This window comes from Onychostoma macrolepis, chromosome 17 (assembly GCF_012432095.1).
Source record: "Onychostoma macrolepis isolate SWU-2019 chromosome 17, ASM1243209v1, whole genome shotgun sequence".
Taxonomy (NCBI): Eukaryota; Metazoa; Chordata; class Actinopteri; order Cypriniformes; family Cyprinidae; genus Onychostoma; species Onychostoma macrolepis.
This window is the reverse complement of record NC_081171.1, coordinates 18,479,951-18,768,308: the sequence shown is the minus strand read 5'-3', so window position 1 is coordinate 18,768,308 and position 288,358 is coordinate 18,479,951. Positions and strand designations below refer to the sequence as shown.

Genomic DNA, 288,358 nt, shown 5'->3' with positions numbered 1-288,358 from the left:
TGTTTGGTTTTGATTATCATGTCTATCATGCATAAAGCCATGTCAGTTTAAACTTCTGATATGCGGTTTTCTGAGCACACGCACAGAAAGCGGCTGTAACATGACATGTGAGTACTAAACTACTGCTAATACGGCAGTGTCTGTCCATAGTCGTGGGTGGGGCCTGTGCAAAGTGATGTCACATTGTACAGATTCTGCAAACAGCTTGTTCTGAGATAGTGCTTATGATTTATGGGGATTAAAAAAAAGGAGCGGGTGGATTTTTGTCATTATAGGGTGGTTGTGTTCACACACTGCCAGTCTCTGGTTACATTATCTGTTAAAATACACACTAAACGCTAATATGTACAATAAGAGGGTGCTAAGGCCCAGGATAGACAGATAATCTGTTATTGGAAGGCATCTTCTGCTATTTAGCACGTTTCGACTATGGGAGGTCTCAATGCATTATATTGTGTCAATCCGACTGATCTGCTGGTGGAAAAGAAGGTAGATAAGGATTAGACAAATCTGAAATAATCTGCTGAAAGCTCAAAAGCTTGAGATGTCTAGAGTTTTTTGGTCATTTATTCATTTTTAGGAGGTTGGCAGCACAAATAAAAGCTATAGACACTTGATGGACATCTGGGGTTGACAGAATGACGGTAGCACAGAAGAGTTAAGTTTTACTGCTCTGTAAATAGACCAGATGATTTGACCTCTACAGGTCATGTTGATGACAGCTGTTTGGACCCGGTCATTGCCCTTGTTTACTCTGTCATCCCTGTGTCTATTGAACAGCTTCTTGGTTCAGGCACATAATCATTTGGGTGAATGGTGAAGAATTGTGTCACAGTTCAGAAATTTTACAGAAAATAAATTAGTCATAAAAACAAGAAGTGTTGCAGAAATGCTTGTGAGTTGAGTTAGATATCAGTGTCAAGGTAAGCATGAGATGTCAGATGTGCTCTTGCAGGCTAAGAAGCCTGTATGTGGCCTTCAAAATATATCACCAGAAATCCGTAGCTAAAGACAAAGATTTTATTTTCAACAGCATTCCACTGAAAGTCGCCCTGAATGCTTGTCGGTTCTTTGACATTTGGAGTCTTCTTCAATTCAAAAGAATCTTTCACATACTTTGAATGTTATGATTTGGCAGGAAACATTAGCCAACAAGTTTGTTTACACTCTGAAGGACTGTGGGTACACGCTGACAATAAGAGAGAGCAGTGGACAATTCATTTGAAAAATTTAAGACACAACATGGTAATTACAATTTATGCAGGTAGATTATCATTACATAAATTAGGAATCAAGGGTTTCAATCCATTCTGAATGTTTGGCTATTGTATGCAAATGTCAGAAGGAAGCATGTGCAAATAAAAACTCCAAAAATCAGATAACAGAAAACATGCACTGTAAAAATTTCAGACCTCCCCAACTCAAAATTTTCTAGTGACTGATTACATCTAAATTTTTCCATTGGCCCAATTGAATTTCTGCTAATTGATTTTTTTTCAATTATGGCAACAGTCTGTTAACATTGGCTCAATGAAAAATAATATGTTGAGCCAATTAGAAAAACATTAAATCTACCAAACCATGTTATTGGCCAAATTAAATATTTTAAATAGTAGTAGCATACATTTTTTGTTTTACCAAATCTAAAAATGTATATTGGCAAATTTATATTGCTAAAGCAACATTACTGAATTGTTGATTCCCCGTTGTCCCAAAAGAAAATGATTAAAAAAAATAATAATTAAATGATGATACACTGAACACTGACACATTTTAATAAATTTGTTAATCAAATCTACAACAATATTGTAAAAATACCTTACAATGATAAATACATTGAAATTTTCTACACAGTAAACCTTACAAAATCATGCATTTGAATTCTCATAAGATTAATACATTCACAAACATGCAAAAACATCAAAAACACCATAAAATGTAATAATTTATCTGAGGTTACTTCAACCATTGTTTAGTGTAATGTCCCCTGAATATCACCATTCTCACAAAAGGTACTCTGAGTTCATGAAACTGCATCTTACAGTTCAAATGTTTGCCAAAAAATAAATAAATAACAAAATAATCTCACAAGAGGTACTTTGAACTTAAAGGGTCGGTTCACCTAAAAATTTAAATTCTGTCATTACCCTCATGTGATTCCTCATCTGTAAGACCTTTGTTCATCTTCAGAACACAAATTAAGATATTTTTGATGAGATCTGAGAGCTTTCCGTCCCTCCATAGAAGGCTATGCAGTTTACACATTCAAGGCCTAGAACAGTAGGAAAGACATCAGAGTAATCAACGTGACTCTAGTGGTTTAAACCTCAATTTTAGGAAGCAACGCAAGTGCTTTGTTTGCACAAAAATAAATAAATAAATAGCCACCTTATTTACTAAAACATTGATCTACAACCCAATAGGGGAAGCACCACCACACTTTGGATATTATTTTGTAAATAAAGTCGTAAATTGTTTATTATTATTATTTTTTTTCTTCTTGCATTGCTTCATAAAATTTAGGTTTAAACCACTGGACTCACACTGAATACTTTAATGATGTCTTTCCTACTGTTCTGGAACTTGAATGTGTAAGTTGCATAGCTTCCTATGGCGGGTCAGAGAGCTCTCGGATTTATCAAACATATCTTAATATGTGTTCTGAAGATGACTGAAGGTCTTACGGGTTTGGGTACGACGTGAGGGTGAGTAATTAACGACAATTTTCATTTTTGGGTGAACTAACCTTTTAAATCCTTGTTGTACTCCATGTTGAGTGCACACAATAATCCAAATAGTACAATAAATACATTTACAAAGTCTCCTAAGAGGAGCACCACCTCCTCTTCCAGGACAACGGAGACATTTAGCACACTTGACAGGGCTCTTGAAGTGCAACTGCTGATGCTTACTATTCCAATTTTCATTGTAGTTGTGTGGTTCTCCAACGGCTCTGTAAAAAAATTAAAATAAAATAGCAATGTCAATATAAGTCTACATATAACTTCAATAACTTATGCAGCCTGCATTACACAGAGCCACGTCACACAAATTACATCTAAGAGCTCATAGTATTTGACACTAATATGGAATTAACATATTCAATAAGAATATACTCACTGTGAAATTCATAGTTGTTCCCTTTTTACACTTCTGACTTCAGACTAAATGGTGCCTCGTAAGCTCAGACCTAGCAATGGTGGGTTACACTGAGGGGAAATAAAAAAAATTATAGCAGAAACGTTTTCCTTTAATATTTAATATAATAATCATAAAGTGAAATAAAAACTATTTAGTTCAATAAATAGTAACTTTAGGTAACCGAGAGATAGGGGTGTGCGATATTGATAAAAATTATATCTCACTATTTACTGGGATTTTATCGATAACAATAATTAGACGGATGATATTTTGCTGAGTGTGTTACTGTGCTGACATTTTAAGGACTACCATGGACTCCTAAAGTTTTAATATTCTGCATATTCTGTGTGGTGGTCAGTTCACAGCAGTCATAGAAATTAATCTTTCCCAATACGTTTAAATTGAGTTTTACCTTTTATGGGCATTTTTACCTTTATAAAGCCATTTTTCTAAAAGTGTGCATCGTATTTTGAGTCAAATTCTTACATTTTAGTAGGCTAGTCAATTAGAATAAGACGTTTGGGCTGTTACCAAGCAAATGAAATCAGTATCAACAAAATTAATCTTTGCAATGCAGCGGAAACACAGAAGCTGCATCTGAAGTGGCATTTAGAAACATTTACAAACTGTTTAATGCAGGACATTAACCATTTAAGCTACAGTTACCATATACTATACAGTTACAATAATGTTTTGATATTTTAAACATTAAAACGTTGAATACTAATATTTGGAATTATTAAAAAATTAAAAGATACTTTAAATGTGAAATTAAAACCGCCAGTAGGTGGCAGCAAGTCACTGTTAATAAGTGAGTCATTGCGATTGAACCGAATCATTTAAACGGTTGATTCATTCAGGAAGGAAACACCGATATGTTGCTCAGAGATGCAAATTGTAACTATTTTTGTTGGTGAAATAGAGCAAAAACAGGCAATATTGTGTCTAAAAGTCAATTAATATTACCATCTTGTTTATTGAACTGTTGTATAAAATCAATATCCAATTTGTAATGTTGTTGCTTTGTGGAAGAAAAAACGTCACTCATCGTGTGATATTGATTAACTATTTGAAATGATGTGAATATATACATTTTCTGCCCCCATATCTTGAATCTTGTGATCATTCTAAATGCATTTTAATAATAGACTGAATCATGCAGTGAAAGAACGCACTCTGATGCGCACGCAGTCTAACCTTCATCACGCAATGTATGTGTGCACTCTGTTTTGTTTTGTTTTGTTTTTGCGATATAACGTTACTCATAATGTCAAACCCCACATCGCTAAAACAGCAATTACTATATTATCGCAGACTATATAACGTATAGCCTATTGCACACCTTTACGGAGAGATCAGTATGAGCTAGGTTATTAACGCCAACATGACACCAGTAAAGGCGTGAATTCACCGTTATTCTGCAAAATATAATGTAATTTATAAAATGTATTGTGTCCTAAAGTAAAACATTCAGAAGCTCTGTTTAATTCGTTTAGCGAATACTTCTCAGAGGTGGTAATGTAATGTAAGGTAATGTAATACCCACGTTTTTCGTTTTTATGTCGAAATTACGGAGACCTGCACTCTGTTTAACTTAAACATGACTTAATAAATACAAAGTTCAGTACTCACCATAACTTTAATGATGGAAAATCCGTCCGGAAATGATTTTTTGTCGCTCCTCAGCATCGGCTCCGCTCTCTCGAGCACAGGAATTTGAATTCACTACACCAACGGTTTCTCTCAGGCGCATGCGTACACGCGTTTTTTGCTGCAAGGCTTGTTGGGCCAACAAAGATTTTTCACTTCTGCTTGATAGATTGGCTGAGCACAGTTTAATATGTTCGGTGAATATATATTTTTAATTTTAACTTCAGACCTTCAGCTAAAATTTGTAATTTTTGGGAAGCAATTTGTTGAGTCAATGTTTATTTGTCAGTTTCCACAATTTTTCAAAATGTAAATTTTTTACAGTGTATGAATACTTCAGGTGGATTATTTATTTATTTGTTTGTTTATTTATTTAGTAAAGCACACAAACTATGATGGAAAGCATTTATGTTTTGCACCAAGTAATTGGTGATTTTGTTATTTTGAACAGAATGGAAATGCTGATTTTGTTTGTGGATTATTTAGTTTTGTTTTGGTTTGGTTTCGCATAAATTAAATTCACTACTTTGATGGAAATATTTTATGAAGTTATTTCCAATAATATATGTAAAATAAAATGTATAAATGATTCTACCTGTATATATGGTATTACCGTATATAAGCTTGTTTCCACCATGGGATAGATAGATAGATAGATAGATAGATAGATAGATAGATAGATAGATAGATAAAAAGTTAATAATATTCCATAATATTAGGATGTGCCCAATAAATAAATTCCAGACTTTATAAATCCAAGTTAAGTTGTGTTTTGAAGTTGCTTTAAGACAGTCAAAACAATTCACTCAGAAGGACACAAGCACAATCAAAACTTGTAATTCCTACAAAAGAAAAGAGGAAATGCCAGCGTGGAATGTGAGAATACTTATGAGATTACAGTTTGGATTAGTAAATGACACTTGATTCACATAAGGATCTTATTCAAAGCCCTGGAGCTAAGCTGTCTGTTGCTTAAGATTTTCCAGCTAAAAGCCCCTTCGAGATGGCATATAATGAGACTTTTAATGTCATTAGGGGATTGCTAAGGACAGACAATTACTTGCAGAAAGCATTTGAAGCATTTGAATGGAAGAGAGCATCTTGCTGGAGGCTGGGAGAGGATTCTCCTTAGCATGTCTTAGGGATGCTTACTGAAGAAGCCATTGTAATTAGTTCAAATGGTCACCAGGGAGAATTGAGGCTGAAGAGCTGCAACCCAAGGTCTTGGGAGAGAGAGGGAGAAGGGTAATAATTATGACAAAAGGCCCTTCCATGAATGTAAACAGTGCACTCTTTCATAATAAGCTTGATCAAATGGTTATTATTTTCATATTTGCAGACTTCATCCTTTTTAGTCCAAAACCCCCAACCTGCACAAAGGGGCAGATCAGTGACCCAGACACAATTGAATTTGCTTTGTCGCTCTATGTTATTGGTTTTACGTTCATTGATGCAAAATGGTCTAATTAAGACATTTAAGGTAAAAGAAGCATAACTTAATTTGGTAGACATGCAAATATTTCAAGACAGTGAATATAATTTGATGCTTAAGTAGCCTGTACTATTGTGGGTTATAATTTGCTTGCAAAATTGAAATATTCATTTTCAAGGACCCCTTTAAGACTCTTAAGGCACACATTGTGTAGCTTGAAAAGGGTGTTTGTGCTATTAAACACTTTAGGAGCCTAAAGAGCTCATTTAATTTAGAATTAATTTTTTTAAATTTAATATATAGCAACACATATATGAGAGACATGACCAAGAATTCTGTTAATGGATTTTACTGCATGTGCATTGGCTCTGTAAGAATTTATGGGCCCTAAATGTGTTCAGGACACTTGAACAACTTGCTAGAGTGACAGTGAGAGTGATCCCAACCTAAGCTCTTGGGAGAGAGGAGAAGGGTAATAATTATGACAAAAGGCCCTTCCATGAATGTAAACAGTGCACTCTTTCATAATAAGCTTGATCAAATGGTTATTATTTTCATATTTGCAGACTTCATCCTTTTTAGTCCAAAACCCCCAACCTGCACAAAGGGGCAGATCAGTGACCCAGACACAATTGAATTTGCTTTGTCGCTCTATGTTATTGGTTTTACGTTCATTGATGCAAAATGGTCTAATTAAGACATTTAAGGTAAAAGAAGCATAACTTAATTTGGTAGACATGCAAATATTTCAAGACAGTGAATATAATTTGATGCTTAAGTAGCCTGTACTATTGTGGGTTATAATTTGCTTGCAAAATTGAAATATTCATTTTCAAGGACCCCTTTAAGACTCTTAAGGCACACATTGTGTAGCTTGAAAAGGGTGTTTGTGCTATTAAACACTTTAGGAGCCTAAAGAGCTCATTTAATTTAGAATTAATTTTTTAATTTAATATATAGCAACACATATATGAGAGACATGACCAAGAATTCTGTTAATGGATTTTACTGCATGTGCATTGGCTCTGTAAGAATTTATGGGCCCTAAATGTGTTCAGGACACTTGAACAACTTGCTAGAGTGACAGTGAGAGTGATCCCAACCTAAGCTCGGAGTGCAGGAAACCTCCCTGTGGTGAAAGAAGGAACTCTCACTTTATTTCATGTTCTTGGTGGATTGTAATGCAAGGCTATGTTGGGAATGGAATACTAGCTTATTTTATGTACTTGCCAAATACAGATTTTTAATCCAATTTTCTGTATCTGGAAGACTAAGAAAGGTGTAAGAAAAAAGTGTATTCAGACTAAATAAATGTTATATGATTTATACATAAACTGTGAACTTCATAATTGTAGCTACAGCAGATGTTTTAATAGTCACCAATTTTTGGAAGGCGTTTAAAAAATATTTTTTAAATGAACTTGTTACCTGTGCTCGTGTGGATCCATCAGCCAAACATCATTACAGTGCCCTGGCAACTACATCAAGCTTGTGTATTTTTCTAATGGAGTATCAGTTGATGGAAGTCCTGCTACGGAGAGTTACTTCATTTTCTGCATTCCTCTCTGTCTAGTGGATGAACAAGTTCGGTACATGCGTACTACCTGGACCTTTTGTTTTTGAGCAGCACGCCAATATACTTTACCGTAGCTTTATACTTAGCTTTAATTCTTAACCATATCTTTACTCTTTACCATAGCTTTACCCTATCTTCCTTCAGTTTAGTTCCAACTCTAACACACCTGCTTATAATTTTCAAGTGAACCCAAAGATTTTGATTCGTTCATTCAGGTGTGTTTGATTAGAGCTGGAACAAAATTTAGCAGTTTCATTTCCATGAGCAGGACTGACACACCTTTCACATGATTTGTTCCATCAAACGCCTTGTCTTGGCTTGCCAACAGCGTTACACTGCTTTACTGCCCCTATAAAAATGATTTACGAGGAAATTGAGATAATTAGAACCGAATTGAGGTGACAGAAGCTCTTATGGGGCATCTGGTTATTATGCTGGGAAAGAAATGAGTTTGTTAATTTGTAAAGGACAAGAGCAATTAAGGCGCTAGGACTGACGCAGTTACTTAACTGAAGTTAATGGGGGAGGGACCAAGTAAATGCAAAACCTCACGCCTCGCTCCTCTGCAGTGTAGATCAGAGATGATAGGGCACGACTGAGCATACGCTAAGTTGTTTTTGAACACTAAGGCATGGCTAAGAACGTGACCATTGCCCCTAGTCATTTTCAGAAGGATCTTAGTATGACTAAAGGCTGTTATTACAAGGTCTCTAAATTACTTGCTTCTGATTGGGCAATCGTGGTGCTATAGTTTGTGTAATGGCCATTAAACTGGATGTCAAAGAACATACCTAAACATTCACTGCAGTCTCAGCTGAAATGAACACAGTGGCAGTAACTTTTATACCTTTTCACACAAATTATGATTACAAGGCAGATTATCATTTAATAAAGACATGGTTCCTTCCACAATACTATATTATGTCCTCAAAACATTTTACAATAGTGTATGATTTGTAAACTAAATCATTTTGATATTTGCATTACATAACCAGCTCCATATATATGGATTTTGTAATGTAAACATGCTTGTTTGCTCACCTGGTACAGCATTCACACAGGTCATGATAAAAGAGTTCAACGACTTGTAGAAACAAGCAGAAAAGGCATGGTTCCTTAAGGACATCGTTAAAATAGTACATGTGACATCAGTTGTTCAACCATAATTTTACAAAGCTATGAGAATAATTTTTGTGCGCAAAGAAAACAAAAATAACAACTTTATTCAACAATTCACCTTGATGCCATTTCATCACCACATCACCAACACCAGACATATCATTTCCAAACCGCTGCAATACATATAACATATTGTCACCACATGCACGTTTTCCCAATGAGTCTGGGCTGGTATATGGTGAGCATAAAACTTTTTGATGGATATTTGAAAATATATGAAGAATTTATTTGCAAAAACAGATAACTCCATTTTTAACAATTTTCAAAAATCCTGTTTTTTCATTGTGCATTCCAATTAATCTCAATCAAAGTTCAGCTGGGTTATTTTGATTAGGTAAAAAATAACTAAAAAATACAGCTAACTAACACAATAAAACACAGTAAAAACACGATAACATAAGAAACATGATTTTTGACAATTTTAAAAAGCGGAGTTATCTGTTTTTGAAAATAAACTCTTCATATAATGAAGATAATTTTTTTTTATTTTCTGTCCATGTATTTAAACATAAGTAGCCATGTCAGGGTCTTAATCACCCTATTGGGTTTTTGATTTTGATTGGCTGACTGTATATTATCCCTAATTTAACCAAATAACTTGCTACAATTTTTAACACACATTCAGATTGCTGCTAGGATACTTCAATGCAAAGCCGCTTTGATATGCTTTTGATCTATCTGATCGTAATTAATGATAAATATGTGATGTTTTATGACTGAACCCAATATCACAGTGCAGCTGTAATCCAGCATTGTACTTGATGGGCGAGAAGAAAAGGGTCTCTTTATGAGGCAAAGAGTTGTTGATTTGTGTTGCAGATGCTTGTGTTGTCTCACAGGGAGTCTCAGTCTCCTACCCAATGGCCATGGCCTTTGTGGCTCTGACATCCCTCATATCTTTTATTTACTTGTTGTTCAGTGAAGACCTCCTTCAGGCGTTCACCGCCCTCGGGCTAGCTGCAGGCGATCAGCACAGACAGGTCACTACAGCTGGGGCCGTACCATCACTCCTGCGGCTCACACCTTCTCCTCCCCCAGCTGCTCCAAGAGCAGTCATTCACATCGTAAGTAACAATGGTCTCATTTAATAAGATGTATCATCCCACATTAAAACACATCTAGCCCATCACAGAGAAAAACAAGTACCACTTTTCCGCTGTAATGATGTTGGTGCTGAGCTGGTGCTCTGCCGGGATATCTGTGAAACTCTTTCAGACTTGATAGCCGTGTGATGACGTAACTGTTACTACAGGAAACAACCCACCATAGCTGTCTTTGTTGACTAGTCCTGCTCCTTTATTTTAGAACATACTTCAACATTGAAAGTGTCTTTATTGTACTACATGCTGGCCTTGACATACCGAAGCGTTATAAAAGTAGAAAAAGACATTATTTAATCATTTAAATGATAAAATCTTTTTATTTCAGAGAGGCAAAATAAAGTGGTCAGAGCAATGCAACAATAGATGTAGGAGTATTTATTAGCAAAGTATTTATTAGCAAAATATATTAAATGTGTATTCAGACAAAACAAATATGGGCGCAGTAACAATATATTAAACAATAATTTAACAATATAAATAATAATCATTATTATTACAATGTATTATATTTAAAATATATAATATGCAGTATTTGTATGTACTGTATGTATGTGTGTGTCTGTGTATAAGTTATCTTTATATTTTTAACAGAATTATTATTAATTATGTAAGGTTTTTATATATTGCTTGAACCCAACTGTTTTTAAATTACCACCAACAAAGAGAGATGGTTTTAGCCCCAGAATGAGACTATAAAGTATACATCTGTTTTGACGTGACCGATTAGTGTATATACATAGAGTGCACAAACCCAGTAGCCTGGTAATACCAAACTCTCCTACTTCGCTTTGCTTCGTAGACAGAGTCTGGAAGGGCATAATTGACAAGCGTTTACCTTCCCGTGTGTGTGTGGGGGGGGGCGCTTGTCTGAAGTTTAAAATCATTGGTGTACCCGTAAGCCAATCACATAACGTTTGGTTATGATGCATGTTATGCGCCGTCTCAGCCGCCTCGAACTTCCGCTGTAAACACAGGTATGCGGCAAAAACAAAACCATCGAGCGAAATACCGGAGTGAAGATGGCTGTGTGAATGACTTTTGCAGATTATGTGAAGTAAATCTATGCATCCACGGTAAATTAAATTAATTAAACTTTTCCCAAAACCTGTCGGATGTAGGGCCACAACATCACCTCGATTCCAAATGTGAACCAAACACTCTTCTTCTTCGGGCTTGAGTTGGCAAATGCCGGGAATATTCTCCACAACAGAGCGAATAGCATCCCATGTCTCTATGTCCGCTGTCGTTTTAGATTTCCCTCACCTAAACTACAATCTTAAATTCGGCGCTTAGCGTCTACGTCACGGCTCTCAGCCCGCCCTCTGTTCGTTGGTTGGACGGCTGCTGCGGAGCCGGAGATAATATCGGAGCTGGTTTGCTATATCAGACTGAGTACAGAAGCGAACTGAAATTGAGCGGAAGTACGAAGTCTGACGTAGTCAGGCTACAAACCCAGGTGCTCAAGAAAGTTTCATCCCTGTCCAGTGTTTACACTATTTCTGTTCAGAAGTTATGACCAATAATGTCTTTGTACTCATTTAAACTAGAGTATCTCTTAACCCTCTCACACCAGGATGGTTGTTGTTTCAATTTCCAGTCGTTTGTTGTTCTGTCTCATCTGTTTCTTTTTTGACTGTGAAACAACAATCCAGAATGCAATGCCCGCATACACTAGTGTACGGATAAATAGCTTAATTTGGCAATGCAGCCTAAAGCCAAGCAGCCTAACTCTGACCTTGCTGTACTTTAAGACATTGTGCCAGTCATCTGGGACCAGCAGGTTTTTCCAGACTGGAACCACTTTTTCTTCAATGGAAACATTCTTAACAGTTGTAGATTAAGCTTTTACTCCAAGATTGTGTCTATGGAAAGAGGTGTAGGTGAGAAACGTGGTGTTAAGAATTGGCCACTCCCTTCTATTTGTCCAACCCCTTCAGCTCAGTGTTGGTCCATCATTTCTAGTTGATAGAGTGTGCACTACTACTTTTGGTGAAGCTCCTGCTCTTGACAGATTTCCTGTGAAAATACTGGTTGGGTTGTGCTTAGTGAAGCCTGCAATTCCTTCGCAAGCAGCTGCATCCTTTCTTGAGATGTGGCTGCTGTTTCAGGGTGTGTGCTATCAGGTCGTTGACAATGAGGACAAAACTCCCCTGTGATTAAAGAGCAGCAGTTAGACTTGGAATGCAGCCAATGGTTCAGTCCAACTGCTGAAAACCATTTCCATGAGACATTTCTGTTATCCGTTTGCTTTAGCACACTGTCGTGCCATCAGCTTAGCTCTATGCTATTACAGCAAACAAATAAATAATGGTTTCTTGTAGGTTTTTTGTTGGATGATAAACACATTCGCTCAGTGCTCTATCCTTTCTTTATTTTTGTCACATGCAGCCCCTACAAGTCTCAAGTCTTAAACACTTACTGTCTCTGTAAGCGAGAGTGAAAAGTTTTGACCTTGATAAGCAGGAGAGAATGAAAATGGCACTTTCCTACCTGAGCTTCTTCCTGTTTTGTCAGAAAGAGTAATTCTGCTCAGGGCTCGAGTAATGTGTGTGTACTGTGTACAAAGTCACAGTAATGCTTAAAAAAAATGCTTAAAGACAATCTGCAAACTTTTCAGTGGCATGTGTCATAACATCATAAAAAAAAAAAAAAAAAACGGCTACCAAAATGAATATTGTATGAAAGTCTTTGGAACTTAAATTCTACAAAATTGCTAAAGACATGCATCTTTAGCCGTAAGTTTACCATGATTTGCTACTTGTTACTGCTAGACAGAGGCAGCCAAGGGGGTCAAGATTTTTCTGGTTAGCATTGGTCAGTTAGCACCTGCTGGTAGATGCTGTAAATACACCTTAATGCTGTTCTTGAACTTTGTATTCATCAAGGGGGATCTTGAGCAGCAAATGATAAAATGCATTTTTTGTCTTCACTTCAATGTTCTAGAAAGGCAAAAATATATATAATAATAATCAACAATGTTTATAATTCATACATTGTCAGAGTTGAGTTACGTACAGGTTTTTCCATAGAGAGCAAATAATTGGCTTATGGGATCTTATTTTACACACAGACCTCTGACACTCATCAAGAAACAAAAAGGCAAATCATAACTAGGACAAAGGCTTATGCTATCAGCACTAAGTGATTCATGCCAAGCCAATTATTTTAAGTGGAGACTTCATTAAGACATTAATTAAAGAGTGCCCTGATATGTCATGTTAGCTATTGAATGTTTTGTTAGAACCGAACGTTTTGCAGAATTATATTCTACAATTTAATTATTCCAGTCGGTGCACCACGCTATATAGTCGGGTCGCACTTCAGGAAACAACTGCAAGTCTGCATTAGTTTAAAATCACACAGTAACACTTAAGCCACAGTTACACTAAACTTTGAGAATGAAACATTTTGGGTTTTAAAGTTTGCTTATAATTCAACATACTTCTTAGAATGGGCTTGCGTTTGTGGTCTCCCACATTCGCATACGTATCAATGAAAGTCAAAGGAAGTGTAGTGTTGTCATCCCTTTAATTTTAGATTCTATGTGCCCTATCATACACCCGGCGCAATGCGGCGCAAGGCATGGCGCAAGTGTTTTTGCTATTCAGCCCGAAGCAGTTCTCATTTTCCTGTCCTGCACCGCGTTGTTTAAATAGCAAATGCGTTTGCGCCCATTTGTGCGCCCATGGGCGTGCTGGTCTAAAAAAAGAGGTGTGTTCAGGTGCATTGTTGGCGCATTGCTATTTTGAGGAACTGAAAATTGCGAGCGCAACTTGCTCTTAAAGGGAATGGGAGATGAGACTTTGATTGGTTTATTGCACGTTACGCCCAAAAAATACCCATTACTCATTAAGAGAATAGGGACAACCCGTTTCGACCATGCGCCCGGGCGCGCCGACCGTCGTTAAACTAGCAAAAGTGGATTCGGACACGCCCTGAGTGCACCTACGCCGTGCGCTTTAGACCATGCGCTTAGATCGTTAAAATAGGGCCCTATGGTTTTTGTGCAGCATGTTGGGAGCTCAAGAGTGATTAGGAAGATAAATACTACACAATGAAGGCATTAAGTTGATATGAGGGAAAGTGTTTGATTTAGATGCTGTAACTGGTTTCTTTACTTTTTAATTCAATTTTAAATTGCTTAAGTGGTATGACAAAATACAATTCTAGTTTTTCAGTAATGTTATCATAAAAACAGCATGCACAATAATTATAAAACAAAATGACAAAATGATGTTCGAAGTCATTTTAAAGTTAAGCATGTCACAGCACAGAACAGTTTAAACTGAGTGGCCTTTTTATAGCTTTAAAGCTAACCGTTAGTATTTGACCTTGTAGGCCCTTTATGTAATTTGTATTATCTGCATAAATTCAACACTATAATGGAAACAACGTTTAGAATGAATACAAGACAAAATTATACCTTTAATGGCCAAGTTGAAGCTGTAAAGATGTAGGATACTTAGCGAACAATAATAAATGAACTATAATATTTTTAAATTCATCATTTGGACAAGTGCTATCTTTTAATACAATACAAAACAATTATCTCAGATTTCATATGCGATGTATAAGTGCTACTATACTCTTGGGACATAATAGAGAAGGCAACATTGCCATTTTCTTTTGTTTAGTCATGTAAATGTAACATTTTTCAATGCTCAAACAAATCTAAAGGGAAAAAAATGGCTCTGGCCAAAGGAGGGATGGCCCCCAAACTCTGCTTCATGAGTTCAGTATGGCTTGTGAAAATGACTTGAATTTAGTTGGCTTAGAGTTAGCTAAATCCAAAAAATAGTTGGATAATTGTGCCTAAAACTATCTCAAGGTCAGTCTACTTCCCAACACAAATAGCCTGTCAAAGACTTTGTCAAACCACAATTCCATCTGACCAGGCAGTTAACCTTTTCCTTCAAGAGTCATTCAACTCTGAAAAACTCTCCCTTAAAATCACCTCATACATCTGTGCTTTCCTTTGAACATTGTTCCTTAGACCACGTACAACCTTAGAATGTAAATAGACAAATAAGCGGCGTCCAATATCACAGGGTTTGTCAGCACCCTAGTATAAATATGATGTACGATCCAAGCAATAGATGTGACCTTGTCAAAGGCGGCACCTAAAATGTTGATGAATGAAAGGAGAGAGGGATAAGGTAAAGTAGGCAGGTGATGGGAGGGTGACAGTGATGGAGAACGCTCTCAGAAAATGCTGCTGTTTGGGGTGACAGGTGTTCGAGAGATCCCTCAGATGCAGGTTCCAGCGTGGAGAGGAGCGATCGGAGGCATTTAGCGGGGAAGGAGCCAGATTTCTCCTATGGTCATTAAACGGGAGGGAGGCGGTCGGAGCGCAAGGTATCTATGAGGTATGTAAAGGCTGATAGGACGTTTCCAAGTCTGAAGATAGCTCTGATAGTTGGAAGCCACCCAACCTAAAGGTAATAACTAGTCATAGGATACTGTTATTTTACATACACTGTCTATCACATAATTGTGACACAGTGCCATCTTTTCATGGTGTTGTCACATACATCAGGTGAAATCTGAGCTGACTTCTAACAAGTTCTCTCAAGAGATGTATTGGGGGGTTTCTATTACTATATTACCCTCATAAGGCTTGCTATCTCACGCCAAGATGCAACCTCAAGCAAGGACTCTGGAAATATCCGTCACATGGAATGAGCAGTCTGGCATGCGCTGGAAATAAATCATTTAGCTTGTATAAACTATCAGCGGGTTGGGAAGTTTATGAACTTCGAGGTGCATTGGGTCATTAATCATAGCTGAGGCTGAGGACTTAAGAGGAGATTCCCCCACCCACGCTTACCCTCTCTCTATAGCTCTTTCTTCTTCTTCTACTCCTCATCCTCCCTGTATTGTACATCCCACACTCCTTTGACAGCAGATTTTAAAAAATGATGTCAAAAGGTGATAATTCAGGGAGAGAATGGGGTTGGAATAGATGGATTAGCCTGGTATCTAGAGGTTGGATGTCAACTCCCGGCGTTCTGCTTTTCTTTACCCTCTCTACACCTGTAATGGAGTAGTCAGAAGTAAATGGGGGTTAGTTTGAAAAGCTCTTACCCCATGGCAGAAAACTTTCACTTCCTTTCCAGTAGTTAAACAACTGAGCTAATAGAACCCAGAGTTGTGCCACTTAGATATGTTCGCTCGTCAGTCATGGTGCAGTAAACAAAAGGGGCTCGTCTGAAACAGGTTTAGCAGGTAACTGTTGCTACCAGGTACTGTGCAACCAAACACCAGTTAGGACAGGTGAAAGTTGTCATATTGTCAATTTCAGTAAAATTTGACTGCTCTGGGATTTTATTTAATGTCATTTTAAATTTCTGTCATTTTCTTAAAGATTAATAACTATGAAATAGAAGGGCGTTTAGCTAGCAACAATTAGCTAGATGCAAAGGTTTTTACTGCGTTGTATCATTTAGACCAACCTTTAATACATTTTTGATTTTTGGGTTTACCGGTGTTTATATTATGATACTAAAATAGATTTTTGCGATTTTACACCGTATTTGTAGTTAACACTCTTATTTGTGTATTTATAATTTTTTAAAACACTGAGTGGACAAATACAACATGTGATGAGCACATGTTGCTATGCAAATCTGTTCTGGGTGAGATCCTTAATTTTTCTAGGGGAAAAAAACTATCTAAGATGGTTGCTATTTTTAGAGGGGTTTGACCAATTTTCAGGTGGTTAGGCTGGACACAAAACTGGCTGCTGAACTAAACTGGCAAAAAAACAGCTTGGCCAGGTCTGGAGACCAACTTAAACCAGTTAAAATCATCTGATATCAGCATATCAGCTAAGGATGGTTTAATAAGGGACTTCTTTTTAAATAAAAGACTCCAATAAATTGTCAGTGTTCGAAATCTTTAACATGTTTCTCTCAGACGCTAAAAGTTGTTTTGCAATGTAAATGTTTGGCGCCAGGTTAGCACCTTAAAAAGCGATTTTAACCTGCTCTCAATATGTCTGGTTATTCCTTTATCCAGGGTTAAATTGGCCCATAACCTAGGGTTTAAAAGATGTTAACCCAGGGTTAAAAGACTATTGGATGCATACAGTATGCCTGTTTTATATGCATGTTAGATATTTATTAAAAATATTTGAATATTCCTAACATCGCATTCAGAGAAGTCAACACCTCTGAGCTCATACCGAAACTTGAGAAAGACAATGGGGTCAGTGTTCACATAAAAAAAAATCTTCATGCCGTTGGGACAATTGGAGCTTTAATTAAATATGCTCCGTAGTCCGGGTTCAAAGATCCCTGGCTCCTTGGTGAAGGCAGTCCATCTGTCCAGCAATCCCTCCAATTCCCACCCACCACCTTTAATTAGCGGTGGATAACCGTGCCTCTCACTAGCTGATCCCATCGCACGCGCAGAGAAAAGTGAAAGAGTGAAGGAATCCATCTGTCTTCTGCCTATGGTGAAGAATCACAGATTAACACACTTCTGTCCATTGAATGCTGGGAATTCCTCTCCTCGGGTGTGAGCCAGAGGATCCGCAGCTGTTTCGGCTATTAATAAATGTGGCGTGTGCATGCGCGTGTCTCTGTGTGTTTGTTTGGATAGTGTGACTGCCAACGCGTGGCCTTGAGTGTAAGTCCAATCGTTAGAAAGCAGTGCCTTGAGAAATTGAGTTGAGAGCAGAGGAGTGTAAACTACTCTTTGAGCCGTAATCCTTCTTCTACACTGAGCCTGTGATCTCTAGTAATCACTCCTTCTGTTCATTCTCATCTCACTTGATCATGATCTTCTAAACTTCCAAAAGACATGAGGAAGAACTAACACGCGCACCTACACGACTCTACACACACGCTGTTGAGATTTTACTCATGAAGAGAAATTCAGATAACGGTGCCTGATGAGGATGTTTTGAATCCGAGTGCTTCATCCTGATTACATTCAATATGTTTGGCACTGATTGGTTTAAGCAATTAGCAATGATGTATTAGCAACCAAAGCTTGCAGGTTTCTGTGTACGTTTTCAGCTCAACACCCACCAGAGGACCCCAAAGAATATTTAACTGATAATATAGTGATATATATCCTTTTTAACTACATTTATGTACATAACTTTTTCTTTTAAAAAGTGTCAAATTAAATGATTTTTAGATGAATTGCCCTTTAAAAAAAAAAAAAAAAAAGTGAGCATAAACACTGTGGCTGTAACAAAACATTTCCCTGTTTGTTTTAATATCTCAAACAAGCTTGGCATAGCAACATGGCTTAACCAATAACGTGAGATTAGGCTGTGGCTATGTGTTTCTCTGACCAATGGAAGACAGAGATTTTGGAAATCTATTTGAGCACAGTCGTTATTTTTACGATCCCAGGTTAATAAAAAAAAGTACACTTCCATAATGTACTTAAAGTGCACTATTTTCACGCACCAATTTTGTACTTAATATACTAAAAATGATTCTTTAGTACTTCTTAAGATAAACTTAAGATCAACTAAGTGTACTTAACTGTGCTATTTTGGGACATCATGAATATGAACTAAAATGTGCTTTTATATAAACAAAACTAAATAGCACAGTTAAGTACACTTAGTTGATCGTATGTCTATCTTAAGAAGTACTAAATGACAATTTTTACTATATTAAGTACAAAATTGGTGCATGAAAATAGTGCACTTTAAGTATATTATGGAAATGTACTTTTTTAACCTGGGATAAATATCTTTAATTATGTCATCTAGGGTAGTAATGTCCAAACTCATTTAATGTTTTAATCTCTTGGCGCGGTGTTTGAGGACTGAGTTTTTCTTTGCGGAGTAAGTAGAGACTTTGCAACTGAAAAGGTGCTGAAGTGGTTTTTGTGCAGATTTTCCCAAGGACAGTACTAACAGTGTTGTATTCTGTGAAGGCACCAAATCCCAGGCATGTTGTTAATAAGCAGGCTCTTTAGCAGCTTGTAAATGTGGAATGTCACATTCAAAATGGTCTTGTGCATGAGTTTTGAAACATTTCTCTCATTTCACTCACTCACTAACTCAAACCTTCTTTCAACTTTGTTCAATACATTGAAGGGTTCATAGTTCATTTGTATGTGTGCACTTTTCAGATAATATAACATTTCTCCAAGGAAAATGTTTCAAATTAAAAGTTAATCTACATTTTCTTTGGTATGCTTGAAAAGCCAGGAAGAAATCAGTTGCCTATATAAAAAAATCACTCATCCAGCTAGTCTGAATGAAAAAAAAGCCTTGTTTCTTTATGTGACTTTGTATAAGCTACTGTTATCTGGGGTGGCTTAAGAGAGGATTGTCAAGCATGGACAACCTCAAGGCTGTAAGTCCATCTCCAGAGACCTTGATGTGTCTATTTCCACCATATATGAGCCACAAACTGATCGACTCCTGTCATCTACTGCTAACTTTTTTTTTCTAGAGACATAATGACTAAATGGCTCTGCGAGAAACATATAAAAGTACTAAGAAAACTGGAGAACTAGATGGATGGAAGGAAAAACAGACATGTTTCCAAGATTGTTATCCAAGTTAATTCCTCTTCCTGTCATTCCAATTACAATTCAACTTCCTGTGAGGTATAACTATTTAAAACCATTTAATTTAATTCTGAATTTTGCTAAAATCATGTTTACACAGACTACTTAATGCCAGAGACAGTTAGTCTAAACATATTTACACAGAATCACAACTGCTGTACATGATGTATCACGCTCTCTAATGTTGATTATCGATTCACACACACAGCGGTCAGAAAACAAGACTCGCTGACTGATATGACAGATAACCAAAACAGTCATATCACTGTATCCATCACATACATTTTACTTCTAGTACAAATGCTAGCTATTTTGATCAAAGACTGTGCTTGCTACAAATATTAAGTGTAGGACTACTTATTTTTTGCCAAATGTAAAATTATGCTTTAAATTGAAAAACATATTATATGAATGGTTAAAAAAAAGAGTTATGGAGACCAAACTATTTAAAGTATTAGTGTTTTCGAGGAAAAAAAGTTGGCAAGGTTTTACAGTCAACACATCAAAATGCGTTATTTCTATATTAGTAATGCTAAGTATACAGTATCTAACAAATCTTCTGTGAACATGAAAGATGTTTTATAAGAATGTTGTATGTTTCCTGGGGCCCTGCACTGAAGGTCATTAACATAGAGAATGTGTGGTGCGATCTTCAGACGCTGTTAAAATAGAATGCTGTAATGCTCTTAAAATAGAACAGAATTAGAAAACATTACGAGGTGGCTTTTGCAGCAGGAAAAAAAGCCCTCATGCCAGCTGAATGCAAAGCATGGGACAGACTATTCTTTTAGGCCCATCGTATATCACAGCAACTATCAAAGAAAGGTCACCCGTGTCTCGCACCTACAAAACACTCTTGCTTCTACAACTGAAGGGTAAAGAAGAGGCCTACTTGCTCAGGAAATTTCAAACCATTGTACCTAAAGAAGAAAGAAGCCTTTGAATGAATGCAGATTCCTTTCAAAGCAAAAGAAGGTGTCTTCAGATTTTTGTTCACGCCATCTTGTGTCCAACACAATTCCCTTTTCTTCGGATACTCAAGTGTTCTATTGTAGGGAGCTCTCATTCGCTTATCATCAGAGCGCATACGGAAACTAACACCCAAGAGCGGACACACACGTACGCACGCACATTCACACCTTGCAGAGCATCATTCAGATGCACTTCCCCAAAAAGTGATCATCCAACACACACACACACACAGACACACAAACTCATGGGCAAACATTTTCATGGCTGTCAGCAGGGACAAACATGTCGAGGGCTATAAAATTTACATATATGCTAAACACTTGAGTGGCAAATGCAATGTGCTAATACTGAGCTGATGAGATAAAGCAAAGGTGGAACTGACACAAGCCCCCTCTCAGCGCAAGTCAAAGTCAAACCCTCTCTCTCTCTCGGCTCCTCCACACGTTTGTCTGGCCGGATTAACGCTAGTGTATTTACACGGGCATCTCTCTCACTCTCCCCGTTTCCCTTTCTTTCTCTCGCCCTCTGTCTTTCTCCCTTGCTCCCGTTCCCTGCGAAACAGATGCGGCCATTGATTAATGGGCTGATGGTGGTTAAAAAGTCGAAAATGTCAGCGAGTATCTTCTCCAGCAGTGTCACTCTCCTCTGCAACAGAACAATGCTTCTAACTGAGGAGTGGGGCCACGTGCCAAGTATTCCTCACAATGGGAGGTCATGTGCCCGCTCCCCTACTGCAAGTAGGCAGATATGTATACATCTACATAAGGACAAACTTAGAGGTTGGGGGGTAGTTGATGGGAGGGAGTGCCGGTTGAGGGGTTGGGAGAGTGTTGTGGCTCGATACGGGCTAATAATAGGGCGTCACATGGGTACGTCAAGTCAGTTCGGACAAGTCCTTGTTGGCAGAGGTTAATCAAAGTGCTTAGAATTAAGGACCTTTTTTCCCCCCACTGTTGCCCGCTAACGCTTCCAGTTCAGAACAAGGCTTAGGGGCAATGCACATGTGATGGGAATGACATCGACAATCTGAGGCCCGACGCCCCCGAAATAACCTTCAGATTTCAATACCATCGATCAGGGGGAGGAATGAGTGCCTTCTGCCCGCATTCTCCACTAGGACTAATTAAAGAATAGCCAGCTAATCACGTGAACAGCGCGTCCAGGCTAACGCATCAACCCTAACTTCCCTCTCCTGCCACCCCAGAGCGATCAGAAGGAAGTTTGAAGTCGAAGTTAGTGCTGTTGTTTTTCTTTACCCGCACGGTGCACTCTGGGTGCGGGACAGCGCGATGAACCGAAGCCACCGCCGGCAGAAAGATTTGAACGATCTTTTTTAATTGCACATCGCATTAGTCTGCATGGCTTGAGAAAAGGGAGGCCATCGGATTGGGCGGGTCGGGTAGTTTGAAAGATATTCGATTCAAAGTTGGAGACATCAAGTTGAGAAATGCGTTAACGCTCTAGATAACGTTGCTTTAGAATAGCTTTTTTGAGTCGTTAGCATAAATGCTGCTCGTGTGCGTGTATATGCGGGTTAGTGTGAGTGTGTATGTATGTGTGTGTGTGAGAACAGAAGTTTGAGCATTAGCGAGTTAAATGTGTGTGTCATTTGACCTTGGTCACTGCTAGAGAGGCCTAGTTTCTTGCCAAACTAATCAATAAGCCAAACAGGCAGAAGATGAGTATTTAGAGCATGGGAAGCTAAAGTCAAACACAGATAGGTTATCTACCCAGCCCAGAGCGCACTCCTGTGCAAATATTTTGCTAACAAATTTTTCATGGTAACTTGCTTATAAAACGATGTCACTCTCTTCCTCTTTATCCCCAACCTCTTCTCTCTCTCTCTTTGCCTTCCCCGTCTCTCATCATCCATTGAGTATGGAAAGACTGCTGGAGCCACGTGGCTTAGTGGCCGTGTATCACAATGTTACCACAGGTCAACAACTTGTCTCTAGGGATCAGTCAAACAGACAGAGGGAATTAGAGTCATGGAGCAGACATAAGCCTTTCATATTCATATGGAAAAACTGGGGGATCCGATGCAGGGACAGGGTTAATATGTTACTCTTCAAACCCTTTGATTTAGCGGACAAGGTTTGCGCCATTGTTTACCTGAAGTGCATCTGAAGTGCAGTAACCAAATTAAAATCTTTTACATGTTTAATCACACATGCATTAACATAATGTCGCACCTTTAACATAAAAAATGAACCTGTTTACTTTTAAATTCCGTTTTAAGATTTATACCACATTTATCCAAAGAAAAAAAAATTATTATTATTATTAAATTATTTTATTATTTAATTTAATAATAAAATAAAATTTATTTATTTATTTATATTTTTCCTCTCTTTTGGAGAACTTTAAATCAAAGACCAAATGTTTAGTAAATAAAACATCTGTTGCAGCTTATGTTTACTATAAACTCAGTAAACCAGTGTGAGAAACGGAATCACGATGGGTTTTCTTCACCTTTTTGTGACAACACTGATATACTAAAAAAATATTGAAAAAAAATATATTTATTTATTTATTTATTTGTGAGTAAAGGCTGGAATACAGTACATGACAGAACAGAAAATCTGAACAGATTTTACAACACTAGGCATCATACATTTGCCAACTTTGTAAATGGTTACAGAGAAAAACTGGGCATCATAAACTAAACGACTGAGGATCACACACTACCAGACTTTCAAGTTGTTCCGAACACAACAAACTCATGCAGAAACATGTGCCTCATTGCTAGGATAACAAATCAAAACAATATGTGTTCTAAAATCAGCTCAAAATATCAAACATGTCTGATATCCTCTGACTGGATTGATTCGGAGTCTGAAGCTAAACAAAAAATCGAAGACTGACCATCATTTCTGTGAAATCTCCAAGTGCCCAAAATCTGAAAACTGGCTAAGATTTTCAGCAAGTGTCGACTTGTCCCAGACTTGTCCAGAAATCTGGGCAAAAGTCATGTAGTGTGTTCTGCCCTTAAGAAATATTTATGGCCAGTAAATATTCTAATCCACCTGCTATTGGAAGGTGTGACCAAAAGCTAATTTTGGATCCTGACTACATTCATTTATCCTCTTTGAGGTTAAAATAGTGTTCTAAGAAAGTTTCCCCCCACTGGGTCTGATTTTATGCCAGTGTTGTTTGAAGCATGATGCACATGTACGTGTGAGATGAACTGCTCAGAATATCATTGGCAACAAAGAAAACCGAGAGAACTACATTTCCAGTTGAGATGAATTGAGTTCTGTTTGCTCAGCTGATGCCACACTACGCCAGTGTGCTGATATAAATAGAATCTGTCCCGCTATTTACGTTTATTTTCATAAAGTCTGTCATTATGTCTTTAATTGTAAGTCAAAGCTAAGATCATTGCTGATGGTAGACGAGAGCAAACAATGGTGTTTTGAAGACTACAGCAATTTCTCCTCTAAAATCTTGCCTCAGGCGAAAATGTTGTCTCCACAGCATTTTTTAAGACGTCAAGAACACTGTTGTTGGAAAACAACTCCTTTTTGCGCTGTATAAACAAATTGTGACCTATTAATGTCTTGTTAGATTAAATAACTGTCCTTCTGTCCTGGATAAAATCCTGCAGCCTATTAACAAAATGACTTTCACATCGCTTGGATGCTTCCTGTTTGTTTGCTTATTTTCATTTGTTTTCCCTTCTTGTTATTCTATTGGTTAACAGTGAACACGCATTCTCAGAATATACAGTACAGAATGAATGTATCATAAATTTGTTTTTCTCTATTATCTCTCTCTCTTTTCGCAGTAAGATTTGTGGCAGTAAAGTATGTGATCCTCGGCAGGAATCATCTCCTCTAACATATGGGTGTCTCCTGGTCCAAAAGGCTTCTCTGTGGGCCAGGTGGGCATCTGCTCCTTAACATTCACACAGAGGAGACTGCTTTTGCCTTCAGCAAGATGGACACAACAAACGGTCATCTTTACTGACTGAGACCTATTTTACAAAAAGAAAATGAAACAGACCTTCAACCTTCATATTGTAAATATGCAAATCATCTAAATGATACAGAAAAGCTAAACACAGGCATTTCTTAATGTATTAGTTCAGCAGTGTCTGTCAGAGCAATTCAAGTCTGTAGGGCATTTGTTGTGTGATTTCTTTATCCCATAGACTCCTGTTGTAAGTGCATAACTGTAAAGGCCTTTACCCAAGCGATCTACATTGCATTTGATGTACATATTTTATCAGTTCAAATATTCCCCGGGAATTAAACCCACGATTCTTGTGTTGCAAGCACCACCAACTCCTAGTGTTTGAGCTACAGGAATGCCTTGTCATAGTTTATTTTGATCAAATACTGTAAATGTTGTAAAAATATGGGAGACAACATAACCATAAAAATATAAGAAAAATTTGAAGCTACACAATGGGTCAAATGTTTGAGATCATATTTATTTATTTATTTATGTTCCGCAAGGACTTAAATTGATCAAAAATTACATTAATGACGTTGGTAACCCATGACTTTTATGATTATACAAAAGATTTCTTTTTTAAATAAATGCTGCTCTTTCTTTTTTATCAAAGAATCCTAAAAAAGACACTGTATTACAGTTTCCACACTTCATTAAGCAGCACAATCATTTTCAAATGTGATAATAAGAAAGGTTTCTTGAGCACCAAATCAGCATATTAGTATGATTTCTCAAGTATCATGTAACACTGAAGACTGAATTAATGGCTGCTGAAAATTGATGGACTGCACATTACTCAGCAAATATGTTCCCATCAACGATTCATTATTAAATTATTCCATGTTAAACAGCAGTGACACATTTTCACAGGAGAAGGGTGGCAGATCCTGATGCATGTCTCTCACTTCATTAAGTTGTCTTGTGAGGGTTTCACTGTAATCCTACGGCAAGTGCTGCCAGAGTTTAATCAAGATGATGGCTGCCATATGTCTCAGCTTGTGTTTTGAGACTTCTTCCCTCGAGCTCCACATTCTCAAGAGCATTTTGCACAGATTAGCGCAGCTACTCTCTCTCACTCTCTCATTCTCGTTTTCTTCACACTATTAATCTCTTCTGTCTCTGTTGGTCTATCTCTTGAGAGAGGGAACAGCCAGACAGTTCACACAATGCATTTTGCTCCATTAATGTGCTTGATTTTACTGGAACCAAATTAAGGTGTGTGTTTTCTGTTTTTCAGGTTATTTTATCTCTTAAAATAGTTCAAAGCCTAAAAATGAATCTGTCAATCAATTAAAAAATTTATTATATTACAAGCCTGATATCATTAATAAACTGAATTAATCACAATTTATCACAATATCAACATACACTACACTTCACTCTTAAAAATAAAGGTGCTTAAAAGGTTCTTCACAGCGATGCCATAGAAGAACCATTCAGTCAAAGGTTCTTTAAAGAACCATCTCTTTCTTACCTTTTTATAATATGAAGAACCTTCTTTCGCCACAAATAACTTTTTGTGAAACAGAAAGGTTCTTCAGATGTTAAAGGTTCTTTTTGGAACCATTTTGACAAAAAGGTTATTTTATGTCATCGGGAAGCACCTTTATTTTTAAGAATGTTCCACCATCATTGTGTTTATGTATCATTTGGGTTAGTATTTTGTAAGAAAACTGCTTTACAGTATCAAATCCCACTTGAATTTTTGCTTACAAGCCATTTCACTTCTGTAATGTGATATTTCAGAGTTCATTGGGGACAAATGTAGGACAGGAATCGATTGGATTGAAAAAAGTGGCACATCCTTGTCCATGTGGAAACAATGCTGTGTTTATAAAGTCACAAGCTGAAACAGCACTTTTTAAGATAAAATAATCATTTGTAAGTTTGTCAGGTTAGAGGCACCATTATTACCGTAAACCAATGATTAAAAATATTACACCCAGTATATGGAAATAAACTTTACTTGCTTTATTCCTCTTCACCTCTAGCGAGACATAGGGCATCAACGACCGTCCTCCATCTGACCCTGTTGGGGGCCGTTCTCTTGGCTTTCGTCCATGTCAGGTTGTTATTCGACAGTTCTTCTGTCACTGTCCGCCTCCACGTTCTCCTTGGACAGCCTTTTCTTCTGTGCCCCTGAGGATTCCAGTCGAGAGCTTTTCTGGTAACGCTCTCTGCGTCCTTTCTCAGGGTGTGTCCAATCCATCCCCATTTCCTTCTTCTGATGTCCTTCCATATTGGTCCTTGCTGCGTCCTTTTCCAAAGGTCTTCGTTTGAGATCACTCACGGCCACCAGATTCCCAGAATATATCGAAGCTTCCTGTTGCCCAATGCTTGGATTTTGTTCTCTAGGGATCTGGTCATCCGCCAGGTTTCCAAGCTGTACAGCAGGACAGATTTCACATTTGTGTTGAAAATCCTGAGCTTCGTTTTCAGCCTTATATTTCTGGCTCGCCAGACTTGCCTCAACATCGCGAAGACCTGATTTGATTTTCTTATCTGTGCAGCAATGTTCTCTTCTGTACCACCTGTCATACTCACAACACTGCCCAGGTACACTGAACAACATTATAAACGCAACACTTTTGTTTTTGCCCCCATTTTTAATTTCTCTCAAATATTGTTCACAAATCTGTCTAAATCTGTGTTAGTGAGCACTTCTCCTTTGCCGAGATAATCCATCCACCTCACAGGTGTGGCATATCAAGATGCTGATTAGACAGCATGATTATTGCACAGGTGTGCCTTAGGCTGGCCACAATAAAAAGCCACTCTAAAATGTGCAGTTTTATCACATAGCACAATGCCACAGATGTCGCAAGTTTTGAGGGAGCGTGCCATTTGCATGCTGACTGCAGGAATGTGCACCAGAGCTGTTGCCCGTGAATTGAATGTTCGTTTCTCTACCATAAGCTGTCTCCAAAGGCGTTTCAGAGAATTTGGCAGTACATTCAACCGGCCTCACAACCGCAGACCACGTGTAACCACACCAGCCCAGGACCTCCACATCCAGCATCTTCACCTCCAAGGTCGTCTGAGACCAGCCACCCGGACAGCTGCAGCAACAATCGGTTTGCATAACCAAAGAATTTCTGCACAAACTGTCAGAAACCGTCTCAGGGAAGCTCATCTGCATGCTCATCGTCCTCATCGGGGTGTCGACCTGACTGCAGTTCGTTGTCGTAACCGACTTGAGTGGGCAAATGCTCACATTCGATGGTGTCTGGCACTTTGGAGAGGTCTTCTCTTCACGGCTGAATCCCGGTTTTCACTATACAGAGCAGATGGCCGACAGCGTGTATGGTGTCGTGTGGGTGAGCGGTTTGCTGGTGTCAACGTTGTGGATTGAGTGGCCCATGGTGGCGGTGGGGTTATGGTATGGGCAGGCGTATGTTATGGACAATGAACACAGGTGCATTTTATTGATGGCATTTTGAATGCACAGAGATACTGTGACGAGATCCTGAGGCCCATTGTTGTGCCATTCATCCACGACCATCACCTCATGTTGCAACATGATAATGCATGGCCCCATGTTGCAAGGATCTGTACACAATTCCTGGAAGCTGAAAACATCCCAGTTCTTGCATGACCAGCATACTCACCGGACATGTCACCCATTGAGCATGTTTTGGATGCTCTGGATCGGCGTATAAGACAGCGTGTTCCAGTTCCTGCCAATATCCAGCAACTTCGAACAGCCATTGAAGAGGAGTGGACCAATATTCCACAGGCCACAATCAACAACCTGATCAACTCTATGCGAAGGAGATGCATAGAGTTGATATGCCCCCCCCCCCCAATATAGTAATACTGCACATTTTAGAGTGGCCTTTTATTGTGGCCAGCCTAAGGCACACCTGTGCAATAATCATGGTGTCTAATCAGCATCTTGATATGCCACACCTGTGAGGTGGATGGATTATCTCGGCAAAGGAGAAGTGCTCACTAACACAGATTTAGACAGATTTGTGAAAAATATTTGAGAAAAATAGGCCTTTTGTGTACATAGAAAAAGTCTTAGATCTTTGAGTTCAGCTCATGAAAAATGGGGGCAAAAACAAAAGTGTTGCGTTTATCATGTTGTTCAGCGTAGATGAACTCTCATACTCTCTCGACCTCTTGTTCTTCGATCTGGATAGGTAGCGCATTTGCTCCGTACCTTACTCTCATTTCTTTTGTTTTGGGGACGTTGATTTTCAGACCTACTTTCTTTCCTTCTCTGGTCAGGGCCAGTGCTTTCAGTCTCATATCTTGAATCCTCTGCGACAGCAATGCAATGTCATCTGCAAAATCGAGGTCTTCTAACTTCTGGGTGAGTGTCCATTGGATTCCTGTTCGCCTTTCGTTTCCGTAAGCTTGTCTTGTAGTCCAATCTAGTAAAATGAGAAACTATAGGGGAGATAAAAGGAAGCCTTGTTTTACCCCTGTCTTGATATCGAAGGCTTCAGTGAGGGCTCCTTCGTGCAGAACTTGCCTACTGATGTCTTTGTAGAGGGCTTGTATAATGCGGACCATTTTTTCTGGGATTCCATACGCTCAAAGGATCTTCCATAAGGCCTCTCGGTCGACTGAGTCGAAAGCTTTGGCGAAGTCGATGAACAAAATGTATACTCCTGCGTTCCACTCTAAGGTTTGTTTGATAATTGGCCGTCGTACCTTCACCGTGGCCCCGTTAGCCTACTCGTGTTCAGGGTTCCTGACAGACCTTCTTGGCTACCGTGTCGGTCCGGGGCTCTCGAAGTCCCCAGCGTACATCGCCCTGACAGGCAATCCCCTACTTGAGCGTTTCCCTAGTGTCACCGCACGGAGGTGGGGTCGGACTTCTGACACTGGAAATAAATGGAAATAAAATGACAATGTATTTATTTTTCTCACAATAATGATTGGCATATCATGTATTTAATATGATATATGTTTCCTTTTGTTCGTTTTTTTTAAGTATACTGTTCAAAATTTTTTGTTGTAATTTATTTATTGTAAATGTATTTTTTATATTTTTATGCTCATGGTGAGTTTATTACGCTCACCAAGGCTATCAAAAATACAGTAAAACAGCAATACTTTTAAATATTATTAGTCTAAAAATAACTGTTTTCTATTTTAACATAATCGTGATTAATCGTGATTAAACGCATCCAAAATAAAAGTTTATTATTTGTTTGCATAATATATGTGTGTGTTCTGTGTATATTTATTATGTATATATAAACACACACACATACAGTATATATTTTGAAAATATTTGCATGTCTATATTTATATTATTTAATTTATATTATAAATAAATATATTTAACATATAAACATAACCTATTTTTCTGAAATATATACATGCATGCATGTGTATTTATATTTACCTAATAAACATACACAGCACACATACATATATTATGTAAACAAAAACTTTTATTTTGGATACGATTAATCGCGAACTGGATTTATTTGAAATAGATTTTGAAACAGAGTTTGTGTAAAATGTATGGTTTTACTTCTGTTAAATGCAGACCTTCTCATATTTGAGGGTGCATTGTGTGTGTGTGTGTGTGTGTGTGTGTGTGTGTGTCTTATCTTGCAGAGTCTGCTGAGCTATGAAGGAGGTGTTCCGGACTCTCTGCTCTCCTACAGGATGACAGCTGGTGAGGAGCCGGCCTCTCCAATGAGGAAACCAGCGACATGCAAGAGGTGAAAAAGTCTCTGTTTCCTCCGCTCTCCTCTTCCTCCACGGCCAGCTCATCTTTTGAGAAGCATTTCTTTTCACCGTTTCTTGTACAGAAGGTCATTGGCGGAGGATGTTCTGGGACAAAAATGTCAAAGACATATTATTTTTTCTCCGTCCATCATCCTTACTGTTTTTTCTCTGCGAATTATCACGAGGATAACACATATTTGGCCATTCTTTTGATAAGTAAGAGAGTGCTGCTAAAGTTTGTGAATACAAAGAGTACAAGGAAAAACATGACAAATAGACTCATGTGCATTATGCTAGCGTCCTCCGGGTTTATCTTAACCCGCTTATTATAATCACCATGGAATTACATCCACTTAGAAATGTTGCCGCATTCAGGCAAACCCACCCTTGACTTTAGTCATACGGTTCTTCATTGTGCTTCCGTTCGTAATGTTTTCTTTTTGTAATTTCCCTCTTCATAGGATCAACGTTTCACACATTTCAGTCTGTGACCAAATGAATTAACACAAATTAAGGCGAAGCGTGCGAGCCTTCCTCTGTGTGCAAGTGCTGGAGGCAGATAGACACTTATCGTAAGCTCTTTACATTGCTGTATTAATTCCAGCCATTGAGGGGGAAAACAATTTGGAGGCGTTCTTGTCTACAGCAGACAAACTTGATGCGGAGGACTGCATTGATCAAAAGCCAGTTGGGTCGAGACAGCTGCAGTCATGTGGATTTCCTGGCCAAATATATATTTTTTTCCATTGTGAACCACGTTTGTGAAAGTGCTTTCTTGTCTGTGCTAAAAAGCAAAAGTGGAAAGAAAAGGGCCGAGTTTGCTGTGTCTCTCAGCGGGGCAGAGGGAGAGAGAGCGGGAGCGCGGATGGGGTCCCTATGGGCTCCGCTGGCTTCAGTTGAAGGTGGCGGGGATGTCACACGCGGGCATTGTGTCATGTAAACGTCTCTTCACTAATTAATTTCTCTCTGGGTTGCCGTGTGAAACGGCCCTGGTGTGATTCGACCCTGTGAGCTTGTGTTCATTGTCTGTACAGTGACAGGGAAAAGTGATGTTTTAAAGAGAATAGTGTGATGTCCCTCTACATGTAAGGGTCAATGACAAATAAAGATGTCCGAGATGATGAAAGGAGGAATCATTTAAAAATCTAGTTCACAATGCAAGTGCCAAGTTATTATGAATGTAATCTTAGCACAAATGTTGGTTTCATGCAGTTATATATTTAAAAATAAAATGTATTTAATGATTTTTTTTAAATGTCAAGTGGTGTAACCATCATGGTATAAGTGATAAAATATTATACTTTGAATAAACATTATAATTATCAAATAAATAAATAAAAATAAAAAGTCAAATGAATTTAATCATGAAGTTTTATCAAGATTACTCCAACTGACTTGAAGTAATATTTCCTCATCATACAAAAAGTTTTTTTTTTTCTGTCCTTGACACACATTCATGAAAGACTACAGGGGTCTTCTCTGTAAGATCATTTTCTGTTTTTTTTGTTTGTTTTTGTTTTTTTGTCACGTGACAACAAAATGACTTCCTGCATGTTTGTTATTTGTTACATCAAGGAATATGATTTATAAATATAAAATATACAGTTCATATCTAAATTATAATCTATTTTTACACAAAACAGCAACAAAATAAAATATTATGCTAAAGTTTTTTTTATAGCAAAATTTAAAGCCTTTTATTTTGTCCTATTTTCTCCAGATAGTGACACCACCTAGACATTTTTTAACTTTAAGCACTACAATCAATTCATTAATAATTAAATAAATAAACAAATAATCAAAGTATCATTACTTGTAAATCTAGAAATGTAAAACATTATTCTTCATAGACATGACATAAAAATTCAAGCAGAAAAAGACCTGCATGTTACTGGCCTGTATAACTTTTTCTCTTTCTCTCTGTTCCCCTCCCCCTGTCTGTTCTCATAAAATTCTCAGGTTGTTGACATACTTAAGACAGAAGCTCACTTTTCTTATATTGGCAAACATGACCACCTGCCAAGTCGTATTCAATAGACAGACCTTAACCACAAACGATAATGCATGCAATATAGAGACAATAGATAAAGAAAAATTAATACAAAGGAGCATTCTGTTCAAGCCCTGTTTTCTTTACAACTACCTCACTGGAAGACAGGGGATAGTCCATTAGGGACACGTTGATAAGACAATATTTACTCAGGAGGAACAAGTTCAAAGAGACCATGCTTTTTAACCCCGGTCTTGAAGCTGAGGACATTGAGACTGGCAGGTGTTTTTGCTGAGTTGTTCTGTGGCGATTCAAAAGATCCTTTTTTTCCTCCGTGGCAATAGGAGCTTGATGTCTGTGTGAACCACTACAGTTTGCATATTTGTCTTTATTTATTCAGCCTAGAGCATGAGTTATTGTGATGTTGATGGGATCTATCATATAAATCCTATTTCCAGGGCACAGTTTAGCTTTGTCTTAAACAAATAAAGAGACAACAGTGAGGGTGTGACTTTGTCCAGGGCATGGCGTAGAGGAAGAGTTCACTTAAAATTGAAAATTTGCTCATTATTTACTCAATGTCTTGTCGTGTTGTCATTTGGTCCACCCATATGCTGTTTTTTTTCTTCCCCAGTGGAACATTAAAAGACATTTTTTGAATCATCTTTATGCAGATCTTTCCATACAGCAACAGTTTATAGTGACCATGTCTGTCGAATTCTAAAAAAGGGCAAAGAAAACACCCCAAGTGTAATAAAAGTGCTCCATAAGACATATGCAGTATATTCTAAGTCTTGTGAAGCCATTAGGTAGTTCTTGTGATGAAAATATAAGGACTCAATAGTAATTTGCCCTTAGGCCAATACATAAGTCAATTCAAAATGGTGTGTCATATTTGGTTAATAGAGTAAACAGTTCACCCAGAAACCAGTTACTGACCCTCATGTTGTTCCAAATCCATAAGAGTTTCATTCATCTTTGAAACATAAAGATATTTTAATTAAAATCTAAGAGATTTCTGTCCAATGAGTTTTTTTCATACATCAAGCAAGTATGGTTGAGCTTCTTTACCATATTTGATGTGCTCCGTGTATTTGCGTGTTCATAAGTGAATAAAAGTTATGCGTACTTTAAATGGAGGGATGGAAATCTCTGAGATTTCATTAAAAATATCTTGATTTGTGTTTCAAACATAACTGAAAGTCGTATAGATTTGGAATGACATAAAGGTGAGAAAATGATGACAGAATTTCTCTGTTTAGGTGAACTAACTAACTTCAATTTTAGTCACATAAAGCTATAACCTGTCTTCAGAAGACTTGTATATAGTGCACATATCATGTGGACCACATTTATGTTTTTTTTTTTGGGGGGGGACTTATAGTTTTGTAGAAATGTACAAGTTTGGAACAACATGACGGTGAGTAAATAATATCCAAATGTTATGTTTTACTGAACTCTTCCCTTAATCTGCATCAGAAAAACCAACGCAAATGCAATGATTCCGGTGTTTTTATGGCCAACAGAAAATCCAAACCAGATATGCCATCATAAATGAAGCATATCACAAATGTACAGTCCATAACCATAATGATCATCTGTCATCCTCCGCCACGGTGATTCTCATGCGAGAGTTGTACATGCGCAGTGTCTTTATGGTGTGGTAATACACTAAAAGCTCCAAGGGCACGGCATCCCTGTGCAGATGTGCTCTTTCTTCCTCATTACCCATCAGTGCTCCAGCGGAGCCCTGATTCGGCCGGCCACAGCAGGCATGATATCACCCATCCTCCGCACGCGTGTGTATATGTGTGTGTCTTATCCATGTTTGTCCCTGGAACCCTTCCAAAAGTGGCTTTGCCACCCCGCTAGCCAAATAAGCAGAAGAAAGTGCAGTGTTTTTCTGCCTGGACGAACCCGACCTTTGCTTTTTCTTGTGCAAGCGAGCAAGCAGGTGACCGCTGCCCAAGTCGATCACCTCCTCCGGGTTCACCCGTGTTTACCTTCCCCGGCGCTGTCGTTCTCTTGCCTCTGGACTTTAGCGTCCTGTCTCCCTGCCAAAGCCCGGGCGCTTCCAGGGTCCCTTCTCCCGGAATCAAAAAGCAGCTAAAGAGGTTAATGCACTCAAGTAAGGATGAACAACCAGCTGTTAACATTCTCATATTTAATACCTAACTCATCCAGAAGACATCAGCCACAGAGATGGAAGGGAGAGAGTCTGGAGCTTATGGCGCTCACATCTGCTTTGTACATTTGGGTTGGGAAGAGTATCTTAAACACTTGAGAATGACAATACCCTGAGATGAGCTGGACTTAAGCAGAGATAAAAGCAGATAATGGAGGGTCAATGTAGGATGATGGGTCAAGAGAGCATAACTCCTTTTTTTTTTAAATTTAGTTTCGGTTGATGCTGCTTCTTTCATATCATATTAATAGCGATAACAAAAAACAGCTCAGCAAAAACAAAACCGGCCCTTAAAATGTCATCAAGTCTATAATCGAACTAAAGTTACCATGGCAGATCTCACGTCCTGTGTTTTTCCAAAAGATCTCCGCCGCTACGTAAGCGATGCATCAATCCAGGTCAGATCTCCGAGCTGAGACGGAGATGGAATAGGGCTGTTTTTCTAGTAAAGCAGAGGTGGAAAACAACTCTTGGATGCAGCTGTGTGCCACTGATCACCTGCCCTTGACCCCCCCCCCAACCTGAATGGAAAAAAGGAGATTCTTTTTCCAACTTTCATGTGATTCCAAACAGGAAATTTTAGGAAGGAGGTAAGAGAGGTGGAAAAATAGTTGGCATGTAATTAGGTTTTATTAATTTCTTTTTTCCAGGTGGAGATTTATGGCTTGATGGTGTTAGAGTCAGGTAAAAATACCTGCTTTCTTGGCCGCGACTCTTTGTGCACATTTAATCATGCAAAAAAAGAACAATTTTTATTGATAAAAAAGAATAATGTATAAATTTAATCATGTGTATTTTTAAAATGCTAACTAAAGTCCTTGTATGGCTGCATATGAGGGGAAAAAACAAGTGTTTATTATTGAAAGAATAGCTGTAAAGATCCTCTCACATGCTTGTCATGATTTAGGGGGTGAATAGACATGACAGCTGAGACTGGAAGGAGAAAAAAAACTCACACACGCAGATGCAGCCAGCACCATGCCTTTAGCCCATGACCGTCAGCTGTTTAGCAAATCTGTGATCCTGAGGGGAGTCCTGTCCATTATACATGCCGCACTAAAAGGGACACTTGGCCATTTTTTCCATCAAGATGTCTAGGTTATTGTTCTATGTTATGTTTCAAAATCTAGTAAGACCTATTTGAGCTCCAATTCTCTGAATGTATAAGCTAATCTCAAAGGTAGGAAGCTTAATTATGCCACCTCATTTTAGTCATTCTCTGACAACATCCCATGCATCATTCATGGCGAAAGTAATCCCAGAGTGCATTGCAATACACTGAGACAAGAGAAATGTTGATTATTAAAATCCTTATATCTCATTTAATACTTACAAGCTTTACAAAAATGATTAAAAATAAAATTTTATAATAATTAAAAAAATACTGTTTGTACTATTTGGTATTAATATGTACAACGTAGGCACTAGTTTGTACCTTTAAGGTACTAATATGCACCCTTTTGGTACAGAAGTGAACCGTTTGAAAGGGTACCGCCCCATTTTTATTATTTTTTTTCTGAGAGTGTAAAGTATTTTTGTGTTTGGAGTGTTACAATGTTAGCTTAGCAACATGCTAACAGTAAACTCTACTGAAAATGAGTCGAGTTTAGTTGCTGCATGAGTTATGAGTAAGCATGCTGGCTTAGAAAGAAGATCCCTAGTTTAGTAGTGCACTAGGTTGTCACTTACTTCTTGGTCTAACTGTCAACACCAATCTAGTGTGATAAAACATTTGCTCTCTAAAAATTCCCAACAATGCAACACAAACCAGTTCAAATTGACAGATACTCGTATTTCATGATACTACTGCACTTTTCTTAACAGCTACTATGAAGATGCATGATAAACAAAATAAATTATAATAAAAGGATATTATGGTATGTAGCAATTTTGTTAGCATTCATTTTAATGAGAGGCCATACAACCATTTCGCAGAACATCATCCAGTATTTCATCTAATAAGGTCCTTGCTAGTGTCCCAATATGTGTTCACAATCTACTGATTCACCGCATAGTGACTAGGGAGTGGACTGAGACATTTTTTGGGACAGAGCTCATATTACTCTATGTTCAGTTCTTAAGAAAAGGCCTGCTTGATCCATGATTGCGGTGGCCTTTGAATGTGTATACTCAGATGTTTTTAGGTACTTCAGACGAGTCTTTGTTTGAACTAGGCTTGCAACCTAATAACTCTTATTGTGTAAAGGCAGATGCAGACGCTCACACACCCACACACACAAGGAGCGTTTGCCATTATGCACAATACACGGTCAGTTGAGAAGACGAAAAGAGCCGTATGCCTCTGATTCATACAGCACTGTTTAGTGATATTTATAGCCCGTTTAGGGGTGTTTCCTCAGTTCAAACACTTTAAAAATACACTTATTATTTGCAAGGGTACAAATGGGAATACGTTTTACCGTCATGCCAAAAGTCACTTGTACAAAACAATTGTTAGTACATTAAAGCAAGGAGTTTCCAAAGTACTACTTCTTCTTTTTTTCCCTCAGAAATCAAGTAAACACCTATGACCTTAAATATTTTATTTTTGCTTATTTTTTTTTTACCTAATGAATTTAAAATAATGTTTGCATGTTCACTTATTTTATAATAAATTTCAGTTAACCTCTTTTGGTTACACTTTATTTTAAAGTGTCCTTGTTCAGTGGTTTTATACATTTAGTAAAATTAATTAAACAACGTTTATACTATACACTCTCAGAAAAAAAAGGTACAAAAGCTGTCACTGGGACGGTACCCTTTCAAAAGGTACACCTTTGTACACCTTATAAAAGGTGCATTTTAGTACCTTAAAGGCACAGATTTGAACCTGAAGTGTAGAAATTAGTACCTAAGTGGTACTGTATATATTAGTGCATTTTTAAAAAGAGACCATCCCCGTGACAGCTTTTGTACCTTTTTTTCTGAGAGTGTAGGGTTAGGAATAGGGTTTGGTTTAGGGTTAGTTGCATGTAATTAGGCATATTTTACTGTTATTACTACAGTTTGTACATATACACTCTTAAAAACAAAGCTTCAAAAGGTTCTTCACAGCGATGCCATAGAAGAACCATCTTTGGTTCCACAAAGAACCATTCAGTCAAAGGTTCTTTAAAGAACCATCTCTTTCTTACCTTTTTATAATCTGAAGATTATAATCTGAGTGTAATGTGTGGCAGGGACACTGTAAAATAAAGTGTTACTCCTATATATCTTTATTTATTTTAAATATTTTTATTTAGTTAACTTAATACATCATTAACACTTCTTCCACAATCTCAACTTCTTGTCAATGAACCCTGTTTGGGAAACTCTTGCAGTGTTTTCCCTTTTTAACTTTTCAACATTTCTTTTTTTTTTTTTTTAAACAGAACCCTTTGAACTTAAAAACTTACTCTTTTCAAGTTTTAAATCATCTTATTTTCACTTTAATTAAACGTCAGCTATCCTCTTTTTACTGTTTACAGTTATTATGTTTTAATTACTATATGTTTTATTTTTATATTTTACATAAATATTTTTATTCTTTAATTAATTTAATGCATCTCTAGCACTTCTACCACAATTTCAACTGAACCCTAGAAATATTGTTGTTTTTACACTTTATTTGCAAGGATACAAATGGAAATAAATTTGTCAGACAGTCATATCAAATCAAGGGGTTTCCAAATGTTTTATGAAGTAAAATTCTTAGACTGTTTCTTTTAAAATAACCTTATTTTCACTTTTTTCAAACTAAATTTCAGCACATCTCTTTTTGCTGTTCACAGTTATTATATTGTAATTACTATATATTCATTTTTATTTTTACATTTTACATACATTTTTGTACTTAGTTAATTTAATGCATCATTAGCACTTCTACCATCTTCTTGTACGAACCCCAATTTGGGAAACCCTAGCAATGTTGATGTTTTTACACTTTCCGTTTAAAAAAAAAAACTTTTTCAGTGGTCTCCCGTCTTTTATGCAAATCACACTGGTGTGGTTTAGGAATTGGAGGACCATAGAGGTCATTTCATTGGCTGACCTTTTCTACAGGGAATAAAACAACACTGAAAACAAGGCGTGTGCCAGGGGAGCGAGGTGAGGAGGTGGGCTTAGCGATCTCAGAGGTGTGATAGAAACTTTGGCAGCAAACTGAGCCAGGTGGACACTGCAAGGCCCCCAAGTCACCTAACAATTTTGTCACTCTTACACAGCTCAACACGCCCGCGGTATTAACCCAACGCCGTATGTGCCGGTGTCAGACAATAACAGCCTTCTGATCGTGAAATTATGCGAGGGGACTGAAAAAAAAAGGATTGTACAACTAGTTCTAGTTCTCCACCCCTGTAATTGAAATCTACCTCTCGGCAAACAAAGAGAGGGCATTAGCAGTGTCCTCCCAGTGTTTAGAGGAGCCACTCAATATGTGCTGTTGGCAGAAGAATAGAATCGTTATATCACAACCTTCAGTATTCTTGGCCGTCAAACAAAAAGAGCCATGTGATTTTCTGAAGACATCCTCATGTGACTGTGAAAAAAGAGGACACTGTGCTGGACAATGACGGACACTGGCATCTCTTCCTCGTTCTGCCTCTCGCTTATGCCTCGTTCTGTCGTCTTTTTTCCTCTTCTGCACGCCGAACAAAGGCGAGAGGCTTGGCTGAGACGATCTGTGCACAAAGCAGGAAACTTTGTGGTTCAGAAGCATGTCATATCACAAAAGGCAGGGATCAGGAGGATGTGTTGCTAGGCGCCGTGATTGTGTCAGCACTGCTGGCCAGAACATTTCCTTACAGGTGAACTTTTAAATGGAGACTGACAGATATATGCTTCCTGCTATTTTACAGAACGGCGGAGCCCGAAGCAGCCCCCAAGATCCTTTGCATCACTCCTCGAGCCAATCATCTCTGTTTGAGGTACGTGACATAGCAACTGCCCTCCTGTAAAATCCGGGCCCATGGGACTGCTCTGTTTCTCTGTGTTTGGGCAGCTTGGCACGGTTCAAACAGGGTTCAGGAAAGTGCACGCTCGTGAGGGTCCGCGAGATCTACAGGAACCCCTTCATGTGTTGGAGAGTCAACCTCGCAAATGAAGAATTGTAACGTTTTTCATTGCAGGCGTCCAGTGTCATTACAAACACGCTTCCATTGTGACCCGTAAAGTTGAAAGGGCATCGCCAAATATGGTTAATGACGTATATTCCTGTGTCTGTCAGCATGTGTCGCTCTGCCAAAGTTTAATTTGACCCCGTTTGAAAACAACTAATTTCCTGTGGAATTCACATTAACTCTCCCGAATTAGGCCAGATGATCTTTGCAAAAAAGGTTTTCAAAAGGTGGACGAGGTGTGGAAGAGATATTTATGTCTTTGACGTATATCGCTGGAATCTGTTGCTCTTTAATTGCCACCTTGGAACTCGAGATAGAAATATTATATTGGAGTTATTTTTTCCATGTTTAAGTGTGTGTGTGTGTGTGTGTGTGTGTGTGTACAAGAAATTATCAGTACTGTTAGTGTAAACATTAATGGACTTATATAAATACAGCTTTTTTCATCTTCCTCTTAGGGTTATTACGTTTTTAAGTAAGGTAGTATTAATACTTTTATACAGCAAGGACACATTAAATTGATCAAAAGTGACAGTAAAGACATTATAATGTTCTAGTTCTAGTTCTAATTCTAGTAATGACATAGAAAACAGTTATCTTAAACATACTTCACAATATTACTTTTTACTGTTTTTTTTAAATAAAATAAATGCTTTGAATTGCATGTGTGTGTGTGTGTGTGTGTGTGTGTGTAAACATGTAAACAAAGTCCATAAGACATATGAAGTCACTATTTAGTATATTAAACATTTACTAGAAATATACATAAATCTACATCTCGGATGGCCTGAGGGTGAGCACATTTTCATCAAATTTTCATTTTTGGGTGAACTATTTCTTTAACCATTAGTTCTCAAATTTAGCTTTTATACTAAAATATATTTGGTCCAAAACATCACTTCCATCTGAAATGATCCGTTTTCAGACTTTCTACAGATTAATAACCAATTGTCACGCAATTCACATATTTAATGCTTACTAAAGCATGATTTTTTGTTAATATTTGAATTGTTTAAAACTTATTATTTAAAGACTTTTAGGCAGTTATCCAGAGCGTTTAACATCAACATTTCTGTTAAAAACTATTCCATTCAGTTCAAAGAAACAAACCGCAGTGCGTGTGAATAAATCTCACTAGTAACTGATTATCGAGAACTCAAACGTAGAAAAAAAATTAAACAAAACACAGAAATAAACACTTAAATAAATACATTTATACACACATATATATAGACACATATATATATACACAGATTGTTCTTTCTTGTTGTATACCATAAGTGGCTTGCATGCTTTTTATTTCAGTGTTCAGAACAACTTTCAGCAGCTAAAGGGTTAAAAGTACAGCAAGAACTTGTTTGTCTACAGTAGACTAAATGGAGTCTTGAAGTAATTCTTCCCAAAGTCAGGCTGTTGAAAGATAATGCAACGGGGGAAATCCATAACGGCTCCCCACGATTATGTATCCAGGATGTTCCATTCTGACTGACAGTGTCCTCACTGGCGGGACCCCCGAGGTGGGAGAGGGAGGTACAAGGAGGTGAAAGGACGTGCCAAGGTCAAATGTGTCTATGCTCTTATTTTCTTCCTCTTTTGTGGGAGGAAAACACGTTCCAGCCAGATGGCCAAGCCGATCGCGAACGAGAAAGAGAAAAAAGTCTGATTGTTACTTGTATCTTAAAGGTCCTAGGGGTCAGAGTTACTGGATAAATCAGTGGGAACATGAATGGCGTTGACAGGTGTTTACTGATTATGTTTTTAAAAAAAACAAGCCAGTTAACTGATGTGTAAAAGGTTTTTATACTGTCAGATTTTGTCTCGCCACCTTTTTTCTCTTTCTGTTCTAGCAGCTCCATGAGCGCAGCCTGAAAAAAGCATCTATTCTGAGGCATTTGCCTCGACGTTAGTCAGACTATTGACGCTTTCCTGTTTGATGTCTCTCCTAGCAGTAACATCAAACAATCAACAAGCAAAACCTCTCTCAGCAATGACCGAGCGTAAGAAGTATTCGTTTCATTTTTCCGAGGCACTGAAGTGCTAAACGTGTTTAAAGAAACCTCCACAATGCGGCCTCCCAGGAGGTATTTGGAGGCTAAACGAGGTTAAAAGGAAGTTTTGTTGTCTCAGACAATGTTGCTATCTGTCTCAATACACGATTTCCCTTTCAGTTTGCATGTTCTTTTGCCTCCAAACAATTTTCCTTCCCCTTTCATTTTTGCCCGTCGCTCAGATCAGGCATAGACGGCTGTTATGTGGCAGTCAAACCAAGGAGCGCCGAGTGCAAAAGCGCCGTTCAGTAAAATAACCTTGCCAAAGGGTCTTTCCCCCCACCCCTCGCGCACAAAGCTGGCTCCATCTTTGTGTATTGAGTGAGTTAAATCAATGGCAAAATGTTGGCACTTTTCACAGGACAGTGACCAGGAAGCCCTCCCCCGCGTGATTGACACTTGAAACGTGTGCGCGGACGGAGCCAGGGGCGCTGCTCCACGCTTGAAGTCTCTGCTGGGGATAACAACTGGTGACATCTGCAGAAGGGGCCGACAGAAAGGCAGTTGAAAGCCATGTTTGTTGCCTTGGCCCGCTCAGATCTTCCTGCTTTTATGAAGCCTCCACCCCCCCTCCTCTGCTTTAATATTATGATTCAGCACCTGGCTCTTTTGAACCTTGCTTTAAAACTTCAAAAGAGGAGGGTGGCATTAAACAACATGAAATAGGTATGGAAGGGGGACGACGGTAGGGTGTTGGCAGTAAGGGCCGAGAGGGCACGGGGACGCCGGTCGGATGATTGAGGTAAAAGGAAGAAGGACGCTCCGGCGGCTTGATTTCGCTCTCTCATCATCTTAGCGGGGATATTTCTTTTTATTTTGTTCTCTGCGACCGCTTCTCTGCCATCTTTAGAGTTGTGTGCCATTACCGTTTTTGTAACATCAGATAGCGGTCGGGCATAATGAGGGTTTTGAATATGGGGCCGGTGGGCTAATGCATACACAGTTGTAGGGATAATAGAGACAGAAACTGATAGGGGTGTGTCTGCCAAAAACAAGTATGGGATGGTGCATTTGTAAATGACTGAGGAAAATGGTGGAGGAAAAAAATTATGGAATGACACGCTTTCGTCTCGCTGCCTCAGTCATAGTGTTAATAACCAGTGGTGGTGTGTTTGTATCTGCTGTGCTTCTTAAACTGAGGATACTTTAATCGGCCAAGTTCACACAAAAATAAAAACTTCTGTCATCATTTACTCAACTTTTTTTGTGTGCGACCACAAAAGGAGAAAATCAACACAATGTTCATGCTGCTCTTTTCCATACAATGAAGGTGAATGGAGATCACAAATGTCAAGCAGGATTTTCAGTGAATTATGGATTAAATTTCGGTTCTTTAAACATAGATATCACAATATACTGATATTGACGATAATCATTACATTTAAAAAATAAAGTAGTGATATCATGTCCATCTGGTGAACACTCCAGCATAAGCAGAAGGTGGTTTTGCATCTGTCACAAAACAGAAAAAAGAAGAAGAAGGTGAAGCAAATGAAAGCAAGATTTGTCTTTTCTAGTTCTTTTGTGCACTTCATACAGTTATGGTTATTTTGAGTAAAATAAATAAATTTTAATTTTACCTATATTTTATTTCTACTTGAAATAGAGTGTACAAGTCAAATTAACCATTTTTATCATGCTTTTAAGGTATTTTTCCCCTGTCTTTTTTTTTAAAGCTTGGAATTCCCATTCTGCTCAATTTTTCATTTTGTGCTCCACAGGAAAATTACTCTTTAATGTTGAGTAAATTACATTTGGCAAATTCGGTCAATAGGTCTTTCTAGCGATAAATGTAATAAAGTTGTTTTAAACTGTCAGAAAAGTTTATTTTTTCATCAGGTGTTTGTCTGATCATCATATATGCACAGATGGAATAAAATATGCTAGTTACCCTAGCTTAATAAAATCTAATATAGAACTGTTTAGAGAGATTAAATGAATTTCTTTTGAATATCAACAGTAATTTTGTTTAAAAAAACCACAGATCCACATATTCCACCAAAGTAAATGTCCTGCATATTTTAACAGCGCTAGCACTGGGAAGTGACTGTAAAATTAATTAATGGCACACATTATACCAGCCTCCTTTCAGACGAACTGCACATTCTTTTGACGCCACTTACCCTTGATACTCACTTTAATAGTGATCTTTATTGTGGCAAGATTTGAAAAGTCAAAAGTAATTACTTCAGCTCAGCACCATTAAAGGAAACTCTTCCTTTCCGCCCGATCCGTGCACCTTGCTCTCAGACCTGCTGTAGCCATGACGCCCTGAGCTGACCATAAAGGCCCTGGGTAACTTTGAGTCAAGGACGCTTAATGGATGCTAAAGCACAAACAACGGAGCTCCAAGCATGCCAGAGCAGACCTAACCTGGGGCACAGACATCAAAATGCAGGTTGGAGATTTGACATTCCTGCAGGCACTAAATGCCTCGCCAGTGATTTAAAAAAAAAAAGAAAAAAAAAGAAAAGAAAAAAAGAAAGGAAAAGTCAATATCCCCCTCCTGTTTCTAAACGCTCACTATCTGATGAGCACGGGTAATGCAGATCTGATTCTGCTGTGACAAAAGGGCCGCGCTAAGGACAGCCTGAAATGTCTCTCTCGCTTTTTTCCATTTCCTCTTACTCGCACACTCCCGCTCCGCATGTGTGTGTGTGTGTGTGTGTGTGTATGTCTCTGTGTGTGTGCGCTCACACAAACGCTTGCCACTCTTTGAGCCCTTTGATAATAATAACGACAGTGGGAAAGATTATCACAGTTGGCCGCTCCTGAACTTCAAGGTTAAAGGAGCACTGCAATTGTGGCTTTGTGTTTACCAAAGAAAGGCTAATGATGAATTAATTAGCTATGGACTACGTCTGCTGTCTCCACATCTATCTGAGGACCTTTCACATCCTCTAAGTGGAAGAATGCTTTCAGTCATAAAGAAACGTGAGGCACTTGTACTGTATGTAATGTGCTTAATATAAACCCCCTTATGAATATACATTAAATGAATTAGCATGTCTTCTAATCAAATTCGCTATTTGCATTCTTACCTACTTTGAGGGTTAAAGACATTGAAATGTCATGTTATTTACTAGCTTTATTTTTCTCTCAGTAATAACTAATGGATTTTAATTTATCGTATAGACTTCCTAGGTTAGATAATAACAGCAAAACCTGCAAGTTGTAAGTCCTAACTCAATTTTGAATGTTTAAATGATGGTGGATCAAAGACCATTTACATATTTGTATTTAATACCCTGTTAATTAAAAATGTAATGAATTAAATTCATGTTTTAGAATAGTATACGAGCTACAGCTCTTTTTCTGTCCTAGATTCACTTTTTGCAATTTTTCACTGCCTTTTTTCCAAGTCGCATTTTAGATATGATACACATGTGGTCAGAATTGTTGCTACCCTTGGTAAATATGACCAAAAAAAGGCTGTGAAAATAAACCTGCATTATTTAAAAAATTAAAAAATAAAAATTTAAAAACCACAAAAATCTAACCTTTCATTGAACTAAAACAATTGAAAATGGTGGGAAATCTCATTATGAAATAAATGTTTTTCTCAAATACACGTTGGACACAATTATTGGTCCCCCAAAAAATTCTTATGAGTAAAATATCTGTGAAGTGTATTCCCATTCATATTTACAATTTTGAGCACACCAGGGTGATTATGAACATAAAATAATCCAGCCATGGCTTCCTGTTTCACAGGAATATAAATAGGAGGGAAAACAAAGGCCAAATTCCCTTAATCATCCATCACAATGAGAAAAAACAAATAATTTATTTCTGATGTGCAGCAAAAGATAACTGAGCTTCACAAATTAGTGAAGTGGCTTTAAGAAAAGAGCTAGAGCAGTGAAAATTTCCATTTCCACCATCAGGGCAATAATTAAGAATTTCCAAACAACATAAAATGTTACAAATCTGCCTGGAAGAGGACGTGTGTCTATATCATCCTAATGCACGGTGAGAAGGAGAGTTTGAGTGGCTAAAGACTCTCCAAAGATCACAGCTGGAGAATTGCAGAAAATAGTCTTGGGGTCAGAAAACCTTAAAAATATATATCAAACCAACACCACATGTTTTTTGGGAGGGTTTCAAGAAAAAAAAAAAATCAGGAAAAGAAAATGCTCTCATGCAGAAACAAACTCCAGCATATTCAGTTATCAGACACGACTGGAACTTTAAATGGGACTGGCTTCTGTGGTCAGATGAAACTAAAAAATGAGCTTTTTAGCAGCAAACACTCAAGTTGGGTTTGGTGAACACAGGGATAAAAAGTACCCCATGTGTACAATGAAATATACTGCTGTATTTTTGATGTTGTGGGCCTATATTTCTGCTGGAGGTCCTGGACATCTTGTTTAGACACATGGCATCATGGATTCTATCAAATACCAACAGATAAAAAAATCAATAAGTGACTGACTCTGTTAGAAATCTTATAATGGGCCATGTTTGGATCTTCCAACCGTACAATAATCCAAACACAAACCTCAAAAACAACACAAAAATGGGTCACTCAGCACAAAACCAAGCTTCTGCTGGCCATTCCAGTCCTCTGACCTGAACCCTATACAAAATTAGTGGTGAACTGAAGAGAAGAAGCACCAACATGGAGCTGTGAATCTAAAGTGACTGGAGTGATTCTGGATGAAGGAATGGTCTCTGATCTCTTGTCAGGTGTTCTCTAACCTCATCAGGCATTATAGGAGAAAACTCAGAGATGTTATTTTGGCAAATGGAGGTTTTAAAAAGTACTGAATAAAAGGGTCTCATTAATTATGTCCAATGTGTATTAGAGAAAAACATTTATTTCATAATGATATTTCCCCCCGTTTTAAATTCTTATTCTCCAATGAAGGGTTAGATTTTTGTGATTTTTTAAAATAAAAGATCAAAATAATTAACCATGCAGATTTATTTTCACAGACTTCTTTTAGCCTTTTTATTTGTCTTTTTTTTCAACATGCAGTTTTATTTGATTACTGAATTTGCATTTGCAAAAAAAAAAAATAAATAAATAAATAAATAAAAAATAAAGGCACTTACAATAGAAGTAAATGGGGCCAATCCATAATTGTTAAAATACATGTTTCAATCTTGTTGTCACAAGACATAAACAATATGCATGCCAACATGATTTTAGTCTGAAAAAAGTGCTTATTAACCTTTTCCATGTAAAAATTTTTCTTAGTTGCCATGACGACGTAATGCCTAAAACATCCATAAAAAGAACGACTTCATAGCTCAAATAATAATAGAAGAATTAATGTAAGTGCTTTTTTCAATTTTAAGCTTCACATTTCTGCTAAATCCTAAAAAGTTGGAACTCATGTACTTCCACTGTAAGTGACTTGTTTTCATGACTTTCCATGACTTTGTTTCCTTAATTGATTTTTTTTTGATGTTGTTGTTATAATGTGGAGGTGGTCAGGACTAGAAAAAGAAAAGATCTAAAACATAAGAAAAAGAGGCGGCAGGTGTTTCCCTAAACAGTTTCGGCTCTCCTTCAGTGGACTCGCAACTGGAAATCAGGAGTACAGGGACATGGGGTGGACAGTTTGATGGATAAATTACACAAGAAGTGGAACTTAAAACCTGCTGTAGCAGGCTCATACTGCGCTCTTGCATGCTGGGATGAGGGCTAGAACAATCGCAAAGGCACAGTGAACAGGTCTCTCTCTCTCTTTCTCTGTCTGCTCAGCCATCGGCCACAGCTAACCTTCATTTACCTTTGCCTTGGGGGAGTCTGGAACAATACTGCAAATTAGAGTTGAAAAAAGTTTGGGTAAAAATATCAGGATTCCTATATGGTAAAAATGATGAGGAATCATCAAACCATTGGACCTTCTATTTCAGCTGAACAAGTGATATTTTAGTAGAACTGTGTTTAAATGAAGTTGATCTTGAGAATTAAAGGTCAGTAAGGTAAAACTTGTTGGAGAGGCTTATTAAAATCTTACACACACATTCACCAGTTCACTATTAATGTGAAGCACTTTCTACATATTTTTAATAAGCAATCTTATCTTAAAACAAAAACAAGAGAAAATGCGAGATGGTAAACAGGAATAAAGAAGTTATAATTAAAAGTTATGCTATTTAATTGAAATGTTTCGTTTCATCCTGCTCCTTTGAGACTGTCCTTGGAATCTTTTATTCTTAAAATAAGATGACACTCAAGCACGATACATATCAAAACAAAACAGAGATGCTTTTGAAAATGCCTTAAGCATATCCTTGTAAGTATTTGTATGGATGCATTTCTCAAGTGCCAGAAACACACAATGATGCTTTGTCTTGAAACCTTGAAGAGATTTTTCTAAGAAATCTTTTATGGTTTTACATTATGTGGATTTTGAGCAATGTTGTGTCAGGATTTCTTCTGTTTAAAAAATGTGTATACACACATACACACACACACACACACACACAATTAGTATTAGTTTATAGTCTGAATTTAGTCTTGTGATCTTAAAAACCTTTAAAAAATGTGTGTGTGTGTGTGTGTGTGTGTGTGTGTGTGTGTGTGTGTGTGTTTAGATTTTCAAAAAAACTTAATTCTGTTAGGTCCCCACAAGGTCAAATTTTACTGGTATTGCTATCTGTGTTGGCACAATTGGTCCCCATAATGTGATAAATACCAGGTATACACACAGGTAGTCTTGTGATCTTAAAAACCTTTTAAAAAATGTGTGTGTGTGTGTGTGTGTGTGTGTGTGTGTGTGTGTCTCTCGCTCTCTCTCTCTCCATCCATCCATCCATCCATCACAAAACTAGATGATTGTATTTTATATATTTTGTGACAGAAGAGACTTTTCTCATTTAAGATATTTTAAAAGATAAACTTAAATAATATATCCGTGCTTTCTGGTGAAAGGTGTCATTATAACTGAGCCGAGGAGGTAAATCGTGTTGGTTACAGTTGCCCCAACCTGTACTGTAATGAAAAGGGGTCACAGGGTCAAACTGATAGTGCTGCCCCTCTTGTATAAATATTTTACTCCATGTGAATCCCATCTTTCAGAGCTCAGGACATGCTGACTGAAGGTTTCTTCAGGGCGAGGCCACAGGTTGACGGACATGCACAAAAAACCGGGCCCACCAAACAAAGGCCATTCAAGTTGAGTGGAAGACAAGGCCGTCTACTTTGGTTTCTTCATGCACCGCCAGAAGTATTAAAATGGTTGAAAGCCTTCAGTGACAGAGTCTCTGAGCTGCTGATAATGTGAGACATTGTTCTCTTAATCATTGTGGAAAAGATGAGAGAGTGAGAAAGTCACCGGCGTGTCAGGGTCGAGGGCAAGCCTCGCGAAGGAGCTGTATAAGGACCGTACAGTAACACGAAACAAGATTTCAAATAAAGATAATCAACAGTTTCAGTATGGTCCCTATTGTGCCAGGACACATCCTGTCTCGATCGTCAATAGAGGTGTCAAAATGCAAGACAATGCGCAAGAAGTGAAGGAGGGAAACAGTAGCTTCTTGTTATTGTGATGGCATGTAACATGAGCTCCTTAGAAGACTTCTTCTTTCATCTGAGCTACAGATCTTTTCTCATGCTGCCCTCCCTCCCACGAGGGGTCGAGAGATTCGGAGTTCACTAACAGGAGGAAGACCCTTCAGGTGTGCTGTTACAAAACGCACACATTCGTTCTGGTAATCATCTGTGACCAAAAGCGTTTTGGGTGTATTTTTAATTTCCAAAATGATTATTTATTGGGTGTCATTTACAATTGCATTTAAGGAATACTGTAGGGTAAAAAAAAAAAAAAAAAAAGTTTTTTGTTTAACGCATTGTGGCAGAATCTAAATTTGGTCAGTATAAACACAATCTAGACACACAATCTAGAATTGAACAGCTGGCTCCTTTTCAGTTTTTGAAATGAAATTTGAATTGAACTGACCACACCTAACAGGAAGTTGAAATAGAATGACAGGAATTCATTAAATTGCAATTCATAGAATTCAACAAGGGAATGCATCATGAGAAATTAGTGGTTTTTCCATGCTGGTCCACAAAGGTTGATTAATTTTATATGATCTAAATTTGTATAGGTACCATTTTAAACAATTTTTGTCAAGTCAACACTGAAAGTATTTTTTTTAACAAACTTTGCTTTTGTGTTTTAGAAATTAAAATAATATTAATTTCAATTAAATTTCAAATAATTGTACATCCTTTCTTTCAAATTCAGAAGTTGACATCACCTTCAAACCTCTGTGATTGTTTGTTTGTATGTTTGTTTAATTTTCATGGAACAAAAGTAATGGAATGACATGAAGAAACAGAACAAACTGAGACAGACTAAATCCAGAAGAACTCTGGCAACGTCTCCAAGATGCTTCAAGAAACCTGCCTGCAAAGCTACAGTTCTGTTAAAAGTTTTAGGCACTTGTGTAAAAATGCTGTAAAATGAGGATGCTGTCAAAAATAATGCTATAAATAGATTTTCTTTATCTATTTACTTCTATTAACTAAATTAAATCAATATTTGGTGTGACCATCCTTTGCGTATAAAGCAGCTTTTGCCCTCGGTGCACTTGCTCATAGTTTTTCAGGGAGCTTTGCAGGAAGGTTTCTTGAAGCATCTTGGAGACGTTGCCACAGTTCTTCTGGATTTAGTCTGTCTCCGTTTGTTCATGTGATTCAAACAGACTGGATGATGATCAGATCAGATCTCTGGCTGTTGTCAGACTCCTTGTGCAAATAAAAATCTCACTGGATTATTACAATTAACGGAAAAATGAATGTTTGGAACTGATATTTCCTACCGACACACTACAGCAAAAGATAGAAATAACTGACTAAAAACCATTTTTAGCTGCTGAAAATACTAGTGTTCTAATAATTTTGGCCACCACTGTATAATTATATGTAATTATAATTTATAAATACTTAAAATGTGTTCTCCCCATTTGGTCATGTTAGATTTCGTTTAGGGTCAAATTATTGCCTATTGCCAAACTATTGCAGGTCACTATTGCCATTGGTGACATCTCAAAAAAAAAAAAAAAAAAGAATAAATAAATAAATAAAATAAAAAACTACAATAAAATGAATAAAAATAAAAAGGTACATAACACTCTTGTTTTCATTTGAAGTGTTCTCTTGGTTTGTTGTGTAAAATTATAACTCTATCATTTATTTCTTTAGTTAATGTCTTACAAAAGCAAGGCTGCTCCTGATTTTTAACATCTATGTAAATCTAAACGCAAATTATAGCTGAATATTCTAGATGTTTGTCCATCGCCATAGTAATACACGTCTTTAGAGACAGCATCCACTAGCGTGAATGAAAGGAGGGCAGTATTTGTGAGTGGAATATATTTTAGAGAAGTTATTATCTCAAAGCCTCACTGGCTGAGGTGAGGAAAGCTTTCAGTGTAATTTGCTCTTTCCGCTAGCCAGTTAATGTACCTGCTCTGTGGACGGAGAACTGCAGTGTATAATTACCACTGCATGCACTCTGCTTACTAGCATGCCAATTATTCTCACCAGTTAGTCTAGTTCATCTAATCATGTTTTTTTTTTGTTGTTGTTGTTTTTATTTTTTTATTTTTTTTTATTTTTTTTTAAACGATCTGGGGGGGAAAATCCGTTTTTACTCCACCAGCATTTTCATCCTACATCTGTGTGATTCGCGATGTGCGCCAGTGAAAAGTATTCTATACATATCGCTGCTGTCTAAATGTTAGCGCTGATGCTAAGCGCGTTTTTCATTGCTCAAGGCCACCTGTTTGATGGAAAAAAGAGTGGCTTGTTTCTTCCTAGTTGCCCAGTTAATTGTTAATTTTACATCTGTGGTACCAACAGCTAGATATTAAAATCTTAGCTACATTTGAGAAGCCAAAAAAGAGAATGCAGTCTACGATCAGATGTTGTAACAGACGGAGAATGTGCGCACGCTAATTTGTCGGGGTCTCTTTTGCCCGGAGCGCTCTATCACTTAGCACCAAGCTGTTCTTCTCTTGTTGGAAAAGAACGGGTTAAAAATAAATAAGCATGTCGCAGTATGTCACAACAAACAGATGAAGGGGAGAAAAAAAAAACGCGAACGCAAGACACGAATTTGGCTCAAGAGCCGTTCAGGGGTCTCCCTCTTGGTCTCAGCGTTCTTGCGCTAATTTGTGTGAGGGGAGTGTAATCATGACAAACATTTCTATCATTACCAGGTAATACGAGTTAATCGTTTGGTTTACACTCTCCGGCTGACATACCATTAGAGACTGTGCAGACACTGTAACTAGAGCATTAATAAATTCAAAATGTGCCTATTAGGATGACAGCTTTGGAGGTGCAAAGGAATAACAGTTATCACTTGGCAGAGGCTGATCTCGCCCCATCTGCTGAGACTTTGCATATATTTTCAGCTTCCTGAGCAATGATTAGGGCTGTCAGAACCTCTTTAACCTTCTAACTGCTGGTCCCAACTGGCCCTAATTAGAGATTAATGATTTCTAAAGACACAGGCTGTGATGGAAACTGCCTCTGCTGTTTATGTACAAATTAAGCACCAATTACTTTGAGCATCAGTGCCACTATTGACGTGCGGCTGAAATATCAGACACGGAAAAGGCCAATTGCGAGACTACGAATGAAACTGCTTCCGTTGGTTTCGCCGGATGAGTTGGTGCCGGCGACGTACCTTTGGAGACCAATCCGGCCGGAAGAGACGCCCACACCGCTCCTCTTGGTCAAGAACCCGGATTGTCCCAAAAAGCGACCAAACTGAGTCGGCGTTTCCCAAGGCCTTTTCCAACAGTCACAACGCTGGAAGACACGCCCACATTCCTCATAATCTCCTCTCGAAGAGCCCAAATTCTCCTGAAACCGACCGAATTGGGCCGGCGTTTCACAGGGCCCTTTTCCAACGGTCACAAAAGTCATGAAATCAAACTATGTGCAACTATTTGATCTCGTTCTCAGATTGCCGTCCAAAGGCGCTCTCGAACAATCAACCAAGGTGCTTCTTTCATCTCCCTACTCTCTCTGAGTGCTCTCCACTCATAGGGAACGAGTAAACAGCGCTAGTATTGAAAATCACGGCAAAAGATGTGATTAATCTTTCATCAAAATCTCTCTTTTATTCCGCTTTATGATATGCAATGTCTGTCATTCCTTCATTGAGGGAATGTGGAATATCTATAAAATATTTAGAGTGCATTTGCTTCCTTTTTGTGTGTGTTGGGGCTGAAATGTTGGCTGAGCTGTTCGCTCGACTCTTTGAGGCCATCTGGAGAGCCGGCTCACGTGGGAGAAATCCAGCGAGGCTCTCTCTTGCGAGCCGCCCAGCCTGCCCAGATGATGGTAACCCCAGAGATTCGGTGTCGTGCTGCATTGTGGGATCAGACAGCTCGCGGGGATGCCGAGAGAAACAAAGAGCCCCCAGCTCTTGCCAGATCAATCCGATGACATCAAAGAGGCTGACAACTACACAGCGCCTATCAAAAGTGCACCACTCTGCCTGGCTTGCAGGTTCGCTTTTTTCGGGCGGCCCTAGTTTAGCGTTTCAACTCCAGCCTCACCCCTGCGAGGATACGCCGTGTAATTTCGCGCGCATCTGTATTGGTGTGTGCGCGCAGATGCGGGTGTGAAAGCATGTTAACGTGTAATAACTTCATTATGTGGATTCCTGGGGTCGCTGGGAGAATTGACATGACTGGCTTGGGTGAAAGAGATCTCGTGCACGCTGTATGACAGCTGGGCCGGTGGATCAGGCCACTACTTCCTGTTGTGTGATCATTACGGACAATTTTGCACAGTGTGACTGCGGCTGCGTCGCTCTCTGTGGACTCTTTTTAAGGTCATGATGAATTGACCCTCATGTTCGGTTTGCAGACCCCAACACCCTTTTAATTTCTCACTAAACATGCTGAACACTTACGAGAACTCGTTACACTGCAAAAAGTGATTTTCTCACTCAGGATTTTTGCCTTGATTTCCAGTACTGGTATCTTTAAATCAAGATGCATTTATTTAAGAAGCTAAAAGTCTTGTATGTAAAAAAATGTTTCAAAATTAAGTGAGTTTAAGCTTAAAACAACAACAACAACAAAAATGTCTGCCAATGGGGTAAGAAAAGTAAACTTAATTCAAAAGGAAAACAAAATGTTTCCAGTCATAAATTGTGGTAAAACAGAGTCAGTTAAGTTTTGATTAGGTCATGTAAACTTATTAAAAAGCCCTGAAAGGAAATAAGAGGTTAATTTTGACATTACTATTATTATTTTAAACATGCTTCATTGAGGTCTTTGGGACGTTTTGAAAATGTCTCTAGTCAGATTTTTTTTCTTCTTGTTTTAATAATAAACCTAATATCAAAATAAAGACTTAACATCTTATGTAATTTTGTTTCTCAAGTTACTTCTCTTGATTTAAGGAAGTTCAGATTTTTGTAGTGGAAAACAACACAAAAATACTGAATAAGATTTTTTTAATTTATTTTTATTTTTTTGCAGTGTATGAACCAGATTTCAACTTAATTACACTGACAATTTTATAAAGGATGAAGAAACAAAATTTAAAATATAAATAATTAAAAAATAGTATGTAATTAGATTATTTAAATTTGTTTTGTAATTTATTTTATATAATTAATTTCATTTGTAAATTATTTATTTTAATTTTTTAGTTTCTTTAATGTTTTTCCCCCCCAGGGTAACATTGACAACAGAAATGGTTATAAAGTTAGAAAAGGTACCAGTCATAAATTGTGGTAAAACAGAGTCAGTGATTAGGTCTGAAAGGAAATAAGAGGTTAATTTTGACATTACTATTATCATTTTAAACAAACTTCATTGAGGTTTTTGGGACTCCAAAATAAAAAACGTATAAAAATGTGTAAAATAAAATGTTGAAGATAAACAATCTCTCTAGTGGTTTAATACCTTACCACCACTACAATGAAAAATTAAAATGAGCCTGAATATTAGCAGTCACTGTAATAGTCCTGACTGAACAGGCCACATGGATGCTTTGGAAGGCAGCAAGATCAGAGTAAGACCAATCTACTCTCTTCTCTCCATGCTGATCTGCTCTTGTCAGGAGGTGTTGGCCCAAACCTCCTTAACTTGGCATGGCCTGGAAAGTCTCATGAACACACACTCCCACACACAAGACAAAGAGGTCTGATGGCCTGCCAGCACTCGGGCACTTTTGTCATGTGTGCTCATGTGTGACGGGGTGAGATCACCCAAACCACATGCACCTGAGTCCCTTTTCTCCACTATTTATTCACACTAATCTCTTCACTTTGGAGGAGAGAGAGGACATCAGTCCTCACTGTAAAAATGAGGTATTCGGAGAATGACTGCAACAGTTTGCATGACTTTATTGAGTTGAATATATTCAATTATTAAAATAAAAAGTCAGATTGCTACGACTTAAAGTCTGCCGTCTTTGTAATTACCTTATAATGAATAACCGAGTATAAAAGATTTCTGAAGTTGTATCAACTTGCAAAGAGTTCTGTCTCAAATTAAATCAGACAGCTGAACTCATGAACAAATCATTCAAGGTCATTTTTGTGGACTGTATCAACCAATTTATTGAAGAGATCTAACTTAATTAAGAACTAAAACATTTGACAGCTCTCTGACCCTCCATAGACAGCAAGGGTTCTTACACGATCAAGGTCCAAAAAAATAGCAAGGAGATCATTAAAATAATCCATGTGACATCAGGGGTTCAACCGTAAATTTACGAAGCTACGAGAATACTTTTTGTGCGCAAAAGAAAAATAAAATGAAACGGCTTTATTCAACAATTTGTCTCCTCTGCATCAACCTGGCGGCATTTTGGAGAGTATCTACTGAACATAAACAGCGTATTTTGTTCTGTGTCAGCTGTGCCACGCGGATACATTTTCTACGTTGTTTGCGCTTTGATCTGAACGAAAACAACGTATCCGCATGACGCAGCTGACACAGAACAGCATACTCTGTTTATGTTCAGTGGATACTCTCCAAAATAGCTCCAAGTCGTTATTTTTTTTCTATTGCACACAAAAAGTATTTTCGTAGCTTTGTAAAATTATGGTTGAACCCCTGATGTCACATGGATTATTTTACCGATGTCCTTGCTACGTTTCTGGACCTTGATCGTGTAAGGACACTTGCTGTCTATGGGATGGTCAGAGAGCTCACAGGAAGCTTCAAAAATATCTTAATTAGATATACTGTATATATATATATATATATATATATATATATATATATATATATATATATATATATATATACTTTTTTTTTTTTTTTTTTCCTGAAATACTTTTTGTCTATACAATGAAAGTATAGGTTTTTGTACAAAATATTTTCTTTGTGTTCCACAGAAAATCAATGTCAAAAGTCATCACATCAAAATCAATAGATGAGGGTGAGTAAATGATGCCAGAATTCTTACTTTTGAGTGAACTATTCTTTAAATTCCAATTTCAAACAAAAATATACCATCAAACATCCACTAAAGTGATTTTTCTTTAGATAAGGTAGACATGGATCTGTATGGTAACAAACGCACATTAGCACTTTTTTCGACCGTGACATTCTTCATTATTTTGAAATCAATGCATTTTCAAAAACCCACATCAGTTAGTTTTAAACTACAGTCTTTCATCACAGAATACTGGATAAGCACTTTAATAGAGGTTAATTTTTTTTTTTTTTCGAAGACCCTCAAGTGCAGAATATTTTGAGATTCACCCCATGAAGAATAAAACACTAACTTAATTGCAGTCAACAAGTCCTGAGTGGCCTTGGCAAGACCACAGCGTGCTCACTCCTTTTTGAATTATTATTCCTTACGTCTTTGTTGCAAGGTAAATGTGAAATGTTTTTTGCTCATAGTGGGGAAAAGTGACCTTCATAATCTAAGGCCATTTATGGTAATTAGATTATGTTTTCAGGCAGGATTCATATGTATGCATAAAGCAGTGGAGGCTTGAACAATGATGGTAAAGTACTGCACATAAGGAGCAAACCCTTAACAGACTTCTCTAAATTAAGACTAAAAGCACAAGTGCCCCCTCTCCACGTCTTTGTAATAAGACTTTTTAAAAGCGGCTCAAACTGTGTGTTTTTTTCTTTTTTGTCTCTAATGGATTTTTTTATTTCTCTCAAACATGCATAATAATTAAGTTCTTCCTTATTAATTATAGATGCGGTTTTCTTTCATGTGATTTTTCCATCTGAGCTCAAAGCCTGTCCATAACGGCAATGCTTTGTGTCAATGACATGCAAGGTTTTCCTGTTATTTGCACAAAGCTGCTATGCCTGGGTCTTTTCCGAAAGCTTTACTTAAAGAACGCTTTCTGATAAAGTTGGGGTATTAAAACTCTGGCCAACTGACAATTAACATCATTCCTTCTGTGTATTTCGGTCCATTCTGCTGGTTTCTTTCAGAACAGCCATTATTGGTCGAACTTCCCAGAAATGTTCTTTGCAGGGTTTTTCTTCTTCCTGCCGGTGACTCACACACACACACACACACACACACACACACACACACACCGCAGAGCATTTCCTCAGGTCTGGGTTCATCTGTAGACCATTGCTAATGGCTGCTGACAGGTCAAGGTCGGGTCAGAGGGTAATGTTTGTTGGATTTACTTTTGCCTCACGCTTTTTGTGCTTTGTGTTAAAAGGTGAAATAAATAACAGGTGTAAAATGCAAGCATGTTATTTTGAAAACTTTCTAAATATACATATTTATATATACATATATATATAGACATAACCAGTCAAATGTTTGAAATTATTTTTTTATGTTATTTAAAGAAGTTTCTTATGTCCACCAAGGATTTATTTGATCATTCGTTTACATTTAATTGATCAAAAATGCAATAAAAAGAGTAACACTGTGAAGTATTGTTACAATTTAACATAACTCTTTTCTATTCTATTCTTTCTTTAAAATATATTCCTGTGATGGCAAAGCTGAATTTTCTGCATCATTACTCCAGTCTTCAGTGTCACAAAATCCACCAGAAATCATTATAATATGCTGTTTTGCTGCTAAATTGTTATTAGTTATTACTGGTGCTCAATTGTTAATAATGGTCCTTATTATTAATGTTGAATACCATTTATGCTGCTCAGTATTTTTGTGGATCTTTGATGAATAGAAAGTTCATAAGAACAGAATTTGGTATATATATTGTAACTTTCTATATCTTTACTGTTACTTTTGATCGATTTAATGTATTCTTCCTAAATAAAAATATTTTTTTTTTTTTTAAATCCCACTATTAGTAGTATATATGCATTGTTTCCATAATATTAAAATATTAAGCAGAAAAAAACTGTTTTCAGCATTGATAATAATAAAAATGTTTATTCAGCATGAAATTGGCATATTAGTGGGAATAAATATTTAAAAATATATTAAAATAGAAAAGTTTCAAAACTGTAACAATATATCACAATATTACTTGTTATAGATAGATAGATAGATAGATAGATAGATAGATAGATAGATAGATAGATAGATAGATAGATAGATAGATAGATAGATAGATAGATAGATAGATAGATAGATAGATAGATAGATAGATAGATAGATAGATAGATAGAAAAAAAGGAAAGTTGAGCAGCGTCTCTAGCGGCTGCCGTACAGACTTTAGCCTTCACTGGCAGTCCTGTATGTGACAATCCTTGGCACAGAAGGCCATCCCAGATCCTTACTCAAGAAGCAGATGCTAACTTACTCCTAACATATGCCCAGGAGTAAGAGGAGCCACTGCGGAGGATATTAAAGCCATGACCCTCATTCCCAGCCATGGTGGAAGATTTAGAGTAGAAAAAGCCTTTTACTTTCTAATGAACGCTCTGAACGCCAAGCTCCTTCTCAGAGAAACAAGAACAGATGGCCATGAGACAGATTCCGAGAGAGACAGAGATAAGGATTTCAGCAATGTTTGTATCTAAGCAGGCTTAAGGTCTGACGATAGTGTTTACCGTATTCACACTACTGCATGCAATTTCAAATCTTCTGACAGCACATGCATTTATTCTCTGATCTCGGGTCGTTCTGTTGTTTTTCAGAAACTTTGAACCAATATTGGGGAGTAACTAACTAAAAGTAGTGGTTAAGTAAACTTTTTCTTTAACAATAGTAACAAGCTACAGGTAGTAATTTAGCGTGTTGAAACATTTTCATCACATATGTCAAAACACATTGCAGCACACATTGCAGATTTACAGTTGAATGAACTGAGGTAATAGCAGAACATGCTTACCTTTCTCTTGTCTGTCCCTGTCTCATATGAATCATTGAGATGTTAGTGATTGAGATTTTAGTGAATTTATTGAACCATTTACATGTAACTTTAGTATCTATTTCAATAATTTTACAGAACAAAATTTCTTGTCAAATGCTGCATATATATATATATAACAAAAGCGTTCTAGTCTTAGGACAACTATGATGAACATTTTTGATCCACTTCAAATGTTGACTATATATATATATATATATATATATATATATATATATATATATATATATATATATATATATACACACACACACACACAAGCATAAAGCGTAAAAGCACATATACATATATATATATATATATATATATATATATATATATATATATATATATATATATATATATATGAGAAGGCCCTGGGAGACTGTCCTGGGAAAGTTTCACAAGCGACAGGCCTAGATCCTAAAGCACCCACTGGTCTGTGCTGAAGGGGCTTTTTCATTGTTTTACTGTATTATCTATAAATTGAATAATGCCTTAATCTGGGGATCTGATGAAAGGGATTTTGCCACAACGTACAGCCGTGATAAAGTTCACAGTGCGAGGGGAGGGAGGGGAAGATTACTCGTCTCATAAGGGGTGGCCCTGTGTAATGTAGGCTATATTTTAACATCCCAGTTCTTGGGCAGTCATGCAAGAAATCAACAGCTTATAAAAAAAAGGCATACAAGTTGCAAATTGTGACAGATGTCTCGAAAACTGAGACCCCCACCGTCCCGTCCCACTCTCTAAGCTGGGAGAGGACATTATATAGACATCCTTGACCTTTTAAACACAAATCATGTGACATCCATAAAATGTACATTTATATCTACTTCCCCGAGTTGTATACTTCTAACCTAAAACTTCTTTACTATTTACACAATTCATGTTTTGTTTGTCGACGACTTGTCCGTTTGTGTCCCGTTCTATTAATTCAGTATAAACTAGCTCTCACACACAGTCTATTATTAAAGTATGCAAAGCATTTAATTAACCTTTACTGTAATTATACTGAGTGTCTTAAGGACTTAGTTGTTTTGAATTGTATCTTGATGAGGACAGTGCTTTAAGACAATGCTCTTTTTATATGATATGTAAATGAGGCTTGGAGATTATGGATAAAGTTTTTAATTAGACTGATCTGCAATAACGGAATAAATAAACAAATACTGTTGAAGATCAGCTTGGAATAAGAGGGTGTTTACTTTACAATGAGTTCCAAAGCACACTACATTTTAAGAAAGTATTTAGGAAATTAAAACTTGCTTATGAATCAAATAGTTCTGGCTCTAAATTCTGATTGGGTGAGCTGTGTTGTATAAATAATCATAAATACAGACCTGTTACTGTTAAGTATTATTATACTAGAAATATATTAATGTAAGTAATATAGTTATTAATTGTAAATTATAATATATAATAATTATTTTAAGAATATGCTAAAAAAATTATAATATATATATAATTAGTATAATTAAAATATAATTTTAAAAATTAAGTAGATAAAATAGTAGATGTAAATGCATGTCAAAACAACAAAATCATGTGTTCTGTGTGTATTAGCACCTCATGTTCCACTATATTAATTTCCCATTTTGTATATATTAAGATATTAAATCAACTGCCATAACACAATTCCAATGTGTCTGAAAATATTTCCTACTTCCTGTAGGCCCGTCTCCTATTAACCCTAATGATGTGGGATTATGGAATTAAGGCTCCATGTTGCACACACTCCCCCCAGTCCCTCAGTAAATACTGTAAGCCCATTCCTGCTCCACAAAAAAAAAAAAAAAAAAAAAAAAGTGAAAGCTCACCGTCTGCTCTTAAGCTGCACACACAGAAGGGTCGTGATCCAATCCAGAGCCAGGGAGAGTATGAGAGAAGAAAGAGGTCTGACCATTTTTAATCCTTGTCCTTTTCATTTCTCCTACCCGTGGGATTGGAGTGATTTTATTTAAACTGTCGGCTTGAGCCAAGGGATTGAAAATCAGGATTTGAGTGATTATCGTTTTATGAAAAAAAAAAAAAAAACATTATGCATGTATATTGTGAGGCACTGGTGTGTACAGACATCCGGGCATGATGGGAGATGGGAAATCTCTATTGTCCAGGAGATTGTGAAAGTGCATTCTAGTTTAATATATATATATATATATATATATATGACAGTGGCAAATTACCCACTTGACCCTTAAACTGTATTTATTATGTCCTTTCAGAAACCAAAACAGAGAAATGGGGATAACATAGCACTTTCAGTTCAGTCTGCTATGAGAGATTAGTCTGTGATGGAAGTGAAGTACTCACTGCCTTCGAAACACGTAACAATACTCCATCGCAGCGCTTTCTTTGTTCTGTCAAATCATTTCAGTACATCTGTGTGTCGCTTTAACAAACCATATTTCTCCTTTAGACAATAGATACGATACAAAAAAGGAAGCAATCCAGCTAATTCTCAGAAATGGCCACTGGTCTCTTCCTCCCACTGCGGACTCTTGCTGGATGGCTGAATCTCCTCAGTTATTCCATCTATTTTAACAAGAATGGGATTAAAGGTGAAGAATCAAGTATTTGTTTTAATGAGTTAGCCATGACTAATGGTTGGAAAAGATACTCTAAACCACTCCAACCGTTCAATCTCACATGAAACAAGGCAACTGTTTGAAACAAAAAGGACATCTGGTAAGTGTAGTTCACATACATTAAGAGGACCATTGTGCAGGCTTTTTTGGGCCTTTTAAAACTAATTGACACTTTTTGGCACAGTCCATTTACTTTGCTGAGAAGCAACATTTTGGCTCTGCTCAAGAGATCCTTTGCATCCTTGACACAGATTTTACCGAATTTAGAAAACGGAGAACAATATTATTATGTTAAATCATATTTGGAGGTACCTTACGTGGTGCACACTTGACTTTACATTAGGAAAATAAAGGTTGAACATGATTCAGTATGAATGCCAAATTCATTATTAATAATGTCAATAAAGTTTTGATTTATGCATTTTTATTTTGGTCAATTACCATTTTAGGCAAAAAACAGACATCACACACTTTAATATGTTTAACATAATTTATTGATTAAAATAATACGCACTTATTTAACATTTTTTACATTCACGTTTAATCAGAACAGAAGAGAATTCCCAACGCATTGTTTTCTGAAAGAAGCAAAAGATTGCATGCAATATGAGACTAAAACAAAGTTGAAAATACATTATGTAAGGCATATTTGTTGTTTCATTTAGATGCATTATGTGAGGCATATGCACTGAGCCTCATTTAATGATTCTGATGTGACAGATGTTTACTTATTTTATCAAAACATGACTATTAAAACTAGCTTGTGCATAACCACACAAATATGTATGGTGAAATTTTCTGTCAGGTCACCCAAATATTGAAAAATTATCTGTTGAGTTATAAAACATTATGTGGTCATTGAGTACAGAATATGAGATGAAGACCTAGACGAAAAAATAAAGATCACCACATTCATTAGTTCTTTCAACCTTTTATTTTCTCATGACATAACATTTTATGGCCTGTTGATGATTATAGGAAGACACACAGTTCTTCCTCTGTGTTTACTGCCCAACACTTCCCCATAATAGGATGAACAAAAAGGTTATCACTACACAATCTATCGGTTCTTTTCTTAAACCACCACTCGAAATTACCTCATCATCCAAAATAAACTGCATGTCATCCCCATTATACATGACTGACTGAACCCAAAGAAGCTAGTGTCTGTTTGAGTAAGCTAGCCCATTATGCCACACATGCATAATCCCCTTTAACATCCTTCCTGTCCTCTCTTCATTCCACTTGCATCCTCTCCACAGAGTCTTAAAACAAAGTATGAAACAAAAACGGGCTCTCCTTAGTCAAACAGCCATCGATTCTTTGGTGCATTTCAGCTGACATCCTCATAGAGGCCAAACCAATGAAGTGGGTCAAGATATCGGGCACTTCTGTGTCTTTGTGAGCTGAAAGGGAACGCTGATGCCAAGTCATTTGGAGTGGGGTGATTGTGGCAGATGGGCCAATGCTCCAAACTGATTCCTCTTCTCTCTGTTCTATTTTATGAGATATGATCACCAGGGATTATGGCTTGTCACAACTTCATACATAAGTGACTGTCCTCAACCCATAGTTAAGGATCAAGGGAAAATCTCCTCTTTGGGGACAATGTGAAATCATTCTCACTCTCGCAAAAGTTTGATCTACTCAGTGCTAAAGATTTTTTTTTTTTTTTTACCCTTGTGTCCTACAGCTGGGATCAGTTTTTCTGTAGCATGCATTTTCCCAATTAGATGCTGAGAAGGTTCTGCGAGCTTTGTTTAAAAAAAATTCTAGTTCTGTCAAAGATTCTTTCAGGATTTCTAACAAAGGAATATTTGAAATAAAAACTCAGCTTTAAAAAAAAGAAATAACATATAAATCAATGTCTTAGATGTTGGCCTATATTACATAATAGTAATAAACAAACACGTTTTTTTTTACTATCAAACTTGTCATCTTTAACCACACAATGTCATATGAACAACCTTTCAGAAACTCTTAATAAAGTCTTATGTACAACAATACAGTAAGTTGTAAGCAAATGTGTTTGGTTTTAAAAAGACAGAGAGAGAGAATTGAAAAGAATTTGACTCATAATTGTCATTAACTCAAGAACCTTTTTTTGATTTGCTCCAAAAACGACTCTAAAGAGTAATTCGTTCAAGAATCTCAGGATTGGTTGCATTCATAATTGTACTCGTGTATATTTTTGTGTTTATTAAAAAGAGTCAGTTCATTAGAGTTACTTGAATCATACTTCACAGGTAGAGCTTTATGTTTTTGATTCACTAATCGAAGACATTTGTTCGGAAATCAAACTACACAGGTTGCTCTCTCTTGTGTTTCCCACTGTGGATTCATTGGCTCTGTTACAGCGCCATTATTGAGAAGACAATTAAAAAAAGAACAAAAACATAAATATTACAAGAACCTCTGTCAGAGTATTTTAGTTCATTGTTCCTATATGCGCAAAAATCATTAATGGACGTCAGTCGGTTGCCCTTTTACCTTATAACAAAAGATATCACATGGGTTTTTAGGTGTGATTTTAAATCAAAACATTAAAGCGTTCTGGCTCATGGAACTTTTTAAAGTTAAAAAACGCTCGTGGTGACTTTTGACTTTCATCCATCAAAAAACTTGAGATGATTTGTGACGCCTCTTTAAGCACAGAATAAGGCATCAGAGCATACTGTAGTAATTAGGGAGACTTCACGTATTTTCCGTTCCAAAAACACAAGACTTGCCTGCAGGGACTATTTTTCAAGCCAAAATTAGTCCCCAGGTACCAGTGCTGCTCCAGACAAAGCACCGCAAAATTAGACAGTGAGAGGCCCATCTTTCTGTTAAATGACCACTTCCCCCATTTAGCTCTTCAGACAGGAAGTAGTCACTACGAGAGAGAAAAAAGCTCTTCCTCAAAATGGCTTAAGTGGACAGACCTGTTTGAAGACCGAGTTTGAAGACACGTGCTCACGCGCTCAGACGAACGGAAGTGACCTCTCCTGGCTCTGACACACAATATGCAGGATGTTATGGTTTACTTTTACGCTTCACGGTGGTGTACGGACAAGGTGCGCACTGCCCTTCACTCATGCGCTGCCATGATTTATAGCAGAAATGACCACTTTTTCCCTTTAGGAAGTCTTTGAGAGCTTTAACGAAGGATGCAGCTTTATGGTTTGGGGGTCTCCTTTTATACCTGGGCAAAATTCATGTCTGCAAGCCCATAAATCAGGTGTACGGAAATGGAAGGGGAAGGAAATTTGTTAAGATCAAGTAGTTAAGCTTCAGATAAAAGGATTAAAGGCGATTAGTGAAACAATCAGTCATGAGCAATTCAAAACATGCCAAAATACAGTATATTCCGAACAAATTAGCTCACGAATCATCCTTGCTGCTGCAACAATGCGGCCTTTCATGCTTGTAAGGTGGCAGCAGACAGAATAAGACATGAAAGAGAGGAGGACACGGGTACACGCACCTGTTGTTTGTTTTTCTCCAGAAGGAGCAGGTTGAGAAAGTCGATTGGCTCCTTGGAGAGGCTGAGCTCATGGATAATGCATTACACTCAGATGATGCGTGTCATATGGTCAAACATTGGTAATGAGCAGAACAACACATCACCTTAACATAAGGAACAACACACGCTTATTTTCTCTTCCCCCTCTCTCTCACTGCCATCCATTATCACCACTCGCTGAAAGACACTGATTTACCAACCGTTCCTGTCTTAAAACAATCAAGTATACAGCATTAGAAATACGATACTGTCATTATAGAATATTGTCACTGTACAATAAAAGAAGCAAAACTTTTGTACTGAAGAGGTCCTCAAAGTTGTTCAGAAGGCAGACCACTTTAGTAAAAATTGTGAAACACGCTAAACTGAACAGCCAAAAAATAAATGGTGTAGAAAATTTTTTTGGTGCAGGAATTTTCAATCAGAAATTCCTTGCAAATTTCACTAATAATTATGAAGAAACAGCAAGTAACACAATGAATTAAACATTTCCTTGCAAAACATACTCCAATAATCTGTTTTATTTACGGCGTTGAAAAATCTTTTTTTTTTTTTTTAACAATGGAACAATTGCTTTAAACAGGCCTACGGTAAAAATACCCTTACTTATACCTTATCTTGAAACACTTATAAACCATAATTGTATTCTTATTTAATGTATTTTTTAAAGAGTTGTTTTAATGTTTTAAATAAAACTTAAAGATTAAGAATTTATAAGAAAATACTATTGCAGTCATTCTACTTCAAAACTGAACTTTTAATTCAATTCACCATGTTGCTTGCCATTTCTTTGTCATTTTTGTCAGAGTGAATTTTTCTTTCAGAGTAAATCAGTGTAGCAAAGAGGTTGAACTGACTACTATAACTGTTAATAAAAACTGTCAGTTAAAAAATCACTTCATTTATTGTTTTGAACTGATTAACCAGTTGGTTAATTGATTAATTGAATTATTTAGGACTTCTTGTCAGCAATATGATTATTATAACAATTATGAATTTTTTTTTTCTTTTTTTTATTCAAGTCAACTCATGGACCAGACTGAGAACCACTGCTTGACAAAAACAGTAAAACATTTAAATGAACTAATTCTGTTTTATCTTTGCATTAATCTTATTTTTTTCTTTCGAAAAAGAAAAACTCCATCACATCTGATGATTCTTAAAAGCTTTCTTATCTTGTATCTAGTAGTAGAGGTGAATCAGTCAGGCCTACTAACACAGATTCCATTCAAAAACAACAATACCTGTTGCCACCGTACACCAGCCAGATGTCCTGCTTTCTGTACATGCCCACACCACTGTTCAGCAAAAGACCACATGTTTTTTTTTTCCTGTTTCACTGATGTTTTGAACTAATACAGCTTTGAAGAACTGCACTGTCATTTACTCTTTTACATCTATGACGCAGGCCATATTACAAACTATAATAACACGTATTTATATTTCGCGTGGCAGCTCCGAGCAGACCTCTATGCATTTTTTTCAAATGTCAGTATCGCATTGTAATTATGGAAGCAAATCTTCTGGGAGAATAATTATAAGCATCCTGTACACTGATTTTTTTTTTCTTTTTTTTTTTTTTCTGTTTTTCATTTCAGTGCCAAAATAAAAGCTTGTAAACAAACCGCAATGCACCACGAGAGGTCGAGCAGTTTGAGTGCATCGCCATTCACCTGTACTGCTAAGGTAAATCAAGCATGGGGCATTTCAAAGACTAATTGCCAGGTACATCTCAGCAGAAAGAAGTGTTTATGGGTAATCATCAGCAGGTGGGGTGCTTAATATGGTGGATGGGTGGCCAAAAAAAACTCTCCGTTTTACCAAGCCATGGAAAATGACCCAAATAAATGAGCAAAACCTGGAAACCTTGCATTTGAATGAATCCCTAATTTTTGACTAGTGGACATTTCAAAGGCATCTGATACAGATCTATAATTTTAATCACAAATGTATTTATTTTGATGCCAGATCAACATTTGATTTGTCCAAATTCCAGCAGGATGCCATTATCAAACTATCTCAAAGAAACACCAACACATATTTAGCAAATACTATGAATACAAATAAGATGTGTCTTTTGTGATGAATGCTCAGACATAGCCTTTTTTTCTATAACTCCAACAACAATAATCCTATACCTTTCTAACCTTCTAACCCATCACCAAATGGACACAAATCCCCTTTTCTGCAAACTAAATGCAGACATTGTTGCTTACAGCCGTGACCAGATGTGGCTCCGCCCCTAATCAAATAGATTACCACTTGAGTCAATTTAAACAGTGCATTATTTGATCCAGAGTCAGAAATAGACATATTAGTACTTGCATTAACATAATCAGGCATTAAATGCTGCATGTTCAGTACAATAAGTAAAGTATCATGTCCTCCTTCAAGACAAATTTCGTTCAGGTAGAGCGAGCATAAGCCTAATTAGTAATTATTTACTTATTTTCACTATATTATGTCAGCGTAATATCCTTGTTACCGTCCAAACAGCCTAAGGCTTTTCCTTACGTGCTTATCAGAAGAAAGAGGCAAAGTGTATTGTGATTTCAGTGAGGGAAGAATAAGGATAATCCTAATTGATTTTCATTAAGTGCGCTGCTGTAGAGCCCATGACTGGCCTACTTTCTGGACGTTCGAATTAATCCTTTATCCCCATTTTTACAGGAGAAAAAAATCCTAAGGACTGTCTCAGTAGCGATTTATGTGTTCAGCAATTTGATCAAAAAAACACAGGGGATGAACACTAATTGTCTATTGTTTTTATGATTATTCATTCTCCGGATCTCTGTCATCCATTTTTGCTATTGAAGTGTTCATAGCACACAGAATAATATACCGTGACATCATTTGAACAGTCTCTCTGTGACGATGATGCTCATGTGAACAGTACTTCTTCAAATACAGTTACAAAAATGTAGCCACAAATAATTCTAAAGCGTTGTTTAACCGGCAATCATTTCCTTTTCTTTCTTCTAATGTGGACAATTACAGAAGTTTATGAATACAGTCAAATAAGCAGCTGAACCTGTGATCCTCTCTTATGAAATGCAGGCATAAATGAACATTTCCCCAAACAGATTTCCTGACAATTTTCCATATCATGTAGATCAGCAGATCAGACTGTAAAAAATATATTTTTTTTTTCTCTTACGTTTTAAGCAAATTTGCTCTTCAAAACATCCATTAAATAGCAACAATGTGTTTATTTTCATTTTATTCAGATCCACATGCATGAGCTGACAATTTCATCAAGGCTAACGCCATGATGCAACAACGCTTTCAAAAGGTCCTCTCCCCTCAGTATTTTTTTCGGGGCCATTTCCAGCATTCTAGGTCTTTTTTTTCCCTTCTTCTTCACAGAGTGGGAAACATGGAAATAAAACAACAAAAATAAGCCCCCCTGACAAACTGGACGAGTTCAGTGAAGTTGCAGGAGGACTGGAGTGGAGAGGAAGCAGATAGGATTGTTTGCTGAAAAGGCTGCCTCAGTTCAGTGCACTGGTGTCTGAAGACCTCTATTCATTCTGAAGGCCAGAGGGGCCGTGGCAGTCTGGGTAGGGTCCCGCAGGCACTGAGGCACGGGGCCAGGCCTGGTCCTCTCCGCACTGCCAACTCGCCTCAAACCCTGACCTAACGGCCAGACGCGACAGGAGGGAGCAGGAGAGCGAGAGCAATTTAGTCTCAGCGGCTACTCATTCATTCAAAAGCTTATCACAGGCAGGGCTCACGATTGTGTAATTACGTGTTAAGTTTAAGACCTCGGCAGTGAATTTAGGGGGGAAAAACACAGCAGAGAAATGAATAAATACATATGGACACTATGGAATAAGCAACCGGTTAAAATGTTGGATTGTTTTTGGAGGTTGCACAAATGAATAATTTTAAAAGTCTTGCTAAATAGTTTTGTGTGCCTTGAGACAAACAGAAAGAGCAGAACTTTGAAGTAATGTATTTAGCTGTCATTCTTTAAGCTAAGTATTTACGGACCCAAACAATCTGCGATTTAAACACTTTATATTCCACTAGATCAATAGATTTGTTTAATACTCATATTGAAAGTGCATATGGCTTTCTTTGCAATCTCATTTATTCTATCCATGCCTACAAAAATAGTAGGCGTTTTAATGTAAAAAATTGCCAATTTAATAAAGATCTCTCTCTCTCTCTCTCTCTCTCGATCCTACTATCACTTTTTAGCTGAAGAAAGTGACCTTTAAACCTAGAGTGTGTTTGCATTAAGGCTTCACTCTGTCCATGGCACGAAACAGCATTGATTGTTAGTGTTTACCAGTAAACAGTAGGTATAATCGTTTACAATTAAGCCGGTATATCTGATAGCACAGCCTGGGGTTCATCAGTCCCATAATGCTGTACCACACTAAAAGATTTTTAAAATCTCATAAGATCTTCAAAATGTGAGAGACCACAAACATGAGGGGAAAAAAATCCTAGATTTAACCGTTTTGCTCCTATAGTGTGTGGTGTCTTCGGGGTTCCCCCCCCACACATCAGGATTTTTGATCATGTTGAATATTTACGAATCGCGATCGGGGCGCCTCCGACGTTCTTCCCGAGCAGATTCTGTCACTCTTAACACACATCACACCACAGGAAAATCTGAGAAGATCATCTTTAGAACCACCAAGATAATCGGGACATTACCTAAGATTGTCGGAAGGGGAGAAATCGGCCCAAAATCAGCCCGATTATCTTGTGGTATGTACCCAGCATAAGAGTCTTGAACTTACTTCAGTCACATTAGAGCAGTGGTTTTCAAACTTGTTCCTGGGGACCCACAGCTCTGTCGCATTTTGCAATTTACACACCTGATTCAGATCATCAGCTCATTAGGAAAGAGCTCCATGAACTCAAATGAGTGTGTCAGATAAGGGAGACATGCAAAATGTGCAGAGCAGTGGGTCCCGTGGAACAGGATTGAAAATCACTGCATTAGAGGGAACACACTTTAAACACCTTACATGTTGTGAAGCCATTATATTCTGTCACATCTTGTCATCAGCCTATTCTTTTGTTTTCCCTCCTTATTTTTCAGTGTGATGGTAATGGTTACATGTCGTAACATCGTTTCCACGTCCCGATATACCATATTCGATTCCCTGCTCCGACAGTCTTGTAAATGAATCCAGCATGTCACATTGTCACATCGAGAGCCTCCCATTTTCGCGGAGTACCAGGGGTCTCTTAAACACTGCCCACTCTTAGTGCCACATCCTTTTTCCTGAAGACCTCCAAGACCCCTTCAAGCATAAGAGCTTTTAGCTAGCCTGCGCTAATGTGTAGAATAATAGCTACTCCCTGAATCTTGATGGCCCCTGGAAGCTGACTGAATTTGTGCACAACAGCATCTACAGTGCTGTAATATTCCCCTTTTTATATCTATTCTTGTGTGCTGCCACCCCTAATCTAGTCTTATTACATCTCTCCTCTTCTATTCTCTTTGCCTCATATGGCCTTTCAATTTTAGAGTGATTAGTAAGGTGGAGGATATTATCTGTTCTGCTCAGAGACATGACAGAATATTATGGAACAAGACTAATATTACAATTATGCAGTTCTTCACAACCAGACACAAAGAAACACATATTGCTACCATATCAGCACACAGACATTGAGGCAAAAGTCTTGCAAAATGTCCTGTAGAGTACATAAACTTATGCCAGTACTCAAGGATTTTGTTCGTTTGAGCTTTAAAGCACATTTGAGAGCAGTTTTTCCAGTGTGGCTCACGTTAGGGTTCAGGTAGCAGGTCATAGATCAGAATGAAAGGGCAATGTCAGTGTCCACACAGCATTAGATACTGTTTATCTGTTGGCAGTCTATCCCACTGATCCTCTCTTTACCACTAGCCCCCAGGACATCTGTAATCCACAGAAGTGACATATGAAGCCCAGTTGATTTCTTTTTTTCGCCATGTTTGTTGATATTGCATCTGAATTGCTAATTTATTTGGGTTATCAACTTTGGTCCCTTGAATAAATGTATGCTCTAACTGCGGGATGGATTAAAGTTATACAAACCCTCTCAGTCAGTTATGCAAACCGCACCAGCTTACTATGAATAACTGACGCATCTTGGAAACACCACAGCACGAACTTATCCTGAGCAAAACACATGAAATAGAATAGAAATCCACACTGTGTCAGCTGTGTTTCCGGATGGCCTTTAGACAACTACCCACAAAAGTGCCATTTTGCCACAAAAAAAAAAACAAACAAACACAGAAACAGTGTTTCCACTGCAATTAAACAATTGAAAGACACCTCTTCTAAAAAGAGATAGAAATACATCAGAGTGGGGCTCAAATCATAAATTATGATTCAAAAGCAAATATCTATCTATATTTAGACTACATTAACAAATAAACAAGTCTCAAATCTCACTCAGTTTTACTTTACTAAGATACTTATTGAAATAATTACTAGCCTAACAAAAGCATGGTGCGAATTATGAGGTGGGGACGTATTCAGGAAGTGACAACAAAAGGTATTTTTTTGTGTTTTTATATTTTTCAATAGCGTTTTAAACACCGTACAATTAACCACAACAATTTGACTACAAGTTATGATTGCGCTAAATGTAAACGCTCGCGAACAGAACTCGCCATAACGCGAGTAGTAACCATAGCAACAGCTGTTCGATCAGGGTCAGTATCGGAGTGTAGGCTACATCAACAAACACGAGTAGGCTAGGCCTAGCTACTGCAATCATTTATCGCGTTACCACATAACAAAATCGTTAGTGTTTTGTTTAGAGCATTTTAAGATACTTGACGTTGCTACTGAATATGCGCTATATAGGGGCGCCAAAAACAATTCGGATTGCGCGAGACGAAATTCATCTGATCATTACTGACAGAAAGTACCTTAAAAAATGTCACCCTCCTTAAAGCCATTAAATAATTTCGCACAGTGTAGAGATGTAGCCTGTACACAGAGTGAAGTCTAACTGATAGCTGCCTAACTGTAGCTGCTCAGTGCAGTGTTGAAGCAGGGGAATGGATGCTGAAACTCAGACGCAGAAAGCAAATAAAGTTGCAGTGCTATCGGAATTTAACTCACGTCCTGTTCCAAATACATATATATATATATATATATATATATATATATCTAAATTAAAATAAGTAATTTATGTCGATATCTTTAAGTACTTCTTTTCTCGTAATATCTGTGGGCTGAGTGGAAAAAAAGGTCTGTGGAGGAGCAGGTGAGCACATTGTCTTTTCAAATAGACGGCGTTGAGAAATCGAGAAAGTGTAATCTTTTTGTTGAGATAAGGTTTCGTTTATTTTTGTTTTTTTCCAGACTCTTTGTAAATGTATTCTTATTCTATTTCTAGCTACAGTTTAATGCAAGAATAGTTCAACTTGACAATGGCATTGACAACTACTGAATTGTTGCGTAAAATGAAATCAATCACTTTCCGCACACATCTAACATTTATTATGATATTCGATATGACATTTAAGTGCTTAGTCTTTATCCCTCGCGAAATGCAAGCGAGTCCAAGACATTTAGTGACTGAGTGTCCAGCAGAAAGGTGACAGAGAGATCAGAGGTGGCGGTGTTAATAAACAGGTTTCCTCTACACCTAAGAGGCGTTTTCCTTCTCCAAACACTATTGCTTTAATGTTGTCATATATTTTTCCACTAAGCTCGCACTCCGAGCGTGCCTTTGGGGAAAGATGCTAACAAAATAAGTTGGAACACCTGTTTTGGAAAAGAAATTCATTGCAGCTAAAATCCTGCCTTCCCAGTCGTTTATTCACTCACAATAACATTTGCTTGCGACATGGAAACTGAGTGAACAACACGCCTTTCCTTTTGTCCTCGTTCAAGGAAAAGAAAAGGGCTTGTTGCTGTGTGAGTGAATCCTATTCTAAACTTGAAAGAAAGTTTTTTTTTTTTTTTTTAAGTTATGAATAAAAATAAAAACACATAATCCAGTCAATGCTTGTACGTACTGAAGAAGGAATACTGTCGGGAAAAAAAAATACTCACCATCAGGTAAAAATCTCGAGGGATGCACGTTATTAAAAATATGTAACATAGTGAAATCGTTAATATAGATAATAACATGTGAATAATAATCGAAAATAATATTAATGCAAATAATAATTTATATAATAATAGTAATACAAAGTTTTGTTTTGAATGCATTTGCAGATAGCTTTTCTAACCCAAATTTGCTAAAGAATTTTGATCAACACGTACAGTAAATAATCTCATTAATAGGTCAAACAGCTGCGCTGCTGTCATTTGCTCTGACAGCCCAAACATGCTTTGGAATGAATGAGACCACTGAAATGTGCTTTGGAGGATTTTTCAATAGCGGATTTTTTTTTAGGATAGCTTACCACAATTAATTACGTCTTGTATCATATGAACTGCTTGATTTATTTTACATGTAGGCTGGCATAATATAATTTGTTTTGTATCAATAAAGATGTTTTAATCATTACTCACGACACTGTGCAGGGTCACTTCACATTTCGTTCAAACGAGCTGTCACAGAACACAATGAAGTGGCTTTAAACCACAAAAAAGAAGAGGGGGGAAACTTTTACATTTACTGAGGAAAACCAGTAATGTGCTGCGTTCTGAATACACTTTTTAATTTCAACAAAGAGCAGGAACAGCGACTACAGAAAAGTAGGTTAAGGCTTTGAGAAATCTGCTTACATGCACCTGATAGGATGGTGAGAAATCAACATTTGATTGGCTAATGGCTCTCTAAATAATGTGTCCAAATAATCCTATGGTTTTTTCTTCCATAAAGCAGAACTTTATTTTAGCGTGTTAATTCAAATCTATGAGCATTTACAGCTGTAAATGCAAGTTAATTGGTAATGTTCACATGTGCTGCACAGCAACAGTCTGTGTAAATTTTCTGTGCGTAAATCAAACTTAGGATAGACAATAGACTACTGTTCTCTTCTATTACAGATACTGTTTTACATCAGTCAAATGTTCATTAAGATAGGGACCGATTATAAAATAAAGGTTATTTATATATGCTTGCCTTTGTCATAAAAGCACACATGATGGATACATGCCTTATTTTACAATAAGAGCTTCCCATGCGTTTTTGAGATAATCTTAAGGTTTTATCCTAGTAGAACGAAGTCTATTTAACAGTATTCAGATAACAATAAGAATATGTCAAAGCTTCAGCATATTCTTCATCTGTTGACTGTGGAGGCTAGGAGGAGGGATCTAAAGTAAGAGCAAGGTCTTAAGTAGAAAGAAGCCCATTGCTCAAAGACAACCTTGGCAAGCGAAACTATTTTCACGAACCCAAGGCACGCACGAGGTCGAGGCTGCGGTCACTTCTCGGGGCCTGCATACCACATTTCATGAATGTTGTGAGTTCTTATTTTTAAACATGGTGATGAAATATACTATTCGCATTTATGAATTGCATGATATTATAATATAGAAATAATACGAGAGTAATTAGAAGGAAAAAAATATATAGGCTATATATATATCTTGTATTTAATTTTCTGGAGAAAAAAAAGTTGCATTGCAAGTGCACTTAATAGTACACATTGGTGCGATTTATATTTCAAATGCATCATGCTGAGCATGCATCTACACTGAAGGAGTGTATACATTTCAGTCAGCACAAACAGCGCTTGTACATAATGTTAAGAATAACTTTAACAAAATCCACACAGAGAACATATTTTTGAAAAAGTGCATATCCTTACAGATATCCCACAAAGGTCCCCGTATCATTCGTTTTTGCTCGAGCGGAGTCTTCAACTTCACTTGTTTTGTATTCCTCTAAATCCAGCGGACTGCTCTTATTGGTAGGTGCGAGCGTTACATCACAATGATTATGACGCGCCGTCTTCCTGCTTCCTTCAGCCGCGTCTTAAAGTGAATCTTGTTGGTGCGAGCGCGCGCTCTCAGCCTCCTCCTGGCCGCGTGCGCTGAGACATACAGTTTTCATGCAGAGAGAGGAGCGGCGCACAAGAGCTCTTTCTCTATCTCACTCTCTTCGCTCTCGCTTGTCCCGAGAAATTACAATATTCATCACAGGGCGAACAACCCTCTGTTTTCTCTGTTACACTGTCGCGAAGAAGCTCAATTCGCTCTCATCTTCAGAGTAAGTAACCTTGTCATTCGCGCTGGCGCTGAGTTTTGTTCTACTACTGATGACTTTTCATGTGATGCTCTGTATCGCTTTATCCTTCACGCTCTTCGGTTGCTGTTAACTTTATCATAAACCCGTGTCATTTTGAATGGACTGCATCCTTACGTTTTCCGTAAAGTAAGTATAAACACGCTCTTGTGATATTGCTTGTAGACTTTGGAGAGGCGACGCGAAACATTTACGTTCAGTTCTGAACTTGCCGTTTATTCTTCGCAATAGGACAGTCCGTTTCTTGTGGTGTTAATGGCGTTTTTACATTTTCTGTATCTTTATTACTTCCGTTTGCTTTTTGTCAGTCGTCTGTTGTTTTATGACAATAACAAATTACCGCGTCATTTACATAGATGCGCTCGCAGAATTTACGGTATCTCGTAAAAATAAAGATTTCGATAGCATAGGGTTTCCAAACTGTTGTCAAAGGAGAATCTTTTAAGTTTCACAAAGAGCTTATGATTCATTAGTTGTTTAGAAAGCCTGTTATACTGCTTTAAAGAGCCGAGAAACAACGAACCTATAGCCTAATGTAATATCAAGAACTTTTTTAATCTTCCAAACTGTCAACTACAAAATAATGGTTCTTGATAAAACGATGGCTATTTGCTGAAACCAAGGTGTTACCAAGAACCATTGATGAACCTTTATTTTTAGGAGCGTTAGCTTATATGAGCCTCTGACTATTACTGCCACTCCAGCTTGACGCGTTACTTCATCATCATCATCGTCGTTTTCTGACGTGAAAGCCAGCTACATCAAAGCTTTGCTTCAGTTTACGGGTTCATCAAAATCGTATGTTTAGGAAAGAATTGCCGGCTTATATAAAGTCGTAAAGTCTGTTTCAGATGTTTAGTGTCAAAATGAATGTCACGCACGTGGTTGTTTATGAAATATTTTAGGCTCGAGGTGCAGTGTATTACCCTATTCCTCTTAGGGCACGATTTTCAAGGAGGATATAAATATAAAACATCATTTCTTAAAATTTTAGGACATTTCTGACTATGAACTAATCTTGAACTTTCTAACAAAGGATATTTTAAACAATATATAAATGTTAATGTTCCTGATGAAAAGTTACTGAAAAAAAAATGACTCAAGGTGTTACTGATCAAATCTAGCAAAGCTTTTTAGGGGTCTCTAGGTTGGCTGAGAGACTGAGTGGGGGGTTCTTGGGTCTTTAAAGGTTCAAAACTGCGATATCCGAGAACTCGCTGGTGACTAAATGTTTTGGCTGTTTATCACAGCAACCGGATAGTGTGCGTTAACATATATATGTACTATGAATTACATTTTATATGACAACTTTTTGAATTGAAGTTGAACAGCTTGACATTTTTGGAGAGAAGAGGTGCGCATAGGACGCAATGGCCGTATGAGGTGAAAGACGTCTAAAACGAACAGATTTTGTTGCCTTTTTTTTCTTCACTTGTCAGGTGTCTATATTTAGTGAGAGCAAAAGCAGTATTTCCGATTTGTTTCATATTGTAAATGTAAACTTATGACTATGTTAATCGGTGCGTCTTGAAGCACAGTTGTTTTAAGTTACAGGCTACTTCTTATATGGTGTATGTCAGAATATAAGATATTTATTCTAGATATTTGCAAACGACTAGCCTATTTGTCATGGCCGTGCTGGTTAATGAGAAGACACTATCACATTAAATTACTGGACGTTTTCTTTTCCCTATAACATTTTATTTGTATGTTTGGAGGAAGTAGTCGCGTTATTCAATACCTGCTTAGCAAAGCTGTGCACTTTATGCTCAGTGTGAGATGAAATACCCTAGTCTATTTAAAGTGCGTTACATTCATAACGAGCAAAGCTACATATTTGCCTTTTAATATGCACGGAGAACTCATACTTATTATCATCTGATTTCAGCGCCATGTAGGCTATAATGTTGGCCAAACTTAAATCACCGTCAGCTTGTAAAACTAGCTTTTATTACACTGTATTATCCACAAAAGCGGTTTGATTTGAATTCATTTGATCAACCGTGAACCAATTGTTTTTGTAAACCCAGAATTTAATTCATGACATGTATTATAGCCTACTTGTTGTATTATGAATTTTTTTTATTTATTTATTTATTTTTTTTAAATTAGATGAGGGAACATACATGCCTGCTAATCTCCAAAAGATAATATTAAGGCCGCTAAGTGTCTTTGCAAATATCAAGGGTACCTCAAAACTTACCAAAGTGAACAAAGCCTGCAAGTTGGCTGTGTGAGCACAATAGTGGCAGGACGTCTGGCTAAACAGAGCAGTGTGATTTTTAACTGGTTCTTACATGAGAATTAGTTTTGGTGTGCAGCTCTACATAGATTTGGGTATGACTTAAAAAATTTTTTTTTTTTTTTTTTTTTGAATAGATTATTCAAATAATTTGAATGACAAGTTTGTAACTGATTCTTATTATATACTTTTTGCGGTCAACTTCTTTGTCAATTTTTATTTAGTATACTATAGACTGACTTCAAATATTTTTAATACATTCTGTGTTGTTCTTTAGAACATTAGTCTATTTCAAATTGCATTTAGCATTGGCCACGAGAAACTTGGAGACATATAAAGAAAATTATTCATCAGTCCTTTCTTTTTGGCTAGGTTCCCAGGGTTCTCGAGCTGTGCCCAGCTGACAGGCTTTCAAAGATGGCACAATAACAGTTCCAGTGATGCCTGACCATGACAGCACATCCCTCTTAAGCAGACAAACCAAGAGACGAAGAGTTGACATAGGAGTGAAGAGGACTGTTGGGCAAGCATCTGTGGTTTTCACCCGAGGAAAAGCAACCTTTCTTAGTGCCATGAATCCCCACGGTTCCGAGCAGGATGTTGAGTGTTCTGTGGTGCAACACGCAGACGGCGAAAAGTCCAATGTGCTTCGCAAGCTGTTGAAGAGGGCGAACTCTTATGAAGATGCTATGATGCCCTTTCCGGGGGCGACCATCATCTCCCAGCTTCTGAAAAACAATTTGACCAAAAATGGAGGCAGTGAGCCTAATTTCCAGGGAAGTGGCCTCTCGAGCACCGGTTCAGAGATCCAGCAGGAGGATGCTTGCAGCAATTCCTCACGGGGCAGCCCTCAGGAGTGCCTTTCACCATTCAACAGGCCCTCCATGACCCAATTTGAAATGGAGAGGCTAACAGATGAGCATCTTAGGGCCAAACGAGCCCGGGTGGAGAACATCATCCGTGGGATGAGCCATTCTCCCAGCGTCACGCTCCGTGCAGGTGATAATGAGCGTGAGGGGGCAGCCCAGCCCCCGAGTCCTCGTGAGAACTACCGGGAAAACAAGCGCAAGCAGAAACTGCCACAGCAGCAGCAACAGAGTTTCCAGCAACTCGTCTCTGCGCGCAAAGAGCAGAAACACGAAGAACGCCGGCAACTGAAACTGCAGCTGGAGGACATGCAGAAGCAGCTCCGGCAACTGCAAGAGAAGTTCTACCAGATTTACGACAGCACTGACTCTGAGAACGACGAAGATGGAAACATCTCTGAAGATAGCATGCGTTCTGACAGAATGGACAATCGCGCCCATGACTCTGTCCCAGATCGCTCTGACAACGAGATGTCTGATGTGGATCCGGGGCACTTCCTGGATCGAGCATGCGCACTTATTCGGGAGCAGACCATGGCGACAGATGGGGACAAACCTAAGCGTGATGGCTCACGAGGAAAGAACCAGGGACCAACCTCCATGCATGCAGAGGGCAAACAGCTAGCAGAGACGCTAAAACAAGAGCTCAATACAGCAATGTCTCAAGTAGTGGACACCGTGGTGAAGGTCTTTGCCAAGCCTCCACGCCCAGTTCCTCAGGTTTTCCCACCCCTGCAGATGCCCCCTGATCGTTTCGCAGTCAATGGAGAAAACCCAAACTTCCATACTGCCAACCAGCGCTTGCAATGTTTCGGTGATGTCATCATTCCTAATCCCTTGGACACTTTTGCTAGCATGCAGGTGCCCAACTCGAATGACCAAACGGAGGCTCTGCCTTTGGTAGTGAGAAAAAACTCCTCAGATCAGACTGGGTCTCTTCCCACACCTGGGGCTCACCACCATCCCTCCCTGCACCCCTCACCCTTATCTTCCACAATGGGCTTTAGTCCCCCCTCTTTCCGCCATCCTTTCCCCCTTCCTCTAATGGGCTACCCTTTCCAGAGCCCCTTAGGTGCCCCAACAGGGCCTTACCCAGGAAAGGATAGGTCTTCTCCTGAGTCTCTGGATCTGTCCAGAGAGACCACCAGCCTACGGACCAAGATGTCGTCCAACCACCTCAGCCACCATCGTTCCATCTCACCAACACACCCAGGGAATGAAGGCTTGTCCTTGTCCCTAATCAAGTCCGAGTGCGGAGACCTTCAGGACATGTCTGACATCTCTCCATATTCAGGAAGTACAATATCCTTTCCAAAAAAAAAAAAAAAAAAGCATTTTATGATTATTGTGTTTTTATTTGTTTAGATAAAAAAATTGAAATTGCGACAGCTCTGATGAGAGTGCAGATTAAATACCATATGAATGACAGACAGATCTTGAAAGATGTAAACTTAATTTCAATGAATCTCCATTAATTGGCACATTCACAATCAGTGTTCCTCTAGTAGTCCAAAGATTAAAAAGAGCTCAGTGGATGGAGGCTTTTAAGTGTGCGCTATATGGAGAAGTGCTGAAAGGCCCCGCCGTGGCTAAGATACCTCCCATCTTCTCTGTTCTCACACTATCACAGGGAGACTCACAATAAAACCCTCTCTTTCATCACAGCGCATGCAAGACTTTGTACATAAATGCTCAAAGCAAATCATATTTCAAAGCCAGGAAGTAAAAGGACAAGTGGGATCCTTTGCTTAGAGGCCCTAGAAAGTTGTGTTAGAAGGATGGTAAAAGATCTCTGTCAGTGGAGGAGCGCTTCATTTAGGAGGATTTGTGCTCAGTTGGTGTCAACGGCAACAAGGGTAAAAATGTCCCTACTGTTGAGCTTCGTAATATTAAAATTTAATTCTCCCTTTTTTTTACATTATATGTGAGCTCAAGAAAACAACAAAGCCTATTTCTTATGAACACCACCAGCTTGCTTTAGGTAAAGGTACACTGATAGCTGTTGCCTGGCAGTAGGTCTTTTCTTTTTATCCTGTTTCTCTGGTGTGAACAGGTGTTTGCAGGTAGCTGCTTTTCTTTCATCCCTTTCCCTCTTTTTAACCTTTTGCCAAATGGCTACTAGATCTTTGATAAGCTTTGAACTGTCAAAATGAACAAAGCCAAATGTTCAATATAAAGAACTTGTTTTTGTTAAACAGTAACTTTTGAATCATAAGAGTAAATATTAAATGACTTAATTTATTAATTAAATGATTACATTATTTATTACAATTAAATGACAAAACAGTTCATCCTAACGATGCAAAGAGAATTCACCAAGTAAGCACTCTTCAGCTCAGAGAGCGTCTATTATTTCTGTAAGTATACTTGCACACCTGCACAGTTGGGACCTGAACAACAACTTCTCAATATTTGCAAAATAGGGTGTTTAATCAAATATGAATTTCTATTCAAATTCTAGAAGAAACAAGCAGCCAATTATCTTCAGCCATGGGCAGCATGATCTTCCTTGTCACGTGCTCTCTTTGCATCTCAAGAAAAATAGCCTTGTTCAGTTTCCCCCATCATTTGCATATAGAGAGACCGAACAGCTCTGGCACAGGGCTGTTGTAAGAATGGGGTGGGGGTGGGCGGCAGGTGAAGCCAGTTTGCATGTCTAATATAGTAGACGAGGACAGAGGTTCATGGTTGCGCTAGCTCCATGCTCAAGTGCTGAGGCAGCTATTGCACGTAGATTCAGGTTTCATCAATTAAAGCGAAGCAAAGAAAACGTGCGCTATGAAGACATCGCTCAGATCACTTTTCAAACTCGCTTGCCAAAGTGGTTTAATAAAAGACCTTCTCGATTTCAAAATCACTTTGCCGGTGAAATGACACAATTCGAGTCCGTTCTAATTTATATATTTTTATGTCAGAAGATTATCAAGTGATTCATCAAAGATTTTTTTTTTTTTTTCAGCTGACAATCTGAAAACGCTTCCTATTCTATTTTTCTAAGCAAGAGCTAAAGTCTCTGCTGTAGTACATTTGTTGCTCTAATCTTTCATATTGCTGAACAGATGTCTAGCATTAATATATGGATTTAGCATCCCTATGTCCTTTTTCCCTCCTTTCTCTCCTTACACCTGGCTGTTGGATCACGTTTCACTAGTTATTGTCTCCCTTACATGCAACATGCTTAATACAAAACCAGACCTAAAAAAGCCTGATGATGCAGTGCATCTTTGGTGGCGTTGTTTATGTAGTATCTCATTTGGCTATAAACCACAGCTGCCCCATTTTTCTCCTCCCCTGAAATACTTCATATTCATGTTTGCATTATGTCCTTCATTCATGTTGACTATGGGCCGGCTTGTCTTACACTGAGTGGGCCAGTGTTTACTTGATCTATTTTGTCATTTCGCATATTTACGTATCCTAGAAACAGCTGTATTTTTCTTGGAAGCCAGGTCTACTTGTAGGAAATGTGCGTTAGTTGAGTCAAGCCCCATCGAGTCATCCTCAGCACATTGTTCCCAAGATCGGTAAATGTTTGTTTTATTTAAAAGTAAATGTCTTGAATGTTAATGGCACTGAGTAATGAGATACCTGGGATTTATGAATGTTGTTAACGGAGCAGAGGAAGGGCAGAATGAACTGATATAATCGTCACTCTGTAAATACTCTGTAGAGATTGAAAAGTGGCAACTGCGAACGCTTCCTCACTGCTTTCAATGTGCGACGCCCATTAGATTAAAGAGCATCTCAATGTGATTAATCTCTCTCTCAAAAAAAAGAAAACTATGAAGGTGTTTATCAGCCCTCCAGCTCCAGACTCCAACACGGCCTATTATTCGCTCCATTTCATGAAGAAGCACTTTTGAGAAGCGGCCCCGCTGCTTGGGCTTTTCCCTTCTCTTGGTTTTTAAATGAGCCTTTAGGTCCTTGAAAAATCTGACTTGTTGTGAAAAAGACAGCTTAACTCTCTCTCTCCCTCCCTCGCTGTCATTCACTGCTGTTATTTGCTGTATGCATTATGACAGATGGTAGGAAAGAGAGTAATGCTCTTTTGGTCTTCCCTATCAGCCTAATGGAGGTCACCTAGGGTTCTCCTCCTCTCCTCCTCTCTTGGCAGAAGGAACGCGTCAATCTACATACACACCATTATTAAAGAGGCTCACTGTTGGAAATTGCACAGACAGTCATTTTTTAGTGTTCCTTACATGTAGATGCATTTGTTGTTGCTCTTGTAACTTGCGACTGTTCCAACACTTAGTGTTTTACATAACAGACACAGTGATGTACCGTATTCGGTGCGAGCTGCCATGACGGTGCCATGCTTTATAGTGAAGGGGGGGGGTAGGCGAGCGCTGGGTGAGCCTCTTAATTGACCTTGTGGGGGCCCATTGATTTAGCCCCACATGCATCTTCATTTTTGATAAATTATAAAGCCGTTAATTTGCAGAGGAAATGGCTGGGCCAGTCTGGAGCGCAGATGTGGCTAAAGCCGGCCTAACTGGCAGAGCGGGGGCCGTGCCAGGAGGCTCAGGGTGGAGGGTTGGGGGTTGGGGCTAATTGTAATGGGTAGATGGCTCTGGTTAGCCACGGTCTCTCCTGGGACCCCCCTCAGCTGCCCTCTGTTTACCAATCTAGAGGGCAGTGCCACCTCCAGATAAATAGCGCTTTTATTGGGATAAGCAGACGTTTATTGACTTGCAATGCTACATTGACTGGGGCTCTGTAGGTGTTAATATGAAGTCGTCAGAATACGGGAATAATAATTAGGGATATTTTGCAATGGTGTAATTATTAGCTTTTTGATAAATACATGAAAGATGTAAGGTTGGCTTATTTTGTGTTTATATATAGCTTGATATTTTTATTTAACATCAGGCCACCGTAAAGAAGTACAAATGTGGTTTACTACCAGTGAATGTCTAAAATAATTATATTTCTAAAAATTTCCTTGACCTTCAAATTTCAAATCCAAGAGGGGCTTTCTCCGAACCATCTGAAGAAGGCCAAGCTGATGTTCTTCTACACACGCTACCCCAGCTCCAACATGCTGAAGATGTTCTTCTCAGACGTGAAGGTGAGTTCGCCGTTGACCGTTAACCATGTCGTGTGAAGTAGCGCTGTCCCACTAGTCCAGATGGGTCCTAAACAGACGGCCGGCTCCCCCACCCCTCCACCCCCCAATTAAAATAACTGGCCTTAATCTCCGAGAGGAGAACAACACGGCATAGCACAAGTCCCACTTTCCCTTTTACTCACTTACGCTTTCATTTTAAACACTGATCGTGAGATTACCTCTTTTTTTGGTCGCGCCACTACAGACAACTAGTCTCTGTTTCTGTTAACTTGTCGGGATGATAATTTCTGAGAGTTCCCATCCCCGACTGATCTGCGGAATTGGGAGGCAGAGGGTGATAAGAGCTGAGAAAATTAGAGGTTCGGCAGAAACGAACAAACGAAAGCGAGAGGGGACGGGGAGGAGGAGGGAGACAACAAACAAAATGGAGCACAACAACACAAACAAAACAATGGCAGCGATTGTCTTTTATTTACAACTTAATTTGTTGTTGATGCTTCATACAGGGAGCATACGGAGGAGAAATAATGTGACAGATTCAGGCCACATTATTTAAATGAGGAGAGCAGGGTCCTCTCACTCCCAGCTGCCCCTGTGCCGGGTCCAGGGTGACCACCTCATCCTCACACACATGCTTCTGTTGCATCCATCTAAATCTGCCAGCAGCTTAATACTCATGAGAACATACTGCCATTCATCGCTCGCTGTTAGCGCTTATGCTCTGATAGGGAATGATATAATATCTAGACAATATGAATGTAATATTTGAGAAAGCTGAAACTCTGATTTTATGAAAACCTAAAAACTTCTTCTAATTTTGTACCTTCATTTTCAGCCACAAAAGAGAAAGTTAATCAAAGCCTTAAATTAAAGACGGCCCAATTATAATTCCCCTTTAGACAAGGCGGTGAAATTCTGTACACATTAAATTAACATTTTGCAAAACAAGGTCAGTGTCCTGGGAGAGATGGTTTTTCAGGGCTGCTTAAGCAGACGAGAACAATGGGTGGCATGTGTTTGTTGGATCAACTAGTATGTATGTAAGGGAATTAAGCATAAATTACTGACTAATTATGGCCATATAAGCACACGAAAGTTACAGGAATTAGTGATTAAAGACGTTTAGGCACCATAATGATGGGATCTAAATAGGAAATAATGACTGTGGGAAATAGGTTGATTTGACAACTGTTTTACCTAAATTGTCTGTAATCGGATGATAAAAAAAAAAAACCTGCCTTTGTTCTAGAGCGACTATTTAATGGCCTAATTAAGCAAAAATGTAGAATTAACTCTCTCTTTTTAAAAGTATTGTAAATGTTTAATAAAATACAAATTACAAAAAAATTACATTAATAGTGAATTGTGTATTTGTAATAAGCTTAAGACAAAAAACATCAATTTACTTTAATTTTTTTAATGTTATACACACACACACACACACACACACATAGTCAATGCTGTACAGTCTGCTGTTACAGTACATGTACTAAGGCTATAAGTGTGAGTCAGAGAGAATTTGACTTTAACCATGATGGTGATGATAGATTGTAACTCAGTCAGGAAGAGGAAGCTGCTTCTTACAGGTAGTGCGGCAGCGAGCAAGAACATTTCCCACTTATGACTTCACATAGCGAGCCAGTGGTCATAAAGAGATTAATACAGCCTCCCTTGACAGGAAAGCTACAGGAAACTGTGACAATCCACTGATTTTAGCTCTTATGTAATGGATAATACTTTTGTCTCTCCTCAATATCTCTTTTACACAGTTGTTCCTTGAACTGTTATCTGTTATCATATTTGTCACACTGAGTATTATAGGGCACACTCACTATGCTTGTGATGGGTCATTATCCTAATGTGATTTACTGCCAAACTACCATGTTCATCCTTTACACCTCGCTCGCCCCCTGTATTTCTTCCCAATTTAATCACCATAACTCTCATATGGCATATTCACATCATGGAGAGGTGGTCCACTGGGCTGGTTACAGTAGCCTTTGAGGGCTAAATAAAAGAGGGTCAAAGGTTAAGAGGAGTATTAGCAGGAAGATGGTGTGACACTGATTATGAGCAGTCAAAGCAAGTATGAGCGGGGGTTATGTCACCCCAAAAGGGTCGAGGCGTATACATTTCAGCAGGACAGCTCCAGTAAGGTCAACCGTAGGTCAGGGAAATTATTTTAGCCGCTCAGGCTTTGTCACCCGGCTGCCTGACTGCCTTTAAACATACAGCATACCATGTACCATTAACAGCCGAATATCAAATAACCTACTGGGGCACTTAGCTTACTTCCCCCTATAGAGCTCAACTTTTCCCAGATTCACAATCTAAGTGCATGCTGTGTGTGAGGGGGGAGACTTAAAATGCACAGACCCCCGTATAAGTAGCGTCCCCACCAGGCGTGTGTGAAAGCCTGTATTGTCCATGGCTAACAGAGGAAACGTGCGGAGTGACAGGTCAAGTCTTCCCCCGGTGTCTTGGAAAGAGCGGATCTCTGTCACCAGAGGAATAATCTTTCACAGGCCCGTGAGCAAGAGTGTGTGAAACGCTCTCGCTCCCGTACGCTGTTCTCTGAGTCAACTGCTGCCCGGACACATCACAGGCGTCAGGCTGATTTGTTTTATGAATCTTTTGAGCGTGATCATTGGATATATAAGGTTTTTTGTGGGGGTAGAGAATAACAGGATGAGGTGTCCCATGGGAAGCATCGAGTTTGGTGTTCTTAGAACAGCACTGGAAATAATAGAATAATAGATTTTTTTTTTTTTTTTTTTTATGAAACTAGTGTGTTTGTGCGGGTGCAGATTTTTACATATACATACAGAAGCATCTTGCTGATTCGTCTCGCTGATCAAAGAATGTGCAAGTGGATTGTGATTGCAACTAAAAAAAGTAAATGAATCCTAAATAAAATCCTTATAAAGTTACTATAGTTAAAAACTACATTCTTAAGTCAAAATTTCTTCTAGACACCTTCATAAAAAAAAGTGTCCATTAGTTATCATGCTTGGATTATTTAAAATAAATATTTGATATTTTTATAAAATATTGTAAATGTATAAAATTATTTTTTTGAAAAAAATATTATTTACTATTATGTATTATATTAATTGAAATTTTAATTTATAAAAAGGTATATTTTTTTTACAATTCAGTATCAAAACAATGCATTTGTTTATAATGATAATAATAATAATTTAATAATTAATAATAATTAAATTAAATAATTCAAGTTTATATGTATGCCACTTTCATAATACATATTGTTTCAAAGCAGCTTCACATAAATATGCATGTTGAAATGTTACAGTCATGAATGAATTAATAAATTTAAAAATAATAATAATAATAATTTTGTTTAGAGCACCAAGTGAGTGAGGACTTTCATTGGTGCTCCTAAAAATATATAGGTGCATGAAATTACACCATGTCAACACTTTAAAAACTTTTTAAAAAGTTACTTGTTAAATTTAAGAGCTTGACTCAGAATGCAAAAAAAACATTGGTTGTTCGAAACCAACCCATCTCACTTTCTCTCCCACAATCCCACCAAGACAAATGAGTGTTTGCAAGTGTTTTTTGTGCTACGACGTATCATTTAGTGTTTTGTTCCGTGGGGTGGCTGAGAGCTGAGAGAGCTAGACTGGTTATTTTTGTTTGACAAGCAGATGACATGATCCTTAATTGCTGAGTTGTCACGTTCCAGCAACGCGGCTCCATTGTCCCCCGAATCTCTGGTATTTCTATTCGGCAACAATGCTTTTTAAATCTCCCTTTATACAGCGCTGCCAAACGATGTCATGCGGACTTACTTTTCTGCGCTCTCCATTATGTCATCCACTAGCCATTCTAGAAAAAAAAATCCCCCCTCTCTCGCCTTTTATCCATCTCTTCTGCAAGCCCCACTCATATGAGACAATGTCTTATGACAATAGAAGAGCCTAATCTCCATGTCAAAGCAATTTTCATTCCCCAGTGAGCAGTCTGCTATCATTTTGTAATGTTTTGTTTCTTATTCTAAAAGAATTAAGGGGGTGGTGGGGGGCTGGAGTAAGTCGTCACGGGGGCCGGGGGTCCTTATCTCAGTGTCTGGAAATTTGGACAGTGCATTTCGCTCCACAGATAAAGCGGAAAAAAAGAAGCCCCTAGAGTTCAGTAGATCCTAATAGGTTTAACGTCTATTGAAACGGGGGTAAGCGAGAGATCAGATAGCCGTGCTTCTTTGGTTGTTCTTTTTTTCGCCTCTTTCTTTCTTTCTTTTCAACCCCTGTTCTCGCTCGCTGTTAGGCTGAAAGAAGGCAGAGGCGACACACAGGCCAAATGTATAATTCCTGGATAGGTTAAGTACATGTTTGAACTTCTGCAGACTGATGCCTCGGGATGACGACTTAATCATTTTCTGCTGAATTATGGGAGAAGAACTCTCGCGGTGGCGCGGTAATTACGCTCTCGGCTGGCCTTTTGGGGAAACCTATCAGCCCGTCGTGGCTTCTGACTCTTTCTCCGACTCGGATTCCCCGCTATGATTTCTCGTTCGCGTCATTATCTTAAATTTGCAAGCATGGAGACAAGTTTCTACACGGTAATTACATCTACCCTCGGAAAACACGGCCGCCCTCCCCCCTCTTTGTTCCTTGTCCTTCCTCTTTTTTTTTTTCTCCTCATGCTCGATCTCTCTCTCCTCAGCTGTCATCTAAACAGAGGCCTGCATGTTCTCATGGCCACAGATAGATAAGTGCTCGCTGTTGATTTTTGATTAATGCTCTTTGAGGGTATGGAAGGGGAGGCAAAGGCAATGAAGGCTTGATGAACACCCGTAATGACAAAAGGCAGGAGGCTGCATGTCAGAGCAGCCAACAGAAAGCCCGCTGGATTTATAGCTTTTAACTTGGCTACATTCAACTCAGCTGTCCTGTACATTCACACTCTTGGCAGCCGTAGCTTTCGCTCACACACATGAACATACACACGTAGCTGCGCACACACAGAAAGAACCAAAGGCTGTTGCACAGGTCATTTGCTGAGGTCATGGGGCAAGTACACAGGGCACACAGAGTACTGTGTATTTACTGGTCTAGGATCAGGCGCTCCAAATATAGCTCCCACAACAGCGTACGAAGGCCAGCTTTGAGCTGCCGAGCTGAACTATTCAACCAGAGCCAGACTTGTTGCAAGGTTTTTATATAATTTAGATTTCTTCACTTGATCACTTACTTCACTCGATTATTAATGTGGGGAAACCTGAGGCATGTCAGAATTAACTTGGCTACTTGAAATGTAAATTTGCCGTTACTGCATTACGGGCTATTGACACAATTATAATTTCATCTACTCAACCCTGAACTGTTTGCATTTGCGCACAACAGCAAATATCCGCACCGACCGTGTAAGCCTTGTTGGAGGAAAAAAAACACCCCCTGACCAATCTGTCTCGGCTACGGGTTTGTTTGCTTACCCATCATCCTCAAGGACAATGTGAAGTAAACACGTTTGTAGAAACAAATGTCTTATCTGTTGTTCTGACATTTAAGGGTCTCACTGGCTAACCAGATTAGAGGTTAGTCACACCTGAGTTTTCAGTAAAAACAGATTGAAATAGTGGGAACCTTTTGTAATTAAAAATGTAATAATAAAAGATTATATATTCTTTAATTTATTTTTTTTTCCATAAAAAATGTTGGTGTGCTTTTTATGAAAACCAATAAAACAAGTGAGACTTACATTAAATCTGGTAAGCCAGTGGGTCCCTTATACTACCTGAATAGCTTGAGTATGAGGGTCAGGAAAATGCACATTATCAACAATTATGAAAATCCTTTTATTCTTATTAATAAATAAATAACTTATATCTACTGATGAGCACAAAGGCACTATGTAAATATCAAATGCATTTCTCTGTGCTGAACCTACAGCAACAAAAATTACAAGTGTTTCTCTTTTCTTCATCCCACTCTCTCTCTCTCAAAGTTCAACCGCTGCATCACATCTCAGCTGATCAAGTGGTTCAGCAACTTCCGTGAATTCTACTACATCCAGATGGAGAAATTCGCTCGGCAGTCCATCAACGACGGCGTGACAGGGGTAGAAGAGCTGAGCGTGAGCCGGGACTGCGAGCTTTTCCGGGCTCTTAACATGCACTACAACAAGGCCAATGATTTTGAGGTGAGTCCTCGTCCGTTACCTCTGTTTCACACTACTGCATTCACCTTATCAGGCCACACTGTATTACGAGGTGAAATTCACACAGTGATACATAAGGTATTACTTTGAATCCTTTCCGGTAATGTTAGCACAGTTCAAAGCTTTAAAATTAATACAGCTAAATGATCTCTTTATATGATTAGACAATGAATGGCAAGCTGTTCATCCCATAAGCCCCACCCCCACGCTCCCCCCGCTCGCCGTACTCCTGGGGTAAAGTGAACAAGAATTTTTTTTTTTTCTCTTTTTTTTGGCCGAAACACAGTCATGCATCTGTCTGTTTGATGAGGCAAACAGGGAGCGATGCTTCAGGCCCAAGTGTCCTTGTCAAATACAATTTGCAGAGCTCACATTTACCGCTCAGCTCACTATCAATATCTGCCCACTGGGACTCTGGTCATTCAAACACTATCCTTACAACATCATCATCATTTAGCTGACTATTAGCAAAAATCTACCCCTGTCCCCCTCCCCTTCTCTCCCCTCGCTTTCATTTAGATCAGGTCAAAGCCAAGGTTTATTGTGATTGCAGGTACAGAGAACACACGTACCACACCTTTCGCGACCAGGAAGATATTTAGGGACACGATCCCTATTTTCATATATAAATGCATAATTTGCATGGCTGTGGAAGAAAGTGCAGAGCACCATGAATAAGACTGTTGTTGGTAGAGAAGTCGAACCGAGGGAGAGATTGTTTTGCATATCAAGAGCCACAAAGGCTGCACAGGTGTACAAGCAGGACTGCCTGAAAGACTTTCCCAAATGCTCATTTTCCATGCAAGGAAAACTCGATCTTTAATGCAAATTTCAGCGCCCTAGTCTGTTCCTTTTTTCCTACCGGGCCGACTCGCCTCACATCGCGTCTCGTCTAGCATGCGACGACATCCCACAGCAAGTCCGTGCCGCAGAGAGAGGTCACACAACCTTTAGCGGTGCAAAGGGACACTTCATGCTGAGGCTTTTTTGTACTAAATTTTCTCTTCTCCACCTGTCAGACTGCGAGGCATGAAACTGGAACCCTCGCCGATTCAGCAAGTCGCTCTTTCTGCCAAATTTAGCATCATCAAAGTTCCACCTTGCTAGCTCCTCCTGAATGAATATACCCTCTGTTGTGCTGATCGTTTGATGTTAATCTAGTCTGTCAATGTGCACCAGTAATGTGCTTCCTCCTCCTTTGAGACTTTCTTTTTTGTAGTTGGGCCCTGTCATTTCTCTCTCCCTCTCTTTCATTGCACTTCCTTTCGCTGCCTTGTGTCTTTCATCCTCTTCGAATGTACTCACCCCTCACTTTCCCATTACAAACTTTTTAATGACATAATTGTCACATTCCTCATGGTGGAATGAGCAAAGGCCATAATTAAAGGAGCTTCATTAATTGCCTTCAATGCACTTGGTCTGTTGTGCTCACCAAGCTTGCTGTTTTCTTTCAAGTTGTTTATCCTTCATTCAGCTCCTCCTCCATCGCGCTGTCTCAAAACGCCATCGTTTCTCTCCTAATTACTGCTCTGTTTGTCTTAGCTGGACAATGGCACAAATGAACACAATCAAGGACATTTGCATAGACACAGCTTATGATGTCCGGACCCTGAAAGGCTCCCAAAAACAAGAGAAACCCCCTTTCTCGTCTTTTCTCCCAAACAGAGCCGCCAGCAATGTGGCAAGTGTTATCTCTTCGCTGAAGGGGTTTCTCTATGTACAAAGCAGATATGATCAAGCCTAACAGGCCTGCTTAACTGTTGTCTGGGAACATCATTTGTTTATCCTGCGTAGCTAAATGAACACATTAGAATGATATTTTATTAAAGGGGTTGTTCACTTGAACACAAACATTTGGTCACTATTTTCTCTCTCCATGTCTTTGCAAACTTGTATACTGTTACTTTTTTTCCATGGAACCCAAATAGAGCAACTAAAATTCATTTCTAGAATACAAAAAAAAAAGGCAGCATAAAGGTTGTCCATATGACTTGTCTGATATATTCAAAGTCTTCTGAAGTCTCGTGATAGCTTTGTGTGAGGAAAAAACTGAATTTACGGTGTTATTCACTAAAAATCTTAACATTTGCAATTATTAAATCTTAAATAAAAAAAATTTAAAAATGAAGATTGTCAGTGCTTAATAATTTAATTTCTCATATAAAGCTATTGTATGGCTACTAAAGACATGGACTATTAGATCAAAACTCGTCTGGACCACATTTATGGTGTTTTTAGAGATGGATTGATCTTACATGGAAAAAAGCTGCATAAACATTCTACAAAACTTCTTTTTTTTTTTTTTTTGTGGTTCACTAAAAAACAAACAGCGTAGGGGTTTGGAAAAACAGGAGTGTGAAAAATATTTGACAAACAAATCCTTTAAAATCCAAAGAAAAGTTACAGAGCATTTAATCGTATAAAGAAAGTGAACACCTGTTAAAACTTGTAGCACAGTTACGCATTGTTAGCCAAAGTGGCGTTTCCTGGCCCTGTAATTGTGGCATCTGGTTCTCAGGAGCCGTCTTCACACTTACTGTATCACATCACAGGCACTATTGAAGAGTTCTAAGAGGGGTGGGGTCCACGGACTCCACTGGGATAAGGAGACATTTTTATGACAGCTCTGGGAAGGTCTCATCTTTCGGCCACAAAATAGTTCAAGGCTCTTCTGTCAAAACCCCCTGAGTGTCCTCCCCCCCAACTTGCCCCAGACCCGCCTTGTCTTCAGTCCTTGTACCCTCCTCCCACGAACCGGCTGAGGAGAGCATAGAGGAGGCTTAGTTTCTCGCTCTCTTTCTTTGGTCCCTGTGATCTCTGAGCCTTTTTGAAAAAGTGTTGGTGGCCATATACCCACAGCACACTCACACAGACCTCCTTTGACTTCAAGAGTTCTCGTCTTGGTATCTTCAGGCTATCAGGTGTCCGTGGCTATTATCACATTGAGTGAACGAAACTTTGAGACTTTGTTTGTTCCCCACTCACATATGAGTTTTGTTTATGTGGTGAAATTTCAAGGTTAAAAAGATACCGTTATAGTTGAGGGAATACTTAAAGGTGAAGTGTGTAATTTCTGCGCCGCTAGCGTCAACAAACGGAACTGCAGAATTAATGGCTTCAATTAACAAACTCTCCCCTCGTCTGCCATTGGCCGGTCAAACTGATTGTCCCCACCCACAACACATGCTATTGGTTGATCCAGTGTTGCTGTTGTCGGGGCTGTGCAAACAAACATAACCAGTTTTTATATTTTTAGAAAAATCTAAAATTCTAAGGCTTACTTAAAATTTCATATTAAGGTAGACTATTATATTAAAAATTGCACACTTAACATTAAAACATCCACAAGAAAAGCACATAATGTAAATGATGCAATATAAGATGTTCTGACCAGCAACACGCTCCCCCTCGAAAAAGATCAATTATCCAACATCCAACACGTCCCCCTCTTCTCCAGGTTTCTCTTCCCTTTTGTTTCTTCTCTCGTCTCCTCTTGTCCATGCCTGGTGTGACCTACCCCAAAGGCCTTCATTATTAATTGTCCTTTGGAGACAGGGAAAAGTTCAAAGACTGTGCGGATGGTCCCTTTACTGCGACCGTCTATTGTCTAACATTCATCTCCCTTTACCCTTGTTCCAGGAGTGTATTATCTCCCCTGCCTCATGAGAAAAGAAGGTTATCAATAAGAGCGTAGAGAGCTGCCATCGTGACTGCCAGGAGGTCCTGGCCTCCCAAGTCCACACACAGCTCCCCCACAGAGGGCTAGTTTACTGTTGTTTATCTTTGAGCTGCTAGCTTGTGCCACGCTACACTAGCACATCTTAGGATCGGGTTCTGGTTTCACTTCTTCCTCTCTGACCTCACACTGACCTGCAGTGTGGTCTGCCAGCTCACCTCACGCTCCCATTATAACGCCACTCAAAGCTACAGACAGTGCTATAAGATAGTGGTGGATGTTTAAAGGACACATTATGGACAGTTTAACTTAACCTTACAGTTGTAACCCCTTAACATCATTTTTTTCTGGGGAAAAACAAAAAAAAGTGTTTAGCATTACATGTTTTTTTTGTTTGTTTTTTTTCTCTACAGGCCACTAGCATCAACAAACTAAAGGACTGTTTTCAAACAGGTTTCCTTGAACACTCCCCCTTCTGTCATTGGTCCTCACCAACTCACGCCATTGGTTGAGCCAATGTTGCTGTTGCTGGGCAGGTCAGGATGCTCAAACAAACAAAGTAATGTTTTGAAAGCATCACAGAGACACTGTGTTTATGCTTTTATAGGAAATCAACCTACAAATGGCTTACTTACGGTTATCCCTGCACCTTAAAAAAAACTATTCACCTCACACATGCACATATGATGTTATTTAATGTTCAAATTAAATTAGTAATACTTCAGTTATATGAGTTTATCATATATGCCCTAATTTGAAAGCACAGATAACCATGTCCAACAATAGATTAAAATTCTTGTTGAGATATTTAACCTGCATCCAATATGCAGCAAAAGTATATAAAATATCTGCTTGAATGAAACTGAAGACAAAGTCGGACTTGATGCCCCATTGTGTGGCAAGCGCACATGCAGCTGGGATGGTACCCCTCACAATAAGTGTTCTGTGGTAAACCCTTAGCCCGTCATGTGATATCAAGAGTCACTGTGGTCAGATGATGCAGACTATTGTCTTCAAGGGCTCTTGGGTCACAATCATCTTCCTCTGTCTAATTAGATCATACTGTCTGATGGACTGACACTTACAATTACAGGATAAAAACTACTCTTTTTTACAAATAAAAGAGAATTTTAAAACATGTATTACTAATACAAATAGGATATAAAAAATACTTCTATGCTTTAATATCAAGTACAATTGGTTAACGGTATGCCACTAACAAGCTCTTATTCTCAGTGTTGAATCAATTCATCACTGGAAAGCTGATGGATAGGAGACTATAATGCATTTCCTCTTTTTTTCACTACCGCTTTGCTATAAATGCCATGCTTCGTGGCTCCCCGTCACACTATACGTCCCCAGCTGAACGTAATAGAGCTCTATGAAAACAAACTCCCATCATATTAGCTTAGTTATTACCATGCTTCACGTCAGAGGAGCTCCAGTAATCTAGTTATAGGACGACAGTTGGGTTCTGTTCCCATTGCGGCCGCTGATAGAATAAGCCTCACACTCTTTATGTCTTTATTGAATGCACTTTAGGCAATATTTTAAAATTAGACTGGCAGATAGTGAGTTTAACAGTATTCAGGTTTGACACAAATAGTTTTTTCTTTCACCTGCCATTTAAGGGAATATCCGTTCCCGTATCTCTGTTGATGAGATCAGTCGCAGGGGCTGTGTGATATCTTCTCATGCGGCTCTTGTGGGAACTGAACTTCCTCAGCGTGTTGGTTAATCATTAGTGGAGGTGACCTGGAGAACACTACAGTACTGCACATTACATCCAATGGCCTTGACTGTACTTACCAAGGGACGGCGTAATCGCTGCCATCAAATCTGCATTAAAGACTTATCTTTTGTTAGTTACTAGCACAAATAGCAACATCAACAAGGAGATGTAATTTAATAATTCATAATGGAAGGTGCGACGAAAGCATGCGTACTTTAGACAGCGTCACTTACCAAACACAAAGAGTTTTTTCAGCCTAACTGTCTGGTGATGGCAGTTTAGAGGGACTTAAAGCCAAACTGCTGTAGGCACTCTATATTGTATATTACTCAGAGAAACAGAGACAGAAATTAGATAAGAGTGTGTGATGCTTTCAGGCAATGTTTTTTTTCCAGACAAAATGACTTATTAATGGTCACTAAGTTGCACAGAGGGACCAAGCCCTGCAGTCTTTAGCACCAGCCAAAGAAAACTACTACACACACACACACACAGGCACATACAGAATAAATCATAGATGTAGTACATACTGTTCAAGTTTAATTCTTCCCCTCATGCTATAAATCTAATATGAGTGTTTCATTTAACTACTTAAGAATTTATTGACTGCATATCAAACCTGCTCAAGAACATCTTGTACACTACAAAAATAATTTTAGTATCTTTATCTTGTTTTCCAGTAAAAATATTAAAATAGTTATTTTCTTGTTTTATGAATAAACCTCAAACCATTTTGTTGGATTTATGCTTAAAAGTTGGAATACACAATTTATTGTTACCATATTGATTATTGGCTCAAATTCTAAATTTTTTTTATTGGTTTTAGATTATATTGGATATTTAACTGTAGATGTTCATTTCCAATACTTTTACATTTCTATTACCTTTGCCACCATCTAACACTTAAAGTTAATCTTTAAAACACAAATAATTTATTAAAAATGTTAAATGTTATCTTTAACAAATTTTACAATGAATATATGTTTTTCCAAATTGTACATTATAACGCTGATGTATTTACTGTAAATTGACTGATTTTAGTTTTTAGAGTTTTATTTTTACATTATTTAGGCAACACCATTTATTGGTCATCAGCCATAAAAATAATTATAGGCCTATCGATGTCAGCCACAATTTTACTATCAGTCAGAAACAAAATGATGTTATTTCAATTACGTTCTCTAAAAACAAGTCTTATACAAACTTATGCAACTTTGCTTCAAATAAATTTTGTTGTTCAGACATTTTCTTTACTGGAAATCAAGACAAAATGCTGATTAAGAAAAGATTTTTGCAGTATATAAAATGCCGTCAAGTGAGTTTTTTTTTTTTCGGATTAAGAACATGGGATGAACTTGACCGTGTCCCACCAACAAGCATCACATGCTTCCTGCCCTAAAGTGTGACATTGTGGTGCTGAATATCCACTTCCTTTAATTGCCTCTCAGAGTTAAGTGCTGCCTGCCATGGGCTGGAATTCTGTTGTCATGAAGGGACCTGTGACAGAACATAAACAGGGCGTTAAGTAGCTTCTAAAGGGCCTGCTAGCTCGCTGGAACTCCTTCCTCCTACAGATAAGTTCCTGAAGTGGCACAAACTGAGAAACACCTGCCGGTGCCAGTGCCAGTCTTTACGGCTCCCTACAAATAGCTTTTGATGGAAAGTTCTTCCACGGACTAGACGAGCCTCCTTTTTTCCGCCCAGACTCCTTCCATGTTCTCCCATGTCACCTTGTGTGCAGTCTGCTCAGTGACACCACTGGTGATTATGTCATTATTTTGCTCCAGGGGGTTCAAACACATCTGTAGCACTCGTGCACGGCTTTCTCCAAACCCTGGCACATCTCCCACCCAACCGCCCCGTCTCTGTCTCCCTCCCTCTTCTCTTCATTAGTCTCGGTGCCAGATCCTTTCTTCAGCCAGACAAGAAAGACCCAACTCCAAGCTGCCTTTCTCCTCCTCCTGCCTGCTCCAGTCCTTAGGCCATTCTGTCCTCCCTCTCCCCCCTCCTTCTCCTCCAGATGTCCCTCTTTCTCTCTTTCCCTCCCTCAAACACTCTCTTCTTTCATGGGGTTCAACTGCAATTTGAGACAAATGACTTCATAACCTTTAGCCCAAGCAGGTTTGAACCCAGACCCTCCTCTAGGTCAGAGACCTAGTGCCCCTGAATTTGAAGTGCACATGTCATTGTGGCATTGTTTGCTTTAGTAAATGCAATGATATAGAAGGGTGAAAGGACATCGTGCTCATATGGCGAATCAGATTTGGCATAATAAACAGTCTTCATTAAAGGAATAGTTCATCCACAAATGAAAACTCATTATAAGTCACTCATGTTCCAAAGCTCTACGACTTTATTTCTTCCATTTACTTTTACTTTCTTTCTTTACTTTCTTTCTTCCATTTACATTTACTACTCCTTCTTTTTCAATGAAATCGCAATTGTATTCAAGCTTCAAAATGTTATGCATAAAAATATGCATACAACTCTGACAACGCTGTATGACAACAGAACTAAATTATAAGACGTTATTCACAGAATAACCATTCTGTAATTTGGAGAACCAGACCAGTGCAATTTGAACTGAATCAATTTTATATTGAAAAAATCTGTCCCGAAAGATTTGTTAATGGTACTTTTCTTATAGGCTTATTCTTAAAATGTTCTCCTTTTGTGTTTCAACAAGAAAAAAAGTGAGTAAATAATGGCAGTTTTTTTTTTTTTTTTTGGCTGAGCAGTTCTTTTTATAATGCTTGTTTCGTCTTCTGTGAAAAAAACTAACCAGGGAATGACCTTATTTAAAGGTGAGCGCAAATATATCCACTCACGCACACACTCACTATGTGCCAGTGTGCCTTGAGAAATGGGCATATGGTGCTTGCTCAAAGTTTTCTTAAGTATGAAAAATAGTTTTCATCAAGGCCAATGCAGAATCAGCAGCAGCATGTGTATGTTTGTCCAGCATTTGCAGTGAGAACCTAGGCCTGCTTCAAGGTTGTCGGGACAGTTTGTGGAGCTCAGTTGCATCACAGTGGGTTTTGAAAGAATCTTTATCAGAGAGGGAAACATGCAATCTGTTTGCCTGATTGACACTCCAGCCAAGAGTTTATCAAACTGCAAGGTTTTGCTTTCTATGTGCTATTGATTAGCTGGAGCCGAATGTCCAGCATTCAGTGAAACGTTTCGCGTTCAACGGGATGTTGTTCTTTTGAAGTTCAGTCTAGCTCCCGGACAAGCAGTGATAGAGAGAAACTGAGAGCGAGTGGGTGGGAGGCGAGTGGGGTGGACTCTTATGCTTTCAGCCCCCTGGCCTTGAGACTTATTTGCTCTCTGTCAATCCATTATCTCCTAAAAAAAAAACCTCCTGAAATAGTCTGCGGTATTTAGATGTTATATTTATTTTAAAAGGTCTTTTACTGTGATATGTGCCTTTTAAAAATTTATATATATACATATATATATATATATATATATATATATATATATATATATATATGAAGAGTTCATTTGCAAAAACTGATAAACGCCACTATAAAAAAAAAATTAGCTGATTGCCGCGCATTATTCTCCACATATATCTGAACCCTAAACACATTTTGTCAAAAAAGCCTGTATTGTCCACTTTCAAGGCATTGTGAGTTCACGTTTTACTGCAGAAGCTGACAAGCGTCCTTGTTGTTTTTGAACAGAAGCCGATAAGTCCATTTTAGCGAATCAGCGTGCTGTATTCAGGTCAGGTGACAAGGCTACTTTAACTTTGAAAAGACGTGCTAGCTGAGAGGAGTTTCATTTAGCTGACTAAAAGTGATCGAGGATGGATAATTTCGACGAACTAGATGAACCTGTGATATCTTCTTCAGGGCGTAAAAGGAAAATAAAAGCTGAAACGTTTTCATGGAACCTTGAAAAAGCAGCGTGTTACAATGTTGAGGGAAAAGCTCTGTGTATTGCATGTAATCACATCCATAAATCTATGATCACAACAACAACAACGTTTGTCAGGCATCTACATTGTCATCTGAGGAGATTACAAAGATTAAATGAGTGTTTTTTTAAACTCTAAAACGCTTTTGCTATAAAACAAACTTTTAATATGTAAAAAAAAAACATACTTTCAATTAACTTTAATTCTGTAAATTGCCTGTATTTGTTTAGTTATTATTACCTAATCAAAACAACCCAACTACAGTTTGATTGCTTGGAATGCGCAATAAAAAAAACGTGATTTCTGAAAAAATGGAGTTATCGGTTTTTGCAAATGAACTCTTCATAAATATCTCTCTCTCTCTCTATATATATATATATATATACACACACACACATATATATACACATATATGTATGTAAGTACGTATGTATTTATTTATTTTATTTTATTATTTACATTTTTTTTTTGAGGATCCTTACTAGAGATGTTCCGATACCCCTTTTCCCTTCCCGATACCGATTCCGATACCTAGGCTCAGGGTATCGGCCGATACCGAGTACTGATCCGATACCCGGGTGTGTATCTGGTTATACAGTTGTATGTACTACTAGCCCTGTATGAATTGATACAATTATTTTAGGGTGTGCTTCACCATAGATAGATAGATAGATAGATAGTCTGGCGAGTAATTTTAACAGAATTTAAGACCGGTGGTGGTGCTTTTTGGTCATTCAGTGTTTCTGTAAAATGGGGAAAACTGTCAATAATACTGATAAAATAATAATCATACTATGAATTCTACTAAGAACAATATAAAACGCACTAAGGATTAACGAGCTGCTGGATTCATGAATATTAATCACGTTGTCTGCATTGGCTCGAACGGATTTGCTGAAATCAAAACAGGGACGATAATAGGTGAACGCCAGCCAATGAGATTGTCGTTTGCGCATTAGCTCCGCCACGACCGGAGAACCCGGCAGTTAAGCTGAAGAATTCCAAAGGAACTCCGTTATTTTGACAGAAAAATACAACAAAGAATAACGTTTACATACCATGCAGAATTGACAGGCTACATGTAAGACTCCCTCGCTCCTCTCCATCTCTCTCTGCGTGTGAGGAAAAAGCAAAGCGACGGCGAGTCGTGCGCTTCACACTAGAGCTTACGGTACGTCAAATACAGCTGCGCTGCGCATTCATTCAGATGAACTGAAAAATATATCGCTTGACGGAGAGAGAAACTCTGAAGCGCTCAGAGTGTTCAGCGAGTGACAATATATCTGTGCTAAACTTATACATAGCCTACCAGTAAAATCTGATCATTTATTAGCCAGTGGCTAATATTAGACATCATTTAGTCGCCCAGGGTGAAGATTTAGTCGCGTATGCAGTGATTTAACTTACTGGCAATGTGCTAGCACGTTTGTATTTCTTCTTCTCTGCTCTAAATAGTGGTTGCTTGTGTGGCAACACAGCACAACTTCCTGTCTTTGCATTCTGAGCAGCAAAGAAGAATTGATTTCCGATTTGCAGCGTTAAGCAAAGCTAGCGCGCATAACTATAGGTCTTGTTTAAAAATGGTATCGGATCGGTACATGGGTTCAAGTACTCGCCGATACCGATGCCAGAATTTTTTGTGGTATCGGTGGAATTTCCGATACTAGTATCGGAATCGGAACAACCCTAATCCTTACCAGTAGTGAAAGGGAAGTGTTCACTTCTCAGATTAAAGTTTGAGATAGGGAAATGATAGGAAAATGATGGTTATGATGAAGTATGAAATATGAGCGACAGGCAGTCCTTAGAATATAAATTAGTAAAAAAAAATTATCATTAGATTAGATATTGACTTAATTTCATTAATAAGAATGCTGCATCATTAGCAATGAATCTAAATGTTTTTTTTAGACTTGTGAGACTTGTTTTAACAATCTCTGAGAAATCTTACTGGCCAGCAGGTGAATTTATCACCTTTGACTGGACGGCTTAGCCTGAGCAAATACAAGCAGTGAGATACACCAGCTCCAAACAGAGGCAATATCAAACAGGAGCCGCAATGAAATGGAAAGTAGACTCTTCCCCTTTAATGATTAACTCTGGTGAGGAAACCAGGACTTTCTTCCCAAGAAGAAACTCTTAGCAGGGACAGAGAGTGGGCCTGGGCTTTCAGTTCCCCACGCTGTGGCCTTTTGAGATACAGAAGTTTCACAGACCGTGTCTTCATCTGCGGTACTCATCTATGACATTTCCCACACACGCATTCGCTCAGCCCTCCTGCCCCTCCCCACGCAGTCCTTGATTTGTATGGCAGTTATCAGGAGGTAAGTCTCTCCTCAATCAATATTTACCCAACAAACAGAGTCGATTCGGGGGCAGTTTGTATAGAGGGCCCAAGTGCACACGCAGTGGGGTGAATGAATGCTGGTTGAAGTACCGGGGCTGCTGATCATGACTGCTGTACATGTCTCTCTCTGCCCCCCCCCCTTCACCTCTTGTCTTCTGTTTCTCAGTGGAGGGGCGATATAATATCCCTCTTTTCATAAGACGGTCTCTGTGTCCTCTCATCCTTGGCAACAGCAGCGCTGAAGATGCAGTGCTGCCAGAAAACTGATCAAGCTGGGGAGCAGGAACCAGTGGCCAGCTAGTCTTATTTGTAATGATACTCAAATAATAAAATTGTGTATTTTTCAATACAAATTGAGCTTAATTGACTTAATTTGTGGCATTTGTCCCTCCTTTTCTTTAAAAAAAAAAAAGCAAAAATTAGGTTACGATGAGGCAGTTATAAGAGAAGTGAATGGGACAAATTTTCAGAGGATATAATATGAAGCTAGTAATTTTACAAAAAAAAAAAAACATTTATGTTAAATCTTGTGTATTTGTCACTTGTATAATTGTCAGTTTAGGGTTTTAGAGTATATGACCCTGCTTTGACAAGGCAATGAAGTTGTAAAGTTGCATATAACTTTACATATAAATGGTTACCAGGTCATTTTCTCACACTTAAATTTTATTAACACTCATATTGATTACATTTTGTGGCTATATCATCAAAATGAGCATTTTCATGTTTGCATTGGCCCCATTCACTTCCACTTCTGTAACCCAGATTTCTGCATTAAGTCAACTTTATTTTTTATGGCATCAACATTATGCCACAAACGCTGTCAACTTGAACCGTGAACCCAGAATATTCATTTAACCGATAATGTTGTTTCAGGGATATTAGTTTATTAATATGACGTATTACCACGTATAGCAAAGAAAATCGGAAGTTGGATCTGCTGGAAGTAATTGAGTAATCACTTACGCTTTTCACACTTTCACATCATCTACAGCCAAGAAGCGAAACACAGCGTGACAGCGTGCACAAAACACGGCAGCCACCGGCACACGTAGTGTTTTCTTTATTAGTATTCATTTTCTCCGAGAGCTCTGTGGGCCATTTAAACCGTGCCCGACGTATTTTTCCTCTCAACTTGACTGAATCAGGAGTCCTAAAGAGGGCATATGAAATATTGATGTGGAATTGTCTGCCGTGCGATTCAGCTGTGTTTACCGCACAGCAGAGCGGCCTTAGAGGCTTAGCCTACACAATAGCCGTAACAAAAGAACAACAGCTGATCCGTGTGAGGCGAGGAGGTGACAAAACAGTTAAAGCATGCTGCTGGCTATGGGCAAGCAGTCAGCAGATGCAGACAAAAGGGTTTGTGACAAGAATAACTCTCCCTCTCTCTCTCTTTTCCTCTGTCTCTCTCTCTCTCTCTCTCTTTCCAAGGCAAGCAGTCAAGAGGATCCAAAATACCAATACCCTTTTCTCCTTGACATTGTCTTCTTCCCTAGTCAGCATTTTACTGCCCTTTTATGGTAAAAAAAAATGAGTTGGAGAAATTCCTCACAGGAATATTCTTAGCAATGCAGCACTCCTGGGCTTTACCCTACGTTAGCGTCAGTGGCTACGCAAAGGAATCAGATTTGATGTGAACATATCTCTCTCACAAATAGGATAAAGACAAATCTATTAGGTATAAAATCTTCACATTAGCACTAAGCAGGTGCTATGGCGTATCAGATATTTTAAAGAGGATCAATGGAAGCCCTGCCTTTCAATTAAAAGAGCCAATCAAGTTTAAAAAAGTAGCTTAAAGAAACTGAGAGATGATTAAACTAATCAGTTAATCATTTTTTGAACCAGTTCACTAAAGTGAATCATCCAAATGAACCAACTTGCTCAAATGAATCAGACTGCCAAGAAACAGTTCCATGAACTGCGTAACGACTTAAAAGAATTAATTAATAATTTTTTAACCGGTTCACTAAAATTGAATCATCCAATTGAACCAAATCACTGAAATGATTCAGACTTCATTATGCAATTCAAGAGAGACATTTTGTCAAGGTACACCACAACTTGTTGAAACCTAGCTTTTTTCTGGAAAATCCGTGCCATTATGCTACACTATTTTTAGGTAATTTACTGCAGGAACTGCATGTACATCAAATAATATGTAGCTTTTTAATAGAATTAAGCTTTTTATTGTTGAAACTTGATAAATAGATTTGAAAAATTCGGCCATTTATCTAGCCGAAGGCATTACCAAGATGGCTGGCAACCAGACTGACTTGCCTTTAAGGGACTATGGTAGCATCCAAAAGAGATAGACTCCCTTCTGAGACCACACAGATTTGAGAAAGGCACCTTTATCACTTTTTTCTTTCTTCCTGTGTGCAATTATTCTGTTGTTGTTTTCCAGAAAGCTGCTGGCCATTGTCTGAGGGGGTGGAAGACTTATAAAAGCGTGAAAAAAAAATTGGGGAGAGGGTATGTTGCGAGTTGGGGTGTTGGGGAGGTTGGATATCTATAACCTTTGTAATCCCCCCCCACCTCTCTTCTCTTTTTCTTTCTCACCCCCTCCATTCCATGTGACATTCATTCATCAGCCAAGTGCGTTTGGCAAGCCCTTCGCCTATGAGCGCCGTCCCAGTGACCACTAACCTTGGTATGTCCTGACACTCGTGATGAGTATCTGCAGGACACAGAAGGCAAGCAGGCTGCTATGTCAGGCCTTTATTGTGTACTGCCGAGGCTGGGGACAGTCAGCATAATCAAACAAATGACCCCTGAAGGCTGTGCCCCTCGGGGAGGGAGAAGTAGAAGGAGACAGAGCTCTGGCCAAAAGCACTTGGGCAGGATTTTTTTATCTCCTCTTCTCTTCTCTTCCCCCTCCCTTCCTATGATCTTGCCCCAGGAGAAAGAGAGGAGGAGGGGAGAAATTACTGTACGGCACTGTACAAAAATGTCACCCGTTTGAGACGGACAGAGTTCAGGCACAGCAGTGTTGCAGAGATACATTAAAACAGTTGTAAGCTACTTGTAATTTAAAGCAGTCAAGCTGCCTGTGAGAAAACATAGCAAGTTACACTACAAGGTGGAAAAGTAGCGAGCTATATAAGAGGTTGATATATTTAAATAATGTAATTTATTTATTATATATAATAAATGATATATGATTTATTATTGAAAACTTTAATACACATAAATTTACACTAAACAAATAAAACTAAACAACACCCTACATTATCTGAACTGAATCAAAAATGTAGTGCCAATCACAAATGAATCCATAAACATTTTTGAACCAGTTCATTAAAACGAATCATCTAAATGAATCATCACAATGCTATTTAAAAAAGACCTTTGAACCATAAAAGGTTTCATGCTAGAAGACCATAAGAACAAAATTTAGTGATGATTCAAATAAATCTATTAAAGGGATAATTCACCCAAAAATAAAAAATCTGTCATTAATTACTCACTCACATGTCGTTCCAAACCCGTAAGACCTTCATTCAACTTTGAAACACAAATTAAGATATTTTTGATGAAATCTTCTTTGTTGCTTGGCTTGTTTGCAAAGAGAGAAATGCACACGCATGCGTAGTGGTACTATCGTGAACGTGCGTCAAAGTCTGACACAGAAGAGAAGAAATTGTTGAATAAAGTCATTATTTTTGTTTTCTTTGCACAAAAAAAAATTATTCTTGTAGCATCAAAAAATTACGGTCGAACCACTGATGTCACATGATACTACCTTTCTGGGCCTTGAACATGTCAGTTGTTCATTTATAGATGCTGTCTATGCAGGGTCAGAAAGCTCTCGGATTTCATCAAAAATATCTTCATTTGTGTTCTGAAGATAAACGAAGGTCTTACGGGTTTGGAACGACATGAGGGTGAGTAATTAATGACAGAATTTTCATTTTAGGGTGAACTATCCCTTTAATCATTTTAACCAGTTCATTAAAATCATTTGCCAGATTGAACCAATTCACTAAAATGAATCAGACTTCCCAAAGCTATTTGAGAGAAATAGTTCCATGAAGAAAACTGAGTGATGATTGAAATGAACCAAAGAATCATTAAAGTGAATCATCTAAATGAACCAACTGAATCAGACTTCCCAATGCTATTCAAGAGAGGGCTGCTTGTTGAAAACACTAGCTTGTTACTGGAAAAGCTATGATATTATGTTACACAATTCAGTTAGCAACGTCGCTACTTTTAGCTATTTACTCCCTAACACCGGAACACATCATAAAAGGGAGGTAGGCTAGGGCACGTTACAGCATATAAACCCAATCAAGCCATCAACTACACTCCGGTGAATCATACCATCTAGTTTAACTGCCATTATAAGTTCAGTATTTATAGCCATGCTATAATTTAATACTGCATCACAACCAAAAGTCAAGCACTTATGATTGTGGCGGCAGAGTGAAACATCTTCCACACCGGTCAAGGCCTTTCAGACAAGGGTATGCCTTTGATGACAGTATATTTAACACACTTAATGGAAAAAAGGGAGCTGGGGATGGTGTGGGTCGCATGGATGAGATTCTTTGTCCAGACAACTGCTCACCTGGCAGGGCCTTTGAGGAGCAGTCAGAGTCTGATTGATAGTACTGATGCCAAACTAAGCGCTGATCCCGATCCACAGGGGAGGGCTGCATTGATAAAACCAACTATAGGACTGCAACTTTGACCTTGCAGTGGAGGATGAATATTAGATGGTGTCATGAGCTTTGTTGTGAATACATTGATTCGGGATGGTTGGAGGAAAAACTGCTCTGGATCTTTCTACACCCTCAAAAGCATCTTAAATCAACCAAAAATAAAGAGTGAAACACAAAATAAGATATGTTGAACTCTCCGTACAATAAAAGGCAATGGGGTCCAATACAACAATAGACCGCACTGACTTCCATTGTATGGTAAAAATTTTGAGTTCCAAAGTAGATAAAGTCATACAGGTTTGGAACGACATGCAGGTGAATAAATGTCTGAATTTTTGGGGTGAATTATCTATTTAAGCATTCCTAATGCATCCCTCAGATGCTAGCACTTTTTCTGTGGCCTGTAGTAACACTTTTAATATGACAGCATTATGTTTTTGCAACCTTTCTGTCTGTTTCTGTGTGCCTGCATGCCTGCTTCCCCATCTGTGTTCGAGCGTGTGGGTGTTTGTGAGTGTGTGTGGCAGTAAGCACCATGTCTGGGAAGTGTCTTGTCTAGCTGTAGGGGAGGTGACTTAGTTCTTTGCCTGGCTAATCATCTCTATAGTGTTAGCAGAGAGGGACTGTCACTGGTGCTAAAGAGATCACAGGGCCAGTCTACAGTACGCCCCCGGTCTTGGCCCTCTCTCACGAACAACAACCTCACGCCAGAAAGGATGTGTTCTGGTTGTAGAGAACAAACTCCTCAGTAGCGCCCTACACGCTACCTGATTGCAGGAAAACACTGCAGTTAGAGGTCCAGACCTTGTCCAAGAGCACCGAGTTCACGGATAACTTTCCTTGAATTCCTCCACCTGAGACAGAGGCTACAACTTTGGTTTGAAACTTGATGCAAGCAAAACGTGTTCGCTACAGAATTTAGTTTCACTGAAACTCGATAAGAAGCAAAGCAGAATTTAGTATTTTATGGACTGCTGTCAGTGGCAGAATCTTCTCCTTCCCCTTCTAGAAGTGGAAGCATATTGAGACAAAAAGACATTTTATGAGACATTGCTAACAATCTTGTGTCAAATAAAGGGAAGTCAACAAATTATGTTTCGCTCCCTCTAGGAAGTAGACTCTAAAAGAGGAACAGCTCAGGTAATGTTTAACCCAATAAGTTCCTCTTGGTTACAACCTCACAAATTCTGCCACGTTCAAAACATTGACTGTAAGGTGTTGTTATGTGATGGTTTGACCTGTTTCGATGAAGAAGAAAAAAAAATGTCTTCTTGTTTTTTTCACTGTAGCCATTCAAAAGCAATTAAGTACTTTCACGTCCCCTGATGGTGCAGTTAGACAAAAAAAAGGAAAGACAATTTATATAAAAGATTTAAAAGACTAAACACATGGGTATTTAAGTCAGCACCAGCAACTGAAACAAAGAGGAATTAGTGTAGTGACGATATTTGGGGCCGTTCTTTATGTCCTCTCAGACTTGGCAGCCCAACACTCTTTGCATTTTCTGCCAGAAGGGTCTTTCGGCTCTTGAAGTGGTCTGCTTGTGTCTCAGCACAGAATCTTATTTCCTTTTTACTTGTCTCTTTTTCTTTTCTTTTCTTAATCAGAGACTTGGGATTGAAACCTAATATGTTTATTAATGTCATTGTCTCCTTGTGTATCAGCAGGTTCCGGAGCGATTCCTGGAAGTGGCACAGATCACGTTACGGGAGTTTTTCAATGCCATTGTGGCAGGCAAAGATGTTGATCCTTCCTGGAAGAAGGCCATTTACAAGGTCATCTGCAAGCTGGACAGTGAGGTCCCAGAGATTTTCAAATCTCCCAATTGTCTGCAGGAGCTTCTGCATGAGTAGTGATTTGAAATGCTTACCAAGTATCATCCCTTCTTTTCCCGAATCTTTACAAAGTAAGAGGTAGCATTCCTATTTTTAAGTCCCAGCTACTTTTGAATGACTTAGCTGTTAATCTTTTTTTGTGCTTCTTTTTGGGAAAGTCTATAAAATTATTGATTGTTTTGACTGTATTCAATCCTTACCCCCCTTTTCCTTGCCTTTAAAATGGGCATTACTATGTTTACCACACAATGGTTAACAAATGGAACTGACACCCTGATTTTCTCTCTTTTATTGGTCATTTTTTGTTGAGGGCTTTGTTTTATCCCCGGATGTTTGCAATGTGTGATGGTTTTACTATTGCTGAAGAAGACTTGCATTTGTAGCTTGTATAGATGTAATTATTATTTATGATTAATATAATTATTACCATTAATGTTATTAATGCTTGCTGCAAAAAAAGGAAGAAAGGAAAAGAAAGGCAAACAATTGACATGTGGTATTCTTGTTTCTCATGGCAATGCTACAGAAAATAAATTATTCTTTGGACAAAAAAATAATAATAATAAAGAGGGGTATACATTTTCTATGTGGGAAATTCATATATATATAATATATATATATATATTTGATGTTATTCTTGAAAGAAACAGCATTAACTGTTTTTTGGTTTAGCCATTCTTCTATGTTGGCTAGGGTCCAATGTTCTTGTGTTTTGTGTCCACATTGATAGCACTGGCTCTAGGGAGGGAGGCCTACTCGTAGGTTTTTTTTTTTTTTCCTTCACGGAGCAGCCTCTCCTGTAACTAAGCAACATGGCCATTTCATACTGGGGCAAGCCAGTTCGGCACAAAAAAAATGGACGCCTTCCCACTGAGAAACCATTCTTGCTCATAAAAAGCACACTGTCACAACTGCTCATATAAACACACACACACACACACACACACAGACCTCTCTCATACATACACGGTAATTCACAAACACAAACACGTGCCGTACGGCATCAAGACAAGAGAATTGTTGTTGTTGTTGATTTTCTCCACCTGCTAGCTGGGAACACCTCTATAATTGGACCGTAAATTTGGTAGATTATCTCAAGTATGGTTTACACAGGCTGAAAAGAATTATTTGAACATTTGCGAAAGTAAAACTGTTTTTTTTTTTTTTTTTTCTTTCTACGTACTGGATTGTACATAGTTATTTGTTAGAAATGTACAGATTTGCTTAATATTCACAATCATCTGATTATGCTATGGCAGTGTACAGTTTATCAGTAGTGAAACTTCATGTTAGCGAGAGACTTTGTTTGAGTTCAATTGTACATTTTTATGAATCATATGAAGTTCTTTGAATTGAATTTTAGAAGCTAAGCCTGCTAAGAGATCCACACAAATGTAACCAATTACAATGATTAGCCTACCCTAGAGGGGAAAAAAGCACAGTTTCTTATCAAAACAGTGTCCACAAAAGAAAAGAGGGCCTTCAGACTCTTTGTGCATCCCTTCCTAGTTCATAAATAAGAGTCGGCAGTAGAGGGCAAGGGCTGGACATGTGATCTGCTCTGGAAGCCTGTGCCGTTTGCATTGGGCAAATCCAGCTGATGAATTGAAACGCAGGCCGGCAATTATTGTCAGCACAATGCCTTAAAAAACCTGCTGACTTCTAGATTAATGGGCACAAAAGAGCATGAGGTGCTGTCATTCTGTCGCCAGGGCTGGCATCATCCACAGCCCCCGGACAACGCACAAAACGCCAAGCTATTCACTATGCATTGTAAAGAGAAGGAAAAACAAACCCAAAACAAAGTTAGGAGATGTTTGGCCCCGTTCTATTCTCAAGTCTCTTGCAAGGCTGTGCTGACATACATTCTTCTTTACATGCATTGTGATAAATAAACGACTCTTTCAAATCGTAAGGAATTCTGTTATCACTATTAATTCATTTAAAGGTGATGCTTTGCAACTAAAAGTGAAGGTTGTGTCAATTTGCGCATAAAGTGGTGCTTAGTCGAGTTCAGCTATACAAACAGGCATTGTGTGTTTTACACACTTAATGAATCTGATAATTGCCTGTGCCTAATGTTAATTACACCAGCAAATTATTTCTCTTTTTTATATTTGTATAACCTAAAATGTAACAGAAATGATACAATTTGACTACTAAATCAAAAAAAAAAAAATTGAACAAAATAGCACAAATTGAAACAGAGGGTTATATTTTCCTCGTTTTGAAACAAAATGCCCTCAGTAATAGGTTCTGGGTAATGAACTACATGCAAAGTCCAGGGAAACAAATTTTTACAGCCCATTTGAAGAAGAACAAGCATGACGCTTAGTTCCACGTGAATCTGATGTACTTTAAGCCATTTAACGTAGCACAGAGGCAATACATGTGCATAAGTGTGTGTGCGTGCTTACCTGTGCATGTGCGTGTTTGCAGGGAGTGTGTGATATACACGCATGGTAGTACGTTAGTTTTAGTTCCCATAAGAACTTCTGTTTATTTTCTTTTATCTATTGTTTCTCTTTTTGAACTTTTATTTGTATTTATCACTGTACTGCATCTTTAAGACAAACCAGAGGGAGGTTATGTTCAACATCTCAACTCTTTTTTTTTTTTTCTTGCTATTGTACTTTTAGAAGTGTTATGATGTTTTAAATGTTTCGAGTGGCTCTCGGTCGACTATTTTCTCCCCTTCATCTCACCACCTCTTCAGGTTTGCCCATCAAAGGTGTTCTCGATCGGTCTGCATTAATTTGATATTGAAATGAGATGGACCTGTTTGCGTGGTTACACAGGGTCATTTGTTGCTTTGTGTGGAAAATCCTAAATGTAGCCGTGTACATTTCGCACTCCATTAAGGACACTCTATAGAAGAAGAAAAAACTCTCTGAATAACCTTGATTCAAAGTTTCATCTCTCTTGTGATACACTATTGTGCATTTACATTTGACATGAGAATTTTTTATTTGTTTTCATGCAATGGAAAAAAAAAACTGTCATGTAGTGATCTGTACAAATCAATTGCCAAACTCAGTTTGGGACTGTTTTTTATTACAAAGAAAGATGTTACAAAGAGAAAAGGAAGAAAGAAACTTTGTATATGACTATATTTCTGGGAAGGGGAACAATTATTTGTACTGAATGCAATGTGTTGTATAAGACTCTTGACTCTTTGTAGATTTGATGCTGTATTTATGAGGTGTGTGCTCCCTGAAGGGTTTTAAACATGATTTCACTGGCTTCGACATGTATGTAAATACAAACCGAAAATGAGAAAACACTGCCTTTCTATGATTTAGCAATATGATGTAAATAGCATTGTTATGCTTTTTTTGTATGAAAGAATTCTTTGATTCTAGTATGGTAATTCCAGCTGAAACTGTTACAATTTTCTTTGATATGTTTTGAAGGATACACATACATTGTTAACAGGATAGCATTGTGGATTTTGTTGTCAATTTGTCATGCAGAAGTTTCATAATTTATTGGTTTAATTTATCATAATTTATTTGGTGATGGTGTACAATTTTTGGTATTTCTGGGGATGTATTGTAATATTATTTGGTAGACAGAGACAATATAAATGCCCTCCTAAGCTCCTTAATTCTGTAGAGACATAAAGAGACACTTATGTCCAGGTAGCCATTGTAATTTCAGACACTGTAGTCATAAGAGACGCTTGAAAAAAAAAACCAAAAGGAAAGAAAAAAAAAAAAAAAAAAGATGTACAACAAAACTTTTCTTCTATCTTGTTTGGAAGGTGAAAAAATTGTGTGTTTTGAAGTTTTTATTTCTAATCACTTAATCAGACTTTTACCTTTGCTTTTTACCACCTACACAATACAGTAGTCAAAGTGCCTCGTGTGCCTTCCATCTCCTCGGAACTGAATGTATGTGCAGTATATATGCAAGCTTGTGCAAAATAAAAACTAAGTCCTAGATCAGGTGTTTCCTTTTGCCATTTGTCATCATTTAGATCAGCATGTTAATCAGAGAAAAACCAAGCAGATTGCCTGTGATGCCAGAAGAACCGATAGGATGTAAACGTGGAGATATTCTTATAGCCCTGTTTTGGGCTTAAAGTAATATTTTGGGTTCAAGTTAAATCCATTTAACAGAATTTTTATTTTATTTTTTTTTAAAAAGCAAAAATCTGGGTTATAATGGAAGTAAATAATGTTAAAGCAGCATAGCACAGCCAATAATACAATACTGTTTCAAAAGTACAGCCACAAGACTTTAACAGTGGGGGAAAAAACTATTTTCTGTGTTGTTATATTCATTTTTTGCCATGACAGCGTAACACTTAAAACCCTACAAGGACTGCAAAAATCCAGAGAGCGACTTTACTGCTTAAATAAAACTTAATAAAGTTTAAACAGAGGGATCACTGTAAGGTATTTCATAAAATGTACATTTCTGCTTTTAAAAAAAAAAAAATTTTTTACTTAAATTATAAGTGTCTTGCTGAAAAAACAAAGGTCTTTTTTTTTTTTTAGATAATCAACATTATGCTTAGAAATGTTTATAGGTCTTTTTTCCTATTTAAATCTAATTCCCAATCAGGCCTGTTATTTCACCAGTCTTTCATTCATGCTTAATAGACCCACTGGTAGTTCACTTCATCAAATATCACGGTAGACGTTTCTTGATGAAGTTGTCTTTGTCAGAACACCAGAATAGTGTCATTTCAGCCAGTTTAATATGAACAATCTGAAACGGAGATAAAAAATAAATAAATAAATAAATAAAGTGCTTCAAATACACACATCAACGTTCGATCTTAATTGCAAAGAAAGAGGGCGGAAAAAGGTGCGCGTGGGGAGAAAAGAGCAGCGCTCGTGCTATTGTGGCTCGTGCGGCGTTGTGGAGGGAAGCGGGGCGGCCGCTGCTGTAATTTATAGTCTGATACAAAGAGGCACTTTAGCGGGCCCGGACCGCTCCAGCGGCTCCACTGAACAGGAGGTGGGGTCAGCCTCTCCCACCCCCCCCACCACCACCCTCCGCGCCATAATGACGAGCAGAGCCGCTCGCCGCTCCCCTTCTGTTTGATTTCATCATCACGCCTTTGAAAAGCACATCTTAACAGCACAACAATAAAACAGCTGTGTTTGTGTTGGCCCATTCATTGTTGAAAATTTTACCACCATCCCCTCTTCTCTCCCCTCCCTAAAGAGATAACACGAGAATAATGTCGCTACCGTGATGCTCTCTCAGAAAAGAGAAAGGAAAGATCGCTGTTATTAATTGGTTGTTATTAAGGCGGAGGGGGATAAAGGTTTTGTTCGATATTCTGGCAGGCCTGTCCGTGAGGTAGAATGAATTTCGATCGCTATGTTGTAAGCGTGTGTTATTTTTTCATGAAACATTGGAAAGAATGAAAAGCTTTTCTCTAGTTTAAACATCCTAAAGCTCATGTAGCTAAGCGGCGCACCGGCTGACCTCTGTCAGATCGGGGCATTTTGTTTTGGTTATGTAGAACGAGCACTAACAGGCGTGTGTGACCTTCCCTTTATCAAGAAGACAATGACCTCATGATTCCTTCTGGCTTTACATGCAACTTCAGATGCAGCTGCATCGGTTTGGATCCAGAGCTCATGGCTGAATCCAAACGACACGGACAGATGCGGTCAAAAGCGCCAGGCTCTCTTCTTCTGGGTTCTTTTTCGTTCTTTTCGCAAACCTCTGGGGCTTCCCGCCACAGCTCGGAGCCGACAGGCTCCTTGCAGTTGGGCTGAAGCAGCATCCTTGCATTACACGAACAGTCTGCTTCATAATCAAATACCATCTGTCGCTACATCTGAACCTGTTTTTAACATCTGTGCTTTCTGGTCTTAACAAAGCTTTAAAAACCAATTCACAACTTTCACAGCTCACCGAGCTGGATGTGTATATTTACTACCTTTAATACATCTTTCTGCTACTTTTATGAGGGCTCTGCTCTCTCCCAGCTGGGGGGCTGTTAGGAGGGCTGCTGGTGGGATGATACCGCCTTGCTCAAGTACCAACTGGCCTGCCACGAGCAGCCAAGTGCAGAGCACCACCGCACACCAGGTCACGGAGGAAAAAGAGCGAGACGGAGGGAGGGAAAACAAGGCGAAATGTGCCCCGATGAGGGAATGAACACCTTTTGCCAAAACAAGTTTTGTCCATTTGCCCCTCCGAAGAGGAGGCTTGGAGTCGATCACGCTTGAAGCCCTATTACTGGAAATGGCACTGCAGGCCGAATGGCAACCAAGGGGAGAATCAGGAGCGTGGAGCAGAAGTGTGTTCGGGGTAAATGGGTAAGTGAAAGGTCCCTCCGAGGACAGATCGGTCTGTTACCTCGCACATGCCGAGGAATCTGCCGAGTGTCTTCTACAACTTCGAACCCATTCGCCGGCAGATGTTACCAGTGAGGGTTCCAGAAAACATGATGGTATGTTCGGTAAAGCCAAAAGTAGATGTTAGGCCGATGTTTTCTATTCGCTATGCCTCATATTTGCTTGAGCTCGAGCAATCTCTCCATTCAGTTTGTGCTCTTATACCATAATGAACCATTAAATGGAAATTATATGAAACAAAATGACATTAAAAAGATGTGCTAAAATGCCAATGGTTGGCAATTTTGTTCTCTAAGTTCTTAAAAATAGACTCTTTCTATTCATGTTGGTTTCATATGGTTTTGAACTTTCAGTATAATGACTTTATAAAAATGTCACGTGGTGTAACTCTCAAGTGAAAAATACTTTATTTTTTAAAGTTTTCCTTGCACCTTGAACACGTCAACATACACAGAATCATTATTTCCAAAGCTTTAAAAGATTTTTTATAGGTAAAAGTATGTTTTTGGGAAGTTGCACCAAATGACGTTTTATAACTTAAACCAACATAACTTTTTTGTCATAAGGGGAAAAAAATATTTTAAAAGGCTTTATGACCAGGACACACAGTCACGTGAATCTGAATGTAAAGCAGGGGTCCTATTCATGATATTATTTCCAGTTTAAAATAAACATTTATACATTTCTATATAAACTATATTCTCACAATAAATGAATGAATGAATGAATGAATGAATGAATGAATAAATGAATGAAGTGCAAGCGGAGTGATCCAAATGATAAACAGTTCCTGTGGTGATACAGGTTGAATATAAACTACATTTAATTCAGAAATTAAAAACATGCTCATCATGAAAGAGGTGTATTCAAGTAATTTTATGCACTGTCGAATAAATTAATAGATATGGAAAAAAATGAGCATTGACCCATATAACAGAATCTGATTCAAATGTTTGTTTAGTAAAATTTAATGCTACTTAATTTAATTACATAAAGGAAGGGGAAAAACACCTTTTTTCTCCCTCTCTGCCCCTTTTAGAAAAGGCTAATGTTTCAGATGACTTAGTGACACCTGGTGGCAGATTCATTACCATGATCTCTGCTAATAGAGTCAGTTCCCACTCCTCCAATGTTGGGGGAGGACAGACCACAAGCCCGTCATTAATTAAGAGCCACATAAGATCATTAAAAAGTCAATAGGGCCTTTCAAGTCTGTGAGCGTTTTCAGCATGCCAACTCAAAGCCGGACCTTTTAAATCAGAGAGGCAGAATAGCCACAAGCATTTCACTTTCAACTGGCTTCTGTTTCACTTCCAAGTCCTCCTCCATTAGCATTTCCAGAGTTTTCTTATGCAAAGACCATCTCATATTTGATAACGTGCCTCAGTGGTATTCTCTAAGGGTGACTCTCTTTTCTTGATACGTATGATGTGTATGAGTGTGCATAGCCTTAGAGTCTGCCACGACTACTTGTCTCTCTTGCGTATTTGAGCAAAGACCTTCTGATGTGAAGATTTCTGGACAAACTAGCTTTATTTAGCATTTTGTATTATGCGCTTTGAAACCAACGTGATTTACTTTGCGTTAAAAGTCAAAGTATGTTCAGATGTAATGTTAAAGTGCTCTACACAGAGAAAAAGGCTTGCTCAAAGACAACGCGTCCACATTTGAGGCCTCTTCATCCCATTTCCATCTTAAAGTAAAAAATAAAAAGGTAACTGTGCATTAACATTAAAAATAAGCAATATATTGTAAGATTTAAAAAAAAAGATGCAATTCCCTTCTGCCGCAAGTGGGGATGCCTTGATATTATAATTGTGTGCCGATAACTATTTTCATATTATGGCCAACATTACTCATACTATTTCTTCCACATATATTAAAAACAAAACTCCAAAGACTAAAGTCAAAACTAAAGTGAATTTACACATTGCAACATTATAATGTACAGTATGACAAATGGATATTAATTTTAAAAGTTTCTATGGATTACTAATAAATATTAAATAATTAGTGTCTTTGAAGGTTAACTTCATTAAGTAATCTAGAAATGAGCATGTACAATCAAATAATCCAATACTGACCAATACCCATAAATAAAATCTTTAATATCCAACAATAATGAATTTAATGACATATCATGCATTTCTAGTTGCTCAATATCATGACAATGGTAAAACAACTCTGATGTGGCAATTCATTTACACAAAACATAAACCTTAAAACTTTAACACTGTTCAAATATTAATATGAGATGTTAGGATCTCATTAAAATGGCTTAAAAAACACAACCTTTAAAAGTTGAGGGACAACTGTGTAGCATTTAAAGAGCCATCAACCCTCATTCCTCCTAATTGCCATGCCAGGCATTATGTTTTTCAGACAATGCATAAGAAAGACACAGGCGAGCTCTGAAGATGAGGAATGGCATGCTTGCAATGTGCCTAAGAAGTGTGTGTTTTATTTTCAACTTTTACAATTTAGTCCTGGTCCTCCTAAGGAATAACCTTGCCCTGCTCGTGTCAAGGCAAGGCATGCCTTAGAAGGAGATATCCTCTTGACAGAGCAGGCCTCTCATTCCTAACACACTCCATGGTACTCTTTTAACGCTTGGGTTACAGCCCCCTTAATCTGAGCTTCTCATGAGTGATGCATTGATGTGGTTGATATTTATACATGTTAGACAACCACAGGTTGAAACACACAGCAGGCAGTGCTACCTTACAACATATTTCATATTATCGCACCAAAATTGAGGTTAGAAAACAGGAAAAACATTTTTTCAGGGCTCCACACAAAAAAAAGAGACAAGGAAGCCATTCGTTCCTACACTTATAAAATATCACAGTAATGGTTTCTGATTAATTTCGAATCACATATAACATGAAAATGACTTGCGGTTCAGTGAAGGAGTCAGATGTGAACTCAGGACTTTTGACTCATTAAATAGAAATAGCTCTTAAGAGTAATTTGTTCACAAATCAGACATCATGGCTCGTGCTGTGTTCAATGATGCATGAAAGAAACACTGGTACATTTAATACCATTGCTCTGCGATATTTTGTGAGCCAAATCGAGTCATTTCAATAGGAATCCGGGCTATCTGAAATTCTGTGTAAGGGCAAGACATGAGGTTCAAGTTTTTCATGTGAATTTGCAGCGTTGACCAACAGAATGCTGTTTGGTTTGAAAGTGACTTTTGTTTGAGCGGTGCTTTGTAGATCTTTTTTTGCTGGTGAAATTTCGCTGATATTTCACTAATGTGACCCCACCTTAACAACATTATAGTCTTCCTTTAAATTATTGTCCCAAATTTGAAATTTTTGTGACATATTTGGGACAATTTCATGTGCACTCTTTTTCTGCAATTTTCTGCTTTATCTTTTTCTCCAATTTTTCTATTCTGTATTGCCAAATGGCTCTAGTGGGTGGTCTATCATGTAGCGAACATAGTGTGATTAGCTCCCCTAATGATATTTTCTAGGGGTGTTTCTGAAGATTAGCATATTGTGATATTATCATTGAAAAGAGTGGGAGGCCCTGGGGGGTTGTACTATTGTAACACACACTCATACTCCAGTCAACCCCAATAATTCTACATCAACTGGGAATTTACCTACTGAAGATTAAATGATCATAAAGTATTAATGTGGGGAAATTTCATTAGGGTCCACGATAGTCAGATTAAATCTACTTGGAGAGTAACTAGATATTCAATATCAATTCCGACAAGGTTGTTGTATAGTAAATCCATTTTGTTTGCTTTCCCTCCTGAAACCAAGGCTAATTCATTTAAATTTAAAGATGTCAATACAGACAAAACTCAGTTTATTATGAAACGGTGTAGTTTGTGGGATACAGACTATGCTGAGATGTCTAGAGATTATGTATGAAACCGCTGGCATCATGGTACTCTGAACCCACGCCTGTGACTTTGCAAATCTCCTTCTGCATTAGAAATGCCACAATCAAATCTATGTGAAATCTTCTTACGAGTAAGCTAAAAAGATTAATATCTTTTTAACCTTGCAGGTTATTACTTACCTTACAGAGGAGGGATTATTGCAAACCTGTCTTCTTCCCAGGAACTATTTCTGAGTATGATTATATTCTATTGTAAGCAGGATAGGGTGACCAAAGAGAGCTGGACTTGGCATAACAAGGTCTCCTGTCTTTGATTATACTGTGACCTACAACCCTCTTTGTAAGGTTCTGAACCTGTTTATCAAGAAGGCCAGACCAGTCTTAAAGGGATAGTTCAATCAAAATAATTCCTGACCCATTTTTTTCAATGTAATAAAAGTGAATGAGGACTTGGGCTCTCAAGCTCTAAAATGAAAAAAAAAATAGCCCATAAAATGAGGACCAAACTAAAATTCAGTACAAAATACAGGCTCTTCACTCTGATTTGTGATTTTTCTTTCAATTAATTAAATTCACAGAACTCAGTGACTCAAAGATTTGGTCACACACAGGTGAGTAACGACTTACAGTTTGTTTGTTTTTTTTTTGTCATACAAAGCAATCGTATGGCTTCAGAATACCTGGAACATTGTGCGAGTTCAATGGATCACTTTTCATGATATTTTTATGATGCTTTTACATCTTTTTTGAAGTTTGACAACCCCAGTCCTCATTCACTTTCATTAGACAAGGAAGAAGTGGCCAGAATATCCTTCAAATATTGACCTTTTGTGTTCAAAGGAAGAGAGTCAGTCAGTCATACAAGTTTGGAAGAACAGTAAATGATGACAGTATTTCCATTTTTGGGTGAACTATCCCTTTAAGGAACCCCAACATTGGATAAAGCACCGCTCTAACATCTGAAATATGGTTTCCCAGCTTCATTATTTTTCCAGTTTAATGGCATCGCCGTTTGTGACAGGGCGTAATAGAAGGTAGCCGCCAAAGAAACTACAAACTTAACTCCTTTTCCAGCTCACATGTCACCGCGCTTGACAAAAGGTCTTTGAGGTGGCCGACATCAACTATCTACACTCTTTGTAACCTTTGTTTGTGGGATAAATGTGTGAAGGCTGAGGTGCCATAAGACAAGGGATGACAAGCTGGACAGCTGCAGCCTGCAAACTCTAATCTTTAAGCTGCCTGGCTCTCTCAGTCCAATTGTTGCGGGCATGGCCAAGGAATTTCATTTATCATGAAATAGACACCCCTCCAAGAACTCTCCTCCTCTGTACCTCGCTATAAATAACCTCCTTTTTTCCTGCTGTACAAAAAAACGGCACGTAACATATCAGAGACACAGCATTCCAGGTAAAAAATAAAAACTATGGGTGGGTGTCGAAGGACTAATTGGCCAGAAGGGATCTTTCGACCTGCTTGTTGGCTCCCGAATGACATTTGAGAATTGAAGAGTGGTGGTACCAGTGATGGACACGCCATCTGTCATTGTTTAATCGTATTTTAGAGGATCACCGGAGGTAATAATTGTATAAACAGAGACGATCCCAGTAATACGCTAATGCTTGGGGTGAACCGGGACTCCTTGGATCAAAGTGCGCTCAGGAGAAAGGATCAGCGGGGGTGAGGACATTGGACGTAAATGTTATCTTTGAGAAGAGACTCACTAAGGCATCCGTGGCTTGCGTTCCTCAACAACTGTTGCCAAGCTAGTTAAGAGACAATGCAGATCAAGCCCAGGTATCCGACAGCTGTTCGCCAACAATAAATGGAAGAGGAGAGGCAGCCATGGAAGAAGTTACAGCATAGAGCATTTAGTCAGCCCCCTTCGCAGTTGTCACTTGGGCTATGTCCATCAAAGTCCAATTTAGGATGGCTATTGAGGGAGATGGACAATGTGGTTCTTTTTTTTCCTCCATGCTTCTTGGGATGCCAGGAAGATGGTGCCGCTCAAACACACATGGCCACACGAGCTCACACACACACCATAAATAAGACAATGACACATTGTTCCCTTGAAACCATGAACGTCTGGGCTATGAGAAGGTCAGCCGAAGGAGAGCTCTTGTTGTGGAGGCATAAGCAACATGGAAAGAACACAAAAGCATGCCAACTGGCACCACGGCAAAGCACATTCTCAATCACTATCAGCGTGTTGACATGACGTGATACGTCTGCAAGAATCCGCTAGGAAGTCAGAAAGGTGTCACACGTCTCCTCCGTGAATAAAACTTCTCTAGATGTTCAAGAAGCTTTTTTTCTATCCGAGTAATCTGATCGTTATACCATTAGGTTCCCTCGTCTTACATATTCTTGGCATCCTTACACATATCAATTATTTATGTTCTCCATTTTCCTTTCTCAAGTAGCTCTTATCAGAATATTGTCTAGACCCATAACAAAGCAGTTTAATACTTTCCGCTGTAGTTGTGGATGAGGTAGAAAGAAATGCAATATAAGAAACTCAATGACCGGATTAGGAGACTTCAGCATCCACATATTGTGAAGCATATTGCTTTTGTATTTTCTAATCATATGATCTTCTTATTTTATGAGTCCAAGATTGAAGCACTAATCTAACCCAAGATTAGGCTCAGCTTGTGCCAACGGTTTTCATCCACAGTGACCCCAATAGTATTAGGATACTTAAGAAAAGATCATTTAATATAAAAATGTTGCTCTGGTTTCAAATACTTTTTAGTTTTTTAAAGAAATAATACATTTATTCAGCGAGGATGCATTAAAATCATCAAAAGCGACAGTAAAGACATTCATAATGTTGCAAAAGATTTCCATTTCAAATAAATGCTGGTGATAACAAGAAATGTGTCTTGAGCATCAAATCAGCTTATTAGAATTATTTCTGATTTCTGAAGTATCATTTAACACTGTAAAATGAATAAATTCCATTTTTAAAATTACTGTATTTTTGATCATATAAATTCAGCCTTGGTAAACATAAGAGAGAATCTTCTTTAATAAACATCCAACTCGTAATTTTGAATGGTAGTCTATACAGCATATCATTATTTCTTATATGTATTTAAGGAAAAATGTATGTGAACACAATGCAACATGTCCACTGTAACTGGAAATCAATCAATCAAATAAAAATTGGGCTAATATTATAAAAAGGTTTTATATTATTTGTTTGCTAATGTCACTCGATTGTAAGTGAAGTAAATCCCTTTTTGGGGGCATTTCATATCCCTTTTCCAGACACCACAGCACAGTGTGTATCATTTTGCTCTGAGTTTTAAGTAAGCATGCCTGAATATTATGTGTTTGGACTGAACAGCAACTGTTCGTTGTCAAATCATCTATTTTTGGAACCACTATGGAAAAGCGCTATTAGCTATACTCATGCCGCAAACCAATACAGATGCAATTTAATTTTTGATAAACAGTATAAGAGGTTACACAACCTTCTCTTATGAACATCACCTATCCTAGGAGGACTTGAAAGGATTTCATCATGTAACAGCAATAAACTAAATGCAATCTAACCCAGACGCAATGAAGACATTTGGTAAATGTAATATTTTCTGACGAGGATGCTTCGGTCTTTGTGTTTAATCTACAAAGAAGCCTCTCCCCCCTCTCTCTCCTCAGACAATCTCATCCTTTTCATTCAATCAAAAGATAAGCACACAAGAACATGGTCAATTCATCAAATCTGTACTCTAGGACCAGTTCAATAATATTAGGTCCTTCTACTCCATGATGGGATGATTTTTGGAACAAGCCAAATGCTTATAAAGGCAAGTACAACAAATCATGCTTAAGTCTATTCTTCACGTCAACTGCGAGACATTCAGAAGACAATACGTGCCAGAAAAATCTGCAGAAAATGCTTGACAGAGAAACTTATAACAACAAGAACATTTTGTGCTAAGACAAAAATATAGCAACTTTATCGTTAGGAATTATTTATTTCCAATGTTGATCCTGTTAAACAAGAAATGTCCTCATCCATATGAAACAGGTCATATGAACATCTGTAAATGGTCATAAAACAGCATCTGTTTAGCACACATAATGGCTCGCATTTAAATGTCCAGATGTCCCGTTTTACCCATATTAATAAAATGATTGTGGTGGAGGAATTAAAGAAAACTGCTCTCATCAGCTCAGTAGAGTGTGGGCTTGTAGAAGCACAGCAGGGCCTACATTAATTCAAATGTTTGCCTTAAATTTTCTTATCTGAGTTCAGAAAAGAATATGAGCACCTACCCTTAGTTAAAACCGATTTCATACATGTGCATCAGCTTTAATGCTTTGAGATATTTATACTAAAAATTGTCATTTCAATGTCCAGTATATGAAGTTACATAAATTTGAATTGAATCTAATTTTTAAATCCCTGAGTTTTTAGTTGAATGCTAACATCAATGCAGGGCTATTAAAACTAAAACCATAAAACTAATGTTGTTGGGGTTTTTTTAGGTAAAACAAAATACACTTTAAAAAAAAATGTAAATAAACTTATTTTACTTCAGCTTGTTGCCAAGGCACCATTTCATTTAGTTTATCTTGATGTACTAAAAGAACTAAAACTAAAACTGAAATAGAAATAGAAATTAATATAAACCATAAAGATATATTTTTTTAAATTAATACATAAAAAAAAAACTAATAAAAATGACAAAAACACACAACACAATTACAAAGATTTAGCTAAAATTAAAATGAACAGAAAATATAAAACTAAAAAACTAATTTATATTATTATTATTATTATTTATATTATATAATATTATTAAAACTATAATAGTATCTCAATAATACTAAAATAATACTGCATGAATGACTCACATTATCGCTAGCAGCTACCTGAAGATTTAGATTAGTGACAACTGCAACAAAATAAAAATAGTTAATACTAATTGTTAATAATAATAATTGTTTGAAAATTGTTACTTGAAATATTAAATATTTAAAATATTTAATGAAATAATTATAGTTATATATATATATATATATATATATATATATATTTAAAATATATAACTATAATTATTTCATTAAAGTATCTAGAAGACTGTTACTGAATTATATATTGATATTTTTTTAATAAAAGGATTTAATCCATTTTAAACATTTTAACATTTTAGTCCTGACAACTAAAATCAGTACCAATATATTATTTTAATATTAATTGATAATATTATAATATAGTACAAAAGCAATGATATTACTTACTTTGAAGCATGATCATATTTGAAATAAAGCAAGTTAATATATTAAGTGTTACAATCGCCCGATTATTTTAAATGGGGTGATTGTCAAATTCTTACTATTATTAAGAGTCAAATTAAATACATAGTTTGACAATTAAATAAAGTATAAATTTAAAATACCCTAAATAAAAAAAAAATTAAAAACTTTTTTATACGATGTGCAGCACCTTTTCAAAACTCATATATGCAAAATGTAGAAATGTCACAGGTGTAAAGGTGCTAACTGTATCACACTAATTTTGTCACTCAAAGCAGAAGTGAGACCAACTTCCACTGAGGTCAGTTTTGCACCTGTTTTGAGGGAATCGGGCAGTTGAATTCAAAGCTCCACAGTGAAAACAGAGATCAGCGTGGTGATACGAGGCCACAGACTTGGCACTCAATCTAAGCAGTCACTAATAACAGCGCAGGGCCTACAACTGCGGGGAATTTTCTTAAAGCACTTTATGGGCCAACAATCGCACATTACTCATGTCTGCAACAGCTGCTGGCAGAATTCTGTGAAACTAAGATGTGGACCTGTGGAAGAAGAGTGTGTGAAACGAAGAGAGGAATTTTTTTCAATGTGTGTGAAAGCACTGTATATTATCACACAATGAGATGTAAGTGTACCCGAACATCATACACGGTTGGGGGTAAAAGAAAAGATCAGGAAAAAAATTGCAGACAATAAAAGATAAAAAAATACATTTTTGCATTCAGGGTCCAAACTAAATGAGCTCAGAATGTAGCGTTAAGCCCTACATGTTTGTTATGGGGAGATTTAAGGGTTCAGACTGTTCTCTGTCATCTGCACAGATTGAAGCATTTTATCATATCTGAGTCTCCTTGAGAACTAAATCTACTTATATATTTTTTTTTTCATTCCTTATCATTTTCTTTAATTCAAAATGACAATCCAGACTATCTAATCCATCTTCCTTTTATTAGAAAAGAAATATTATTATTATTCCCATAGGCTCTGCCCTTGCTAATATCAACAATGATTTAGTATTTAGGACATGACGACTAGGGGAATGCCAAACAGAGAGGGGCGGGGGTTATGTCCCAAGAAACATTGTATTACACATTAATCAAGAAAATAAATGAAAATGATAGCATTATTCAAAAATGGATAGGTGTATTCTTCTTTGATGGCATTATAAAGGGTTGTGTCTTTAGATTAGAACTACTAAGAAAAAAACATTTTGATTGGGTAGCACGGTTGGATAAATCCTTTAGGTGCATGTTTGTGTCAGATCCTTGGATTTATCTGAAAAGTGATTTTATCAAATTTTAATATGGAGAAGAATGGGGCAGAGAGGGAATTTCGTGAGTCGTTTCTTAATCTTTGATCCTTCCCCTATGTCTGCTTCATGAGTTGAAACTAAGGCATGGTGGAGTCCCACAGAATTTCCCTGTCAAATTTCACAGTGAAATGCAACACAAAAATAATATTTGATAATGGAAATGTTCTTATTATAAACTGTTATATGAAAAAGAAAAAGAAAGCCTTTGCATTCTGTTTAAATAGTTTAAATGTCTTCCCTTAAAAGAACATAAAATAACAAGCAAAAATAAATAAATTGGCCAAGAAAATGAAAAAGTCTGAGGATACAAGCACTGGGCACATTCATAGTCTGTAATGTTGCCATATCCAAACCATATAAAAAATATATACTGATCCAGGAGCCAAAAGCTACTGCTTTTATTACAGAAAGACGAACAATTGTGATGAATTATTCAACTCTTCTACCTCACTGATGATAACTTAACACAAAGAGCTGTTCTGTAACTTTGCCAATCGGACTAATTGATGATTTGCATGTGAATGCTGGCCTTACATTTACCACCCTTTAATGTAGGATCAGCTAGAACCAATTCAAAATGAAAAGCTCAAACATCTTTGTTTTTAGGGTTTCTTTTTTATAAAAATACCCAATTGATGCAGTGGTTAGTTTTTGTTTGTCATTCATGTATTGACCATTTGGCTCCTTTTCCTCATTATTATTGGAATAATTTCTCCACATGCAGTTCTTTGCCAAAATATATTCAGATCGATACAGGAAAACAACATTTGCGTTCACAATAGCAACTCCTCTGCCTTAAAAGACAAATCCTTTCAGGCTTTAATTTTCCTCTGATGTGAGAAACATAATTCTGATTTAATAATTCTTAAGTACAATATCCAGGACATGAGAAAACAACAATCCCAGTGGGGCCGGAGTATTGGAGCAATAAATTGTCATCTGGTTGAGTATAACTCGCTCTTACCAGCAGATGGAGGTATTGGAGAGTATGTTTCAGCGTGTAGCAGTGCACTATATGGTCAGCAGATGGAAGCAGACATCAAAGAGCCACCAAGTGGATTATGAACAACTGTGGGGAAAACAGCATACTTCTTTGTCCCTTTGTCTGTCTGTCTGTTTGTCTATACTGTAAGGAAAGAAGAAAGTAAATTACCTTAAAACTGCAAGGCAATAATTGTCAATTTCAAACATACAAAACAACTGGCCAGCAACTACACTAACACTGCAACAGTCCATAACATTAAAGGCTACTATATCATATTTGATAAATTGATGAATATCTAAGGCCTCTAAATTATTAACATTATGAAGACGCCAAAAATGATTGTTGTGCACAATCTACTACATGCTTTCTGCCTTCTGACTGGTAGTTCATACTCTTGTAGCAAGTAAAAGGCCTTTTAGAATAATTCTAAAAATATCCACCTTGAGGTTGTCACTTTGTTGTGAAATATATTAAAAAAAAAAAAAAAAATATATATATATATATATATATATATATATATATATATATATAAGTAAACATAAGAATAACTTTTATATTGCTATTATTGATATTTCAGGATGAACATCTACTGTACTGAAGCAACTTAGGTTTAGTCATACATAATTTTTTTCAAAATTGTGTTTAAATGTATGTATCAGATATTACAGGCTTTTGATGAACATTTGTTTGTATATTAATCAGCATTGTATTGCATTGCATTATATGTTTTGTCACCCACAATAAAAACCACAGAGCTTTGATCATAAAACTAAACATTTAGATATCATCTTAGCACTATAAGGTAAATTATATATAGTGTACTGTTGTACTGTTTTTTTTCCACAGGTGTGAGCACTATAATTTAAGAAGGCCTATATCATATGGGCCATAAAAGCATTATGTACTACTGTATCAAATATGCCTATGATACAAAATATAAAAACATATGCAAACTGTTATAGGCCTCTACTGTTTTTCCTTTAGCCTATATTATACGCTTCAATTAACTGTTCTATTCAAATATATCAGACTATTATTTTATGTCAGGCATTACAGGGCCAATACTTTGAGGTCCTTTAAGTACAAGTCCTCTGATGTTATTTTTATTATTGATAACTGAAATGCAAGACAGCACCAAATGAGTTTATATAAAAAAAGAGACAGCGAAATTAGTACAAGTGTCTTTTCAAAAGCCAGCTGAATGTATGAAAAAAATCGCATCAGAGTCATGCGTTTCACATCAACACTCACGGCCTGCGTCCAACAAATATTGTTTTCAAAGGCTGTATTTGTAGGTAGAAAAGCATCAAGGCGCGTCCTAATTCATTTCCATAACATCAAACTAAAAGATTAATTAATCTGTTCGGATTTGCAGCACTCACTGCCTACGATGTCCCACAATCCCGTGCGGTTATAACCATGATTTGTTGTCTTCATTTATTTTCGTGCCAATGCCACACATTATTGCATCAATAAAAAGCAACAAAAAAAAATTATATGCGTAGTAATAATAGTGATACGGTGCGATAATAATTAATAAAATAGATGTATATAATTATTACGACTTCTGTGTAAAAACAAATGATAATGGAAGAAAAGCAAACTTTCATAGACCCTATATGTAAATTTCTAAACATTTCTAAATGTTTGTTGCTTAAGTTTTGGTTTCCAACTAAATATGCCGTAGTTATTAAGTAGGCCTGTACACGAATTGCATAAATGTGACATTGGACCACAAAACAAGTCTTTAGTCGCTTAAAGTAGGCTATATTTGTAGCAATAGCCGAAAAATATAATTTATGGGTCAAAATTATCGATTTTTCTTTCATGCCAAAAACTGGTATTAAGTAAAGATCATGTTCCATGAAGATATTTTGTAAATTTCCTATCGCAAATATATCAAAACTTAATTTTTTGATTGGTAATATGCATTGCTAAGGACATTTGGACAACTTTAAAGACGATTTTCTCAATATTTTGATTTTTGTGTTTTGTTTTTTGCACCCTCAGATTCCAGATTTTCAAATAGTTGTCTATCGTCCAAATATATTGTCCTATACTAACAAACTATACATCAATGGAAAGCTTATTTATTCAGCTTATTTATTATTTATAAATCTAAAAAATAGATCCTTATGACTGGTTTTGTGGTCCAGGGTCACAAATGCGTTCCATGTCAATACAGCCTTTGATTTCTGGCGCAGCAGTTGTGATTTTTGGAGAAATTTTAGGAGATCTACCAGATTATTTCACAATCAATCACCATGCCACACTTCCGCCTGATGAGCACGCGATGGCGCCATGAGGCCAAATAACGAGGTCGCAGGTGGACTCTGGCTCGCGGACGGGCTTTAGGACCGCTGGGCGTGTGTGGCTCCGCCGTAAGCCGCGTCTCTGCTGGTGCAGCTCGTTGTTCAGAGTCGTTTCGCCGAGCATGTGGTGTGGCAGTGGCGTTACAACACTTGCCGCAGTCACTGACAAAACCGACTGAGACCGAGACTCCGCTTTCTGACGAGCGCAAGGAAGTGTGACACGCGAGCAGCAGGTCAAGAGCGATGAAAAACGAGGGAATTGAGGGCACCGAAAGGTTTCTGAGCCCCGGTAAAGGCCGGGGACTCAAAGCCACAAAGCATTTCAAAGTTGGTGATCTAGTGTTCGCCTGTCCGTCGTATACTTACGTGCTGACCGTGAACGAGAGAGGCGGACACTGCGAATACTGCTTTACCAGGTCAGCGCTCCTTATAAGTCCACGTCTGACACTTTGTGTCTTTGTGCACGAGACTGGAACCTCATGGCGTGCTGTTTACGGATGTTTTATTTGACAGTGTATGCACGCAAAGCAGCATAGCAATATTTATTAACTTTAATAATAGTTCACAATCAAATTTGTTTTGATAATGACATGTTTGACAGGCAGGTAATCTGCATTCACTTCGGGGCTGATCACTCTTAAAGATGGCTGGCACATGCTTTTCTGTTTGCACTGCTGTTTAAATGCTGCTGGGAAGGGGGTGACCCACTTTGTATACATGTCCAACACGGCCAGTGAGTGCTGTGAAATCTTTATTTTCAGTCAGTAAATGTTTTCTGGAGACTTGTGTGATGGATCTATGCTAGATAAATCCACAAGATGCAATGACAGTATATCTCTACTGTAAGCAAATGTCAGTTCAGACTGTATAAATTATTATTTTATGCATTTTAATGAAAGCTTTTGGTGTTATTGATGCATGTGATTACAGCTTGTGATGATTTGAGGTACAACAGAGTTACTGCGAGTTTAGAATCAGTGGATTATAACTTTTGCAACATTCGTATTGTTACACGAAGGTGCAGTATGACTTTCTTCCATGGAACAAGTAAGGAGATGTTAAATTTAGCATGAAATAAAAATCGGCCTTATATATTTTTGAATTAATGATGTAGATCGGGGTGCTCCTGGAGGGCCGCAGCCCTGCAGAGTTTAGTCCCAACCCTGCTCCAACAGACAAACCATGTAGTTTTCAAATAAGCCTTGATTTCAAAATGTTGTAACTTGATTTTCTGGTGACGTAAGCAGGACTTCTCCAATCATTTAGTCTGCTTAAACTATGCCTACATCCAGTCAACAACTGATGCAAAGAACCAAATTTCCACTTTACCTTTTTTTTTTTTAAATAATCTGTTAGACTCGGATCTGGTGCTACTTCCAGTTCATTGCGACTTCAAAAGCATAGCACACCCAAAAATGAAATTTTTGTCATCATTAATTCACATTCATGTCGTTCTAGAAGACTTTGGTTCATCTTCAAAACACAAATTAAGATACTTTAAATGAATTTCTTTTCCTCCATTGAAAGTCCATACTACCAAAACATTGATGCTTTGAGTTCATAAAGATATTCATATGAATAAGGTAATTTAATTCAAACGTATAAGGGGATAGTTCAGCTAAAATTAATATTTTGTCACCTAACCCGCTAAAAACTGTATGACCGTCTGACTTCTGTGGCACATAAAAGAAGATATTTTGAGAAATATTTGTGTTATTTGTAAATGGGCACCAAAACGGGTTACCAACATTCTTCAAAATATGATCTTTTATGTTCAGCAGAAGAAAGTCATACATGTTTGGAACAATATCTGGGTGAATGATGATGACCGAATTTGAGAGTCAACTTTAAGGAGAATGACAGACTTCACCACTTTTTATTGTATGGAAAAAAGATGCAATGAAAGGTGACCTTGGCTGTCATTCTTACACCTCTTTTTGTGTTCCGCAGAATAATGAAAGTGTTATGTGTTTTGAAAGACATAAGGGTCAATAAATGATGACAGAAATTCCTTTTTGGGTGAACGTCCCTTCAGCATGTAGGGAAATAGTGGCATGGTGAATGGTGAATTGAGAATCATCTGTCCAATTAAACTATTTGTTATTTCATTCACAGGAGAGAAGGGCTGTCGAAGTGTGGAAAATGTAAACAGGCCTATTATTGCAATGTAGAGTGTCAGGTAAGTCTGTGTTTGTGGTCGTAATGGGTTGATGAAGGAAATGAAATCATAGTCTCTGTGTGGATTTGCTCCATTGACTTTTACAGAAATGGTTCACTCAAAAATGAAAAGTCTGTCATATTTACTTCTTCATATACTGTGGAACTCAAAAAGATACTTTTTTTGAAGTAGAAGAATATTCAAGCCACTCCATGTCATACAGTACATAGTGACCATCTATAGTGTCAAGCTAGTTTTGCAACATTATGATCTGCTATGAATGCTGCGTAGTGGACTGGTCAAAGCTGTTATGTCATGGAATGTAACACTGGAATGCTGTATTGACCAATCCGAAGCCACAGCCATAATGATCTGTTCTATAAAGTTAATTTTGCTCTGTCAGCATATATCAGAGCTTTTTTCCCTATGCTTAGTACTTACACTACAGTGCTCTAATTGCAAGGATGGTCCCACTGGAGCAATGATAGCTAAAGTGCTTTTCTTGTGTATAAGTCAGAGTAGCACAGTCTCAGAATGAACTCCATAGTTAATGGACTCTCTTCACCTGGAATCACACCTGCAACCTTTGTGTTAGCAGCTCAAAATCAGCTGGACCTCCACCACTCTTTGCTGCATATTTAAGACCAATTTTGATCCATCCATTCTCCAAAGCAATTATCCTATGTAGGGTCGCAGGGGCAGCTGAACAGTTTTGATATATGTAATATGATATATGATGTGTGGTATGGTACTTTTAGACCTCCAGAAAGCATTTGACACAGTAAATTATTCAATACTTTTAGACAAGTTAAGTGTCAAGCGATAACCTGGTTGAAATCTTATTTAACCGGGAGAGTTCAGAGGGTAGAAATTGATGGGGTTCTCTCTGAGGAAACTTTGGTTACACCTTTCTATAAACCGAACAAAATTAAAATCCTGCCATGTAAACACTTTAAACCGATTACTTTGCGTCTACATCACGTCCAGAGGTCGGGTCGTCAGAACGTGAACGTGATGATGTCGGCAACGGTACATTCTGTGATTTGGGGACACCGACACTACAGTAGAGACTGGGTAATAGTGGAGGTATAAAGTTAAAATTTCCATTATACAGTTAAAAACACATTAGAAAGGAGAACGCTTGCTGTGTGACGGACTATCTGCTCTCATGTCCGGAGTGAAAAACAGATCTGAAATGAAGCGCAATTTTCTGCTTTTCAGCTTAGAAACAACACAGTGATGATAGTGAAAGTAGCTCAATGAAAATAAACAACTTGACCAAAAGTTGCCTTTGTCATTTGTATTTGTATAGATGACAGATTCATAATTTCCGATCTGCTTGAATTTATACGTGCTCACTCCATGAATGTTGTACGAAACACGATTGTGATAAAGCAATGCTCCTTTGATTCATTGTTCAGCAACTCTTGGTAAGAAATCGTGTATTTGTTCCATTTAAGTACAGGACAACTTTGTAGTATCAGAGTACAATTAATCTCAGAGCTGCATTACAGAGGGACATATGATTTCTATGATCGCGTTCTAGTCATATGACTGGCGCTCGAATGAACGCATAAGGATTCAAATATTAACCGTTTATTCTAAGCAAGTGCAAACAGATATTAAAAATATTAACGTAAATATGGGCGTTTTCCTCTGGTGACTTGTTTTTGTTGTCACTGTAGGCTATTAGCATATCCTAAAATCGCAGGCACAGGCACATGTAAACACCATATCGGATTAGATAATGTCTCATGTAAACAGTTCATCGAATCTTTCAATCGGAATGACAAAAAAGTGTACATGTAAACGCACCTAATGTGCGATTTTGGCCACGATTTGGTCGTCTGGGACAAATTTTGAAAATCCTAAAAGATTCCTATGATCCTAGGCTAAAATCCGTAGTCTTTGATCGCTGGTTTGACATGTTCACCGACAGCCGATTAATGGCTGTTGCGATCAAATTTCACCTCCGACGAAATTCTGGCAGTGTCAGAAGATTTGGCGCACAGTCCTGCAGACGAATATCAAACTGTCTCTGTTTTTTAAGGCAAGCTATGAGCAGAATTAATGCTTGAGAATTATTCTATCAGCTATAAACTCCGGCGCTCCCGTCCTCCGCTCACCGAATTCATCTGATATGTTTCTTTTTTATATAAACACTGGTTGCGCCGCTGTTTTCATGTGCGTGTGTATGAATACATACACTATTCTTCTTAAACACGCCGGTATTGCCGCCGTTCATATACTTTTCATGACAGCCAGCATTTCGGTGCCGCGTGCAATGCAGTTCGCAGTCACTGGACGTGTATGGGTTGATAATGTAAAACCTCGGATAAGTTTTCTTGCGCACACCTGTTTTTAACTTGTCTTGACTGTCGTACAGTCTGACATTAATGACAACTGAGATCCCATAGTGTGACATAATCATCATGTTCGTACAGTCTGACAAGTACAATCCTAAAGGACTTTTAAAAAATCGCACAGTGTGAGCCCGGCTTTAGTTCGGGTTTGGAGTCGTTCGTTCATCACGTGACAGCCTCATAAGCTAAACCAATGCAGTCAGAGCCGGAAAGAGAATTGATTAGTTCACCTGTTTCGAGTCTTCGGGTTTGAGTCGTTCGTTCTTTTGTCACGTGACGTGACAGCTTTGGGCAGAGAAATTAGTTAATTAACAACCTTCCTTACAAACGGGTGCATAGTCATTATTATTATTTACTCGTACAGTTATGTGATGCATTTCTGGTCTCAAATTATTCCTTTTAATTTCTGTCACGATGGTTCTTTTCCATAATACTGAATGTAGTAATAAAGATAATAAAGAGTTGGTTATGCTTTAATTTAATTTAATTTATTTATTTGGAGTCTAATCTTCATAAAATACAATACCTTGTTGTATTTGTCTTTTGAGTTAACCCTTTAGATTAGACTATAGTGTTACTTACTATAATTTTGTAACATATGACACTTTAGACATTAACACTGTGTACACACTCTTGAATTGTTTTTTATTGTTTATTTTTGTGCCAGAAAAAGCTTTAGCAAAGAGGATAACTATTCCAAAATGAATTAAAACAATTTAAATAAAAAATACAAGAAAATTTAAATATACTAAAGCCACAGAGCCAGATCATAACCTTAATATTTTAAACTAACATTAATCAATCATATTCAAAATGTTATTTGCTTTCACTTTATATCATTGTGTCCTTTTTGACCAATCTTCTTATACAAATATTAGACCAATATGTCATGCCTAGGAAAAACAATTATACCAGCAAAGTCCAAATTGGAGTAAAAATGAACAAACTATAAGTGCTTTGTAATTTTAGGCTTGGATTTTTTGATTATATAGTTATATTATATGTTTATTGATAGACAAAGACAGTGAAAGGACAAATCAATCAATATTTTATTTATAACAGGGTTTTATTTATTTATAAAATAGCACAGCTCCTCAAGAAACGGTAACAAAAACGGTGACAGAAATGAACAGACCATTTTTATTTCTAGGAAAATGCTTATTACACATATTTTGATAATTTTATGATAATTCTTAAATATGATCCAACATACAAAAAATACAGTTTTACTTTATAGTATTTTACTGATCCGGCAAGTGGTCACGTGAAAAAAGAACGAACGACTCAAACCCGAAGACTCGGGAGGTGAACTAATCAATTCTCTTTCCGGCTCTGACTGCATTGGTTTAGCTCTTAGCTTATGGGGCTGTCACGTGATGAACGAACGACTCAAACCCGAAGACTTGTCAGATAAGAGGTGAGGTGAGCTAATCAAGACCCAGGTAAACGATGAATTAATCTTTTCTGTTTCTTATAGCATAGTTTGTATTGTTTGTAGTGTGATCAACGTTTGCATAAGTAGTAGATGTGTTAAGGAGGTAGCACGTAACATTTTAATTATATTTTGCTAAAATGAACGAAATGACTCAAAAAGATTCGTTCATTTTGCTGAACGAGACTCAAAGGTCCGAGTCAGTAAAATGATCCGAACTTCCCATTACTAGAAGGGAGCGTAATTTCCTCATTATCTTCAGCTGGGATGTTCCCGTGACAACGCAGCACGGTGTGCGTCAGCAGATTCGCTGGCGGACAACCGCATAAAAAAAAAAAAATACATTTCATAATTTTAAAAAGTTGTATATATATTATTTTTTAATATATTATATAGCATATTTTAAAAACTTTTTAAAATATAAAATGTATGTTTATTTGCAACAGTTATGCTAACAACAATAAAAAGACTATTGACATTTAAACAGCGACATCTGCTGACGCACACCGTGCTGCGTTGTCACGGGAACATCCCAGCTGAAGATAATGAGGAAATTACGCTCCCTTCACCAAGTGCATTCCAAACGACTACATATAATGACACGCACGTGCCCTGCTCACTCCCAAGTCCCCACTCCGAGGGGATAGGGATGATCACTTCCATTTGGAAAATGCCCGTGAATCGTTCAACCGCGATTCTTGCATCGTTACACCCCTAATGTGGAGGTTTCCCATTTTAAGTGCGTAGCGCCATTTTGAAAAGCATCCGATGGACGCAAAGTGCGTACGCTATTCTCTGTCATCAGTAACGCATGAATACGCTGTTTCCGTTCAAATCAAAGCGTAAACAAACGTACAATACGTATCCATGCGTTACTGATGCGTACGCACTTCGCGTCCATCGGATGCTTTTCAAAATGGCGCTACGCTGACGCAGAGAGGAGACGAATTAACGAGTAAATGTCGTTATTTTTATTTTCTTTGCGTACAGAAAGTATTCTCGTCGCTTCATTAAATGCAGATTGAACCAGTGATGGCAGATGGACTATTTTGGCGATGTTTTTTATACTTTTCTGTGCCTTGACAGTGTAATTTATTTGGCAGTCAATGGGACAGTTCCAAACCTCCCGGTTTTCATCCAAAATATCTTAAATTGAAAAAATTACAATTTTTGCTCTGCTATTTAAGGAATGTGGTGTTTAAAATATATTAACAAAGATAACATTAATTTCAAATTGTAGCAATATTTCACAATATTACTGTTTTCTTTTTTTAATCAAACAAATTCTAGCGTTAATGAGCATAAGAGACTTTCAAACTTTTGAATGGAAACGCATCTCCCATCAATGCAATAATTCTCATATTGACTTTTTCTTTTCTGAAAGGCTTTAAAATATTTATTTTATCTTATAAACGTTGTATAAGACAGCATAATTGACTCATTTCCTCATTCATGAGTTCCTCCAGGATGAGCAACAGGGATAGTGGTCTATGGAGACCACAGCCAGAGTGAAAGCTCTGTAATTGATCTTTGCTGGTGAGCGCCAAGCAGAGTCGAAAATCTAGCACTGAAAATAAAGATCATCAATAATCCATTTGCACTCTACCACAAGACCCTTCGGTCTCATCCCTGCTGTTTTTGTGCATTGTACAAGTTGTGGCATTAGAATCAGCCCATCCATCATCATACGGCTGTTTGGTGTTTCTGTTTAGGCTTGTCATTGGTCCTTGTTTTTCTGTCTGAGTTGCAGAGTTACATAGATGAGCATTATATGTTAAAGAAATAGGTCGTCCGTAAAAATGAAAATTTACTCAACCGTTAGCCCTCGAAGATGAATGTGAGTTTGTTTGTTCATTGGAATAGATTTGGAGAAATGTAGCATTACATCACTTGCTCACCAATGGATCCTCTGCAGTTAATGGGTGCCGTCACAATGAGAGTCCAAACAGCTGATAAAAACATTACATTAATCCACAAGTAATTCACATGATGTCTTGTGAAGCGAATAACTTTGTTTGAAATAAGCAAATCCATTATTAAAACATTTTAACTTCAAGCCGTTACTTTGAGCTGATATAGTCCTCTATCCATAATATTGCTTTCTCTAGTCAAAATGTTTTCTAGTCTGAATCAGGAGAGAAATATCCACAGATCAAGCACTGTTTACAAGCAAAAAAAAATTTAAAACCGTGGGTTTTGATGTGAGGACAACAGCAGATGGACTTTTTCACTGGAGGCAGTGTTATTATGGATTATAGATTTATAGAACATCTTCATCTTCAGAACACAAATTAAGATACTTTTGATTGATTAAATCCAAAAGCTTTTTGACCCTGCATAAACATCAATGCAACTGGCATGATCAAGGCCCAGAAAGTTAGTAAGGACATTGATAAAATAGTTTGAGTGGTTCAACAGTAATATTATGAAGCTACAAGAATACTTTTTGTGTGCAAAGAAAACTAAAATAATGACTTTATGCTTTATCAACTTAACCCGGATGCACTACACCTTGCTTACAAGCAGATCTTCATAAACATGTCTGAAGATTTCAAAAGAGAGGAAGACTTTGGAAGATAAGAAATTGTAAAGTCAAGTCGTTATCTTTTTCTTTGCGCACAAAGTATCATAGCTTCATAGTTTTGAACCACTGATGTCACATGGGCTATTTTAACGATGTCCTTACTACCTGCCTTAAACGTGTCAGTTGCGTTGCTGTCTATGCAGGGTCAAAAGAGCTCATGAATTTCATCAAAAATATCTTAATTTGTGTTCCAAAAAATGAACGAAGCTCTTACGGGTTTGGAACGACATGAGGGTGAATAATTAATGACAGAATTTTCATTTTTGGGTAAACTATCCCTTTAAATTGATAAACTGGATAGATTGAACTATTTGTTTGTTATCGTCACCTTCTCCAAGGAGGAAATGTAGAGCATATTTGTTTTGTCATCCCAACTATTATGCACCATTGTCTGCGTAAATTACTTCCAGGAAGTCTCACCCCAAAATCACACCATTGATTTTGACATGTCTGACCACAGTGTTCAAATAAACAGAGAAATGTTTTGATGGCACCACAGTGTTTACACTTCTTGGAAAGGAAGCTACAAATGGTTGTCATTGGCAAAGGAAGAGTATTTTATTGCAGGAAAAAATACACCCTTTTCTCCACTTAAATATAGAAAGCAAAAGTCAAAAAAAGAACAGCAAACCAATATAGATTAAGCACTGATCATGGAGCAAGTCTGCGTAGCCTGTTTATTTTAAGGGACTTGGTTGTTGCTCTATTCCTAAATTGAGCTGGAAGGCGTTCTGGCCGCGCTGTTGCTATGACAATCCATCTCGAACGCATTAGGGATCAGTTTCTGTTTGCTCGCCAGAACACAGGATTTAGTTTATTCGTTGCCCAGTAGCCTGTGAGGCAGCCTGAGATTAATTCAAAGTCTTATCTCTCAGGAATTCTCGTATTCACCTTGAGGCTCCATTCAATTTGAAAGCATGACTCATCAAGCGGAAGCTAGCTGACATCCGATCAGTTATATCAAAAGCATATCATCTCAAAAAGAAGAGCTGTGACCCTTCATACTGGGTTTTACTGAGCTCTGAGTGTGTTATGTTATATGTTATGATCTGCCGATGCACTTTAATTTTGGCACCCATTCTCACTATTAACTAGCTGCTTATTAGCATGCATATTATCAACATATTCACTGTTTGTTAGTTCTCATAAAGTACTTATTCTGCATGACTATATTCTACATCTCAAATCCTCCCCAATATCTTAACTTAACAGCTACCTTACTATTAATAAGCCATAAATTAGGAGTTTGAGGCAAAAGTCGTAGTTAATGGCTTGTTAATAGCGAGAATTGGACCTTAAAATAAAGTGTGAACAAATATATTTGTGTGAAAATAAACATGTCCTTGTCCTTCCCTCAGAGAGGAGACTGGCCCATGCACAAGCTGGAGTGCTCAGCCATGTGCACATATGGAGAAAACTGGTGTCCATCAGAAACTGTGCGACTGGTCGCCAGAATAATTCTGAAACAGGTGAGGATGACCTACCTACCTTTTTGGCATGACTCTGTTTTCATAATTGGATAGTTCACCCAAAAAATAAAAATTCTGAACTCAAAATGACAGATTTTGAAAAATACTGTTTTTGCCCGTACAATGAAAGTCAGGTGAACTGTCCCGCCACACTGTATGACACATTCAGAAGCACTCAGATTGTAACATTATTACTTTTAAAACAATATTAATAGTTTTAGGTAACAGCAACGACACTGCTTTAAAGTCACTTCTTGGTAACTTGTCATGTATGTACTATACGCTATTATTATTATTATTACACTTAATGATATTTTGCAAACTAAAACACTGTCCCTAGTTGAACGTTTACGGTGAATTTACTAAAAGGTTGTAATTACATTTGAGTCTCTGCTAGAACTTTACTGCCTGTTAGAACGTAAAACGGTTTTTGGCTGTGTAACTGTTGAGGAGGCAGCTCTCCAGCTGGTCTGCTGTAATAATGTCTATAGCTACAGCCACTCCACTCATGAGTACTTCAGTTCACAGAGTAAGAGAGGTCTAGTGCAGTCACAATCCTCACTTGCCAATTATGAGAGTCGTTTTGCGGTGCCGCTTCTGTAGTTTGAATGGAGATTTAAGTCTGCAATGTCCTCAGATCCTGCAGCTTTATATGAAAGACGGTGATATTGATTTTCTCTGAATGTGTTGGGAAAATTTTTTATCTGTTATAGAGAGGTCAGAGAAGAGACAGCTTGCTCAAAAACAAATTACTGAGGAATACAATCACCACATATGATTTGTACTATTACGCACTATTTTTTCTTTTAATATATTTTAAAATGTCATTCATTTCTGTGATGGAATAGCTGTATGTTCAGCAGCTATTACTCCAGTCTTCAGCGTCACATGATCCTTCAGAAATCATTCTAATATGCTGATGTGGTGCTCAAGAAACGCAACGTATTTGCAATGTTGAAAACACTTGTACTGCTTAATATTTTTTGGATACTATGATGCATTTTTCAGGATTTGTTAATGAATAGAAAGTTCAAAAGAACAGCATTTACAGTGGGGCAAAAAAGTATTTAGTCAGCCACCAATTGTGCAAGTTCTCCCACTTAAAAAGATGAGAGAGGCCTGTAATTTTCATCATAGGTATACCTCAACTATGAGAGACAAAAAATCCAGAAAATCACATTGTAGGATTTTTAAAGAATTAATTGGTAAATTCCTCGGTAAAATAAGTATTTGGTCACCTACAAACAAGCAAGATTTCTGGCTCTCACAGACCTGTAACTTCTTCTTTAAGAGGCTCCTCTGTCCTCCACTCGTTACCTGTATTAATGGCATCTGTTTGAACTTGTTATCAGTATAAAAGACACCTGTCCACAACCTCAAACTCCACCATGGCCAAGACCAAAGAGCTGTCAAAGGACACCAGAAACAAAATTGTAGACCTGCACCAGGCTGGGAAGACTGAATCTGCAATAGGTAAGCAGCTTGGTGTGAAGAAATCAACTGTGGGAGCAATTATTAGAAAATGGAAGACATACAAGACCACTGATAATCTCCCTCGATCTGGGGCTCCACGCAAGATCTCACCCGTGGGGTCAAAATGATCACAAGAACTGTGAGCAAAATCCCAGAACCACACGGGGGACCTAGTGAATGACCTGCAGAGAGCTGGGACCAAAGTAACAAAGGCTACCATCAGTAACACACTGCGCCGCCAGGGACTCAAATCCTGCAGTGCCAGACGTGTCCCCTGCTTAAGCCAGTACATGTCCGGCCCGTCTGAAGTTTGCTAGAGAGCATTTGGATGATCCAGAAGAGGATTGGGAGAATGTCATATGGTCAGATGAAACCAAAATAGAACTTTTGGTAAAAACTCAACTTGTCGTGTTTGGAGGAGAAAGAATGCTGAGTTGCATCCAAAGAACACCATACCTACTGTGAAGCTTGGGGTGGAAACATCATGCTTTGGGGCTGTTTTTCTGCAAAGGGACCAGGACGACTGATCCGTGTAAACGAAAGAATGAATGGGGCCATGTATCGTGAGATTTTGAGTGAAAACCTCCTTCCATCAGCAAGGGCATTGAAGATGAAAGCGTGGCTGGGTCTTTCAGCATGACAATGATCCCAAACACACCGCCCGGGCAACAAAGGAGTGGCTTCGTGAAGCATTTCAAGGTCCTGGGTGGCCTAGCCAGTCTCAGATCTCAACCCCATCGAAAATCTTTGGAGGAGTTGAAAGTCCGTGTTGCCCAGCGACAGCCCCAAAACATTACTGCTCTAGAGGAGATCTGCATGGAGGAATGGGCCAAAATACCAGCAACAGTGTGTGAAAACCTTGTGAAGACTTACAGAAAACGTTTGACCTCTGTCATTGCCAACAAAGGGTATATAACAAAGTATTGAGATGAAATTTTGTTATTGACCAAATACTTATTTTCCAACATAATTTGCAAATAAATTCTTTAAAAATCCTACAATGTGATTTTCTGGATTTTTTTTTTTTCTCATTTTGTCTCTCATAGTTGAGGTATACCTATGATGAAAATTACAGGCCTCACTCATCTTTTTAAGTGGGAGAACTTGTACAATTGGTGGCTGACTAAATACTTTTTTGCCCCACTGTATTTGCAATAGAAATTTTTTTGAGCAATATATGATGGACATTGTTTTAGAAATTAATAAAATGAAAAACTCTTAATTCATTCATAAATTAGCTCCTCCATCCGATGGGATTTTTATTCATGCGCCTAAACACACACACACAGTATTGTGGGAGATCAAAGGCAGCGAAAACGGCACACATCTCTTCACTCGTCTGCAAAATCCAGTCAGATCAAGGAATTTCAGACAACAGGATGTTAGACAAACATTGGATTTAGATGTGCCATGTTGCCTTCCTACCTCCGTATGTTGCCTATGAAGGCAGCATTTATCGGGTTTCAGACACCGGCAGAGAGGGAGTATGAAGAAACTCAGATCTTCTGGCTGCACCTGTTACATTGTGCAGATGATTAACCTTCACAGGTGTGAAAACATGGATTGGTTTTCTTTTTTTTGAAAAGGTCACCAGTAGTAATATTCAGTCTTTTTTTAAGAATCCGTACAATCCAGCGCACAGCTGATGATTTAGTCTAAGTTTAGGTTTAGATGTAGCATTTTCAGTACTGCTCTGGCACATATGGTGCTACCATGTGTTTTTCATGGATGTCTTTTTCCTGAATGCATCAGCCCCGGCAGCTCTCTCTGTGACTCACTCAGCCGACACATGGCGCTTTGTGTCACACAGCAAGCGCCGTTAGACAGTTGGCCGGAAAACTGTTGTGTCTTATCAAACACTGAAACAAGTATTTGTTTTGCATGTTTGACTGTTTGCAAGGGTCACATCAAATCTAACTTTTTTTTTTTTTTTTTTTTTTAACTTTCTCTTGTTTTTCAGAAGTGCCAAACAGAAAGGACTCCTTCAGAAAGAGTGTTGACTCTTAGAGAATTAGAAGCACGTGAGTGTCTAGTTGTTCTCTGAGTGAGCCAAACATTATCCTTATACGGTTTTAAAAATGCAAAGGCTTTTGCTTAAATGAGGGTTTGAAGTTGAAATCAGTAAAGCCAGTGACTTTCCATACCTGTTTAATGACCCTTACCAGCTGCTCTGTTGGCCGTGTCAGATATATGACACCTGGAGTAGGACTTCAAGCCTTCGTCTGTGTCTCAAATTGTAACTAGTGGAGCCACAAAAAAAGTCAGACATTGTGTGGTTTGATGTAAAGAGAGCTATTTCTGCTGTTGCCCTGAAATTAAATTATATGTTATTATACTATCCAAGTTGTGGCATCATTTGGATAATATAAGACTGGAGTCTTTTTGAATATGAAATGTTAATTGCTTTTTCTGTGCATGTTTGTCAGATCTGGACAAGCTAGATGATGAGAAGAATGAAATGAATGATACAGACATTGCTGCACTACACCACTTTTACTCCCGACATCTCGATTTTCCTGATAATGCAGCACTTACAGAACTCTTCGCTCAGGTAAAGCTAACTGATTTTAATTTCTGTATAACTTTGGAACTTTTTTTTTACCATATGAATGTAGAGGAATTATCAATTTATTTTATGATTTCATGGATATGCACCAATTGAAACAATGCATTAAATCATGGAATAAACAGAAGTATTTGAAACTGACTCGCTTTTTTGCTACTGAATAAAAAGCCAAATTAAAATAATCACATTGCTGCTTTATTTTATATTGCTATTAAAATCATGCAGACTAAGTATTTATGTATATGTGTGTATATATGTGTGTGTGTGTTTTATATTATATTCAGTAAAGTACCTTATCAAATAAAATGTTTGGTTTTTTTCCCAAAAAGTTTTTCCAAAACATAACCCAAAAATAAAAATTGTCATTTAGTCAACCTGTAAAAACTGTATGACTTGCTTTTTTTCTATGGAACTTAAGAGAATTATATTTTGAGAAATATCAAATCTCATTGTTTTCAGTGCCAGTGGTAATTAAACAATATCTTCTATGTTCCACAGAACAAAACAGTCCTACAGGTTAGGGAAAGTAATTGATGACAGAATTCTCAATTTTGGGTAAACTTTAAAGAGAAAGAGTCTTATTACTTTCACTGTATGGAAAAAGATGTGATCAAAGTGAACAGTGACTTTGACTGTCATTCAGTCTAGCATTTCATTTTATGTTCCATGGAAGTATTAAGCGTTTTGAAAAATCAAACACAAAATATTTTTCACTCCATTCATGAAAAGTTCCAAATCTGTGTGTCCTTGACATTAATGCGGTGAACGTTTCAGGCAAACGCATGCTAATTCCTCCCTTTCTGCACCATAGGTGAACTGTAATGGCTTCACCATTGAAGATGAGGAGCTGTCTCATTTGGGTTCTGCTGTATTTCCAGAGTAAGGTTCATAGAAATCAAAACCATTGCCATGATCTCAATATGTTAAATACTTTAGAGTAATTTAATGTTTTTATTGTTGTTGTTTGTGGTAGCGTTGCTCTGATGAACCACAGCTGTAGCCCAAATGTGATTGTGACGTATAAAGGTACGGTGGCCGAGGTGAGAGCCGTGCAGGACATCAGCCCTGAAGAAGAGGTGAGACGAGCCACGCCATGAACATGAATCATTTAAAAAAAACATTGCTTCTTATTTCAATGTTCATGAATAAAAAGTGACTCAAATTATATGCTCAATATAATGCTCAGTTTTTGCTGAAAAGCAACAGCTCTTCAGTCTTTACTGATTAGCCAGACCTAATATGATCTTCCATTGTGTTCCATTCAAGAAACCTTTGTTATAATTTAGCATTATAGCCATTGTCATTAAATTGTAATGTGAAATGTAAAATGCTTCGTTATATTTTCCTGAAAGTCAGTATTGAATTTCCTGACATCTATCATCTAAATATTGCATAATCATCTCATTACTAATTTAATTGTGGTATATTGTGTGACAGTCCTCTTTGTTTCTGTTGAATAGATCTTCAACAGTTATATTGACCTCCTGTATCCAACAGAGGATCGAATTGAACGATTGAGAGATTCTTACTTCTTCACATGTGACTGTAAAGAATGCACCTCTAAATCAAAGGTGAGTATCATTTTAACCCTGTAATAACAGGTTTTCAGAAACCCGTCTGATGTAGAAAGGCATAGGAAATCATCATTTTCAATTTGTTGCACATTATTTTTTTGTGTGCGCGCATTTTGGAGCATGGCAAAATGTGTAGTAATGGTTTGAATGAAAATTAATATTAATTAAAGAACTCAAGTTGATATATGTGGAATAACAGCCTCTTTGTTTTGTTTTTTTAGGACAAAGCCAAAATGGAGATCCGACAGAAGCTTAGCACACCTCCAGAGGAAGAGGAAATCAAGCAGATGGTGATGTATGCCAGAAATGTCATTGAGGAGTTCAGGAGAGCGAAGCACTACAAAAATATCCTTCATTGGCCTTTTCTCTTTTGGATTATGGGGTGGGTGGGTGTGTGTATACGTTTTTAGTTCTGTGCTATTGCACAATATTTTGAATATGGGGCAATCCAGAGGCAGTGGGATATTTTTAGTCTCTGCTTGACGAAGCTGTGCTACCCTTTGGGATATGTTGTCACAAAACATGCACTATTTTTTTTTTTTTTTTTACAATTCACAAAAAGACAATATACACAACTAATCAAAAATGTGGGATGTATATAATTTTTTTTTTTTTTTTTTTTTTTGTGAAAGATATCCATACTTTATTTAGCGAAGATGCATTAAATTGATCACATTCTTCACAAACTATCTCTAACATTGATAATAAGTCATGTTCCTTGTACACTAAATCAGCATATTAGAATGATTTCAGAAGGATCATGTGACACTTAAAACTGGCATGAAAATTCAGCTTTGCCAGGAATTAATTACTTTTACAAAATATTAAAACCGAAAACGTATTTTAAATTGTAAAAATATTTCACAATATTACTTTTTTACTGTAATTTCGATCCAATAAGTGCATAAGAGACTGCAGAAATATAAAAGAAAAAATGTATATATGATATCTTGTATATATCCTGAAGTGAAGGTTTTGTGGAAGTTCCTTAACTGCTAAGTACCCCCCAGTGAACTGCTGGAAATCTGTGAACTAAGCCTAGAGAAAATGGGTTCGATCTTTGCTGAAACCAATGTGTACATGTTGCACATGATGTATCAGGCAATGGGAGTCTGTCTATATATGCAGGATTGGGATGGAGCAATGAAATATGGAGAGAAAATTATCCAGCCCTACAGGTAATGCTGGGTCCCAGTGCATTTCCTCTCTAAATGTCTTAAATTTTTTTGCATTTTAAAAGTTGAATAATAATGAACTCATAGCGTGTCCACTTTATTAATAGTATTCAATGCACATGTCTTTCTAGTGTGCACTATCCACCTTACTCGCTGAATGTGGCTTCTATGTACCTGAAACTTGGAAGATTGTACCAAGGTCTTGAGAAGAGGACACAAGGCGTTAAAGCTTTAAAGAAGGTAAGATGCTTGCAGTGCTAAAATAATAATGATGCAGTATTAGATAAGGGTGTCCCTTTTGAAATCCAAATGGAAATTATTAATTGCTGTAGATATTTTTAGACATTTAGGTTTTACAAATTGTTGTGGATGAATTTGTCACAGGCTCTTGCAATCATGGACGTTGCCCACGGTAAAGACCACCCATACATCGACGAGATTAAGAAGGAAATAGAAGAGCAGAAATAATGGGAAGACATGGAGGAATATGCATCAAACGCTGGCATGATGTGTCTTATACCTCTCCTGGGAATATTAAAACGAAGTGATGTCAAAATTGTCTGTTCATCTGAGATGTCATTTAAATGACTTTTCGGTTTGTAAATAGATGGCCTGAGTCTGAAATATTTTTGTTGCTTGTATTGTCTGCACTTTGAACAAATGTGCTGCATTGTTTTCTGTAAAGAAGGGCTAAGAATTAAGAATCATATCAATATATGCCAGGTTTTTAGCCAATATTTTGCCCTCTCATGTAGCAACAATATACGAATGTAAATCATTTATATATTCTCAATAAGGCGAAAAGACTCGGATCACTGATTCTGTTTTACTTGTTTGTTTGCATGGATATTGTTTTGCGCTGATCAAAAGATGTCATGGATATTGTTAAGATATTGGACTTCCAATCAATCAGTGCATTTCATAGTGTTACTTTCATTATTGCTTATTTGTTAAGCGTTTGTTTGTTTAGTATTGTGCAATTTTGACAGATTGCATGGGCAAAAAAAAAAAAAAGGAAATAAAAAAAAAATATGCAGACTGCCACATGCAAAATTTTTATGTGACACTAAAGTAATAAATCCCTTAAGACAAAAACTGACTCATTTGATTACAATTTATTATATGCATAGGAGTACATGCATGTATCAAATTAACACATTTATCTTTGTATCACTAAATACGTCCAGCGACTTGTAATCATCATCTGCTATTGTTTTTTTCATAAGTCTCTACATAAGCTGTGTCGCATCCCTGGCTGTAACCATGGTGATGAAATCCATATATGGCTCTCACACCATCTGCTATGACCCAGAGCACGTGTTTGGCAGAGCCCTATGGAAGCAGTATGGTGCCATTCATCTCCCCACAGATCATTGCATTCAGGAAGACAAACAGGAACAGAAGTGTAACCATTCAGAAGTGCAGAACAGCAAGGGATTAAAAATCATTGCAAATAACCAAAAATCATATGTAGTGCATTTATTACGATCACCAGTTTGCACAAAGCCAGCAATAATACAGACAAGAACGATGCTTAAAATAGTTTTCTTTTAATAAATAAGACTAAAGAAAGAGAATGAATACCTTTGAAGCGATTATGCATCTCGTCAAATGTCTGTATGTTTGGACGAGAGCTAAATAACTCAACCGCCCGATTAGTAAATCATTTCAGGGCCGAAATAATTATTTAGAAAATAATGGGTGGAGTTACATTCGAATGGACAGGAGTGGCCAATCAGAGCCCGATATGTTCTTATGTCATTTGTCAAACGCGCCAATCACGACGCTGCATTCAGTCAACCACTGTTGAACCCTTTTTTGAATTTTTTACTCTAGTAACGTAAGAGAAGAAGAACGTTAGGGTAACCGTGAGGGGTTCTTACTTTAGTTCTGGTAAGATTTAACTTTATATGTATTTTTTTATAGAGTGTAGTATATTATTGTTGAGAGTGGGATATATCTAAAGTCTGTCGTTATACATTTATTTGATTGATCTGTTCAAACCAACCGCGTGATGATTTCGTATTGTGTCATAATAGCCGTCTCGTGTTTATTTATAAATTAAATAAACCTCTTTTATAATCTCACAACTGTGCCTCTACTTTTTTTTTTTTTTTTTATGGAAACGAAAGCAAACTCTTTTCATCCTAAATGTCCTCTTTGCAAATTTCACACATATGTATATAACGTATATATGTATATATATCTATAACGTTTAACGTTATTGTTACAGTACATTTGTGTATTAGTGAACTCTTGTGACGTGTTAGCTCTGTCACATACTTAAATGTATTAAAATTCCTTATTTTAAGTAGTTTCTGTTAGTAGCTAACTAAATTACTATAGCATTTAATAGATGCATAAAATGCGAAATAAGATTATTTTGTGAAGTAAGTTGTCAAAATCATAAGGTTTTTTTGTTTTGTTTTGTTTTTGTCAGACTGTGGTGATAGTTTAGTCGATTGTGCAAAAAATCAGTTTGAAATCATCCTGTATTCTCCACTCATTAACTGCACTGAATGCTATATTTGCCAATATTAATAATAATTTTTCTGAGACTTTTGTTTTTGATAGTGCACCATATTAGGTGAATGAAAAACACACTTTATAAGAAAATTGAAGAAACATTAAATTGTATGAAAACGTGTGAATACTTCTGAACACACTGAATTGTAATTTTAAATCATTTTAACTGTGTATATTATTGTATTGTATATGATCAATTGTATATATTATTTTTGTTTCAGTTTTATAATCTGTTTAATGTTGTACATATATGATTCTATAATGCTGCTTGATTGGGGGTTTGCAGAACAAATGTCTACCTTATTGCATTTTTCAGAGCATGCCAGAGTGTCTTTGATGAGCAACACAGCATCTTAAGTAAGTATGAGCTGGGCTGTAGAAGAATGGAAGGATGGCCTTCCTGCAAAGGCCTTACAAAAGATCCAAGAGATTGAAGGGCAACTTGACAAGTTAAAGAAGGAAAGACAGCAGAAACAGTTTCAGCTGGATTCCCTTGAAGCTACTTTACAAAAACAGAGGCAAAAGGTAAGTTACCTGAGAAACAATGGAGTAGATTTCCTCTTTAGCATCTTAATGAATGCAGTTAAATTTGCATCATGTGTGTATTATATTTGCCTACAGATGGACAGTGAGAAAAGTGAAGCTTCTGCCCTCAAGAGGGAAAATCAGTCTTTGGTAGAATCTTGTGAAAATCTGGAAAAGACTAAACAGAAACTTACACATGACATTCAAACAAAGGAGCAACAGGTGAATTATCTGGAGGGTCAACTCAACTTGGGCAAGAAGCAGATTGATAGACTAGAACAAGAGGTCAAAAAGTAAGTGGACAGTGTTTAATAATTGTTGTGCCTAAGCTGTCAATATAATATGATTTTTTTTTTTTATGTATAAGTAAGTAATTGAATAACCTTAAAATATTGGAACATATTGTAAACAATAAGACTCACCTTGGCTTAATTTTTACCTTTTTCATTCAGGTACAAGCATGAATTGGAACGGTCCCAAACTTCACATGCTTCAGAAATCCAACAGTTTAGTACACCACAGAAAACTTTTGCAACCCCTGCGACACCTAATCATTGGCAACAGGGTAAGATATGAGTTACAAAAAAAAAAAATGCTGTTCAGAATGGATGCAACACACTGTAACACTGTAATAACTGCATTTTCAGATTCAAAAATAAGTGACCTACAGGAAAAGTACAATCGAGAGGTTGAGGAGCGGAAAAGGTTGGAAGCTGAAATCAAAGTCATGCATGTAAAAGTAAGTAAAATACATATTTTTTGTTTGTTGCTAGTTATTATATTAATTTACTAAATAGTAAAAATGCATCTCTTTTTTAAAAAAAAAAAACTTGAAGCTTCTGAACCAGTCTGCAGTGAGCCATAAAGACATTGCAAGACAGCAGGCAGGGTCCTCAATTTTCCCTTGGCAGCAAGACCAAACACACAGTCATCAGTCTCTGACTGTGATGGAGACACCCTCTAGGAGAAAAAACGGACCCTCTGGGATGTCATGGTCTTATGATGACACACCAATTAAGCCCCACCAGCAGTTCACATCAGGCACTCAAAGTGACACAGCTGGATCACAGCAGATGGAACAGCTTAAGAATATAAATCAAGGTTGGTCTGACCTTACAGATGGATTTATTTTTTATTATGTACATGAAAATATGCTTTTGAGTATAGCACTACAGTGATAATCTTCATATGCCTTAAGGTAACACATTTTCTTTCCTTTTTTTCCCCTCTATGCTGCTCAGATCTAAAGTCAAAAGTTTCTGAGTTAGAACTCCGCCTTCAGGCTCAAGAGAAGGAAATGAAGAATCAGACCAATAAATTCAATGAAATTCAAAGTCAATTCGAAATGGCCAAGAAAGATCTGGCAGAAAAGGACAAACTCTTCAGCAAGTCCAGAGATGAACTCACAAAGGCTACAGGACAGTACGAGCAGTCAGTTTCTAAGGTATAGGTCATCTTAATGCATTTACATTTTGTTATCTTATCTTTTAAGCTGTTATATTCAGTGTCCCCAGAAAAGTACTTAGAGACCTAAAACACTTAAAGTATATGAATGTCTTTGTATTATATAAAGCACACTTTCAGGAAAAGCATTGCACGAAACTATTTTGCTTCAAAAGTGTTGCTGGTTATTACAAATAATTGCCACTTGGCTTGATGTTTTAAAATGTATTATATTTTATGTATAATGTATCAAGATATTCAAACGTTAGGTGTCCAGTTTTAGATGCCACTGTATGTATTTTATATGTTGTGTGTTGTGCAGTCTTTTGGTTGAACAATAGGGTAAATCATGTGAATATAGTAGTTAATCTTTGGTTGATTTGGCTCCTCAGTGTTCATCTCTTGAGATAAAGCTGAAGCAGGTAACAGAGGAGATGAACTGTCAGAGACATAATGCTGAAAGCGTGCATAGATCTTTGGAGCAGAAAATCAAGGACCAGGAGAGAGAGAGTCAAAAGGTCTTGTCTTACTGTCAAATATAATTCATTTAACATGTTTTATATTTCTGAATGTTGGATGAGTTCAAACTAAAAAAATATTTGTCCTCTCGCTCATTTCAGGAACTTGCACAACTTCAAAGCTCCCATCAAGCCCTTGATCAGCAATTTAACCAGGTGAAAAATAAAATGAGTATGGAGATCCAGCAAGCCAAAAAAGAGTACAATGTTTTGCAGTCAGATATGGATAAGGTAATTTGACAATTCAGCTATGATTAATGTTTTAGGCATGTTATGAATAACATGTTTCTGTTCATTATATTTTCTCTCTTAGTTTCTTTTCGAATTACTTAACCCAAACATGCATAATCACAACAAAATGTCACTGGTTTCAAAGGTAACTACTCTAAAGAATCGACTGGAGAAAGATTTGGAGGAGCTGAAACAGAAACTTCTCAGGTCTGAACAGGCATTGCAGGCCAGTCAAGTGAAGGAGACAGAATTAAAGAAGAAATTTGATGTAAGTTGGCTGGGTATTAGTTTGCTTGTTTTCATTTAATAAAAACAGATTTTACTTTATAGAGTATGCAGAGCATGCCAGCATTTGAATGTGTTGTTTCTTCTCGTCCTAGGAGATGCAGAGAGAGAAGAATACTCTCAGTTGTCAGTTAGATCAAGGAATGAAAAAAGTCAAACAACTTGAAGAGGAAAAACAAAATACTGAGCAAAACCTTGCCAAAAGCCGTACAATGGTGGATGATTTAAAAGGTATGTTTTAAAAGTTTATTAAATGTATTACATTGTAACATTTTAAAAACAAAGATTTCAAAAAGAATCTAAAGAAATACTTCATCTTATCATTTTTACTTCCTACCTTCAGTTAAGACACAAACCCAGAGTGAAGAACTGACTGAGCTTCACAAAAAATTGGACCGTCAAAGTGTATCATCTGCTCAGGAATTGGAAAATGCCAAGAAAACGCTGGCTGAAACCGAAGCAAAGAATATGAAGACTCAGGCCGAGTTGCAAAAACTAGTTCATGAAGTTGAACTCAAAGCTAATAAAATTTGTGCTATGGAGAAAGAAAATGAAGACCTCAAAATGACTTCAAACTCCTGTCAGAAAGAAATTTCTGAGATGAAAAAAGAGTATGAGGCTCTTCTGCAGTGGAAAACCGAAAAGGAACAGTTGATCAATAACACTGAATCCAACCGTGAAGAAATGCTGAGTAAAATTGCAGATCTGGAGAATGATAAAGCCAAACTCAATGATGCTCATGATGGTCTCTGGAAAAAGCTGCAGGATTTAGAAAATGAGAAGATTTGCCTATCAGGTCAGACTGATTCACTCAAAGGTGAACTGCTTGTAAAATGTGTGGAGCTGGAGGAAAAAGGAAGAGTATATGAGGAGCTTCAACAGCAGCTATGTGAGACGCATCAAAAACATAATAAGGAAATGGACAATTTGAAGCAACAAATCACTCTGATGCAGGAGCAGGTGAGTGAGCTTGAAGCTAAACTGCATCAAGAAACAAGTAAGGTGGAAGGATTGGAGAAGGCCCATGGGCAAATCCTTGCTGAATATGAAAGTGCTTGTGACCTGGCTAAATCAAAGGACTCTATTATTGAAATGAACAGAACTGAGATTGAGCATCTTCAGGAAACCTTTGCCTTGCGAGAGCAGGAGCTAGAGAACTTTAAAGAGGAGAAAGACATGTTAGCTAAAGAATGTGAAGACCACCTTGTACAAAACAAAGAGCTGGAAGAAGAAAAATTGAATGTGGAAACATCCCTGCAGGAGGTACTTGAGAAGATTGCCCTCTTGGAATCAGACCTAAAGTGTCAAAAAGATTTACATGCAGATATCCAAGGAAAGTATGATGACATTTCTAAAGTCAGAGAAGATCTAGCAGAGAAAGTGTCTTTAGTGGAAAAGAGGGAAAAAGATCTTATTCTTGAAGTTGAATCTCTGCTACAAAAGAATAAGTCATTCTGTTCTCTTGAAGAGAAGTTTAATTGTCTTGTTTCTGAGGCAGAAGAAACCAGAAGTTCCCTGGAAAAAGTAAAGGAACTACAAGTTCAGACCACCTCTGAGTTGGAAAATCAGAAGAAAATAGCTGAGAATCTTGCAAAAGATATAGAAGAAGAAAGAAGGAAGGCGTCAAGCTTAGAGCATGATAATGCACTACTCAAAGTGAAACAACAAGAGGTCGAAAATAAAGCTAATGATCTAGCTGAGAAGTACGAAAGCCTCCAGAAATTCCATGATGTTGTTTGCCAAGAGAAAGAAAATCTTCTTAAAAAGGTTTCTGAAATGACAGGAGCACTTGCTGAAAAAGATGCAATGGCAGAAAAGATTGTGTTAATGCAAACTGAGCTTGAAGCCTCAAATCATTTGTCCACCACACTAAAGAATTCACTAGAAAGTCTTCAGAAACAGTTTGATTCATCTGCAGAGCTGAATTTAAGCCTGGAAAAAAATTTACAAGACATATCTGAAGAAAAAGCGTTATTAGAGACAAGTATCAAGAACCTCAGTGAAAGACACAACAATGAATCTGAAGCTCATGTCTCTGAAATTGAAACTCACCTTAAAAAACAAAAGAGTTTAGAGGAGCACATCAGTGTACTTGGGGCAGAATTACAGAGCAAATGTCTAGAGGCCAGAAATGCTTCAGAGAAACTAGAGGAGGCTGCTCTTGAAAAGGTAAAGTTGAATCAAGATCTTGACTTATCTAAGGATCAACTCAGGGAGGTCACTGATTCCTGTCAGAAAGTTGCAAAGGAACTTGAAGACTTGAAACAAAGTGCATCTCCACAGGAGATAGAAAGTCTCAAAGCTGCTTTGGCATATTTACAAAGCCAAGAAGCTGCAAAATCCTGTGAGATTGAAACTTTGAAAGGAAAACTTCAAGAGGCTCAATCTGAGCAAGCTAAAGCATTAGAGGCACTGAACGAAAAAAACATTAACATGAGCAGAATCAAAGTACAGCTTGAAATGTTGCAGATGGATCTTGAAGATAATGAAACCTGCATGAATTCATTTGATGCACAAGTAGAGGAACTGCAAGGCAACATCAGTGTTCTTGAAACAAAGTTAGGTGAGAGTGAGGCACAGAGGTCCATCCTGCAAGCAGAGCTCGAGTCCGTCAAAGAAGACTATGAAAAAAGCGCACTTGAAGTGTCACAGCTATCTGCATGTTTGGAGGAAACGCAGAAAAAACAACAATCCAGTTCTGCATTATTCGCTGAGTTGGAGTCTTTGCGTGCAACCCATGAAACACTAAATGTTTCCCTAGAGCAAGAGAATTGTAAGCTGACAAACCTTGAAGCAATGTACAACAATCTTATGGAACAAAAGCTTAAGTTGGAATCCGATTTTCAGGAATTAAAAGCAGATGCCCAGAATTCCCGTGAGCAAATAGATCAATTAAAGCAGTCAAACGATTCTCTGGTATCTCACATTGCAGAACAGCAAACTTACATAGAACAACTTCAATCTGAGAAGATTCCTGCAGCAAACTCTGATGCAGACACACTGAAAAAAGAGCAAACTGCAGATGAGAATGACCAAGATATATGCGAAATGCCATTTGCTAACACATCTATTTTGCCCTTTGAAGAAGATATTGCTGTCCTGGGTATTTCATCACATGGAGAGCATCTTGATTCGCAAGAAGAGGCCCAAACGTCATTGTCATCAGATGAGGATGGCCAACACATACCGCTGAAAGAGCAAATGCAAAATAAATCCAGGGAGCTTGAGGAGATGTCTCATGAGACTATCAGAACCATGGAGGAGCAAACAGGAATTAAAATAGAACAACTCAAATTACAGCATGCCAAAGAGCTCCAGAGCATGGAGGAGCAAATGCTCAATATCAGAAATGAGTTAGAGGCCAAACTTAAAGAAGAAAAGCAACACACAGAGATCTTGTCCTCACAACTGGAGGCAACCATGCAACAACTGCAGGAATTGGACCTTGCATCATCCTCCTTGCTGGCTACTGAACCCTCCCAGGTAACCTATGTATTTCACAACATAATGTCAAATGATCTGTTTTTAATTCAGAGTTTATGAACAAAATCAATTAAACAGCTTTTACTTAAAGGTGTATTTTACTTGAAGTAAATTGATCACAACTGACTGATCTGCACATTTTTGATTGTACCTTTAAATTGCTGCATTTTGAAAATGTACCTTGGTAAAATATAGGTTTAAATTGCTGTTTTTATACAAATCTATTTCATTTAATTTCTCTTCATTTGTATTCGTATTTTTTCCCCATCTTGATCAGGAAATGGAAAAAATGACACATGAAGCACAAGAGAAAATACTGCATCAACCTGAAAAGTCAGACTCCACTCCAGATATTAGCCCAGAAAGTGAAACATCACTTGTGGAACTTGAAAAACTTAAGGAAACTCGAACAAAGCGAGAAGCGGAGCTTGTTCATTTGCAGTCCCAGTTTGAAGTCTTGGAATCTGAAATGGATGTTAGAAAAGATTTGTGCTTGGACTTGGAGTGCAAAATTCGTGAAATTGAAATAGAAAAGACAAACGGCACAGACAAGTTGACGTCCATCACTCAAGAAAACAAGAAACTGAACAACCACATTGGAGAGTTGACAGAAGAGATTGATTCACTTAGACTACAGTTGCAGACCTCCAAATGCCAGCTCTCAGATGTTGTGGAGATGATGGAAAGCTTAGAGATGGCAAAAGGTGAGTGGGGTGAGAAGTTTTTCCAGATTGAGAGCGAACTAAAAAGAGTGCGTTCGGAGAAGGCCAATTTAGAGAAGCACATCCTGTCCATGGAGGCTGACATAGAAGAGATACAAGAACAGAAGCAGAAGCAAGCAGCACAGCTTGAAGCAGCTAGGAGGACAAATTGCAGCCTTGAACAACAACTTAATATAACTATGGAAGAAGGTGGGCGACTTAAAGAAGAGCTTATTTTGTGTGCTGATGAAAGGGAAAGTGAAAATCTCTCCTTAATGAAGTGGAAAGAAAAGGCTGGGCTTCTGGAAAAGAGAGAAACCGATACACGAGAACTTATAAAAGAGCTAGAAGAGGACATTAGGATTGGGAAAAGAAAAAATGAGGCGAAAGCCAACCAAATTGATGTTCTGCTGAAAGAAAAAGAGCAACTCATTCAACAGTCTCAAAACCTTGAGAATACAGTGGCTCTTTTGAATGAAGACAACAAAAATCTGCTAAGTGAATTGCATGGTTTAAAGAGCAATGAGAATTTTGCTTCAAGAGAGTCTGAAAACATGTCTTCCAAAATCCATTCACTTGAGCATGAGAATATCAGGCTGTCCCAATCACTTGAATCGTCTCTTTTGGAGAAAGGTGAAATAGCCTCTAGGTTGATTTCTACTCAGGAGGAGGTAGCTCAGATGAGACAGGGCATTGAAAAACTGAAGGTACGAATTGAATCTGATGAACGGAAAAAGAACCACATGAGTCAGCTGCTCAAAGCTGCCCAGAGGAAGGCAGATGTTCTTCAGGACAACATTGAAAAGCTTGAGAGAGAGAAAGAACTTTCTGACCAGAATCTAGAAGACACCATTCTTCAGGCAGAGACTGCCAAAGCCGAGCTTGAGGAAGTACAGGCTGAAACGCAAGAGCTTACCAAGAAAATTGAACAGATGGTCAGTGAGCTGAAAGATCTCAAGGAGGAGAAGTATAAACTTGAGCAAGAACTTCAACAAAAGAACAAAATAATTGATGAATTGCAGTTGTCCAATCAAGCAGCTACTGAAAAGCTTAAATCTGTGGAAGAGGCAACAATTAACCAGCAACAAATAATTGAGGACTTCCATTTAAAAGTTGATGCCATGGAGGAGGAACTAAGACTCTGTCAAACAGAAGTAGAATCGAAAGAACAGAAAGCACAGGATCTGACCACTCAGTTGCTGTCTTTGCAATCAGAAAACAAAGAGTTTTCCCAGAGAGTCTTTGAATATGAAAGGTCTCAAGCAGAGCTTAGCAAAGAAAACGCACGACTTCAGTCACAAATAGCTGAGCTGCAGGCACTATCTTCAATTCAAGAAGAGCGAGATGAACTGAAAAAGGACAAGGTTGAGTTGCAGTCTACTATTGCACAGTTGGAGGAGATGGCACAGATGCAGTCTACCAAGATAGAGGTATTGCAGACAAGTGTAACTTCTTTGGAGAATAATATCCAGCAGCTGGAGAGCCAACTTGATGCTATGAAGCTCATGAACTCAGAACTAACAGAAAAGGTATTTTTTGTCATCTTTAGCTGTTCTTGTTTTGTTTATGTTCTTGTTTTTATTTCACACACATTAATTTATTCATATTCCTTTTCAGTTAAATGCACTACATGAGAGCAGTTTGTACCTCCAAACACAACATCAGCAACAACTGTGTGAGGAAAGGGAAAGACAGAATGCTTTGGAGATTAATCAGAATCTATTGACTTGTCAACTGCAGGAGTCTCAAAAACAAATCGAAACATACAAGGTATGAATTCTCCTTTACCATGTTTTACACTGGCTTCATGAATGTTCAGTCTCTGCTTAAACTCCATTTCATTGCACATTCCAGCTCAGCTTAGAAGCACTGACAACAGAAAAAGATGGCCTACAAAAAAATGTATCTGATATTCAGGAAAGTCATGATGTTCAGATAAAGGAAAACAACAGGCGGCATGAGGAGAACCTGAAACATGTACAGCAGCAGGTGGGTAGATGTAACACTGCAACAATGTGCTTTTTTCTGAGAGTAGGACTGTGCGTTCTGGCAAGAGGTGTTAAAGTAACAATGCATAAGAATTAAAACTTAATTTTTTTTTATCTTAACCTGTGATAATATTCCACCATATTATTTCTCACTTTACTATATTTCTGATCAAGCTCTGTTTTTCTCTACAGCATGAGATGGAGCTTAATAAACTAAAGGAAGAAATGATGGCGGTTGAAGAAAAGGCTGCACGGTATCTATCAGACCTCAATAGCTTCAAGTCTCAAAATGCAGATGTGGACTCTACCTTCAAGGAGTTACAAAACAAATTGGAACTTTGTGAAAAAGAAAAGGTATTGTTTTTCTTTATTTTTTTCTATTCCTTTAATATATAAGAAATATTTATACAAAATTTTGTTTGATATTTAAGTTTTAGTCAAATAATTAACCGTCATATTTATTGGTCTCGGTTCCTGTAGGCAGACTTAGACTCAAAGGTTGTGCACTTGTCCAAAGAGAAGGACAGTGCTATGAGTAAAATCAATTTGTGGATCAAGTCGTGCAAACAGCTGGAGAGTGAGAAGCAGGCATTTCAGGAAGAACTTCAGCAGCAGGGACAACAGATAGCAGCGCTGCAGGCCTCACAGAAACAAGGTATGAACGAAACTCGCAAGAAGATACGCACTTGGTCTAATATAGTAAACTTAACTTGCATTGGACTGTCACCTAACAAGTTGAAAAGTGTTAGACAAAAAAATTATTCAAATGAATAAATGTATATGTATCTGGAAATACAGAGCATCTTTTTTTGTTAACAGGTGATGCCAGCTGTAGTGACGACCTGCAGGAAGAACTACAGGAGCTGAGGGAAGCTCTGGAGGAAAAGAGCCGTGAAGCAGATGAGAGTATGGACCGATACTGCAGCCTCATGGTCAAAGTTCACAAGCTGGAAGAGACCAATGAAAGCCTCAAGAACCAGCTCAAGCAGTTGAGCACCCAGACGAAGACCCCCAAGACCAGGAGGTCCCTCAGGTCTGAGAAGACTGACCTGGAGAACAGTAAACCAGTGGAAGACAAAGCCAACGTGCCAGCAGGAAAGAGACAGAGAGCAGCAGATGACACTCCTAACAAAGCACAGGAAGCCCTGCACAGTATCACCAAGAGACTGAAAGCTGCGGCTGCCACACCTAAAGCCACACTAGATGTAGACGATGAGGATTTCAGACCAGAGGGTTTGCCTGAACTTGTTCAGAAAGGTGAGAGGTTATTGTAATTTGTCATTCGATGTACTCCACATCAAAAGTACATTCATATTCAAATGAGTTGTTCTCAGTAAAGCTTTTACAATGAAAGGACTGTGTTATTGATTTGCTATTTTTACACATCTACATCACTTCTTTCTGTACAGGTTTTGCAGATATTCCAGTTGGAGAGATGAGTCCATTCATCTTTCGCAGAACCACAGCGCAGCGCTGCAGCCCTCGGCTGGCCGCCCGAATGACTGCGGCTCAGCAGAGCTCAGTTTCAGCAGAGCATCCTGCGCAAATCTCCAAACAGACAGCAGAGGGCAGAACTTCAAACACTGTGAGTAGAACTGCCTCTGTTTATTTCCTGCAACCACAACCAACTACATCTTCGATATAAACCTTTCCTTGAAATAAGTGCAAAATAAGATTCAAATTGATGATGATAGTATTGATTCCATTAATGTTTGTGTAATATTAAAAACTGTATATATGAATCTTCCACTGTTCACAAGCAAATAGGAAGATCTTATTTTTCTTATTCTATGATGTTCATTATAGGGCTCAGATGGGCCCTATATAATGTTTTGTTTTTTTGTAGTCGTTTTGTTGTGTTTTCATCATTTTTATTACGTGCACACTTATTTCAAGTTAAACAAATGTTTTTTATATAATTTTTTTAATTAATTTGAATAAGTTCAAGTTTTAAATATTATTTTTTAAGTGAATTATAATCATGGTGGTTTCATACAATGTGTCAAAGATTGGCAAAATGTTCAATACTGGATTGGCAACTTACAAGTTTGGAAAAACACAAGCAATTTGTCATAAGGCAGCCAGCAGTATTAGCAGTACAGTAATACCAAATTGTAAGAGTAGACCAGAATAGTTACAAAGCTATAAGTGTTTTAAGTTATTATAAGAACAAGAATGAAGGAATGCCATTAAAAACTTGTGTAGCTGAAAACATTTAGTCGTTCCTTAACCACAGGAGGGCATCAAAGACCTTCAGAAAAGGTTACTGCAGTCTGTAGTTAACTCATTTACCAATCTTAAAAGTTACTGCCCATGAATGCTTTTGCAAATGAAACTCTGCATGACATTTCCGATTAGATGGAAAGAAGTTAAGTGCTTTGAAGCATTAAAGCTCTCCTGTCAGCTTTTGACTTCCTTCGAAGTTCTAATCTTGTCAGCTTACCCCAGGTCACCATTTCCTGGAGATTTTCCCAGTTATTCCTTAAGATTTCAGAGGGAGTCAAGACCACATGCTGTGGAGTAACTTTTATGTCCCAGATATATGATTCACCACCTTGAATACCTGATTCAGGATGTAGTTAAGCTTTTATGAAGGCTGAAGTTCTGCCTTCCTACTTCCATGTGTCAATTTAAAGGAGTACTCTGGGTTCAGTACAAGTTAAGCTTAATCTACAGTATTTATGGCATAATATTTTTTACCACAAAAATGAATTTAGACTTGTCACTTATTTTTGTTTATACAGCAAGCAAGAATATGATTTACAATGAGGTACTTGTAAGTGAATAGCGTTACAATATAAGTGAATCTATTGGCTATATACTTTTGAAACATTGTATAAACATTTCAGTGTAGACCCTCAAAAAATTGGCCCTTAGTTCCATAGCAAGTGCTTCACCATAAGTTAAAGTTGTTCTACAATTGGCAGACCTATTTAATGGAGCATAAAAGCTGAAGTTCTTAATGAACAGCTAAGCTTCAAGTGAAACAGATGCGAGTCGTTGGCAGGGTGCATGGGGAGGATAAGCAAACCATTAGTCAGCTTGCAGCACAGCCAGTTTTCAATTACTATTCAGCACTGGTTCTTCTCCTCAAAGTACATGCTAGGTGTATGGGTTTGGAGAGGAGAGAAGACTGATTGATTGCAAGATCTTATATTTATACATTTGCACTTGTCCACGTCTTAACACTTTCCCCATAGAAGTGTACAGTACGAGTTGTTTTGGACATTGATATTGCCCCTGGGCATTCTTGACAGCCCAAGATTGCTCGCTCCTGACATCATGTTCATGTACTTTCAGGTCCAGGTGCCCAAGGCGATCCAGAGCAATGCGGCTGTATTATCTCCACTCACCAACAGTCCACAGGAAAACAGCTGTGAAAGCCCAGTGCCTGCTATAAAGCAGAAAATTAGCAGGCGCTCTCGCAGCCTCAAAAAGACCCCGGAGAAACAAGAACGGGTCAGTGCCTCTCCAAAACAAAACGACAACTGCCAAGTTCAGTGATTAGTGGGATGCCATGTAAATTTCCCCTTTTTTTTTCTTTTTTTTTTAAATGCTGTATTTTTCAGAACATTTATGCACTGGCTTTTTAGCTTTGTAAATAAGGGCAGCTGTATCATATGTATTTGGTTTCTGTTACATCTGATTTCTTATCTTTTTTTACTGTTTCAAAACTCAAAATGATTGATGTTTTATCCTTAACACAGAATAGCTGTACCGTTTTATTGTATGTATTATATTGACCTGATTTCTTTTATCCTTTTGAGTTTTTCTGTTTAGAAACATTACAACTAATCACTCCGATTTACTGTATGTCATTGCTTTTTCTTACTACTTTACTAAAGTTCACTCTGCCGTATAAACATGTTTGTTTGTGTCATTCTTTTCTCTACAAGTGGCCTTTTGAATTACCAGTATTACTCACACACAAGAATTGTAGCAGACTTGCTATATAATATGTAGAGCTTTATATTCAGACTTTCAAATACAGATGTCTACATTTACTGGACACGTAACGAGCAGGGATCTAATTCTCAATCATTTCAAGTTCTAACTCAATACAGTTCTGCCCAGGTCTCTTCAATCAATAACTTTGCTTTTAAACTCAGTCTGAAAATTTCCCCAGAGGTTTGGTTAAGGTCTAATTGAGATGATTTGGTAAGAAAATCCAGACATGTTATACTATTTGATGATACAATGCACGAGTGTTTCATCATGATTATTTTTCTAATTTGTTCCCTGAAATGTATCCTTTTTATTAATGCCAATCCATTTTGCATTAACTGACATCAAAATCTGATTTGTTGTTGAGTTTAGTTTAACTATAAAGTAGCTGTAGACAAATTTATAGTCATCTTCTCTTTACCTAATAATAATGCTATTTCTCCAGCATAATATGATCAGTGTTATTTCAGTATAATAGAAATGTATATACACCATAGTATTTGTTAATATTTTAAATTGGCTTTTTTTTCTATATTTTAAGCTTTAATTTGAGTTTATATTTTATGTGCTTTTGTAAGTTTTATAGTAGATTTTAAATATTTATTTCAAGTTTAGTATAGTCATATTTGTGCTTCAATTTGTTTTATTTTAGTTAGTTACCAAGGTGGTATTTCAATGTAAAAAAAAAAAAATGTTTTAGTACTATTTTTAATAGTTTAAGTTAACGCAACATCAGTTGTATCTTTGTTATTGGAAATAAATGCATACTGCACATTTTTTTTCTTGCAGTGCAAAGCAAGAACATCCTCCAGTGCACTGAAGTATCTGCTGGTGTATCAGTGTACAGTAATACATCATTTCATGTCATATTTTTAATAATTTCAGCAAAATTATACCACATATAGGGCCTATAATACTCCACAGATGTCCTTATCACATAACATGTGAATTATTATATTGATCGCATGAGGGAAATTGTGGTGATTTACCAGTCAGATACAATCAACACTGCACCGTACAGAATTCTACATTAATATATGTAGTAAATTGAAAATGAGAACACAAGTCATTTTTATTTATACATTTTAACTTGTGCTACCAAAATTGCATGTCTCTTCCATAACATCACATTATTATATTATATTGCACCTCTTGCAAGCTGACATTCATAACTATTGTTTTGAGTTTGAGGTGCTGCCCTTTGGATTAGATCATAGTTCAATATTTCAGGACAGACAGCTTTAATAGAAAATATAAATTTGACTGTCCACAGAGACATTTTTAGAATCAGAATATGGTGCCATATTAAATCCCCTTCCTTCTGGTCATGACTAGACCGTGTACATTACAATAAATTGTAAGGCAAATATAACTTGATATAATCAAAAACAATTCACATCTGCTGTACACTAATCAGACAACATTAAATCCACTGACAGGTGCAGGTGTCAAGGGGTGATATAATATGAAGAGGTTCATATGCAGCAAAATTATATACACATCTACTACTGCTCTCTTTTTTTAAGTTTGAATTTTGATGTTACATATACTACTGAACATAGATGGAATTATAAAGGTGTGTGGTTAGGGAGTAGCAGATGGATCTTTTCTCTACCCAGCATGCAATAACTACTTTTGATATATTATTCAATGATGTTGAATTATTTTGCATACTAAAAGCACATGAAAAGATTTTTGTTTTTTTGATTTCCAAAATCATAATCATATTAAAATAGCAGGCTACTCCAGATTTTAAAAAGCATTCTGCAGCAATCCTGGTAATTGAAGAAAATTATGCTTTAGTACCGCTGAGGAAAATTCCATTACATAAATGACTGTGCTGACTCTGCTAAGAATGATACTGATCAAAGTCAAGGACTGTGAGGACATGTTAAATGATTGGAAACACGGAATGTTTACAATCCGTGACAAACTATGTATGTGCTGTCTACTGGGGGAAGAAGAATGCAGCCTATACTTTCATGTCAATAAGGTGCCAAAACTGTTAACTATCTGAAGACTGATCAGATCACTGCTGAGCTGCCAGAATATAGAATGGCTAGATGACAAATCAATACACACTCTTTTGTCCAGTCTAATGAAAATGCATACAAAACCATACAAATATTTTGTACCTGTACAAAACAGCAGTGTTTGTGTAAAACACTTATATACAGTGGCATGTAAAGATCTTTATCCACTCTTGTACCACCAAAGGTAAACACTACAGAAGCTAATTTAAGACAGTTCTTCATAAGTAGTTTTACACTGTGATTTTTTTGTTTCCCAGTTAGTTCCAGTCCTCAAATTTGATTTCCTGAGCATCGTTCCAAGAGTGCTATATGATATACAGTATAAAAATCAACCACAACATTAAAACCACTGACTACTGACAAGTCAGTAACATTGATTATAACATTACAATGGCACTGGACAAGGGGTGAGATATATTAAGCGAAGTGAACAATCCATTTGTAAATTCCATGTGTTGAAAGTGAAAAGATCTGAGTGACTTTTCTCAAGGACCAAACAGAGATGGCTAGATGTCTGAGTCAGAGCATCTCCAAACGTTTTGTGGGGTGTTCCTGGTATGCAGAGGTTAGTACCTACCAAAAGTGCTGCAAGGAAGGACAACCAGCTCACTGATGCATGTGAGGAGTGAAGGCTGTCTGGCCCAATAACACAGAAGAGCTACTGTAGCTCAGATTGCTGGCCATGGTAGAAAGCTTTCAGAACACAGAGTGCATTGAGGGGGACTGTGTATGGGGCTGCATAGCTGCACACCATTCAGAGTGTCCATGATGACCCCTGTCCACAAAAGCACCTATAATGGGTACATGTGAGCGTCAGAACTGGACCATGGGGCAGTGGAAGAAGGTTGCCTGGTCTGCTGAATCATGTTTTCTTTTAGATCCGATGGATGGCTGGGTGCATGTGCGTCATTCACCTCGGGAGGAGATGGCAGCAGGATCAGGAAGAAGCAGGATGGCAGAGGCAGTGTTATGTTCTGGGCAATGTTCTGCTGGGAAAACTGGGGTCCTGGCATTCATGTGAATATTATTTACCACCTATTCTAAAGATTGCTGCAGACCATATACACTCTTTCATGGCAGTGGTGTTTCCTGATGGCAGTGGCTTATTTCAAAAGTGTAATGCACCTTTCCATACTGAAAAAAATGTACAGGAACATGACAAAGAGTTCAAGGTGTTGAACTCCCCAGATCTTAGTCCGAGATGTGCTGGGCCAACAAATCCAATCCACTGTTCTAGACAGACTTAGTCTGTGCATTAAAGGGTTAGTTCACCCAAAAATGAAAATTAGCCTGTGTTTACTCACCCTCAAAGCATCCTAGGTGTATATAACTTTCTTCTTTCAGACGAATCCAATCAGAGTTATATTAAAAATTGTCCTGGCCCCTCCAAGCCTTACAATGGGGGTAAGTGGGTGTTTTTTGTCAACAGTCCAGAAGTTTCTTTGTTTCTCCTGTAAACAAACTCGCAAGGCTAGCATATCTCAGAGGTGCGCGCATGACGCATACATCCTACGTCATCCGCGGGAAGGGCTTGCACATATGATAGTCAGCGGAAGTGAGAAAAAGGTGTATATTACGTTTGCAATATGGATATTTTTCTTACAAAAACGCATGTATTCGCTACAGGAGGCCTTTATTCACCCCTCGGAGTCCATTGACATTGACATTGTAAGGCTTGGAGGGGCCAGGACAATTTTTAATATAACTACGATTGGATTCATCTGAAAGAAGAAAGTCATATACACCTAGGATGCTTCGAGTACATCACAGGCTAATTTTCATTTTTGGGTGAACTAACCCTTTAATGGTGGGGATTTTTCAGTGGCTCTTTCTGCAGGTTACATCATTACACAGTAGGTGGCGACAAGTGCCGTATGAGTAAGTCATTGAATCATTCACTCTACTGATTTGTTTAAAAAAGCTGATTTACTTCGTGTTGCTCGGAGACACAGATCAACTTTGGCATTTTTTCGAAAAGTTTTTGTGGGCAGGGCAAAAATAAACTGGCGATGGGCGAATTCTAATTGGAAGTGAGCATCTCTACGCCCTACTCTCTCCGAAGGGCAGAGCCCTAGATGTCAGGACTTTGGAGGGAGCGGGGCAATTGTGTCTCAAAATGTAGCCCCTTGGAACACACTCGGTGAAGGGAGCAATAAAAGACAGAGTCATTATCTTCACCTGGATTGTCACCATGACAACACTGTGCGGCATCCGTCACTCCATTATCTCTTCTTCTTAGGAGTCTCTTATTATTGCATAACGTTGATTGACGCAAACACACTGTTGCTCATGTGATAGCTTTAAAATGACATATTTAAGAAGATTTTAAATAAGATTTTCATTTTAAAATTATTAAAGTACAACAATCTTTTATGAGGAAAGGAAAAGGTTTCATATTTTGATACATTTTTCATATTGCTGTTACAGAAGAACTATAGAATTTCTTTGAGTAGGCTCACAGTGTGAGACGAAGTCCACAGTAGATTTACTTGTTTGCATTCACTTCACAGAAAGAGAGAAAACAACCTCCCCTTTTTCCTTGCTGCAGACTCTGTTTTGAGTTCTCATTGATATTTTATTTCGGCCTCTTATTATAATGCTCCCCTTCACCTCACTCTCAGTCAGCAAGATCTGGGGGAGAAAACCAATTGATGCTGAGCCAATACATCCATCCAAGCTATAAATAGAACACACCTCACCCTAGTAATGGGTCAGTGAAATATTCAATTAATCTAAACACTTGCAACCTCTAGCTCCCACCTGGGATTCCAGCCAGCTGCCTGGTTAAAGCAACACGCACATACACAGAAAAAAAAAAAAGTTAAAAATAAATAAAAGATTAAGCGTGAATGTCAGGGAGAAATTCAAGAAACAAAACAGAGAGAAGCCGTGCAAGTGAGATCTGAAGTGGATCAAAAACAAGGCAGCATAGATGTTTCTGAAGGGTTTCTCTGGGAGAAGCAGTCCTATCCTTGACTGTACTGGAATTACAGTCAAACAGCATGTGCTGACTCCTCATCCCATCCAATCCCAGAGGTGACATCATGTCCATTCTCATCCTTACCCTCGACTTCAGAGCCCCCGGTGGAGCTGTAGATAAGCAGAAAGTGACATGCAACTGGAAGTTCCTGATAAGTCTCATCTCCTCAAGGTGACAGCCAATCAACGTTCGTGTGAACGGAGATATTTCATCCAATCTGTTCCTGCAAATAAACAAGAAGAAAAACCGTTTATAAGTTAAGACCCAGTCTCTTTTTCTGTAACCATATTTTCCACTTCACGTTCAAGGCTATCAGTGGTATTTTCTGGAGGTGTGTATGGCTCAACAGCCCTGAATTTCCAAGAGGGCTGTTTAATGAGCTTTATAGCCATTTTAATTCGCATTGGCAAAGTGGCAAAGAAGGCTCTTAACCTCTATGAAACCTTCCAAATGGTTCTGTATGTAAGCAAACTTATATTCCACAGCCATAGTGCTTTGCTAAAGCAGTACAAGGCAAATGGTAAGATCATAATTGCCATGTGAAATTCAACATTAGAAACTGCTTCAGTGTCATCTTGCTTGATGCTGTCAAGCAAAATACAGTTTGTGTCATAAAACAAACAGTAATATCAGATCTTGGAGGCTTAACAAGACAGAATGGATGTTTCTTCAAATTCATTAACTTTTTTTTACATGATAAAATATAAAGTCCATGCCTTAATCAGCTACACCATCTGTTCAAGTGCCATTTATATAGAGATTTTGTCTTACCTTTGTTTGTTGTAAACATTTTTCAACTTAAACTATATAAAAAAAAATGTATTACAAGTTTGAAACTATGATCATAAAAAGTGAAATAAGCAAAGACCATTTCAATATTTATTGGGTGAAAATGACTTACTTTTTTTTTTTTAATAGATGTACTTTTTTCACCACATCAAAGGATTTTTCCTCCAACAGAGATTTTTCAAAAGTTAATGTACTTCTTTCGGAGAAAGGTGAAAACCATAACATATGGTAGATATTAAATGTGAGGTAAGGTAATTATTAATTTTGAGGGGGAAATAATGTGCACCATTTTCAATCAAGCTTTTTGTTTTGATATAATATTTACATAAATATTATGTAAATGTGTGTAAGTAGTGTATTAATAGGCGTATTTAGGATACATAAAACTCTTGCTATGACATTGGCATTAGCAAGACAAACAAGTCAGCCATTTTTTTGGCAGTAATTTCCATCACGAATGTTGTTAAACGCAATATCATTTAAGATTATGGTGGGAATTTTCATGATTTTCAAAACAGAAAAAAAAAAATGACATGACAGACTGAGATGTTTATACATTATTGCACATTAGTAATAGACAAATTAAATACTACTACTGAGAGTGTGAAAAGTGTTTTAATAGAGCTTATTTTCTAAAAGTCTTGGGGGCCTAAAGTGAAAAGCAAACAGCCATACATTCATTATAAATTAATAAAGAAAACAAAGTTTTGGAATTATTGAAGTGTTTCACCTTTGTCACCATTGCTTTTTCAAGGTAATGTGTTTTGACATGGAGATGGACTGAAAAAATAGTCCAAGTTGATGTTTGCTCATGAGAATGTTCCCATTGACCACACTGTATGGTGACCCTTCATGCAATGTCAGTGTTTTTCTATGGCATAGCATAAGCTCATTCACGTGCATGGCAACCACTAGCCAAATATTTTTTTACACTGGGTCAAGGGGTTGCTGCTCAAAATGTTATATAACATGGATTAGAACGTTATCTTGCTAAGATCAGAAAACTGGCCTCTATTTATATACTGTGAGCCCCTAAAAAAGAATAGGCACTGTTTAACTTTCCAGTGCCGGTGGATGTTCTCCCTGTCAGTCAGAGAGATGCACACAGAGTCAGCAGTTTGACATTTGACCCAAGTGTTTTTTCAAGCAGTCAAGTGAAGTGAAGTGGGAAAGCCAATAAATGGACAGATGCTGGTAAAGAGCTTAAACCCAAATGTGCTATGCGTAAACATTACATTTTTTTCATTCTGCAAGGTGAAACAGCAGGAAGTAAAGGCATAAAACTACTGATAGACCAACAGCCCATGCTGATCTAACAGGTTTAAACTGCCATAAGGGTGATTAAATGAATCTTCATTTTTGATTGGACTATTCCTTTAAGCCACATTAAATTAAAGCTGAGAAATTAAACATGATTTAGACACATTATTTCATGAATGAGGCCCACTGAATTCAATATAAGAACATTTAATCATTCATAGCGAATCTAAGTGATTAAAAAGCCATGATACAACCGTAAAAATGATTTAAGTGAAGAATAATGAATCATATTAATCATAAAAACAAATAAACAAGACAGATGTGTGTTGATTTGTGTTACTTTTTGGTTTGAAATCTTTTATTTTGATTCCCTCTTATAGACTTTCATCACTGTGCCAATAAACACAGCCACCTGGTTGTTGAAAACAATTTAGGAAATATTTTTTGACATTGAATGTGTCTGTTTTTTGCCCAATAACTTTCATTTGCTCCTTCTTGGATTTTTGTAACATTCATTTTGCCAGAGATATAAAAAAAATAATGAAAATTCTGCAGACCAATCCAGGTCTCTTACATGGAAACTCTCTGATGTTACCAAAACAAAAACAAAACAAAAAAAACAGAGAGAAGATATGTGAGAAATAATATTACAGGAACCTCATTTGCAGTGCATTAAAAGGAAGGATGTGCTATAAATAGAAAATGTGTCCCTGTGTACTGTCCCTGCAACTTCTGACCTGAAATATAGCTTAGTGGAAACGTTAAAGTCCTGGAGAAGGGCATGGTTCATTTCCATTATGTTTTTTTTTTTTTTATCCCTAAGAGCTATACCACAAACATCCTTTTTTCCCACTTTTCAGTATCACACTCACAGTCATGCTATTGTTCTAAATGTCAACATAGCTGTGACCTGCCAGCCATAAATAAGATATAACTAGATAACTGCATCTAACTGTTATATCATTTCTATGAAGATATTGAAAATACATTATATGGTAGCTAAAAATTGTGTGCTAATCGTCATTAACTGCTGTCCTGTGGATAGCCTATAGTCTCAGTACAATAACATAGGTAACATTTTTTTTCCGGTCACTGGCTATAAAAATGGATTCATGTGGAAGATCATAGGTCAAATTCTTGTTAAAAAAGTATCTCTAATTAGAAGCATTGTATAGTAAACATCGCTTCTCTGCAGGAGTCACAGCACTTCCTTTAGTTTAATGAGAGCTTGTGTATGTGCTGCTCAATAAACTAAGCTGACAGGAGTCAAATGTCACTGTTTACACACTATTACTAAATTATGGGTTCTTGAAGATGGTGACAAGCACTAGACCTAAGACTTATTGCATGAGACAGCAGATGTACATGCTAAATATAATATTTTGCACTTGCCATTGTTTTTGGCAAGTAGATAAACATATCTATTCTGGTCATTCTGCATGCTACCAAAATTTATCCCATAACTGTGACACTTGCAGCTGAGCCAGCCAGATTCATTTTGTTGGATATGAAAGATATGCTCATAGTGCTGCAAGTGATTGAAATAGGATCCATGCCAATATTATGGCCTATGTTTGGTATAGTGATTCCAAAATCAAACTTACAGAGAATAATAGCAGCCCATGAAGGAAGCTTATGAAGACTGTGAGCATGGAATGTGAGTGCACGTGTGCCTTTGATGCACTTCTGTCATTGCCCAAAGGACCCGTAATTTTAGCCACCTCAGTGAGAGAAAGTACGATTGCCAAGGTGAAATGACAATGGGAAAAAGGAAAGGGAAACAGAAGCTAGCGTAAATGGGAAATGATGGTAACTTTTTTTTAAGCTATCAACTGTATATCATCTCTCCAGTTTGTCCAGTTAACACAAGGGCAGTAGTTAGGCTATGCGAAGTTCAACTCTTTAAAGCCATACATCACATGCAAGCATATTGCAAACTCTGTATGCAGTTATTGTCATTTGGTATCGATAACTCCTCAATATTCATGTTTAAACAAATATATGATGTAGAATGTTTCTTCCCTTAAGCAACATTGCGCCTTTTCATTTTCATCTCAATGGGAGATGTATTAGGAATGCAGGACTTTAATACATTCACAGCTGGAACATTGCACACACACACACACACACACACACCTTCTACACACACACACCAAAGCCATTATGGAAATTTTGTTGTAGTGATGGATGGTGTGAATTAGAATGGCACATAAGAAGAATATGTATTAGTCAATGCAAGTTGTATAAATATTTGAAATGCGCACAAAAGAAGCCTTGAACAGTGTTTTAGAATTTGTAACTGGTGACAAGCTGTACTCTAAAAGCAAGAGAAAGTATCTCTCATATCTTATAGGCAGTGTTTGAAATTAAATCAGCTGTGGCGGGTAACGTCGTCAAATCACTAGCCAATTTGGCGGGTTACTTTTCGTAAGTTATGTTCACTCATTAATTTCTTGGGGAAGTTCATGCAAGCTACATCTGCGCAGGTTTAGCGCAAAAACTGAACTCGTGAGACATCATGACATTATCGAGTATATTGCAAAAACCAAACAAAACACACCTACAGAGTGCACTCATACGAAGTGTGGTTAGACTATTGCGCGTGCGCATTTAGAGTGCGTTCTTTCACTGCATGATTCAGTCTATTAATATGCATTAAGAATGATCACATAATTCAAGATAAGGGGGCAGAAAATGTACATATTTATATCCATTCATATAGTTAATCAATATCACACGAAGAGTGCTGTTTTTTCTTAAAGAATCAAATGTGGTCAAGCATCGTTACAAATGTGATATTGATTTTATACAACAGTTCAATAACCAAAAATTAATATCAAGAGACTTACGTTTTAGACACCATATTGCCTGTTTTTGCTCTATTTCGCCAACAGAAAACATTCAAAACACAGCCACAGCGCTGTTTTGCGTCTCTGAACAACATGACAGTGTTTCGTTCCTGAATTAATCAACCGTTTAAATGATTCGGTTCAATCGCAATGACTCACTTATTAACAGTGACTTGCTGCCACCTACTGGCGGTTTTAATTTTACATTTAAAATATCTTTTCATTTTTTAAATAATTTCAAATATCAGTTTTCAACATTTCATGTTTAAAATATCAAAACTTTATTTATGCATTGCATTTGTAACTGCAGGTTAAAGCATTCCATGTCCCTCTAAACTGCATTAACATGTGAAAATACATCAAAATGCCATAAACTTCTGCAAAGATGGATTTTCTTGATACTGATTTCATTTGTTAAGTAACAGCCTAAATGTATTATTATTATAATTGATTGATTAAATGTAAGAATTTGACTCAAAAGATGATGCACACTTTTAGAAAAAAATGGCTTTATAAAGGTAAAAATGCCCATAAAAGGTTAAAATCAATTTAAACTTATTGGAAAAGATTAATTTCTATCACTGCTGTGAACTGACCACACAGAATATGCAGAATACCAAAAACTATAGCAGTCAGCTGTCCACGGTAGTCCTTAAGATAGATAGATTATTATTATTATTATTATTTGTATTTTTTTTGGCAATATCGCACACCCTTAGTAGGCTACTGACACAAAATTATTTGCAACGGTCGCTTTGTCACGTCCAGTGTAGACCAGAGCCATAGAGAGAGAGAGTTGCGACAACTCCATTGACTCCAATGGACCTTTTTTACAATAATGGCGGATCATGGAGTCGCTCAATAGTTCCCGGAAGTTAGCACTCATACTATCAGCGCCTTCGAGATGCAGCAGAAGAGATCGATGTGATGAACTTTTAAAAGGTAAGACATTTATAGAACAAAATTGTATATTATCAGCACAGCTAATCAAATTACCTTGTGCATTAAAACAGATTATTATTAGATTATTCCTCACTTAGGCCTAATTAGTAGATTTACGGGATGTTATTCATTCTCTTCAGGCAGTTTCATTCGTAGTTGTGTGATTAAGGCTTTTAAACGTGATTTCTGCTGCTGGGAAGCGATTTAATATATTCAGATTAATGGCAAAGGATGCTGATGGACCTAAATGAGAATAAAAAAGTTTATTTCGGTAATTCAGAGGTAGTTTTCATTCCAAAAATGTATACCACTACTATATTATAGACATAATCACAATAAACCTGTACTGTATTACTGTATTTTATATTTAAATGTCTTAGCTACTGTAGAAGAACTGTGTTGAAGGAGCAGATGCCACAGGACTGAAATGTGATTGAGCATCACTTAACCATTTCTCCTGAGCTTAGAACCACCTGAAGACTCCCTGTAATGAGATATCACCCTCACAATGAGTCTCTTCACTGGGTTTGGCAAGTCTTTCCCTGTTCTTTGTGAAAAAGTGCCAGTTCCCAGGTATGATTACATCACATTTTGTTTGTGTAATCTATAGATTGCTCCTGCTGACTATATCCAGCCTCTTATGAAGACTTCAGATGACCCAGCACCTGTGAAGAGATGACGCCAGCCCTTGAGAGGACTTCAGATGAAGCTGACTCTGAATAAAAATACAAAACTGCTAAAATGTCCTTGCATTGTAATCAACATGATCAAATCATGTAACCATTGCTTTAATTTGTTCATGGTTTCTGAATACATGACATTACTTAACTGCATGATTTGTATAGCCTAATTTTAGAACATTTCTGCCATATGAACATTACTTTGACACAGTTACACCTGTTAACAGAACTCTTATTTGTAATGTAGAAACATTAATTTTCTGTAAAGCTGTGTTGAAACGATGTGTATAATAAAAAGTGCTATAAATGTGAATTGAACAAAACTTGATGCATAATTTTTTCTCCTCTCCATGTCTCTCTATGGCTCTGGTGTACACTGTAAAAAAATCATGTTAAATCTACTGTAATTTACTGTGTTTGTGCACAGGAAATGGCTGTATACTAGTTCACAGTAGAATACCGTAGTTTCAGTCAAAATTGCAGTAATGTAAGAAGTACTGTGAGTGTCACAGTAACCAGCAATGTCTTGTAGAAAATCACAGTAACTTCCAATGTACTGTAGAAAAGGAGCAATTATGTACTGTAGAAAATTACAGTAACCAACAATGTGCTGTAAAAAAAAAAAAAATAATTACCAGAAGGTCATCAAGATTTTATTGCTTTCAACACATCTAGCAATAAGTGAAGAATGATTAATGAAACTTGTTATATTAATGAGCAGTTAACAGTGAATATTTATATTTAAATGATGCAACATGCATTATTTATTTCATTTTTTTTATTATTATTTATTTGGGCTGAATCAATATAACTAAACAGCAATGGAGCCTGTTGGTACAGATAGTCTAGTGGTTAGCACACTGATGTATAGTGCAACTGTGTTTCTGGCGACCTGTGTTCGATTCCTGGCTTAAGGTCCTTTGCTGATCACCTTCCCCTCTCTCCACCCCACAACAATTGCTACACTGTCCTGTGTAATAAGCACACAAAAAAAAGTTATACTTGCAGATTAGTGAGTTTTAGCTGCCAGTTAACTACTGTAGTTCTTTTCTATAGTAAGTTACTTGTCACTTGCTGCCAGTTAATTACTGTGCTTTTTATACAGTAAGTTACTTGTCACTTGCTGCCAGTTAATTACTGTGAATTTCACAGTCAGTTTCTTACAGTGTAGACAGCCTCAAGCTGTTGGTTTATTGCCGTTTATTTATTTATTTATTTATGTTTGGCTAGTAGAAGTTATGAATGGCCAGTAACTTAAAATTTTGCAGCCAAATTGGCTGGTGACTGAAAAAGTTAATTTCAATCCCTGCTTATACAGGTGCTGGTCATATAATTAGAATAAATCAAAAAGTTGATTTATTTCACTAATTCCATTCAAAAAGTGAAACTTGTATATTATATTCATTCATTGCACACAGACTGATATATTTCAAATGTTTATTTCTTTTAATTTTGATGATTAGAGCTTACAGCTCATGAAAGTCAAAAATCAGTATCTCAAAATATTAGAATATTTACATTTGAGTTTGAATAAATGACCATCCCTACAGTATAAATTCTGGGTATCTCTTGTTCTTTGAAACCACAATAATGGGGAAGACTGCTGACTTGGCAATGATCCAGAAGACGAACATTGACACCCTCCACAAAGAGGGTAATTCACAGAAGGTCATTACTGAAAGGTGTGGCTGTTTACAGAGTGCTGTATCAAAGCATATTAAATGCAAAGTTGACTGGAAGGAAGAATTTGGGTAGGAAAAGGTGCACAAGCAACAGGGATGACCGCAAGCTTCAGAATACAGTGAAGTAAAGCGGATTCAAATACTTGGGAGAGCTTCACAAGGAGAGAACTGAAGCTGGAGTCAGTGCATCAAGAGTCACCACGCTCAGACGTCTTCAGGAAAAGGGCTACCAAGCCACTTCTGAACCAGAGACAACGTCAGAAGCATCTTACCTGGGCTGTGGAGAAAAGAACTGGACTGTTGCTCAGTGGTCCAAAGTCCTCTTTTCAGATGAAAGTAAATTTTACATTTCATTTGGAAATCAAGGTCCCAGAGTCTGGAGGAAGAGTGGAGAGGCACAGAATCCATGTTGCTTGAAGTCCAGTGTGAAGTTTCCACAGTCAGTGATGATTTGGGCTGCCATGTCATCTGCTGGTGTTGGTCCACTGTGTTTTCTGAAGTCCACAGTCAACACAGCCATCTACCAGGAAATTTTAGAGCACTTCATGCTTCCTTCTGTTGACAAGCTTTATGGAGATGCTGATTTCATTTTCCAGCAGGACTTGGCACCTGCCCGCACTGCCAAAGGTACCAAAAGCTGGTTCAATGACCATAGTGTTACTGTGCTTGATTGGCCAGCAAACTCGCCTGACCTGAACCACATAGAGAATCTATGGGGTATTGTCAAGAGGAAGATGAGAGACACCAGACCCAACAATGCAGATGAGCTGAAGGCCACTATCAGAGCAACCTGGGCTCTCATAACACCTGAACAGTGCCACAGACTGATCGACTCCATGCCACGCCGCATTGCTGCAGTAATTCAGGCAAAAGGAGCCCCAACTAAGTATTGAGTGCTGTACATGCTCATACTTTTCATTTTCATACTTTTCAGTTGGCCGAAATTTCTAAAAATTCTTTCTTTGTATTGGTCTTAAGTAATATTCTAATATTTTGAGATACTGATTTTTGACTTTCATGAGCTGTAAGCTCTAATCATCAAAATTAAAAGAAATAAACATTTGAAATATATCAGTCTGTGTGTAATGAATGAATATAATATACTTTCACTTTTTGAATGGAATTAGTGAAATAAATCAACTTTTTGATGATATTCTAATTATATGACCAGCACCTATAGGTTATAATAGAGCTATTCAGTTTGTAGTCCTAAAACCCAAAAGAGAATTGTGAAGTCTGTGATTATTATTTGGAGATCTTTTCACATTTGTTTCTACATAAATTACAAGGAAGCCCCAAGGATGAATTTTGAAGCTTGTGTGTTTTTCAAAAAGGAAAGCTCTTAGAAAGATGAGAATTTATGAAAACTGTTAGTCCTTTCTGCTCTATTCGTGATACACTTGCCTATATAACGTTTTGGACAAGACCACTTTCTCTTTGTTGACGTATATTGAAACAAGCAGATGAGGCCATGTTGTGTGGCCAGTGCAGTCCGATTACCGAAAAAAATGACTCTTATGAGCCGGTTCTTTTTAATGAATCAAAAATGCAGCGCGGACAGTGTAGTCCGATTCTCAAAACACTTTCAAGAATCAGACCAATTTCTGAAATAATCAGACTTTTAGTTAACCACAAGTTTAGTATCGTCATTTCTGCCTCAAAACGACCCAACTGTTGCTGTGTCCTGTTAGACGAAAACTCATGAGACTGATTTGTAAGTGTCGACTAGTTGTTTGTTTTATCTGCTTTTCGAGATCTGAATTTAACTTCCCAACGATCTGAGGGACTTTTTCAAACCTCAAAAGTAGTTCAAAAGAATCTGAACCAGAATAGTTCATTTCCTCGCGATTCCTTATTCCCATATTTCGGACTGACATGAGATGTGACCTGCTGCAATGGAGTGACGCGCATGAAATCGTGAAACCTGCCCACTGTTCGTGAACACAACACACGGAGAGCGTGAGCGCTTGTGAGCGTGGAGACGGACGGTGAGCGCGCTCATGATGAGAACAGCCAGTCCAATTATCCGTGTGCCTCCCGTGGACACTCCCTTCTCACTTCAGTGCTTACTCAACCACGAAATCCAGCGCTGGATTCCAAGATACTGCTCGCGTGGAGATTTAAAACTGGACAGAGGCATGATCGTCCAGAAAAGAAGACGGAGGGATGCGAGTGCGTTTGATGCCATGATTAACATCCAGTTTTTGCTTGTGTGCTCCTGAGAAGAACGGAAAGACAAGAAGTCAAGTGGTCTAGCACTCAGGACAGCTGATGAGGAGCAGCAGGAAGAAGAGATCCGACAAAGTAGTAAGTGCCCAATGTTTGTTTGCATAATTGAATTGTTTATCATGTGTTGCATAGTAAATTTGGCATGATACTTAACCCATTCATGCCTTAGTTATGTTTGTGGGACATCAAATATGATCATGCTTTAATTCTACTCGAAATGTAACCATAACTGGTAATTAATTATTTGTCTCCATAACGGTTGGTATTCTGAACAGCAGTAAAATCTTGATCATCATAGATATTTGTTCAAGACAAAGTTGCAAAATCATTGTAGATTCGATTCTAAAAAAATATTAAAAAATTCTAAAAATAAATAATAAAATGATAAATATTAATAAAGTAATAGTTGGAATTCAGTATTTTTGAAAGCAGATAAAGTAAAACTGTGTTGAAATACACTTGCTGCAATAGTGATGGCTATTAGATTGCATTATTCAGGGTCTGAACCTGTAACCTTTCAGTGACCAGCTTAGATTATGTATCACAGCGCCACACCACCCACACCACTTTGACATGTTTCCAGATTTGTAGGAGGAATATTGCTGGAATCACATCTATCAGTTTTGCAGTACAGCCTCTTCTGCTTACACTGGGACCCACCAAAAATAGCAAATAAACTCTTTAATGCAATATAAAGGATTGTCTTACAAATATCACCTTTTAGATTCAATGTAAACAGTCAAATTATTATGCATATTGTTTTAAGATATACACTTGGCAGTTCTGTTATAAAATGGGAACAAAAATATTTAAAAACAAACGCCAAAGAGAAGTGATTTGAATGGATCTGCATGGGTTAAAATTTCTGATGTCCTCTGGAAAAGAATGAAAATGTGGACATGCATTGCTGGAGCCCCCTGGGGCTTCAATAACTAACAGATCATTAATAAGCATTGAGGTCTGAATTATGCATAGAGGGAAAATCTGCAGCTCTAAATTAGTGCTAAAACTTGTGTTGCCTTGCATAACATGCCTTGCGTACACACACTGCACACTGGATACTAGCGAGGAGAACATTACGTCCACTATCACTGGTTTGCTAGAGAGGCTTTTCACACTTGCATGGCTGAAACACTGCAGAAGTCAGTCGAGAAAGAAACAAATTCAAATCCTCACAGATGAAAGGCCAGTTTCACTTCTTATATGATGTTCTTGAATAAATCCATCCTAAAGTAAATTTTAAATGCTTGTGATTAGAAATAATCAGTCGAACGTTTGAACATACATCATAAACACAATGTTCCCAGTGTACAAATTCAAAATAAAAATTCAGAATAATAACAAGCTAAATCTAAGTCCATAATCTAAATCATATTCATCACTGTTATAAAACCCTGCAGCTGTCTGTGCTTTTCATATCTGCTATTATTTATTAATGGCTCCATGTGAATGTGTTTTCGTTCATGTACCAACACACATGGAAAAATTATATTCTAAATATCTATAAACAAAGCAGAACTCTTTACATTGAAATACAAATAGTTATAGAATTACTAAAGCTTCATCAGCAGTCATTTCATTAAAATTACAGCTGTCTTTTATAACCCATCTCTCTCTCCCTCTCTTTTCTCGCTCTGTCTTGCCCTCTCTCTCCCTTTGTTCGCCTCAGTGGCTGCACCTGATCTTTTAGATCCTAAATCAGCTACATACAACACCAAACCCCGGCTGTCGTTCTCTTCCAAGCCCATTGTATATAACTCGGGGGACGATTGTGATACCATAACCACCGTAATGAAGTGGAAAACAGTAGTGGCGATCTTCCTGCTGGTTGTTCTGTACCTGATCATCGGAGCCACGGTGTTCAAAGCCCTGGAACAGCCCCAGGAGAGCTCTCAGAAGTACCTCATTGTGCAAGAGAAAATTAACTTCCTTTCCAGGCATACCTGTGTCAACGTCTCTGAACTGGAGGACCTGGTCAAGGTACAAACTCCAATTATTTACCAATGTGCTTGAAATTAGAAGTCAACGTATCTGTTTGTATAGGTAAAAATAGCCTTCTGGATATTGATTCAAAGCATATAGTGTTTTTTTCTGCAGGATGTTGGGTGAATAGACTAATCTTTGCCAAAATCAATAATGACAGCTCGGAAGTTGGCAGAAACGGTCTGTAATCTGATTAATTGTAGCCAGAAAACACTAATTGGACACAAATGGTTCTGTGCATGTTGTTCTGTTTCTGAAGTATGATGCAGTCTTTTTTCTTAAAAATTCTAAGATGGTTATGCCGAAATCTTAAACATTTCAGACTAATTTGATCTGTATTAATGTAATATTCATAGGCTTATAACTATATACACTTTATCTGCTTTCCAAATTGGGGTTGCTGGCAGTCGGGTCTGTTATAATTTTCTTTTAAATCAGTTTTAGTGAGTTCCCTTAACACTAGTTCACCTGTGGGGAAATTAAATAAGCTCTTGACATTACATCACTAATTAGCTCCATCTTCTGAAGTCTGTGGTATTTACCTTTGTGCAAGAAGTAGATTGAATATAAAGTGACATTTTATAAGAGTTTATTGTCTGCTGCAAAGTGTACTAAATTATTCTAGCAGCAATTTAAAGGTCTTGGATGATTGTGTGAGCTTGGTTTCCATCGACAAAAACACCAGAATATGAATTAAATGTCTTAAATGTGCAAAAAAATAATAAACACTTGGATGGAAGTGCTGCTTTATTCAATGTTTTTTTTTTTTTTTTTTGTGACATGTACTGTAAATAAATAATTTAAATAATAAATAAGTTCAAATTTAATTTGCAACTTGGATGGAAACAGCTAGTTTGACGTTATATTTATATTAGTGGTGTCAAAATTAGCGCGTTAAAGCAGGCGATTCATGTTTTCAGTTTAACGCGTTAAAAATATTGAATGCAATTAACGCTGGGGCGGGGCTAGGGTTGGCCACCCCTCTCACAACGGCTGTTTCTGTCACTTTGTCTCCTGACAAAAGTGCATTTATTCAGTTGCAGAACGTCTTTACGACCACATCAAACAGTAGACGTTTCAGACGCGCGCTCCAGCTTCACTTCAGCGCCAGGCACGAGTTAAACGAGCGCGGAAACGGTACTGTGCTCACAGCGCGTGCAGCACCGGTGAGCCTGTATGATTTCATATCAAAGCGCGAAATAAACTACGTGCATGCAATGTCTTGGTCAGTTAGTCATGAAGTTACCAAAAAGGCGATTAAAGCGCCCTTAAAATTGTGCATGCATGTAATATGTTATATGAGTCACATTTAAAAAAATGTCTCTGAAATGGTTTTCAAAACTGTCCTGGAGCAGCCCATCACTGTCTCCCTCATCTAACACACCCGATTCAACTCGCCAGTTCATTGATAGAGACCTGAAGTGGGTCAGAAATGGTAAAAAGAGGTGAGAGAAAATACGCGTATCATATGCGTGTCAGATCCGCTTCATGTTCAGCAGCTACAGCTCTTAACCCTCTGGTGCTCCTTATTTGGGAGTCAAGGACACCTAAAATTTAACTTTCCCCTCCCCCATTAAAATCAATGTAACATATTTTTGTTTAATAATATTTTTTCTTTTGTATTTTGAGAGGATTTCATGGTACTAATTAATATTTATGCTATAATTATGATCAAATTTTCCCATTGAAAAAAAAAAAAAAAAATTCAAATATTTTCTATTACTTTGCAATTATGGCAGTATTTCATGTTAAAATAGAGCCAATGCCTTTAAAATCCAATTTTTGAAGCCAGATTAGTACCATCTGGTGGGAGTAAAATAAGAAAAACATCTGCAATTCCATGGTTTAGCCCATAGATTTCTACATAGCTCTATATAAAAGGCCTATAAATTATCTAATTGTTTTTAAACATAAATACTTATTTTTATTAAGTTGTGGGTTTGGATATATATTTAGACATTTTCAAAGACAACTTTTTGTAAAGGTTTAGATTTATTTATTTATTATTATTTTTTAATTTTTTTTGGTTTAAAATGTTGATTTAAAGCATAAGTTTTTGAATTATTATTACTACAGTCAAACCTGAACACAGAGAAAGCATTTTGTTACACAAAATTTAAAATTCTATAAAAAGTAACAAAACTGAACAGGAATGTTTTATCAGAGCTGAATCGTTCTTGGTCTGATCTGAGTTCAACCTCTTATTTCAGTTTTCTGAGTTGTTATGGCTATGTGTTTATGACCATACCAATTCATTTGAACGTGTATATTTGTGTATGTGTGTATGTATGTGTCTGTGAGTGTGTGTATGTGTGTGTGTGAGTGGATGTGCCTGTTTTGCACTCTTGATGTTTCAGAGTGTATCCCCTTCCTTGCTGTCCACTTTTTTACTGCATTGTAGTTGAATTATTGATTTTATTTTATATATTTGCTGTGTTACAGTCACACCAGTTCATAGGTGTGTGTGTGTATAAGTGTGTGTGTACGCGTGTGTGTGTGAGTGGATGTGTTGGTTTTGCACTCTTGATGTTTTAGAGTTTCACCCCGTCATTGCTGTGTACTTTTTTTCTGCATTGTGGTAGATTGTACACACAAAAATTTGCAGAATTTTTGTTTTTGTCATTTTTGACAAGTGTGCCAATGTTTTTACGACCACTTAGCCTGCTCGAATCAAGCCCTCAATTTTTTTGTGTGTTCACATTCCAAATGCCATAAAAGTCACCAAGTTTCATACCATTCCGATCAAGCTGTGATTTTTAAAAATTCAAAACAGAAACTTTTTTGGTCAAAAAAGGTTTAAAGAAATAACAACCAAAATAGCCTAATAACCAGCTGCTGTAATGTCTATTAATCAAAGGACAAAGAAAAAAACAGAGGAAAAAATAACTTTTATAGCTTTAAGGATTCATTTTCATTGCTATTTTATAGAGAAATCAGTATTGGCATCAGTGATACTGGCCTTCAGTCATGAAAAAAGATGTCATTAAACAAATAGGGTGGATTAATCGCGATTAATTTCAGAAAAATGTGCGATTAATTTTTTTTAATCGATTGACAGCACTTATTTATATATAATATTTCTTTATACGATTTGCATACTTCTAGTGCAGTTGTAGTGTATCGTGACATGTTAAAGTAACATCCTATCCTATTCCTGCTGTTCTCTGACAGCTCATACTTCTACACAAACCCCCCCCCAAGTCCTTACATTAAATTACATCCCAACACACTGTGTTCACCTACTTCCCATCTCTTGATTATTGGTGTTACGACGCTCATGTTCACACACCTCTGAACAAATGTTAATTCCTGCCAAGTTGCTTTGCTGTCAGCAGCCCAAGTCCAGTGGTGATTGTGCCGGCACTTGGAAGGTGTTCACAAACAGGAAAACCTCCCCACGGAATGAATGGCCTCTCTTTGCCTCTCACTTTTGACTGAGCTCTCTGAGCCAGCTGGGAGAAGGAGGCGTTAGGGAGCAGATGGGATACTCTCAGGGCTCTTACAGCATATCTGCTTTACAGCATGTAGGCCAGGAGAACCTGCACACTCATGTGCAGATGTTTTTGACAGTGTTTACATTTCTCATTCACTGCACAGTGAAAGTGTGCCCAGTTTTATTTTTTTATTTTTTTTTTTTTGGCTACAGATTTCTAATCTAGTGAGAATATGGCTGGAAAATGGACTAGGTCAGCATGGCCAATACCTCATATACCCACTACAAAAATAAAATAGATATAGATACTTAAAGGGCTTGAATGTGTTGCAGTAACCTAATGTGACATAAATGAAGAAATGAGAAATATTTCCTTTTTTGGCCTTTTAGTGCTTCAGCACTGTTAGTGCTTATTTAATCACCCCTAGTAAAAATTAATATATTTTAAATACATTTATTTCATGCTATGTATAGTTCAAATCTATTAACATATTTACTGACATACCACTCGAGACTCACTGATATAAAAATTATAATTTAAACCTTATTTAGAGTACTACTTGTGCGCAATACACATTTCTTAATATTAAGCCTAAAATATGTTTTAATGTCACTATTGATGAGGATTGTATGATCTTTGGTTAATATCGGTCTTTAAATGCAAGATATTTAAAGTGTACCTGAAGTATAATTGCAATAGGTCCACTTTAGCACAATCAAATATACTTCAGTATATTTTTGGTTGGACTTCAGCACTACATCAGCACAATTAAAGTGCATTAAGCACAAAATTAGTTGTTCCAATTTTTCTGACTTTATACCAGTATACCAGTTTAGTAAAAGTACATTTGCAGGGTATTTTATTAAATACATAATTATGTAAATTCGTAGTACACCTAGCTTTAAAAGCATTAAATAAATGCACTTCAAATACACTTAAGTATATTTGTTTTTCACTAGGGAGCTTATTGCAATGTTGATGTTGTATACTGTGGTACATTGTTGGCTGTTTTTAATGGATTACACATTTTAATTTTAATTATTTAATAGCAACTTTATAACTTCCAACTTTATAACTTTATTTTTGCAATGGAATTTGTTGTTTGGATATTAATTCCAATTTTATTTTTAATGTTTGCAGTGCCATTTTTGTTATCTGGACAATATTACATTCCATAATTGCAACTTTATTTTTCAATTTGCAATGCAGTTTACCATTATTTTAACATCTCCTTATTACAACTTTATTTTCAATCTTTGCAGTGCCATTTTTTATTTATTGTTATCTGGACATTATATTTTGTAATTGCAAATTTATTTTTCAGTTTTACATTATTTGGACATTATCTCATAATTTTTTACTTTTGTCTATATTATCTTTGCAGTGCAGTTTTTCAATTATCTGGACATTAGGTGTCATAATTGCAACTTTATTTTTTAATTTTGCAATGTAATGTAATGTAATGTTCCATAATTTGGTTACATTCCATAACTGCAACTTCATTTTTAATCTTAACAGTGCATTTTTAAAATTATTTGGACATTACATCTTATTATTGCAAATTTGCAATTTACCATTATTTGAACATTAATTTTATTATAATTGCAACTTTATTTTTTAATTTTACAATTTTCCATTATTTCAACATACATAAATTAAACATTTTGCGGTATCATTTTCTGTTATTTGGACAGTTATTTGTATCTCACAATAGTGACAAGATGACTATAATACATTCTTGCCACATGTACATGTACTGTACAACCCGAAGTCATGTGTAATAGTTGAGAGAGAAATGGTAACAAAGATGATAGAAATACACAGACGGTTCACTCCTATACTTATGAATGGGAGAAAGTGCAGATTTCGGGTCCCGCCTTCTAAATGAAAGAGCCAATCTTTGATTGGTAAAGTCATTGCGTCACTGCAGCAGCCTTTAGAAGCTCCGGTTCCCATAGAAACCTGAGGCTGGACCAGCTGATGCGCACGCACAGTCATAAGTGCGTTGGAACTATGCATGCACATTGGCTGATATAGCCTGAAAAATAAGCTTTTTAAACGCTATGTGAGCATAAGAAACAACATTCATGGGGGAAATCATTTCAGATTTTGTTGCTGATTTGAAATATGTATATATTTATTTTAATCGCGAGTTCAGCAAGCAGTTTTTGAGATTTCAGGATTCCCCCATTCATTTAGATGGGACTTGTCTTGTTTGAGCTGCCTGGAGGCGTTGCAAAAATGGTGGCATTCATAAAAAGGGACTTTGAACAGTGAGTGAGCTGTGAGTTAAGGACCATGGACAGCTCCACTTTTTGTCTTTCACTTAGTTTAGTTTCTAAAATATGCATACTTATGAAATGAGTACAGAACAACTACAGCAAAGCTTTGATCTTCCACTTACTTTTTGAGTAATTTGAGTTTTTAAAGTTTTAACTTACCTAGAGGTAAAAAAAACAACTCTTTAATGAGCCATGCATTCCCTAAGTTTGGAATCAATCCCAGCCACTACAAAGTCACTTTAGATCTTCAGGAACCACAATGATCAGAGAAGGAGGAATAGGCTATCGATCTCAATTACACCATGATTCTTTCTTTTTAAAAAAGGCACAGTCTGATACACAAGAACTACAAGAGGTATAATATTATCCCTGCTGCACAAACACAGGCGCACACATTAGATAAGACAGCCATTTACTATAACGGATTTGACACTGAATGAAATTACAGATCAAATTCTGTCTTAACTCCCATCTGATTCGGTAATGTGTGACGTAAAATCCAGAGATGCTGTGGAAGACTGCTAAAGAACAGATCCGTGTCTTTGTTTGAGGCTCTGAATGTAGGCAGTTGGAGCCAGTCATCCTGTTCATTCAGAGACATGCAGTCTGCTGTAGATTTAAACATGTTACACACACTCACAGCTGGGTTTGTACTGGAAATAGCATTGCTGAATATGATTCAGACTGGGTGAATGGAAAATATAGCTGTCACTTTCTAAATAAACATGTCTTGTATTCATGTAATACTTTACCTGCCAAGCATTTGTCATTATTTGCTCACCTTCTTGTCATTCTGTCCCAGCAATATTTTCTTTCTTTTATGAAACACGATGGGTCTCCTTTTGTGTTTCACAAAGAAAGAAAATACGGAGTCGGTATAACATGGTAAGGGAGTAAATGATGACTTTTTATTTTTTGGGTGATCTATTGCTTAAAGTTCTAATTTTTGGAGATTATTCCTGACCAGTTTTCTCATCCACAGCAAGTGGTGATTGCTATCCGGGCCGGGGTCAATCCATCGGGTCACCCCTCCAATGAGAGCAGCATGTGGGACCTCAGCAGCTCCTTCTTCTTTGCAGGGACTGTCATTACCACTATAGGTAAGTAACAGCTGGACTCATTATGATTTCTCTGAACGATTCTTTAATTGATTAGTGACATTTTGAACTTCATTATCACTTCATTAAGATGACAAAAGCAACTTGGGGAAAGCTGCTTGGTGAAATAAGTTTAACTTAGGGGACCTTGAAAGTAAAATGAATAGACCACAAGTAGGCCTGCATAATTAAAAATATTTTCGATTATAGTTGCTGCAATAATTAATCATGAAATTTGTCAATTACAGCATTCCATTTAGGAATGTCAGTCAGCTTGTTTTAGAAAGAAACCTCTTATGCTCACTAAGGCATTTATTTGGTCAAAAACACAATAAAAACAGGGTAACACTTTAGAATAGGGAACACATATTCACTATTAACTATGACTTTTCCCGCAATAAACTCCTAATTTGCTTATTAATGGTTAGTAAGGTAGTTGTTAAGTTTAGGTATGGGGTAGGATTAAGGGATCTAAAATATGGTCATGCAGAATAAGGCATTGATAAGTGCTTTATAAGTACTAATAAACAGTCAATATGCTAGTAATATTCATGCTAATAAGCTAGTTAATAGCGAGAATAGGTCCTTAAAATGAAGTGTTACCAAAACAGTAATGTTGTGAAATAATCTTAAAATTTTATCTATTTTAATATATTTTAAGATGTAATTTATTCCTGTGATGGCAAAGTTGAATTTTCAGTCTTCAGTGTCACATGATCCTTCAGAGATCACTTTAATATACTGATTTGGTGCTCAATAACATTTCTGATGATTATCAATGTTTCTTTGATTAATAAATATGTTCAAAAGAACAGCATTTATTTTGAAATAGAAATCTTTTGTAACATTCTAAATGCCTTTACTGTCATTTTTTTTATTAATTTAATGCATTCTGAATGAAAAAAACAACATTATTTATTTCTTTCAAAAAGAAAAAAGATTTCTGACCCATATGACTATTCCATATGACTACATCAGCAGAACACGAAAGAATAATAATAATTTTGGGTGGACTGCTTTAACAACCACAACCTGAATTCCTGAAATGTTGGGACGTTTTTTAAATTTCAATAAAATGACAACTAAAAGAATTTCAAATCACATGAGCCAATATTTTATTCACAATAGAACATAGATAACATAACAAATGTTTAAACTGAGAAATTGTAAAATTTTATGCACAAAATTTATGCTCATTTCAAATTTTATGCCTGCTACAAGTCTCAAAATAGTTGGGACGGGGACATTTTTACCATGGTGTCGCATCTCCTCTTCTTTTCAAAACAGTTTGAAGACATCTGGGCATCGAGGTTATGAGTTTCTGGAGTTTTGGTGTTGGAATTTGGTCCCACTCTTGCGTGATATAGGTTTCCAGCTGTTGAAGAGTTTGTGGTCGTCTCTGACGTATTTTTCATTTAAGGATGCACCAAATGTTCTCTATAGGTGAAAGATCTGGACTGCAGGCAGGACAATTCAGCACCCGGACTCTTCTACTACTAAGCCATGCTGTTGTAATAGCTGCAGTATGTGGTTTTGCATTGTCCTGCTGAAATACACAAGGCCTTCCCTGAAATACACGTTGTCTGGAGGGGAGCATATGTTGCTCTAAAACCTTTATATATCTTTCAGCATTCATAGTGCCTTCCAAAACATGCAAGCTGCCCATACCGTATGCACTTATGCACCCCCATACCATCAAAGATGCTGGCTTTTGAACTGAACACTGATAACACGCTGGAAGTCTCCCTCCTCTTTAGCCTGGAGGACACGGCGTCCGTGATTTCCAACAAGAATGTCAAATTTTGACTAGACCATAGAACACTTTTCCACTTTGAAACAGTCCATTTTAAATGAGCCTTGGCCCACAGGACACAACGGTGCTTCTGGACCATGTTCACATTTGTCTTCCTTTTTGCATGATAGAGCTTTAGTTGGCATCTGCAGATGGCACAGCGGTTTACCGACAGTGGTTTCTGGAAGTATTCCTGGGCCCATTTATTAATGTCAATGACAGAATCATGCTGATGAGTGATGCAGTGTCGTCTGAGGGCCTGAAGATTCTATCAATTGTAATAATTGCAGATAAAATATTAAGGGTAATAATCAACTGGGAAATAATGTTTGTCATAATAGTGTAGCAGCTCTGACTTATTTATGGTCATGTAGTGTTATTTATCTCCACACGCAACATATTATAGATTAATTTCTCAGTAAATAATCAGCAGCATTTTTTTATTTTGACTTCATCACTAAGGATGTGTAGGAAATTGTGTTAACATTATTTGATAAGCTTGATTAATGAACCTTAACTAATCTGTTGGACAGCTTTGACCGTTCTTGAATACATGTGTTCAACACCTTTGAAACCTGCTGGAACAGAGCCAAGAAGTGGATTAAAGAGCAAGCCCCCCTTCATCAATCCCCCAGTGTCCCTCTTAGGTTGTGAAGTATAAAGTGCAATTAATGAACCGAGCGGGTCTAATAGCTTGACCTTTTATACGCCGATGACAGAGGCCAAGGTCTTGGAACTGCCTCCCATTGCATAAGATCTCCAATTTTCGTATAAATATTCAAAAGTCTGCAGTCACTAAGATTTGTTTTGTTTACAGAAATTAATTATTTTATTCAGCAAGGATGCGATTAATTTATCACAAGCGACAGTAAGTCTCGCATTGTTACAGTCCTTTTGAGCTTTCCATTCATCAAATAATCTTGAAAAACAAATGTCACGGTTTCCACGAAAATATTAAGCACAGCTGCTTTAAACATTGATAATAATAAGAAATGTTTCTTGCACATCAAATCAGTACATTATAATGATTTGTAAAGGATCACTAAAGTGACACTCGAGACTGGAGTAATGACTGCTGTTAAAACAGGTTGTTTTGAGTTATTTTATTTTCTTAATGTTGTTTGTATTATTTATTTTGCACGACTCAACATCATCCATCATCTTTTATTTGTGTTTGTGTCACCCAGGGAAGTCATTCACAGGCTTGGCCTTCAAAGCTCTAACTGTTAGTTTGTTCGCCAAATAATCCTTCTTTTTGTCACCTCCATGATAGCAAAATGGCATTTATTGTCATTTGAATGAAGACTTGTCAGCTCCCCCTGTCCCCCCCTATCAGCAATGGTGCACACTCACACAAGCACAAACACACTTTGGAGTGTCCTTATGTGGTCATCTGTTGGTGAGGGCATCACATTCAGTAATACTCAGGCATCAGCATATGAGTGCCGAGCATTTGCCAGTGTCGCAGCCCTCACAAGACACACTTATGTGCTCATTAAGTCCATTCAGACACTGTTGTTACATCAGGTTTGCGTCAGTCATACAGTAAGTAGTGCTGCTTCACTAATGAGGGTGGCATGACATTCTTTTTCTCCTTGTGACAAACTGACTTGTTTTGTGCTCAAAGTCAGCACATGATGTTCATTTCTCACATTGGACTGAGATATCTGGCAGTTTATTGCTGAGAGCAGATATTATCCTGCTTTTTTAACTCGTAATTTTAGTCATTTAGGTGTTATGATTCGTGAATGTGCTCAAGGTGTTTTTATACTGGAGTTGCTGATTGGTTTAGGTTAGGGATTCTTAACTACTTTTTTTCTGAGTACTTTACTTTTTGAGAACTTTATTTTTGTACTTTAATGTACTTTTATTTTATTTGTTATTATAATTATTATTATTATTCAGCTAAAAAAAAATGATGGTCCATTAATTCCCTCAAGAGGACTGGCTGGAGAACAAATATGACTTCACACCTTCAATTAAAAAATATATTTTTGATAAATGTGATCTTTATTATGTTTTTAAGTGTTATATTTTTAAAGGCAATTGTTTATTTGGGTAACTGAGGAAGAACTGGAGGATCTGCTGACGACTGCATCTATCATAGTACGAATCTACTTTATATCTGTATTTTGCATAAGAAATACAGTTATTGAAAAGGAGAAAATATTTTTATCTGTCCTACCATTCCTTAAAGGGCTTAACAAAGGCTTTTTATTTCTTCCGGGTTATTGAAACCAGTAGTTCAGATTTGTACTTGATTTTCCATCTCTCTCTCTCTCAGCTTTGCCATCACAGAAAAAAGTGAAATATATTAAGTAAAAAAAATGTATGTTAAATTGTAATAATATTTAAATTCTATCCAAAACATAAAGAATGTTAATGACCCCAGATTTTAAACAGTCATGTATGTGATCAACAAATGTAGGATCAACTGGTGTGAATTCAGCATAAACTTGATACGAGGATTGAGGATGCTGACTCATGGTATGTTGAACCGTTGAACCAGACATAGTCTCACTGTTTGCTTGTATGCAGCTTCAGTGGTTAGCTTTTATGAGCACAACAGACTTAATAAATGAGACACATTGGTTAAGTAGGAATTAAGAGCATAGTCCATTTTTCTTTGAAGTTTAGGATTTAATCATCAATTTCTCTTACTGTGTAAGACACATAGGCATAAAAATATTAGATGTGACACAATCACTGCTGGTTTATTTTTGGACAACTTTAATCAGGCAGAGCAGCTATTTCTTTTAAATCAATTGGAGGGGTGCAAAAAAGTATTTGCAGACCAGATTTGTCCCACCGGCCTCCACTTTGGGTTCTTATCTAGAATCTCTAATGTATTATCAATTATTACATGTTGTTTGTTTCTATTTAAGGTCAGGAAATTAGATTTTATCTAAATAATGATGAGTTTGCTCACAGTGTTGTTTGTATCAGGAGAAAATAGAAATACTGACGCCATTAACACACGTTATAAATTTTTACTGTTGAGAAATTTACATCCTTATAGTTAATCTGCCGGAACAAGTATGATATTTTTATCCACCCATGAACATGTGGATATTTTTTTCCAAGAGACTATGTGTAAAGACATTACAGTTATTCGTCTCTATTGTGCCATGTGTAATTAAGGTTGTCTCGCAGAGAGCCAATTTTTATGGCTCTTTCAAGGTTTTTTGATTTAATTAGATTTCAAAGAGGACAGATTGCATGAGGAGTGATTGAGCCCAGTTAATGAGCTTCAAGGAAAATGGAGACATAATTGGATGGAGGCTCTTGCGGAAATGCCCCCCACTGCTCGCCTTCACTCAGGGTGGTTCTGTCCAGTGGCTTAGCTTTTTGCCCTTGTAATTGCTTAAATTCCTGCTGTGGTACAACCACAACTACTGTTCTCCCATTGTAAAACTTTCTCGCAAAACCATCAAGTCACCTTTATTTCTATAGCGCTTTATACAAGCGCAATCAGTTATGGAAACTCAACTATGGATACAGACCAGATTCTGCTATAAAACAGCTCTAAAAGATAATAGGGTCATTATTTTACTCAAGTCGGTTCAGTGTTGGTTCAGTTCAGAGGCTGAAATTCATCCCAATTACGTTCCATTCATTGCATTCCTGTAATGATTTGATCTGCTTTGCTCTTGTGCTACAGCTAAATTTAGGTGTTGAATAGTCTTCGCTGGGAGATTCTCCATGTAGGCAGGATAATACAGACCCAATGCACGCTAAATTAAATAAAGATTTTTGAATGCACTAGGGGAGTATGATTTAAACATTTTTTGCTATTTGGCATAAAATGTGCTGAATCAACAAAAATTTCTTACAAGCTTTTGAAGCAATGAAATAATGTTTCAGAAAGCACAGTATTACCATTTTGTTTTGGCAGATTATACCCACACATTATGCCTGGGATCATTAGAGTCTTCCTGACAGAATGACTTCTGTTTGTGTTTCAGGCTTTGGAAACGTCTCTCCACACACAGAAGGAGGCAGGATCTTTTGCATTATCTATGCCCTGCTTGGGATCCCACTCTTCGGGTTCCTGTTGGCTGGCGTGGGCGATCAGCTGGGAACCATATTTGGTAAAGGAATCGCCAAAGTGGAAAAGATGTTTGTGGTGAGTGTTTCACTCAATTGAGCTAAAATCATTGCTTACAGGATATCCATCATTAATGCATGTTATAATCTACAATTTTAATCCTTGTGCAACATTTTCATACATTTATATAAAATATCAGAAATTTGTTAACTTGCACATTGTAACTAGCTGTTCAAGTTTTAAACAATAGATTTGACCAGTTCTGTGAAATATTTGTAAAAACATAATGTGAATTTAACTCTGTGGCAAGTCAAAAGATTACATCTAAAAGCAATATTAATATATTAGTAATTTAGAAAAACAGACTGTGCACCTCAAGTCCCTTTAATCAGAAATGTACTATGTTGTCTTCACTCAATAAAGCTCCTGCGGCTCTAAAATAATGATTGTTTTGCAGAAAGGCTTGCTGACTACTGTTAACCTTGTTCTGTGGTGCTGTCACATTTGATGATTCAATGTAATCACTTAAGTGTCTCTGGCGGCCATCTTGTTTACACTCGTTGCACATACACACTTTTATTCTCTGCTGAGCTGTTGTGTTTTTGCACAGGAACAATTTGGAATGTTGACGTGTGCAATGAAGAGCGCTGTACAGTATCTGTCAATGCAGCATAGTGAATTATTTATCGCTGGTGCACTCATTCTTTTGTATAACACATAGTAAACAATTTCTTGAAGGCTGAAAGAAAAATCCATCTCTTTTCAGGGCAAGTGTTTATTTCTCAAACTCTACTGAGCTGAGTGCAGCTTTCTGTCCTGTGTTGACACATTTCCACATTTTATGGTCTTTAGTTATATCATGATTGATCGTTTATGCTAATGGTTGGCAGCATTTGTTTGGACTACACGTTTTCACTCCAAACTCGTCCCATATTGAAGCTAGGTCAGGACCACTTGGCGTGGCTTTTTGACGCTCAAGGCACCCCTTTAGCGTAATTTTTCGACTTGCAGGGTCCTCCATTGTTTTCAGTTGTTTGTCTTAGTTTAATGGTTTGCATGCATTTGTAAAAAAAAATTATAATTTTATATAAATTTATACTTTCATTGGAGCACCTAACCCCACCCCTACCCTAACCCTACCCACTTCTGAACAATATAAAACACGTAACAGGCAAATATAAGTGCAGTCACAGGTATTTATTGCAAAAACTGACCATAAACAAGCAGTATAAAAGCATTACAAACAAGTCGTGTTGCATTCCAAGTCTTCTGAAGCCATACGAAGTCTTTATGTGAAGAAGAGAGTAAAACATAAGCTTTTAATCACTGAAAATTATCCCGCTCCGTTAACTCGCTCACATCTCATTCAATCAAAAGCATACTCCCGTCCCGTAGCATGACGCAATCGGTCATGAGACACACAAGAGCCAATAGCATTTCACAACCAAGGCTGACATAAGGCTTCTTCTAGTGGCATTTTTTGAATTTGCACACAGACTGCAGCACACAGGATGAGCTTAACGGCAGACGGAGACGGCAATCACGTCTATACCTCTCACAAATCAATCATTTTGCCTCGGAAGACTTGGAATATTAATACTTTTTGAATAAATTATAACGGTAGTTGTATCTGCCTGCTATATCTTGTGTTTTATTGACAAATGGTAGGTTTAGGAGCAGGAGTTGGGTTACGTGCTCATAAATGTGTAAACAATGTAATAAAAATAAAACTGCTGTGACTGTTTACATTGAAATATCACACCCCAACATATATGCAATAATGGCAATATTATTACCCAATATATAATTTAATCATGATTATAAAATTCCCAGTACCTTTCGCGTTGGCATATTGACGCCAAGGGTTTCTTATTTAAAGCAATGGAGGACCCTGCAAGTCGATAAATGACGCTAAAGGGGTACCTTGAGTGTCAAAGAGTGACACCAAGTGGTCCTTCTGACCAAGCTTCAATATGTGACGAGTTGGGAGTGAGAACGTGTTAGTTTGGACAAAACTGTGTAATGCAGTTCTAAAAACGGTAGTTTGGTTTGGTTTGGTTTGTTTTGTTTATTTCTATTATTCAATAAAAGCCCATTCTCCTGCACCACTGAGTCCTCGCCTCATCCCTTCACCCCAACCCTGACAGTACGAACTGGCCAACAGAGGACTCAGCAGAGATGGGCATCTTCCTTTTTCCCTCTCCCACCACCAGATTGTCCACCCGCCAGCTAATGATCCAGCAAGTAAACGCTCGCTATTTCCGTCAGCAGGGGGCTGACATGAGGGACTTCGCCTGCGACTTCCTTATTGAGGTGGACAATCTGGACTACAATGAGGCTGATGTTAAGGAGGTCTTCAACATCTGCCTCGATCAGCCTCTCAGCCTGTGGGAGATGGAGAAGCTGGGGAATCTTGGCTTCTGGGACTTCGTCTATCACGTCTACCATCGTGGGGAGTCTGAATCCCCACCCCAAGCGAAGTCCCACTCCACTGACTGTTCCCCCATTCCACCTGCAGTCAGTGGAAGCCCCAGCCTTCCAATGACCCAGAAACGGAGAAGGAGGAAGAATGGGCCCGCCTCTGCTCCCCCAGAGGCGGCCGAAGACGCTGCAGCTGCTCTCCCAGAGGCGGCCGTAGATGCCGCAGCTCTCCCAGAGGCGGCCGTAGATGCCGCAGCTCCCCCAGAGGCGGCCGAAGACGCCGCAGCTCCCCCAGAGGCAGCCGACGACACTGCAGCTGTGCCCCCAGTGGAGGCGGACTATGCTGCTGCGCCCCCAGAGGCGGCCAAAGACGCCGCAGCTCCCCCAGAGGCGGCCGTAGATGCCGCAGCTCCCCCAGAGGCGGCCGAAGACGCCGCAGCTCCCCCAAAGGCGGCCGACGACACTGCAGCTGTGCCCTCAGTGGAGGAGGACTATGCCGCTGCGCCCCCAGAGACGGCCAAAGACGCTGCACTGCCCCCAGAGGCTGTTATGCCACTGCCTCGCTCTCGTCGGAGGAGGAGGAAAAGGAAGGCTCCCTCCGTCCCACAGGGCCTGGAGGCCATCCAGGAGCCCGCTACCAGCCCAGGGGCTGTCCCAAGCTCCTTGCCCTGCCGGCTCCACCCAAGCCCAAGCTCCTTGCTCTGCCAGCGCCGTTCAAGCTCCTTGCTCTGCCGGCTCTGCTCAAGTTCTTTGCCCTGCTGGCTCCGCCCAAGCTCCTTGCCCCACCCTGGCCATCCTCCAGGGCTCCTGTTTGGCTGGAGCCCCCCTGGTTCGTCCCTCCGGCCCCACCCTGGCCATCCTCCAGGGCTCCTGTTTGGCTGGAGCCCCACTGGTTCGTCCCTCCGGCTCCACCCTGGCCCCCGGCCGGGACTCCTGAACTGCCTGAGCCTCCCTGGCTCAACCCTCCCGCCCCTCCCTGGCCCTGTTTATTATTTTCTGGGCTTTCCTGTTGGCTGGCTTGGCTCCCCTCCCTCCCTCCTTCCCCTCCTTTGTGTTTTGATTTCTTGTCTTGTCTGTCTTGTGTAGTCATGTTTATGTTCTTGTGCTGTCATGTTCCTGGTGTTCCTCGTTGGGGACGCCAGGTGGCGTCCCTTTTGAGGGGGGGTAGTGTCAGGGTTCTGTCACTTCAGTCTAGTGTTGTTCATGGTTTTGTGACAGAGCCCTGACACTCCCGTCTTGTCCTGTTTTATGTGGGTGCGCGGCTCGAGTGTGCTTGTCTGCGTGCCTTGTTTCGTGTTGGAGCGTGGTGTTCGGATCCCGGCACTCATGTCTTGAGTTTCGAGTTGTGTCGGGGTTCGGACACTCACGCTCCATGTTCTGTCTCGTTGTGTGAGCGTGCGGTCTCGAGTTCGCTCGGCCGCGCGCTCTTTTGTCCGTGTATATTGTGTTTTGTGTTGCACGCAGTTCATGTTTTTATCAGCTGCGTGCATTCATGTTATGTCTTGTGCTGTGTGGCACGCAGCTTGTGTCTTTCATTGGCTGCGTGCTTTCATGTTGTCATGTCTTGTGTGAACGCGCGGCTTATGAGTATTCTCATTAGCTGCGTGTTCGTGTCCTGTTTAGCACATGGCTGGTGATTTGTGTTGCTGGCCATGTGCTTGTGTTTTTGTTTTGTGTGAGCACATGGCTTTTGTCTTAGTTTATGTGTGCCATGTGCTCTCATGTCAATTGTCTTGACCCCACCCATCTTGTTTCCTGATTATTGGTTAATTTGCCCCACCTGTTTTCCTCGTTACCCTCCTAATTTGCTCCCTTTATAATCTCCTTGTGTTTGCAGTCCTGTGCCAGTCCGTCATCTATATTCCTGTGGATGTGTCCTTGTGTTTGCCTTGCCTTGCCTTGGTTTTCCCCTACCGGATAGTTTGGTTTGGTTTGTTTATTTTTATTATTCAATAAAAGCCCATTCTCCTGCACCACTGAGTCCTCGCCTCATCCCTTCACCCCAACCCTGACACCATGCCTGAAGCAGACCAAAACTCACCCTCAACTCCACAGTGTCCCCAGAAAACAGCCATAACTGGCCCACAACAGTGCAGGAAGGCGGTGTTGTGCCGAATTCTGCACCCTGCCAGATTATGCACCCCCTAGTATTGGTAGGTTTAGGAGTAGGTGTGGGGAGAGGTTAGGATTAGGCAATCAGGTAGTGACTTCAACGAGAGGGTGCATAATCTGGCAGGCGGATTATTCATCCTCCAGTATATTTGGCAATTTTCGGGCAATTGGGCAATAACCGTGACTGCTTGATATAAGTGTGAAATGTTAATTTATTTCTATTAACAAACCATTAGCTATGACTTTTGTCTCAATAAACTCCTAATTCGCTGCTTATTAATTAATAGTTAATAAGATAGTTGTTAAATTTAGGTATTGGGTAGGATTAGGGATGTAGAATATGGTCATGCAGAATATTTGCTTTATAAATACTAATAACCAGCCAATATGTTAATAATAGGAATGCAAATAGGCAACTAGTTTATAGTTAGAATTGGTCCCTATACTAAAGTGTTACCAATAAAATCTTACCAACCCCATACTCTCGAATAGTAATGTCCTTCTATTTTCTCTATTTCTCATGTGTGACAGTAGCTATGTTTCCATCCACCTATTTTTATGCGCATTTTGGAATATCACATAAAAAAATGTATGGAAAGGACAAGATGCAAAATTCTAAAAATGCGCATAAAAAAACATGCGCACATTTGAGTGGAAACACATTTACCGAATAAAGTCCTCCGTGTGCATCGAAAAAGTCATGTGACTTTGCGCTATGAGATGGGATAACTTGACTAGCAGTGGACCTATCTCGTTCACAGCATCTATATGTTGTTATGGTCATTCTGAAATGTCTGAGCAAAGTGTTGTCCAAGTATTTCTGTATAATTGTCAGAGGTGTAAAGTATTGGAGTAAATGTAACTAATTACTGTACTTGAGTATCTTTTCAGATACTTTGTAGTTGTACTTAGTATCAAAGATATTAACAACTTTTACTCTCTACTTCACTACATTTTTGAATGAGTATCTGTACTCTTTACTCCACTACATTTGAAATGAGTGTTGCAGTTGCACATTACATTTTGCACGGTACCTAGCTTTCAGAGGTGTCAAGTAATGAAGTACAAATACTTCGTTACCTTACTTAAGTATAAATTTTGGGTATCTATACTTTACTGGAGTAATTATTTTTCAGACGACTTTTTACTTCTACTCCTTACATTTTCACGTCACACTCCAGCAAGGACCCAGTGTTGGGGTCGTTACTCAAAAAAGATTATTTCTTAAAAGTTATTATTTCTCCACTACTGGCTCATTTATCAAACGGGTGCTTTCTCTTCATCCTCCGCAAATTAAGCTACATTAGGTAGTTTGGTAGAGAGACGTTTGAATAAATTAGCGTTTGCGATTGACAATGTTGTGATAAGTAGGCTATACTAACTTTGTAACTCGTTACCCCCAACACTGGACATAGCAGAGACGTATGTAGCCAAGTACGAAGATGTCCGTGGCAGAGACTCAAGAAGAGAACTCGAGCGAAATGTAACTGATGTAAATTACTCTGTTGTTGTATATACAGCATTGAGTCCAAAGTGTTTGTTACATCTTCTAGTTAAATGTGACATTGTTGCCATTAGCTATAGAATTGAGCATAGTACAAACCAGGAAGGTATCAGGATTGAGTTTATTAATCACTTGGATTAATCATTAATTTTGACAGCACTAATGTTTATTGTATATGGTCAGGGGTGCACATAAGTGGTCCGCATGCACAACCAAAATAAAAAATGCGCTGCGTAAATAAGTTCTGACAGCGCATTTGCGTACCGACATGGTTGACAGCTGTTAATGCACAATTACCATTTTAGATCGACAAACTGTACTGTATAAGATTTCTATTTAAACTGAAAGCATAATCTAGGCTACCGCTGCCGTTTTCAAAGCAAAACTGTCTGTGACATTTCATACACTGACGCAATTCCATCAGCAGCGCTAAACCCGGAAGCGCATAATACTTACTTGCCGGCAACCCGCCAAAATAAAAGCTCGCCGATTTTACGTTTGAAAATGATGAAAATTAAAATTAAAATAATGATAATAATAAAAATAAAAATGTTAACATTTTATTTTTAAGTTTATTATGAAATAATTGCATTTGTATTATCATACTTGATTATTTAGTTTATTCATTTTTAGTTAGTTAATTTATATATATAAAAACAAAAATATTAAACGAAGTGCAATAATATTATTATCACTATTATTAATAAAAAAAATTATAGTTATAGTTTATGGGTCACACTACATGCCATGGCCTGTGTGAAGACCAAACCAAATCTCCAGGTTCTCATATGAGAACCAGGCTGAAAAACTTATGTGCACCCCTGTATATAGACAACCATACAAGGGTAATTGTGACTAAGCCTGCCCTGGGTACAGCAATTTTCTTGTCCGTTGCCCTCACAGATTCCTGCAGCTAAGCTTGGGTGTACATTTACATTCCAATAAAGGTTAATGATGACATTCCTCTGAAGTTTGACTTTTTGCACCATTACAATACTTATAGGCAACTAGTCATCATATCTTCCGCTCCATGAAACACGTTAATGCTCAGTAGTACACATATATGGTTCTTTAATGTATTTACATTGTACTAAAATGCGTTAATTTTTAATGGGCATATATGCGGCTGAAACAGGTAGCCTAGTGCATCCCAAATTTTTTAACATTAACATTTTAATATAACATTATATTCATTATGGCCTTTAGAAAAATGTTTTTTTGAGGAGGTGGGGTAGTGCACAATAGGCCCCTGTGGCGCGGCCTAAGCTTTTATCCTTAATGGCATTTTTTTCCTTACATTACTTTTACTTTTATACTTTAAGTAGTTTTGAAACCAGTACTTTTACTTGAGTAAAAAGCTTGAGTTGATACTTCAACTTCTACAGAAGTCTTTTTAAACCCTAGTATCTATACTTCTACTTGAGTAATGAACGTGAATACTTTTGACACCAGTGCTAGCTTTTCTGCAGTAGTGTATTTCTGCTACAAAAGATGTGATATCACCAACTACAGAGCACTGAAAGTACTATATCTTGTGCGTTTTGCCCTTAATTACTCACCCAAACTTGTCAACAAGGCTACTTTACATGAATGCGAGTTCCTTAGCGAGCAGTTGTGAATCACAGGTGTTTTATATATAAGGACATGACTGCAGCTGCCAATGAGGCTGAAACCAGCACATCCAGTGCAAGAAGACTGACTTTTTAATTTTGTTGTTTAAATTTTATTTTCTTTATTTGCAATTTTGAGGTGTTCAGTTTATTTTGGTTTTAGAAAATAAACGTGATTGCTCTCCTCACAAATCAGCTCTTTCTTGTTTTTGTTACATGTTCTCTATGCCTTGTCTTAGACATTTATGTCACTTCCTGTCTCCCGTAGTGTTTGTAGTCAGTTTGTATCTTATCTTGTTAAGCTTGTTAGCCTCCTGTATATACATATATATATATATATATATATAGCCCTAGTGTTTCTTTAGTTCTTTGTGAGTTGTTGAATGTAATGGTTGTCTGTTTGCCCATCATTCTGTTCTTTGTTCCCTTTGGTTTTGGTTTATTGTTCGTTCTAATTTTTCCATGAAATACCTGCACATAGATCCTTGTCTCTGCCTGTTTTCTCCAGATTCTCCACAAAATGTTTTCAAACGGTGTCTGGTCTTAATTGTATTTCCACCCAGCATTCTCACCTGCCTTCTCCTCTGCTTTTCCTCAGAAATGGAACGTGAGCCAAACTAAAATCCGTGTGACATCCACGGTCCTGTTCATCCTGTTTGGGTGCCTGCTGTTTGTGGCCCTCCCAGCCCTCATCTTCCAAAACATTGAAGGCTGGAGCACTCTGGAGTCCATCTACTTTGTTGTCATCACTTTAACCACTATTGGATTTGGAGACTTTGTGGCAGGTGAATGAAGTCACTACATTTGTTTTTGAAAGCAAATAAATGCCCAGAAAAACAACTCAGCTGAAGTAGTCAAGTTTAGTCGTGAGGTCAGTGGGTTGATGTGGGTTCACTTATCTCATGCAGGAGGCTCTGAGATTGAGTATCTGGACTATTATAAGCCCATCGTGTGGTTCTGGATCCTGGTGGGTCTTGCCTACTTCGCTGCAGTTCTCAGTATGATTGGAGACTGGCTTCGAGTCATCTCCAAGAAGACCAAAGAGGAGGTATGTGTTTGCTGATATGCTTTAAGGCAATGCCATGGTTGAGCAAAAATCTGAATTTCAGAAATGGCTCCCTCTCAATTCATGAGTGTGAATTGAATTGGCCATGAACCACAGGATATTGAATTGCAATATAAATTGGAAAAGGAATTTACTGGATTGCATTTCAATGACATTCAACACAATCACACAACAGGGGAGTTTTATTTGTCCAGCACAACAAAATGGTTGTGTTGGGAACTACATAAAAAACAAAAACAGAAATCTGATAATTTGACATTTAGGCCTATTGAATGTTAAAACTGATGATATATTTACCCATTTTGTCCTCAGAAATCACCCCCAAAAAACATTTATTTCAGGTATGGTATCAATTTAAGGAATAGGCAGCACTTGGTTATAAAAGAAATGAAGTGTTTTTTCCATGATAAATGAAAGTGAATATTTTGAATATAATCAAATCTTAAAAAACAGTGATTAATATAATTTATACAATATAATTTTATAAATACTTTTAGAGATAATATACTAACTTAATACTTTATATATGTCAAGGATGCATTAAAAATTGATCAAAAGTGACAGTATAATGTTATAAAAGATTTTATAAAAGAAATAAATACTGTAATTTTGAAAGTTCTAATCATCAAAGAATCCTGAAAAAAGGTATCAGTTTCCACAAAAATATTAAACAGCACAACTGTTTTCAACATTAATATCTGATAAATGCAGTCTTAGTGAATCAATCATTTAATCAATCAATCAGTCAATCAATAAATTCAAATAAATTCTTGTTAACTCTAAAATGTTGGTAGTGTCATTTATAGTAATTATTATGTAATTTTGAAACTACGATTTCAGCAGTTATCCTAATAATTTCTTTCATTTCATTTCCATTTTAATCTCTGATTTGAATTACAATTTAGCATTTTGTCTGCAACCTAAATTCAATTTCAGGAATTAAATGTGCAAATTTAGGGCATTCTCAATTCAAACATAAATACGGACGCACAAAAGTCGTCTGTGCACATGAATGTTTGCCAAGAAGTTACCCCAATAAAATACTTTACTATTAATTTAATATGTATTGAGCTGCTAAACAATATAAAAGCATTTGACTTCTATTGGTTATTTTGGATTTCTGTAAAATGTATGTGGCAACCCCATTGTATACGATTTATGAGGCCTGTATAAAATGTTCCAGGTTATGTCAAAGAGTTCATTATGTGTTATTGTGGCTTTGTTTGCTATGTAGTTCACAGCGTAAAGTTCCAGGGTGCCAGGAGCCAATCACTTCTCAGCGCTGTGTTTAGCTTTCATTTACTCCACTGTATGAAGTGAATGGGCTTCGGCCTGGAGAATTATGTGCTTGGATTAGCTGGAACAGAAGCTTTGCTCTGTCTGAAACACATAATGAGACATCTTCTCCGGACCTCTTGTGCTTTTTTGATGCAATCATAAAAGTGCAATTTTCTGACATTCTATTCCAGTATCACAAAATACATCATTAGTGTTATGCTTAGGAGTTGTGATTTGTCTCTTACAAGAACATGCAAGGAAAGTCTTTCACAAAAAGGGGATTGTAGCCCTCAGTATTATGCAGCAGAATACTGTAAATCTGAACCTGAAAATTTCTCACACTGAAGTCCATTATCACATCTCACCAGAAATAGAGGAGAAGGAATTGGAGTGCAGGATTTATGTGAATGAAAGGTCTGAATAACCCAGATCCATAATATCACCTTTCAGGGTCTCTTAAAGGTGCTGTGTAGTACACTCTCATATTTTCTTCTACATCAGGATTAAACTTCTCAAATTAGAACTTTTCAAGAGTCCTGTAGGGAGCCAACTTTCCATCTAACGACCTCATTAGAGAGGAAACCAAAGGTTCCTTGTTTACATTTTTCTCATTAGTTTTACTCGTTTATTCATTTTTTCCTGTTTTGAGAGGCATTGTTTCATAGTCCACCCATGCAAGTTGTCTTGATATCACAGCTCATAGTGAACCATTTCTTCCTGAGTAAATTATAGCGGCAGTTATAATATATTTCAAGAGGCTTCCTGGTAGTAGTAGTAGTGCATCAGGAAAATTTGAAGCACACAGCTGAGAACATTAAGGAGATAATTTCTGTACGTTTTAGAAGTTTGGTGTGTAGGTATGAACTTTACTGGTCCTAAAATTGGGGTGCATTTGCAGATACACGATTACACTGCACTGTACAAAAAAAATATTCACTACTATTTAGATATTTGAAAACACTGTTTTTGAAAAAATTTACACTTTTATTCATCTAGGATGCTTTAAATTGATCCAAAATACTGTAAAAGACATATATAATGTTACAAACGGCTATTTCTAGGATTAAAAATGCTGTATTTATTCAAACTCTCGGTTCAGCAAAAAAAAAAAAAAAAAAATGCAGCTCATGCATTCAAGCAGTTAGTTTATGAACATATTCAGCTGGTTTCATCTCAGCGATTCCCAGAGTTCAGCACTTCCAAAATGTGTTTGTGTTTGGGCATTTTTAAAACAAAATTTGGTTTGAAGGTGTACAGCGAATGCAAATGAACTAAATAATTAAGCGACTGAAAAACACACAGTAATGCTGTTTCCACACATTAGGCAGAAAAATCATTTTCAAGAATGATAATAATAATAAAGGGGTCTCGTACTAAATGAGCACATTAGAATGATTTCTTAAGGATTACATAACAGGTTTCCTTGTAGATTGGCTTGACTAATGGCTGGAACCTCAACCATCACAGCTAATAGATTTAGTTTAAAATATCTAGAACATAGTAAACAGATGTTTAAATAGTAATAATACTTCATAAAATCACAGATTTAATTTATTTTGATGAACTAAATTCCACATCTATCTATCTATCCATCTATCCGTCCATCCATCCAAACAACTATATAAACAGTATACTATAATTTACAATTGATACAAAATTTGGAAAGAATAAGCAAACATTATGACAGTATACACAATATGCAAAACTATTATATATGCATTTTGTGTACTTTAGTAGAAGCCAGAGACAGTTTAAAAGGAACTGACACACTTAAGTTGCACATAATAAGTCCATTAATAGATATATATTGGGATGAGGGGGTCCTAAAAATCCATAGCATGTCTGCACATGGTGGATGAACTGTGTACAGTCTCATAGCAGTACACTCCCAGTAGCATTGTGCCAGAATCAGCCCACATGCTTCTCGTTCCCTCGAGCTGAAACATTTTCACAGAAAACAGGTTTTTGAAGTTCTGATTTGCACCTCTTAAATGCTTGTAAACACATGTGACACTCGACTGCGTTTGGTCCCACTGAACATTCCTTATGTTCCAGGTGGGAGAGTTCCGTGCTCACGCCGCAGAATGGACGGCTAATGTGTCAGCGGAGTTCAAAGAGACGCGCCGCCGCCTGAGCGTGGAAATTTACGACAAGTTTCAGCGAGCAGCGTACATCAAGCGCAAGCTGTCATCAGAGCTAGGCCAAAATCCTGGTCAGGACATGATGCCATGCAAGAGGACCCTGTCCGTAAACTTCACGGATGAACTTGAGAAAGAAGGTCTCCCTACCTTGACCAGAAATGGCAGCCTGTACCTAAACGGTCTAACTCCGGACTGCCCAGATCACGGCGAGATCTCCATCATTGAACATCTCAAATAAAGCTCAAGCTTTTTCTGCACATGCTAAAACAGGAAGATACATTTGTGTCTACAACTATGTTTGTTCACAAAGCTCTATCAGAAGCATTCATAGCTTTCCTGGATGTATGCTGGAGTCAGTGAGCGGGTGACTTTATGCCTTGTGCCAGTCAAATGAATCTGTCTATTTTGTAGGATAACAAAGTCTGTATTCTTGAGCAAAACACGACAACAGCTTTTATTATCCAGTGAATCATAATTGTGCCTTAAAATCACCAGGAATAGACTTCCCAGAGGCTGCTACACTGAATGATACTGAGAAACTTCATTGGTTTTTGGATGCGTATCCCAAACCCAGCATGTGTGAGCGTCTGTTCAAAAACCATTACAGGGTATCAGGCAAGAATGGCTGAGCGTTTATGATATTGACACAGCTGTGACTGGTTGTTCACAAATTTAGTTTATATCTTGCATTAGCACATGGATTTTTTTTTTTCAAATCCAGTTGTGACCAAAAAGATATGAAACAGTGTTGGAGTTGAAGCATCTCAGCTTGTTTCATTTCATAATTTTAGATGTGATGTGCACTGATAGCATGGTTCTGTAAGCAAATGCAATTTTTCTGATAGAATTGGTCGTAATTGGATATATGACCAATACACAATCATTAATCTTTCATTGCCTGCTGAATAAAGAAAGTTGTGTGTTAATGCAATGTACAAATATATTTTTAGCATAAATCTTGTAACATTTTATGGTAGTTATATTTGCCTTAAAGTGATAGCTCAACCAAAAATGACTTTCTGGCATCATTAACTCACCATTATGTTTTTCCAAACTAAAAATAAAACCATTAAAAACACTGAAATAAAAAAATAATGCTAACTGAGAAAAAAAAAAAAAAAAAAAAAATATATATATATAAACTATTTGACAAGGCAGCATGTTGCTTTAATTTAGTGTAATTGCATTTACTGAAATAAAATGAATTTTAAAAATGATTAGAGAACACATTCACTATTAACTAAGAGTTTTCCCTTAATAAACTCCTAATTTGCTGCTTATTTAAAGGAAGGTAGTTGTTTGTAGCGGTTATGTTTAGGTATTGGTTAAGGGACCTAGAAAATGGTCCTGTAGAATAAGGCTTTAATATGTGCTTTATAAGTGCTAATAAACAGACAATATGCTAGTAATATGCATGCTAAAAAGCAACTAGTTAATAATGAATAGTGTTCCCTAATCTAAAATGTTACCAAAACTACTAAGAATTACAAAAACACAATAAAATTGCGAAAACATTCAAATTAAAATGGAAAATAGAAAAATTAAAACAGGTTCAAAATATTAATAAAACTATAATAGTATATGATTCTAACGTGACTACCGTAACAAGACTTTCTTGATCATTCTTTTGATCTGGATTTTTTCAGTGAATCGGTTTATGATTCAGTCGCAAATGTCTTATGGTATTATGGTGAATAAATGATGTCAGAATTTGACTTTTAGGTGAACTTTTCCTTTAAATTCACATACTTTAAAGCCAAATGAAATGTCACTTGATGACTTTGGAAGCTGGTGAACAGAGGAATGGCCAAAGATGTATTTTTGTTTTTTGACTTTGCAGACTGTTGTTATAATTTATTTTGTCACAAGCAATTTATTATCATATGTTTTTTATAATAGCATAAATTTGCCATTAAGTGATGCTTTGAGGACTAAAGGAGGAATGACCATGAATGTTCTGTCAAATGCATGTAGGCTTTGTGTCAATACTAAGTGGATAATATACCATAATAATCGAGCCCAGACAAATAGCCTGCAAATGACAACCCACAGAAGACTGACGGAGAGGAAAAAAATCATCAGGTGTATAAAACCCTTTAAAACATGTTTTTATTGCAAAAGCTTTATTTTTGAAACGATGCCTGTAGCATCTCCTTGTATTATTAGCTTAGCAATGGTACAGCAAGTATGATTGGAAAGATTTTCAACACCAGCTAAACATCCAATTCATTACACTTTTTCAGTGTAGAAATGTGGTTTATTCAAACAAGATATATGCATTTCATTGTGAAATATTTTCTGGTTTAAGAACACTGAGAAACTGGAAAATCAAAAACATTTTCACAGTTTTCTTGCCTAGATTGTACCACATTTGATTTGTCAGCCGATTGTCAGAGGAGCAGTGCCAGACTAACTGTAATAACAGTATGTTCATCTTGCCTTTGCTCTGTCTTCACCACTCAAGCTAACATTTCTTGAAAACTGCTAGAAGTCTTGCTTGTTAAGCTTGGATTGTTCTTGTTAGGCTATTACCTTTGTATTTTTTTTTTTTTTTTCAGCAGCATTTTTATGAGCGTTCCCTGAGCATTATTTGTGATGTTTCTACACAGTTTTACATCTCGGTGCTTTGCCTTTAAATAAGCAGAATAAACAAACAATATTCTTATTCTTCAGAAGACTGAGGGTGTTTTTCCTAATCTGTGTGTATTAAAATTGGCACTTTTAGAAAATGATTTTGATTCTGCATTGAAGACCATTAGGTCAAGCCTTTGTGGGAAACTGGGCTGGATCGGGTCCTTGTGGGAAAGAGCGATGCTACCGTAAACAAGTGCCACACACTCACAGATCCCGCTCTCGGTCGCTGATACAGTCGGAAGCTGACGGTAAGTCTTGCCGTCATCAAGAGCCAATCAGGAGTCTGCATTTCAAGCATGAGCAGATGTTATGCAAGCATGTCTGAGCGTCCAAAGAAAACAAGAGCCACAGTGTGAAAGAACATTTCCACTCATTAAATCCTGCTGCTATGCCACTAGTTTGATCAGAGGACATCCTGAACAAAAACAACACCAGACTTTATATCTGTAAACACAATCTGTGTGAACTTCAACAACTCCACTGACTGATCTATCTATCCGTCTGTCTTTCCATCCATCCATCCATCCATCCATCCATCCATCCATCCATCCATCTATCTATCTATCTATCAATCTTTCCATCTTTCCATCTGTCCAATAGTCCATCCATCTATCTATCTATCTTTCCATCTATCTGTCTGTCTGTCCGATTGTCCATCCATCCATCTATCTTTCCATCTGATAGTCTATCTATCTATCTATCTATCTATCTATCTATCTATCTATCTATCTATCTATCTATCTATCTATCTATCTATCTATCTATCTATCTATCAATCTTTCCATCTGTCCAATAGTCCATCTATCTATCTATCTATCTATCTTTCCATCTATCTGTCTGTCCGTCCGATTGTCCATCCATCCATCTATCTTTCCATCTGTCCATCTGATAGTCCATCCATCTATCTATCTATCTATCTATCTATCTATCTATCTATCTATCTATCTATCTATCTATCTATCTATCTATATCTATCTATCTGTCTATCTATCTGTCTGTCTATCTAGAAAACAATTGTATTTTTAGGCTTATTCAAACACTTTCATATCTATAGAGCTATTTGAAGGTGAAGACGGAATGTAGAGAGAAATTTGGTGGCAAATATTAAGCTGAACTTGTGTTTGTTCTCATTTATAATTTAGATGTGTGCAAAGAACTAAATGTCATAATATATTATTTAATAAACACTGACTGTTCCCATAAAGGATTATATTTTAACATGCACACTTACATAGACACTTTTTAAGGCGATTCGTTTCCAATATATTTTAAAACATATAAAATAATCTTATATTTCATGTCAATACAGAAATTGATGCATGTTTTAACAAAACAAACAATCTGTCGAGTCAGTGTGATTTACATTCCTATTTGGCACTGGAAGGAAAGGGCTGCATAGTGCAGATGAACTGCTGGTTTTCTACACAATGTTGTTCTCTCTACCTTCTACCTTTTGTTAACGGGTCTGTTCTGCTTCTATTGTACTATTCTATTTTTAACTGTTACCATGGTGCATTTGCTGACAAAAAAAAAAGTTGCAGTCTTGGGTCATGAGGGTGGGAAGAACTTTTCTTTGTATTTACAAGACTTGATTAAACTGTTGGCAGTCCCACAAAACAACAAATCAAGATCCAATTAACAACATTTTTTGATATTACATTCCAGTTGAGCATTGATTTCCAAACCTCTGAGCCTGCACTTTGCACACTGCAAAAAGCCTCTTGAGTTTGAAGAGTGGATATTTCCATGCAGCAGCGGTGGGACGCCTCTGAGGGGTTCTCTAGTGTCCAGGTCTTTGATGTTACAGCAGAACAACCAATGCGGCACCATATCCAACATAATTTTACATTTATTGCTTTTTGATATTCCCCAGATATTTTCAATATCAGTCTTTTAACTTGATAAATGTTATTAATAGTCATATTTTTTCCATTAACATCTACCCTTTAAACTTTGATTTCAGCAATATTATAAGCTAATAAAATTCGGAAACCCATTACACAGTTTCGATTGATAAAACACACACAAAAAATCCAATATTACTTTTTTCCTCCTCTATCCATGAGCGGCTCGCTTAATGAGAGCCCTGAGAATACTGAGTTACAGAAGCTCCCACTAGAACCCCATCGATCGCGTGGTTCTCAAGGGAGCTGAGCGGCCCACTGAGGCAGACAGCCTGTACAGTAGCTTCCCATGATGCAGCAGATCTCCGCTGTCAGTTAATCCAGAGTCTGAGTGACAGCCAAGCGACACACTTCCTCACACAAACACACAGCTCACTTTCCCAAAGGTGATGTCTGATGAGAAAGCAAAACATTCACACACTGCTATATGCAAACAGAGGAAAGCCACCGTGATCATAATAATCTGCTTATACTGAACTATAAAAAACAAACCTTCTTCTTTTTTTTCCTTTTATATAACACTTCTTCTACTTCTTGTTATTGTTGTTGTTGTTAACCGGTCTGTTATTATTTAATTGTTAATATTTTGTTTTTAATCTTAATTAGTATTTAAAACATAAATATTATTATTTAATACATGTTTTATTTTGTATATATTTACTTATTGCTGATTTCAAAATGTAGTATATTTTTTAACAAAATAACATTTTTTCCTTTTAAATAACATATTATTGTTGTTGTTGTAGTAGTTTTTTTGTTGTTGTTTAATTGTTTTGATCATAACTATTAATATTGTGTTACTATTATTGTTGTTTACTTAAATTATTATTTAAAAATACTTAATAGTATTATTTATTGCAATTTTATTTATTTATTTTATTCATCTTTTGCTGATTCAAAAACAAGCTAAGCTGATCATCTCTAATCATCTACACATTCATCATTGTGACTAGAATAACAGCAGCCTTCCGGTCTATAAGAACTTCCTGTTTAATTACATTGTCATGTTTTAATGTGCAATCATTGTGCTTTCAGTTTGTGTGTCTATTCAGCAGGATGACTACTTTAAAAAAGATGAATGTGACCTAGCTGACCTCATGTAACACTGTGAAGAAATGTCTGTCCCGGTTCAGCAGCACTTTCTGACCGGGTTCTGTTTGTGCTGCTCAACCCAGAGACAGTGGGATCGGAGCGAGAAAAGAAAAGAAAAGAGCAGCTCATGCATAGTGTACAGAAGGGCTGTTCACACCAGTCAGAACAGTGAGAATATGCTCATCATCTTTATCATGCTCTACTTATCATTGGCACTAATTTCCTTTTTTGCAGAGAAGTGCACTAGTGCTCCTCTCTGGCTCCACACAGGCTTTTGAAAACATATCTGCATATCTTATTGTGGTCATTCATTTAGTATCACATTACGTGGATAATATTTTTATTTATAGCATGATCCACATGAATTCTGATTGGACGGAAGGTGTACGTTAAAATTGTGTAATGCACAGGTAGTCACAGTCAGTTTAATCATAGTTCTATATTAATGTGCTGCATTCACTGAAGCACACACACAGACACATACATATAATACTATATATATATATATATATATATGTGTGTGTGTGTGTGTGTGTGAGACCCTCTCTGTGAAATCCAGGCTTAAGTCTCAAAATCTTATCATGAGATAACAAGCATCAAAGTTTGATTTCAACCCTTAATTTCACTATAATTTTAATCTTTGACATGGCCTTACTCAGTCAATATTAAATATATAAAGGTTGCATTTTCACAGAATGTTCTTTACCTTATGAAGGATGATTTTATGTAGAAAACAGTAAATCACAAAAAATAACTTTAGCTGGGTTTTCACAGAGAAGGTCACACACCCACGCACGCACACACACACACACACACACACACACATATATATATATATATATATATATATATATCATATTTGTAAATTTTCACAACAACACTGTTAAATTTAATTAATACTTTGGTATTTTTATTTGGAGCAATTTTAATAGTGTAAAATAGACTTATGTTTTCCCTGTCTGTTGTACTGGTTTCTTACATAGATTGATAAATCACGTGGCATTTACAGCTCAGGTGAGTGGCTCAAAATAACCTGGTTGCAGCACTGAGTCCCCATGAATAAAAATGATTTCCCATCACACACTGCACCATCCATGCGTGTGTCATTGAGATGAATGAGAATGCTAACAGATAGTTGTTTGACTTTCAGTTAATTAATCATTCCTTGCAACTGTTTAATTTGTCGTTGTTTGTCACACTATTTAAGTTTTATTCTTAGGCCAATCACATCTCAGTAGGAGTTACTGATTATTTTATTATTATTTTATTTTCAGTAAATATCTTGATTTATACCCATTCTGCCCCCTACATGTTGATTAAATTTAAGTAAACATCAAATTATATTTAACTCTACAATGCAACTTTGCTGAATTAGGCTTATGAAATCAAGTATTTTATATTTAATCTCAACTGTAAGCTCTCCCTTTAAATTTGCAAACATTTTCAAATTAATGTTCATATAATGTGCGATTGTTGATAAAACGAGGTGTGCTATGTAGGTGTGTTGCATAAATACATTCCGGAAATACTCCATCTGCTTTGACCTTTGACCTGATGCCCCTATGATCTACTAACAACAAGCGTAATATCAGTTTACTCAGGTGTGGTTAAACAAACAGACTTTAACCATAAGGAAAAGCGTGGTTCCTATAGCACTGGATTAGAAGGATTAGCATGAAATTGTTCATAATGTTTGTGAAAACACAATAGCATTTTGGCTGAACTCTCTGTCTGGCAGCGAGGCAGAACAGATGGTACCGCAAGCAATACATGAAACAGGCACAGCTGTTAGGAAATCGAACATCATCCACACACACTTGTGAGATTTACAAAGGGCTAAGAAAAAAGCTGTTTAATTTATTATCATGTATGCAACTAACTATATTTGATCAAACCAGCGAAAACAACCTTATCAAATAATGCTTAACCTATAAGACTGAGGATTGAGATATGTGCAATATCATTAGATTCTTAGCCATTTATAATACTTGCTACCATAAAAACACTATGGAAACGTGTGTACTCTTGGGTACAGTACAAATGATGTCTTTACCTCCATGTGTTTCTGACAGCACCTCCCAATGACCTCTGTCCTGTGCTGAGATCAATGATCAACTGGACACAGATGATATACAATGGGAAGAAATATTCAATCAACACTGGATTCATGTACAGTAGGACTGACTGCCAGCAAGGCAGGTATTGATTAACCTACCATAAACTAAGCATTTGTGCACTTTGAGTTGATCAACTACAAGATAATCAATTACATCAACTCTGAGTGTCTACAAGTAAAGGTGATCCTATGAAAAAAAGCTGTAGATCTGACAGACAGACAGATAGATAGATAGATAGATAGATAGATAGATAGATAGATAGATAGATAGATAGATAGATAGACCTCAGTTGAACAGAATGTGTTATTTTGGCTTTAATTATTTTGCTATTGTGACTTTATAACTCACTATGTGAAAAATCTTTCAACAAAACGAAAACGCTTTCATTTTAATATTTTGTCGTAGCCTTTAAAACGGAAGCACCGCCATCATGTGGCAAAACTGTGTAAAACATCAGCCTCATTTACAGTAAACCTACTTCATTTTTATTCTTTTCGCAGTAATTTATCATTAATTCTTAATTAACTTAACTATTAAATCAACGTGTTATTATTATTATTATGCATTGGTGAGTGGGTTTCACAAAGACATAACGTTATGCCATTATAGTTGCGTGCCACCTTGTGGCTAAACTGTGCAAAACCATTGATTTTTAATAAACAGGAATGGGTTTGTTAGCAGCAGGATTGTATGAAACGTTTGTGCATGACACACTTTTAAACGGTGAAAAAAAATAAATAAAGACCTTTTCTGCTGGCGCCCTGTGTTCTCTTGTTCGCCAAAGGCTAGAAATAGCTCTTTTCTGCACTGGTCACTTACTGACAGGATTTTCCCCTCAGTAACGGACAAGAGGCGGTGCATGCGGAGGAACTGCACGTTGTAAATGCAGTGTCAGCGACTCTACGTGGCGATGATGGGAGCTGGTGGAGAGCGCGAGGAGGAGCTGATCTTATTCGGTCAACGACACGTCCACGGAATCCACGTGTAGCCCGTTACTGATGCAAACATACGGGGCTGCGCTGCTCTCATCAGCCGGGGTGGGTTTCATCATGGAGCTAACCGCCGCTGCGAGAGGTACAGGCACGTTTCACTTCTAGCTTGTTACATCCTTATTGTTTGCTTTGGTCGTTATTAAATCATACTAGCATCTAGTACAACGCACATAAAAAAGAGAGAGAAAGAAAGAAAAGAAAAGAAGGGCAGGCTTCATTGTTCGGTCGCTGTCATACTCCTCATAGCCGAAAGAATCATTTTGCTATTTGATTCAAACAGTTGCTGTATCATTCTCGAGTGATCGATTTGCCTCTCTAATGATTCACGAATCGTTTGATTGTGGTGACAGGTGTGGCAAAGCGATCCAGTGGAGCAGTTAATATGATCACAACACGGCTTCTGTTCCTGCTCATCCTCCCTTCTCTGAGTCTGTGTGCTCCACAACTTCAGCAAACACTCAGGTAGGCCGCATTAACGCTATGCTAGTATACTGTACTGTACTATGCGAATGTAATGTATTATATCATTGGTGCCCCCCAGTGGGATTTTACTGAAACATATTTAAGAGAGGATCATCCAATATAGCCTACATTTACTCATTTAGATGTAAAAATAAATCAATAAAATGTAGAATATTTAAAATGCATCTGATATAAATTTAAATTTTATGCAAGTATACCTCCCCCCTCCCTATTTATAGAATACAATATATTATGTAAATGTGTTTTGACAATTAGTTAGTAATTTAAGCAATCATTGAATAACGACAGACAAATCAAAAGCAATAGACTGAATGTTTTTACAATTGGCCTACAGGCAAGAAGGATTACATATTTAACTCATGAGCGAATTATTATAGTGGATTATATTCATTTAAATAACTACATGAATAAATGTATATTAGACTTAGATTATGTATATTATATATACCCCGGTTTCACAGACAAGGCTTAAGCTAGTCCCAGACTAAAATGCATGTTTGAGCTGTCTCAACTGAATATCTTGCTCTGACATATCTTAGAATATGTCAGTGTCATTGTTATGTCTCTAGATGCACACCTTAATGTTTTCTTCAAAAGGCTTTTTTGTAAAAGTTGATTAAATATCTGAATTTACCTAAGGCCTAGTCCTGGTTTAACCTAAGCCTCATTTGTGAAACCGAGCCATTATGTATTAGATTAGGCTATATTCAGTCTGAACAATTGTACATTTGTACATAACGCATATCAGAATTGTACATCTGTAAGTAACATCTTGAACTGCATACCTGTAAATAACATCTGTACATTAATAAATTATACATATATTTTATATTCTGATTTACCATAGTGGATGGACTATTTTGATTAGGATGGATAGATAGTTATCCAATAGCAAATATAATTATCTTGGCATTGATTTTTTTCTGAACGTGAAATAAACTTGGCTCATTTTTCTTGTGATTGTTCTTTTTCCAGTGATGATATTGTTGTACCAGACCTTGCAAATCCTTTTGGCTCCAGCGAAGACAACCGCAGGTTAATTTTTTGACTACTACTCCCTGAGTCTTGCTTTATTATCTTCAAACCCGCCTGATCAAATAAGGTAGTACAGTTGCCCCAAGGTTCAATGTCTGTGGTCACGTCAGAGATAATGGTGAGATTTCCACAGCTGACACAGTGACATGCTGAACATGCAATAGCTAAAAAAGGTGCCAAAACAAAATCATAGTTGTGCCTTCCAACTTACTCAAAATGAAATGAGTGTGGCTATTATAAAATAAGAAATAATGCTTCCAGTATTTATCTTTAAAGTGTACATTTTTAAATGTTCCAATTCAGGAAAGTACTGCATGAATTCAGATCCTTGCTCTTTTTCCTCTATAAATACTGTAATCATATAAAGTGGAACTAAAGTAGCCTGTGATCTTTGATTCTGTTTGACAGGCTCTTGCAAAGCTACATCAAGAGCAGCCTGAAGGAAGGACAGACCAGTCCAGAGCTGAACACAAGGGAACAAGGTTAATATAGTTCATTATTAACAGTCCCTGTTAACCGCTTTTATTTCCACTACTTCTGGGTGCTTTTCCATTTTACATACAATTTCAGAAGATTTTTTTCATCTTATTTCATATTAAGTTAATTCCACTGCCTAGACTAAGTTAGTTCTTTAAAAATAGTTTGCTATTGATTTAAAATAACTTTTCCTAGAAGCACAGCAGATGATCTACACACAAATGGCATTCATACAATTACACTTGTAATTAACTTGAACTTTTTTTTATTTTTATATATAATAAACATTCAACTTATCTCTGTAATAAAATATAATAGGGATTGTTATAATTATATTGTTTGAAATATGTCGCATATATATAAAAAATGAAACTTGTTTGAACTGATATTTATTCATGGTAGATACAAAAGTTAGACCAGATGTTCTCAGTTGTGCAGTTTAGCTTGGGTGCTCTCAGGTTGTCATAAGCTTCTTATTGTCTGATTTGTTCTCTTATTGTCACAGAGGTATTTTTCCTTTTCTCTCTGTACGACTATGACAGAAGTGGGCAGATGGATGGCCTTGAACTGATTCAACTACTAACAGATTTTCTGACTTATCATGAAATGCTGCCAAAGTCTGTAGATTCTGTGAGTGCTGCTTAGTTTTCTCACAACATTCAAAGTAAAAAAGCTCTTGAATTCTGTTTTGACCTGAAGTTATTTACACTTTAGGTTGTATCTTTGGTGGATTATCTGCTACAAACTCAAGATCTGAACCAGGATGGACTACTGGCTCCCTCAGAGCTGTTATCACCCACGATAGACCATTTGCAAGAAAACAAAATTGTTCCCCCTGGTCCACCTGCTGGGGAAGCCTTAAATCGGGAGCAAACACATGCAAAGTCAGAGGATGCCGTTTCTGAAACTCACCAAGATGTAGTGGTCAACCAAGAGTCTCAACATGAAAATGAGACACAGGACTCAGCTAAAGAAAACATGGAGGCTGAGAATCACAACCAGATACCTGAAAAGCTTGAAGAAAATCAGGACCAACTGCAGCCTCCTGAAGAGCAGGAGATGAAAGAGGATCAGGAACAGAAGAACATGCAAGTCCATCAAGAGCAATAAGAGATATAATGCCAAATTAAGCATGAAGTGCAACTTTAGAGACTTGCACAAATCAGCCATACATTGGAAACCACTTACCTGCTGCATATACTGTACAGCTGATGCATAATTTAATTCTGGATATACTAAAAGTTATGAAAGTACAAGAGCATGTGTTAATGATATTAGTATTGTGGTACACAAAGTTATTGTGAATCCTCTGAACTTAATTATGGAACCCAAACATCTGAATTAATGCCCCATTCAATTTACGCACACCCAGAAAGTGCAGCCTGGATTACGGAGACTGCAGAAATTTAGTCACAGCCGAGGTTTAGTAGCCATTAAGGTTTTGTTAAGCTCCTCTTTGAGGTTTAACGCCTCTGAAATAAACACAGCTCAATTAGAAGTGGAGTGTGTATTTTGAGCTTCAAGAATGTTGCTAAAAGCCTTTAATTTTTCTGAAGAGCATGCAACAGAATTTGGATGGATCAGGTTATAGAGGGCTGAAATTTCATTAGGTGCGTTTACATGTACACTTTTTTGTCATTCCGATTAAAATCATTCCGATTGAAAGATTCGATGAACTGTTTACATGAGACGTTATCTAATCCGATATGGTGTTTACATGTGCCTGTGCTTTCGATTTTAGGATATGCTAATAGCCTACAGTGACAACAAAAACAAGTCACCAGAGGAAAAAACGCCCATATTTACGTTAATATTTTTAATATCTGTTTGCACTTTGCTTAGAATAAACGGTTAATATTTGAATCCTTGCGTTCATTCGAGCGCTCAGTCATATGGCCAGAACGCGATCATAGAAATCATATGTCCCTCTGTAATGCAGCTCTGAGATTAATTGTACTCTGATACTACAAAGTTGTACTGTACTTAAATGGAACAAATACACGATTTCTTACCAAGAGTTGCTGAACAATGAATCAAAGGAGCATTGCTTTATCACAATCGTGTTTCGTACAACATTCATGGAGTGAGCACGTATAAATTCAAGCAGATCGGAAATTATGAATCTGTCATCTATACAAATACAAATGACAAAGGCAATTTTTGGTCAAGTTGTTTATTTTCATTGAGCTACTTTCACTATCATCACTGTGTTGTTTCTAAGCTGAAAAGCAGAAAATTGCGCTTCATTTCAGATCTGTTTTTCACTCCGGACATGAGAGCAGATAGTCCGTCACACAGCAAGCGTTCTCCTTTCTAATGTGTTTTTAACTGTATAATGGAAATTTTAACTTTATACCTCCACTATTACCCAGTCTCTACTGTAGTGTCGGTGTCCCCAAATCACAGAATGTACCGTTGCCGACATCATCACGTTCACGTTCTGACGACCCGACCTCTGGACGTGATGACGTAGACGCAAAGTAATCGGTTTAAAGTGTTTACATGGCAGGATTTTAATTTTGTTCGGTTTATAGAAAGGTTTATCCCACCCCTCTCAAACCGATTACAATTTCATTCGGTTTGGGCATTTTTATTCCGATTGAGGTGTTTATATGGAGCATTTTCATTCGGATTGGACTTTTAAACCGAATACAATGCTCCATGTAAACGCACCTATTGCCATAAGTGAATAATTTAACTACGCAGTATTGCACTTCCAAGGAGACAGATCACTCATGCTACATTTCCAGTACAGATTTCTCATAGCAATAGAGCCTCAGCTTTCTATACGAAGTGCGAAACCCCACATTTTCACCTTTAGGTCTGAAATTCCTTTTTCCCCATTCTCTACCTACAGTAGTTATTTAGTTGGGAAAAAAAAAAAAAAAAAGTTGCAGATGATTAAAAAGTCATGACAAGTACATACTGTGGTTTTAACATTTATTACATTTTAGACCGTGCATTAAAAATTACACAAAATCAAGTAAAAACCATTCAACCTAAATAAGCAAATTTAAAAAAAAAAAAAACACATGTCAAACATACTGGGTAAAGGTGGCTGAGGCATCAAGTTGTGCTGAAATTTTATAGACGTGGTCCAAAACTGACACCAGTGACCTGGACTAGTTAACATTTTGCAACGCATAATGTCATGCCAGTTTGAAAAACGTACCCGATCGAGGATCCCGGTCTAAAAAGACTCATATAAAACTCACTGATTAACAATGTAAAATGGCCATAGACGATGGCAGTCAGCTTAAGCTGGAGACATTCAATGTCTACGTTTTGACCAGGGAACTCATTTCAGATCTCCTCGTGTCTTTTTGGTGGTTACTGTGGGATTCCAGCCACAATTTCAGATTCAATGCCACAGTGGTCCTCACCTCGGAGAATCTTGAAATATCCTGAAGTGGCAACAAAAACAATTGGGTCAATGAAGCAAACTCCTGTACATTTTGTAAATCAAATCTGGAAATATGTTGGTACAAAAAAAAACCATGAACACTTCCTTGGCAGTTTATAGGATTGGGTAACAAACTGCAGACAATAGGAGTATTTTAGTCTTCATACAAAAGAAAGTGACCCTCACCATTATCACCCCAGTCAGTGTTCCAGGAGTTAGCAGCAAGCCAGTAGGGGACACCATTCTCCTCTCCCCAGCCCAGGATCTTAATGGCATGACCACCTAGTGCAGAGCCACTCACGTGCTGATATACACCTACAAAAGGGAGTAAAGAACCACCAAATTGTCAACCGTTCCATGTTATTAGTACTCTTGCCATGTACATGAATAATGGACAGAAACCAACCAGATTTATACAGCAGGAAGTCCTCATAGACCGTGAAAGCTCCCTCTACTGGGCCATTCTTGTAGAGCTCTTTCATAATGTCCTTCTGATTAGATGGGACACTATAGGACGTCTTTCCTGCAGTGACAAACAAGGACCAAAAATAAGTTAAATGAATTAATCTTTTGACAGCATTCAGAAAAAAAAAAAATAAATCCTGACTTTAAACCCAAAATTCTCGAACAGGCTGGAACCACAAGGAACCATGAAGTAAGGAACAGCATTATAACAAAAGTGCTGGGGGCCTTTAAATATTTCTGTGGACAATGGGGAGGCTTGGAGGAGTCAAATAGGTTTAACCACTGATCTAAATTGATGTCGGACTTGATTCAAATAAGTAACGAGGGTGAAACCTGTACTGAACTATTTGGGTTCAGTGAATTCTTACCAAAGTATTTGTCCTGCTTGTAAGAGGGGCTGTAGCCAGTTTCACAGGACATGTCACAGTTAGGAGTGTCTCCACCCTCTCCAGAACAAGGAGGGCGACTGCCATTCACATGATGCTCACAGGGTTCAATGGTGTACGGACGACAGCCTAAAAAATAAGGTTATTGAGTTAAAGGTTTCCAAATGCAATAAACAAAACAATGATAAAGTCACTAACCAATATGGGAGTTATACAGTCCACCAGTGACCAGACCATCTGAGTTCCAGAAACTCCAAGCAGCAGAAGGGTATCCACCATTACATCTGAGATTAAAAAACAAAATTAACATAGTGCCACTTTTATTGGCACAAAAAAAAAAAAAGCTTTAAAAACAGTCTGGTAGTGTGATCCTCAGTCATATGCTGCATGTCAAGCAACTAATAAAAATAAAATTTGCATTTAAAGCCAGCATACTTGCCTAGTGTTATCCTGAATGCATTAGCATACACAAGGTCCTCCTATAGCTGCAGTGACATTACAGCATTGTCCAACTTACCCCATACCACAGCTGTCACAGCAGGTAAGCAGGTCCTGAGCGGAGATCTCCACACTCACTTTGGCATTGCTGTGGATGCATACTCTGTCAGATATGGCTTCAGCAGCCCCAAATGCCTACGAAAAGAATGAAGAACCCCAGTAAAAATGAAATGTACAAATAACAGATCCAAGGTCATACTGCATCCACCAGAGAGAAGAACTCACCCAGCATGACCCGCAAGACCCCTGGTCTCTGATCTCTTTAAGAGTGGGGCAGTTGGGCCACTGCTCTCTGGCATCAAAGTTAGTGGGGAGCTTGAAGTAATCAGCATACTGTACCCTGGTTAAAGATGAAGCAAAATCTGTTACATCAGAACGTAGAACTGAAAGCAATAAGCATTAGGAAACAAAGAACAGCATCATATGACAAAGGATTCATATGTATAAAATGACTGCAATGTTAACTAGTTGCACTTCCCTTTTTAATCCTCCACTCACACAAAATTCAACTGAACTCACATGACAGGGAGTCTGGGTCCTTTCAGCAAAGTCCCACACAGCCTCTTCACATAGCTGTAGTCCACATCATGGAAGTTGTGCCCAGCCTATAGGTGACAATTAAGTTTGATGTGAAATTACGCAAGAAAGGGAAAGAAAATGTCTTTCCAATAGTGGCTCATTTATCCTCACTAGGATGCGGTTTAGGGTATCAGCGAATAGAACAGCTTCTTACCTTCCAAGTAGTGTTTGCTTTATTGATGAAATTGACCATCTCATGGGAGAGGGGAGCGAGGCGAGGACGAGCCCAGCTAACCGAAAGGGCTGAGATCACGCACAGGAAAGCCAGCCGCCACATTCTGAAACAAAATTCAATTAATCTCACTTGTATACAGAAAAGAGGCTTTAGGTGTAATTCTAGCAGTCCAAAAATCCCACTTTAAACTATTTTAATATCAACTGCAGCTAAAATGCTGCATCTTAGTCCATTTCATGTACCGGTCCAACAATTTGTTTTTAGTTTTAAACATCATAGCCTTAAATCAACAACAGTCAGGTGACCCATCAAGAACACTTCAATCAGGTGAAACAGATCACTGACTACAGTAGGGTCATCTCCTGACTGTGGTCATGCAGAAGTGAGAGCTTTAGACATCTTAAACATGGCCAAGATTCCTAATGGTTACACAACCAGACAAACTAGCCTCGGTTAACTACTCCGGGTATAGTCTACAATTTAGCCCTTAACTCAGAGGTTTAACAGCAGACGTGGTTTTAATCAACGTTACTTCCCTATTCCCCATTACTTGCCATAATCTTGACAACTGTAGTGAATTTTCACAAAGCACCAATATCATTGTCATACATGCTGGGATGCACTTCCTTTAAAAGGTCTATAATGACAAACAATCATAAGACGTGAATGAGTCAGCAAGTTCAAGGAAAGCCAGCCCACTCCGATCTGCTGTAATCTCGACGACTTGTAAAATACTGCTTTAAGTGGTACGAACAAAGTCAGAAGGCAATTATATTGTAAATAACGCAAATATAAGATTGTTTGCGGCATTTAAAAGTACCCACTTTACTGTAGTATCGTGAGACGTAAAATATCTGAGGCAACTTGTTTGAAACCTAATAGTGTATTTGTAAGAAACGAGCAGCGTAATATCAGTTAGAGCAACTGAAGCATTCACATGTAAAACATAAGCTCTGGTTTCCATTTCTCCTGCTTTCGTTTTTAACTTCAGGCCTGGTTTACATAAGCGAACAATGAAACCATATTTTAAAGTCAAAAGGAAGTCGCTGTAAGCTTTTAACATTATGTTTCATAGAGCAGGAAGTGCCTTTGAAATAAAGTCATACTACAACCTGATGAAATGTTTCGCATTATAATTTTCATATGATAATAAAAGACATGCAGCGGCCGTGACCTTTTTTTTTCAATATCTATCTGGAGGTCAAATTATAAACAAAACAACAAGACATAACAATAATCTACGTCTCGTGATTTAAAAGCAGATTTTAAGAACAAAGACCTACCTGTCTTTCATCGGCTGGCAATTGTTCTCTTTGAAATGTGTGTCTCGCTCCCCAAAAGTCACACTGAGCGGAAATCAACAACAGTTTAGGAGCAAACTGAAGGCTTTATAGAGCAACGACAGATCACGTGATAGGTCATGTGCGCTTGGGGTCTCATGACTCTCACGTGATTAAATCTCTTTATTTGTGTAATCACAGTAGCTTACTGTTTGTTAATTTGGTATGCAAATGTGATGAACAGTATGGAAACCATGGAAACCATGCTCTGGTAAATCATAATGGCAGAAATCATAAACTACGGCGTTAAGGGTCTAATTTTCTACGTCTTATTACTGACATTTTATGTCACATTTATGACTTTTAGGTCATAATTTCGAAATTTTGTCATAATTTAAACTTTTATCTCATAATTTCGACTTTTAACTGTAATTAACTTAACTCATTTTAGATTTAGATTATTGTAGATCCTAGATTCCTACATAAGCAAGGCTGTTTTATTTATTTATTTTTAATGTAAGCAATAATTGCATACAGAACATATTGCAGATTGCAGACCACAAACAAATCTAAGGGGTGAAATCCAAGAGATCACACATAGGCAAAATATAATAATAAAATGAAACAAAAAATAAAGAAAATAAATACAGTTATTTAATAAACCAAAAGAAGCTAAATAGAGATCAAGAAAACAGGTTTAAAAAAATCACCTAACGTACATAAAACCCCCTTAAATTATGAATAAGTAAAAAACTCAAATAAAATATTAAAACACCCAAAATGAGAGCAAACAGTCCAAGTTTTATTAGCTTTTTAACACACATATATATTTATTTTAATTCATCCTAAATTATTTTGGAAAGGAGAAAAGCTTGGGTTAATTTTAATATATTACATGTGTTTCGCTGCGTGACGTCACATTGCGCGGCAGCCTCCAAATTAAAACCTGATCAGAAAGACATGATCGCGCACAGCTCACCGAACAATACCACAAACTCTGAAAAATACGCTTTAGTGCAACGATGCAGAATCGAAAGGGAAGTGCGATCATATGGAGTCACGTCTGCCTCTACTCTTTTTCAGGAGTCATTGTTTTATTGGAGAAAGCGGCACGTAAGTTATTTTCCGATGAATCATTCCTTTCCAAACCGCTGTCTCTGCTTACTGAACATATTTTGCCAACTGCATCGACATGTGGATGTGGGTTTTGCCTGTTTGTTCATGTTGTATCATGAGTTCAGTTTTGTTATTGCTGCTATGGTTTTACAGCATTTGAGCGCCTTTTTCATGAATGGAGAGCAGAGGGCGTGCTCTGTCTGTCACACAGAAGAAAGAGTGGGACGCTAACAAATGTTTAAAACAACTTCGAATAAAATACTTAACAGATTGTTAAATCATTAGTTTGTGCATTCAAATTCGCATTTTACATGTTTGTGAAGGACTTGTTAGTGTACTAGTTGTTCATTAAAAAGAAATGTAAAATACCATTTATCTTTTATATATATATATATATATATATATAATTGATTTATTTTTTGCTGTGCAATCACACCAATATGTTGAAGACAAGTAAAGATGATTAAAGATTAAATGCTTTCAAATGTATTTGATCCGAATATAAACACGTCTTTTACATAGTTCCACCTAAACACAATAAAGCAATATTCTCTACAAGAAAAATAAAAGAGTCATTGTACAAACTTTACAGACAAAAGTCAGTCAGTGTTGATTTAGTACTTTGTAAAGTCAATCAATAATGAAATAAGTTCAGTTATAAGCAGCTCTACAGAAGACAATAGTGTCGTTATTCAGCTGGAGTCAGTTCAGTGTTGTTGTTGAAAATGGACTCTGTTGTTTATGTCTTCAGTTGTACTGTGCTTTACTCACTACCTCTGGATGGGAAAGGAGCTGCTGGCCTGGCTGACTCTGGCTCTGTGTCTACCTCTCACGCTTGTGCAGCTGCTCAGTCTGAAGTGGTACATCACTGATGCAGAACGATCCAAGCCCTCACTTCTCCTTGTGCACTGTCTGCATCTGGGCATCTATCACAGGTCAAAAACATTCTGTCATTTAGAACTGTTTTAATTCAGTTGAAAAGAATGAGGTGGAAAACTACTGAATTACTGTACATTATAATGGCAGTGATATATAATTGAGTGAATTCATGAGAACATGTTAAGGTCACATTTAACTCTTAAATCATGAAAAGGTCACAATGTAAAACATCTTAAAGGTCATATAATAGGCTTTATATTAGTGCTGTGATTAATCGCATCCAAAATAAAAGTTTTTGTTTTGTTACATATTTATTATGTATATATAAATACACACACATACAGTATATATTTTGAAAATATTTACATGTCTATTTATATTCATATAATTTATATTATACATAAGTATATTTAATATATAAAAATTAAAATTTTCTGAAATATATACATGCATGTGTGTGTATTTATATATACATAATAAATATGTAACAATTTTTCTGAAGGATCATGTGACACTGGTGACTGGAGTAATGGCTGTTGAAAATTAACTTTGACAACACTGGAGTAAATTATATTTAAAATGTATTAAAATATAAAATGGTTATTTTAAATTGTAATATTATTTCACAATTTAACTATATTTTTGATCAAAAACTTTTTGAACTGTAGTGTAATATCCCATTGTGGTTGAAATATGACCTGAGCATGTTCATATCAGGTTTCACCCAATGATATTATTTATCACTTGTTTCTGAGATGTGTGCATATTTTTTTTTTTATGTTTGCAGGTTATGGTGCTGCATGAAGTCTCAGGGTGGGCAGGTTAAGTTTGGTGCATTATTAATGCAGCAGGCTGATGTGTCTGCTCTGTGCCTGATCGAGGCCCTGACATTTAGCCTGCCTCAAAGTCTACTGCAGACCTACAGTTTATTCACCTTTCACCCTGGCTTTCTGTCACCAGGTACACAACTTCCCATTGGCACAGAACAGAACTAGCGTCACATCAACAGTTTTCTGTGGAAGTAATAAATTAGTCAGTGACTATGATTGAATGAGTCACTGAGCAATAAAAAAAAAGTTTTGTTGTGCTTTTGTAAATGTTATTATGGTAACACAAGACATACTGTACTATGCAATTGTGAATTAATAATTCTTGCTGTGCACAATACTTAAAGTTACCCAAAAATGAAAATTTTACTCATCCTCTGGCAGTTCAAGATGTAGATGAGTTTGTTTCTTCATCAGAACAGATTTGTTGACATTGCAGCATTATATCACTTGTTCACCAATGGATCCTCTGCAGTGAATGGGTGCCGTCAGAATGAAATTCCAAACAGCTGATAAAAACATCACAACAATCCACACAACACCAGTTGATCAAATAATGTCTTGTGAATTAATGTGTTCTGGCTCCTCTATCCATAATGTTGCTTTCTCCAGTTAAAAGTCTGAATCAGGAGAGAAATGTGTGCAGATCAAACACCACTCAAAAGCAAAAACAGTCCTAAACAAATATTTTGGTGAATTCTGATGTGAGAGGAAAACTCGGTGGACGTTTTCACTGAAAGAAGCCTTGTTATAGATTATGGACTGGTATTTTGTCCAGAATTGGCATTTTTAAAGTTAAATTATGGATTTGTTTCTTACAAACACACAGATTTTCACTTCAGAAAATGTTAATTGATGGACTGGAGTCGTGTGGATTACTTGTGAATTACTTATGTTTTTATCAGCTCTCTCATTCTGACGGCACCCATTCACTGCAGATGATCTATTGGTGAGCAAGTGATGTAATGCTAAATTTCTCCAAATCCGTTCCGATGAAGAAACAAACTCTTCTACATGTTGGATGGTCTAAAGCAGTGATCCTCAAATCTGGCTCGCGAGATCCACTTTCCTGCAGAGTTTAGCTCCAACCCTGATCAAACTCACCTACCTGTGATTTTCTAATGATCCTGAAGACATTGATTAGCATATTTTAAAATATTTTTGGGTAAACTGTTTCTTGAATCAGTTTCATAGTCACAGGAAACTGTTTATTCCCTGGATCTCTTTAACTTTTTTACAGTGGTCTTATGTGTCGGGCTGAGCCTGCTGAATGTGTCCTGGTTTCTGGTCCTGTACAGCCGCTCATGCTTTCTGCTCCGTCCCGGTCACTTGCACATGACTCCCGCTGCAATGCTGTGCCAGCTCATATGGAGAGGGGGCATGCTGGGTGCCAGGGTGGCCAGCCTCATGTTCTTCTGCAGTACGTTTCACTGGTGGTTCTGTGGAGTCGTGGGTGAGCCAAGCTTTGTGTTTTTGTGTAGACAAATCCTGCACACACTAAAGCTCTCACAGTTAGTTTGCGTGACAGCCATGAGTGCTTTTAAGTAATTTGTCATTGCTCAGCTCTTACCTGGAAAGGGATGACTTGTTAATAACTGCCTGCTTTGTGGTTGTCTCTTTAAATCCCTGCTCAGGTTTCCACTGGCTCATTATGACATTCTGGCAAGTGTCCCAGCAGACAGACATATGCATTAACCGTGCTTCCTGGCGGCTCTTCAACTTCATCTTAGGGGCAATGCACATTTTCCTGTTTCTTAACGTTAAAGATGGGCCTTCTCGGTATCGCATGACTGGATTCTATTTGGTTGGTCCCTCTGCACTGCAGTGTTATTTTAGTGTTATTTTTATACTTTTATAGTATTTATTAATATTTTTAATTAGCTTTTGTTTGCAGTTTTCAAGTTTTAGTAATTTTATTATGTTTTTGTCATTGATAATTTTTTTTTGTTGTTATTTAAAAATATTTTTAAAATATACATATATATTATTTAAATATTCCTATTTACCTTTTAGCTTTTATTTGTATTTAATTTTTAGTTTGAATGATTTTAGTACTTCACTTGGCAACTTAAATTTTAAAAGAACATTTCTAATTTTCATTAAAGATTTTCATGCAATATTTAATAATTTAATTTCATTAATATTTTTAATTGTAATCATTTTTATCTGTCTGTCTATCTGTCTATCCATCCATCCAATATTTTATTTCACCTTTATTTTAATTAACGAAAATTATTTTTAATAGTTCTAGATAACAGTAATAAAAGTGTATGGGCAATCTTCAGAATATTGAAACATTGCTCAAAATGTTTAGGAAACTGCCAGGAGTGTGTGAAATGCTGCAAGGCTGTTTTCACTTTTATAGCTCATATCTTTGTTAACATGCAGTATTTATTTTTTTATTTCTGTTCACTGATTTCAAAGATCAATGATCCAGAGCTTTTATCTGTGTTGTAGCTAATGTTGCTGGAGAACACGTTCCTTCTGCTTCTGGCATCAGACTCGCTCAGCGGGATTTCGTGGGACAGCATGAGTGTTCCTCTGAATGTCTTATGCAGCTTCCTTATCGGTAAAGATTAAGAATACACTAATATAAAAATGCCTGATCTTGATAATTATTATAATTATATTTGTCTAAATAAATTAAAAATTAAGACTGAAATGCTACAAGTGGATCACTATATTATAATCAGTGCTGGGTAGTAGCCAATTACATGTAATCTGGACATGTAATCTAGTTCCAAAAATTAAGTACTTGTAATTTGATTATATTACATTTTAAAATACTCATAATCAGACTACAGAAATTTTTATTGATTACATATTATTCACATGGTCACATGACATGCAAGTAAATAGGTATAATATTTTAATTTAACATTATGATTTAATTTATTATTAGATTTTCATTAAACTCATGCAGTTCCTTCAGTTTTGGAAACTTTGACGTAATATAATGTTTAATGCACTTCATGTTTTTAATAACAACGAATGGACTATTTTCTCTTTGTATTTTTATATCAAAATGGTACAAGATTATCCTATTCAGAGCAATGTGATATACAAGTTAGGTCAAAAGTAATCTAAAAGTAATTAAAAAGTAGTTTGATTATATTACCTGAAATGTGTAATGTAATTGATTACGTTACGAACTACAATTTTTGTCATGTAATTTGGAATCAGTAACGTATTACAATTTCTAAGTAATCTATCAAGCACTTATTATAATGTAATGTATAAAAAAAAAATGGATATTCATTCTGAGATTTACTAATGATTGTATTATTATTATTATTATTATTGGGCTAGTTCACCCAAAAATGAAAATTCTATCATTAATTACTCACCCTCACGTTGTTCCAAACCCGTAAGACCTTCATTCATCTTCAGAACACAAATTAAGATATTTTTGATGAAATTCGAGAGCTTCCTGACCCTAGACAGCAATGGAACTGAGACGTTCAAGGTTCAGAAAGATAGTAAGGACATCATTAAAATAGTCCATGTGACAACAGTGGTTCAACCGTAATGCAATGAACGCCAACTCCTGCGTCAGCAGAATCACACGCATGTGTCGTGGTACTCTCATGAATGCGCGTCAAAGACTGACATGGAAGAGAACAAATTGTTGAATAAAGTCATTATTTTAGTTCTCTTTGCGCACAAAAAGTTTTCTCGTATCTTCATAACATTATGGTTGAACCACTGATGTCACATGGACTATTTTATCAATGTCCCTACGACCTTTCTGTGCTTTATTTATTTATTTTTATTTATTTATAGACTCATTGAGATTAAAAATCTCTTTTTCAATTGTGTCCTGGCCAAGACAGGCAGCAGTACAACCATACATACATATAAACATAAAATACACAAAAATAATAATAACATAAAACAACTGAAATAACAAACTCTTTAAAGTCAACCACAATCCTTAACACATCAGGCAAAACATCTACAGCCAGATGTGGCTGCCTCCAAGTCAGTTAACATCCTTTTAAAAGCGACCAATGAGACCAACTTATTGAGTTTCATGGATTTCTGTAACTTGTTCCATGTAGAGGGAGCAGAATACTTAAACACCTTTTTTCCAAGCTCAGTTCTAACCTTTGGAACAGACAAAAGGAAAAAATCCTGGGAACGAAGATTGTAAGTCCCGATATTATTTACACTGATGTAGGTCAGAAGATAGGATGGAAGTAGACCTAAGATAGCCTTATATATAAAGATATACCAGTGTTGAAGTCTCCGCGTTGCTAGAGAAGGCCATCCAACAAGTTCATACAGTTCACAGTGGTGAGTGAGGACTTTAAAACCAGTGATGAACCTTTGAATGTGTCAGGTGTGTTGCTGTCTATGGGAGGGTCAGAAAGCTCTCAGATTTAATCAAAAATACCTTAATTTGTGTTCAGATGATGAACGAATGTCTTGCGGGTTTGGAACGACATGAGGGTGAGTAATTAATGACAGAATTTTCATTTTTGGGTGAAATATCCCTATCCCTAACAGTGTTATTAAATCATTAGTGTTTTTAAGCATTGCTGTTAGATGATGCCAAGGTAATCTGAATGGAAAATAAGCATGCAAAATTAAATATCCAATACAGATACTGATCAATTAAAAAAAAAAAAATCTAATATCACCTGAGAACCAATTTGCTATATATATATATATTTGTTGATATATATTGTTATAAGAAAAATAACAATAAAAAAAGCTGATGTAGTGTAATGTAACATTACAAATATAGTTTGCTCTATTCTCTATTTTCTAGGTGTGATTTTTGTTGTTCTTTACTACCGATTTCTTCATCCAAAATCTACGGAGATCCTCCAGAGTCTGAGACTCCAAATGAGCCTGACAACTATTGACAGAACAACCGACATGGACTGCAAGGACACAACACTCGAATCCTCCACACACAAGCATGGCACTTTCTCAGCGACTGGTTTTGCTCCTGACAAGCAGGCAGGAGGTTCTTCTGTTCAGCCTCTAGAGGGCGACCGGCACCATCATCATATGCTAATATGTCTGGCTCTCAAAACTGGAAACACAGACAAGATTAACTGCATGTATGGAGACAGAGGGCTTTCAGTCATTCTGGAGACTGATGATGCACCCGACATAGACTCTGGAGGGGACGGTCGTTACCAGCCAAACATGGAAGCAGGTGAACAATCTAAAAGCTGTCCAGTTGAAAACCGTGAGGGATTTTCTGTTGCTGAAGTGAGACAACAGTCTCCAGAGAAGGGTGCAGTGTATAACACCTGCCCTGCGGACTGCAGTAGCACTGTTTACTTTAGTGCAGAACCCCACTCCTCTTATAGTGTCAGCGATGCTACGTTAGATAAAGAGAGTATGGCTGTGATCAGTCCCATTATGAATGGAGCTGCGCTGCACCTGACTGCCAAACAGCTGTTCAACAGGAACCCATGTTATACCTCAACTCCAATACCAGACCTCAAAACAATGCAGAGTACAAGTCCTCGACCAGGAGGGGTGAGAAGACAGGTACATTTTTAATACTAGGTATTATTTGGGATAAAGCTGGTAAATATTTTCATTTTGCTAGGTTTATGCAGGCCTTAAAGATTTTTAATTCACACCATGGCACAATTTAAGGCCTTAAATCAGAGCAGAAATCTTAAATTCATAAAGTCATGGAAATAAATGTTGCGTGAATTGCAAAAAATCTGTATTTTTCCACTGTATTTTTGTTTTCCAATACAAATGTCTAAATATCCTTTAAGCAAGATACATTTACTTGAGATGCAAATGTAAAATTTAGTGTTGAAAAATGTAACAAAATTAAGTGTTTTTGCTTTAAACAAGAACATATATCTATCAGGTATGGTATGAAAACTTGTTTTCCTTTTAAGTTGTTTTGTTTTTTGAGCCCATTTGCAGATATTTGTACTTGTTTTAATCAAAAAGTTACTTCATTTTGATCAAATGAAGAGCAAGACTGTATATTATATAATTTTGCTTCACAAGTAAATGTATTTTGATTTAAGAATCTTTAGAGATTTGCATTGGAAAATAAGACAAAAATACTGAAGATGAATATCACATTTTTGCAGCATGATCAGAAGGTACAGTAAGTTATTTCCATATTTTAGTGGTTGGAAGCAGAGCTATTCAAGCCTTAAGCCTTTTTTATTTTTTATTTTTAATTAAAAAGTATAATGACGATCAGTTGAAGTGTTGCTAATACAACTCATTACAGTTCCAATTTTCAATTTATTCATTACATTTTCTTTAAGTGGTCATTAAAAAGTCTTTTGTTTACCTTCATTAAACCTGTAAACTCTGGTTTATTGTTAGCAAATATCATAACCACTATAAGCAGTTTTCTGTATCTGCAGTTTGGTACCATTAGTTATAAGCTCAGTGAATTAAAATTGGTTTACATTTACTATAAATTACATTGACATTTTACTTGCTGCTCTTTTTTTTGTTTTGTGTGTTTTGTTTACCATAATGTTTGATACATTTCTATGGTTTTATATATATTTTTTAATGTATTTTTTATTTTTTTTATATATTTTGTATAATTTGATCTCAATTTTATTTGATCAAGTATATGCAAAGGGAACACTTAGTATTTTGTAACAAATGTTATATTTATGGTTAATCTGTGGAGAATATAGTGTTTTTAATAATTTTATAAATCATTGTCAAAATGATGACACATTCTGCATTTACACTTTTTTTTTTTTTAATTTTTCAAAAACTTTTTTTTTATTATTTGTACTAATATAAAGCATAGTCATGTACCATTTAATGCTAATTTAGACAAATCTTTATACATTTTCTTTCTATTTATACTATCCATCTATTTGTCTGCATGTCCTCAGATGGGAATAAAAATCTTTGAAATGTTTATTATTCTGTCATAATAGCTGTTCATCAGACAGCAGAGGGCACTATTGCATTCAGTTAGGGTTTGTGCAAAGAGACATTCAGAATTACAGGAGTAGTGGCATAAACAAAAGTTTTTTTTTTTGTTTGTTTTTTAATCTTTGTTTTTATTTTATGGAAAGATGTAGTGACTTTATCCACTTTATCCACAGACAAACTTTTGGCACATTACTTCATACACATTCAAAACAACCATGTTAAAGACAACCAAATGCAAATTCATTTTCTAATAATCCATATATTTATATGAAATTAAAATATTGTTGAAACACTTAAACTGAATGAGTATGGAATGAAACAGTGGAAGCACGTGAGCCTCTTGGTTACATTATTAATATGCTGCATGTGTTGAACACCAAAGGGAGAAATAAGGACAGGAACATATTTATATCTGACACTTCTGGACCATAAAGTTGGACTGAACTGTGCTCACGCACGGATGGATTTTACCTATAGCACCATGTAGAAAATTGATACTATCCTGTGAAAAAATCTAGTACAAACAGAGGTGATTGTCTTCCATGCATAATTAATACTTGCTTGAAGAAGGCATACATTGTACAAATGAAAAGATTCTCTGATTGCCACAATGCAGAACCCTCTAGAACTGATCTGTTAGAAGGTTTTCCACTACAAGTATCTTTTTAATTTTTACAGTGGATTTTTCTAAAATGAAGGCACAGACCATCATTTTTGTTTTGTCGGTTGACAAAATATGACAAATGAAGAGAAATCCTTCACAGAGGTCATGAAAACCCTGAGCTCCAAGACAAAGCTTTAGTATAATAAAAGTGTTTGTAACAGAAAGACATTTTGCTTAAATAAAAAAGATATTAGCCAACTAAAGAATAACATCTCAATAAAAATAGGTGTCTGAATTGTCCAATGTCCACGTGGCCAAACCTACTTTCAGACAAAATTCATTCTAATTAAAAAATACAGTATTTCAAGTCAAGCATATTCAAAACTCAAACATATTAATTTTCCACCTGTTTTGCATGTCATGGTGAATTCTTCATTAAAACAAGTTTCATTAAAGGTGCACTCAGTAATTTTCCCTTATTAAAGTTTAACACATAAAGAAATGAATAGCAATTAAAAAAAAAAAAAAGTTTAAAATCATGAAGTCAACCATCAGTCACTTAATAAGAACGGATTTACATGGAGCAAGGTCGAGTGTAGATTTGTTGAAGTTGCTTACTCACTCGGGGAATAAATTAATCATGTCGAATAAAGCATTTATACTGTGTTATCAGTTAACTAGGACATCTCAGTGGCAAAAAGTGTCTCAATTTACATAAATTTACCCCTAACCAAAACCGTTGCTTTTTCATCCGCGCCACCAGGTGTCAGTATACAGGCGTCATCAGTATAAGTACAAAACTACTATCAGCGCAACATAAACAAAAAATGTACTGAGTGCACCTTCAAAAACACAAATGCATCACTAGTAGTGCCAGTGCCACCAGATGAGATGTTCCAAAACGTATTAAGTGTTGGCTTTTCCCATATTTCAGTCCCTAACTGTATCCCCAAAAAATGTAATAGCGTCTCGTTGGTTCAGAGAGTTCAATAGTAGCGGTTGAGGCTGCGCGTGGCCGGCATGTCCGGCTGTCCGTTCATCCAGATCTCCCGTATAATCCGCTCGCGCTCCTCTAGTCGCTGCGCGCGCTCCAGCTCCTCCGCCGAGGTGAACACGTTACCGAGCGTCCGTTCAAAGCGCCGGTGGCGGCGTGCCGACAGGTCGGAGCTATTGTCCCAGTCCGAGTCGCTGTCGCTCGTGTCGCTGGTGCTCTCCGCGGTCTTGCCGGTTTTCTTGGGCGCTTGTTGCGTTTTGCAGTCGGTTCGACAGGAGATCTGCACCACTAACGCGATGAGAGTGAGAACCAGTCCCAAACACACTCCACACACAAAATACAGTGCCGCCCGTTCCGGGTGATCTGCAGAAACAGTTCAGAAGGTTAGTAACAGTTTACATTGGACCACTGTTACGTTGTGTGACGGAATACAAAGTCCTGGCTTGTAATCGTTTGTTTATAGCCTAATAACTTGCACACACCACTTCTTTAGTAATCTTTTTGATTTCTAAATGAAGAATTTATAGCCTAGCTATATGTGTGTACATGTATACAGTGGTGTGAAAAAGTGTTGGCCCCCTTCCTTATTTTAAATTTTTTGCATATTTGTCACACGTAAAAGATTCAGATCATCAAACATTTTAATATTACACAAAGATAATGCAAGTAAATACAAAATGCAGTTTGTAAATGATGATTTCATTTATTAAGGGAAAAAAGTTGTCCAAACCTACCTGGCCCTACGTGAAAAATGAATTGCCCCCTCCTATTAAATCATGAAAGAACTGTGATTAACCATATTATTTCTAAGGCTTTGGGACTCCAGCAAACCACGGTCAGAGCCATTATCCACAAATGGAGAAAACTTGGAACAGTGGTGAACCTTCCCAGGAGTGGCCGGCCTACCAAAATTACTACAAAGATGACTCATCCAGGAGGTCATAAAAGAACCCAGAACAACATCTAAAGAACTGCAGGCCTCACTTGCCTCAATTAAGGTCAGTGTTCATGATTCAACAATAAGAAAGAGACTGGGCAAAAACAGCATCCATGGGAGAGTTCCAAGGCAAAAGCCATTGCTGACCAATAAGAACACAAAGGCTCGTCTCACATTTGCCAAAAAATATCTTGATTATCCCCAAGACTTTTGGGCAAATATTCTGTGGACTGATGCGACAAAAGTTGAACTTTTTGGAAAGTGTGTGTCCCGTTACATCTGGCGTAAAACCAACACAGCATTTCATAAAAAGAACATCATACCAACAGTCAAACATGGTGGTGGTAGTGTGATGGAGAACCTGGATGACTTGCCATAATTGATGGAACCATGAATTCTGCACTCTATCAGAAAATCCTGAAGGAGAATGTCCGGCCATCAGTTTGTGACCTCAAGCTGAAGCGAACTTGGGTTCTGCAGCAGGACAATGATCCAAAACACACCAGCAAGTCCACTACTGAATGGCTGAAGAAAAACAAAATGAAGACTTTGGAGTGGCCTACTCAAAGTCCTGACCTGAATCCTATTGAGATGCTGTGGCATGACCTTAAAAAGGCGGTTCATGCTCGAAAACCCTCCAATGTGGCTAAATTACAACAATTCTGCAAAGATGAGTGGGCCAAAATTCCTCCACAGTGCTGTAACAGACTCATTGCAAGTTATCACAAACGCTTGATTGCAGTTGTTGCTGCTAAGGGTGGCCCAACCAGTTATTAGGTTTAGGGGGCAAGCACTTTTTCACACAGGGCCATGTGGGTTTGGATTTTGTTTTCCTTTCATAATAAAAAACTTCATTTAAAAAACTGCATGTTGTGTTTACTTGTGTTATCTTTGATTAATATTTAAATTTGTTTGATCTGAAACATTAAAGTGTGACAAACATGCAAAAAAATTAAAAATCAGGAAGGGGGCCAACATTTTTTCACACCACTGTAGGCTATGTAAGCATTCAGGTGCCATATCTATCCTGATAATAAATTACATTTAAATGATTGAAACATTTAAAGGATGAAATTCTTTGAAATAGTTCTGCATAATCTTTTATTATGATTTCTTAAAAAATTAGCCATTTTAATACACTCAAAAATGATCTGTTAATTAACACATTTGGTGTGTTGACTATTTTAACATGTTTTGAGTACATAATTGACATAAATCGTGTGTAGAAAATTAGTAGAAATAACACATGGTTGGGTTAAAAGTAACACAAAATGTGTTGTCCTTAACAGAGGTGTGTTTTTAACATCCTTTTTAAGAGTGTAGGGCAGGCTGATGTAATATATTCTATACATTTGATTATTTTGTTGAAATATAAATAGGCTATCTGAATATCATGTGGAGAAACCCAAAGTGTAGAAGCATGTACAGTAAGGCTGGTCAATTCTGGCAAAAATTATTATTATTTTGCTTAATATTGAGATCATGATTATTTAACACAGTTAGGCTACTCACTGACATTAATTTCAGACAATAATTGAATGTGTCTTTCCCCTCTTCTTCACAGTGGATTTCCTTGTATATTAAATATAATAAATATTTTTTTAAAAACTATTAAAAAGGTTATATATATCAAACTTGATCCTGGAGGGCCGGTGTCCTGCAGAGTTTAGCTCCAACTTGCCTCAACACACCTGCCTGGAAGTTTCTAGTATACCTAGTAAGACCCTGATTAGCTACTTCAGGTGTGTTTAATTAGGCTTGGAGCTAAACTCTGCAGGACACTGGCCCTCCAGGACTGAACATGGTGACCCCTGATTTAACAAATCCCTCCTGAATAAAAGTATTAATTTCTTTTTTTTTCTTTTTTTAAAGAAAGAAAGAATGTACTGACCCCAAACTTTTGAATAGCATTGTATATTGTAACACAAAATTTATTTTTTAAATAAATGCTGTTCTGTTTAACTTTTTATTAATCAGAGAATCCTAAAAAAAAGTCACAGGTCCCCAAATAAATATGAAGCAGCACAACGGTTTCCAACATTGATTATAAATCAGCATATTAGAATGATTTCTGAAGGATCATGTGACACTGAAGACTGGAGTAATGATGCTAAACATTCAGCTATGATCACAGAAATAAATGATATTTTAAAGTATATTAAAATAGAAAACTGTTATTTTAAATTGTAATATTATTTCAAAAAAATTACTTTTTTTTCTGTATTTTTGATCAAATAGATACAGCCTTCTTTAAAAAAATATTAAAAATCTTACTGATCCCAAACATTTGAGAAGCAGTGTATATGAAAATACATTGCATCAAAAGATTGTTCCTTAGTCCTTGATCTAACATTTTTTTAAATTGATATTTGTGTATATTTAATTAATGATTAGTAGTTTTCAGTAAAAACTACTGAGCAATTTAAAAAATATATATAAAAGATTTAGATTATATACAAAACAAACATCTAAAATATTACATAAAATAAATTAAAAACAATTTTGGCATGCAAAGCAAGGAGTGCCAACGTAAAAGAAAAAATTGCACTGGATATATAACACAAGACAGCATCGCAAAAAGGAATGTGGCGCTGTTATTTTATGATTATTCACAAGATTATCTTTTGTTCAACTGTTGGAAGACAAAATTGTAATTGAAAATAAAATTCAATTAATCACCCAGCTTTACAGAGTATAGTTTTGGGCTGTTAGTGTATAGTAGTGTACCAAACCTGTTTTTACCTGCTATGAAGGAGTAAGCAGCCAGTGCATTGCTTACTAAAGCCATCTCCTCAGTAGTGGCTTGCCTTTCATTGAGGAAAGCTGTAACCATTTCATCCACAAATGCTCTCTGGATCACTTATTGTGTGGTACTGAAAGAAAGTGAAAGAGGGAGAGACCGCAAGTTAAAACCGGTCTGAACCCACCTTCATTTTTTAAAATCTCTATAAAGAGAAGCGCTGAACTGTAGCTTATAATGATGTTGTTTTAAAGAGTGTAATTATATTGAGATTTCTCCCTACATTTATGCTGTACCATAACCTCATGTCAGAGAAAACTATTTTTACAGACAGGCTGGAAATTTCCGAACAGCAGAATAATGCTATATCTTACTGTGTAACCACAGACATTAGTAACAACCTAAAGTTTAATTTCTCCTCATCAAACTGTCACACAAGATCAGACAAAAAAAAACGAACAAAAAACATTCTGATCCAACATATACATTATTATTCACTGACAAGTTGATTGACGATTGCAGTTGAAACAATCATAATAGAAATGATAACCTTTCATAAAGAATTAATTATAGAATGTCGTCCTACATTCTGTCATTCTCTCCCTCGTAAAACCACTTCTAGGCATCGGGGAAAGTTTACCAGTAAATTATTGCCAAATTGCCAGGACATATTGGCTGTTTTTTGTCTTTCATCCCAAGAAGAAGAGAAAAAATTTAATAAAACAAAGGAAGCTGAACACAAACAACAGAGAATCAGTGTAGCAGGATGGTTGGACAGAAAGCTTGAGTCTTTCAGCAGTAGTCTGGGCTGAAGGTAGACGGCACTCAGGGCCAGTCATTCACGTGGGTGTAATGGAATGTAGAGTCTCGGTCTGTCTCGCTTAGAGGAAGACAGGCTCCTCTTTTAGTGCAAATGAGGAATTAGACTGGTGGCACTTCCAACAAATATAGGTACACATTGGTAATGTCTGTGTCCTGAAAATTGTGATTTTTGCCCTCTCTTTACCATATCTGTATCAAACCATTACATTCATAAAACAATGTCATCATTCTGACATAATATGCTGAACTGATAACTGATATTCCATTCATTGTAGTGAAAACTCATCTGAATAATTGCAGGAAGAAATTTTCATTCCATTTTATATATACAGTTGAGGTCAAAAGTTTACATCCCCCATTCAGAATCTGTAAAATGTTAATTATTTTACCAAAATAAGAGGGATCATACAAAATGCATGTTATTGTTTATTTAGTACTGACCTGAATAAGATATTTCACATAAAAGATGTTTACATATAGTCCACAAGAGAAAATAATAGTTGAATTTATAAAAATGACCCCGTTCAAAAGTTTACATCCTCTTGATTCTTAATACTGTTTTGTTACCTGAATGATCCACAGCTGTGTGTTTTGTTTAGTGATAGTTGTTCACGAATCCCTTGTTCGTCCTGAACAGTTAAACTGCCTGCTGTTCTTCAGAAAAATCCTTCAGGTCCCACAAATGGTTTGGTTTTCCAGCATTTTTGTGTATTTGAACCCTTTCCAATAATAACTGTATGATTTTGAGATCCATCTTTTCACACTGAGGACAACTGAGGGACTCATATGCAGCTATTACAGCAGGTTCAAACGCTCACCGATGCTCCAGAAGGAAAAACCATGCATTAAGAGCCGGGAGTGAAAACTTTTGAACAGAATGGAGATGTGTACATTCTTCTTATTTTGCCTAAATATCATATTTTTCATTTAGTACTGCCCTTCAGAGGTTGCAGAAGATAGTTACATGTTTCCCAAAAGACAAAATAAGTTAAATTTACCCTGATCTTCAAATTCAAAAAGTTTTCACTCCCCAGCAAATTTATTTATTTGATTAAAATAATTCATGTGTAACCTGCCACTGTTTAACTGATCAAAAATTATGAAGTATTTTTACAATTTAAAATAACTTTAAAATATTTAATTACAATTAAATTTTTTAAATAGCCATTGCTTCAGTCTCCAGTGTCACATGATCCTCTATTTCTTATCTTATTTCTTATTGTTGAAAACAAATACTTTTGTGGAAACTTTGATATGTTCTTAGGATTCTTTGATAAATAGAAAGTTCAAATTAGCAGCATTTATTTGAAATAATTTTGAAAAATTTGAAAAAAAGAAGAACTTTTTAACACTATAAATGTCTCTATACTGTCACTTTGGATCAATTTAATGCATCTTTGCTGAGGTAAACAAAATAGTATAATTATATATATATATAAAAGTACAATTTCTTTCAAAACAAAATCCATCTATTTATCTATCGATCTATCTATCTATCTATCATTTTTGTCTTTATTATTACATTGTTATAACAAAGTTTTGCTTTGTTTCGTTTTTTTGATATGATAATATTAATGCAATGTTGCAAAAATTACTAACCTTAAAATCAATAGAAAATTAAATAGCCTGTATAAAATTTAGTTTAAATCTCTAAATGTAAGAATTTAAAGCCTTATTTTGTACCATATATGTGGAAAGTATCTGTTACCAAGCACTCCTAAGCTCATTTAACTGTCGGGTCTGTTCTTCTGTGCAATCTTACATTACGATGCTCTACATTCACCCTCATTACTATCTTATAATTTTGAATCTCTCCCAGGCTCTTCACCATAATTTGATGTTTAAACAGTATTTTCATGTGTAAATACTCAAAACACTGTGAAGCCTCCGTGCGAGGCAATCTCATAACCTTTTACAAAGTGCTACGGTCTGTGATGCTTGTACCCTCTCACAAAAATTACAGCAACATGAATTAATTACTATTATTAATGCTCAAGTACTTTACTGATGGTGTTTTAGTTTTGTGACTATGATTCATTTTCCCTGATTAACACTATAAATTTAGTCTTACCTGGAGTGTGTTGATACATTGCGGTCCATCTATGCGATCTCACACTGCAGAGAAATAAGAACAAAAGAAAGTAAGACAAAATGAGAAAGAAACTTCAGCATCCTCCCTTTGGCTCTTCAGAACTGATGGACAAAGCAAAAGAAGAAAAAAAATGAAGGGCTACTGTATGAGTCATAATGATCTATATAACAGAGCAGCCCCCTCAGTGTTACGATAAGACCTTCAGTGGAAAAACACTCTTTCCCAATCTGTGTTCCTGTGTTTGTGTGTGTCAGAGATCGTACATCACACAGTATCACTATGAGTCCTTTTCCGGTACACACACTCCTCCATTCAACCACAGTGACTAGTCAAGACCAAAACCCTCCCTAACTAGACAGAAAAAAAAACAAAAAAAAAAACAATAATGTGTGTTTAAGTTGTATGGCGTTCGTCTGGGACAGGCCAATTATCTGTCTATTTGAAAGCCACTGTGCGTAAAACACAAATTTCTGCTTACTAAATTAGGACACGAACTTGTAAGAATGAATCATATCAGGATGTGATGTGATGTGAGAGCAGTATATTGAGAGATAACTAGTCAGTGAGCATTCCTTTCTAATTATGCACATGTACAGTTTAAAAACCACTATCTGTGGCCCTATCTGTGATTCAGGCTACTTTTATAGTTGGAAAACAGTATATGACTAAACTGCTGTTCTTGTGGTTTATATCTTTTCATGTTTTTGGAAACCGCTTTGGATTTTTCCCAGGACAAGTCCTTCTTTCCCACAAAAATCTCATGGGTCGTATCCTGTCTTCATATTAAAATAGATCAAAATTGCTTAACTTCTTCCAATATCAAAACAAGGTTAAAAGAGGCCTGTAATTTAATCTTAAAACTTGAAAAAGATGATTACATCACCTTAATTAACTGAATTCAGTGGTAAAGTTTTTTAAAGTTTACACAGCATAACATTTTATGAAAATATTTAACTAATTAATGAGAGATAAAACAAAAGCAAGAGGGAATTTAGTATTACATCACTTGCTGACCAGTGGATCCTCAGCAGTGAATGAGAGTCTAAACATTTGATAAAAGCCTTACAATAATCCACAAGTAATCCACATGACTCCAGTCCGTCAATTAACGTCTTGTGAAGTAAAAAGCTGCGTGTTTAAACAAAACCATCATTAAAGGATTAGTTCACTTCCAGAATAAAAATTTCATGAAAATTTACTCACCCCATGTCATTCAAAATGTTCACGTCTTTTTTCGAAAAGAAATTCCAGGATTTTTCTCCATATAGTGGATTTCAATGGGAGCCAATGGTTTGAAGGTTCAAATGGCAGCGTTTCAGTGCAGATTCAAAGGCCTCTACACAATCCCAGCCAAGGAATAAGGGTCTTATTCGTGAAACAATTGGTCATTTTCCAAAAAAAAAAAATGTGACCCTGGACCACAAAACCAGTCTTAAGTGTCAATGTTTCGAAATTGAGATTTATACATCATTGCTTTCCATTGATGTATGGTTTGTTAGGAAAATATTGAGAAAATCGCCTTTAAAGTTGTCCAAATGAAGTACTTAGCAATGCATATTACTAAGGTTTTTATACATTTACGGTAAGAAATTTACAAAATATCTTCATAGAACATGATTTTTACTTAATATCCTAATGATTTTTGGCATAAAAGAAAAATTTATAATTTTGACCCATGCAATGTATTTTTGGCTATTGCTACAAATATACCCCAGCAACTTAAGACTGGTTTTGTGGTCCAGGGTCATATATATACAGGTGCATCTCAATAAATTAGAATGTCGTGGAAAAGTTCATTTATTTCAGTAATTCAACTCAAATTGTGAAACTCGTGTATTAAATAAATTCAATGCACACAGACTGAAGTAGTTAAAGTCTTTGGTTCTTTTAATTGTGATGATTTTGGCTCACATTTAACAAAAACCCACCAATTCACTATTTCAACAAATTAAAATATGGTGACATGCCAATCAGCTAATCAACTCAAAACACCTGCAAAGGTTTCCTGAGCCTTCAAAACGGTCTCTCAGTTTGGTTCACTAGGCTACACAATCATGGGGAAGACTGCTGATCTGACAGTTGTCCAGAAGACAATCATTGACACCCTTCACAAGGAGGGTAAGCCACAAACGTTCATTGCCAAAGAACCTGGCTGTTCACAGAGTGCTGTATCCAAGCATGTTAACAGAAAGTTGAGTGGAAGGAAAAAGTGTTGAAGAAAAAGATGCACAACCAACCGAGATAACTGCAGCCTTATGAGGATTGTCAAGCAAAATCGATTCAAGAATTTGGGTGAACTTCACAAGGAATGGACTGAGGCTGGGGTCAAGGCATCAAGAGCCATCACATACAGACATGTCAAGGAATTTGGCTACAGTTGTCGTATTCCTCTTGTTAAGCCACTCCTGAACCACAGACAACGTCAGAGGCGTCTTACCTGGGCTAAGGAGAAGAAAAACTGGACTGTTGCCCAGTGGTCCAAAGTCCTCTTTTCAGATGAGAACAAGTTTTGTATTTCATTTGGAAACCAAGGTCCTAGAGTCTGGAGGAAAGGTGGAGAAGCTCATAGCCCAAGTTGCTTGAAGTCCAGTTTTAAGTTTGGATTTGCAGGATTTGGCACCTGCCCACACTGCCAAAAGTACCAAAAGTTGGTTAAATGACGATGGTGTTGGTGTGCTTGACTGGCCAGCAAACTCACCAGACCTGAACAATCTATGGGGTATTGTCAAGAGGAAAATGAGAAACAAGAGACCAAAAAATGCAAATGAGCTGAAGGCCACTGTCAAAGAAACCTGGGCTTCCATACCACCTCAGCAGTGCCACAAACTGATCACCTCCATGCCACGCTGAATTGAGGCAGTAATTAAAGCAAAACGAGCCCCTACCAAGTATTGAGTACATATACAGTAAATTAACATACTTTCCAGAAGGCCAACAATTCACTAAAAATGAAGTATTCTAATTCTAATTTAATCAATCGTGAATTGGTGGGTTTTTGTTAAATGTGAGCCAAAATCATCACAATTAAAAGAACCAAAGACTTAAACTACTTCAGTCTGTGTGCATTGAATTTATTTAATACACGAGTTTCACAATTTGAGTTGAATTACTGAAATAAATGAACTTTTCCACGACATTCTAATTTATTGAGATGCACCTGTATATATATGACCCTGGACCACAAAACCAGTCTTAAGTCGCTGGGGTATATTTGTAGCAATAGCCAAAAATACATTGCATGGGTCAAAATTATAAATTTTTCTTTTATGCCAAAAATCATTAGGATATTAAGTAAAAATCATGTTCTATGAAGATATTTTGTAAATTTCTTACCGTAAATGTATAAAAACCTTAGTAATATGCATTGCTAAGTACTTCATTTGGACAACTTTAAAGGCGATTTTCTCAATATTTTCCTAACAAACCATACATCAATGGAAAGCAATGATGTATAAATCTCAATTTCGAAACATTGACACTTAAGACTGGTTTTGTGGTCCAGGGTCACAATTTGAGTTGAATTACTGAAATAAATTAACTTTTCCACGACATTCTAATTTATTGAGATGCACCTGTATGTATATATATATATATATATATATATATATATATATACTTTTTAACCACAAATGCTCATGCTCATGTTTTCCTCACAAACCTTAATTTCTTTTCGCCTGAAGAAAAAAAAAAGACATGAACATCTTGGATGACATGGTGGTGAGTAAATGATAAGGAAAACAGTGTTTGCTTGTGCATATTTCTCTCCTGATTTAGACAAGACAACTTTTTCACTGGAGAAATCAATATTATGGATCGAGGACTCGTATTTTAGCCGGAAACCGGAAAGTTAAAACATCTTGATGGATTTTCTTTCTTACAAACATGCAGCTTTTCACTTCACAAGACATTAATTGATGGACTGGACTGGAGTTGTGTGGATTATTGTGATCTTTATACCAGTTGTTTTGACTCTCATTCTGACGGCACCCATTCACTGCAGAGGATCCAAGCAAGTGATGTAATGCTAAATTTCTCCAAATCTGTTATAATTAAGAAACAAACTCATCTACATCTTGGATGGCCCGAAGGTGAGTACATTTTTAGCAAATTTAGATTTTTAGGTGAACTATTTCTTTAAATATTAATAAATTGAATTAGGTATTACTGAAATCGAGTCTCTATTATGATCTATTCTTACTTCAATGTAGTGTAAACTTTAGTAAGTCGGTCACTACGTTTACATGGACATCAGTAATCTAATAATTTACCTTATTCTAAATAAGACAATATTATGATTAAGGTGTTTACATGAGTTGCTTTTAGAATAATCCTTTCATGTTCCCGTTTTAGATGTTAGAGTACATAGATCGATTAATGGCACACATCAGTTTGTCACCACGCAACGCCATCCAACGTCTCCTCCAGAATTTCACGTATAAACATATAGTTCTTCTTCGTAATGATGCCATATACAGTTTTGGGTGTTTCATTTTTAATTTTATGAAAGCTTCAAGTGCAGTTAATTATTTGTACATGCATACAGACGACGGCGTTGTTGAAGCTCTTTTATTTGCCGTCAAACAGTTGACCACTGCCATGTGTGTATGCTGTCACAAAATGCGACAAAAAGTCCAATACGACGGTAATAATGTGATTAAGGTGTGTATGTCTATACTGCACTTCAATAATGTGTCTGAAATAAGAATGCTCCACATCTTAATTCGATTTGTGTTTATTTTGAGTATGACTTTAGCCGGATTAAGGTAATCAAAAATCTCTGTTTACATGGTAGATCCTTAATCAGAGTATTGTCTTAATCGTGTTAAAATCGGAATATTGTTGTCCATGTAAACATAAAACTCTGAATCCATTTTTCAACATATGCCTCCTCATTATCTGTTGTAATGCCTAAATATATTAATCAGAAAATCATTTTTGTGACGCTTAGACACAGGTCCCATAATTCTTCAATGAATTACACCACTGTGTTTCTCTAGAATTGTCCATACAAATACTTTGAGAGAGTTTTCACCATTGTCCTCCAGATGGAACCACCGTTATGTACCGCAATCAAGAGAGGAAAGCGGCAGCTCATTTTTGGCAGGGCTTTATTGAAGCCAGCAGCCTGTAGTATTTCAGGGCCTTGACCAACGGAGCCTGGCTTTAATCAGACACCGAGCCAAACCTGAGCTTCAAAGCTGGCATGAGCCAATACTCTTTCATTTGACTTCACAAATAGACGGCAAGTAAACGAGTCATTTTAAAATGATGTTGTTCCTCATTGAACATGTTGAGCAGAGTGGCTGTTCTCTCGTTTCAACTCTCGCATAGTCACAAATAACAAACTTATTTTACTTTAGGCTCTAATAGTTTTAACAGGAATCCAAGCACCTGTTTCTCAACTATGACATGATATTTAAGTTGAGACAATAATGGGTGCGCAACTGCTGTCATTAGTATTCACAGCCAGGGTTAAAATGAGTCAATGTCAACTAGACCTCCCACAAGCATGCTGCAAAGCATTGTTGACCAAGCAGGTCACTTTTAGCTGGCCAGGCATTTTCCTGTGCCATCCTTGTCATTTCCTCAAGAACAAACAAACAGGTGCAGCAGTAACAGGTGCATTTTGCAAGTGTTTTTTTTTTTTTTGAGTTCTTAAAGGAATAGTTCACCCAAAAAATGAAAATTATGATATCATTTACTCACCTTCAGTGCAAACCTGTATGACTTTTATACTTCTGTGGAAAAAGATATTTTGATGAATGTTTCTCCTTTTTTTTTCCCATACAGTAAAAGTCAGTAACAACTTTAGACCCCACTGACTTTAATTAATTAATACATTTTTTATACTATACTAAACTTTACTATAAGACTCGGTTAAAAGTCCTGCTTTTCCACAATTCTAAAAAAAAGAGAGTTTCCTACAAACTTTTCTTTCAGCATGAAAATAAACAGAAACAGACCACATCTTGTGGAAAAAAACATTACATAAACTTTTTCATCAGAGGATTGGGATACAAACTGCGTACAAGCGAAATACCATTTAAATCCCTAAATATCAGAGGGAGCCTCTTATTGTCCTTATGAAGTGGCCTTATAAAAATATGTCCTCTCGCTGGGGTCTGTTTATCATGAACTTACGAGATCCAGCGGAGAAATGAAAGAGCAGAGGGAGTTAAAGAGACTTCATCTTTGTTTTCATAGAAGAGAGAGATTAAACTAGTCCTCACAAAAAAGATTCATTAGGGAGTTTCAGATTTCTATTTTTAGAGGAAATGTTTAAAAATAGAGGACAACATAAAGTTTCCCAACAGCTGTTTCTGATCAGAAGGAATGACAAAATGGAGCTCTGCTTACAATATTCAGAGAAAGAAATATATATATGACAATGCAGAGTATAAGACAAAGAGAGTGTAAAACAATGGAATCCCTCAACTAGTCTTGTCTTTGCTACATAATCAAACCCCTCAAATATAAACAGAGTAAAATGAGTGGGTGAGCATTTCATCAGACGTAAAGCAAAATGAATTCCCACCATTAACGACTGTTTTTTTGTATCGTTCAATTTTTATCCTATCCAGATGGATGTAACCACAAACCACTCAATCTCCTCACACCTCATAAAGGAAGATTAGGAGAGACGGCACATATGAATGCTCAAAATGTCCATGTCTGATCACATAATCCCACAGACACATTTGACTCTGCCTAATAATTCACTTCACCTAATCCACTATGAGCCTGCATGGTTTATAGACTACACTGAAGTGCACATTTACAGAGACACTGTCATTTAAAAAGAACAGAATGAGAAGCTTTTAACATTTTTCAGTATCTAAGCTCTAAAGTCTTTATCTTCTACACAAAGGATAAATAGAAATTTGTATTTAATGTATTCAGTTTTAACAGGAAAAAGATTGACTTTCAGTCTCATGAATGGCCTAGGCTTAATTATAAACAGGATTTTTATATATATATATATATATATATATATATATATATATATATACAAACTGTTATTGAACATATACTGAATGCTGAACATTAATATTCAAATAACAATATCATGTTTCATATGAAATCATATTTCATATTAAATCTTCTATATTGTTCACTTTATGCAAATTGACGAATTTAGTTACTAAAAATGATAAATAATAACTTTTAAGATTTAAATAGTATTATTTTTTATGTAAAATGATAAAATAATATAAATAAATACATTTCTTGCATATCCAAAGCAAAAATACTCAATCGTCCAATTTCAATTTTATTGGGTCTTTTAGAGATATGATCTTCAAAAACTTAGCTGAAAAATACCAGAATTTAAAACAGAATTAAATCAGTATTATACTGAGTATTTCATGTTAGGACCTGAGATCCTAAATACAGCCATGATTTATTTCACTCTCATTTGCCTGCGCCACACCGCTTCACCCTCATTATAATCACAAAACATGACTTTGGGCAGATTCATTTGCCAGCCTTAATGCTACACTTCCTCTCTGCCTTGTTTTTTTTTTTTTTTTTCTCCCTTGCTTTTTCTTCTTCTCTAATATTAGGTTTCAGAATGCAGGGCCAGTCTCAGCTCTCTCCAACTCAGCCTCTGTTAGCTCAGTGAAGCAGAACAGTGGAGCTGGAGGACCTAAATGTACTTAACCCTGCACAGATGGGAAACTAAAGCTTTTCCATACCTCAGCTGCCTAGAAAAGAAGAGAGACGGACAGAACGCTACTATTATTTAACGTCACTATAGCCGTTTTCTTTTCAGAACTGTTTTTATAATGCCACATTTAACTGTTTATTGTCATGATGAGAGATTTAGTTAGATGGAAAACAGAGGGCTGTTGAAGGATGTTGCCCTTTTATACTGATTTAGCATCAGTTTCTTTGACCCATAACCACTATGAGAGAAAAGTGGGTGCTTAGGAGAGCCGTGTTTAACATGCTGCTGGTTTTTGCTGTAACAGCAAGAAAACACGATGAGTTCATTTAGGGCTGGCTTCCTGGAAACAGAACGAAGCTTTTGACTAAAGAGAATTTTTTAGTGGAATCACCTCTTTTTTTTGAGCACTTTAGTGGAGAACTATGTTCAAACCGGCCCCAAGGGATGTCAGTGTGTGTTCTGTGTTTGTACGGCTCTGTGTACCTTGGCTCTAAGTGACTGGTACAACATTCCCAGTTGAATGCTATCTTCAAGTGAACGTTTCTTTAAATTTCGGGTTATGGGTAATTATTCTTGAAATGCACAACCACCATATGGGCATAAAATAAGTAGGCCTACAGCAGTAGTTCAAGCAGAAACATATAACCAGAGGCTATTGAGCCATATTGTCCTCCATGGGGGAAAAAAATAAAATAAATAAAATTAAAACAGCAATGGTGAAGCTTACATTTAAACTAATAATAATAATAATACTCACACTAAAGTACAGAGCCCCGCACATGATGTGGGGGAAAAAAGTATTGTTGCCACAAATTAAGAATTCGTTCCCATGACTTAATTAATTTTCTCATTTTAGTTAAATCATCACCGCGGATTAAGAATTTGTCGTCTCATTTTCTTTGCCACTTTGTACTAATCAGTTACTGTAATTGTATTAAATTGTGGCCACATTGTACTAGTTTGTTCCCTCATTTTAGTAAATCGAGGCCACGTTATACTAATTAATTTCCATCGTTTTAGTAAATCGTGGCTAAGTTGTACTGGTTCACTCCCTTGTTTTATTAAATCGTGGCCGCGTTACTAATTAGCTACCATCATTTTATTAAATCGTGGCCACATTGTATTCATTAGTTCCTTCGTTTTAGTAGATCATGGCAACATTCCACTAACTAATTTATATCGTTTTATTAAAACGTGGCCACTTTGTACTTATTCACTCCCTTGTTTTAGTAAATCGTCACCATGAATTAAGAATTCATCTCACAATTTATTAATTTGTTCCCTCAATTTAAATCGTGTTGTAACTCATGGCTAAGTTGTACTAATTTGTTCCCTCGTTTTAATGAAATAGTACAACATGGCTACGTTTACTAAAAAGGGGAAACAAATGAATAAATTAATTTGTGGCCATGATTTAACTAAAGGTAGGGAGTGAATTAATAATACGAGGGAATAAATTCTAAATTTGTGGCCACGATAAATATATTTTTGTCTGCATGTCATGTGCAGGGCTCTGTACTAAAGTAATAATGTATACCTTGTAAGCTTCATACCATTCCACTGTCCTTCACAAAAGTCCTGTCTCTGAGAACACAGACCTAGCTTTACCACGTAAGCAAGCCGGAGGCCAGATTATGCTCTTACTGACAGATCACACGAACACTGAAGCGCATGCACACACATTCAGAGCAGACCCCACAGGATAAACAAACAAACATTCAGCCAGTCCTCTTACCATCGTAGCGCACATGGTACACAGTATCATCTTTGATCAGGCACCTGAGAGCCCTATTTGACGATTATGAAGAACACTTGATCAATTATTTCATTTGCAATTTTATTTCCATTTTATTTTATTTCCAGAAAAATCATATACTCTGTATTTGTGTTAGTTGCCTCCCAAAAAAATATTGGTTAACCATCAAAAGAACCCCAACAAATTAAAACAACTGGCTGAAGTCACTTGGTACACTTCGTGTAAAATAATCTCAGTTCTGAAAGAAAAGGAAGCCATTGTGTAGTAGCGATGGTTAGTAGTGAACAGCTGAACTATCTGCTCGAGGCGACGTACACCTGGCTCAGAATTAAAAAATTAGCTTCTCCATAATTACAGGTCAAAGAGTCAACTCTGTTAACATCAGACATTAACCAATCTGTTTCACTAGGAAAGAAACTGTCTGTGTGGACAGATGCTAAGTATTACCATATTTATGCAAGATCAAGCTTAAACAGAAACTATGATCAGTTTCTAATGCAGATTAGACCTCCTGGCTGCCACAGCCACAGGACTGTTAAAAGCATTTGGGGTCTTATTATGCTGAACTTGTTCACCACACAAGCTCATGAAAGACATATTAAGGGTTAGTGTCTATAAAATTTAAATTCTTTTATTATTTACTCACATCACGTCTTCCAAACCCATATGAATTTCTTCCACAGAACACATAATTAAGTGAAGTTTTGAACTATTTTAACTACGATAATTAATGAGGTCTGAATTCCTTCAGAATTGTAATGTAGCGTGCTGACTTCACACCAGATGCAAGCTGCTTGTCCTGTCAAAAGCAACGAAGCTGTCTGTCTACACTAGTTGTGTCACTTCGCAATGCATCAAGTTGTCAACAGTAAAGAGTTGTATTATTCTGTTTTGGTGTTTGCTGCATTTGTGCTGGTTCCAACAATGCATTTGAACATTCGCTTTGATGCATATAGTGTAGCTGTTTTGTGGTGTAGTAGACATGGTGCACCTCTGACCAGTACATTCTTCAAATCTAGAGATGCTTTTTTTTTTTTTAAGTTTAGTTTGTCTAATGCATATTTAGTCCATGTTTACATAAAACAGTGGAAGGTTGTGCAGTAGAATGCAAAAACACATTCTGTGCATGGCTTTTTATTGTTATAGAGTAAAGGTCCTTGCACACTGAGTCCAAAATTTTCGTATGTGATTTTTTCATTTTTTTTTCGGATTCGTCATCCTTTTCCATCAAAATGCTTGTTACAGATACAAAAACACAGAAAATCGAACTTGATCTGAATTTGTTAATGATGGGCGAAAGTTTCGGAGGCAGTGTGTTTAAAAGGTCGTATTTATTTTTTAACGTGCAAAAATTTTGGACGAGAATTTCGGACTCAATGTGCAAAGATCTTAAGACTTTTGAAACATTTGAAAATGGCAAGCATTGCAGTTTTGAGGCAGGCTTGTTTTAAAATGACGTAAACCTTAAAACAGACAACACAAAGGACCATTGTTTTTAGTTTGTTCCTTGCATTTTTCTTTTTAACCATAGCCACTTGTTCTTGTTTTCTTTTTAATTGCTTAACTGCAGCCCATTGGCAGAGCTGCTGTATGCTGAATCATGAAGGCATGCGATAGGCCAGCCATAGTGCAGCATAAAACACATATCTCATACAAAACATAGGCAAATCCTTGAGTTTAATGGCATAGGGGCTCATAAAATACTACTCCTCGCTGCCAGAGTCCTGTGTATTATTGAGCCTGATTCATACTGACAGAAGGCCTTTTTCCACTTTGTTGAATTATATTATAACAGTGTATAGTGACTTCAACCAGCCAAACCAACAGTGAAAAGATGAATTAAGTTTGGAGAACAGCTAAAAACTGGGAAAAAAAACAAAAACAAAAAACATGAAACAGGGTGCATAAGACTTCAGGAAATATCGAAAAACATGCTGGTGATAAAATGTTATTCCTTGTGACACAAACTACTTTTCAAGTACTTTTATAGGAATTATACAATGCTTTTTGTCTTTTATGGATCTGGACAGGCCCTATATTTACTATAGAGCAGCAAGAACATTCTACTAAATATCTCCATTTGTGTTTCCACAGGAGAAAAAAAGTCATATAGGTCTGGAACAACATGACCATTCAGTTTGAAGTCACTGGTCACTACACTTACTTCAGCTCAGACCTGTTTGAATCCTGTGTGTCCAGCCTGTTTCACTGAACAATGCCGCCCAGTGTGTGTTCAGGGCCACTGGCCCCACGGTTACTAGGAGCGGGACAGGAGCTGACACAAAGCAGTTGTCTGAGACCACTAGAGTGGCAGGAAGTCCTGCCAACATCTGGTCCTTCTATTAGAGACCCTCGAGAGCCAGAGCAGGCGACAGCAGGCAGACTCTAAAGGTGAGTGAAAGTATTGTTTCTAGTCATGAGGTCTGTGGCCACAAGGACATCACATTCTAACAATTGGCTAGGTAGCTATTAGCTAATAGTTCAATTATGGTTAGACATTGAGGTCTTTGTGTATTTGAGGATAGAGGTATAAAACAGGAGGAATGACTCCCTCTCCATTGACTCCAGTGACCAGCACAGAGAATCATCTGTTAGATAAGAATATTATGCTAAACATCCTGATTGAGGTATCTGGACCTGCAGTTGTGTGTGTTTACATGTTTACATGCAATTTCTGTCTCAATAATAATTAAAAGTATCAACACTTTGCAATCAGATTCAGTATGTTAACTCAGTAGCTGAAAAGTAAATTACTTTTACAACATCAGTTTAATTTAGTTTATGTAAATTTTTTACATATACTAATACATTTTTAACATTTCAAAGTGTAGAAATTAGCACTGGCTAATTTATATGAACACTCATGAACTAACATTAGCCTAGATTAATAAGTGATGCTGTTTAATGTTAATGCATGATGCATTATGCGTTATCTAATGTTACTGAGCTGAACCTTATTGTAAAGTGTTAATCAAAAACCCACAAAAAATACCCTAAACTTGCTTTAATTGCTTAGGTAATTCTACAGAGTGTCTACAAACAGCCATAATCAACATTTAGGTTTTGTTTCAGTCTCAGTGGGTGTCAAGTTGTGCTCGAGGGTCGATGTTGACCCTGTTCGGCCCTCCCGGGCAGAGAAAGACATCAATCTAATGTGAAGTGTTAAAGGAAATCCTGCGAGCGTGCTGTTGTTCAAACAGAGTCCAGAAGCCCTGAGAGTCATTCAACAGCTTTTATTTAACACAGAGAGCAAAGGTGTTCCCTTTCAACTTCAACATGGCGCTCACTCACAATCCCCCCACCTGAGACTGATGAACTGACTTTCAGTCTAATATACACCTGGGAATATAGATAATCTGGCACTTTTCAATTTAATTGACTGTGTGTTGTGCAATTACATCTTCCATAAATCATCCTCCTAGTGAGCTCTCAGCCACATTATGGAAAATATTAATACAGTAGATTAGTAGAATTATATCATGTCTGTATATAGAGACAGGAGATATGCAGTCAAAAGCACTGAATTGTGTTGAGGAGAACCTCACTTCTCTCTGTTTGCATATATTCATATTACAGTTGTAGTCAATACACGATTGACATTCCACTTGTGAAAACTGGGTTATTAAAAACTTTAAAGCAACTGGGCATTAAAGGACCTATGAAGCAGCCTTATAATAAATATAATATAATATTTGTATTAAAATGATATATTATTATATATTATAAAATTATAGAACATATTTAATAAGCGTAACTCATTTCATTGTTTAATGAGTAACAGTTAAATCACAATGACAACATGATCATCATTCAGTTGCACTCAAACTCACCCAATGTATTCTGTCCTTGAAGCCGTAAAAAATACTGTTTTACTTGAGTATTCCACTGTTTGTAAGTGAGCCTTCTGTGTAAGTGAGATTGCATTCAAGTAGAAGAAAAAGGAAAGGTAAATTCTCCTAGAGAGTCTGTTTGCTTATTCAAAACAGTTCAAACAAGTCACTGGAGGTAAAAGGTGATCTTAACGCCGTGTGCGGATGCATACTGGAGCTGTGCTTCTCTTTATAACCCATGTCAGGAGGACGCTGTGCCCTGGAAGCTGGAATGTGACACGGAGAAGGCAGGAGGCAGAAATATTCACCACATTGACGGACACAGACGAATCAGAATGAAACTCTGGAGAGCAGTGAGTATGAAAGAAAGGGAAAGAGGGAGGTCTGCGAGATTGAGAGAGATAGAGAGAGAGCGGGAGGGAGGGAGTCTGGAAAAGAAGGAGAAGGAGGGGGATGGTTGGACGACTAGTAGAGAACACGACATGACATGGGAATTTCATTCAGCCTGGACTTGGAATTTGCCTGTTAACTTTTGCTGGGAATTCTGCCCCGAGGCTCTCTGGAAAAAAGCATTTTTGTACACGTGTATGTGTGTGCATGTGTACAGGAGTGAAATTCATAGAAAATTCATGCTCATGAAAATGCATGACCATCAAAGAGCCATGAAAAATACAACGTGGCCACAGAATATATTAGTACACATAAGCCACAATTAATAATGTATGAATTTCTTTGCCATATATCAAAATATCATATCAAGTGGTTTTTATTTGAAAGAACAGCACAAATGCACTTTCAAAGAGAGTTTGCTATAGGTTTTAATAACAAAACAACAGATATACTAAGTATTCTGACACTTTCTAGTTATGAAATGTTAGTGAATCATGTTCATAGTTCATGTGACAAACTACATCTGTGGTTGCCTGTAGGACATCTGTGTGAACTTGAAGGAAACGGAATACCATTAAAAAAATTATTTATTTATTTTTTAAATAAGAATTAAGACACTTATTTAACAATGTTGAATTCAATTTCTCAGACATTTATAATGTTTAAGTTTTTTCTGTTTCAAATACATGCTGTTCTTTTGAACTTTCTCTTAATAAAAGAATCCGAAAAAATGTATGGCAGTTTCAAAACATTTTACTGACCCTAAACTTTTGAATTTGTCATTGTCATGTTTACTAAATGTGACTTTAGGACCAAAAAAAAAAAAAAAAAAATCACTAAAAAGTGAAGTTAGTTCTAAGAAAAAGTCTAGCATAATTTGTTTACACACTCTCAGAAATAAAGGTACAAGAGCTGTCACTGGGGCGGTACCTTTTCAAAAGGTACATGTTTGTACCTAAAGGGTCCATTTTGGTACCTTAAAGGTACATATTAGTACTTAAAGTGTACATATTTGAACCTAATAGGTACAAAAGTGTACCTTTTGAATAGGTACTGCCCCAGTGACAGCTTTTGTACCTTTATTTCTGAGAGTGCAGATGCCACTTGAAATGTTGTTAAATGCAATGAAATTAAATTAAAACGTGGCTTACATTTCCAAATGCTTTTGTCTTGTCTGTTTTTAACAAAAAAAAGTTTGTTAATCCACGTTTGTCTGTATAAACAATGAGCATTCCCATGACCTTTGAGCACACTCAATAAGCTGAGATTGTTGCTTTTATAGACCATAAAAGCTTTAGATAGTCTTTGACCTGTCTCCCCCTCCCAATGTGACCATCTTCCTCTAATCTGATAGGAACCACTATAGCTGTCTGTCTGTGATTGAGACCTGAGCTTTTGATCGCTCAGCCTGATCTTCTAACAACTCCACCACCACCATCCATGAAATGATCAAAGTCGGTTTATACAATTATAAATGTGACAGGAAAGAACTATGGTTATAATCACTAACGAACAGAGTCTGAAATGTGATCTGAATCAATGTTGAAATAAGGAAAGTGACTAAAAAGTGTGTCAGATTTGCACAACAAAGTGTAGTTACAATATTGCATGAGAGCGCATGATCAAAGAGTAGCCGAGTGTTGTCATGTCTCAAGTGAAATGTCTATTGATAAACTAGACTAGTTAATAGCTGGTAATAAAGCTATCCAAGTAGAGATAACCAGTTATAAACAAACAATGGAAAACAATGAGCTCTGTATACATTGTTGTCTTGCCCGTCTTTTATTTTCAATTCTCAACAGGTTAAAAAAACACTGCCACTAACCAGTTAAACTTAATGGGGCCGTCATGATTGAGAAAACCTCTTTTCCCAGGGAAGGTAATTAAGCATTTAATGGGCATGTTAATAGTTCACCAACAGCACATGAGACCACGTGAGCGAATAAAAGCAGAGAGACAGAGCCGTGCTCTGCCAGATGAGATCCACAGATTCTGAAGGCACATTATGTAGCAGATTGCAGAGCTACTGAAGTCCAAACTCACTCATGGAGATGATTTGATTAGAGTGATTGTTCAAAAGCTTTACGTAACGCTGGAGCATCTCCGGGAAAAAATAACGAGGAAATCTTCGCCGGGCTAAAGATTAAATCTACAGTAGAAACCATATTGACGATGCACACAAAGTTAAAATATACACACACAAAAAAAAAGTAAACTATGTGAAAATGCCTTTAGGGTCTAAACCAGGAAAACACTGATACATTAAGACTTACCAGCTTTGTGATTCAAAATGAACTTTCCAATGGATATAAGCATAAAACACATCCTTAACTACATCCCATCGCCCTGTTGTGTTCCTGCTGAAACAACGGGCCTAAGGGTCTGCTGAAGCAGCACAATTCAGCATCAGTCATTCAGCTGCCCCATGGCCCAGGCCCCATGTGCTGGCCATTAATGCCCTGCTGCCCAGAGTCAACAAACCAGGGCTGATTGGGTGTGCTTGCATTTGACACAGCTTCTGATGGGTCAGCACTGGAAAATTCATGATTTGAAACTGTATTAAATACATTAACACAGTGCATCCACAATTAGAAGGACTTTCATCAGTGTTCAGTTCAATTTAAGAGTGTAACATTTTAATCTTTCATCTTAAGCTTAGCTACATACAGAAAATACATTTGAGGTTGACCTATCTGCAGTTTGCCTTCTGTGATGCTAAAGAAAAGTAAGATTTATTAGGGTGGAGAGGATAGTTAGCAGCCACAAGGACATATTTTCAGTTCAGTTAATACATAAATCCTCACAGTTGTTTTACTGTACTAGAAAATGGGACACCGTCCATACAGACTAATAAAACTTTGGAATGTGTCAGCATTTAAAAAATATTTTGTGTGTGATATAGAATTCTGTATCCATAATATATGCTGGATTACATGTGACCCTGGACCACAAAACCAGGATATAACGTAAAGATCATGTTTCATGAAGATATTTTGTAAATTTCCTACCGTAAATATATCAAAATTTAATTTTTGATTAGTAATATTCATTGCTAAGAACTTCATTTGGACAAATTTAAGGGGGATTTTCTCAATATTTCGATTTTTTTTGCACCCTCGGATTCCAGATTTTCAAATAGTTGTATCTCAGCCAAATATGGTCATATCCTAACTAACTATATATCAATGGAAAGCTTATTTATGATGTTTAAATCTCAATTCCAATTTTTATTTTTTTGACCCTTATGACCCTTATGGTTTTGTGGTCCAGGGTCACATATATTCTAGATTTCTAAAAGTAACAAAACTTAAAAAATTCTTAAAATCTCTTGGATTAGCAGTTCATTTAAAGGTGAAATTAGAGTCCATCTGTGCAGAGGTGTTTTCAGTCAGTGCAATGACTAACAAATGTCAGTACGTGACCTGTTTTATTCAAAGAACAGGGATCTATAAAAGTCTGATCATGTTTGTGGAAGTGAATCATGTCATGAACAAAGGAGATTACTGAGGACCTCGGAAAAAGAGTTGATGTTGCTCATCAGGCTAAAAAAGGTTACAAAACCATCTCTAAAGAGTTTGGACTCCACAAATCCACAGGCAGACAGATTGTGTACAAATGGAGGAAATTCAAGACCACTGGTACCAACAAAGATCACTTCAAAGCAAAACGTGTAATAGTCTGCGAGGTTGCAAAAGTTCCCAGGGTAACTTCTATGTAACTAAAAGCCTTTCTCACATTGGCTAATGTTAATGTTCATGAGCCCACCATCAGGAGAACACTGAGCAACCATGGTGTGCATGGCAGAGTTGCAAGAAGAAAGCCACTGTTCTCCAAAAAGAAAATTGCTTTCTAAAGATCATGTGGACAAGGCTGAGGACTACTGGAGAAAGATTTAATGGAAGGATGAAACCAAAATAGAACTTATTGGTTTAAATGAGAAGCTATTATGTTTGGAGGAAAGAACACACTACATTCCAGCTTAAGATTCTTATCCCATCTGTGAAACGTGGTGGTAGTATCATGGCTTGGGCCTGTTTTGCTGCATCTTGGCCAGGACAGCCTGCCGTCACTGATGGAACAATGAATTCTGAATTATAGCAGCAAGTTCTAAAGGAAAACGTCAGGACATCTGTTTAAGAACAGAGTCTCGAGAACGTGGGTCATGCAGCAAGACAACAATCCCAAGCACTCAAGTCATTCTACCAAAGAATGGTTAAAGAAGAACAAAGTTAATGTTTTGTAATAGCTGAGTCAGAGTCCAGACCTTAATCCAATTAAAATGTTGTGAAAGGACCTAAGCAAGCAGTTCATAGGAGGAAACCCACCAACATCACAGAGTTTAAGTGGTTCTGCACTAAAGAATAGGCTAAAACTCCTACATGATATTGTGCAGGACTGATCAGCATTTACAAGAAACTTTAGCTTCAGTTACTGCAGCAAAAGGGGGTCACACCAGATACTGAAAGCAAAGATTCACATACTTTTGCAAGAGATTCGGTTCTCTTTGTCTACTTTCAGGACTTGTATGAAAATCTGATGATGTTTTGGGTCATATTTATCCAGAAATATAGAAAATTCTAAAGGGTTCACAAACTTTCAAGCAGCGCTGTATACTGTAACAAATGTATTGTTCATTGTTAGTTGAAGTTAGATAATGCAATAACTAACGCTAACCAATGGGAGCTTATTGTGTTTCACATTATTATTATTTTTATTAATTACAAAATAAAAATGTGCATCTTGTGGGGGGAAAGATGCTGCCAACAAAGTGCTTAGAGATGAAGCTATTCTGGTCTCTTGACAGGCTGCCTGAACAATGCCCACCCAAGCATTTATATGCCCTATTTCCTACTTTTCCTGCTGGCTATGTCTGCTTTCTCATGAAATGTCTCGGTGATGCTTTTAATATTACATTAGCTGAACATCTTTAAAAACTCTCACTTTTAGAAATACACAAGAAAAAATAATATTGCCTTTGAGACCACTGAATAAATGAATTATTAAAATGTGTACATTTACACTAAATTGAAACATATAATATACACAACATATATAAGATATAGCTGAGCATCATTTACTTGTTCCAAAATGTATATATAAAAGCAATCAAATAAACAAAGAGATTAGGATTCAGGGCATGGCTGCAGCACTAAACGTGGAGTTACTTTAACAGTGCTTGACATTTGGAGTCCTGCTCTGGTTGCCTCCAGATAGCGTGTGTTAGCATAGAGTTGACAGTACAGTCAGAGTGCATTAGACCTGAGTGCCCTTAACTCTCTCCCGTCTAACAGCCTTGCCAGGAGACACACAATTAATCACATCCTTTTCGCATGACACAAAAATATGGACTCTGTGAAGCTAGGAGACAAATATTACCTCAGTGAATAGTACAGTGGGGCTCAAGAGTCACATTGAAGAGCTGGGATTCAGTTTAAACCTGGTAGTAAACAGAACATTAAGGATTTGAAAAATTGAAAACAAAGAAGGGTTGAGATGCTCTTTGGAACATAGTAAATGTTTCAATTCAAATTTTTTATAAAAATGCAAAATATAAGTATATATGTTTGAATTCATTTTACTCTTAAAGGGATAGTTCACCCCCCCCAAAAAACTCCCTTAAGATGTTCCAAACATGTTTGAGTTTCTTTCTTCTGTTAAACAAAAGAATATCATGGATGTCAATGGCTACTGCCAATTGTTTGGTTATCAACATTCTTCAAATTACGTTTTTTGTGTTCAACAGAAGAAAGAAATCCATACCAGTACTTGAGGTATAAGTAAATAATGACAGAATGTTCATTTTTGATTGAACTATCCCTTTAAATGTCTCGTTTGCTTTTAACATGCTCTTTGGATTCTTTCTGAGTCATCTTCAGAACTGACGCAAAAGGCTCTCTCTGTACGACGTAACGGTAGAAATAGGGCTGATGATATAATTCTACCTTGTGACTCATATAAGATGGAGAAATCCGATAGGGAAAGCAAAAGTTCAGGATGAGGCGAAATATATGTATTCAGCAACTCCCATTAAAATGTTCAGCCTTTGTTTTCACAGAAGTTGAACTCTGTGTCTGTTTAAGTCATTAGGAAGGATTACCACCCCCTCCTGACCGAGACCGGAAAATTTGAATCCCCATCAAACTCTACCCCTGGGATAACCTCTGTAAGTATTTTGTGTAACCAAAAAGACATGAATGAATCAAAAGAGACACAACAAGGATCAAATGCTTCTGCCTGAGGGAAGGAAGACAAAAGGAAAATAATTGTAGTTTTATGTGACCCCGTCTAGTAGAAAATAAGTACTTGGATCCTAATACAAACACCTAATTCAGTTTGAGAATGGATGCCAAATCCTAGCCTTTGCTCTAGATCTACTTTTCATGAGGTTTTTAGACCATTTGATCGCTAAGTGTACATTTACAGTCCAGAGTTGGCATCTAACGTTCATGCCATTGCAAATCCTGGATCAGAGCTTTTGAACTGCAAACCTAAACTTCAGAGAAAAGATCTTTGGGGTAAGAAGGTTCAAGTCAGGGACATTTTAGGTTAGTTCACTATGCACAAACTTTAGATGCAATGAAACTTCTTAATGAGAGCAGTTTTCTTTCCCGTCTTCATGAATTTCCTCCAAAGAAGTTCACCAATGCTGCATTTATTTGATTAACTATACATTAAAAATAGTAATATTGTGAAATATTATTATAATTTAACTTTTTCTATATGAATATAATTTAAAACGTAATTTATTCCTGCAACAACAAAGCTTAACTTTCAGCATCGTTACTCCAATCACCAGTGTCACGTGATCCTTCAGAAACCATTTTAATATGCTGATTTGCTGCTTTAGACACAATATTGAAATTCAGTTGTGCTGCTTAATATTTTAGTGAAAACTGTGATGCATTTCAGGATTCTTTGATGAATAGAAATGGCAAATCTTTTGTAACATCATAAATGTCAATTTAACACATCCTTGCTGAATAAACGTGTTAATTTCTTACAACAAAATAAAATAAGTAACTTCAACTTATCCCCCCCCTCATCCAATCTTATAACATAGCCTGTAGATGACACAAGTTTTTACAAATGTGACCAAAAAGCTACATTTGAAATGTGGAGTTGCAGTTCCTTGATGCATATTTGACATCTGAGAATAGGCTATATTAAGCTCTGAGACCATCGGATGAACTCCAGAACAGTAACTGACAAAATTATGGGAGAAGACAACAAACAGAACCCCTGTGTATCTTTATAAAACAATTGAGATCTCATCTGTCATGTGATGTATCATTTAGCAGAACCTCTTTCAGCATGACGAAACACTTTACAGCACAGCTGATCAGGAACTCCCGATCATATTGATTCTGCTGTATCAGATCTGATTCAGCACTTCAAAACTTTGGAAACTCATGTGATATATCACATGACTGATCATTTTGAACAGAGTCTACTGTCAACCGACTGTTAAATGCAAGATAAATGTGGTTAGCCTTTTGTTACACACCAATTCCGCTTCCTGTTTCACAGTCTCACATCCATCACAGCAACATCTGATGATCATGTTATCCAGCATGATTCAAAAATGTTACAAAGAGCATCTTACGTTGATCCTGAATGCTTGGTTTGGGTGTACCATTTCCAGGGTTAAATGATATTTTAAATCCCAGTTTTCAATGAGGACCTTTGAACCCTACTTGCTTTATTCATTCCCCATTTAGCAGATCTTTCCTGCTAGTTTTTCATCTGATTGTTAAGATTGCAAAGCCCCACTTCAAGGGTCAAAGGAAATAAAGGTCAATATTGCACAGCATGAACAAGATTATCTTTGGAGTGGAGCAATATTCCACTGGGCTGTTGCATACAGTTTCTCAAGAGCCTTCTGGTTGGCATTATGACAGTTATGGAATCATTTCATGAAATATCTCACCATAGTAGAATCAAAGAGAAATATCCAGAGTGAAACAAACCTCACAGTGCAGTGACGGACTTGTTGAGAGGTGAGAGATCTAGCGTTCTCACAGTGAGATATTCACGTCTGCACAGGTCAGTCAGTGACTATAGTGCAACTCCAAGGCTGAAATGTTCAGAGTTTGGTGTCAAATGCTGAGGATCTCTATCGCCACATATTCAAGAAGTAAATATGTTCTTATCATGTAAATATCTGGTTGGACTGGCCTATTTATTAGACATGCATTCTGGATATGCAAGTTGTCTCTGAGGATCCATTCCATAAAAAGTCATTGTTTGGTTTAGCGGTAATGATGTCATCCTCATAAACCAAAGCATGCACAGGAGGAAAACAAGCCACAACAAAACAATAAACCTATTTATTGAGTCTCTACTGAGAAATAAAAAGACCCATAAAATAATAACCAGACTTGTATATATTCTGGATGCGTGATGCTTGCCCGTGCAAATCTCATTGCATAAATGCCAGTGTTGCTGTCTGTTTGCTAAGGTGTTTTGTGTGTGTGTGTTTTAGCATGCTATGTGGTTGCTAGGCTGTGCAGAATAAAGCCCATCCCCAAGTCTCTATTCTGGCTCAAAGGACTATCTTGTATCTACAGTAATTTTTTATGTTTTAAAAGAAGTCTCTTATGTTATTTATTATTAGTGTTGATAAGCAGTTGTGCTGCTTGATATTTTTGATGAATAGAAAGTTTAAAAGAACAGCATTTATTTGAATTTAAAATTTGTTTAATTTAAAATGTAGAAGTAACCTAGCAAAAATAAAAACGGAACAGATTCTTGATTCATCTTCTCACTGCAAAGTGAAAATGCATAAAATTGCATTAAAAGTATTTTATTCTCTTCCACTGCATTTTTGGCAAATATGGTAAACGGAAGTACAAACATGCATGCTTGACGTGAGAACCTGTGATGTTTGTTTTTGCGCGTCAAATACATGCGTTACAGCTTCAGTTATAGCATTCATTATTGAAATTTCTGGCTTCAAATTGGGTGAAGCATATTACGGTTAAATTAAATTTTTTGAAAAAAGTTTTTCACTTTGTGTAGTTTTGGGAAGCATTATCTTATGGAAGTACCATGCACTTGCATTAGGCATTGGTCTCAAACTCAGAGATAGGCAGAGAGATGGATTATTTTTTCTAAAAATCTGTCTGTGTTCATCTGAAACAAAAATAGTATACTATACTATATACAGTACATACTGTGCATATGGGAGGCACGAGGGTGTAAAGAGTGGAGTTGCCCTTTAGAGGCTCGTTCACACCAAGGTCAATAACGATATAGTTGTAAAAAAGCGTTCCTAATAACACTACAGCTATAACGATAAAGGCACAGAGAAACAATATCGCTGGAATCACTTTAAGAACTTTTTTTTTTCTCCAGCTGATGAACATCAGTTATACTGATGGCAGGATAGCTTCTCAGTTTCAAACATCTGCGAGAGTATTTTCTTGGAAGGCTGAGTTACTTCACAACAGGAATTCTACTAAAAAAAAGAAAAGAATCACCCGTTCATGAATGGTAAGTCTTGGTGTAAGCCAGTAATATTTGATCCAAGACAATTATTCCAAATCCACGAAACAGCTCTTTTGGGACTTACGTTCCAGAGATGTCAGACCATAATATATGTGGCATGCATAAATAGGTACAATGAGAACCATATATCATTTCATAAAAATAACTTGCATTGTGGAATAGTAAAATATTTCATTTATTCTGACAGGAATAAATGACAGTTCTGACCAAGGTAAAGGAAAATGAAAACCATGTGGACCAAAATAAAACATTTTATTCACTATACATACATATGTCAAAGTGACTTAGCACCTTAAAAACATACAAAAACATGCTGCCAACACAAAATGGCTGCTACTGGAGAGTTTGTAAGAGATCCTCGCAATGATATTTTTCTGTTATAGTCCTAATACTGTCATGTGCCTTCATGTTCTTCAGGACAAACAGTACATCAGATAAAAGTGCCCTGGGGAAAAAATAAAAAAAAGTATTAGAACTATTATACAAAATAAGTAATTTGACTCCTTTTCTTACAAATTCTTTTGAATCATTATTTAATAGCATAAATATTGTGAAAGGACTGCTGTATAATTGTACATTAGTCTGAGGTTCACTGTTGTACATTACCGAGTGCTGCTGGCGTCGTTGTTGTCCTTAAATAAGGCATGAGCAGTCTGAAGAAGATGTCTGCTGAAGTTCTGCAGCTGAGGTTGTGACGATCCAGTGTTCACATCAATAAACCATAATTCTGGAAAACAATCTGCAATCTTTTCAGAAGAATTAAAGTTAGTTTTATAATGAACTACCTTTACAATGAACAACCTAAAGAACAAAAACAGTAACCATGAGATTAGATTGATATCGTAAGCACAGGCACCTTTTTGCATTTCTGGATGGTGTTTTTTGGATCAGATTCATTAAGAAGAGTTATCATCAAGTAACGGCCGAGAAGTTTCTCCAGCATCAACTCTTTAAGGATATGTTCAGGAATCAAACCATCCCATAATGCCATGTTACCAAGCAACTGAAAAACACAAAGATTTCATATAACAATCAGCATTCAAACATAAGAAACATTTTACCCTAAACATTGATTTGATTTCATGAACATACTGTATATTGCCGTCACAAATTTTGGGGTCAAAAGGATTTATGTTTTTGAAAAAACTCTTGCATATGGTTTTAAAAGAAGTCTTATGCCCACCAAGGCTGCATTTATTTTTTAAAATAAGAGTTTTTAAAGCTGAATTTTCAGCAGCATTCAATACTTGTAATTAATCTTTGCTGAATTGAAGTATTAATTTCTTTAAAAAAAACTTACTGACCCCAAACTTTTGAAATATATAAGGAAACAGCAAGGGCATGTTAAAGGAACACTCCACTTTTTTTGGAAATAGGCTCATTCTCCAACTCCCCCAGAGTTAATAAGTTGAGTTTTACCGTTTTTGAATCCATTCAGCCGATCTCCGGGTCTGGCGATAGCACTTTTAGCATAGCTTAGCATAGATCATTGAATCCTATTAGACCAGTAGCATCGCGTTCAAAAATGACCAAAGAGTTTCGATAGTTTTCCTATTTAAAACTTGACTCTTCTGTAGTTATATCGTGTACTAAGACCGGCGGAAAATGAAAAGTTGCGATTTTCTAGTCCGATATGATTAGGAACTATACTCCCAGTCCGGCGTAATAATCAAGGAACTTTGCTGCCGTAACATGGCCGCAGCAGGCGCAGTGATATTACGCAGCGCCTGAAAGTAGTCCCCAGCTATATTATAACCAGGTACCTGGCTGGGGACTACTTTCAGGCGCTGCATCACTGCGCCTGCTGCGCCATGTTACGCAGCAAAGTTCCTTGATTATTACGCCAGAATGAGAGTATAGTTCCTAGCAAAATCGGACTAGAAAATCGCAACTTTTCATTTTCCGCCGGTCTTAGTACACGATATAACTACAGAAGAGTCAAGTTTTAAATAGGAAAACTATCGAAACTCTTTGGTCATTTTTGAACGCGATGCTACTGGTCTAATAGGATTCAATGATCTATGCTGTTATGCTAAAAGTGCTATCGCCAGACCCGAGATCGGCTGAATGGATTCAAAACGGTAAAACTCAACTTATTAACTCTGGGGGAGTTGGAGAATGAGCCTATTTCCAAAAAAAGTGGAGTGTTCCTTTAACAGTCACAACATGACCAGAAGTGAAATGTCAAACCTTCACTGCTGACCAAAACTGTTTGCTCTGAAACTGGAACTGTGGGGACCGTTTATCCTCTAAAAACCTTACCAAAAAGCACAATGTCTTGATTAACTCATTACAACAACTTGACAATCACACACAAACATCTGAATGCAATAATTATCCAGCAAAGCACACAAAGAGTTTTTGAAATGTTAAATCAAAATATTAAAAACAACACTTACTTTTTTGGGTACAGCGGGACAAAGACGTCATTGTCTACTGCACTCCTTAACCTCTGAATAATGGCTTCTACAAAGGCCTGCAGGAGGAAATCACAAGCTGATTATATTTACTGACATTACATCCATTAAGTTACAAGTTTTAATACATCAAAAGACAATACCTTGACAGGTTTGCTTTGTTCACCAACAAATACAGAATAATCATCCCGTATTCTCTTGCACAGTGTCGTGAGGGTTTGAGACTGCTGCGCAGACCGAGGATCCCACACCAGCTCCACGAAACCTGCCAAAAACAAGCTACATTTTAATAAGGTAATTAGCTCTGGATTTCATTCTGCACTTCTAAACGAATGCTGCAATGACAGCAATCAAACAGCCAGAACAAGACATTCTGATATGCTTAATAGTTCATTAAAACCAAAAGCGTGATATTAAATGATTCTCTGAAACATTCGGTTGCCAAATTCAATGTAAAATGCAGCGGGCTGATGGGTGTTATAAAGCTGTTAATGTAGTTATGTGCGAATGCCATAGTCACCTTGAACTTTAGAGAGGATTGTCTTCTCAATTATGGTAGGCAGCGTCGTCTTATCCATGTTCTCTGATTCCTCATAACCCTGACCGTGACAGAACCTCTCAACAGCAGAATACCACGGCAATGCCTCAAAGTCTTCATCTGCCTACAGGAAAAAATATACAGTATATAGTAGCAATCATTAAAAGGTATAATTCACCCAAAAATGAAAATTCTGTTATTAATTACTAACCCTCATGTCGCTCCAAACATGTAAGACCTTCATTTATCTTCGGAAAACAAATTAAGATAGTTTTGATGAAACCCAAAAGCTTTCTGATACGCATAGACAGTAAAGGAACCATTGATGTCACATGGACTGTTTTAACAATGGCCTTACTACCTTTCTAGGCAATGAACATTGTAGTTCCATTGCTGTCCATGCAAGGTCAGAAAGCTCTTGGATTTCATTAAAATCATCTTAATTTGTGTTCCAAAGATAAATGAAGGTCTTGCAGGTTTGGAACAACATGAGGGTGAGTAATTAATGACGGTATAGTATATGTATTGTGTATAGTATGAATACAATATTTACTTAAATATCACGGTTATCATTAATACCATGGTATATTGTGACACTGCTTTTAGTGTTAGCAATGCACAGTGCTGCAATACCTAAAAGTACCCAGTAGACCTGTGATATGTGATGTGTTTAAGCTGTAAAGATGGAATATTTATAATATTTTGACATTAAGCATATTTAATAATCCCATTGTTTTAATAATTAATTACTGTCAAATCCTGAGTTTATACTGATCCACAGATCTTGATGGAAATCTAAAAAAGCCAAAACTCTAAAACAAGGGGTTTCAGATCCAAACACAGATCTGACAGAACAGCAAAATTGCCATGAATCTTCTCAGAATTCCCTAAAATGAATTCTGATACCAAACACTGTAGAGAAGCCATAGATCACCTGAAGAGGATTCCAGCCAATAAGCTGGTGTCGGATCAGGGGTGCCAGGAGTTTTGGGAGGCATAGGCCAATGTAGGCATTACTGTAAGAGTCCTGAAAGGAGACACGCCACTCATCAAATCTTGAGAGGATTTTCTTCACATCCCAGAAGTCTGTTTGAACATCTGCAAACACTTCCTGTGCCTTTTTCAGTAGATCATCTGAAATTGAATCCAAGTTATAGATGCAGTGACATATTTGATATGGACTCTAAATGCAAGTATGGATGTGGTCTTTGTATTTTAAAAGTATTTCTAGACTCTGATGACACTGTTTAAAAATAATCTTATTTGTGACCCTGGACCAGTCTTAAAATATCTTACCGTAAATATATCAAAAACGTCATTTTTGATTAGTAATATGCATTGCGAAGAACTTAATTTGGACAACTTTAAAGGCAATTTTCTCAATATTTTGATTTTTTTGCACCCTCAGATTCCAGATTTTTAAATAGTTGCATCTCAGCCAAATATTGTCCTATCCTAACAAACCATACATCAATGGAAATCTTATTTATTCAGCCTTCATATGATGTATAAATCTCAATTTCGAAAAATTGACACTTAAGACTGGTTTTGTGGTCCAGGGTCATATTTGTGCTTCCATGAAGCCTCTCACACCTCTTTTACTTTGTAGCTCTGCCTGCTGCTCAGTCGTAGGTTCCCAGTCACACGGCACACACCCAATGTCTTCTTCAGACAAGCTAGGACATGAAAACACATAGGGAATTGAACAACTGATGATAAGTGATTTTGACAGCTGTAATTTACAGATTATGAGCATCTCAGAAAGCCTCCAAAGGCTGTAATCTATAGAGTTTCATAATGTCAGGGTTAGTGTATGCAGTATTTACAGCAATAACAGTCAGTAATGGTGAAAGTGCAAACATAATAATTCATCTCACCTCTGCCAAGTTGGGTTAGAGCCTCCGCTTGTGTCACCATTGCTGTGTGAATCAGTGTTATCTACGAGACAGCCACAATACACAATATTATATGAATGAATGTGCATTCAGTCCTGTGATAAATGGAATATATGATCTTTATAATCACATAAGTGGGCATAAGACGTAAAGCGTCCTCTACAAAATATTACATACTACAAAGCAGTAGTCAGTTGTAATCTTACAGGTTAACTTCTGAATCCGTGAGGACTCCTCCTGTAGTGCTTCTGTTCTCTGACTCATGAGTGCCTCTGCCTGGTCAATATAGAGACTGTGCATGTCCAGCTCAACAGAGTTTATTAAAGCCATCTGAAAAATAAAGTGTACCACCAATATTATATAAACTGTATATAGTTATATTAAATTACCTACATGGTTAATTTAGCAAAGATTAACCTTCTCAGACAGGCATTCCAGTAGGTTTCGTGAGAATATATTCATGGTACGGTAGAACCGCAGCTGCTCATCTGTGGCATGGTTTTCGAGGCTCTCCAATGAGTTCTTGGCCATTTCCATATCCAGTTGCATCCTCCTTAGCTCCGCCTCCCGCGCCCTGTGCACCCCTCTCAGTGAATCTAATCTGGAGCAAAACAATTTTTTTATTCGTTTAAATGTATATATAAAAAATATATGTAATACTGTATATATTTATATTTATGTATAATATATATACACTAGTATTTTCACCAGCTAAAAATGGTTTTAAGTCAGTTATTTCTATCTTTGCTGTAGTGTGTCGGTAGGAAATATCAGTTTACATTTCCAAACATTCAGTTTGCCATTAATGTAGTAATCCAGTGAGATTTTTGTTTGCACAAGGAGTCTGACAACAGCCAGAGATCTGATCTGATCATCATCCAGTCTGTTTGAATCACATGAACAAACGGAGGCAGACTAAATCCAGAAGAACTGTGGCAAAGTCTCCAAAATGCTTCAAGAAACCTTCCTGCAAAGCTCCCTGAAAAACTATGAGCAAGTGCACCGAGGGCAAAAGCTGCTTTATACGCAAAGGATGGTCACACCAAATATTGATTTACCGTATTGACCCGAATATAAGACGATGTTTTTTCCTTGGAAATACATCTGAAAAAAACGCGTTCGTCTTATATTCAGGGTCTAGACTTTGACATGTCAATAATACACCCACAACAATAGGTGGCGCCAAAAACGCATAAAACGAGTGTGCCATGAAATATGTAATGTAATGTGTGTTGTAAAGATCGCGAATGAAAACAAATGAAAAAGAAAAGCTTACAGCAGCATGATCATGACTGTATGTTAGCCTGATGGGACCAAACTTCCTCTGTAAGTGATTTTAAAACATAAGACAGTACCCAGATTTGAAGACTACAATAAGATTTCACGTCTACTGATAATAACATTTTGGTAATCTACTATGAGTTGGATAGCCTAATTGTTATATAATTCAGATGGGCTACCTGTTATTTCAATGGTATATCAAAATTTTCCAATGTCATTGTTGGTACATTTTACCAGTATTTACCATACTTTCAAAACAAAAATGAGAATTGGAAAAATATGCAATATGAAAATAATTTAAGAATAAATGTGTTTTACAGAGAGAGAAAAAAAAAAAAGATTTGGTTTTCAAAAAGCCTTTTTCCAACAGGTACATCTGGAAAAAGGGGGGTCGTCTTATAATCAGGGTCGTCTTATATTCGGGACAATACGGTAACTTAGTTAATAGAAGTAAATAGATAAAGAAAATCTATTTATAACATTATTTTTGACAGCATCCTCATTTTACAGCATTTTTACACAAGTGCCTGAAAATTTTAACAGTACTATAGCTTTGCAGGCAGGTTTCTTGAAGCATCTTGGAGACGTTGCCAGAGTTCTTCTGGATTTAGTCTGTCTCAGTTTGTTCTGTTTCTTCATGTGTTTCCAGACAGACTGGATGATGATCAGATCAGATCTCTGGCTGTTGTCAGACTCCTTGTGCAAACAAAAATCTCACTGGATTATTACAATTAATAGCAAACTGAATGTTTGGAAATGAAAACTGATATTTCCTACTAACACACTACAGCAAAAGATAGAAATAACTGACATAAAACCATTTTTTTTTAGCTGGAGAAGATACTAGTGTTCTAATAATTTTGACCACCACTCTCTCTCTGTGTGTGTGTGTGTGTGTGTGTGTGTGTGTGTGCGCACCCGTTTTTCTATTCAGGTGGGGAATTAAACCTGAATACGCACAGACATATGTGCCTCCCACTTGTTAAGGGACCAAAAGTAATGGGACAGAATAATAATCATAAATCAAACTTTCACTTTTTAATACTTGGTTGCAAATCCTTTGCAGTCAATTACAGCCTGAAGTCTGGAACGAATAGACATCGCCAGACGCTGGGTTTCATCCCTGGTGATGCTCTGCCAGGCCTCTACTGCAACCGTCTTCAGTTCCTGCTTGTTTCTGGGGTATTTTCCCTTCAGTTTTGTCTTCAGCAAGTGAAATGCATGCTCAATCGGATTCAGGTCATGTGATTGACTTGGCCATTGCATAACAGTCCACTTCTTTCCCTTCAAAAACTCTTTGGTTGCTTTTGCAGTATGCTTTGGGTCATTGTCCATCTGCACTGTGAAGCGCCGTCCAATGAGTTCTGAAGCATTTGGCTGAATATGAGCAGATAATATTGCCCGAAACACTTCAGAATTCATCCTGCTGCTTTTGTCAGCAGTCACATCATCAATACAAGAGAACCAGTTCCATTGGCAGCCATACATGCCCACGCCATGACACTACCACCACCATGCTTCACTGATGAGGTGGTATGCTTAGGATCATGAGCAGTTCCTTTCCTTCTCCATACTCTTCTCTTCCCATCACTCTGGTACAAGTTGATCTGTCCATAGGATGTTGTTCCAGAACTGTGAAGGCTTTTTTAGATGTCGTTTGGCAAACTCTAATCTGGCCTTCCTATTTTTGAGGCTCACCAGTGGTTTACATCTTGTGGTGAACCCTCTGTATTTACTCTGGTGAAGTCTTCTCTTGATTGTTGACTTTAACACACATACACCTACCTCCTGGAGAGTGTTCTTGATCTGGCCAACTGTTGTGAAGGGTGTTTTCTTCACCAGGGAAAGAATTCTTCAGGCATCCACCACAGTTGTTTTCTGCGGTCTTCCGGGTCTTTTGGTGTTGCTGAGCTCACCGGTGCGTTCCTTCTTTTTAAGAACGTTCCAAACAGTTGTTTTGGCCATGCCTAATGTTTTTGCTATCTCTCTGATGGGTTTGTTTTTTTTCTCAGCCTAATGATGGCTTGCTTCACTGATAGTGACAGCTCTTTGGATCTCATCTTGACAGTTGACAGCAACAGATTCCAAATGCAAATAGCACACTTGAAATGAACTCTGGACCTTTTATCTGCTCATTGTAATTGGGATAATGAGGGAATAACACACACCTGGCCATGGAACAGCTGAGAAGCCAATTGTCCCATTACTTTTGGTCCCTTAACAAGTGGGAGGCACATATGCAAACTGTTGTAATTCCTACACCGTTCACCTGATTTGGATGTATATGCCCTCAAATTAAAGCTGACAGTCTGCAGTTAAAGCACATCTTGTTCGTTTCATTTGAAATCCATTGTGGTGGTGTATAGAGCCAAAAATGTTAGAATTGTGTCGATGTCCCAATATTTATGGACCTGACTGTATGTGTATGTATTTATATATACAGTGGGGCAAAAAAGTATTTAGTCAGCCACCAATTGTGCAAGTTCTCCCACTTAAAAAGATGACAGAGGCCTGTAATTTTCATCATAGGTATACCTCAACTATGAGAGACAAAATGAGAAAAAAAAAATCCAGAAAATCACATTGTAGGATTTTTAAAGAATTTATTTGCAAATTATTGTGGAAAATAAGTATTTGGTCAATAACAAAATTTCTTCTCAATACTTTGTCATATACCCTTTGTTGGCAATGACAGAGGTCAAACGTTTTCTGTAAGTCTTCACACACTGTTGCTGGTATTTTGGCCCATTCCTCCATGCAGATCTCCTCTAGAGCAGTAATGTTTTGGGGCTGTCGCTGGGCAACACGGACTTTCAACTCCTCCAAAGATTTTCGATGGGGTTGAGATCTGGAGACTGGCTAGGCCACCCAGGACCTTGAAATGCTTCTTACGAAGCCACTCCTTCGTTGCCCGGCGGTGTGTTTGGGATCATTGTCATGCTGAAAGACCCAGCCACGCTTTCATCTTCAATGCCCTTGCTGATGGAAGGAGGTTTTCACTCAAAATCTCACGATACATGGCCCCATTCATTCTTTCGTTTACACGGATCAGTCGTCCTGTTCCCTTTGCAGAAAAACAGCCCCAAAGCATGATGTTTCCACCCCATGCTTCACAGTAGGTATGGTGTTCTTTGGATGCAACTCAGCATTCTTTCTCCTCCAAACACGACAAGTTGAGTTTTTACCAAAAGTTCTATTTTGGTTTCATCTGACCATATGACATTCTCCCAATCCTCTTCTGGATCATCCAAATGCTCTCTAGCAAACTTCAGACGGGCCGGACATGTACTGGCTTAAGCAGGGGACACGCCTGGCACTGCAGGATTTGAGTCCCTGGCGCAGTGTGTTACTGATGGTAGCCTTTGTTACTTTGGTCCCAGCTCTCTGCAGGTCATTCACTAGGTCCCCCGTGTGGTTCTGGGATTTTTGCTCACAGTTCTTGTGATCATTTTGACCCCACGGGTGAGATCTTGCATGGAGCCCCAGATCGAGGAGATTATCAGTGGTCTTGTATGTCTTCCATTTTCTAATAATTGCTCCCACAGTTGATTTCTTCACACCAAGCTACTTACCTATTGCAGATTCAGTCTTCCCAGCCTGGTGCAGGTCTACAATCTGGTGTCCTTTGACAGCTCTTTGGTCTTGGCCATGGTGGAGTTTGGAGTTGGACTGTTTGAGGTTGTGGACAGGTGTCTTTTATACTGATAACGAGTTCAAACAGATGCCATTAATACAGGTAACGAGTGGAGGACAGAGGAGCCTCATAAAAAAGAAGTTACAGGTCTGTGAGAGCCAGAAATCTTGCTTGTTTGTAGGTGACCAAATACTTATTTTACCGAGGAATTTACCAATTAATTCTTTAAAAATCCTACAATGTGATTTTCTGGAATTTGTTTTCTCATTTTGTCTCTCATAGTTGAGGTATACCTATAATGAAAATTACAGGCCTCTCTCATCTTTTTAAGTGGGAGAACTTGCACAATTGGTGGCTGACTAAATACTTTTTTTCCCCACTGTATATATATATCAATATACACAGTACACACACGCAAAATAATATGACCAACTGAATGCATCCTTGTTGAACAAAGGCAATTTATTTAAAAAAAATAATAATAAAATAAATAATAATATGATATAGGTAAAACCCCCACTCTTTTGAACAGTAGTTTATATTTTTTTAAAAGTATAAAACAAATGCATTTCTGCATCTTACTTTGTTATGATTCTCTTCTTAATGACATCAATACTGACTGGTGGAAGTGTTTCGGGGATGTCCATTTTCTTCTGTCGGGCTGGTCTAGGAGCCTGCCATTCCTTCTGAGAATACAAGGAAAGATCCTTGAAACACTATGGAAGCAGTGTGTAATAAAAAGCAAGTTAAAGTTATGTTATTAACAATCCAAAATGCCTCAAGGAGATTAATTAAGCCTTCATGTCACAGTGGAGGGTCTCACTTGGTGTCTTTTGACTCCTTTTCCAATTTGCTGTTCTTCCCACATATGCTGGTCTTCCTCCTCCTGGCTATCAGAAAAACTCTCATCACTATCACTCCCTACAGAAAACAAACAGAACATGTCCTCCATCTCAAGATCTACTTCAGTGTTTTAATATACATAAGTAGTGTAGCAGCACAAGTTTCTCACCCATCTTCTCAGCCATTCGCTCTCTCAGAGTCTTGGGTTTGGGTGCAAACTCGATTTTGCGCTCATGATCGTCCAGCTCATTGTCACTGTCTTGTTCCCCATCGCTCGGATCTTCTTCCTGTAGGCTTCCAGGAGTGCTGGGTGAATCCAGTGAAATGTAATCTTGCTGGGCTCTGGCTTGTCTCCTTTTCTCTTTGGCAGCATGAATCTTTCTCGCATCAGGAATGACGACTGCAGCTATTTAACAAATAATGACATTAACAACCAGACTTAAGTATTAGTAAGTAAATAATGACAAATTACATACTTCAGTGAACTATTGCTTAAACTCTCTGGTGGTCTTTGGTTATTTAAACTGAAAAATCGAACGTTATGAAATTTATACTTCGTAACTGTGCTACTTGCTATTTGAACACACAAGGAAAGTTTATTAGAAAACGTTAAATGGGCTAAACTGTATTAACTGAAAATAATACGGATTTCCTAACATTTGTTTTATTTTATACAGAAATAAATGGTGTGTAAAATAGAAATGAATAGTTTTAGTAGTATGATGAAATCCCCTCAAAATACAAAATATTAAAGATTAAATATTATTGAAGCAAAATATCACAAGTGTGGCCCCTAAGTGAGGAATTCCAGAGGGTTATTGATGTAGTCAAACCTCTCTGTGGTTTTGAAGAACCAGATGAACTTGACACGGTAGAAGAGCTTCCATCATCGCTGTCAGGAGGCATGTCTTCAAACGAGGAATCAGAATCGCTGTCAGACTGCACACTGACATCCTTACTCTTCTTAACTGGAAACAAATGAAGTGTTATTGAGCATAACGATCAATCTGCAGAACTATGCCGTTATTAAAACAACAGACACACCCTGAGAGCCTGGTAACGGTGCAGGAGAACCTTCTTTTTTCCGAGCCTGGAACACAACTTCTCTGTTGACTGAACGCTTCACTGTAAAACTTTCCTCGGTGGCTGTAAGAGTCAAATTTCTTCGTTAAAACTAATCTATTTAGTGCGTATGAGAGGTTGTAATAAAATACTCACAGTCTTTTTCGTCAAGAAAGCTGAGTGTATTTCTCTTTGACTGGTGTGTTGTGTCTTTGGACTGGGGTGCAGTGACTGAGGGCTCCTCAGCATCACTAGAGTCACGCTCGCGAGTCTTTGGACTAACGTTACTTCGCGGCAAATCCGCTTTTGAATCCGCTTTCTTCGTTTCCTTTCCGGCATCACCACCGCTGAGCGTTTCATTCTCATCTTCGTCACTGGATTCATTTTTCCTTTGCCTGAAATTTCTGCGTGGCTTTTTATTAAACATTTTAAATTCAAGCCAACGTGAACGTGAAATCAACGCCTTGCAATGTATTGACGTAGTTTGTACTTCCTGGTCGTCGTTTAGAAACATTTCATAATAAAAGTTCTGCACCTGCTTAACGAAATCGATTGTATATTTAATTTATTGTGAAAAGTGTTGTTGTAGTTTTGGCAAAATCTACTAAATATCCAAACTGAATCTTGTCGATTTTAAAAATGAAACACAATTAGTTAAACAGGCTATTTACCCCAAGCATTTAAGTATATTCTTCTTATATAGATTTTTGGCCTTTTTTTACTTCACATTATTTTATAGTTTTAATATAAGCTTCTGCACAACTAAAACTGTAAATCCTATCTTCAGTGTTTGCGTCCTTATTTATTTGGAGTAATGATAAAAAGATGTAAATTACGCTCACAACCAACTGAGGGTGCTAAAGCATGTATGATACTATGCGAATTATAATGTCTTCATATTCCATCTTTAGTGTAATATTTGGGCAAAATTTAAGAGTAAATAAACTTGTAATTAACATTTCCAGGATTCTTTTTTTTTTTTAAGTAAGAAAAAATATGGTTGTCACACTATATGGTGTGCTGTTAAAATATTTATTAAACAAACTGAAAATGTGAAAAGTAGCATTTAAGAATACCAAACCACTGTTTGGGGCAAAAATATTGTATTGAAATATATATATACAGTGTATATATACATGCATATATTAAATACAGTGTATGTACAGGTGCATCTCAATAAATTAGAATGTCGTGGAAAAGTTCATTTATTTCAGTAATTCAACTCAAATTGTGAAACTCGTGTATTAAATAAATTCAGTGCACACAGACTGAAGTAGTTTAAGTCTTTGGTTCTTTTAATTGTGATGATTTTGGCTCACATTCAACAAAAACCCACCAATTCACTATCTCAACCAATTAGAATATGGTGACATGCCAAACAGCTAATCAACTCAAAACACCTGCAAAGGTTTCCTGAGCCTTCAAAATGGTCTCTCAGTTTGGTTCACTAGGCTACACAATCATGGGGAAGACTGCTGATCTGACAGCTGTCCAGAAGACAATCATTGACACCCTTCACAAGGAGAGTGAGCCACAAACATTCATTGCCAAAGAAGCTGGCTGTTCACAGAGTGCTGTATCCAAGCATGTTAACAGAAAGTTGAGTGGAAGGAAAAAGTGTGGAAGAAAAAGATGCACAACGAACCGAGAAAACTGCAGCCTTATGAGGATTGTCAAGCAAAATCAATTCAAGAATTTGGGTGAACTTCACAAGGAATGGACTGAGGCTGGGGTCAAGGCATCAAGAGCCACCACACACAGACGTGTCAAGGAATTTGGCTACAGTTGTCGTATTCCTCTTGTTAAGCCACTCCTGAACCACAGACAACGTCAGAGGAGTCTTACCTGGGCTAAGCAGAAGAAGAACTGGACTGTTGCCCAGTGGTCCAAAGTCCTCTTTTCAGATGAGAACAAGTTTTGTATTTCATTTGGAAACCAAGGTCCATGAGTCTGGAGGAAGGGTGGAGAAGCTCATAGCCCAAGTTGCTTGAAGTCCAGTGTTAAGTTTCCACAGTCTGTGATGATTTGGGGTGCAATGTCATCTGCTGGTGTTGGTCCATTGATTTTTTTGAAAACCAAAGTCACTGCACCCGTTTACCAAGAAATGTTGGAGCACTTCATGCTTCCTTCTGCTGACCAGCTTTTTAAAGATGCTGATTTCATTTTCCAGCAGGATTTGGCACCTGCCCACACTGCCAAAAGCACCAAAAGTTGGTTAAATGACCATGGTGTTGGTGTGCTTGACTGGCCAGCAAACTCACCAGACCTGAACTGTCAAAAAAACCTGGGCTTCCATACCACCTCAGCAGTGCCACAAACTGATCACCTCGATGCCACTCCCAATTGAGGCAGTAATTAAAGCAAAAGGAGCCCCTACCAAGTATTGAGTACATATACAGTAAATGAACATACTTTCCAGAAGAAAAATGTTTTTTTATTGGTCTTATGAAGTATTCTAATTTGTTGAGATAGTGAACTGGTGAGCCAAAATCATCACAATTAAAAGAATCAAAGACTTAAGCTACTTCAGTCTGTGTGCACTGAATTTATTTAATACACGTTTCACAATTTGAGTTGAATTACTGAAATAAATGAACTTTTCCACAACATTCTAATTTATTGAGATGCACCTGTAGATATATATATATATATATATATATATATGTGTGTGTGTGTGTGTGTGTGTGTGTGTACTAATAACTATTAAAATATGCATGATACTAAAAACCTTATCCAAGAAGTTCAAATCTTCCTGCCTTTTTCCAGTGATATGTTACTACTAATATATAAACAAATTTTATTTTGAAGGATTGAGCTTTGAATTATTTGTTTGGCATATAAATCCCCCCACCCCACCCCAAAATAAACACAAGACAGTTAATTGGTTTATAAAATGTAATTAAGCATGTTACATAACATACATAGGGCATAAAACATTTTCACAAGGCTTTTGTGAGACTAAAATTCATGGGAAATTAAAAAAAAGAAAAAAAAAAATCAAAATCACATACACAATAGAATAAAAGACATAAAGGAGAAACAAAACATATAATAGTGGTCGAATCTATAATGACACTCTCTGGACAACCACACACCTGTGCACAATGCATTGAAAAGTACTGAACAGTACTTTTAATATTGGCAATATGGCAATTGATTCCCATTCCAGTGTTCTGGACATACACAGGCAATGTTATTTGCCACCAACACAAATTCACCACTAGCAGTCAGAATCAAGATACTCGTTCTTGGTTTCTATCATTCATAACATGCGTTATGTGAAACTAATTTCTAGAGTGGGTCGTTTATACGTGACCATCAAATCCATATTACCAAACTGTGCCACAGATTGTGTCAGAATTGGTCTGCATGCTAGTGGGGTACTGCTAACCAAACAGTTTCACTTTTAACACAGCATTACTAAACAAATCAAATAAAATATGCCCTAAGTCGTCTTACAAATGGTTTAAATTTCTATGGATGATTTTGATTTCCATAAAATAAAAGCAAAGGGAACACTAAACAGGCCAAAATCAAGTGAAAAACAGTAAATATATTATTAAACCGTTTAATAACTGAGGACCGTCAGATACTACATACCACTGCAGATGCTAATATTTCCAAGTAAAATCTGAAATGCAGCTTGAAACGTATGCCATTTCAACAAGTGTCTTTTTTAAATTTCCATATTGAACTATCTAAAGCGTGACTGACCACTGGTTTCAGTGGAAGTGCACAACCCTTGGTAGTGCTGAGGTGAAACAGGTAAGAGTGTTAAAGTACAAGATACAGTAGGTGTATATGGTTATCTAAATGCTTTTAATATCCCTGCAATTACTTTTTAGTCTCAGACTTACCTGTGATGAAATGCATGTCCTTACTTTTAATTTATTCATTCATTTATTTTCCATTAACTATTACTTTAAGATTATGTTTGTATAAAATGACACTAGTCATACTTTTCTACAGCAGAAACTGCACATTATGGAAGGCCAAGACAAGCAAACTAAGGAACAGGGTTTCTCCCCAAATATCTTTCTTTTCTTGTCCAAAAGCTGCACTGTGAAAAGACTAAATGATTTTTTTTGTTTTTTTTTCATAAACAGCTCTTCATTAATCATGGGTTTGATCTTTACTGGAGGAATTCTGGCATGGAGTGATAAGGAATGGAGATGTGTAAAAAGGTCATTTTCTTTGTTGAAGGAGCGTGTGGTCTAGTTCTCTCCAGCCTCGCCTGCTTCTCCCTCATCTGGTGCGTTGTCGGATGTCCATAACTAGTGGAAAAGGAAAATATGACATGGTCAGAACACATTCAGTATTATTTTAGTGTTAATTATACACTATTATCATTTTTATTAATATTTTCAACTAGCCTTTTTATAAATCTAATGTCTATCTTTAATCACATTTCTAAATATTTTTAATTCTGTTAGAAATGTTATTTATTTCAGTTAGTTTATTTGTTTTTCATCTAAGCTATTTTCAATTAACAAAAATGTTTCTAATAGTTTGTCAATGATAACAACACTGAAAACAATGGCCATTTTCTCCTTGGCTGATCTCTTAAATTGCATCTCTCTGTTTTTACGGTACATCACACCACTATATCAAACCATAACTGGTCATCTTTGCCTTCAAAAATTGAATCACCTGTGAGAAAATGAAATTTCTCTGCCGTTACTTACTGTGAGGTTGTCTCTCAGTAGCTGCATGATGAGAGTGCTGTCTTTGTAAGACTCTTCATTCAGCGTATCAAGCTCTGCTATGGCCTCATCAAATGCCTAAATTTGTACAAAAACACTTTAGTAAAAAAACTTACATTTTATATATCATAAAATTAAAGATATACTGCAAGCATGGTCATTTAAAAAGTACCTGTTTAGCAAGGGCGCAGGCCTTTTCTGGAGAGTTAAGGATCTCGTAGAAAAAGACAGAGAAGTTGAGGGCCAGACCCAGACGTATGGGGTGTGTGGGCTGCATCTCTGTCTTGCTGATATCGAATGCTTTCTGATAAGCATCCTGAGAGTTCTCTATGGTTGCTGTAAAAAAAAAAAAAACTTGATTAAGCTCGCAATTCATAGAAGAAGCGCTCAATAATATGGTGAAGTTCCAGGCCAGTGCTGATTTGACTAAATCTTACATTTGCTGATGTTGTACATGCATTTGTCTTGCAATTTTTTTTGCTAAACTGTTGTTGAAAATTGTGATTTAAATGTTACATTATCTAGCTTGCTAACATAAATGAGAATGTTGAAAATGCAAGAAAAACTGGAGAATCATTTTAAATGGGTTCATAGTCATTAGTCAGTGTAATATTTTGCGTCTTCATAACCAAAATTGTGATTATGATGAATTCAGGTAGTTACATTAGCTTTGTAATTTCTACCTTTTGTAACAAATTAAAACAGTATATTTTTTAGTAAAAATAAAAATAGAATAAATACTACAATAAATATAAATATTTTATGCAAATATTATACATTTAAAATTTAACTTACACAAATCATTTGCTAAAAATAATAATAAAAAATAAATATATATAAAAAAATAAATACAATAAATAATACTATTAATATTATAAATACTTACACAATTTGTTTTTGCTAATATAATAAATAATAGCCTACTATAAATATTTTATAGGTTAAAAAAAAAAAAAAAAAAAATTATTGTTTATGTTTTTGTGGTGGGACCAGTGAAAATGAGGACAACAGAAAAAAATCCTTACTGTTGAGGCCTACAAAGCTACAAAAAGAAACACTTCTAAAACTAGGTCATCCAAAAAATATAAAAATTAAATTACTAATATGGGCCAAAAAAAAAAAAAGTTCAAACATTTGTTGCTGAGAATGAGTATCTCTATTGAGCAGATAATGATCAGCCTATACTCAGACACAAGACAAACTTCCCCTTGTTTAGATGTTTCCAGTTACATCATACCAAGGAAAGTCCAGTCCTACATTTTACGGAAATGCTTGTAAAACCAAGAAAACCAGCAGTCAAGCATTCTTACTTTTCTTGTCGTCTCCTGCGGCGACTTCAGCAAGGTATCTGTAGTAGTCGCCCTTCATCTTCAGGTAGAAGACTTTGCTCTCAGGATTTGTGGAATTCTGAATTAAATATTTGTTCAGCAGCTCCTGTAGAAGAAGAATAAAAGAAAGAAATTAAACGGTGGAAAAGCTTCAAGTCCACATTTAGACACCTTCATGTCATTTCATCAGGCCACAAGAAACATGCAAACCACCAGGTGAACCTTAAATACAGGTTAAATATCAGCTCATCCTACTGTTAGTGCCGTTCCCATGCCGACTCAAAGCAGTTTTAAGGGATTTCCCTCCTTCATTTTAGTCCAGGATTAAGCTTAATCTCTGTCTCAGAGACTAGCCCCTAGCTGAAGCGCTCCATCTCTGCCTCCGTCTACCCGTCAAAGACTGCTTCAGCAGTAATCGGTTTCAGTGAAAGCAACAGCTTTAAGGCACGAGTAAATACCAGATTAACCACCACACCAAGGAAGAGACAGATTACCACAGAAAGGCCAACACAACATCATAAGGTATGACCCACTCCTTACCACGCTATGGTAAGAATAGGTCAGAAAATACACCATCAAGAGATTAATATTTCTCTCCATCCTCCTACACTTCACAGCGTTCTGCTTCACAAACCTCACAAACACCGTTACAACAGAAATCATTAGGAAACAGGTCAGCTCAGCTTCAGATCGGCAGAGGTTTGCTCAAATCTAGGATAGTCCAACATTTTATTGCACTCTCAGTGATTAAAGAGATAGTTCACCCAAAAATAAAAATTGTGTTAACATTTGACTTACGGCACTTTATTCTGTGGAACATGATATGTGTTTGGCCTTACGATGAAAGCCAATTGACTACCATTGGACAGTTTTTCAAAACAACTCCTTTCGTGTGCCACAGAAGAAAAATCATACAGGTTTGGAGCGAAATGAGTAAATGAGTAAATGACAGAATTTCCCTTTAAGTAATGTTTTAAATAAGGAGCACAAACTGCACCCAGAAGCTTCAAAACAGACAAAACCAATAGTGTAAGAAAAATTCTCCGGCATGAGGGCCTGTTTCTTCTTGCTTGCCTGAATAGAAAGTCCTGCCAGAGAATTTTTTTCATTCTTCACACTTGTCAAGGATTCTCAGCACAGAGATGCCAGTCATTGATGACCAATCCAGAGAAACAAGGTCAGTGCTATCCCAGCATCCCATTTCTGGCCTAAAAATGTAGAAGCTTCTGAGAAGACTAAAAGCAGATGCACATAAAATAGCATACAATTGAGCAAAATCTAGTCAACAATCTTTGTGACAAGCCTAATTTATGTGGATGCATTACATTTTCAGGGACAGCCGGGGAAAAAACAACAACTTTAAAACACTTATTCAGCAAAGTAAATGTAAGACTTTTACATCATCACAAAAGATTCTATTTAATTTATGTTCTTTTGAACATTATATTCATCAAAAAATCCTAAAATAAACATATCACGATTTCCACAAAAATATTAAGCAACACAACTGTGACTTTCAATAGTTATAATAAGAAATGTTTCTGACTGGAGTAATTGCTGCTGAAAATTCAGCTTTGCCATCACAGAAATAAATTATATTTTAAAATATATTACAATAGAAAACCTATTTTAAATTATCTTTCACAATATTACGGTTTTAAGTGGATTTTTGAGGCTTGCTGAACAAGGACTTAAAAAAAATCTCATTAAACCCAAACTTTTGAACTGTAAAATATACTAAGGATGGTCGACTAGACTTCCAACAACTGACTGGGTTAAAAAAGTGAGGTTAACTAGTCATCTTTGTTTAAGCTTTAATATTTTTAGTGGTGGTTCTATAAAAGGGAAGAATTTAGAGAAATCACTTCTCAGTGAGGATTACGTGTAATTTCTGTACATTCTGGGAGCTAAAACCCTTTCTGAGAACTTATGTTTCTAAATTCATCCCAGCTACAGTGGAAGTGCATTTTCTGTTACAAATCCACCACATTATACAATAAATTTTGAGATAATTATGGTCAGACTCCAAATATTTTTAGTTGTTGATTATGAGCACACACAGGCAAATGTCTTTATGCATTCCCCTGATGTTCAACAAATATAAATCAATGATAAATGCAGGAAACCCTTGTTCAGTGAGTTCAGTCCTCCCTACTGAGAGTATGAGAGCTGGCGGCATGTGGCAGGCTGTCTGGACAGGTGGGGGTGTGGAACAACCTTGATCCCAGAGCAGATTCAACAGCGAGATGAGTCACAGACACACCCTCAGCCATCACAGACGAGCTGGGAAATCAAGCTGAAGTTCTCGCTAAAGCTGTGCACAGAAACGTCCATGACTCGCTGCACAAACACAGTTCAGCACTTACATGGGTTTAGACTGGACTACAGCAAAACCACTGCTAACAGCACCACTGACTTACCAGAAAGACCTTTCTATTTCCACAGGAAGCACTTTCTGGAAGTCCAGGTAGAAACCGATAAAACCAATAAATATTTTCATGTCATGGCAGATAATCGATAAATGGCCAAAGTTGGCATGAAACAGAAATCCACCCATCTATATTCTAACTATCGTGAATGATTGATGTTAATAGCGCTTTTTTTTATTAGAATTTTGTTAATTGTTAATCACAATGTCACTGTTCAGTCTTCCATCAGAATTTCAGTTACAGCATGACTTCAATATTCTATACTATTTTGTATAAATAAATTAAAATGAAAGACTAAAATCAAATGTTATAAATGCTACCTAGATTTAAGCATCATAACATTATGTATATTAAGAAAAATGGTTACTAACTTTGAGATTTGCTAAAGATTACATTTAAATTATTAGTAGTATTTTAAAGATTAAAACACGTGTTAGATGTGTAAAAATAGAGGAAATATCCAATAAATATCCAATATCAAGCAATACCGATCATTTTTATCCAATACTGATAAAAAAATGAATATAATTAACATTGGCAACTTTGTCTATTAGCTCATATGATGTCACTAAATTGTATTAAGCATATATAAGCCACCTAGATATCACCTCTAGTTCTGTCATCTGCCATTGAAAAAAAAAAAACGCATTGGTTGACCACTACATAAGATTGTTCTACAATAATACATATAGCAATTGTCCATACAACACCCATAAAACACGGTCTAATAGTAATGAATTATGGTCTTCTTTATGAATAGACCACAATAAGAGCTACCATTTCATGCCACCATTGCAGCTCTTTCTGTGAGAAAATAAACTACATCCATTTTTAGAACAAACCTCCTTCAGGCAACATTAAACATTATTGCATTTATTTAAAGAAACAAAGTGTCTGAGTGGATAAGGCTAAAGTATTCCACCAGCAGTGCAAGCATTGAGAATGAGGAACTGCATGCTCACTATTACCCAGCAGGCATTCAGAAAGCGTTACTAAACTGCACCTGAATGCACCTTCACACACACCCACTGCTGAACTTTGATCATCTCATCACAGTCAGGGCTATGATTTGATTATATAAACAAACACTTCCTTCTGTGAGAAATGTCTATCAGGAAACACTTCTCTTTTTACATCATACCAATTAGGTCATGGTAGGTTTGCTTCACTTAAAGCTATTAAATACAAACTGCACGGTTTCAAATTGGACTCGTCACAACATATTCTAGATATAAAAATAATGAGATGGTGACTGTCCTTGTGCAAGACTGTGCATGCTCCCCTTAATATAGACACCCTCGTCTCCAGCGAGAGCCAAAACTGGGCTGCTGTTCCATCAGAAAAGAGGACATATTCTCTACCATGTTATGTATAACACACACACATGTGGTGAACACATACTAATATGATACATACATATAAATATGGTCAAATCATAGCTGTGCTTAAATTAAAAAATTGTATTAATTCAGCAAAGACCACTGAAATGTACAGATTCAAATTGTACATGTTTTAATAAACAAACAAACAAAAAGCTAAAAAAATTATAAATCAATCAATCCAAGAGCAATGACATCCATTTACATAGTGATTTGGATTAGTATTTATTACAGACTAAGGCTGCACTATATGGGGGAAGATATTTAATTGTGATTTTTCTGATGACAATTGCGATTGTGATTTAAAAAAAGGTATACTGTGTAGGGCTGCACAATATGGCCAAAGAATGTGGTTACATAATCATATATATATATATATATATATTTTTTTTTTTCACTTTTTGGTGTTGTAATAAACCATCAAGCTGTTATTTTGGGAAAACACAGCCAGAAGCGCTTGGAGCCTCTCTTTTGTTCACAACAGCCATTTTACAAGCACTTGCCAAACATTATTTGGGAAGATGGCACACTGCGTTCCCAAATGCACAATATAAGTGACCCAAACAGAGTGCACATACTGTATAGAGATGAGTTTGTGTTCAGAGCAGCTTTTCCTGCTGGAAACACCAGCTCATGAGCTGCTTGTGTGTAAATGAACACAGTGCCATGCTTCGCTCTAAAACAGTCATGTATTTATTTAATTCATTGATAAATCACACTAAGCCATATCACAGTTTTGGTTTTATTTCGATTAACTGCATAGCCCTGTCACAGACATTTGTGTTCTTAACTGTGACTGGTATTTTCTTTCTTCCTGTTCATCATTGCTAATGAAAATTATTTTATCTAAAAATTTTACACTATTGTTTTACATTGTATGAATGTGTAAACTCACCAACACATCGTTGCAGATATCCCGCAGTTCAGACTCCACTTTCTCCCGGTATTCCTTCACCATCTGCAGTTTCTTGTCGTTTCCTTCGGTCTTCTGCTCGATGCTGGAGATGACCCTCCAGGCAGACCTCCGGGCACCCACCACATTCTTATAGGCGACAGATAGCAGGTTTCTCTCCTCATTAGACAACTCAGACCCAGCTTCGGTCACCGACTTCATACAGGTCGCCATATCATCATAACGCTCGGCCTGCTCGGCCAGCTTCGCCTTCTGGATGAGCTCTGTTCTGTCCATCCTGCTGCTTTTCTTTAAGTCTGTGAGTGTTTCTAGGTCTTTGGGACACTCGACTGATCAATGGAGGGGTATGAACTGCTGCTTAATCCCTGGAGAAGCTGAGAGGAAGATAACGACAGTCAGACTCCATATATTGATTAGAGAATAGTGGTCACAAATCATTTATGCGAACCAATCATTCTGTTCACTACCATAAATTGACAACTCTTTCTTTTGAAGCGTGTGAATATTTCGTGACTTCAAAGACTGATTTTAGCACAAACATTTGAATACAAGTTGTGGAACATTTCATCAACAAAAAAGCATTTACTAAACGAATCAATGTTTTGAACTCTGAGGATCTCTAAGAGTGACGTCTTGTCATAAATAAACTGAATAAACTGGGATATCTCGCTATTGAACGAACAGAACCGGTTAATAGAATGATTCAATGAATCGTTCATAGCAAAAGAAATTTGTCGCCACCTACTGGCGTAACGATTAGAACGAGTCACTGAACGAATCTTTTTGGTAAACGATTCAAAAGTTTCGAATCACTGAAATGACTCAAAATCCCTACCACCGTTCCGTGTGAATCTTACACTTTCATTTTCCACACACATACTAAAATTCGTCGTAAAACCTGGCGAGTTGCCTACCAAAACAGCATTTTGGCGCGCGTTCCGACAGATGTTGTCTAGGTAGGTAAATCACTAGATTTGGAGACACAAACAAGGGTGTGTGTGTGTGTGTGTGTGTGTGCAGCTTCTGTGTCACATCTGTGTCAATGTGATCCGTACAGCCCTGCCCTGTTCACTAAAATGTGCATATCTTTAAAGTGGACCCACTGTTTAACATCATCTTACATACACAAAACAGGACATTGCAGTTCGATACACTGATCACAATCATACGGAGTCAATATGAATCAATGAAACCCAGCCTGATTTCCGTAGCAATGAGGTTACTGGCTCACTATACAAATCGTTAATTTGACAATCTCAGCGGTCAGATATGCACATTACCATATATTAAAACACATTTTAGTTTATACCACAAATAGCTCTATCTAGATCAAAGTATAGCTATATAAATCTTTAAAAAAATTGCTATTTTATAAAAGCAACTGTGGCAATCTGACGACCCGCCTTTAACAGCGATGTGTCTCGTCTTTTCCGATTCGTTATTATTTTAGACAACAAATATATAACAAATACGCAGTCGGAGAATAAAAGCGTCCCATATAAAAGGTAAATAAATGTTTACTACATTGTAATAAGCAAATCAACCCTTTTTCCTGATCGATATGGACGCAGTTTGGCAGCCCCTCCTGCCTCTCAACCGACCAGCGCGGTTATACAGATTACGCCGTCCATTGAAACAATAAAATTTTTATATAAGAATATCAGCTTGTACAATAGATAAACATAAAACTGTAAAGCTAAAATATATTAGACTGCATCTCACCTCTCGATCAATGGTTGACTCCACCGGATTGATAGCCTTTGAGCTCGGATGGTTAGGAAAAAAACGTAGTAGAGAAAGACAATCGAAAGTGTTACCGTAGGACGTCGCTAATCCCGCCTGTCAGCCAATCAGATGCCGCGCTTCCCTCCTGTCACTCGTTCTTCTTCAAATGATCATCCAATAACTGATTAGCGCGGGGAATGGAGGCGGGCCGATACGAATACGTTCGGTTGACCCGTAGACTCTGACTTGTAGCCACGGGGTTTCCTCCAATTAGAGCAAGGGGGATGACGTCACTATTGCTATGGTGATCCCCCCTCCTCCTACTCATCCCCAGCATCACCATCAGCATCATGATTGGGAACTGGATGCAGCTACAGCAGATCTAGCCTACCTACTGAGACCCAAATACCATCTCTCTAATTAATCAGATTTTAGAGGTAATTGCTTTGGTTTCTTTAAGGGCTAGTTGAGTCTATATGAGATGTGTTTGGGTTTTGCAAAAATGTACAGACTTCAGCTCTTAAGAAAAGAAAAGATGCTGTAATCCCAGCTCAGGTGTAAAGTATTCTGAACATAACAATAATACATAAACTTACACATAAATAATAAAGTAGGAGTGGCTGTTTCACATTGCAAATATAACCACGCCTAAAGGACATCTTTACAAGGCTGTCACTGCAACTGTTTAACTGTGACTTAATTTTTGCTTTTATAAAAAATGTATTTAATATTAAAATATTAAGGACACACGTTTTTATTGAAAAAAATAATAGTCTTGGGGGCCACTAAGATTTAGTCAAAAGTACAGTAAAAACTGAAAAATTGTGAAATATTATTTTATTATTATTGTGATGGCAAAGCAGAATTTTCAGTGCATTACCCCAAACATTTGATTGTGTATAATACACTTTAATATTTGTATAAAGAAAGAAATATAATAAATAAAATACAGCAGAGAAAAAAATATTAGCCTGACCATCCCTAGAGCCTAAAACTCAGAGTTCCCATTAGACAATAGGCCTTTTAACTTTGTTGAAGCATGTTTTACTCTCCACAGTCAATTTCCTGTGAGGTAACTATCAGACTGAGTAACTGGGTGGGGCTGAGTGTATGACAAATTTTGATATCCTAGCTTTGTCTGAACAAGTTAAACTATGGTCATCCATTTAAACACACAATAACTCACAGTGACTGTAGTTGGTAAAACATAGTTGGTATAATTTTTTGCAGAAATTATGAAAGACTTCAAGGACAAACAAGGAGTAAATTAAACAGGTAATTTTTCAGATATTTTAAAAATGGGAATTTTAGCTGTATTTATACAACTCACACCCTGCTTGGCTTTAAACCAGAAGCTCATCTGTTTTAGAAAGAAGCAGGATTTCAGCCTCTCACACACAGCCTGCATGGACAAAGACCAGGCTCGGCTCTCAGAGGAGAAGGCTTGATTAAATCTTCTTTGAAAAGTGATGTGCTAAACTCCAGCAGGTCATGTCATGTCCTACAACCTTACACAAACAACCTACATCTCATGAAAATATAGCTCAGTGTTCTTCAGTGTCACATGATCCTTCATAATTCATTCTAATATTCCAGTAATTGGTGTTCTATTATTATTGGTGCTCAGTTATTAATAGTTCTTATTATTATCAATGTTGACAACAGTTTTTGCTGCTTAAAGGGATAGCACACCCAAAAAATAATATTCTGTCATCATTTACTCAGCCCCATGTTGTTCAAGTATGAAAGTATGAAAATATTCTGAAGAATGCTGGTTGCCATTGACTTCCATAGTATTTTTTTAGTAACCAACATTCTTGAAAATATCTTCCTATGTTTTGGAATAACATATGGGCAAGTATATGATGACATAATTTTAATTTTTAATTTAATTTAAAAAAATGGGGTGAACTATCCCTTTCATATTTGTGTGGAAACTGTGATTTTTTTTCATGGGACAGCATTTATTTGTAACATTATTGTCTTTACTCTTAATTTTGAACAATTTATTCCAGTTGCGCTGAATAAAAGTACCACAACTTACATAAAAATATTAAGCAGCAAAAATGTTTTCAACATTAATAAAAATAAGAAATTTTTCTTGAGCAGCAAATCAGCAAATTATAATGATTTCTGAAGGATCATGTGATACAGAAGATGTCTGAAAATTCAGCTTTGCCATCACAGGAATAAATTCCATTTTAAAATACATTAATCTAGAAAACAGTTATTTTAAATTGTAATAATATTGATCAGCGCCAAAAGCCCAGTGTGCTGACATACAGCACTGTTGTGCTATTTATGTGTTAACAAAAATGGTAATTATATAAGTACGTGAAATGTGCTGTGTTGGTGAATGAAGCAGCAGCATTGAGCAGTCTGTCAGTGATGGTGCTGTCACTGTGACTCACAGGTCATGTGTCTATGGTCACACCGCCTGAGGGGAATCAATATGTGGTGTCAGTGTTCTGTCAGAGAGGAACAAAGATATTCACCGACATACAACAAAGTCCTGAAAATGGCTGCTAGTGTGTGTATGGATACATGACTCTGCACTCATCTAGGATACAGAAACAGAAGGCTAATAAGAGAGCAGACGGACAACAAGCTTTTTTTTTGGAAGACCCTCAATGTCCAGCACATGGTGGTTGATGACTGTCCTCTGAGCCTGCAGAAGGTCTATTCAGTTAAATCTAGATTGGTTTTTTATGCCTGTGGTCTTAGAGATCCATATGCAGTAGCAACTATGGAGGTGTTAAAAGAGCTGTTCCACATAAAACGAACAATCCACCCACCCATAAGCAAAAACACCAAGCTATACTGCATGTAAAGACTCAAACACATGGTCAGTGGTGCACTTCACCCTGTCCAAATTTCCTCCAAACTAAATCGTTTACATTTCTACCATTTCACACAGTACTGACACGATCGGTTAAACTACACTGGTTCAACACAGTCATCCATCTTTACTTAAATTAGATTCTGTTCTAATTACCATATGAAAAATACAATAACCTTGTCTCAGTGGATACATCAAAGCCCCTGCTGAATGTGTTCAGACCTGGAGAACTGATTACCTTATTGCTTTCTGTAAATGAGGAGACCGGGGGATGTAGCAGTTACGTAGGTGGGTGGGCTCGGGGAGTTGTGTAGGCAATCTGATTGAATGAGACGAGGGTGTATTTCGTACTCTGCATGGCTGTGTGTGAGTGTGTAGGAGTGAAGGGGGTGTAATTGGCCCTTGGCACTCTAATTTTCTGTCCT

The 288,358-nt window shown here is 37.2% G+C and overlaps 10 protein-coding genes and 2 long non-coding RNA genes across 23 annotated transcripts; 7 read left to right on the top strand and 5 right to left on the bottom strand.

The window, feature by feature from the left end:
• Positions 1-2,667: 2,667 nt before the first annotated feature.
• LOC131522714 (uncharacterized) lies at positions 2,668-4,950 on the bottom strand. The gene is made up of 3 exons (XR_009266622.1): positions 4,774-4,950; positions 3,121-3,209; positions 2,668-2,953 (listed from the first exon to the last, which is right to left on the bottom strand). It is a non-coding gene; the product is annotated as an uncharacterized LOC131522714 (long non-coding RNA).
• A 67,184-nt stretch (positions 4,951-72,134) lies between these two features.
• Positions 72,135-111,587, top strand: prox1a (prospero homeobox 1a). Of its 6 annotated transcripts, none has more exons than XM_058748984.1 (5): positions 72,135-72,153; positions 77,711-79,508; positions 83,170-83,275; positions 89,246-89,440; positions 107,473-111,587. In XM_058748984.1, the coding sequence occupies exons 2-5, from the start codon at positions 77,779-77,781 to the stop codon at positions 107,659-107,661; spliced, it is 2,220 nt and encodes a 739-aa protein (XP_058604967.1). In that variant the 5' UTR covers positions 72,135-72,153; positions 77,711-77,778; the 3' UTR covers positions 107,662-111,587. The 6 variants fall into 6 exon arrangements, with proteins under 6 accessions (XP_058604967.1, XP_058604965.1, XP_058604970.1 ...); XM_058748982.1 differs by lacking the exon at positions 72,135-72,153 and adding an exon at positions 72,184-74,311; XM_058748987.1 differs by lacking the exons at positions 72,135-72,153; positions 107,473-111,587 and adding exons at positions 74,891-75,060; positions 93,548-99,460.
• A 16,124-nt stretch (positions 111,588-127,711) lies between these two features.
• smyd2a (SET and MYND domain containing 2a) lies at positions 127,712-145,605 on the top strand. 2 transcript variants are annotated; one of them, XM_058748988.1, is made up of 12 exons: positions 127,712-128,132; positions 129,832-129,895; positions 137,612-137,722; positions 141,156-141,216; positions 141,622-141,746; positions 142,573-142,640; positions 142,735-142,837; positions 143,222-143,332; positions 143,557-143,680; positions 144,339-144,513; positions 144,642-144,750; positions 144,895-145,605. In XM_058748988.1, exons 1-12 carry the CDS (start codon positions 127,960-127,962, stop codon positions 144,976-144,978), a joined length of 1,308 nt encoding a protein of 435 aa, XP_058604971.1. In that variant the 5' UTR covers positions 127,712-127,959; the 3' UTR covers positions 144,979-145,605. The 2 variants fall into 2 exon arrangements, with proteins under 2 accessions (XP_058604971.1, XP_058604972.1); XM_058748989.1 differs by lacking the exons at positions 127,712-128,132; positions 129,832-129,895 and adding an exon at positions 134,597-134,624.
• A 143-nt stretch (positions 145,606-145,748) lies between these two features.
• Positions 145,749-160,067, top strand: cenpf (centromere protein F). Its single transcript, XM_058748980.1, has 20 exons — positions 145,749-146,403; positions 147,353-147,561; positions 147,658-147,854; positions 148,014-148,126; positions 148,209-148,300; positions 148,398-148,662; positions 148,803-149,005; positions 149,397-149,522; positions 149,625-149,753; positions 149,899-150,021; positions 150,134-150,269; positions 150,382-153,521; positions 153,799-155,751; positions 155,840-155,992; positions 156,077-156,211; positions 156,403-156,564; positions 156,691-156,865; positions 157,030-157,467; positions 157,620-157,795; positions 159,511-160,067. The coding sequence occupies exons 2-20, from the start codon at positions 147,400-147,402 to the stop codon at positions 159,712-159,714; spliced, it is 8,082 nt and encodes a 2,693-aa protein (XP_058604963.1). The 5' UTR covers positions 145,749-146,403; positions 147,353-147,399; the 3' UTR covers positions 159,715-160,067.
• A 15,205-nt stretch (positions 160,068-175,272) lies between these two features.
• On the top strand, positions 175,273-205,886 carry kcnk2a (potassium channel, subfamily K, member 2a). Its single transcript, XM_058748836.1, has 7 exons — positions 175,273-175,677; positions 177,269-177,579; positions 184,281-184,398; positions 190,153-190,313; positions 198,481-198,667; positions 198,791-198,930; positions 202,282-205,886. Coding segments are annotated over exons 1-7 (1,242 nt in total). The 5' UTR covers positions 175,273-175,676; the 3' UTR covers positions 202,606-205,886.
• A 5,071-nt stretch (positions 205,887-210,957) lies between these two features.
• On the top strand, positions 210,958-214,770 carry cgref1 (cell growth regulator with EF-hand domain 1). The gene is made up of 6 exons (XM_058748838.1): positions 210,958-211,194; positions 211,457-211,568; positions 212,565-212,624; positions 213,033-213,106; positions 213,607-213,731; positions 213,816-214,770. Exons 1-6 carry the CDS (start codon positions 211,113-211,115, stop codon positions 214,209-214,211), a joined length of 849 nt encoding a protein of 282 aa, XP_058604821.1. The 5' UTR covers positions 210,958-211,112; the 3' UTR covers positions 214,212-214,770.
• Positions 214,771-216,024: 1,254 nt separating this feature from the next.
• Positions 216,025-220,046, bottom strand: ctsba (cathepsin Ba). The gene is made up of 10 exons (XM_058748837.1): positions 219,891-220,046; positions 218,587-218,710; positions 218,373-218,458; positions 218,079-218,193; positions 217,873-217,988; positions 217,554-217,639; positions 217,338-217,484; positions 216,911-217,027; positions 216,691-216,819; positions 216,025-216,505 (listed from the first exon to the last, which is right to left on the bottom strand). The coding sequence occupies exons 1-10, from the start codon at positions 219,899-219,901 to the stop codon at positions 216,432-216,434; spliced, it is 1,005 nt and encodes a 334-aa protein (XP_058604820.1). The 5' UTR covers positions 219,902-220,046; the 3' UTR covers positions 216,025-216,431.
• A 320-nt stretch (positions 220,047-220,366) lies between these two features.
• xkr5b (XK related 5b) lies at positions 220,367-229,389 on the top strand. Of its 2 annotated transcripts, none has more exons than XM_058748835.1 (7): positions 220,367-221,000; positions 221,755-221,938; positions 222,670-222,842; positions 223,950-224,129; positions 224,344-224,513; positions 225,167-225,278; positions 227,484-229,389. In XM_058748835.1, the coding sequence occupies exons 1-7, from the start codon at positions 220,910-220,912 to the stop codon at positions 228,230-228,232; spliced, it is 1,659 nt and encodes a 552-aa protein (XP_058604818.1). In that variant the 5' UTR covers positions 220,367-220,909; the 3' UTR covers positions 228,233-229,389. The 2 variants fall into 2 exon arrangements, with proteins under 2 accessions (XP_058604818.1, XP_058604817.1); XM_058748834.1 differs by having other exon boundaries at positions 220,376-221,000; positions 223,950-224,162; positions 227,484-229,387.
• A 206-nt stretch (positions 229,390-229,595) lies between these two features.
• Positions 229,596-251,385, bottom strand: eva1a (eva-1 homolog A (C. elegans)). 4 transcript variants are annotated; one of them, XM_058750375.1, is made up of 4 exons: positions 251,051-251,380; positions 237,778-237,821; positions 234,887-235,017; positions 229,596-231,570 (listed from the first exon to the last, which is right to left on the bottom strand). In XM_058750375.1, the coding sequence occupies exons 3-4, from the start codon at positions 234,975-234,977 to the stop codon at positions 231,200-231,202; spliced, it is 462 nt and encodes a 153-aa protein (XP_058606358.1). In that variant the 5' UTR covers positions 234,978-235,017; positions 237,778-237,821; positions 251,051-251,380; the 3' UTR covers positions 229,596-231,199. The 4 variants fall into 4 exon arrangements, with proteins under 4 accessions (XP_058606358.1, XP_058606359.1, XP_058606360.1 ...); XM_058750376.1 differs by lacking the exon at positions 251,051-251,380 and adding an exon at positions 249,385-249,463; XM_058750377.1 differs by lacking the exon at positions 234,887-235,017 and having other exon boundaries at positions 251,051-251,385.
• On the top strand, positions 231,461-251,433 carry LOC131523737 (uncharacterized). The gene is made up of 3 exons (XR_009266839.1): positions 231,461-231,590; positions 249,315-249,611; positions 251,296-251,433. It is a non-coding gene; the product is annotated as an uncharacterized LOC131523737 (long non-coding RNA).
• Positions 251,434-261,180: 9,747 nt separating this feature from the next.
• gcfc2 (GC-rich sequence DNA-binding factor 2) lies at positions 261,181-273,101 on the bottom strand. 2 transcript variants are annotated; one of them, XM_058750451.1, is made up of 18 exons: positions 272,774-273,101; positions 272,600-272,701; positions 272,389-272,523; positions 271,725-271,961; positions 271,536-271,633; positions 271,295-271,428; positions 266,215-266,398; positions 266,004-266,127; positions 265,780-265,840; positions 265,496-265,578; positions 264,837-265,036; positions 263,885-264,026; positions 263,508-263,629; positions 263,347-263,423; positions 263,138-263,204; positions 261,804-261,950; positions 261,554-261,693; positions 261,181-261,392 (listed from the first exon to the last, which is right to left on the bottom strand). In XM_058750451.1, exons 1-18 carry the CDS (start codon positions 273,042-273,044, stop codon positions 261,281-261,283), a joined length of 2,436 nt encoding a protein of 811 aa, XP_058606434.1. In that variant the 5' UTR covers positions 273,045-273,101; the 3' UTR covers positions 261,181-261,280. The 2 variants fall into 2 exon arrangements, with proteins under 2 accessions (XP_058606434.1, XP_058606435.1); XM_058750452.1 differs by having other exon boundaries at positions 271,295-271,398.
• A 2,397-nt stretch (positions 273,102-275,498) lies between these two features.
• On the bottom strand, positions 275,499-285,250 carry ywhaqb (tyrosine 3-monooxygenase/tryptophan 5-monooxygenase activation protein, theta polypeptide b). The gene is made up of 6 exons (XM_058749669.1): positions 285,092-285,250; positions 283,352-283,743; positions 278,631-278,754; positions 277,493-277,656; positions 277,303-277,398; positions 275,499-276,891 (listed from the first exon to the last, which is right to left on the bottom strand). The coding sequence occupies exons 2-6, from the start codon at positions 283,643-283,645 to the stop codon at positions 276,832-276,834; spliced, it is 738 nt and encodes a 245-aa protein (XP_058605652.1). The 5' UTR covers positions 283,646-283,743; positions 285,092-285,250; the 3' UTR covers positions 275,499-276,831.
• Between the last annotated feature and the right edge of the window lie 3,108 nt (positions 285,251-288,358).

Excerpts from the sequence above, each read along its gene's own strand:
- prox1a (XM_058748984.1), top strand. The coding sequence starts at position 77,779 with ATGCCTGACCATGACAGCACATCCCTCTTAAGCAGACAAACCAAGAGA. Across the intron at positions 79,509-83,169 it reads CCATATTCAGGAAGTACAAT|CCAAGAGGGGCTTTCTCCGA; the intron begins ATCCTTTCCAAA and ends CAAATTTCAAAT. Across the intron at positions 89,441-107,472 it reads ACAAGGCCAATGATTTTGAG|CAGGTTCCGGAGCGATTCCT; the intron begins GTGAGTCCTCGT and ends CTTGTGTATCAG.
- smyd2a (XM_058748988.1), top strand. The coding sequence starts at position 127,960 with ATGAAAAACGAGGGAATTGAGGGCACCGAAAGGTTTCTGAGCCCCGGT. Across the intron at positions 141,747-142,572 it reads TTACAGAACTCTTCGCTCAG|GTGAACTGTAATGGCTTCAC; the intron begins GTAAAGCTAACT and ends TCTGCACCATAG. Across the intron at positions 144,514-144,641 it reads AAAATTATCCAGCCCTACAG|TGTGCACTATCCACCTTACT; the intron begins GTAATGCTGGGT and ends ATGTCTTTCTAG.
- cenpf (XM_058748980.1), top strand. The coding sequence starts at position 147,400 with ATGAGCTGGGCTGTAGAAGAATGGAAGGATGGCCTTCCTGCAAAGGCC. Across the intron at positions 149,754-149,898 it reads TGCAGTCAGATATGGATAAG|GTAACTACTCTAAAGAATCG; the intron begins GTAATTTGACAA and ends CTGGTTTCAAAG. Across the intron at positions 157,796-159,510 it reads AGGGCAGAACTTCAAACACT|GTCCAGGTGCCCAAGGCGAT; the intron begins GTGAGTAGAACT and ends ATGTACTTTCAG.
- kcnk2a (XM_058748836.1), top strand. Across the intron at positions 177,580-184,280 it reads AACTGGAGGACCTGGTCAAG|CAAGTGGTGATTGCTATCCG; the intron begins GTACAAACTCCA and ends TCTCATCCACAG. Across the intron at positions 198,668-198,790 it reads ATTTGGAGACTTTGTGGCAG|GAGGCTCTGAGATTGAGTAT; the intron begins GTGAATGAAGTC and ends TATCTCATGCAG.
- cgref1 (XM_058748838.1), top strand. The coding sequence starts at position 211,113 with ATGCAAACATACGGGGCTGCGCTGCTCTCATCAGCCGGGGTGGGTTTC. Across the intron at positions 213,107-213,606 it reads GCTGAACACAAGGGAACAAG|AGGTATTTTTCCTTTTCTCT; the intron begins GTTAATATAGTT and ends TTATTGTCACAG. Across the intron at positions 213,732-213,815 it reads TGCCAAAGTCTGTAGATTCT|GTTGTATCTTTGGTGGATTA; the intron begins GTGAGTGCTGCT and ends TTTACACTTTAG.
- ctsba (XM_058748837.1), bottom strand. Across the intron at positions 217,989-218,078 it reads GGTCTTGCGGGTCATGCTGG|GCATTTGGGGCTGCTGAAGC; the intron begins GTGAGTTCTTCT and ends TTCTTTTCGTAG. Across the intron at positions 216,506-216,690 it reads CACTGACTGGGGTGATAATG|GATATTTCAAGATTCTCCGA; the intron begins GTGAGGGTCACT and ends TTGCCACTTCAG.
- xkr5b (XM_058748834.1), top strand. The coding sequence starts at position 220,910 with ATGCAGAATCGAAAGGGAAGTGCGATCATATGGAGTCACGTCTGCCTC. Across the intron at positions 221,939-222,669 it reads CATCTGGGCATCTATCACAG|GTTATGGTGCTGCATGAAGT; the intron begins GTCAAAAACATT and ends TTATGTTTGCAG. Across the intron at positions 224,163-224,343 it reads GTGGTTCTGTGGAGTCGTGG|GTTTCCACTGGCTCATTATG; the intron begins GTGAGCCAAGCT and ends ATCCCTGCTCAG.
- eva1a (XM_058750375.1), bottom strand. The coding sequence starts at position 234,977 with ATGGTTACAGCTTTCCTCAATGAAAGGCAAGCCACTACTGAGGAGATG. Across the intron at positions 231,571-234,886 it reads TGCTTACTCCTTCATAGCAG|ATCACCCGGAACGGGCGGCA; the intron begins GTAAAAACAGGT and ends CTGTTTCTGCAG.
- gcfc2 (XM_058750451.1), bottom strand. The coding sequence starts at position 273,044 with ATGTTTAATAAAAAGCCACGCAGAAATTTCAGGCAAAGGAAAAATGAA. Across the intron at positions 272,702-272,773 it reads CTTTCTTGACGAAAAAGACT|CCACCGAGGAAAGTTTTACA; the intron begins GTGAGTATTTTA and ends TGACTCTTACAG. Across the intron at positions 261,393-261,553 it reads AACGACGCCAGCAGCACTCG|GGCACTTTTATCTGATGTAC; the intron begins GTAATGTACAAC and ends TTTTTTCCCCAG.
- ywhaqb (XM_058749669.1), bottom strand. The coding sequence starts at position 283,645 with ATGGACAGAACAGAGCTCATCCAGAAGGCGAAGCTGGCCGAGCAGGCC. Across the intron at positions 277,657-278,630 it reads CGCAGGAGACGACAAGAAAA|CAACCATAGAGAACTCTCAG; the intron begins GTAAGAATGCTT and ends TTTTTTTTACAG. Across the intron at positions 277,399-277,492 it reads CCTGCGCCCTTGCTAAACAG|GCATTTGATGAGGCCATAGC; the intron begins GTACTTTTTAAA and ends GTACAAATTTAG.